Source organism: Strix uralensis, chromosome 1, assembly GCF_047716275.1.
Source record: "Strix uralensis isolate ZFMK-TIS-50842 chromosome 1, bStrUra1, whole genome shotgun sequence".
Lineage (NCBI taxonomy): Eukaryota > Metazoa > Chordata > Aves > Strigiformes > Strigidae > Strix > Strix uralensis.
Genome location: NC_133972.1, coordinates 126,729,479 through 126,973,271, shown reverse-complemented (window position 1 = coordinate 126,973,271; position 243,793 = coordinate 126,729,479). Strand labels below are relative to the sequence as shown.

Sequence of the window (243,793 nt, the reverse complement as noted above, 5' to 3'; positions counted from 1 at the left end):
TCTCATAGCCCATATTCCAAGCAGCCTCAAGTTTCCCTTAATACTCATGTTAATCATGTTTACCCCTCCCTATCAGATCAAAATTGTTGTTCACATTGACATTCTTGAAGGCTCTGCCTGAGTAGTTCCTTTAATGGACCATCAATCAGCAGCTAAAGCATTCTGGGTCCTCATTACTCTCTCTGTTGTGACTTCCTCATTAATGTTCGTGTGTCTGTTGTTAGTTTATCTTTCCTCATTACTTGTTATTTCTTTTATAGTGATCAGATCACAACCAAATAACTCAGTGAACCAGATGCTCCCACACTCCACATACACTCAGACTACTGAATGACAGCTGTTGCAGGACTCAGAACCACTGGGTACCCCATGATTACAAGGTCTGGCTCCTTTTTATTATAGACATCTGTATCATGATAAGGTAGCAAACCTAGACTTCATTGTGTTGACCGAAAGTCAGGATGCAGCTTTACATGTTTTCTTCATGTTCAGGTAGGCTTAAAGGACAGGGCAGGCATGTCACACAATGCGTTTCCATCTTTCTCCATTGCATGGTGATACAACACTGACAGACACTTTACTGACTTTAGCACAGTATTTTATCCAGAAGATTAATTATTTTCCAGACTTTACAAGACTTTATCATGATGGTTGAGATAAAAGTAATAGAAAGAAGGATGATGCAGTTGTGGTTTTCCAGTAATGTTCCTCTTACGTCTTTGATGCTTGTTTGCACTGTCTTCAGAAGGATGTTTTATTCTAAATGGGAAAAAAACCCAAACAAATACACATCTCAAAAGCACGTAGGGAAGGGAAATATGTGTACAGTGTAAGAGCACTACTTGCAAAGAAACCAAAATAATTTACTGGAAGGTCATAAAGTAACAGCATCAAGTATCTGGCATTGCACACAGGTACCGCACCTCAACAGGACATCGCATAAAGAATATTAGGACAAAATTCAACATGGAAGTCTGCTCTCTGCAAGGACATTCCCCTTTGGTTTGCCTACAAAATTTCTCCTCTGTTTCGTGAGTCCCTCTAAGCTATGTCATTCTTGCTATTTCCAAGTCTAAGTCTCTGTTTAAACTAAGAGTCCGGATGCCTGGGACTTTTGAAACTTCCTATCAAAACCTGCCCAAATGACTCTGCTATTGTCTACATGGCCTTTCTGATCCAGTCGTTCAGATAGTTTTAACCTGCTGTCTTCTTTTAATTCTCTTTAAGTCATGATTTCCATGGCTACTTTGTTCCTTGCATAAAAAATGGCCATTGAATAGGGAATCTGATTTTTGGATTTGCTTTTTGTTTTGACATTTTGGGTTGGGTTTTTTAGCACCATATCCAGGTGTTTTAAGGGGAGACCTTTAGTAGAAAATGCAGTAATAGATGAAATACAAGTCCACTAAGCAGAAAACATGGTTTAGTTACAAATTGAAAATAAGCCCCTTTGTTCACACTCTCCCACTCAATGTAGGCTGCCATTGGGGCAGAAAGAGTGGTGGGGGAGGAGGAGGAGAACAGGCTTTGAGTGAAGTGGCTTTTTGGTGTTTGATAAATTAGTAGCACTTAATAGAGCTCTTTAATTCCTAAGCTGGAGTCTTCAGACTTCAAAAATGTGACATCTTCCAATTTAGTAAATATATATATATGTATGTGTATATATACATATTTGTTGAAAGAGCAAAATACTTACTTCTTCTAGAGTCAGGGTCTCCCTATTTTCCTTTCCACGGCTGTATTTCTTTTTAAGGCACACTGCGGTTGTGATAGTGACAATAAGCATAACAACAAATACAGCTATGGTTGAAGAAACAGCTATTATAGTATTTTCTTCAGTTGAACCTTTCCTTTCACACTTTTCTCCCATGTACCACCAGTTGTCACCTGCTGGACATCTAGAGAGTAAAAGAAGAAACATATGCTATACCTAAAGATTAAAGTCATGAACAGGGCTACTTAAGAAAAATGGCATCTCTGATGCACTATTTCTGTATCCCAAAGCATAATGAAGTGATCTTAAAATGGACTTCTATTTTAAAGTTGTCTTGAGTGGCCCACTGTCCTTACACATCTGGATGTGCTTCTTTCAGTTTCCCACTGTTTTACAGGTCACTTCTTCAGAGAGAGCCTTTGCCAGAAAACTCAAGCTCCATCCTGATTCTTTTGACTGCTTAATGCTTGGCCACATCTGATCGATAGAGCTGCTCCTTCAGAATGGCTGTCTTTTGCTATCAATAGAGATGCCCTCTGGATCACTCAGTTCACTTATCTGCTTCCTTTTTCTTGAAGTTTATAGCACTTCTGTTGATAGAAAGCTCACTTTCTGCTCCATGAAGCTGCTATCTGTCACTAGGACCAACACCTTGTAATAATTTTTTCTGCTATTACTAATTAGCCTCATGTCCTGATGCCTTTTGTCATGCTCAGCTTTTACACAAAGCCCTTCTATCTTCTTCACTCAGTCAATTTAAAAAAGCCTTTATAAGGAAGGAGTTGAATAAGCTCTTAGGGCAACTGGTCCAGAAGTTTTACACTGCTATTTTTATCCAAGCAAGCCACATTTACCAGCCTCCAGAAAACTTCATCCTCCTGTTTCCTCATGTGTTCTTTGGGTTTATTTCTCAGCTCACTTTCAAACCCACGAGATAAATGGAGTGGAGACCACAGGCTGGACTCTCAAGGCATCTCTGACCAGATAGCAGCTGAACCCAAACTTAGGTGTAGAATTCCTAGTTCAAGGACTGAGCTAGCTGAAGGCATTTCCACCACATTCTCCTTTCCCTGCTCAGTGCTTCTCCAGTAGGAGATGTGGTGCATTCTGATCAGACCTTCTCACTGCTAGGAGGGGCTTATTTTCAAATTTAAAGAACTTGTACGAGCTGCCTCTGCCCTCCTCCAAGAAGAAGGTAAGAAAAGATATTAATATCCTAGCAGTCGTCTGGTTTTAGGACTGAAAGCAACCTTCAGGCCTTGATTCCTTCACCTTATCCAGCATCACAGTCAGCTCTGAAACATTTTATAGGGAGCATATGAGAGTCCTAATGATCTCCCTGAAAAAACATATATGTGCCATACTGCTGAGTGCACACCTGCCCCTATCTTTCTAACCCTGATGTTCCTTATGTATTGTTTTTTCAGTTCCTGCCTAAGCCATTTATTCAGAACTCCCTTCAACCCTGAAAACGAGTCCATTTGCAGTGTGCTGCAAAGATACTGACTATTGGGGGACTTCATGTGATCCAGCTTAAACAGAGTTCTGTATCACATTCCCCCTTGTTTCCCAATAGAAAATCGAAGCAGAAACTGACTGCCGGTCACACACTTGTCTAGAATGGAAAGTAGGTCACATAGGCACTAGAGCTTCAAATAGTCAAGAGATGTCAGAAAATAAATGTTCTCTTTCCATAATTTTGAAATCAGGCATAACATTCAGCATAACTTTTTTTTTGTCTTCTTGGAACAGCTTCTTGACATTTACTCATATTTGTGACCTGCTTCCGATGGGTTGCACAAGAATTGGTTTTTAAAAGGTTTCTAAATGGGGAGATATAACACTTAATGAGTCATCCTGACTCTTGTTGATTTCGGTCTTTAGACATTTGCCTCACATCACTCCCCAAGTCTACCTGCCTTGGCACAGCATCACATAAGTTTACTATCTTCAGCCTTGGAGCTTGTTTGAGAGCTGGAACAATGCTAATCAGCCAGGTGGGTTACATATATGTATCCACAGAGAATTAAATAAAAGTTGATATTAATTTTCTTGCAGAGCAAACAAACAATCTTTTTAGTCCTCAGCCTTCATCGCTGGTTGCAAAGGCAAGCAACTACATTTTGGTAATTCATGGTCATAATTTGCACTACATGATATTTCTGAATAAAATTCTAAAATAATGTCTATGCTGCTTCCTGCCTGGGAAGTATTAAACATCTTTTCTACTAATATAAATGCTCTTTTGTTTCAACTGCATTTAAATTTAACTCTTCTAAATTTTGCTATAGGGGCGTCTAAGGAGATGCACAGTCCAACTTATAACATTGGATTAATACATTACCAAAAAAAATAAACATGTTTAAAATATAATTTACAGGGAAGTCAAGCAGAGTACTTCAGAATGGTCAAATGCTGAGGTTAGGAGCTTTGTTGCCCAAACTGGTCATAAGTTTAGTCTCGCAGTAGCAGTTGGAAATATTTGTTTTAATCAGCTATGGTCTGTCTTTCCTTTCATTAGGAACAAAGACTTATTCTGCTAGAAATTTTCATTACTGATCCTAAAATTGCATTTGAGAATGAATAAAGGCAGTTACCTGCACACCGGTGCTCTATCTACAATAACGCAGATACCATCATTTTCACAAGGGTTGTCTGGACAGAAATCTGGAACCTCTATCTCTGGCTTTTCAGTCTGGGTGACTGAGGCTGTTGTGATGGGTGTGGTGGTGGTAGAACTAGTGGTAGGCTTGGTGGCAGTGGCGGGCTTGGTGGTGGTACTTGGCTGAGTTGATAGTAGATGTGATATATCTGCACGATAAAAACACAAGAGAAAAAGTCTTTACTTTATGTTATTTTTTCCTCTTATTCTAAGGATAAGTTCTAATAGTAAAGAGCAAAGAGCCTGTCCACAGGTATAATGGATAAATAGTCTTTTTTACCTTTCAGGACCATGATGTATTTTGGAAACGTCCTCTAAATTTTTTCAGAAACAGACAATTTTATTCAAAGTACTCTATTCAAAATAATTTGCACAGGATTAACATCATTTTATATACCTTCACATGAGATAGAGGAATTATACAGTGCATGTACCTATCCACAAATTTATTCAAATATGTGATTTGACTTTAGATACACACATAATTCCAAAACTGCTCATGCGCAAAGTATATCATGTGCATTTATATCTACAGCATTAATGACTTAGTAAGTATGCGACACTCTATGTTTACTGTATTGTAAGGAATATGTTTACATACCTTCCATTGTTAAAAGAATATAAACACTGTCTTCTTTAATAAAGTTGCGGCTTCTAAGTCTCTGATGAGTTAGAAATGCACTCGTTCCACTTCCTGGACCTCTCATGAATGTAGTTCCATTGGAAAAAGATGCTATGGATCCCACTTTATCTGGCCTATCCCATAAATAAGATGATGAGGAATCTGGAAAAAAAATTAACTGAATATGAGTGTGGGACCACTCTGGATTTCTTTCTCAGTAGGGTCCCTTCTTTCTCAGGTAATCTCTGCTGAAAAGTAGTACTGAGGCCTCTCTCAACAACCAAGACAGACCGCGTCCTACTTTGCCTGCTTCTGCTTAGCTGCTCATGGATATCATGAATATGGAGGAGACAATATATTACCTGAAACTCAAAGAGTAGCAGCAATGCTGAACCTGCCTACAGTATTTGCAGATTTTTTGCCTGAGATTCCACACAGATGAGATGCACGAGACAATGGAGATCTTCAACGGCTTGGTTTAGCTTGAGGTATTGAGAAAAGAACCTGCTGGAGATGAGGTCATTGGAGAGCTAGTTGAAAACCTGTTGCATTTTCTTTTTATTTCTTTTAAAGTGTAGTGGTCAAGAAGATGAGTAGCACATGAATCGTCTGTAAAATGAATTAATTCAGGGCTTCTCAAAAAAGAACATCTCTTGATGTGGGTATAGGGCAAAGGGTACTTGAACCACCGGAATGGTCACAGGCCACAGATGTCCCCTCCATCAAACCCTACTCTAAATCTCAAAGCTGAGCCTGATTGTCTATGAAAGTATCTGACAGAGGGAGAAGAAATTGCCTGCTTCAACACCTCTACTGATTAGAGAAAGGGTAGGAATTACAAGGCTTCTCTTGGGAATCTGGGGCTATTAGCAATATATCAATAAACAAGGGAGAAGGAGAAGAGTGCAAACAGACTGCATGTCCACAGGGGCAGGGAAGGAAAAGGGCTAAGCACTGTGGCCATAACAGCAGAGAGCACTGGTGTGGTGCATCTTTCATTTACGGGGAGGACATTTACTTTTTCTATATTACCTCCTTTGTTTTCACATAGAGACAGTATCATAGAAATATTAATGAAAATCATGACATTTTAAAAATAATACTGTGAATTAGACATTTTTGTGCCTTCCTTCCTTCACTAGTGTTACAGGTCTGAAAGCCCAGGAAACTAATTCAGTGATGGAGGTGGTTTCTTTCAGCAAAACCCTTATATCAATGCAGAAAGTAATTTTGGCTTAAATCCAATCTTTATCCAATGATGAATATGGCAGTTTTCTTTAATATCTCTCTTTATAGAGACTCCTACTATTTCTCGGAGTTACATCTTTACCTCATCTGCCTCCTTTCTGAGTTATTGTGGACAATTGCTCTTTATCTTCTCACACCTTGAAGGAGTACAGTTTACATAATATGAATCAGTACTTTGTCCATCTGGAGGTTTGCCCTGGATACCACCGTACCTTTTACAAGGAGGGTGGGGATTTGTTTAATAGTTGTACTTTTATCTGGTGTGAACTGTGTGTATTGTTAACTCAGTATTTTTCTTTTCAAGCCTTTTGGAAAACTTCCATTTTCATTAAAACAGATATAAATGCATCTTCACAGAGCATATGAAAGAAATTTTAGGAGTCGATCATCCACCTGTTTCTTATGCAAATCAACTTTGAAATCCAGGGTCCCAGCTTAACTTACTTGTATGTTCATTTTTTTATTGTCTGCGGATCAATTATATTGTTGCTGAGAGCAAATGAAACATTCCAGAAGCTGGAAAAACTGCATTAATTTACACAAAGAGAAAACTTCACTCCTTATCCTTTGGCTGTGCTGTGTTTTAAACATACTGGATGGCATGTCTGATTTTAACTAACCTGATAATTGCAAAGGGTCGGTTGTTATACTTCTTTGGTTTGACATCCGTTGACGAATATCAGGATGCTGGTCAAGCAGAATCATGGTACCTTGTTGCCATGCACAGGGCCATTGCAAATGATCATCATTTGCTCCAGAAATCAAATACAAGTACATTCCTAAATTAAATGGGTTATCGGTGGTACCATTTACTTGCAAGCTGACCTGAAATGCATATCCTTTACTAGAGTAAAAAGGTGGACTGTATATTGTTCCTGCTGTCCCTGCTGGACTTGTATTGAGGAGATGTGTGAAATTTCTGATATGCCAGACGTGGTGGGGACACTGAGTTTCTGACAAGTTGATGTCATCAATAGAGAGGCCACCGTTTGATAAGCCCCTTCCTCTCATTCCTTGAAACACAACCCGGAATTTACTTGTGACATTCAAAGAAACATGATGGAGCTGCCAGTAAGTCACAGGTGAACCTGAAAAACAAGGGTAGGGATTTCTGAGTAAGCAGTACAGTCAGGCACTGCACAGGTCTACAGACCCTATACCAACGCTATGTAAGAATTTCTCAGTTCCGCTGGCACTGACGTGATGGACTATTTCTCCTGTAGATGTTACATTTTCAGTGCAAGACCATATTTTCTGAATTCAGTTTTTCAACAGATTTAATATATATAGCAGCTCTCTAATTCAAGTGAAAACAGCATTAATGGTTTTTAAGACTCTTTTCCTTTTATATTTTTAAAGAACATTGCATTAAATTAGTATAAATGTTGTGATAATTAAATGCACAAAGATGGCTGTCACCTGTATTATTAAAAAGAAAAAAATTCAGAGCAAAGTATATTTAAATAGCTGAATAACAGCATGTCTCAACATAAAATGCTACAGAGGATTCTGAAAGCCTAAAACTATGAGATTTGTTCATGCAATTGGTTTTGCATATTTAATTGGCTTGGCAGAAGTTTGCCTATGAAGAAGTTCTGTTCACCCATCAAATGATTAATGGTACTAAGTTCAAATTAAAGCCAGTCATTTGCAAAACTTATTTCATGTGATAAAACCTCACTGTTTTATGTTGCATCCAAAAGTTCATGCACTAGCAAATTCCACCTGACTCCAAGAGCAGTGTACGCAAAAGCAAGGACCTCTGCACAGGGGCCTTGTAAGGCAGGTGAAAGTAGGACACCCTTTGTTGATAGCATGTGCAGCAAAACAGTTTCTTTTGCTGTCTGTTCAGCAGGGTGGAAGACTTTCAGATGCATTTATGGAATAAGCAGTGCCAATCCCAGGTACAGAACTCACACTTTCCTTTCCTAACAATTCTAAACACAACACAATAGATCTCAGATATGAATCTTAATTTCTTGCCATTTTTCATTACCGTTATAATTAGGAGGAAAAAAAAAATAAACCCAGAAACAAAACCAAAAGCAACCCACTGTTTTCCATTAAATTTCCTTCTGCATAAACTAAAGCTTTTTTGAACTGCATAGATTATATGCAAGACCAGGGTTTCTGTTTAATGAGCAGATCAGCTACTGTGCTGTGAAACGTCCCAACCCCAGCGCCTCCCCTGCTCCCAGCTGAAGGCAGCCACAGGTGCCACAGACCAGCAGAGAGGGTTCTGGGCTTGTCCCTCAGCCTCTTTAAGTGTCGTAATTCAGCACAAACCTATGAGCAGCTCAGCCAGGATCATGGCTGGAAAGGGCTGTAGTGTCACTGTTTCTTCCAGTTTGTTGACTGCATTGGTGAGGGTAACTTCTCACATGAGAGAAGTGAAACAGCTTGGGGGAAAAAATTCTTTAACCATTCCTGAAAGTTTTACCAGAGATTGTCAAGTAGGGTGCCCATTTAGACACACATATGAGAGCAGAGACTTAAAAGGAAGTTATGGACTTGAGAAAGCAGGAATGGGAAATGGGACCTAACATGCATGCAGGAGTATTTGTGAAGAAGGCTGTAGTGTGGAGAAATGAACCTTGGCTTCAAAGCAGGGTTCGAAAGAGTTTGGAGGGCTTGGACTGATCTGAAATCTACATCTGCCTCAGCAGGCCTGACATGTATTAAGGATTCCTGATGGCACACAGGGATGATGAAAGCATCAGGCTGAAGAAAAGAGTGGAAAAAATAGAAGAAAAACAGGCATGAGCACTAGCTGAGCCCAAAGGGACAAAAAGAGGCAGAAGAGTGGACTTGATACCGATTTAGTAAAACAACTTACTCAGACCCTTATGTAACCAGAAGACTGAGGTAACTGTAGCTGTAATGAAGACTAAGTAACAGTTAATATTTGAGAAAGTAATTTAATCATAAGGTGACTGGCAATTCTAGCTTAAAGAGCTCTTGTCCATTAACTGACCTCAGTTGCTTATTCTGTAGGCCATAGACTCCTAAAACCACAAGAACTTAATTTTCTTCAAACTACAACTCAAATCATGATCTGCTGCCCATACAATTCAGTTATTTCAAACCTTGTTTAAAAAGTAAGTTAAATTTTATTTATCTTTTCTAAACTGGTATGTTAGGTATTCCAGGGCACTTATATTTTCCATTTCTTTATTATTACTTTCTTATTCATTGTAATTTACTCTAATGACCCACTTCATCTGTTGCTATTGATACCAGCAATTCTAGAACAGTTAAAATAACTGCTCATGGAATTTCAGCTATTTTGGTGAGAGAACTATCTTGATAATGCAAGAGTTTGTAATTTGTGGTAATTGATTATATTATAGGAAAACGGCTGACTGAGGATCCATCAAGTATAATTTCACCAGCAGAGAATCAATTACATAGTTAGAGAAGAAGTCAATGACTAACACTAGGGGATGAGTCACCTTGCTACAATATTTTCCCCCAGTACTTTGGAAAGGATATTGAGTATAGATTAAAACAAAATTCAATTTTATTCCATACCTTTTATCTCTTCAATGAGTCTTAAAGTACCGTTCGGATGGGCTGAAGTATACTCCCTGACCCAGACATACAGCCGGTCACTTTCGTGACCGCTGTTATAGAAATAAAACTGTAAGCACTGAAAGCCCCTTTTGGGATACAGAATTCGGCTCTCCAGGATAGCTGTGCTTCCCTCTACTCCAACGCTGGTGTTGAAATGCATGAAGAAGCCAGAATCTGTCAAAAGTCAATGAGAAAGAAACAGTAGAGGAGAGAGAAAACAAAAATCTTTCTGGCATACCGGTATTCTTAACACTGTATGGTAATAACGCTAGAAGACATGGTCAAGTCAGGGTAAGGTACATCCTGTACAGATCCTCAGACTGAGGACTGTTACCTGTTTACACTCTTCAGAGGCAGAACTGTTCTTCTGGCAACTTTTTTCCTCATTTGGCTGTCTCTAGCAATTTGAACTCGAAAGCATGGGCTTTTAGTCTTTACCAAGTGCCAGCAACTCACAGTTGACTCTGGAGGACTGGTTTAAGCTCCTGAACACATGAAGTCTTCTCTGACAGGTTCGGTAACAACTGACTATATTCTCAGTTAAGTGTTCACCTGAGCCCTGATAATATACATAATTTCTAAATCCCAATCCTTTCCAAAGACTTACTGAGCGATTATTCAGAAAAGCAGCAGTCCTTCTGGTGTGCCTGTACCATAGGTTAGAACATTTTACATAGTTCTCTTGTCAGGGTGTGACACTAAGACTAGAAAACAGATCAAAACTGATGAGGATATTCCATCTTCTCAAATAAGCAGAAAATCAAACGTATCATATGATATCCCTAAGTATGTAGGTTTATGTTGCTTAGTTAAAAAATAAACTGTAATTTGCCAACAAATAAACAGAGAACAAGGCAAAGATCAAAGTCAACTCGCATGCCTCTGCAGAAAATACTTCCCAAAGAGATAAGAACAGTTTTTTCTCATACCTTCGCATTCTCCCATATTAGTATGATCAGTATTTGGCCCAGCAGGAACCTGAGACAAACGCTGCCAATCACTGTTATCATCTGAACTTTGAATCATGCCACATATATTTTCAAGTTCAAAACTACATGTGTCCATGAAACTTAGGGAGGAGGCTATAACATTTAAAAAAAAAAAAAAAGTTGTAAATCTCTATTACACGACATACATTTTAATTCTTAATGACCAAAGCCAAGAGCAGAGAAAGACTAAATGCAAACACCAAATAATCAGCAGTTTCAAATACCATCAACATTCATATGTATAATGTTCAGGAGCTCAAAGAATTTGGTGATTAACACTGACATTAACAAGATGTTTTCAGGACCGCTCTGGGCACTTAGCAAACACAGGAGGATGCCAGCTAATTATCATATCACATCTTTTATTTATAAAAGGAACACTAATACCAGCCCCAATCCACCAACCTTCACCCAGTCAAAAGGTCCTGAGACTTCCCATTTGTTCGTCTGTTTTCTTTTGGCCAGTCCACACATGGCCACAGATTTTGATAAAAGTTCACTAATGTATCTGCTGGAGTGCTTATTTTGAAATACAGTAGAGCAGAAGTTATTTCACTGCAATAAGCAAACCTTGATTTTCAAAACACTGAATTAAAAAAAAAAACATTTGGCACAGGTACATTTGGGACCGGTGGATATCTCATCTCATAAAATTTTTAAGATGTCTTGCATATAGCAAGTGAAAAATTAAGTGAAGGAAGACAGTTCAGTTGAATAGGAAAGGGAAAACACTGTATGAAACATTTTCTCTGTTTAAAGCAAACCCTGGATGGGTGAGGGATGACCACAGTCCAGGTTTATCCCTGTTCTTAGTTTTGTTTCCCATTGTACCACGTCTGAGCTCTGTGTAACACCAGCCATGATTTGAAAACCAAGTTAATAAAATGCTTTTCAAACTATGTATAAAATATTGTGGCAGGTTTAAAGGTTTCACTGCACCACGAAAAGGACCTTGTGTATCACAAAAAGCAACCTCAGTGGCATGCCAAACGCTTCACTTAGGCTGTAGCTCAGGGAAGCACTTAAGTATGAACTGCTGCCAAATCAGTTGTGCTCTGAGATACTGTCCTCATAGAAAGCTAACAATCCTCTGGAGGTTGCAAGGCTATCAGAAGTGTTGTATGACTGATACCTGTGACAGTATTGGTATGATGTTGTAAAAACTAAGAAAATATTTTCACACTAAATGTTATATCGACTGCTGAAAAAAGAAAAAAACAAACACCAAACAGATAGGGTGTCAGGAAGAAGGTAAACAAAAACGGAGAATTATTAGATGAAAGAACTCTTTGAAATCAATATACAAAACAAGTTATGAAATTGATTTGCCCAAACAGGAAAGTAGCCTATCTACCTTACTTAGGAAGTGCTGGGTGGCATGGAGTAGTGACCTAAACAACAGAAAGAGAGAAAAGCAAGACCCAATAGTTTACGATGTATTTCTTAGATTAATTCCTGAAACAGGGGAATGGGGCACTGCTTGAGGCAGGTTTTGAACTCCATCTGCACCAAAAGCCAAGTACTTTCTTGGTATGTAGTGAAAGGTTGGACTCAGAAGAAAATACATGGGGGACGAGTGCTGAGTCTTAACTTCCAGTGGCTGAGGGAAACCTCATGGTCAGTTCTGTTAAGTAATATGCTAAAAGGGGAAAGCATACTAAAATCTACTGTTATCATATGGTGTGTAAGACAGTCCTGAAGAACAGATCAGAACAGCATGAAAGTATCAGTCAGGATTTCTTATGCTGTGGGCTGGGATTTTTTTTAATTTAAGAACCAAATTTCTCATTTTAATGCAATTTCCTAATCTTTAGCAGAAATTCAGAAATTTAGAAGGCCTTTAGCATTCAACTTAAACTTTTCCTTAAATCATGTTCATTAACAGAAGTAATCTTTTGATTCCTCTGGGAGGCTATCTGCCAGACCATGTTTGGCATTCTCAGTCTTCCCTCTAACCTGAAAGGATCAGTCTAGCAGCTGGGTGGGCGAGGGCTGGGACCTATGAAGCACCCCTCCTCCCTGGCACAGGGGCCACTCAGGCAAATGGTGGGTGAGCTGAAGACCACTTAGGGCTCTGCGAATATCATGTACACTATATGAAGCCAAGGGACAGACTGGGGAGCAGGGCAGATCCTCATCGCACTGAAGGTGGTGGCAGTTTTGTTACTAATTTCAATGTGACTGGGACTTATTTCACTTGGGGAATGTGCCTATCAGTTAAGAATAAAGTTAAAATGTCGTGAAGTATTTATGTAATGCATGAGAATGATGGAAAGTATGTTAGATTAATGGAGAGGAAGAAGGACCACATCTACTGTTAAAGACATCCTTAGCTGTAAGCACCTTCTGTAACACCTGAGCTGTGTGCCAAGTGCTAGTAGCTAAGGCTGCATGTAAGTGTGTTCAGTTTAGACCTACATGAACAGAAATATTTTCATCAGAATTGTATACTTAAAAAAATGTACTGTCTTAATAAAACAGTTTGATAATTATTTATGGTATCTGTAAAATGAGGCTTAAAAAATAATTGTAGACCAGTACTCACTACTTGGGATACTGAGGCAGTGGAGTAAAAGTTTTCACCTGAGTGCCAGGGCACATTTGATGAAGTCACAATTACAGAATTATATTCCAGTTTGGTAATAGAATTATCTATATTTCTCTGTCTCTTACTTTCACTCAACTTTCTAAAATAAATCCCACATGTGCAAAATAACTCTTTTGACCACTTTTGTAAGAGACGGGGTTTGAAACTAAAAATAAAAATTTTAAAAGCCTTCATTTTCTTCATAACAGCATCTGTACCCTATTTGCATGAACACACACACTGTCTCACAGATTGCATGAGAGCGGGGTAGGTATGATAGCCACAGCAAAGACACTAATTTCTGTACAGTGTCTGAGTAACAGCTGTGGAATAATGGGGGGGGGGGACGGGGGACCAAAAAGCTTTGTGCAGAAGCACACGTTTAAACAGCCACCCAAGGGATGAACAAAAATCAGCTGCTGAGTGAAGCTGGTTTTTAAATAAAGGTCAGATAAAATTGCACAGAAAACTCTGCTACTCAGCAGTGTTTCTGCAGGAGGGCTATGCTATTTCTAGCTGTACTATTATTTCTGGTGGTTTTAACACAATTCACTTCTCCAAATACGTTAGCATCTCTTTCCCTTGTGCCTGGATGAGTCTAGCATGTATGTATTACCCTCATCTATTTCAAATGCCAGAAGCAAAAGATTTAAAAGAAATGGAGAAACTTACAGCAATTGTACAGCCGGTTCAGTTTCTGGAGATCACAATCACTGAAATCCATTCGCTGTCCTATCACATCCATGAAGTCTGGTATGTTGGTGACGATGGTGGGTTCAGTTCCGTTCCTGAATGCATTTTGGCTATAGTGCATCACAGAAGTATAGTCATAGGGAACATTCAGGGAGTCTGATGTTGTATCATTATATTTCAGGAAATTATGATCTTTACCTTATCAGGAAAAATAAAAGAAAAGATTGTTTGTTGCCCAAGAGGATCAAGTTTTGAGGTACAGGCTTAAAGTGACAAAGAATCCATCAGATACCAAAGTATTTTTTTTGTAGTCTTTTACTTGTACTTACTCTATAAAACTATTTTTTTCTAGTGTAGAGTTATTTACCTTCCTCTTTCAGCCACTGGAACATAACATGATGACTTCTGCTGGATGAAGCAAAGCTTTTTGCTACCAGAAATCTTTTCCCCGTGAAACTACCCGTAAACTTTGATGGGCTTGTGATACCCAAAAGTGGAGATACTGCTTCAGTACTCGAGTTAATGCAATTTGCAATTGCAATGCCTCCCTGTTTCTAATGTCTATTCTCTGATGTTTAACTGCTGGTCATTTTAGCTCGCAATAAACAAGTTACAGTTGTCGTCAGATAAGCTTCCAGAATTTAACTTTACAGATATTTTCTGGAGTATGAGCAAAAAACCATTCCTAACTACAAAATGGAAGGTAAAGTTTTAAATGTTTTAAATTAGTCAAAATACAGTAACTATTTTCTCGTCAGTGTAAAAAAGCTGCAGCAGTTTCAAATGGCTGACAATAGTGCAACTTGTCATTAAAGAGTCAGCAAAATATAATGGAAATCAAATAACAGAGTCTAAGTAATTTTCTGTAATATATACTTGCATATGCATCTGACTTTTGATCATGATTAAATAAGAATGCATTAGATTTAATCATTATCTATTTTTTCAGTCTCCTGTGTGTACCTGTGTTATGAAAGCATCAAGTCTGTGTGTATAACTGTTTTTGAGCTACCTGAAAGTCACAGAGGACGACGATAAGCTGAAGATGCAGAGACCGAGCAGAGTCCCAAGGAACCCTGTGCAAGCTCTCAGGCTTGTGCCAAATACGCCAACATTTGCATTCACAAGCTGCATCACTAAAGTAACCGCCTGTGTGATGCAGACCCTGGAAAGGGGTCTCTCCTGCCTGCACACCCCCTCTGCACACTCTGCTGCCCGCACCAGGTGTAGCGGCCAGGGAGAAAGAGGACAACCGGTGTTTTCACTGGAGATTTTCTACTGGCTTTCATCGCACTGGGTTTTCCAGAGTGGGATCTTTTTCCAATTACTTTTGTTTTGTTAACAGCTCCCAGAGTAACAGTGATTTTAGAGTATTCATAAACTAAATTAGTCTCTTCTGTTGCTCTTCTGTACAACATGTAGCATACCAGGACTCAGATCTCTAGTTAGGGCATTGGGAACTGCCGTGGCACAAGGAATAACCACAGCAACAACAAACGAGGCTTTTTGACCCAAACAGATGTCGCTTGATATTTAATTCATTGATATGCTGGCTTTGAAAAATAAGTCCAGATAAGAGAACAGTGTGACCACCAAAGGATGGCTGGGCGGGCTATTCCACAGCTAAAAGAAAAGCAGGGAAGTGACTGACCAGGCTGAATATTGTCCCAGACAATGGACACGTAGTCGTCCCGGTCAGACCGTGACTGCTCATGCCAGAATCCCAGGGCGTGCAGGAACTCATGCTGGATCGTCCCGATCCTGTCACAATTGGCTCCAATGGAGAGCTGCTGCAATCCCTCTTGCTGATTTCCCACTGAGGACCAGCAGCTAGCATTGAAATAAAATGAGAGAGGGCTGTGTGAGAAACATACCATCCCCATGCCACGCAAAGTCCAGAATCAGTCTGTTCAACAGGTATGTTTTTAATTTGAGCATTGAAGTTACATTTTACTATAGAGAGCACTTTTTCATTGATCTGTTCCTTACTGGATCATATCCTCTCACGTTTAAGTGTTTCGATGAAAAAGCAGTTCCCCTGTTCTGACTCTACTGCTTTTAATGGGTTTTCCTTAGCAGAAAAAAAGTTGAGCTGTGTGTGACAGAAGAAAACTGAGAGGATGTTGTTGGTACTCTGGTAAACATTTGAAGACTATGGACACATGATTTAGAAGTTTTTAGCTGGACCACAGCATGTGACTGTGAGCGTACTTTGAGCCTGTCCCTATCAGAAGAGGATCCAGGTTCATGCACGTTCTCACCTCTGCCATTACAGCTGCTTCTCTCTTCATTGTTTTGCCTTGTGAGGGGCTGTGTCTGCCAGACAAGGTACGCTTCTGCGTGGCTGCGTTTACCTTCTGAAAAGTTGGTGGATTTGACAGTGCTTTTCATAAGCTCTTTTCTTTCTATCTATTTGTGAGCTGCTGTGCTAGAGCACTTGCTGCTGACACACACTCACGAGGAAGAGCAAAACTGCAGCTGCACTGGAAATTTTCATTAAAGGATAAAAAAATTCAGTGAGCTATCTGCCTAAGCCAATAAAATGGCACCCCATGTCCACAAACTAGCAAGCACAGAGAGCTACATTTAAATTGATATTTTATTCAGCAAATAAATCAACACTTACCCAATGAAGTCCATAAAATTAATCGGGCACAAAATATGCCATAGGATTTGCAGTCCTATCACCCCAGAAATTTAAAAACACAAGCACACCATGCACTTTCAAACCCTGTAACTTATTAGTGCAAGATATTCCCCAGTATTTCTCTTTCCACAAAGTAGCACAGGCCTTGGCTATTGATTACTCATTAAAATCACAGCATGAGACCTGAGAAGGAGGCACATGTGGCATCCATAATTTCATGAGTTCCCCTTGAACAAGGCCTCATATTGATTATGCAGCTTCTTGTGTTGTGCAGAAGTCTAAGAAGTCCATCACAGTTCTGAGTCCAACTCATACCAAAGCAGCTGCCTCTGGCTTCACAGCTGCTCCATAGTGCACAGCAGGTTACAGGGACATCCAGGACACTTGGCAAAATTAGCATCCAAACACTGGGGGATGCAGCTTCCCCTTGTCTTCAGAATGCTAAATGCCTACAACACCATCTTTCTGCAGCCACAGAAGGAGTAAATATATGTTCTGTGTCACCCAGCATTGAGAATAAAACTTGGTGAGTGGGACAGGGCACTCCAGAGCAATGGGCACCCAGAATCCGATGTTAGCAGTGTCTTCAGGAGGGGAGAAAATGGGGGGAAAGTCCCAGCTTCCCCAAGTGTGCGAGAGCTGTATCTCCTCTGATTCAATGCTTTCTGCATTGCTAGTTGCTCTATCAGAGGCTAGAGGAACAGGGAAGTGCTTTCTCTGAATAATCCCACTGGCATTCTTTTTGGAAGGTGGGCTGTAAGTAGATAAATGCTATCAGTAGCGATGCTACTTATTTCAGGCATACTTTTATACTAATATCCTGCTAGTAACTAACTACCCATAGTATCACAGATCACCAGTATCAGCATACAGACACTGACTTACCAGCACTAAGTTGGTTAGCCAGGGATCTGTATCAGTCCACTTCTGCATAGGTTCCCCTTGTTGTGTGCCACAGCTGTAAAGAGTTGAAGTGACCTCCCAGGGGAGCTCCACGAAAACCTGATTTTCCATGTGGAAATACTATAGATGGCATTGATGCTCCCTAGTCTGCTAACCATTTGATTCTACCACACCATGCCAGTTTTCCTGCTGAAGGAATCCTGCTCTTCATGAGAAGAGTAGGAAGAAATGCAGGTTCTCAGACTGTTCTGTGAGCTTTGCAGGCACTTGCCACATCTGATGCTCCTGCATTTCTGTAATTCACAAGCATCCCTCGTGTATTTTGCTCAGCACACAGGATGGAGTCAAGCAAAGGTCTTTAAACAGATCCACAGTCTAACCTCTGCTGCAGATGCACAGAGTTGAATAGAAGGTGAGGTGAAAGGCTGTGTGCTAGAAAACCTTACATGTACATTTACTCACTTAGCATTATAAATAAATACCTGTTAACATAATACAGGCAGTAGCCAAGGCTTGGCAAATGGTAGATGAAGAATGTGGATGGAGAGAGGCTCTCTGCACAGGGGCTGATGACACTGTGTATGTACATCAGAGACTACAAATGTATTTTTACAAAGGGCAGTCAACACAACAAAATGGCAGCTGGTTTCTTCAGTGGCTGACTTCATTTGAACTCAAAAGGATAATCCAGATGAGGACTTTACAGCCTACTACAAATTCTTTTGACACAAAGTTCCCCCACCCTCCTCTGTCTGTTTTACAGACGCAAGCCAAGATTGGAAAGGCAAGATGCTTTATCAACTTTTTCATGGTGAGACAAAGCTTTATGAATCCAGCTGGTGCTGCCAGGAACTTTGTGCTCCTGTCTGCACTGTACCCTCTGGACTGAGGTCTTTAGTCTGCAGTTAGAAGAGTGCTAGCTGATTAAAAAAAATAATTATGGATGGCAGAGGGGAAATGGGTTCATTTACCCACCTTTCACCTTGTCCCATTATATCAGAAGAGAGGAATGGAGTGACATGAAAGGCAGTTAATGCAGGGTCAGTCCTGACATAATTTCTTTATACAGCCTGAAGCTAGCTCACTGCAACTGGACCGTTGTTTTCAGGAGACTGCAGTTTAGCTCCAATCTTTTAAAAAGTGCTGTTGAGCATTAATTGTTTTACGGATGTGTCAGCTGAGATGATAGAAATATTTCAGGGCAAGCAACACACCAGACAGTGAGGGCAAGATATGTTATCCAACTAGAGTGACTTGTCTTCATCATCATGACTCACCTATTTTTAATAGACATATAAATGAAACATTGTGCAAAGGCCTCTTAGTTGCCATAGGCTAAATATAGTGGTTCTTTTTCAGGTACAATTATTAGCAAATTCAATGCATACTTTGTGTGATGAAGGACTAAAAAATTTAGCTACATGAGTTTCCCATTTGGCTCAAAAAGCAAAGAGTGATTAGCACAGGAAAATGCATTACTCCTTAAGTCTCCACTTATACATCTTTTAGGGTTGAGCTTCAATGTCATGTGTACAGCATGAAGAGCAGCAAATATAAAGAGCTGAAGAAATTGTTTTAAGAAATCTTGAAACAATAATCTGCTACAAATATCTCAGAACAAGCCAAAGGAAAAGCAAATCATTATCAGAAAATCTTTTCCCATTTATGAATGCATTCTCATATCAGGAAATGATTTTCTGAAAGTAAATTTCCTCACCAGGTTATCAAGCTTTTCCTGATCTCCTTTTCTAAAAGAGAAATGGCTCAGCATAGACTGGAGAATATATTTGTTCTTGTTGCACTATTTTGACAGAGACTGTCTTAGAAAAGGAAGCAGTTGGGGCAATTTTGACTTCTTTACTGAAGTCTTATTTTAAGGTGAAATAGCATAACTCTTCATCAAAAGAGGTAAATAAAGTGAAACCTCTGTAAAATATCTCAGTGCTATGCAGCATTTAAAAATATCACTGTTATATCTGAATGCTGGTGTCACATTGTTCAAATGCAATTCCATTTGTTATAGTCAAACAAATTAATTGGCTCACAGTTAGAACAACCATATTTCTGCTGGGATTTTTTTTTTCCTAAAAACTAAGGTATACTAAGAATGACCATTTGAAAGTGATGCTCCATATATCCAAAGATCAGTCAAGAAAATAATTGGCTTGGTTCTGATATCTTTTACCATGCCCAGAAAACTACCTCTTAAAGGACTTGATTTCCTCTTATATTTAAAAATAAATATCAGCAAGAAGTTGTTCATTACTACCAAAGTAATACCTGTTTTGGAAACTACTACATTTTCCAAATTAAAAAAGGCTGGAAAAATGGAAACAACAAAAATACAAAATATAAGTTTTAGAGTGAATACTGGCCATGAAAATAGCCTGAAGCCAAACAGGATGAAAGGTATTTTATATTACTCCTCTTACCCACTTCCTTTGAACACAGATATGTAATTCTCCTCCCCTTCCCAAGGTTTGAAGTCAATACAGGTTTTCAGTCGATATTGTTCAAATGCCTTGAGGATGAGTCCCTTAGCATTCATTTCTGCAAAGCAAACAGTGTTCTTGTCAATACAGAGCCAAGAGGTTTGTACTACTATCTATATGAGCAAGTCCTAAGGGTGGGTCTTGCTCCAGCAATCTTTGATCAAAATAAGCAGGCCTTCTGCTGGATTAAGACCTGACTAGGGACCTAAAAACCATAAACTATGCTGTTGTGACATTATATCTTCTTCTTGTTTTGTTTCCAGATAATTTTTCTTTGGTACTTATGTATAAAATATGACATGATGAGTACATAAAATATGATACTGCATGGTTCTTAATTTTGTAAATTCTTTCATTTACTTTGCTGAGATTTATGTGAACAAGTATTAAATAAATAGGGAACAAAGACATTGGATTTTTTAGTGCAGACTGCAGGCTACAGATCTCTCACAGAATCTCTCCAGGAGTTGAGCTGCTAACATATCTGGGGTATCTACTCTAAGTAACTTGCATGATTTCAACTCAGTTTAGATCTGAATCTAAAGCGGGGGTGGGTGATTATTTTTTTCCTGTCATGTACCAGAAAGATGATCCAATGTTGTGCAGCGAGGGCACAATCTCCCCACGTGGCATACAGTAAGAACTCAAGGTCCCTGTCTCAGCACTCACCTCTGCCATGCAGAGCCACAGCCAGGTGGATTCAAAGGGGTGGAGACAAACTATGGTGTGTCCCTGGCCCACATTAGGGGACTCATCAATGTGCCATTGCAAACTGCGTTGGCTGCCAGAAGGCCAATTTGCCAGCAGTGCTGTAGATGATGTAAATGGCCAGGTAAGCTTCCTGGCTTGAAAAAGATCTTCAGTGCCCTGTTTTTTCTTCTGCTTAGTAGAGTCTCATGTCTCAGATATCTGCTTTTAAAACCAAATCAATCTGCTGGGCCATAGCAATGGCATGATAAGAACCATCCAAGAAAAGAGGTGAGACCCAGCACCAACACCAAGATGATATACCCTGCTTGTGCATACCCAGGCCCAGTCCTAGACCCTGCTGTGCTCTAGACTTACAAGAGGAAAGGATGCCACAGTATCTTTATCAACCTGTACTAACATTTCAATCAACACGGCATACAGACATTGACAAGGGCAAATACTGTACCCAGGCTATCATCAAGGACGTAGGGGATAACATGGGGCCACCGATAGTTGTCACCAATGATGGAGCTTCGTTTCTGCATCAGAGAAAGAAAATAAGTACGCAGTCCTCAGTAAAAGTGATTTAGTATCAGGAACTACAATAATGTTAAAACAAACCATGTCTCCTACAAGTCCATGTAAGATATAAGAAATCAAAGAGCTCAAAAACTTTGGAAGATTATCCAGAGGTCTAAGGCTTGGGTTGGAAATCCCTTCGCTCCCTTCTACTGGTGTCTCCAATTTCTGCAGCATTTTCTCCTTAGAAATTACCTGAGATTTTGATGCATGTGTGCAGAGAGCCTCAGCTCCTGTGGGAAGCATTAAGAGCTACAGTCCTGAAAACTGTACAGAGATTAAATATTTTAGAATTTTTCATAATTTAAGGGTTTGTTTCTGTGCCCTTAGCAAGTGCTGTCCTTGCTTCCACTGATATGCTCAGGCCAAAGCAGTTCACCAAAAGGGAGAGTAAAACACTATTGACTTTCAGGGGTACAAGACAGTTTGGGGGTTTCTACGAGGTATTCTGAGATGCAACTTGTTATGTAATTAATTTCTTTTTTAATTGATCAGATGGGGACATTGGACAGATGCTTTAAAATGTGGTATTACAGATCTGATTTTTCTATTGGTTTTAGTGAATCTACTTGCATGATGAAGGTTTTGCAGCACTGGTCTGTAAATTTAATTGGCTCATAATAAATATACAGATAAATGAAGAATCTTTTATATAAACCTGTCCAGATGATGATCAGTGCTGCTGAATCTCTTAAAAGTTCAAATAGAAAAAAACACAGTAAAGGAAATGAGAAGCTAATAATATTGATCTAATGGCTAAACCGACCTTATTCTGGATAATGTTTCTGCAAATGCACCCAACTCCCTGTCTATGACATTTTGTAGAAATCCATCCCCAAACATTTTCAGTTTACTGTTACATAAACAGCATTTATTGTTAGTAGGAGCAGGATGCATCAATCATTTCCATGCCAGCGATACTTTACATTGCATAAGTCAATGACACATTTCTGGTTTTATATTTTATATTTGAACTCACCCTGTCAAGTTTGATGTCTCCCTCAAAAAGGTCTAGTCCTAAAGCTAAAGGGAAGATGAGATTAACATTCAGTTATTGTATTGATCTGTGGCTACCATAATGAAAAACACACAAAAAAAAAAAAATAAGAGAAACTGAATTTTAAAAAACCTTCATTGATGTCAAAGATGTCTTGATCAATTCCTCCATCTACATCTATTTCTGAAAAATAAAAAGACAAGTGAGGTAGGACATTAGCCCTTGCTGTTATCTTTATGAAGTGTGAAAATTAATGCAATAACAGTAATTATAAATCTGTGTCTGTCCTAGCGATGTTTATGAGCAGCTGGTTTTGTTGACTGCCTCCCATGCATACAAATAGATCTCAAATAGAACTCACCAGTTGTCTCTGGAGAAGGCTGGGGAGGAGGAAGAAAAAAAGATATTATTAGAAAGGCATATAATGAAATGCAGCTCGCGTTACTCTCTCAACAGTATTAGAGATGCGATTTAAACTCAACTGACAGCACTTAGCGCATGGCTTTGTATTGGATTGACTGGACCCACTGCCTCCTCATTTGACTGGAAATGTTTATTTGTATACATGTCAGCTTTGTGTCCTCCCCACTTCAGGCTGCCCAACAAGTCAGTCACCCAGTACTGCTTCTGTGAAGTTTTCACAACCATTTTTCTCTCAACTCAGGCAGTGCTGAATGGCCCTTCATGAATGGGAAAAAAGAATCCATTATTTCTATGACATCAAGTACTGCTACTAATCAGGAGCTGTACAGAACCTACAGAAGTTATGTTTAACTTTCCATCGTAAAGCTGAATATGGGGGAATAGAATGAGTAGTCTGGTGTCATGCAGCAAGTCTCTGAAGGACAAGGTAAGGAGTCCAGGTCACTTCAGCCCCAGTTCAGTGTCTTAGCTGGACCCTTGTTTACCTAAGCAATACCAACTCAAAGACTCTGAAATGTGTAAAATCCACAGACCATAATGAGATATAATGAAATATACATAGCACACTTTTTCTTGCCATAACATGCCTGTAGAATATAATCTATACTCTTTTATTGGAGTAGACACTTCATTTTGGACTGACTTGGACATACTTGATGTAACACTATGCAACTATTTCTCATGCAGTGAGTAAAATCATGAACAGCCTTCCTAAGCAATTGTTGCTGGGTGGGTCTGTTTCTCACCAGAAGTCTTGTATTCATATGTTTGAAAAGAAGTTCACAAACTGAAGGTAAAAAACCCTTAAATTCTAAGCTCTGATGATATAGGTTACAAATATAGCACATGGTAATATGTAACAGCAATTTTGCAAAGCACGGTGGGATTTTTACTTTTATTTTTACTATAGTTCTCTCCCCTCCACCCCGACTGTTTTTCTTTCTCCATATAAATAATTTGTTATCTTTCATACATTCAGTTTTGCAAGTAGGACCTATTTTTCTAGTGTGATAAGTATCTGCAATCTCCATTAGAAGCAATGAACAGTACAAGATCAGAATGTTGAAAACCAGCAAAAATCAAGTCCATGCAGTCCACAAGAATATTAATTTTGGTAATTTCTACCATCTGTATGAAGGGTAAGAAAATAGTATGGCTGGAATATTCAAGAGAGATTCAAACGCACATGTTCTTCTAGACCTGACTTTTGGCACATAATGATGGGAACAATTCTGAGGGCAAATATAACCGGGGGCCCTAAAACTGATGTCATTCATGTAAAAACTTTAACCAAATGCAGAAAAAAAATCCCAAAACTTCAATGAAATTTCTTCATTTGGAAAAGGTTTAGAAAGAAAGCTTTGAAATTGTCAGAATGTCCTATTTTAGCTTTTTAATGGAAGATTCATTTTCAACCCGAAATGACTGTCTTGTGAAAACTTCAGCAAATGGCAGAAAAAATATTAGAAATACAAAAGCCTGAAATCTAATTTTATCATTTTGATTCACTTGAACTAAAACTAATTCAAACTCTTGCTTCACAGTTTTTGTCAGATTTTGATAATTTGTTTTGATTGCCCAAGAGGGGAAAATCATTTTTCACGTAACCAAGTAGAAGCTATAATTTATAGGTTTAAGAGAGATAATGTCTAATTGGTATGAGCTGGCATAATCAAATGTTTAATATCTAAATGTTATATAAACAGGCAAAGTTTTTAACCAAGTTCTTCCACTTCTTAATTTTCTTAATGAAAACTGCCACCCACATACGTCCTTGCCCAGCCTAAAGGCAGGATTTTGACCTTGAAGTGTTGGTTACAAAAATCATTGAGTAGAATCTGTTTCCTGACCCGATTTCTCCTGAAACAGCACTGTTTCAGTACTTCACAGTTTTAGGTTGTTTCAAAATTTAGTAGATTTTAAGATACACGATTCTTAAAAACCCAGTGTCATTGTGGAAAAGCGACCAAGTCCATTGAAAAACTGTTTCCAGACTTGGACAGATTCAAATGCTGAAGGACTGATTTTGATCTCACATTTCACTGAGTTAACTGGTATTATTCAGCTTTACACTGATACATAAGAAATAAAGATGGGGACTTCAGAAAAAAAGAATAAGGATATAACTGTATAAAGATACAGTTTAATAAATCAAAATATCTTTACCACACAAATCATCCATAAATTTGTAATGTCAACAGACTCCTCTTACATTCTGACGTTTTATTGCACATATATGCTCTCATTACATGTCGTTATCACTGGATATGCATAAGACAGTATCCAGTTCACGAGTCCATGTATTCAAGTTTTGAAATGAAAGTGCAGCTTGTAAAACAAGCTGAAAGTACATGGGCAAAGTGTGTAACACACATTTTAAAGATTTCATTTGCTTTTAAACTCCCACTCTCACACAGATTTCTAGCTAACGTGGAAGGAAAAAATGACAAGGAAAGCTTGCAATATTCAAAAATTAAAATCACATTGTCATCCTTTCCATTAAAGATTGTTGATGGAGGAGAAGCAGCATACCTATATATGTTGAATCCTCTTATGACTGTTAATGGAGAGTAAAATGTTTCTACAGTTTCAATAATTATAAACTACAATATACCCATATCAATTAATCAGAACGCATAACTGTACTAAAGGTAAAAACTGGCTAGCTAATAGTAAAGCTCCTCTATCAGCAGCAAAAGTTCACAAATTGAAAACAATGTAACTAAGTCCAGCAGCACTTTTGGTGCACAAACCAAAACGTGAGTCCATGACTGAAGAATACCACATTCAGCAATTGACTCAAATCCAGGCTGGTCCTCAGTGTCTGAAAACTGTTGCTGAATGTTTTACACTGGAGGGATCCCTTCCATCACTCCTTTCCACTTCCTTCTCAACAAAACTACGTCTTTAGTCCTGTGAATCTCAACAGCAAACTACTTAGTTTTAAAAGGAGTATCTTTGTGTACAAGTATTACTCATCCGAGTAGCAATGGCTTCTGTTTCAATACCAGCCTGACAACTGAGACCTACATGATGCATTTCTAGTCTCTGAAAGTTTGTAAATAAACAACAAATTCACAGTTCACAATCACCTACAGAGGAAAATTATATTACCTGCAGTGTACCAAAGAGGAACCTAATTTAGTCTAATCAATGCTATTTTTAAATCTCCACACACAAAAAATTCTGAACATTTATAATATTAGTCCTTATCTTTGGCAGACATAGTTTATGTAAATTAAGTTACATTAAAGGTTGGTCAAACCACGGCTTGTGAGCACATTTAACTGGCAAAAAATTCAAGTGCATCTTGAACAGGTGGGAAACATCTCACCTATTTTAGTCACATAAAAACTAGGTAAGTAGACTCACTCAGTAATCAGTGGAAAAACAAATGAGTAATTGCATACATAATTAATCTGTCCCTAAAATAGCTATGGTACCATCATGACGCCCTGGCATCTCCAGATGATCCACCTCACCCAGCTTGGACAGCTATTCAAGGATGTGATAAATCACCTGATGAAAATTTCCCTGCCTCACCATGGACTTCAGATGTTGTACAGCCAACCAGTTTAGATGAGACACCTTAACTTACCAGTGTTTTCTCAGACTATATAACTTTTAGTACCGGCATGCAGAAATACAGAAGAAAGTCTTCCTGGCCATAAGGCACATGGAAATGAAATAATTAGGCCCGGTGATCAGAAGGCCCTCTCTCACACAGGAGCTAGTTATTACAAGTCAGTTCATGTGTGATAGCTTGCAGATGTTAGTAGCAGTTTGCATCACCTACTACATGCTTTACCAAAGTCTGTAGAGGAATCTAAACAAGGCTGAGACTTGAGTTTCCAAAAGGTTGGAAATAGAGGAACAGGTAGTCATGATAGGCAGTGGAAATACAAGGGAAGTGTGGGGTTGGGGTAACGGAGTACACAGGAGGACTGTGGGAAAGCTGGGGACAAGAAATTGAGCTCTTGACTTAAAGAGATATGTGAGTGTGAGTTAGTGGAGAGGAAGAGGATACAGCTACCACAGTGAGATACTGGAGATGGATTCATAGAATCAGACAGTTATGTTGCATAACGTAAAATAGATAATGTTATTCCACTTAAGTAATATCACAGTAACTAATACCTTACTCTATAGATTACCCTGAAGCTATGGACTTCTATTAGCTATAAAATGAACTTTCAACAGTGGCTTTTGTTCTCCAAACCGATTACATTGTGTATCACCAAAATTCCTGGCCTCTACAATAAATTATCACAAGGTGAGCAAAATGCTGCATTTCTCTACAAAAGACAGGAAATACAAAATCTCAGCTGTTACTTTTTTGGCATTAAATAGTTCAGCTGAATTGGAGGAACAGAGAACAGTCATTTATAATTATATCCAGTGGCTGAAAAGGCATTAATTTCAATATCAAATATATTGTTACAGGAAAAAAAAAATCATATTTCCATTCAAATATGGAGTAGCAAAATAAATTTTAATACTTATCTTGGTTCTAACCCCAGATTTACTATTCTGGTAACATTACTTTGAATACTAGTGGAATTTTGCTTAGATGGGGAATGCAAGATAAGCTTTTCCCATGTATAACCAGGCCTATTAAAAATAGCAGCACTAAGACTCCGAGGAAACAGAAATCTTTCTCTCTTCCATGCAAATGACAACAGAATTCTTATTTTGCAAAAGCAACATACTTAAGTCTTTTCCTCTAAAACTCATCTTAAGCTGCATTGCTTACTCAATCATATAAAGAACACACATTCTTTGTTTTCTTACCCGACTCCAGACCACCTGAAGAAGAAACCAAGTTAGGAGCACAGACACAGAAAACCAGCCCATGTTGTTATCCACTCAGCAATTTCATGGACAGAATTTCAGACCAACTTGGTATTTAAGACAGTAAATGTCATAAATCAAAACCTTTGTCCTTTCATCAACGATTAACTTACCTACCTTTTTCTTGTCCAATAAGCCAAGTCCATCATAACTATATTACTACATTACTATATACGCTGTTTTTAAGCACTGCTGTGAGAAAAAGTATTTGACATACAGGATGAAATAGACATGAGAAAATGGAAATACAGAGGAAACAGACACATTGAGATACAGGAAATTCCATTTAAAAATAAAAGAACTTTTATTCTAAGGGTCTTTAAGTGCTGGAACAATTTGCCCAGAGAAGTGGAGGAGTCTCCATCCTTGAAGGCAGTCAAAACCCAACCAGCCACAGCCCTGAGCAACTTGTTGCAGGTGACCCTGCTACAAGCAGGGTGGTTGGACTAGGTGGTCTCCAGAGCTACCTTTCCACCTCAACCATTCTGTGACTCAGTGAGTAAAGCTGGCACAAAAACCTTTTCAACAACTGAAAGCTGACAAGAGTCTTGGCAGGTAAGACATTAATAAATATGAGTTTTTTTGACAAAAAGTGAAAACGGGAAATGTGTGCACCTAAAAAAAAAAATCTCTCAGCAACATAATTTCAGTATCTTGCTTTTAGAAAAGGCAATGTCATTTCTACTGTTGATGACCGTGAAACACTGTATTTGTCAGTAAATCATATCATGGTATTCTTCTGGACCATTTGAAAATTTCATACAAGATATTTTTTTAAGTGTCCGTACCATTGTACTATCACCACTGTCTGTGACTCTTTGGAGTTTTAGTTTCTTCAAACTTCAGTCATCTCTTCTACTTATGAGCTGCTGGAGAGTGCTGAAATTGTCACAGTTTCTTCTTACACTTAAACTGCAGGTACTCACAGACCAACTACTTGGTTAGAATGTCCTAAAAACGGCATTTAGATTTTGTATTGCAAATACAGACTGCAAATTATTATATCAAAATTAGTAACATTTCTCCTACTATTTCAAGTATCAAAGCTGATAAGAAAGAATGGGTAATGAGGACACCTGTGCAATTTCTAGCCACTCAGATCTATGCTTATTTCATTGAGAAGCAGCACTTGTGGATATTGTTGTTCTTATGTTAGTTTTTTCAACAAAACCATAAGTATTGTAATCCTCAACCTACCAATAATGATGGCATCAATTGTTCTCAAATCAGTAATGTTTGGAAGGTTGAAAAGCTCTTTTGTCAAAATTTCTTCTGCAGGTTCAGCAGTCATTGAATCCTGCATGCTGTCATCTTCAGCTGCTGGGAGGTGATGGTAGTTCTCCTTTTGGAGGCTCTCTAGGTTAGACTGGCTACGTTCACAGTAACAAGTACTTCAAACCAACTGGAATGGACCTGTACATTGAAACATGGTGCCAAGGACCTGGCATCTATGCTGTACATGTCTCTCTCAAAGGGTTTTACTTCAGCCTGGCTCCAATTTGATCCCAAGGACTGGACATCAGTGGTGGCAATTGGACTGCATTAGGCAGGGATCTGAAGAACATATTCTGGTTTAGTTTCAAACCAAAGGAATTCAATTTGAACACTCCAAAACTGCTCTGTGATGTGAACTAAAGCATGGTAAGTGGAAATGATGATGAAGATACTTGCTTAAAAAAAATACACCCCTGATCAAAACTAAAAGACTAGTGTAGCTGCACCCATTATTCCTTGATTACATTATCTTACAGGTGTTTTCTTGAGATGGTGGAATATGACGACTTCAAAGGAAACAGCACATTTTTTAGTCTTACTACTTGGTATTGGAAGAAAGCCTAAAAGCCTGTTTTTCTACTTCTTTGGTCCCTTTTACATGCAAATAACCAAGACAAGCTGCTTTCTGTTCCCACATCCCTATTTCTAAGATGCATCAACCAGCTCTGAGACCTCACACCAACCTCTTCACAACAGGAGATAAGAAGATGATTCTCCTGTCACAAAGAAGGGCTGTATGAACCTCTGTCATAACCATCGCTGCTCTCAGGACTGGCTAAAAAGTGAGTTACCCAAAGAAAACACTAGAAGGTGTGACATCCTACAGAGAAGGCATCAAAGTTATATGCTAACCCTGCACTGTAAAAATACAGTCTCTATACATGCTTTTTCTCCAATTTTTAATTTTTAATTAAACTCAGAGCTTTGACACCTTAACCAGTCATCTAGTATAATAAAACAAGATGCAATACAAAATTAGACAATATATGAACAGAATGTCGGGACTTTTAAGCCAGTTCTTAGCATGAATTTCAGTGTCACCCATGAAGTAGCTAAATGGTTTCTTAATACATCTTGAGGAGAAAGTAATAAATAAATAGATGGCAGCTTAAGGAAGGTTTTTTTCCTATGTAATCATGGCAGATCTTTTCTACAGAGTTTATCTCCGTTTGTGACCACATTCTCTAGTGACAAACATCTTGCTTTACCATTGACTTACTATCTACGTTCAGGTAATATACCTAGCCTTATTTCCCCTAAGGGTTTTGCTACATGACTCCTTGCATTTTTCTTTGAAGATGAAAAGCACTATAGCTGTATCATACTTCTAAGACCAAGGCCCACAGCAAGAAATAACTGAGTATTACTGGAGATGAATTAATAAAGGATAGTGCAACTTATTTGAATAGATAGTGTGCACTTTTGGATGTACAAACAGAACAGTAGTTTTAGATCTTATCTTTATTCAACAGTTACTTGGCATATAACAGCCAGAAGTAATGCACATCCTTTCTTGATACAGTCAGGGACCTGTGGAATTTGAGGATGTTTTTTCCATTACCATTTTGATCTGCAGATAGAGACCAGTGTCCTGACTACAAGCTCTGTATTTGATGAAAAGTAAAAACATTAAACACGAAGCAGAAGGAACAGGTCTTTAGCTGGTTGATTGACTTTTCCTTTCTTGCAATTCTTTGCTGTGAACATGTTTCACAACTTTTATGAGTGCTAAGCTATCTAATGAGCCCTGAGTAACTATAAGAGACACCTGCAAAATCTGAGCTTTTGCCAGTCAATTACATTTCTCTCCCTATAGACCCACATGCTCCCATGCTGCTAGTAGAAGCAACGAAAAGAGGTCAGAACTTGATGTGGAGCTTGCTGCAGACCTATTGCAGTGACTGCTTAGATCTCCTGCTGAGTTTGCTTCGCTAGCACTAGACAGTTGGGGAGCACCATGGAGCAGACTGTGTGTTCCCTTGGACAGGCACCATCTCTTTATGGCTGCCTGGTAGCACTGTTGCCAGTGGGCACTACCGCAGCACAGGTAATACTGCAGTGTTTATCCCCGCCTTGCTGCAGAAGAAGGAACATTCATCAGGCATTATCCAATGCAGATAGGAAATACCACCTTAGTCTTCTTCATAAAGCTATATCTGCAGATTATCTGGGAAGAGACAGTAATGGGGGCAGAGAGATTAGAAAAAAATGAGTGAAGTACAGGAGCAAGAATGCTCTTTTAAAAAGCCAAAGAAAATTAATTTCAAAATGCAATGTCAGCTAACTACAGAGAACTGTAAAAACAATCAAAAATAGCTCTGTATGGACAGTGATTTTCTAGCATTTTTGATAGGTCGTTTCATATTTGAATAGTTCGGTTCATCTTCTGTATTTCAACACAGACGCTGCTTTGGTAACTTTGCTATCAGTATACTGCTCAGCAAACAATGGTGATTCATGGTTGCTTGTTAACATTTGGGTGGAACCTGACTAATCATAAGTTTCAGTGCCAACTTCAAGTGATATGAAATCATTAAGTAATCTTGAAAAGTGCTGGCTTGTAGAGAATTATGTACCCCACTTAGCAATGCTCATAGACCAAATGTTAAGGAGTAGGATGTTCAAATGATCTATTATTCTTCGATAGTGGACTGCTCCTTGCCCTGTCTCAAGCTTCCTGCATTATCTTGCACAAATTAGTTTCACTTTTTCAGTTAATCTTCCAAACAGGGATAACACTGCATCTCCTTGGCTGATGAGGCAAAAGCACCAATGAAGATAACAGTTGTCAGATAAGCCTGCAAGATAAGAGACCCTCAATTGACTCCAAAATGTTTCAAGTTGAACACCTAAGTATTTCAAGCTAGGAAACTTCAATGTTTACAAACCCAGCAGGTGTCATATGGAATATAATGTAAGAAAGTGAAAATTACAACAGATATGAAATACAAGCGTTCCATCGTCTTGCAGAGGAGCAGACAAGACACATTTGCTTTAAGAGTTATCAAGAAAATGAAGCAGACCTTCAGTTTCCTGACACTGCTTAGCTACAGGTAAGTTAAAAAGCAAGGTTAAAAAGCAAACAGCAGAAGCTTGGGTGTGTAACATTGCATCCCGTCCTGCCCACTGCCACTTCAGGCACGTACTTTTAACCATTACCTGTTCTTTTGTGTGAGAAAACAATCTTTCACAAATTAAATAATTACTCATACAGGATTACACCTCTCCCCCTTTCATGGGAATCTGAATCATGTCTGACATGTTTTTACACAAACAGATTTTATGGTAACTATGAATCAGATTTCAGTGTGAAACTGTGACTGATACATGGCTACTAAAGTGGCTGTAGCTGGCCACTAAGTCTCATGCCAGTACAGAAGCACACTCCAGGGATACCTCTCTCTCAGGTAATGAAGCATGAGCCTTAGCTGGGAGAATTTCTCTCTTCGTTCCAGAGGCCTGTAGCAACCCCAAACTATTGTGTGTCCAGCCAGAGAACAACTTGAAAGACCTAAGTAATACGAAGGGACATTGAAGCATACCTGTCCTTGGCACTAGGCAGGCCTCCTCACCGCAGCAGCTGGGAAATGTAACTAGCAAGGTCGTTGACACGAGTGCAGTTTCATAAAGCAAGAAGTCAAAACTCAGCAATAGCCCTGTGGCTCGTTATCACGGAATGCAACAGTCCTCAGATGCCCCCGTGTGACTCCTGGGTGCACTACAACGCTTTGGCTGTGGAGACGACCTCTAAGGAACGCCTTCGGGGAAGGAAAGGTCTTGCAAGCAAATGGAGTTTGCATTAACCTGTTATAGCTCTGGTTCACTTGTGAATTGGGAAGCCAGTTCTTCCCAGAGTGGAGGCCTGAGAGAACACAGCTTGCTTGCCCCAGATAAAGCACACAAGTGAATCTGGAAGTTTGAGGTTTTAAGGTAAGGTAGAAATACTCTTTCTGTAGATTGGAATGACACCAGTCAGTCTCTTAACCCCTAAAACATATAAAAGATTTGTTACATTTTATGAAACATCTGGATAGAAATCCCATCTCTAAGTGTCTCGGAGTACAACTACGTAGTGAATTAACATCCTTAAACACTATACTTATTTAGAGACAACCCAAAAATATTCAGTGCCCTCTTGTGGTTTGAATTATGAAAGAAAAAAAATTTGTAAGAGAAACTACTGAAGTTTGAACAGTCTGAGATGACACTTAAAGCACACTTTCTGTGACACTAATGCCACAGCAGTTACCCTGGAGAAAAAAGCCACCATCTTCCTATTGTCTTCTGTCCATACCTGCAAAAACAGAACCTAATGCAAGGTTTTCTGAAAAACAAGTACCTATTACCATTAAAGAACCAGTCTGCATGAATGTTTTTGACTTTAAACATCATCCTAATCTCTTTAATCCAAAACTAACCCTCCCCCCTAGAGAAAACTACAAGGTAAATGCTTTAAAAAAGCATTTAAAAGCAGTAAAATCTGACTGGTACTACTTTCAGGTTCTTTCAAACTGCAAACACATTCTGAAATGTATCAACTCCTCCAGCCATAAACATGGCAGGTGAGCTCTGGAAATTATTTATGCTAAGTTTCCTGGTTACTGTATTTACCTGAGGCTCACATCAGCCCCAAGATATTGAGAACACAGCCAGAGGAGTTTATAAAACAGGATATGAAACAATAATTAGTAGTTAAGTAATATAATCTTAGCTATTTAATTGCTGATTACTTTAAAAGACAGAAAGGGGAGTGGGAGGGAAACAGACAGTGTAAAATTATGAGAAGTGCTGTAGGGAAATAAATACAGAGGAAAACTGTATTGGGTGCAAGACACTGGAACAGGCTGCCCAGAGAAGCTGTAGCTGCCCCGTCCCTGGAAGTGTTCAAGGCCAGGTTGGACGGGGCTTTGAGCAACCTGGTCTAGTGGAAGGTGTCTCTGCCCGTGGCAGTGGGGTTGGGACTAGATGATCTTTATGGTCCCTTCCAATCCAAATCACTCCATGATTCTATGATAAAAGAGAGATAGAAACACAAGAGTAGAGAAAGAACATAAAGTAATGGTGAGGAGCACTTTTCTCAGTGACTAAGTATCTTCATAAGCTTAAGCAAGTTCATAAAAACAGTATCTGTCACTATGCCCTGGGAAATGACCTGCAGCTTCATGGAGCTGAGGAATGCCTCCTAAATGTACACAGAGGATTTAAGGCAAAGATGTAAAATGGAATAAGATGCTTTCCACAGAACACATTCAGCAGTGATGACTTCCGCTTCCCCCCCGGCTCCAATTTCCTAACAGCTTGGGGAGGGGTATAGGAATAAACATAAAATTTACTTTCATAGCTCTCTCCTGATCATGTCCACGGAGATATATGACTGTAGGTAGAAAAGAAAAAAAAAAAGGTTATAGGTAGAAGGCTAGGTTAAGGCTGGAAAATGAAGAGGTGAAAACTGGTCCTTCCCAAAGCAGACCTACAGTTTGAGGAGAGTAAGAAACAGTACAGACCTACTTTACTCATGAAGGATAAAAAAAGTCCACGCTTTCACTCTAGTAAGAATCTGGTAATTCACTGTGAAGTGGCAATTTTAATATTATTGAAAAGCCTTCTCATAGTAAAGGCCCTGAATTTTGTCTCCTACGTGTTTTCAAACGTACCTACAACAGGACACAAAAGAAACCTGGTATCTGAGCAAGTTCAAATGTACACTGTATGAAGAACAGACTATGTAATGTTTGTACCTTCATTGCTAGTTTCTCCAATTCTAAAAGAAACCTGAAGATGCTTATCAGATATTCTTGTACCTCTGCTTGCCTGCAATAAAACAACCTTGGCTGCCAGGTTCTGCAGTCATTTCACAAACAGCACAGTGTTTACAAGACATAGTAAAGTGTACATCTCTTAAAAACATCTATGAATTAGCATAAAACAAGATATAAAAAATACACTAGCTGTATACTTTTATACTGTACTCTTTTATAGCAGAGTCCTCACAGACACTCACGTGTTCAAATCTCACCAGACTCAAAAGCCACATCTAAAAAGAGGGACCTAGGAACCCTTCCCAAATCCAGAAAATCTTCTAGCCCTGACTACCTGTCAGAAGATGACCTGGATGCACAAAAGTCCCCCTTGTTCCCTGGGAATAAAGCCCTGCTTAGGACTGAAGCAAGCAAAGGGGAGTTTTACAGAGCTCATGTATCCTATAACCAACACACTGCCAATGCGAATTAAACACACTGAGTGTATTCTCTTTAAATAATGAAATATGCATTGCTGTAGTAAAAGAAAAATCAAATGAAACCTCTAACAAAGAGCTTATAACCAGATCTAGGAGATACAGTGACTTATTTAGAGCTCAGAAAACTAGATTCTAAGGGGAAAGAACAACAATCTAATAAAAAGTAAAATCTAAAAAAATTTGCTATATTTCCATCATTCAAAATAAGACATTAAGTCCATTTCATAACCATATTACCTATGTCCTTAGAATGTAAAAGCACAAGAAATAACCAAGGGGCTTTTCAGCTCAAAAATACAGGGCACAAGTATATGCCACCTTGCTGGTCCAATAATGCAACCAGCTCAAACTTACTAGACAATTCTTTCCTCAGAAAACCATTAACTCTTCTCAGTAAATTTACCTTTAGACAACGAAGTTTTCTATTGGCCCCAAGTGTTACATACCTCTTTCTCTCTCCTTTTAGGATGTTATTTCTCTATTAACATTACATGGGACAGCAACATACGAACATGGAAGGAAGAAAAGAAGCACAAAGTAAGTTTGGGCCAACCTATTATCTTTCTCACTTCATGGAAAGATCTTCAAGATGTGATATAAGGTAACTTGTCAGCTCATGAATGGACCATGAGCCACAACTCATCAGTTCCAGCAGCATACACGCCAATCTAATCATTCAAAGCGTGAACACATACAACTGACCGTGTATTTAAGCCTAGAAACCATCTGAAAAGGAAGAAGTAGCACCAAGGGAACTGATCACCTTTATTATGCCACAAAAAGACAAACAGAAAATAAAATACTTTAATAGGAGAAAAAATAGAAGGTACAATTCAAACATAATATACCATATTGAAACCATACACAATGCAATGTGAACATGAAAACATTGTTAAACAGCAATCTTCAAGTAAAGATTGCATGTTTTGAGTACAAGCATCACCCATCACAAATATACAGCTTTTTGTGCATGTCTGAGTTTCAGTGAGAAAGATCATGGCCAGCAGCAGCATATTTAAATAGATTATTTAATTTTTATTAAACGCTTACCTAGTGAATGTATTGGATGCAATCTCTTCATATTAAAAGTATAAAATCTTAAGCAAGGCAGCACCTGCCAATACAGATTTTAACATATGCAAATAAAGAGGATAAACATTTTCCAAGGTTTTTTTTATATTGCATTTATACACATTTGTTGCTTTAAAACGTGTATTCAAGTCACTCAACATTTAAACATGACTAAAATGCTCAGCAACTATGCATCATGTGACAACTAATTATTGCTATAGAAAAATTTGTTCCCCAGAGTTTTAAAAGAGATGTAATTTCATTTGCAATTCTCAAGATATGTTCAAGTAATAGAAATAACTAGTTCCAGTGTCCATGAGGCATTCTGAATCTGTATTGGCTGCAGGCATTTATTGCCAGATCATATAAATATTTTATTGAATCTAAAAAGTTAACTAAACTTACATGTAACTATTAAATTCCTTAGGAAATGTATGCAGTAATAAAATCACCATGGTATGCGTTTTTATTTTAAAAAGCTAAAACTTTAGCATCAGGCTACTTTGAAATTCCTTTCTGTCTAAGGGTACTATTTCATAGTTGGCTTTATAGGGCAAAAGGGAGAGTAAAAACCCAAACAACCTTTTCAGTTGGATCAGAGAACCACTTCAAATCAGTATACGGTCACACAAGCACTTGAGCTGACAGGTGAGTGAGAATATGCAGGCAAGAGTATGGGGGGGCAAACAGGAAAGTTGGAGGACAAGATCAAAGCATGGCCTGCTGTCAAAATACTGTATTAAGCCAGTAACAAAATGCCAGACATGTTAAGTTGTTATAAAACGGATATAACCTTTAGATGTTTCTGAAATAGCCAACTTTCTCTGTATTTTAGCCAACTATGCCTTCAGTAATGTTTTACACTTGAAAAACGGAAGATAGAAATGTCAAGTTACAGTGTATAGTGTTTTAGTTCCAACACTCAACATATTAGAACTACGATTCAGAACTGACTCCCATTACATTGCAGAATGAGGCACTTCAACCTTACCAGTTTTGGAACATGAAATACCCAGTATTTAAAGAAATAATTAAAACCTCTATTTGGAGAGCAAATGGGAGTCAGGGCACAAGAAGCAGATTGTACTTTGGCTGCACAACTGATATTATTACACATAAATCACCAACTACACTAGGAAAATTATTGGGGATGTTTTCACATACACAATACCCATTGAAAGCAATAGTTTGACAATGGGCAATGGTGACACAGGATGAAGAGTCAGTCATAAAAGGTATATATTCAGAACAGTCTCTGTTTAAACCTCCAAAACATAAGCTGTGCAGCTTTCTTTCCCCTTCTCCCCATTAGCATTAAACAAAAGACCTTGAAGTTCCTTTACAAATGGATTTTCCATTTAAATTTAAAATTACATTATCGCTCTGTTTTCTCCAATTTTACGAGGGTCTTGCTGGGAATGTGGAAATCTAGAATAGAAACTCTTAAAATATGTTGGCAACTATTTTAGAGCAAGTTTTTCTTCTCAGCTGTTTTCTCAAGTCTTTGGATGCAGGAGATGTCCAAGTTTTAAGCAGTCTTACCAAAATAAACAAGTTCATTTCTGAGTATTAGTAGGTCTGAAGCCAGTTAGTTCTCTAGTTACAGAGCCTTCTATGAACAACAGGACAGACCAAAACTTGAAGTCCAAATGCAACAACAGATGTTCTTAAAAAGCTCCAACAAAATGAAAAGCTAGCTGGTCACAGTCATATACCAAAAAAGTGTACCTTTTGCATGTCATCTTGGATTGGTCAGAAAGTATGTCATCTTCCTTAGTAGTTGGGAGTACAGGGAAAGTAAGCAAACATCCTATTTCAGTTATGCTCCAAAAGGGGAAAAAATAGATTTAATTATTCCTAGGCAATGGCATCATTCTTTCTCAATGAAAGGTGAAAAATACCTGCTCTGCATTGTTGATCTATAGAAAACAAGTATTTTTATTTCTTAAGTTGTTATTTTCATTCACATAGTAATGGTAAAAAACAAGTTACAACATCAAATAAAACTTTGTCCTTGGGCAGGAGAAAAAAAAAATCATCATCTCAGATATCTTAGCAAATGACAACTGGACTTAAAAGAAACTCAACAGTGCAACAGAGCACTTTCTGAAGATACTTTCAAAGTTGGTTTTGGTGAATTAAAATAGCTGACATTAATAAAATAATCCCTGTAATTAACAGAGTAGTAAAAGTTATAAAAGTTAGAGAAAATCAAGACAACAGTGAGAGGTTCCAAAAAGGTCCTTAATTCCACAAGGACAGATCTCAGTACAGATGTCAAGTTTTAGTTTCAGCAATATCATTTATGAAATGCCCTTATGAGCATGGAAAAAAAGTTACACCTGAAAAGTGGTTACTGAATACCATTTTTATTAATATACACTTCAGATCACCAACAGAAGGTAATTTTCCTCTCAGATAATCAGTAAGATGAAGGGAGGCTATACTTTAAAAGTTCACATGACAGGATTCTTGAACGGCATTTTGGTATTGAGCTTCTTCATCAAGCTGAAGATTCTAAACAAAATGAAAACATCATCAAAATGGACAAATACTCAAGATGTACCATAGTCCTTAGTTTAATCATTTATTTCCCACATAGGAATCAGCACCTAGATGAAGACTCTCCATCTTTACGTGTACTAGATTATTGTTTATGTTGCACAGTATCTTCTATTTAACCAAGTACCAAGAGATACATGAGACAGTAGAAGAATCAGATGAGTGGGACAAGGCTCATGAAGCAGAAGGGTCCATCTTATCTCCCCGGCTCAATTACATTAGATACAGAATAGCCAGCTCAGGAAAGCTGACTGTGTCACACAATTCTTGTAAGAGGGCTTCCAACCAGTCATAACATCCTCCATTAATAAAACCAAAATGTGATCCCCAGACAACAGTAATCATAGATTGTTGAGAATGTATTGCTCAAAATGAGAAAAGCAAACATGTATCACAGAAGATGGGTGGTTAACCCTGCTATTTTTGAAGAGCTATCTTCCAAGTTGTTAATATGCCAGAGTAATACACCTTTTTAGTGCAATTCTGGCAGCTTCCCCAAATCAGAATTCCAATCATCAGTTTTACATCCTCAAACATGCAAGACGCACTCATGTTGAGGAGCCCAATCCCCTGTATCAATCTCCTAGCTCTTCATGGCTTTGTCACAGATCACTGAACACAAAGAACAAAATGCATCATCTTTGCCATCTTTAACCAGTGAGACTGCCTATGCTGCAAGTACTATGCTCGTCCCACACGAAGCTCAAGCAGTGTACCCCAAAGCCCGTCAAACTCTGTAGAAACTACGACACAAACTCTCCAGCTCTCTGATCCCACAGGCAGAACTCAACTAGTTGGCCTGACCTACGATCCACCCACTGACTACATCTGTGCATGTAGTTCTGCATCTACGCCAAGGTCACTTACTCAAAGGGAGCCTGAAAGAAGGCAATCAGAACAACGATTTAGTAACACTTCTCTTTTATATATTGCAGCCTCTCTCACAACATATTGGAAGAGAGGCTGTAGCAGCAATACCAGCTAGACAAGCTGCACTGTGATTCCTGAGACTTATGATTTAGTCATTTCTGTCATAAAAGGTCAAAAATGTCAATAAAACAGAGTAACATCTCTTATTTCCCCCAGAAGCAGCAGTAATAAACTAAGCTAAAGACTCAGGTCATCAGTTTGGAGCAGAGTTTAACTGTTGACAACACCTATTCCCGGTACTACTTCATGTTGATAACGTAAAGTTTAAGAACAGACCGGCCTGAGCTCTGTACAGAGCAGGAACATAGCATGTCCAGCGCAAAAACCAGATTGGTACAAATTTTTATTTGGCATTTTTATTTATAGAAAAACGTTACCATTTATTCCCCTACACATCAAAGAAGAAAAAGCTTACCACAAATTCTCCGTAGTCAAACCGGTGTCTTAGGTTTAGATGGCTAACAAGATTTCTAGTAACCGGGTTAGTATCTGCCCAAGGAAGAGATACACAAATAGGACAGATCTGAATTTGGGGGGGAAGGGGAAAGAGAGAGAATTAAAAAAAAAGTTATTGGTAATACAGAATGCATTAAAGACACGTTACAGGAATAACTAGTCTATTACTCATCCACTACCAAAACAGAGTAGAGATGTTCACATAAAATCATAGTTCTAAATGTTCTTTTCCTCACTTGTGTAACATTCAAAAATTACATTGCAACTTGCCAAATTTCTTAAGTGTTTCTCTTAGGAGTGGAGGATTATCATGTCTGTCTGGCACTCCTTTTGTCAATTTCTGTTGCTCAAAATTTGTAAAAGAAAGTGATTACTAAATCCTAGTTATTGTTTGGGAGAATTTTCATACACCTGAGATGATCAAGTGAGCCAGAATAAAAAAATAACACACTCTATACAGATGAAAAGAATAGAAAACCAGACAGATTCTTCCCCTTCAGCCCCTTTGGTTACCTTACATTACTTTTCAAGTAACTGTAGGTTTCACATTAAACAGTAGTTACAAGTGGGATTCTATAGAAACATCTGAATTACTAAATGAAGAAGAGTGTCAGGCTCAAAAAATGAGTTTGTTTCACATCAAGATAAATGAGACAGCTAAATCAGAAATGCCTTAGAACTGACAAGAAGCTGGACAAGAAACATTCTCACATGGAAGTCACTCCAAGTTAAATGCACTGCATTAAGTATATTGCCTTTCTCAGACCACAGTGATCTTTACAGATATAGCTACTGCACATGTAAAATTGCTCACATAATTATAATGAAAGTAGCTTAAGAAGCATACATAAGCAACTCTACTTACTACAGGAACTATCTGATAAAGATGTCTATTATTACAGTGATCCAGCAAGCGTTGTCTGGTAAAATTGGCTTCCTGACACAGGGGGCATTTGAAGGTTGGATGTCCACTGTAAACAGAAATACAGAGTATTAAACAGAAGAGAGAGTTGCAAAAATAGTATTAAAGAAAAGCTTAATTCATCTGTTACCTTGTCATTATTTTCCCTTATTTTAGTAACAACAAAAAAAAACCCACCCTCACTGATACAGTGCTGGGTCTAATGGAGTTCCAGTGCTACTTCCAAATTGCAATTTTAAAGCACATTTATTATTTGTATGCCTAAATGCATTCCTCTGAGACTTGGACTTTGGAAAATTCTTTTGTTCCAAATGTAGCTGCACCCTGTTCTTTCTTACTGGTAACATCTTTTAGCACAAATCCTTCAGGAAAGTACTGAAAAAAGCAAATTCTAATGTATAGATGCAAATGTAGAAGAAACTATTTTTTTTTTTTAATACAACTTGTTGGTGTTTGTGGGGTTTTTTTTTAAGTTAGTAGAAGCTTGCACTGTGGCTGTCTGGATCTATTTTAATAACAACTATAGAAAAATAAACAGCCTACCTTGTTTCTCCTTGAAGTATTTGATTATTAGCCATCTCGCCATTATCAGATATTGCATCACTCCTGCTACTTTAGATGACGTCAAGAAAAAAAAAGAAACAATGAAAACTGAGATTATTTTACTCCGCTATCAATATTTTTTAAAAGTTTAACAGTAACAGTGGGGGAAATCCATTAAATCCCACGAACTAAGGCCCATAAAGGCAAAAGACACAATGGCACGGATTTTAACTCTCACAACTTTTCCTGAGGTGTCTCAGTATTTAGTTACCATGGTAACCCTTGGTGGACTAATACACAACTTTATAGGAAAGTGGTATATAATACAACAAACAGCCAGCAAGAATGGTAATGCAGATTACAGCGAAGTAGAAGGCATGATGAACTATGTGAATGTAAGATGGGTAGCACTTTCTAAGTTTTTGTGATTTAGGACTATGTAAATAGGTATTTAACTGTCATGTGTTTACAGATAATTTACAACTTTCACCTACAGCAAGATAAATTTTCTGGGCACAAAATAAACTATTTCCTAAAGTAAGAGTGACAGACAGGAACATTTTAGAAAATAGATTTGACCATATATGCACCTCTAGCTAATGCAGAGGAAACTGCTCAGACATGCTGATCATGCCAAGAACATGAATATTTACAGTCACAAATCCAGTCATGATACTTTTGTTTTTTAATACTTCTGTATTATTATAAGCACAGGTATTCCACTGTGGCATAGTCAATAAATAGTGTCTGGATATTGTTATATCACTTCGGTGAAACATTGTTGCAGCTAGCTCTGGTAACAGCTTAAATTCGGCTTTCAATATACTGATGGGTTGAAAACCAAACTCAGAGGAGTTCAGACTGCTAAGAACAGAAAATAGATGTCAAAAGAAAGTAAATAAAGGACAGGCTATATATAATAAAGCCCTATGAAACTAATATGTAAAAAAAGGTCTTCAAAAATAAGCAAAAATCCCCAACCAAACCAAATACATCAGTGAGAAGGTATGAAAAAGAAAGTTCTTTAGCTTTACTGCCTGAAAACAAACGGTAAGTGTCATTTGTATTTTATGGTGTGTAACATATTGGAGTTCCTTGTAGGTTTCATAAGCGATCAGTTCAAACCAAATTCAATCAGAAAGCAAAAGCTTGCACAGTAATGTTTTGAAACAGGATAACCGCTAAAACAGACCTAGGAAAGGGGAGGGGAAATAAAAAGGGAACTTCCCTGGGGCTAAATGTTATGAAATATGTTACAAAGTAAGCTGCTCAAATGCTGTCAAGGCAAGGAAAGCAAGCTACAAATACTGTGCACTTGTTAGGAGAGTCCCTAGAAGACATTCCAAACCATCATGCAGGAAGGTTTTCTCCTGTATGCTAAGGGTAAAGAAGACCTGGAAAATCTTTCATTTTTTGAAGTACAAAAATACGGACAATAATTATTGCAAAAAGAAGGCATGCCCTGGAAAAAAAAATACTTTCCTGGGGTTGGAGCAGGGGAAAAAGAAGATGCATTGTTATATATAAAACACCCTGATTACCTGTTCCCTGTTGAATCTTGGGAAATCTGTAAGTTTGGAATAATAGAAGAAACACCATATTCATCCTGATACTTCTTACACGTTTTATAATGCTGTCTCATCCACGAAAATCTAACCTGTAAATGAAATGCCAAATTATTGAAATGATACTAAACAATCCAGGGATAGAAGGAAGAGATAATTCTGCCAACAGAAAGCCATGCATGCAGGAATTATATAGACATCATATGCAGCAGAAAACAGAACTTGTGTCTCCCTTCTCAGCATGAACACTTTTTTTCCCCAACAGAAGAGCTTCGACTGCTTTTTCCATAGAGCCTCTGTCACTCTGTGAGACTGGAGAACATTCCCACTCCCCAAACTCCCAACAGCCAGGCATCTGAGAGCTCTTTCAGGGGTGAAAGATGCAAGTAAACTCCATTTTACTGAAACAAAGTCACGGGAACTACGCCTCCCACATCCAGGATCAGTAACTGATGAGCTACAACAGAGAGGGGCCATGAGGATGGAATAAGCACCACTGCTCCTTCAGTCTTCTCTGGCCTGCTGTTGCCTTGTGCAGAGCAAAATATTTTTGCATTAGGTGTGTTCTGAGAAGATGTAACTTTTCTCTTTGAAAGGGAAGGAAAAAAATAAAAAGGGTGAATGAACACCAACTTAAGGCTGTCTATCCACCTTAAATGCAAGGTAAGAAAATAAATTGCTTGGATTTCTCAGAAGACAGCTGTGCTGGACATACCCTAAATCAGAATTTCAGGTCCAACAGCACTGTCAGAAAGTGCTCACAGGTCTAGAGGCTGAACAAGATCATCTCCCACATGCCTGTGCCTGAATTCCATTAAAGTTCTTCTGGGGATCCATTTGGTTCTTCCTTCCAGTTTACCAACTTGCTACCATTTCTTTCTCCCAGCTTTTCATCCTAATGAATCATGTGGAACAAAGCAAGCAGCTCAGCTTTCCACTAGTGCTAATCTTCACACTAGCAGAACTAAGTCCTAGGTGAAATGAAACAACCATGAAGAGTACCTGGATTCGATGCAATTTGATGTAAACAAAATGTGTGGCTGAAATCCTGCATTCATTTATACCAGGAGAGATTACTGTTGATTTCAGTGGGTGTCAAGATTTCTCCCAATGTTCTGAAAATAATGACCCCTTTACAAAGGGAATGTAAACAGACTGATGGGGCAGAGGGAAGTTAGCTATGATTACTCTCAGTGTACACACAACGACCCTTTTTTTTTGTTTTGTTTTAAATTAAATTTTACAGTATCTCTAAGCACTTTTGTTTCCACAGTGAAAGTTTCTGAGGTTTTTCCATATATCTGCAACTTTCATTTTCAGTTGTCTAACTTTTGCCAGTTTTATAACTATATTCAGTTTTCGCATTGTTTTGGAGAAAAACTGGCACTCCACTTAAAAAGTCTTTACAGATAATACAAGATCCTCCTTCAGTTTACAGCTATTAGGCATACCCAGCAGGCACTGCATGCCCAGTATATGCATAAGTGATACAAAGTTAAGTTCAGACTGATATAGGTTTTTTAGCTCCAAGACAAGAACAACACACAGTAAAAGTGTGTCTGGTCAACAATAAGAAAAATGTATCCAACTTTTTGTAAAGTTTTACTCTACCTGCTTCTCACAGCATCTACAGCCCCCAGAAGCTTTCTTCATACTGTTTTCAACATCTAGAGCCCTTTTGGGATATGTTCTTTCTTTTTTAGTCACGCTCCCCCGGCAGAGAGGACAATGTGTTCCACTTTCTCTGATAGCTGTCAAGAAGCATTTCCTGCAAAACCTAAATTAAAAAGTTACCACAAACACTGGTTAGCAAAGTGATGAGAGTTAGATACTTCATCCTTGAAGAGAGCTGGGTGATTGTTAGGGGAAAAAAAAGATATATATCAGAGTAATAGTCTACTGAATACAAATCTTTACAAATATAAGCAAAATAATGGTGCTTACAAAGTTGCATACAGAAATTAGGGGAACTTGGCAATGTACTTTAGGTAAAGATCTTACTAATTACCAACTAGTATTCCTGAGCTGTACACTGGATTGATCATTAATGAGCTACTAAATGGTGCAGCAGGCACGTGATATTGGAAAATCTTATCAGAGTAATTCCTGTTTATTGTCCTTAAGCGGAGCCAAAAATACCACAAAGCTCCATTTAGCACGCGTTTCCAAAGATCATCAAAGTTCATCAGCTTTTGTCGTTGTCCTCGCGTACCAACTGCCAAAGCTACTTTGCTTTTCTAGAAAGTAGTACTTTGTAATTACATGTTCCTCTGAAAAATGCAGAATAGATGAACTGAAATGAGAGAGCAACTAAGCTATGCTCCTTGCCTGAAAACGACCAGGAAACTACGAAGTTAAAAACGCGAGCGAGGTAGGTTAGAGGTGCAAGATGTTTTCACCGGCTGCGAAACTCGGCCACCACCGACCAGACGACCAGGGGCTCGCTGCAGGAGGTGGCTTTTCCTAACTGACCAGTCCTCAGCCGCTACGAAAGAAAGAGGCGAGGGGAGGCCGGGGCAGCCCTCGCCACGCAAACCTTCCAGCCAGCTCCCGGCGGCGGGTGGCAACCAGCTCCACGGGTCCGGCCGGCCTCCCGCCTCCCGGCCGGGGCTCCGTGCGCTGGGGGGGGCAGAGAACCGCAGGAGGCGAGGTAAAGGCTTATGAAGGGGGCTGGGGTGGGGAGGGGGGCGGCAGGGAGGAATACCCACACGTGCTGGCAGTTCGCAGTCCTCACGGGCGTTTTGAACACTTCCTGGCAGACGGGGCAGTAAAAATCCTCCTCGCTGAAGCACGCCGGCGCCGCCGCGGCTCCCTCGGCCATGGCAACACGTCAGGGCCTCTCCGTGAGGATCGGGGACGAGGAACAAGCCCCGCCCTGGAGAGCTGAGCTGAGCCCCACTCCCCGGGGGCACCGCGGGGCACGGCGCGGGGGGCGCCAGGGGAGAGCGAGGGAGAAAATGGCGGGTGGGCACCTGGCACCAGGTGGGAGGCCGGGCTGCGGCGGAGGCGGTGGGGGAGCGGGCCCGGCCTGCGCGCCGCACGGCCCGCCCCTCGCTCCCTCCCTCCCTGGCCCAGGAAGCGTCCCCTCCCCGCGCCTCTACCTGGCGGTGCCCGGGGTGGGAACCGGGGCCCCCTCCCAGCCGCAGCTCCGGCCGGGCTCCCGGCGGCACCCCCGCCCCGCCACCAACGCTCTCCCGGGGGTGGGGGGGAAGCAGGGGCGGGACCAGGACCTGGGTTTCCATGGCGATCGACTCCCGCCCCGGCGGGGCTGCTATGACATGGTGGGGCGGCCTCCGCTCCGCCCTGCCCTGCCCCGCCCCGGAGGCTTCCCCGCTCCGCCCGCCGCCCTGCGTCGGCCCCACCGCCCGCCGTGGCGGCAGACGGTCCCACCCCTCAGCCAGGCCCTGGGTCCCCGGCGCCGGCCCCCGGCCCAGGCCCGGCGTCGGAAGAAAGCGTTTACGACCACTTTCTCCACAAATAAAGCAATAGTGGAACTGCTTCTGCTCTGGTTTTCGTTTATTTATAGGTCGACTGATACTAGCGGTAATTTTATGCAGTGGTTTTAGTGGTATTAGTAGTATTTGGGCCAGGATTTCTGCCTTCTGAGCAATACTGACAAAATCTTAATTCAGCATTATGACTGTGCGCTTTTCTTCCAGAATAAGGAATTATTAAGAATATAGCAAAGCAGTAATTCACTATATTCAACATATTTCTCCAGGCAGAGAACGACTTTGGACCTATCTAGCCCTGACCTCCTTTGAACATAACTCGGCAGGTAAGCAACAAACAAAATGTTGGCAATACTTCAAAACCGAAGGGATTTGTAGTGATGATACTTTTCCAGAATATATTAATCTGTGAAGATTATATTAGTTCATAATGAAACTAAAATTCAGGCTAGGCCTGGTCTTTCACCCTGCATCAAAGATGTGGGAGAAGGGCTCGGGAGAAATGGGTCCTTCACCGTCATTTTCCCTGTCTCCTTGGGACTGCAGCTGGCTATACCATAGATGTTCAGAGGAGATCACTAGGTGGGGAGATCTCTGAAACCTGTGGTTCACCTGTACCTTCAGCCTCTGGCATTTCAAAACTATTTGGGCTTCAGAGGTCCATCAGAGCTGCTTCTTATATCTGCCAGTGATTATCAGCAAGAGGCAATGCCCATGCCACCACCTGGGCTTGTGATTTGGAGGGGAGAGAGGGAACTTCAGGAAACAAAGATGAAGCTCAGGTCTCTCTTCAGGTGAGGATGAGGGGCAAACCATCCTGTGATTCTGTGAAAGATGCTGGCTCTGTTTTCTTATTCAGGATCTATTGCAATTACTACTATTAGCTAAAAATGCTAGTATCTTCCCAAGTAAAAGCAGAGGCAGCAGAGCAAAAGCCAATGACTGCCCTAAACACCTTATTTTTAGACCACTTGGAGGCAAAATTTGAATGCCTCTAAGTACTGGGAGGTCTGAAACACTGAAGGGAAGCACATCCAAAGCGGTGGGCCCAATGTAAGAGTTAAGTCACCTGGGCTGGGATATTTACTGCCCATGCTTCAGATTGGGAGAAAATCCAGTGGAAAAGGTAGAACTCCCTGAGCAGGGATCTCCCAGGAGAGGACAGGCCTGGGATTTGAGGTTTGCAGTAAGGTGTCCTCTTGTAACTGCAGCTGTGCTAGCTCAGGAGGTTACTGCTACCCTGTGCTCATCACTGCTCTGTTAGAAGCTGCTAAGGATTAGCTGAGCTGTTCATAGGCAAAAAAGCCTACTATTAAAAGTGATTAACTGATTATCTTCTTCCCTGAAATGAAGTAGGAAGCCAGGCCAGTAGATCTGAGTAGGCATGACAGGTAACGAGTGGCAGTTGGTGGCAGTAACCTCTTCAACAGTACAAGTACAGCCAGAAGATGACACAGAACTACACCTTAAGTGGCAAATAGCCTGCAGAATGCTTCTTGGATGTTTTTGTGTTAGTTAGGACTATACCACAACTGTATCGCCAGCTTCAGGCATGCCCTATCCATGCTGTGACAGTACATTAAAAGGAAAAATTACAGAAGCCTCAGTTCAGGTGCTACATGACCACCTTGTGTTACTCATTGGGAGAGAGGCAGCATGGCCTCCAGCCTCAGCACATCAGAGGCTGGCAGAGATGGGCTTCCAAGTCTTTTCAGCCTTCCTGTATGACTTAAGCAAAGCATGTCCTTGTGCCTCAATTTCTCAATCTGTAAAAGGGGAGCAGTTTTTAATCACCAAATAAGGCTGCTGTGAAGTTAAATTAATTACTGTGGGTAAAGAAGGTTACGTCCTTTGAAGGCAGGTGTTAAACAAAAGCAAAGATTTATTACTAAAGGAACATGATAGGTCCATTTGAACTTTGTTTGGGAGACTGCAGTATTTATCGATTAGTAGCTTTTGGCAGGGGGAGAAATTGCGCAGATGACCTCAGGGAAGTAAACTACAGGAAGGTGTGTGTGAAGGCATTCATGCTCTTGCTAACATTATTGTAAATCTTGATCCTTTAATAAAGCTGTGACCTTGGAGTTGACAACTAGTATGCCACGGAGCAATATATAGCATGGCAGCAGCCTTGTAAATCTTACGTAGTTTTTGCCATTGACATCAACAACATGTAAAGAGAAATCAGGCAGCTGAAGTTTATGAAACAGATTTAAGGAAAGCATTTTAAATCAGACTTTTTAGATTAAATGAAACCAATGGCCCTGCCAACTTTTTATTCCTCATGATAAAAAGTGTTTGTGAAATGAAATCTCAACAGTGAAAAGTTGTAGAACTGCTCATGAAATTTTGCTGTTTGCAGGGGGCAACTGCCACTGAAGGGGTACATTTTAGATCACTTCTGTACAGCTATTGTACAACTTTTGACAACTACTTTTTGTACAACTATTATTTTGGTTGCTTTCTTGACAATGCTGCTGCAAGAACAGCACATCTCCTTGCCAATATGAAAAGGGCAGCAGTCAAAGATGGATGTGAGCAGAAGGAGAAAGGGAGAAGGCTGTGTAACTGCAGGGGGATCAGAAGGTGCCACGTGCAAGGGGAAGGACAGCTTTTGCTCTTTCCAGGTGTATCTGTATCGCTACCGACAAAGAACACTTGCAGTCACAGACAAAACTAAGGACAACACTCCTATTGTTGTAGCTTATTTCATACATAGAAAAAGTTCTGTATACATTTTTTAGATATGCAGGTAGCCATAAATCCAGAAACTTTTTCCCAATATTTTTGGCTACTTTGCTCTGGCAGAACAGATTTTTTTTTTTTTTTTTTTTTTTTTGGTTACTCAAATGTTACCACAAATTCTACCCTTTGGAGCAGCACTGTCCATCTTTCTGACTGAGGAGTTTTCATTCCCAAGGACAGTGCTCAAAGAGAAAGGAAAGCAACTTTCCCAGGCACATGAAACACTGAATATTTCTCTTCCCCAAAAGCCACTTTCTGATTCCAAGAAAAACCAGTAAAGACCTAAAGTCTATTGGGAACTTCCTTGTTAACATGTTAAAGCTACTTTAATCACTGTACATGTTTCTATGCGTGATCATTAATTTCAATTTCTTAACAGATTGACTGCATCTTTGAAAGATACTATCTTATATGGTACACATAAAAAACTACATTTTTTTTTAAGTTACATAAGTAAGAATACAGGTTAGTTAAAAGATGCTGTCAATCTCTTGAACAGATTTCTATTTTTTTATTATAAACATAATATTCACTACTTGCTATCCTTTCAGGATGGCTTTCACTTACCCACATTGCTAATTCTAAGCCATATCTTGCACTATAAATAGAAACATGTGCAGTCTTAAGGGGTCAGTAATACTGTCTTTGATAGTGGGTAGTATGCTGGATACTGTTGGGGGGGGGGGGGGGGGGGCGTGTCTTCCAGTTTGGTCCTTAGCAGCTGAAAAGCTGTTGTTTGTCATTGAGTTCAGGACCATTGTATATTAGGTAGAGAAACTGACAATATTTTCTTCTATTCTTACAAAAGAAAAACAACATTTTTTTTTAAATTAAACTGAAATTTATTTAAAAAAAGAAGAATTTAAAACAAAAACAATGCTTAAGAAATAAAACCACACCATTTTAACACTCCGTTAATTGCAAAAGGCTTAATTTTAATGACTGTGTTTATCTACAGAACATGTTCTTCCACTCTTTTGCAGTAGTCCTTACATGCTGTTTGGATGACTCACATGCACATAGTCTAAGAACAACCCATCCAGAACTCTTTGAACAAGAACTTTTCCAACAGTGTTTATGTCCTGAAAGAAAAAAAGATATTTTATTGACTTTCAAGATAGTAATTAATGTGTTAATAGATTTAATTTTGACTGCTTGGGTTACTAGTTAACAAAATACTGGTTTCAGTGTGTTTACTGTAAAGTTTAGTGCCTAACTTTCTACTCTTTAGTGATAAACACTGCTACATAAAGCAAGAGAAATCATTATGAAACTTGAAATAAATGAGAATGTCAAATGCAGAAACAAATTCAGTGATTATGCAAAACCCAACAATGCTAATGCTATTTATTAGAGTCCAATTTGGTGATGTATGTGGTACTACTGTGTATAGAAATAAAGAGTCAAGTCTTAGCTATACTTTATGAAGCTATATATGTGTGAGCTATCATTAAAATGCTATCATATATAGGTCTGTTTCCGCCATGTGCATGCATTATAGGTTCAGATTATTAAGATGGTTCGTCACCCCTGCCCTCCATTTGGATGTCATTTTCTTTAGTGCTTTTGCCCCATTAAAAAAAAGTTTTATATCTTTCTTTTGGATTTTGTCTGGATGAGTATTAAACATAAATATAGGAAAGCATTAACTGATATTCTTGAGAAATTCAAACAGCATGTGTTGTGCTGCATTTTATATTTCACAGCCCACTCAGACAGCAAACAGCTGCAGCACCTTTCAGAAGTACGACCATGTCATCTTAGGTTCTTATAGAATAAAAATGGGTTGTGGAAACAAATTTCATTTAAAGTACATAGGTTTTCATTTGAGGATCTCCAAGTCATTTATAAACATGAGTCAGATGCCTAATACCTGTTAAGAAATGAGGTAACAGAGTGCCTTTCCCTTGTCCCACCATAAGACAGCAACAGAACTGAGGACAGAATCCATAAGTTGGCACCTCTGAGTACCAGACTATGTGCTTCTGTACACATCTGCCACACTTCCTGACTTACTTTGTGGTGCAGTTATCTGCTCAGTTCTTCTCATGAATTCTTGATTGTGAAAGTGTAGAAGACGACACACATAAAGAAATCAAGTCCAGTAGTTCACAAATACCATTACTCATTATGTAGTCTTCATAATGGAGTGTATGTCTGAGTTGAAGATGGCTTATAAAATTTCTGCTGAAATAGCTTGGATCTCTCCCAGGTGTTAATCAACAAATTGGACAACACTGTAAATAAATGGAAGGAAATATTCATTTTTCATCTTGGAGGTCTTATAGAAGAAATATTATCAGTGTTTAAAAAAACCAGAAATGTGAAAGAAGTGGATCTGTAATGGTCAAATGGCATCTTGGAGCAAGACAAATACTGCTAGGTACAGTGCACTTTCAGATCAACTGTCAATTATGCTATTCTCTACTGCATAATTCGTGTCCGCAGACATCCCAAGGACTGTCAACCTGTATAGATCTGATGGTTAATATATTCCCTTCTTCTAGCTACAAGAGAACGGTCATGCAAAAGCATTTGTTTCATCCAATATAGAATTTGTTTACCATCCAAACAATTTGTGTATCCATTTATTTAACATTCAAACAAATTAATAACAAATAATCCATTTGTTTACCATCCAAGCCACTGTTTGGATGATAAAGTGCTACAAGAAACATACAGGCTTTCTCTGGTCATCAATAACAAATTAATTCATCTGTGTGCTTACAACAGAAGTGCTTAAAACACTTCATCAAAAGAAAAACTGAATTACTTGCTGTGTTGCAGTTGCTGCAACATTTATTTCTTCAAGCAGTATCATGTGAATACTGTGCGTATGCTAAAAAGATGATTATCATGGAATATACCATGTGTGAATATACTATGTGTAGACTAAAACCAGCTTTATGACATGTTATGGTAATAAGCATTATGATACAACACACAAAAAAATCCTATGCCTTTCTTAGAACTAAAAGTCCGATGTGGTTTATCCTAAGTTTGAAATAAAAAGGTTGAAACAGCTGTGCTGAATCACTTTTTCAGGTACTCCTGAAATAGTTACTCCAAAGGGATTTCAGAATTAAAGCGAAGGGTCAGTGTGTCAGTAGCAAACAACGAAGTGCACCGCTCAGCCTGTTCCCTCTCTGCTTTGTATTAATGATGTGGTGTCTACAGTTTATAAACCAACTAAAGCAGTTATGAAACTAGTATGACTTAAAAGATCACACTTTCATTTCCCTGCTTATAATTTTTACATTATTTGTAGGCAAACACAGTTCTGAGTATTGTTTTTTACATTAGGTTTCAAAGAAATGTGCAACAGAGGCTGTATAATGCGTATTACTCGAGAGTCCCTCAGGATCAGCTTGCATATGCAAATTGAACAAATGATTTAATAATTTTCTAAGTTTTAAGGCTTAATTCTGCCCTACAGCTATACAATTGCTATATATGAATTTGCCCTGAGTGAAAAAAATAAGAGCTTATAGAGTGATAGGTGTGACAAAAATTATTGACAATTATTTCAGTTGACCAAAGTAAATACAGAGCATAATCTGAAAAATACAAAATTTGGCAAAATGTTATACATTAAAGCATTAATTCAGATAAAGGTGAACACAGTGTACACTCTCGAATGAATGCTTCCTTTAATTTACTCGGAGCTCTGGCTCCACGATAACTTACTAATATGACCATTGTTAAAGTGGTGAAAACTAACCTGCACTGTAAAAGGGAATGGAGTGGGTTTCCTCCATCCCACCCGCTGTGGGAAACGTGAGTGTTAGTCCATTTGTCTATAAGTCCTTCAGTCTGTAACCTCTCTAAAACACTTTTTCCGTGAGATGCGAGAATTCAGAGTCTAAAGTGCCTCAGCAAATCACAATCAGGGAAGTAAATTACGCTTGTTAAGATCTGAGTCTACACCCTATGGACCTCAGTCCTACAAACAGGGTCACAGTAAGACCTCACAGCCTCCGTGGACCTTCTGAATGAAGCCATTCATGTGAAGTTATCTTAACTTTAAAAAAAAATTAACCCCCCCCCCTACTATGACAGACTCCTATATAAGGCCACATAAGCAGTTCTCTAATTATAACCTCAACACCAGATGAGAATACAAAGCAAATGCTGCACATAAGTCTGAGTTAGGGCTGTAGAAATAGCACATGCAGGATTTAAAAGCAGGCAAGACACTGAACCTAATGATTGTTGTCTTGGCTGTAACTGTTTGTTGTATCCATCTTAAGACTTCCTACACCATTTTCTGTGGTCCTACCAGCACTCACAATGATGGGAGTGCTAATATTTTAAATACTATGTGCATACACACTTGTCTGTGAGAGATGGGGATAGGGAATGAATATAGGTATGTTTTTCCTTCACTGTCAAAACCGTTGTCTATTATCTCCATCAGTAATGCTTGCTAGAATTAATCAGTCTAACATGTGAATTCAGTAAAATATATACTTATGTATATTATCACTGCTCTCCTTTCCAATCTGTGGCAAGTGAGAGCGCAGTCCATTTCTCATCCTCATCTACTTCACACTGGCAATAAGGACAGGAGTATCTGGGCTTATGAGGTAGTATATTGGTAGTGGATGCAGATATAAGTAATACATTTTTAGTTCTACAAGCAATAAAAGAAGTATTTAGATTTATTTGGCCAGGTATCATTAGGAGCCTCTTCTGCCATAGCTAAAATGCAGCATGGGTGTATGACATGTACCTGGGTGTGATGTATGCTACGCTGGCAAAAGGTCAGCCTTGCTAATGGATGCTGCGAGCACTGCACAGAACTGTGCCAGCATGTCAGGATATTGATCCAGAAAAGCACTCGTTAACATAACCATGACCTTAGAGAAGAACAGATGAAAATATTGAACACTACATCTATAGACATTTGATAAAAGCACCATTTAATTGCTGTGATACACTTAGAGCCTGCGTGACCAAACTACCAATCCTCAGGAGTCCTCATTGAGTATCGATACTTTCTCGCAGAGGACTCCTACTTAGTTTTTAGTACAGAGTATGGTCTTGTTCCATGGTAGAGACACTGCTTTCAGGTTAGTGCAGTTTTCAAATGTGTGTGGATAAATGTTCAAGTTTTTCTGAGCATCGGAAGAACAATGACTGATAAGGAGATAGGTCTTCTGAGCAAGCAACCTGAATAATGTGTCATTTAGGAATATCAAATAACAAAGAGTATAGGGACTTTAAATTAAATAAATAAAAAGGCATTTTAATAATGATATCAAAATTGCTCCTAATCATTAATCGACAAAACTAAAGGCCATTGAACTTCAATAGTCATTCTAGAATTGCTACACACCTAATCAATTGCTCTAACAGGTCTTACCCTGAAAGAGAATGAAAGGGACAAAGACTTCGAACTTTTGACATACAACACACATATATTATGTAAATATATATTATATATATATATACTGTAAGTATATAAATAAGAAAAGCTGTCAGTCTTGATTCAAAACTATTTCTGAACAACAAATTAATTGAAGAGAGCCAATTACATTTAGACTATTATTAGTCTTACTCATTCTGGAAATAACCAACATTTTCAAGGAGTTTTATTTAAATGTAAACATAATTCTCCCCCAAGAAAAATAGCAAAAACTGCTGACTTCTCAAAATACAGTTGTTTCTACAAAACAGGTCACATGGAGCTAATTCTATCAAAATCATACTAACTGCAAGTAAAATGTATTATTTTGTAGTCATACACAAAAAAATAATTACCATCCATTTTAAGTACTATTTGAGTATTATGATTTTAAAATCTTACTAAAGGGTTCATGTTGAATTCTATGAAACAGAAACAAGTTCCAATTAAAAAAAAATCAGAGAATTCTTCTACCAGTTTGACTTCATTATGTTGGGATAACAAACTCAAAAGTACTTTTACAGTGTCATCAACACTGAAGTCTACCTTGTTTACAGCATCCCCAAGCTCCTGAACGGGTCCATATTTTTCTATATATTTTTCACAAGTTCTTAAATGACCTCTCATTTCACTCAGACATACCTTAAGCAATGAGAAGCAGCAGCCTGTTATGTTTTATACCATGACACATTCACACAAATACATCATTCTGAATATTTTCTAGTTCAAAGCCTTATTACAACATTGTGTCTATACCTAGGGAAGAATATGGATCTTCTCCTACTACTGGTTCAGTTCCTCAAGCATTTTGTTACTGGTTCAGTATTGCTCTAATAAATTTTATAATAATAATATTCAGCTTATGATAGTAGTCAATTGAGTGAAATAATTATTGGTTTGTGATGATTTTATTTGTCCCTTATGTTGGTCCTTAATATTTTGGAATGAAATTTGGGATGCAGAAGGGAAACATTTCTAGTTTGGGGAGGTGGACCTTCCCAGTACACATCTTGCTCTGTTTTTAATAGTGACAATCTAGGCCAACTTGGTTAAAAACAAAAATATTCCAACATAAGGGTCCGATTCTGACCTCAGTGAAGTCATCAGCAAAACTTTTTTATAGATTCATGAGGGATAAGATCTGGGGTTTATATTGCTGCTGCTACTAGCTGTCCTATTTCTTTTAGTTCAGAACTTCTAAATAACAAACCTGGTGAAACACAATTGTGAGATATTTTCTATGACGAGAAAGAATATGAAATTATAGTAAGTTGCCATGTTGAGATATTAAAACAGTATTTGCATAGAAACAGTACAGAGATATTAATATTACTTATAGGTTATTCAATATTCTTAACCTTTAAACACCGATGACCAGTTCTGGGGAATCTTGGTGAAGAAATTTAATATAAGCCTGTCCCAGATATCTGTGCCATGGCTCCACTACAAATGATCATCCTGACTGCAAACGTGGCAGAATGAAAACGCACCGGCCACAGTCACTTAATTGCAATTTCCACTCCCTGACTGGAAACTGCAAATGAAATTACGTTTATACTAACACAGTAATCCAAGCGTTGGTGTGACTGAGACACTGCAGGAACATTTGCCAAGGGTAGCCTGCCAAACACCAGAAACAGCATACAAAGGTGTTGTGACACTGTAATACATTAAATGCACTTTTCAACATACCTTAGTGGTCTCACTGATGGCTTTACATAAGAAACAGAGCCAACACTTTCTGCAGCTGTAAGAAAAGACTATAATATCCATATGCAGATATCCATAATCAGGTGTGGTGGTGCAACTCCCTCCCGACCTCTTGAGCCACTTGGTACTTAGTGCAATTCTCCCCCAAGACGAATAGGGAAAGGTAGTGAACCAGAGTGTTCAGGCACTTCTTTAACGCACTTGATTCCTATGTCCCCTACCACTTGGAAACAGACTGCATATCAACTCAAAATGGATTGGGAAAGGTAACAGACCAGAGCATTAAGGCATCCCCTTAGCCCACTTGGTTTCTGCCCCCCACACCCCTTTATCGCTTAAGAACAACAGGAACAATCAATGCCTCCTGACAGCATAGTACATCCGTACTTGAGTTGTGATCCAAAGGGGGTGATATCAGAACTCCAAGATTTAGCAAGTTCTGGGCTTGCACAATGGACAGAAAATATCAGAGTATTTCGAGTTGGACTGAAATGGAAAATTAGCTGACAAAAGTCAATGATCACAGATCCTATAAATAGCAATTCTAAGAAAGACCCTTTGAACTTTTCTGGATTGCAGCAGGCTGTTATCAGCATCTCCCCCGAGTTGGGACACCTCTCAGGCTCAGACTTCTCAAAGTTCAAAGATCATCCACCCACAAAGTCAATGGAAGGCCAGGGTGAAGTCAGACTTCTTGCATCTCAATTACTGCCTGTTGAGAAATACTGATCCATTGTATTTGCTCCAAACTTGAGTAGAGAGAAATTTCAACTATAAACTAATCTCTTTCACAGAATCAGAATCACAGAATCATTCAGGTTGGAAAAGACCCTTGGGATCATCGAGTCCAACCATCATCCCTACTCTAAAAGTTCTCCCCTACACCATATCCCCCAACATCACATCCAAATGACCCTTAAACACATCCAGGGATGGTGACTCCACCACTTCCCTGGGCAGCCTATTCCACTGTCTGACCACTCTTTCTGTGAAAAATGTTTTCCTAATGTCCAGTCTGAACCTCCCCTGTTGCAGTTTAAAGCCATTCCCTCTTGTTCTATCGCTAATTACCTGTGAGAAGAGACCAGCACCAACCTCTCTACAATGTCCTTTCAGGTAGCTGTAGAGAGTGATGAGGTCTCCCCTCAGCCTTCTCCTCCTCAAACTAAACAGTCCCAGCTCCTTCAATCGCTCCTCATAGGATTTATTCTCCAGGCCCTTCACCAGCTTCACTGCCCTCCTCTGCACTCGCTCCAGCACCTCAATATCCCTCTCGTACTGAGGTGCCCAAAACTGGACACAATACTCCAGGTGTGGCCTCACCGCTGCAGAGTACAGGGGGACTATCACCTCCCTACTTCTGCTGGTTACACTATTTCTAATACAAGCCAGGATGCCATTGGCTTTCTTGGCCACCCAGGCACACTGCTGGCTCATGTTCAGCTGCTTGTCAATTAGAACCCCCAGATCCTTTTCTTCCAGACAGCTCTCCAGCCACACTTCCCCACTTTCATCCACCTCTTTACCTATCTACGCACTTAAATACATACATTCACCTTCATGAGTGTGGATGTTTATATATTTTACTGTATATATGTATATATCCTTTGATTTAGAATACCTTGTAGTAAGTTAGTGTGAATCTTGTGATTCTTGAATCTGTAATTAGGTTGCTGTTTTAATCATAACATATCTTACCAAATCACTTTGTTAATCTTTGAATCAATCAATCATTAAATGCTGCTAAAATTCAACTTTGATCTACTGCACACCATTAATAAATTTTAAATTGCTATTAAATCATAACCATGTAAAATACTTTCATCCATGACATCAGGTCACTACTTGTGCTCTGCCACTGAACAACAAAAAGCAGTACTTAAGCTCTACTGAGTATTGAGAGGCCTAGTAAACCACACGTAGTTTAGCATTTAACATACCTGTTACAATTGGGTTCCTCTGCAAGACCCGATTTAAAAAAAATATTTAAATTAAATTCAATATTTAGCTACTGTTAATATCGAGGTGTTGCAGTTCATGCATTTCATCATCAGTTTTAAGCAGATCTTTCCCAAATAGAAAATCCATAACAAAAAGGTAAAGAACCAATAGTTTTATCAACAAATAAACTTTTTTGCTGCTTTTCTTATGTTCTCTGTAATTCCCCACAACCCTGCAAATAGCAGTCTTTTTGAAGTTCACACATTTACTTGCTGGTTTACATTTTACGGTATTTTCACACTGCTGCTGCTAGACAAGAAAGATTTAGGGACCCTGTTTGCAGTTAGCAAGACAGAAGAAACTATAAAAGCCAGATGTGAATCCGTTTAGAGAAAAAATAAGAAAGAGTCAGATCTAAGCTGTAAAATCTCCTCTCACAAAACACCACGGGTATAAAAATATGAGGAGAGAGCAGGGCTGAAGAGTCTTCATTACACATAAAGAGGCACAGAGTAAATATTCACAAACATGGGAGGTAATACTTGGCAATTTTCAAGTAAATGCATATTAATTCAATCTTGGTTAACTGTTTTTCCTATTGATATAGGCTGTGTCCTCCACCACAAAGTCCTGTTAACCTTTTGCTCTGCACCTTGTTTTGATGAAACATGATTAACCGGTTCCAGTTCAAACAGTAGCATTTAAAACTTCGTTTGCATGTGAATAAGTGATGTTTCAAAGGGTTTATTTAGATTTAAGGAAAAAGGCTCTTTAGGTAGCTTTACCAAAGAGGGGGCAGGGTGTTTTAAAAAAAAAAAAAAAATCGCACAATTTTATATCTTTGTTTTGTATTTTAACAGATGCAATTGTGGCCGAGATTTTTATAATTAGGCAATTGTAGGACACAAAAAGAAGTGATCTGTCCTTTCTCCAGTCAAAGCCAACATAGGGAGTTAAGAAGTTTCAGCTCCCATAGGTTTATGCTTGAGCTTAATATTTGTTTTAGAGCTCTTCTAGATAGGAACTTGATAAATCACAAGAATTTATTCTTTCATCATCATGCTGGTGGAGTTTCTCTGTTTAGACATGCCCTTAAAAAGGGATCTTAATAGTGTTAGTTCTCATGCATGGATACATCTCTGGAATTATGTAGTAGTCAAGTGCTCAAGTGTTCAAAGTAGTCAAGGCTGCAAACCTGTGTTTTACATTCTGTGCAATTTCAGTATGTGCTCTCCATCTTCTTGGCAACATCAGTGGCTGGAATTTCTTCAGAAAGAAGGTAAGCATGGCAGTAAGGGCACATCCACGCATTATTCTTTAAACCTGTGGGGAAACCTTATAGCGGCCTTCCAGTACTTATAGGTGACCTACAAGAAAGCTGGGGAGACTTTCTCAGGGAGTGTAGCGAAAGGATGAGGGGTAAGAGTTTTAAACTGAAAGAGGGAAGATTTAAGTTAGATATAAGATAGAAATTCTTCACTGTGAGGGTGGTGAGACACTGGAACAGGTTGCCCAGAGAGGCTGTGGCTGCCCCCTCCCTGGAAGTGTTCAAGGCCAGGTTGGACGGGACTTTGAGCAACCTGGTCTAGTGGAAGGTGTCCCTGCCCATGGCAGGGGGGTTGGAACTAGATGATCTTTAAGATGACTTCCAACCCAAAACATTCTATGAGTCTATGAAATACAGGAATGACAGAATCTATACATAAAAAGAAACAAAACTAAATGTGATAATCTCCCCCAAACATGCTTCAAATAAGGCAGGGTATATAAAAAAAGAATCAAAATTTTGCACCACATGACATCCCCAGTGTAACATTGCAGGATACTTGTTCTTCTTAGGATATATTGTTAAGAAGATTGTGGGTATTGTTCCTTCAGCCCTACTTGTGTTAAGCAGACCACTGAGAACAGACAAGCTGAGCTTCCTGGTAGCACTGAAAAGCCTGTGACTGTGAGGACTCATTCCAGAGCAGACGAGAGGAACCCATCCCCTGTGGGCCAGGCAAAGTCTGCAGGCTGTGATTTCAAAACCTGCCACCACAGCAAAGATTATTTCAATTTTGTAGTGATGCTGCTGGACAATGTCACAAATATGCATACTGACAGCTTACTGGAAGTCTTCCTGAGCCCATAAACAGAATACTCCATGTTGCTCCTATGAGGGACAACCATCTGGGTTGTCTAGATGAGGGAATTTCCCCAATATGTGATGAAGTCAGGAGCTGGGGAGGCTTTAGGCAGCAGTCGCAGGGGAAGTGTCAGGCTGTTCTGAGATAAGATAAGTGGTTCTGACCTAGACATCTCAGGGTTTGGATTGGGTAAAGGCCAATGGGAGTGTTTTAGCCACTTCACTTCTCTGATTTTAGTAATAAAAGCAGATTGGATTAGCGGTGACTGCAGCTGCTTTTGAAAGCTTTTTTCAGTTAGTAACATGACAGATAAGCTTTAATGAATCTTCCTGTAGAGATGTAAAACATTACTGATCTCCTCTATCTGAGCACCATTTTAAAGGCCCAGTGCTAACACGGCAGGAGATGGCCTTTCTTTGCATTAGATTATGGCTCCCAAGCACGTAGAGATAGGGATCTGAAGGGCAGAGTGACAGCCTGGGGCTGCAAGGAAGGACAAAAGGAAGGATGCACACTGACTGCCTGGCTGCCCCTCTGGCTTTGGAGGGGTAGGAGAAGCTGTTGCGCCAGACTGCAACCCACAGTGAGCTCACTGCTCAGCCTGGGGGTGTGTGCAGACAGCAGACATGTGAGGGCAAGGACATGGCAAAAATCCTTGCACCTCTATGATAAATTTACACCCATGCCCCTCCGCTAAGTCTCACATCCCTGCAGCAGAAGCATCAGGAGCAAAGTTGTGTCTGCAACCCCAGCTGTGTGAATGCAAAATTTCACAGAAATAAACTGCTGACTTTGCACTGAAACAGGTAAGGAGCAGGAACATCTTCTGTTTTGCCAGGTCTGCATGGAGATTTAAATGCAGTAGCTTCCAGAAGACAGGCACCTGAAACCATAAATCACTGTCATCAAACCAGCTAGTACCGGTGGTCTTGCTGTGCCAATTTAGGATGTGCTGCCCCTCTGTGAAGGTTACCTTTCCTTCTGTCTCCTCTCCCAACACTCCAGCCCAGCAGAAGGTACCATGTGTTTATCTCTCAGATACTTCTACTCAGTTTGGCATTTCGATGCCAATCCACCTGCTTTCCCAGTTGCTAAAATGCTAACCTTTGCACCAGAGCTGCTAAGTCACAAGTCCACATTGCCCCCACCAGCTCTGCTATGTAGACAGCAACTCCAGCAAAGGAGAGGAGTTGGGAGCTGAGGCAAAATCTTCTTAAGCCACTGTAAAACAACTTGCCAAGCTTGCCAGTGCACTCTGCAACAGCATTTCTAACATACTTAATAGCCAGATCGATCTACAGGACTGTAGATCCTGATGGATCTACAGGAGGATTTCAGATGTTATCTCTTCTTTGGAAGCCTTCTTCATATAGGGCTCCACAGAGCCATGTAAAACACAATCAAAGCCTAAATCAGACAGATGGTGGTATTTTGCAGTTACTTCACAGAAGTATAAATGATTACACAAAGTGCAAAGACAGTACAGGCAAGACCCAACAGCTCCCTGTCCAAGGATAAACTGAATTGTTACACGGGGTTTGCCCTTGGGCAGGTTTTAACTTAGATTATTCCTGTACTTTAGACAGGGTTGAAAAGGTTTCTTTGTTTCCCTGAAGAACAGATGAATCTTCTATAAATAACCCTGCACAAGGTTCACACATGCTGTTTGAGAGCTTTCCCCTTTTAATGTCACAAAATATAAAATCAGATTAAGATTACCCTTTGCCAGTTCGTTCATCCTCTCCCTAAAACTGTCAGTAGCAGGAAAAAAAGGTAAATATAAAGGATACAAAGACTGGTAAAGAACAATTACACTCATGCATTATATTACAAATAGTCTTTTGCTATTAGTCAGTGATTTGTTCAGTTGACTATAAAAACAATTTGCAAGAATTTCAAGTCCAACAACAAAAACTCCTCTACCTCTAACCCAATTTATCACTCTATTTGCTCATTCTGTACCTAAACAGGTAAAACAAATAAACAAAACTTAAAACAGTGCAGGTAGATGAAATAAAACCTAAGCATCTCAGGAAATTGACCCTGAACATTGCTAAAGCCCTACCTTTTTTCCCTTCCATTTAGCCTCCAAACAACTGCCTCAAATCTCTAGTTAGACTGCATAACACTTCTCACATTCAACAAAAGCTAATACATTAGTTCTTGAGGGTGCTCTAAACAGCTGCATTTTTAGACATACATGTGTATGTCTCAGCTAAGGAGCATATCATTTTCCATGATCTGTGACCTGGAATAAATAATAAATAATAAAAAAAAGCCTCACCAGGTAAATAGCAGAAAAGGTGCAGCTGCTTAGCTGGATCTCTGTAGGGAAGGAACTCTGCAAAGTTGCCTACAGCTTCTACAGCTAACAAGTGTTCCTGCAAAGAAAGGACGGACTCAGAAACATGCTAGGAAGCCTTTTATCCTTCCTTTTTTTTTTTTTTTTTTCCCTCCAAAACTATTCCTAAACACTGGCTTAAGCCACACTTCTGACTGCCGTTATCACTAGAAGGATGCCTGTGCCAGGTGCCACATTTGTCAAGGGAGTCACTAGCAGGTGGTTCATGTTTGTTCTTGCATTTTACAGCCATACACATTGCTCTGTGCTGATTCTAGACAGGATCTTTACGCTGTGCTTGCATCTGGACAAGATTCTGATTAGGGGCAATACTTCAGTTACAGCTTGCATTAAATTTGTGATGAAGACAACTATTAGAAATACTCACTTGGAACTTGAACCTGGAGCGCACACACACACTCTAGAACAGCTGGTTTTACGCACTGATTTTTTAGGTGGTCCAGAATAACTGGCCTTATCCTAAAGCAGCTATCCCAAAACTGGTTTTCTGGCATATCCTACCCTTAAGCAGATTTAGCTGGGATGAATCTAGATGTATTTCTAGGTATTTAACAACAACAACAACAAAAATTAGCACAGTTTTTACAACCTCTTTCTGCAGTCTACAGAGAAACAAACAAGTAACACAGTGTTAAACAGGCTGACTCCAGATTACTGTGTTCAGTTTTGGGCCCCTCACTACAAAAAGGACATTGAATTACTCGAGCGTGTCCAGAGAAGGGCAACGAAGCTGGTGAAGGATCTGGAGCACATGTCGTATGATGAGCGGCTGAGGGAACTGGGGTTGTTTAGTCTGGAGACGAGGAGGCTGAGGGGAGACCTCATCGCCCTCTACAACTACCTGAAAGGAGGTTGCAGAGAACTGGGGATGAGTCTCTTTAACCAAGTAACAAGCGATAGGACAAGAGGTAATGGCCTCAAGTTGCGCCAGGGAAGGTTTAGACTGGATATTAGGAAGCATTTATTTACAGAACGGGTTGTTAGGCGTTGGAATGGGCTGCCCAGGGAGGTGGTGGAGTCCCCATCCCTGGAGGTGTTTAAGAGTCGGGTTGACATGGTGCTGAGGGATATGGTGTAGTTGGGAACTGTTAATGTTGGGTTGACGGTTGGACTGGATGATCTTCAAGGTCTTTTCCAACCTAGACGATTCTGTGATTCTGTGCTTCACCTGTGCCCACCGCCTACAGAGGTAACTTATGTAAATCACTGACGAAACACGGTTACTCTACTTTCAGTCAGTTCAAAGCAGACTTTCCCCCTTTCCTTCGTTTTTTTTACCCGCCCGCACGAGCCCCGGGTGTCCGCGCCCTAAACCTCTCCCACTACCAGACCTCCCACCCCGACCTCCCGGCCTGCCTCCGCGGGCGGGAGACATCCCGGGCCGGGCAGCGGAAAGCCCCGGGCTGGGGGAGGCCGCGCCGGCGGCGGGGCTCCGGCCGTTCCCCCCGCGGGGCTCCGGCCGCTGGCCCCGGCACTTACACCGGTCCGTAGCGCCTCCGGGCACACGGCGCACTCCAGGGAGGGGGCGGCGGCTGCCCCGGGGCCGAGGCCGGCCACCCCCGCCGCCGCCGAGCCCTTGGTACCGCCCCCGGCCTGCCGGAAGGCCTCGCCGGGCGCCGACCGACGCCGCCCCGGCTCGGCCCGGCTCAGCGCCGGGGCTGCGGTGTCGCGGGTGGTGGTGGTCACTCTCCCCTGTGCTGGGACAGCGGCGGAGGGTACCCCCTTTTTTCAACAGAATTGTGCTTCCCCTGAGTGCGGGGGTGCTGTGGGAGGGGAGGGCGTGGAGGTCTTGAAGTATCCGGGAGGTAGGCGCGACCTTGAATTTTTTAAAGCCTAAAAAGCGACAAAATAAAGAATAACTGTATTTGTTGTGACTCCCTCTAATGCACACTTACAAAATACTAATATTATTAAGAGAAATTGCAAAGCTGGCGGTGACGCTGTTTTAACTACCAAGGCGTGTAATTGTTGAGCAGAGATGTAACTGACAAGGCACTTAAAATAGTGGTAGGCAGGGGTAGGTTATCTTGAAACAGATAATTCAGTCAATGGGTACTTTTTAAAAATAAATATTAACACTGGAGATGGCATTTTCTCAGATGTGGACAGCAGTGGCCCACATTCATTGTGCCAGCATGATGGACCATCAACTACCACTGTCAAAGAAATTATAAAATTATATTAAAAAATTATAAAAAAAAAAATAAACAATGACAATAGATATTTGGGAGAAATTTCTTTTGCTCTACTTGTAAATTTAGGTTACAAAGGACCTTGATTCTCTATTTTACCTGTTTTCAGCCTCTTCTTCACCCAGTACTCACGATAGCTGTGATGGGGATGTCTGGCAAATATCAACACTGGGCAGTACAAGACACGAGGCATATCCTTGTTTTGGCAATGGACACCGATGTAGGTTAATTTTAGTGGCCGTTAAGATGCCCAAGGACTGCTGAGCTGTGGAAACAAAGCTGTGATTTTTCTCGGTGTGTTTTCTCACATCATGCATCCCTGTGCATGGAGTTTTTCTGCCCGCAGTGGAAATGGCTGATGAAGTCAAAGGAGAATCCTGGAAGGAGCTCAACATGTACAAACATCACACGGTGGCCTTAATGCAGCTGTCAAAGCAACCTACCAAAGCAACTGTTGAGTTATTTTTGCCTGTGATGAATAAAGATAAAAGCAGATTCCTTCTAGGTGTCCCCAAGTACGTGAACACCAGAAGAACAAAGGTAGTATTCCCGCTTATATCTACATGTGCTGGAAACTTCATGATACATTTAGTAATGCTCATAAGTGAATTGGGATCTGTCTAGGTTTTTCTCATTTGGCTAAAAGTTGTATCTGCTGTTAGGTTGGAATTGGTTTTGGGCAGTGTATTTTTTATTATGACAGATTATTTTTTCTTTAATATTGAGGAAATTTGAATATAGAATCATAAAAGCTAATATCTGGGCATGTCTCAATATATGTATATATTTTCCAGTATCCAACATATTTTCTGTAACTTAATATTTTTACAGAAGCAAAGTCAAGAATTACCCACTTTTGAGTAAGAAATAAAAAGGGAAATGCAGTAGATTTGGCAACTCCAAGATGAAAGCATCAGCAAGTTTTGTATCTTTCAGTTTGCATCTGGACTGCAGTAAAACTAGTAATCTCCTGTCAAAGTAATTTTCTTGGAAACTTCCATCACAGATTTGGTTTTGGAGAAAGATACCACCATTTTCTGGGCCCAAACTGTGCAATGATGATTATCTCATATAAACAGCTTTTACAGTCACATTATTAACTTGCCAAATCAAATATGTAATGACAACAGAAGGACAGAAGTATTTCCTGTGCTTACTGTTTACTCATATGCTACTCCACTGATAAATAATAAAGGCAGATCTGAGAAGAACTATCTCTCATCTTAGGTAAAAACCACAAAAATCAGGACAGCAGTATGCATTGTTATAGAAACGGCAACAAAGTATGTTCCAGCATATGTGAAATCTTGTCAGTCAGAATCAACTCAATGAATTTCCTCTGTCAGTTACTGGTTTTCTTTAGTATCAGATAAATCATGAGGAAAATAATACCATGCCACTGGCTGAACTCTAATTTTGTCTATTGCTGCGTTACATTTGGTGTCACTTGGTTAAGATTTAGATCTCAGTTATACTGAAATGTAATTTCTTTGCATGTCATCGCATTAATAATATAATGTGATAAAATGTCATTAGCCACTCTAAGATAATTAAGTGCAAAGGTTATAAAAGAAAATCAATCAGGGACTAAAACTGTGGGGTTTTCTGGTAAATCACACACTCATTTAAAATCTGACTTAATGTAAGTATGAATAATGTATGGAAAACATTAAATCATGAAGGATAAAAGTAAAATGCATTTGAAAAAAGCACCAAATCCCCAAAATAAGCCCCTAAGTGCCTGGCAATAATATGTGAAATGGGCATTGTCATCATTGACATATGGAGAATGGAAGTCTCATGAAGACAGTGGTAAAACTACATTAGAGATTTTAGGAGTTACCAATGATAATTTTCCAGTACCAAGTAGGTGGTGTACACACAGACCTGACTGTGATGGGAAGGGCTGGAATGATCTTAAGGCTGCAAGCTTGCGGGGGCGTGAAGATCAGTGCTCACTACCAATTAGATCAAATAAGGGCAGACACAGTACAGGCTCAGCCAAGATCTGTTACATGTGCATGTGTTTATGGCTGAGTAGGCATTTACAGATGTGTATGTATTTACTTAGATACACACATACAGATAAATTGTCTACATCTGCCTGATTAGTCTCCTAGGAAAAAAAAATAGTTAAGAAATAACAAAATCTGAGAATGCATTAGAGGAGAAACTTAACAATATGAATGAAAATCAGGGTGTGTATCAGAAAGCTTCACTACATAGTAAGTGTTCCACAATATTTTAAATATTAAAATGAGGAATTTTATTAAAACCCCTTTCTGGAAAAGGGAGGAAGGACAATAATTAGAAGTAGATAGCAATCACATATATGTCAATAAAAATTGCCAAATTAAGCCAAAGAAAATTCAAGCCTAGTAAAACTAGAGACAATAGAAGGAAATCTAAAGTACAAGCAAAAGAAAGTAAAACAGCATCTAAGACTTTGTACTAGATTGATAGGAGAGTGCTAATGGTGCGAAGAAGGGTTCAACAGTTAGCTACAGAATTTGGTAAGCAGCAAAAGGATATATTTATATCTGATCAGGCTATTGGATATTTTGCCAGCCCATAATGACAATGTAAGTATTAAACCACATTAATGAGGAATAAATATTCTAAAAGGAAGGCAGAGAGAACTTTCAGCCAATAATCCTAGAATAGTTGGCTGAGGAGTTTTCTGTGTTGCTGTTAATTATTGTTAATAATTCTGAGCATACAATGGAAGTCCTCCAATGCTGGATTCAAACGTCATGGTTGACCTCATCAGTTATAAAATGTAAAAGATGAAGTTCAGTCAATAAAAGTATATTGATGCTCGCTAACATGGTTTTAGAAACAGGACTTGGCAAGCTGAACTCAGGTTGTACTCTGATGAACTTACAAATATAATTGGGTTTTGTAACTGCGCTGATGTAATACACTTCTGTAGGGTATTTAACTTTGTCTTTCATGGCCTTCAGACTAAAATAAATTAACATTGTATAATATGAATAAGATACACAGGAAATAAGAAATGTGTGTGACAGATCTTCCAAAGTAACATCAAAAACATACATACCTGACCTTAGGTAATATTTTTATGAATAATCTGGAAACAAATATAAAACCACCAAGTGACTGTATTTGCAGGTGCCAAAAGCACAGATGAAGTCATAAATCATAATGGCAATGGACATCGCACAGGGTGATCTGGCTTCCAGGATAAATTGGACCCATTCAAAGAAAGTGAATCCTAAAAAATTGAGTGCCATCTCATGTATCTAGGGGAAAAAAAATGTGTACTGTACTTCTGGAAGAGTAACTAGTGGCTGAACACAACCTAGCAGCAGGGTGGAGAAGCAGCATGTGCTTTCCCAGTGGCACTGCTATCAGTGAAGGCAGATGACTTCTGATAGGCATAATGACAATGAAAGTTTCAAATGAGGATATTTATTGAATTAGATTTACTGCTCTAAGTGCAGAACAAGTGAAGGAACTCCTGCCTAGTGCAATTCACCTAAAAAAGTTTTTTCTTAATCAAGAGATAGAATTAAACACTTCAGCATTGTTTATCTGAGTGCTGTGCACTTTTTACTCATTTTGAAAGAAATAGCTGCTGTACACCACTGTTCAAGTAGGGCAAAGCTGGGCATTTATTGATTCATATCAGGCAGCTTTTGGTACTCAGACATAAAAAAATGTCAGTATTTTTCAGTTCTTTATTTTCTATTTTTGAGGGCTTTGAGTATCATTAAACTAAGTATTCTGGAGAGTAACAAAACTTTAAGGAGCTTGTTAACCCTGGAGTGACAGTGATGCTCATTCATGAGTTTTTAGACAGATTTCCCAAAGAGGTTAAAAAATATGATAATCTTCTCTGTGTTATATAAATCTGTCTGGCAGCGCCTGCCCTTGCTAGAGCCTCCACCCTACGGCAGAGCTGCTCTGTCAAGACTTGAGCCTTCTCCCATTCCTCACCCAGAAACGGTCCCAGCCCCATCTGTGAGCACTGAGCTGCTGTAGCTGCTCCAAACATCAGTGCAGAGCCTCCCCAGCACCCATCACTGAGGCATCCCTGGGGCTTGGGGACCAGGCATCCTCCCCCAGTACTCTCCACAGGGAGGGTGTCTTTAGGCTGGTTGTTGGGGCAGGCTCAAGTAAAGAGAGAGAAATATCTTATGAGAAGGCTCTAGCAGGTGGTATCTTGAAAAGGCTGAGCTCGGCCTGCTAGCTGGTTTTATTAGCTCTGCTGACATCAGGAAGGGCTACCAAAGCCATGATATTTGCAGAACACAGTCTCCATTGAAGGGATAGAAGCATAACTTCGAGAGAGAAGAGCTGGGAACATCATAACATGATAAAACACAAACCAGTTTTCCTTCTTGGGCCCTTAATATGGCTTCACCGTCCCTTCAATCAAGACATAGCATACTTCAGATAACCCATGCCCACAGATAATCTGCACAAAATTGCATTAAGGAGATGAGGATAATCTAAGGGGATGAGACAGTGCGACAGTTTCCGAGCAGAGGCTCTGGGATACATTTCCCCTGGTGTAACCTGAGCGTGCATATAATGAACGCTGCTGCTGAACCACAGAGCATTTTCCCACCCACGCATAAGCCATGGTTTTACAATTGAAAATACATGCTGAAGCACAACAACGGATGTTTGTTGACTGTCCTAAAAAGAGCACACTGAGCTGCCTTTCCTCCTTGTTCTAATTAAAAGTGCTAAGATTGTAGAGGATTTCCTCATATGAGTTTCCTGTCATTTATGCAAGTCAAAAAGAGGCAAGTATTTCCCACTCCTCAAAGGGAGACACTAGAGCATGCACATATGTCAGGCAGCAGTGCTGTTGCCTTGAAATGTGAATTTCATTTTCAGTGAGCTTCCTTACATTATGACCCTTCATCTATTTACCTGATTTTAATGAAACTGTTATATGAGAAAGTAATCTCTGACAATGGTATTAGTCGTTACAGCTTTCTAAAACCATAATGTCCTAACCTTTGTTAGAGTGAGTCACAAAATTAAGTAATTGGTTAAGATCAATTGAACACATTGGTGCCTGGTGACAGCATGTGTTGCCATGAAGCTGGTTTTATTTTCATTGTGTATTCTCTAACTTCTGCTTGTACTTTTAGGAACTATAGTTCTCCCAGGGAAAACCCTTGTGAATTCAGCTAAAAAGATAAGCTATATAAGCACAGATATCTGTGATGGTTGGCATTTTAAGAGAACGTTTAAAATCTTTTTGTTAATTTATGAAATTATTTGGCTTCCATGGAAAAGCAGCAATGAGAAAAACCAGTGCCTAAAATTTATTTTTTGTTATCAACATATAGGAAAATAATCTATTTAAAGGCAACTAACTTAAAAAACTTCCTTTGGTATTTTGATTTCCCTGTTCCTCATATGTGCCTCCAGCTCCGACCCTATCTGTAGCTGTGGCTTCCACACAGATTCACCAACAATCCCACCGCAGCCCCAGGAGCCTTCCCTTCTGCCTGTCCTTCACTTACCCTCAGACTATTGCTCTGTCTTCTTCATCTAACTGAGATTTGGGTGCAATGCTTTTTCCTTGAAGTGTTGCCCTTCCAGGTCCAGCTTGGTACATCAGTGTGGTTTTTTTTTTTCCCAGTGTTCATTGCAAGCTAGTAAGCCATGTCAGCTGGCTTAGCTTCCTAGATTTTTCTATTGCTTTTTCATGGAGTATTGCCTGACCAGTAGCACTCACTGCTTTCCTGATCAATTTGAAGTAGAAATTATTTGTAATGAGTAAATCGGTTTTCTTTTTTCCTGTGCGACAATGCACACTTGTGTGAATGTTCAATTTTCTGTGTACCTACACTGTGTTTTCCCCTGAGGAAATTTCTCCTGGAAAGGGACCAGCAGGCCTGAGTCTGTGGCAAGCTGAGGGATCTAGACAGCTCGTTCCACCAGGCTGGGCTTTTGGAAAGTGAACCAGAGTGAAAAGAGGCCCCAGGAGTAGCATGAGCAGGAGGGAAAGGGGAAATGAGCTAACACAAAGTCTTTAAATTATTTAAAAAGGGTATAGCCACACAGACCCCACTCAGATTAGAGGCACTACACCTCTTTGCCAGTATCAGCTGAGTATATGATGACTTTGATGAAGTATAGTAGTTGTAGATCTAACAGGTAATTTCTGGTCCTCGAGAAATGACCTAATTAATCTTTTTCTGGAACAAAAGTTGAAATTTTGAAATCTCCCACCAACTGGCAATTTGAGGGGAGAAAAAAACTTTGAAGTCAGCCAGAATGTTTAATTTTAAAAAAGCTTCTGTTTTGACTTGGTAACGTCATGCTTTTGGTGTGTCATTTATGCTGTAATATGAAATACCTTTCTGAATTAAATGAATTACTAAATGTAAAAATTTAAGCAGGCTGTTTGGAAGTGGCTGGAGAGTTTGGACTTTATTTTGCCATGGCTGGTACAGGACACAAAATGTGGAAAAAAAAGAGATTATATCCTGTGGTCATGGCTTTCCAGTTTGGGAGCCAGCACTGTCAGATTCAAAGCTAACATACTCCTTTTCCTTCCTCCATTTCCCTTCTTTCCCAAACAGCAAAAATATAATTATCCATTCGATTCTAGTTCCTAGCAGGGAGGATGATTCTCTCTCATGTTGTCATTGTGCTGTCTGGAAGCTGCTGGAGTGGAGTGCTCTGACTCCACCTCCCCTTTGCCCCCCATCTCTTCCCAAACTGAGGACTACATCCCTACAAATACTAGAGGAACAATCAGGTCTTGTGCACTGAATTCAGTGGCTCCTGGTATAATTCAGATCAGAATTAATTCCCTTAGGCTTCAAATGATTACACAGCAATTCAGAAGTTGAATAATATTGCAGAATAAGCATAGTATTGCTCACGTACAGCAGGAAGACTTAAAGCAGAATAATAAATCTCAAGAAACAAAAATACATGTTCTTTGTTTCCCTGTTGTCCGCCCTTTGCCTCACCATTACTGAGGAAGCAGCTCTAGTGCTTTCAGTGCAGACAGTAACAGATGATTGAAGTTACCCCCAGAATGGAGCTGAGAGAAGGTAATATGTGGCTATGTCTACATTAGCAAGTAGTGTATCCTAGGAGGACTGAATTTTGTAGACTGGAACAACTGACACTTTTGAGCTTGTGGACTGGACTCCCATTAGCAGTTTGAGTGCAGTAGCTGTCCATGGCAAGCGTTTTCTAGTTCAATTACATCTAAAACCACTGCTTCATACAAACCCAAGGTGCAGTGAGCAAAGCATGCTTCTCATCCAAAACAAAATAGTGCCAAGTTATATCCTGCATTTTGCCTCTGCAGGTCTAGTTCACACCGTCTGAGGGACATTTCATCACCTCCTGGGTAGTTTTGCAGATGGCTGAGGTCACTCACAGCCCAGTGTTCCTTTAAAAGGGCTGGTCCCATCTCCTGCCTGGAGCCATGGCCGCTTTCTTCTGTTTGTGCAGCTTTGGCCAAGTGGTAAGCTGGACAACTTCTTAAAAATAAAGTTGATTTCCCAATGTGTTAGTTCATTGTTCCAGCTGATTATGCTTCTACTTGAGATAGACCTATGGAGGTAAAAAGTGGTAGCATGAAGTGAAGAGAAATTGGGGGTGGGGTGGGGGGTGGAACTGCTTTTTTTTTGTCTGTAGTTGAGGCTTAAGTTGGCTTCAATTACTTGCGCAGCTGTTCCGTAAGTAGATATCCACATGATGGCTCCTAAGATAAATAGAAATGCTCAGTAGTTGTTCTTACAGCTGATTTTATTCAGCAAGCACCATGGTTAAAAGATTATTAAACCAAGTAAAACTCATAGATTTACATGCTATTTGTACTGTTTCATCTTTTCCTAATCTCTTCAGACACAGAGAATGAAGGAATATGTAATTTGAAGAAACCTTTTCCAAGAGAATTTTTGATGGTGCCATTAGTAAAAAAATATCTTGAGTAGTATTTCTCTTTTGCTTTTCTCCTGCTCTTCAATTTTTTTGCCAGTCATGATAGTTTACAGTCACGGAGAGTCTAAACATGGCACTTCCTAGGAATACTGCAAATTCTGTTCATTAGAACTCAAATAACAAAGTGTTGGTTTGGAAATATTAATCCTCACACCTTTTTACATAGAATAAAGTTTTTAAAATTTCTTTTTATTCAGTCAGCCTGTGGTGTGATAGATGAATTGCATCTTCTTGACTATTGCGACTATTAAATTATAGCAAGCTTCAGACAGCCTTTCTGTGGCTACTTAGTTGTTTCTAATGCATTGAAATACCTTTTACAGTGAAAATCTGCACTGTTGATTCAAAGACGAATTTCTTTAAATGATGAGGAAAAGTTTATTTAGTCTTTTTGCTTTGTTTGGTTTCTTAAATGTGGTAAAAGAAATCTGTTTGTGGAAAGACGGAGAGAAGATTCTAATCATATGAAAGACAGGAAATCTTGAATTGATTTTATCCCCTGGAGTAATATCTGGTGAACAATGGAAAACTGTGATATTATCATCCCAAGGCATTTTATTATTATTGTTTGACTTTGCACTACGTAGCACTTTATTTATGTAACTAAAAACCTGGGAAAAATACTCCTTGTGAGCCAGGAAAATATTGGTTGCTAAGTGAGAATCTACTGTTTGTCTCATTTTCATCTTCTTCTTCTGTCTCCAAGAGTAATTACTTAAATACTTAAAGCAGAAGAGAAGATCCAATTGAATACAACAATAATGTGCCATGATTCCCTTTTAAGAAAAAAGATGAGACAAAATTAGTATTAAGATGTCTTTGCAAGTTCCTCTGCATTAAGCACATTGCCATTTGACTCAAAATATTAAAATGTAACTGAATAGCAAGAATTTGTAAATTCAGTATCTCAACACGGCTTGCACAGGTAACATGAAAATTTGTAGCTTCTCTGTGGACACGAGTAACAGAAACTCGTATGCTAGGAATATTGCATCTGGTCTTAAACCACATCAAACCTGACTACATAGAAAGTAATGCGAGGATGATAGCTTCTCAGTCCCACCCTGCTGCTGTCCATGCTAGCAGGCAGCAGCACTGCTGGCACTGGCTGCGGTGGCCTGGGGTGGCCGGGGGCACCAGTCCGGCTGGCAGTAGTGGCTTTCATGGGCAACAGGCCCGCCTTGGCGTGAGCCCCAGCTCCTGTACCAGCATCATGCTGCTGACAGAGTGTGCTCTCAAATTGCTTTGCAGTGACTTACAGGAAGGTTGGTTTTTATACATGGTGTGGTACGGCTAATTTACTGTAATTTTTTTTCAAACTAAACTAAAAAGGTATCTTTGGGTCAGGATTTATTTATTGTTTTGCTATATAGCATGCTATAAAAAAAGAGAGCTTTATGTTAGACAGAAAATGCTGTTTCTTTTCATGGTATACCAAGGAAAAGCTTTTTTTTTTTCTTTAATTTAGAGGCTTTTCATGTGAATTCACCTCAGGTGAACAGATATAGTATGTTCATGATTACATCATGAGAAGTTCTGAAATCACATATCCACTTGACAATGCATTTTCACATCCCCAGCTGTCTCCACATTTAAGTACTCTAATTATTGCCCCAGTGATTTTTTTTTTCTTTTTCTTTAGATTGCTTAAATTTAACATCACTCTGACAGCAAAGCTCAGTGAAATCAGAGTGGAAACTAAAGAACTGGCTTTAATTAACTGGTTTTAATTCATACTTTAAGTTATTCGTCCTTAATTCTGTGTATGTGTATTCTAAGAGCTTGCCTTGCAGTCATGTGACATGTACCTACTTGCTTTTGACCGCCTACAAGTTGAAGCTGCGTACTACCCATATACTAAGCCACATACTCTAGTATACATGTTGATATAGGGCGATGTTACGTGTAGGGCTTTTGCATGTGACTAAGACTGCAAAAATGAAACTGGTTTGGGGAAATTAGTTCAAATAGTGCCTACACATTAAGAATCAGTTCTTTAGTCAGTCCTTTGTTAATTTAATGACTCAGTCTCATCAAGTGGGGGCAATATCCCCAGGAATTCCTCTGACAAAGGGCCCCCCAGAATCTGGAAGATTATCCAACTACAGTTTAAAGAAACATACAACAAGGTAGAAGTCTCTGAGATCATTAGGAAGAGAGAAGTATGAGAGGTAGTGTGTGAGAGTGAGCGAGCGAGCTTCACTTTTTCTTACAAGGAAATTGAGAATTGAAGAGAGATTTCAGGGCCTTGGGGAAACTGATCAAGGGGTCGGGGGCACAGGTTGTGTTCTCCTCCATCCCTCCAGTTGGGGGGATGGATGAGGATGAACACCGAAGAACACAGCAGATGAATTCGTGGCTTCAAGACTGGTGTCACCGTCAGGGCTTTGGTTTTTTTGATCATGGGTTGGTATACAGGGCACCAGACCTCTGGGCATTAGATGGGATGCACTTGTCCCAGAAGGGGAAGAGGATCTTGGGGCAGGAGTTAGCTGGGCTCATTGACAGAGCTTTAAACTAAATTTGAAGGGGGAAGGGGGCAAAACACCAGCCCATCTGAAGTGCATGTATACCAATGCACACAGCGTGGGTAACAAACAGGAGGAGCTTGAAGCCATGATGAAACAGGAAAATTATGATGTTGTGGCTATCACAGAAACATGGTGGGATGTCTCCCATAACTGGAGCACACCAGTTGATGGCTACAAGCTCTTTAGAAGGGATAGACAAGGTAGGAGAGGCGGTGGGGTAGCACTGTATGTTAGGGAATGTTATGATTGCCTTGAGTACAAGTGCAGTGAAGACAGGGTGGAGTGTCTTTGTGTTAGAATCAGGGGGAAGGCCAACAGGGCAGATGTTGTAGTAGGAGTCTACTATAGGCGACCCACTCAGGATAGAGAGGTGGATGAAATATTCTATAGGCACTTGGGTGAAATATCACGATTGCTTGCCCTTGTTCTTGTGGGGGACTTCAACTTCCCAGACATCTGCTGGAAATACAACACAGCATAGCGTGACCAGTCCCGAAGATTCCTGGAATGTGTGGGGGACAACTTCCTAACACAGCTGGTGAGAGAACCAACCAGAGAAGGTGCCCTGCTAGATCTCCTCCTTGTGAACAGAGAAGGACTGGTGGATGATGTGGTGGTTGGAGGACGACTAGGGCACAGTGATCATGAAATAATAGAGTTCTCTATTCTTAGAGAGGCCAGGAAAGGGCTAAGCAGAACTGACATCCTGGACTTCCAAAGGGCTGACTTTGTCTTGTTTAGGCACCAGCTTGACAGGATCCCTTGGGAGATGGTCCTGAAGGGTATAGGGGTCCAGGAAGGCTGGGCGCTCTTTAAGAAGGAAGTGTTTATGGCTCAGGAGCAGGCAGTCCCCAGGTGCTCTAAGAGGAGCAGGCGGCAGAGAAGACCACCCTGGCTGAACAGGGAGCTTTGGCTGCAACTCAAGGAGAAAAGGAGAGTTTACAGCCTTTGGAGGAAGGGGCTAGCCACTCACAGTGATTACAAAGAGGCTGTGAGGCTATGCAGGGCAGAAATCAGGAGGTCTAAAGCCCAGCTGGAAATTAATCTGGCTTCAGCAATCAAAGATAACAAGAAATGTTTCTATAAGTATGTCAATAGCAAAAGAAAGACCAGGGAGAGTCTCCATCCCCTGCTAGATGCTGAAGGAAACTTGGTAGCAAGTGATGAGCTGAAGGCTGAGGTCCTTAAGGCCTTCTTTGCCTCAGTCTTTAATAACAAGACTAGTTGTATTGAGGGAATCCAGCCCCCTCAGCCAGATGATAGAGACTGGGAGAACAACCCCCCCGCAATCCAGGAGAGAGTCAGTGACCTGCTACATCACATAGACACACACAAGTCTATGGGACCGGATGGGATACACCCGAGGGTGCTGAAGGAGCTGGCTGGGGTGCTCGCCAAGCCACTTTCCATCATTTACCAGCAGTCCTGGCTGACCGGGGAGGTCCCGACAGATTGGAAATTGGCCAATGTGATGCCCATCTATAAGAAGGGTCGGAAGGATGATCCAGGAAATTACAGGCCTGTCAGCTTGACTTCGGTGCCCGGGAAGCTGATGGAGCAGCTCATCCTGAGTACCATCTTACAACACATGCAGGACAACCAGGGGATCAGGCCCAGTCAGCATGGGTTTATGAAAGGCAGGTCCTGCTTGACAAATCTGATCTCCTTCTATGACAGAGTGACCTGCTTATTGGATGAGGGAAAGGCTGTGGATGTTGTTTACCTTGACTTTAGCAAGGCCTTTGACACCATTTCCCACAGTATTCTCCTGGCAAAACTGGCTGCTCAAGGCTTAGATGATCGCACGCTTTGCTGGGTAAAAAACTGGCTGGATGGCCGGGCCCAAAGAGTTGTGGTGAATGGAGTTAAATCCAGTTGGAGGCCGGTCACGAGTGGTGTCCCCCAGGGCTCGGTTTTGGGGCCACTCTTGTTTAACATCTTTATTGATGATCTAGACGAGGGGATCGAGTGCACCCTCAGTAAGTTTGCAGACGACACCAGGTTGGGTGGGAGTGTTGATCTGCTCGAGGGTAGGGAGGCTCTGCAGAGAGATCTGGACAGGCTGGAGCGATGGGCTAAGGCCAACTGTATGAGTTTCAATAAGGCCAAATGCCGGGTGCTGCACTTGGGTCACAACAACCCCCAGCAGCGCTACAGGCTTGGGGAGCAGTGACTGGAGAGCTGCCAGTCAGAGAGGGACCTGGGGGTGTTGATTGACAGCTGGCTGAACATGAGCCAGCAGTGTGCCCAGGTGGCCAAGAAGGCCAATGGCATCCTGGCTTGTATCAGAAATAGTGTGGCCAGCAGGGACAGGGAAGTGATCTTACCCCTGTACTTGGCCCTGGTGAGGCCGCACCTCAATTAGTGTGTTCAGTTTTGGGCCCCTCACTACAAAAAGGACATTGAATTACTCGAGCGTGTCCAAAGAAGGGCAACGAAGCTGGTGAAGGGTCTGGAGCACATGTCGTACGAGGAGCGGCTGAGGGAACTGGGGTTGTTTAGTCTGGAGAAGAGGAGGCTGAGGGGAGACCTCATCACCCTCTACAACTACCTGAAAGGAGGTTGCAGAGAGATGGGGATGAGTCTCTTTAACCGAGTAACAAGTGATAGGACAAGAGGTAATGGCCTCAAGTTGCACCAGGAAAAGTTTAGACTGGATATTAGGAAGTATTTCTTTCCAGAATGGGTTGTTAGGCGTTGGAATGGGCTGCCCAGGGAGGTGGTGGAGTCCCCATCCCTGGAGGTGTTTAAGAGTCGGGTTGACATAGTGCTGAGAGATATGGTGTAGTTGGGAACTGTCAGTGTTAGGTTAATGGTTGGACTAGATGATCTTCAAGGCCTTTTCCAACCTAGTTAATTCTGTGATTCTGTGATTCTTTATGATCCACCCTGAGGCATGGCTGGGCAAACCCTACCGTTTAACCCTTGCAGCTTCAGATCTGACCTTCTGCTTCAGCCAGCATGTCTGTGAGTCCAAGGGTCACCTGGGCCACATTCCAGCCATCATGGCCTTTGGTACATACGGGCTTGGTACCTACTTGAGGCCCCTGCCACAGTTCTTACTGCCTTGCTGTGTAAAATCTTCCTTCAGAATTGTTTTTTACCTTGTCTTTTGGGAGAAAGTGTGTTGATTCAGCACAGGATGAGTTGTTCTTTCTTCTGTCCATGTGTGCTGTTGTTTGCTCATCTTGCAAGCTGCAGAAGGGCATTTCAAGAACTATTCCTGATCTCTGGAAGGCAGTGAAACTCAGAGGGCTACCTGTGCATGGCAGATTGTAGGGACCACCGCCTTGGACACCTCAGCCTCATTCTGTCAGCAATTCGTCTTCCATACCAGCGATGCTGGTGCAGAACAGCCAACGCAGAGGATCACATCGTCCAGGAGGCTTGTGAAGACCAGAAGCAAATCCAATAGTTGAGAAATCAGGGTCCCAGATTAGCTTTGAGGAGTTACAGAATCACAGAATTGTCTAGGTTGGAAAAGATGTGCCTTCTGCTTTGTAAATAAAGGTAATATTATTTGAATCCTCTTTGATGACACCATTTTTAGCAACATATCTGGGATACAACACCCTGTGTTTATTGAAGACGGGGTTGTTTATCCCTCCTTAGTAGGGCAGGCAAGTCAGAGGCTGCACCAAAGGTTCTCAGTCATGGGAAAGCACTACCTTGTCTCAGGACAGCACAGCCCACGAGACCGCAGAGCTACAGGAAACCAGTGGGATAGAACCGGTCTTTTGGACAGGGTCATACTGGGAGAGAACATCACAAGAGGGAGAAGTTCTAAGGACCAATTCCTGGCTAAAAAGAAAATGGGTACAACATGTTTTCATACACAGAGAATAAATTTTGAGAACACAAATGTAGGTTTAGAATGCAGAGCTGCTCCATTAAAAACCCAATGCATTTACAATAAAAATGAACAATTTCTTGCTCTGTAATGACTACCGAAGATCACTAATAGCCACACGAAATTTGAATCTCTGCCAGAAATTTGAACAGAAAATTGAATCTCTGCCAGAAAGACATAATGATAGTCAGAATTTTAGAATAATTTTCAGTGTCAAGTCATGTGTGACCAGGATTGGGACTTCTTCTGATCCACTTCAATCTACCAAACGTAATTCGTGTACTGTTTTGAAGTCATGGATTAAGAGGAGTGGGGGAGAAGCACTGTTCTTTCAAAGCGCCCCTGTGGAGGTCATACTTTAAAGTATCTGGAAAAACATTGTTTTGGAATAGCTTTGGGGAATTTCCAAATGTGGCTAAGCCATAAATATTTGCAGAATGTTGGCCTTCACCTTGTTCTAAAAATATATCAGTCAAAATATTTTTTTTCTGCAATATTTAGTGGCTTTTGGATAACATTCCCAAGACTCAATCCTGAAAAACAGCAAGTTGTATGGCCTGTTTTTTTTTTTTTACTGACTACATTGAATTTTTTCCTCCACAGAGGAAGCTGCTGACCCAATTGATGTAGATGAATGAGTTAACACTAGTTTCCAAATTACTGAATTTGTCAGGGAAGACAATGAGATATATTTTTCTGAGTTTTATTTGGTTTTCAATTAGGATGTATTAACTGTGTAATATCAACTTTACAAATAACATCATTTTCCTTTTGCTTTTTCTTTTCAGGTTCTTATACATGAAGATTTACCATGGAGATCAGTTGCACAGTAAAAGTACTTCTGGCAGTGGGAGAAATAATGAAGCTTGGCTTCTTACACCCGTGTAAATCATGCATCTGAAAAATAATGTGTGATCTCCCATTGAATCTAAGCGACAATAACATCTCTGCCTCTGACATTTGCATTTAGGAAGGCGTGATCTCATGTTTCAAGTGTTCCATCAGAATAAGCTCTCTCTTCAGTACTTACCTGGCTCATTTGTAAAAACTTCCCTCTTCTGACAGGCCATTCAAATACTCAGGAATTGGCTAATGATTTCCAAACCTTACTGTTGAAATCATGCTCTATTATAGTCTTGTTAAGCCTTGATTTCCAAAGACATAAGGGCTTTGTTGTGATGTTTACAAGCCTTCTCCTAAGGGCTGTCCCTGACAGCATGTTAAAACCCAACCCTACTATAGTACTCCACATTTGTGAAGAACATATTCAAAATTACTCATTCTTAATCGTCACTGATCATTGCTGTTGTCTTCCATGTCACTTCCTTACTCAGGCTACAAATGTAACAGCAGGACTTCATATAATATCATGCTTTAATAGGCAAATCTCGAAAATGTTATTCTGCATAATTTTCATTTCATGCATACAATTGAGCAGTGACAGGTCCGCCAGAGCAACCCCAAACAACTCTACTTTTTAACCATTCTGGCTTTTTTTTTTTCTAAATAAAATCTCCAGAACTGGTTTTCTCGGAGCGTTAATAGTTCTGCATTAAACCCCTCACCGCCTAGCAAAGCTCTGCAAAATCCAACTTCCCCCTCCCCCCGCAGCCCGTTCGATAAGCAGTGTCTCCGCCGGACGAGGAGCCGCGGCGGCGGTGTGGCTGTGGGGGGGGTGAGGCGAGCGGCCTGCCCGGCAGGGCGGCTGGCACCCCGGGCGCTGAGCGCCGAGCCACGGGGAGGGCGAGGGGGCGCAGCGGCCGGTCCCGGGGGCCAAACGCCAACCCTCGGCCCCGCCATAAACCAACCTCCCGGCAGCCCCCGAGACCGCCCGCCCGCCCGCTGTCTCAGCGAGGCGGAGGCCGTTGACGGCGGCCCCCCGCGCCCACCCCCCCTCGGAACGCACCAACGGCCCCCGGTGGGGGGGAGCACACAAACCACCCCCCTCCGGCCACCGTCGCCTCCCCCTTCTCGGCCACTTCCGCCCGTGCGCGCCCCGCCCCGGCCACGCCCCGTTCGGCCAATCACATGAGCGAGCGCGGGGGCCGCCGGGAGCGGGCGCTACCCGAGGGGCTCGGCCGGGGCGCAACATGGCGGCGCTGGCCGGCTGCTGAGCGGTCGGTGGCTGCGGCGTCGGGGCTAGGCGGCCGGAGCGGGAGCCGCGGGGAGGCAGCGGCGGGCAGGCGGGGCGGGGGAAGCCGGCGGGGCCGGGCGGAGAACAGCGGAGGAAGGTGGCGGGGCCGGGTCGGCCCCCCGGGCGGCGGCGATGGCCCAGTGCGTGCAGTCGGTGCAGGAGTTCATCCAGGACTCGTTCGTGCCCTTGGTGGCCGCGCTGTGCAGCGAGGAGGCGGAGAGGCTCACCCGCAAGAACAGCTTGAGCTTCGCCGAGCTGGTGAAGCCCTTCTGCCGCCTCACCTCGGAAGGTCGGTGCTGGGAGCGGAGTGGGGAGCGCGGCTTGTTTACGCGGGGCGGGGAAGGCGGCGCCGCTCCCTCCGCCCGGAGGCTGAGGGCTCCCGCCCGGCCCGCCGGAGCGGTCCTCGCCGCGTCTCCTTCGCCCTGCTGCCCGGCGAGGATGAGCCGAGCGGAGACGGGAGGCGAGATCTCTTTCCCAGGGCCGTGGCGGCGGCCACTCGGTCGGGTGTTACCTGGAGCGGTGACAGGCTTTGCGGCGTTTGCCGGGGCTGCCCCGGGTGGCTGCTAAGTCTGTTTAATTTTCTTCGATCTCTTTTACTCTGTGGAATCTTGGAAGTTGGGCTTTGCCTGGAGACATCACAGAGCACACGGCTGAAGAGAAAGGCGTCTGTAAATCTAGCTCTTCCAAAGGGATCTTTTTCTTTCTTTAAAACGACTTTACTGTTATCTGGCTAATACTTGTACTTGACTCTTGCTGTAGATCTTGGATTTCACACTTGTGGTAAGGCTGTTAGTAAAGTACTCAGTCGTTGAAAGTATAGTCGGCATTTCAGAAACATTAATTGTCATTTCAGTTATAAGTCTTTATTTTCTCTTATATGTAGTTTTATTTTATATACCTTTTTGTTGATGTTTCTGTAAGACCTGTGCAAAGAGAAGGTGGGAATTGAGCTGGTTATGTGGCATAGGTGAAATGACCGTGTAAAGTAGCAGCAAAACTGGAAATCGACCACTTAAGAGGAACAATAGGATTCTTTTACTGTAATGTTTTAACTTGCTATCTGGATTTTTTTTTTTTAAATTTAACTAAACTGCTTTTTAAGCCACTGCTCATCAGAATAGTATGCTGGACAGCAACTGAAATAGAACTGCTCGTCAGAATAGCAATGCCGTGACTGACATTTGTCAGATTTGTTTTCTGACAGACACTTAGCCAGACTTCAGTCTTTTTGTGTCATGTGTTGAGGAAACAGTGCAAGAAAGGAAGCTTAGATTAGGAGTTAGATTTTTTTGCATTGCTGTTTAAAAAATGACACCCACTTAAAAGCTAGTATGTGTTAAAAAATTTGCCTTAATTCTGTGTCAAGTCTTAATAACTTAATAACTATAACTTGTTTATGAATGTTTTTCCCTTTGTTTAGCAACAGTCATGAGCTATGTGAGAATTGTGTAGAAATAAAAATAATAAATGCAGAAGCTTGCATCCTTGGCTTTAAGTTACTTAAATATCTCCTTTAGGACCTTTGGTGAAAGGCTTTCAAAATGCATCTAGCAAACAAAACCAGGCAAGCTATTCAAAATGAAGCATTCACTCTGAAGAATACTTAATTCTGTTGTTGCTAAGTTGTAACTATTTTTGTTTCAGCTATTGTAGCAGGGAACTTGCAAACCTGAATCATCCTCAGTAAATGTCTGTAAATGAAGATCTCAGTAGTATGTTGATGCATATAACCAAACTAGTCTTCACTCTCTTTTAATAAAGGAGTTAGTTATGCTAAAGGTTAGACTCCCTCCCTTGATATAACGTAAGACTTTGAGCTTATTACTTGAGAGACTGATACTGACTTGATTTTTCTGCCACCTTCGAAAAACTTGTGAAGGAAAGCTCCTCTGCTTGATTTTCAGGATTTCATAGTAATTTTTAATGTTTCTGTAATTGGTCTTTTGCAAGCTCTGTCATGTAATAGTATAAATGAACAACACCTTCATGAACTGCATCTAAATCCCCATCATATAGTTTTCATTACTAATTTTGCAAAGGTTACTGTTGTGATGAATCTTTGAGAATGGGCATCCTTGCTGTTCTATGTAGGCTGCCTAACTTTGACAGTCTGAACCATCCCCTTCAGAACCTGACCCGAGGGTCAGAGAACTAAGAAGCTGAAGGTTGGTACGGTGGGTTTTGTTGCTGCACTGCTCTCCGTATATTCTGATTCAACAGGCCGCAAGCCTGGCTTCAGTTCTTCACTCCAAGTGTGACTTCCTCTTCTAGCTTCATGGAAAAAACATTACTGCATGCTATATGTAACTTCTTGTGGTGTAGTTCAGTGCAATAGAATTTCTTGAAGTTTGTATAATGGTAAGGAATTTCTCTAGCTCCAGAATTTGTGGAGCTCTGTGATAGGGAATCATGCTTGTTGGAGTCTGCACAAACTTTGTTGCATAGTGACACTGTTAACTGTATCCTGTGAACAAAACCTGGAAACATAGGATGAGTTCTTAAATTGCTCTACCTTAATAGTTTGACCGGACTTAGCAGTAAAATTTTTCCATGGTGCTTTTCATGTCTAATTAAGAGGAAGAGAAGTATGATTAGTGATCTGATCATGGTACAGCAGAATGTGTGTACATTCACATGCTTCCACAACTGTGTTTCACTTCTTATGATTGCTTATGAAGCAATGTCTTCACTTTTAAGCACAGTTTTTCTTAAGGGAACATGAAATGCTGTCCTTTTTTTATTAACACTCCTGTACTTAGTGGCTGTTTTAATTTGTAATGTGAAATTGGGTAGGTTAGTATTTAATCTCTTTAGAAATAAGCTGTCCCTTGTACGTCTGCAAAATTTTAAAGTACATGCATTACTTCCTGGGCGTTCTCATAATTTGAAGACCTTAGTCACTGGTTTGCTACTGCATTTTTAGAGTCCTGTTACAATACAGATTTTTCTCTGAGGTTTAGGATTTACATAGTTCATGAGCCTGCTGAAGGCTGCATGTTCATTAGTGTTCTCACTTAGAAAAGCAGTGCAGTTATGAAATTAATCTCCTGATTTATGTGCAAAGCAGTTTTGATACACAGAAACTAAGCTGAGCTTTTTAGTGTGTATGTATCATCCTTCACACCTTAACAGAGATGTGAAGGCCCAGACTACTGCTTGATTCCTCAGCTAGTCCTAAACCACATGCTTCCTGTGGTTGCTCAGTCTAAGGAGACAAATTATATCTAATTTCAAGTAGAACCCCAGAAACATACATGATGTAGTGGGGGGGTGGTGTTTCTGTGCTAATGAGTATTAATGTACTCATCAACTTCTGCCTTAAGTATGTGCTGGAAGTAAGGAGGTGTAATGGGAACACTGCATTTGATAAGCTTAGTTTATTGTTAGGAATTCCTTTTTCATAAGTATTTTAGTCAACATCTGAATATTTTTGACTTCTGATGAAAGATCTTCTTCTAATATGTGTTCCTAGTTCCACTTTTGACAAAATACTTTCCAAAATGATCTTATGAACACATGAAGGAAATGTGTAACACTAGAAATTTTGAATTGGATATTGAGGCAAGAGCGTTGTGGGGTTCCAAGTATGTCCTTTATGTCAGTCCTTAGCATTGCCCATATACCAGAAATGTCATCTACGTCCTGTATGGAAATGTGCTTGCTCTTCATTATTATGGCTGTTACATTTTAGGAGAGACAGCAAGGATGAGTTTTAGTGTTATAGCTGCACTGGTAAAGACAACTAGTCGTTTGTCCCTCCCAATTTACATTTGATCTTTTCAGTAATCATGCGGCAGTAGGGTTGATAGTTTACCTATGTGATAAGATGAAAAAAAACACCTCTCCTCCTTCAGTTTTCTGATAGAAATGCTGAACCAGATGAATTAAGCTTAGCCAGCACAGTTGCTCTCCTCTGTGTTGATACAGCCTTATGATGAACCTGTTCAATCTGAAATTATGGAAGAGGTGTGGGGTGCTGTCCAGGAGGGGACTAAAGACTTAAGTTTCAGACCGTCACGGTGCGAATTTTGTGGTTAGTTGCAAGACAAAGGGCACAACAAGAATTGTCCTTTGTGCTGCCTTTCGTAATACAGTGATTTATGAAAATGAAATGCAAGGGAGCAGAGGGCTGTACTGTGAAGCACGTGGTAGCATTGGGTGTCTTAGGTAGCCATACTCAATGCATCCTGCCTGCACTTGCAGTCTGGCTTGCTTGGTTGTGCTTGTGGTTTGAAATAGGGAAAATAAAATGAAAAATCAGAGCAGACCCAGAATTGTAATGTCTGTTAAAAATGTCATTAATACTTTTCAAAAAAAAAAAAGATGCCTTGAGGGAACAATTTTCACAAAGATACTACAAATGGATCTCTGCATTTACGAGTCATGTGAAAGTCAAATTATTGCTTATGGTAAAATGTAACTTTGTCTGTAAGATACAAAAGAGATTGCAGTCCATTCAGACTTTAGTGAGGAGATCACAAAAGTAGACCTTAAGTAGAAAGATGGGCCAGTACACATAAGTGTAAAAAAAACTTCAGTTTTCTTCTGATTAATCATTTTTTTGCTTTTCAGGAGACTGACACTTTTTTGAAAAACAACAAAACAACCAAAGCAAATCAAAAGTAGGGACTTGTGGAATAAAAGCAATCACATATCGTGAAAGAAAAAAGTGAAACTTGACTGTGATGATATTTCTTAAAGCATATAGAAAATAAAGGCACCCTACATATAGCTGCCAGTTATATGGAATTTCAACTTTAACTTTCAGTTAAATACTACTGTTCATTAATCATCTTGCTGGACTGTTCCGCTGCTTTGTCGTTTAGGCTTGCTATTGACCCCTTTGCATGGGCTTGGGACTCTTTCTTTGGTGGTGTTTTCTGTCTGATGACTTTGTTGGAGGAGTTGGATTTAATAGGAGGAAAATATTATTTGGATGAGTAACACAAAGCCAAATCAGCATAAGTTACTGTGTGTTAATAACATAAGGCTGGTATTGCCCTTCTAAAGGCTTGTTTTAATAATGAATCTATTTCTTTCTTGGAATATTATTTTCACTGGTAAGTCTACTTTTTCTAGATAAGCAACCTCTCCACACCAACAACTTACATGCTTGCCAGCTGATTGTAGTTCTGTCATAAACGCTAGGTCCGTGGACACTTTCACTGCTTTGTTGGCATTTTTTTTGAGGCTGCATGCAATAATCCACTATTTGTCAGGAAAAACTCTCATGCATAATTCTGAAATCAATATTACTCATAAGACTTTCTGGTTTTTAAACAAGCATTTAAAAGAGAATCAGGAATGCTGGTATTACTAGCATTGACTTTATTTGTAATGGATTAATTTTTCACCAAAGGTTTGTCACTCAAGAAATTAACTTCCTTTTTTTTAAAGATAAATCAGTCGTGTGATGCTGTTTGGAGAACAGGGGAGTTCTAAAATAGTTTATTTTTTTAAAAAACAAAAGCAACCAAACCCCCAAACTTAAGCTAATCATACCATAGTATTAAAAATGTAGGGATATGTTCGTTTTGGATGACCTAATACTATGATATTCCTGTCAAATTTCTTGAATGCTATTATTGTGTACTGGGGTTTTCTTGGAAACTGGTGACTCCTTGGAATGTTAGATGCTATGTGAAATCCATGCATGGTTACTATAGGCTTTCTGTGCAAGTTGAGTACGTTCCACAAGGGAGGGGGTGCAGCAGTGTAGGGATTTTGAGTATTTGTGGATTTTGAGTACTTTGTTACTCTGAGTAACAAAGCTTATAAGCTTATAAGCTAAGATCCTATGCTACTTTTTCATCAGTCTGCCTAGATGAGCCTAATGTTGAACATAAAGTAATTTTTTGTTCTTGCCTTCCCTCCACTCTGCTTTTAATACTCAGGTATTATGGACTGTGATCTAAAATTGATGACGGAGAGGTTTAGTGAAGAAAGTGATCTTTAAAGAAGAAGAATCTGTTGGAGAAATAGTAACTTATGGTAGCTATTTTAACTGTTACACGCCTCAACAAAGCTTTTTTTTTCTTTTTTAGTTCACATGAGAGATCCTAATAATCAGCTTCACATAATTAAAAATTTGAAGATTGCTGTCAACAACATTATTACTCACCCACCTCAGCCCGGTGCCATTCGAAAACTTTTGAATGATGTTGTGTCTGTCAGTCAGCCTGCTGAAGGACTAGTAGCTAATGTGATCACAGCTGGAGATTATGATCTCAACATTAGTGGTATGTAGCGATATTGTATTTTTCGTAACTTAAACTGGAATTTACTGTAAGGTTTCTAAGCTTGATTTCAACTTTATGGCATGTATTAAAATTGCTCTGAGTTGATCAGTTTTGAGTAATTGTTTTTACTGAAACTTCAAATTTATCAAATAGTTCTGGTTTTATATAATGCTAAAAGAGTGGTTGAACTTTATTAATAATTCTTAATGTTTCCTAATGTTGTAATTCTTCTGACCTAGTGTTAATCATCATATTTTAATGTAGAAAATACTCATTCTTTGGTTGTGTTAATAGCTCATCAGATGGGAGCGGTTTTCTTGTAACAAAACTTATGTACTGCCTTGTTACACTTGGTTGAATAAATATTCAGAACTTATTTATAATGTTGGTACTAACGTACAGCTTTATGTTGAAGTTAGTCCTCTGGGCTTCTCTTGGATTTCTTTTTAGTTATCGCTTAATGCATAGAGTTGTAATAAAAAGTTTGAGCAAAAACGGTTTTGAGGAAAGATGTGATTCCTTGTATTGTTTTTTTGCCATGAAACTCAGTGATTCATATTTCACTGTCAAAATGGCTAGAATATTGTAAAAATGCTTTTTCAGATGTCCAAGGAATAAGGCATTGTGAATAATACTAAATGAGACCTGATCTTGAGAGCTGAGATTAGACTCCTTCCAATTAAGACCCTAATCCATTAAAGCCTTTGATACGTACTTAATTCAAAGCATGTATGCATTGCCCTATTTAAACACGAGTTTTTTTATTGTAAAGTTCAGCATGCAGTGAGGTATTTGGCTCTGCTATAGCAAAAGACTGGCGAAACTTCATGAGGATTAGTGACTGATGTTGTAGTATGTTGATTTTTTTTTTATGTCAATGATGAAAAATTGCATAATTGTATGTCTTTGATACCTAATTTACAAGCCACATCCTCAACTTGATGTGAAATACTGATAGCAAAGGAAAAGACGAGCCTGGAAATTGTAATTTTTGAGAGCTATTGGAAACGGCACCCTTTTTCAGTTTTCATGCCCTCATTTATCTGTGAAGTTGGTGAATTGCCATGTTTTTGTGAATTTTTCTTGAGGGGAAAATCCGCTTCAATTCTTGTGATTGGAAGGCCCTGAGAAAGCAGAATGGTTTCAGTGAAGAGACTTTTCAATAACATGTCTAATGATCTCAGTTCAGAAGCAAGGCACTAGGAGAAAGGAAGAAAAATAGTGGCTATATCAAGTCATGCTTTGTAGTTGTAGAAGCAAATAACTCTCCTTTTGTTTTCCTTATTTGCTGCTGGAGCCTCAGATGTATAAATTATCACACTTTACAATCTTCTGTCTCTCAGTGATTAGGTTTGTTTCCATTCAGACTGGCTATATGCTTATTTGACAGAAGAAGAGATGTATAAGCTGTTTAAAATCATACAGAAGGACAAATGTAACAACGTTGTAGTTTAGTGGTACCCTATTTTAGGGCTGTAACACAAAACACTAGCAGTGTTCTTGATGAAACTTCGATCCTGTTACATTGTAGGAAGACATGAGGAACTCCCTAGCTTTTCTGGTTGAGTTCCTTTTCTACTCAGAAAAGTATGGGTATTTACCAAGAAACTTTTTTTTTCTCAACTTTGTTAGAGCGTTTTATTGAAAACCAATGGAAGCATTCATTTCTGGCAACAAAACATGATCTTTTTGGCATGGAAATGTAAAATACTCTAATGTGTGTTTTAATTTGCTTTTTTTCTTTTTGTGAATTAGTTTTGTAGGATAATGTTATTAAAACATACTTCCTTAATCTTTAATGATGATCAAGTGCAGTCTATTTTGGAAGAAGACACAAACATTGTTTAAGAAACTTACGTATGAGCGTTTCCAGCACTGGGGTCATGATCCTGTGCTCTTTTTTAGAAAAGTTTTGTAACTGCCATGGTGAATTGATTTACTTGTTTGCAATCCTTCTTTTTTACACTTGTTGTTTAATAGTCTCATAGTTCCATCATCTTGTATTGAGACCTGGTTGATTGCTGGAAGGGTGCTTATGTTCACTCATGCCTGCTTCTCCCATGTACTGGTGCATGTGGAGAGTGAGGAAAAGTGATTCCACCAAAGACTTAAATTTATTTGTCTCTTTCAAATAAGTTTTCATCTGGATCGCTTCCCTGGCTGTGTTTGTTCAGGGCTTTATGGTGCTAATGTTGGCATGCAGCAACACAGGAATATGATGGAGATAAGGGAGAATGTTGGGGCAACCACTTTCAGCAGATAACATCTTCAGTTACTTTAACTATAGTACCACAGGCTAAGAAATCTCAGAAATTAGTGTCTTACATTTATAGTATCATCCAACTAGAAAAAATAAAAATATCTACATATAATTTAATTCTTTACTCCGTTATAGATTTCCATTTCTATTCAAGCCCAGAATTTAGGCTGAAACAGAAAGGAATATTGAATTCTATTAAAGTACACTGTCAAATGTTGAGGAGCCTGAAATGTTCATGATTATGGTTAGCTGGAATCAAATGTCTTCAGTCCCTGATGGGCCTGCATGATATAGATTTTATGCTTCATGCTACCAGAGCGTAAAAGCCAATAGTGTGTTTGCACCTGACCCTTTTTAGTATAATAATATCATGTTTTTTCTATCAGATCGCTCAGTTAAAGCTAGTGTTCCTTGGTACAGTAATTGGAAAGAGACACTGATGGAACTGAACACATCCACGTTTTATTCAGGTATTTTTTTGTGGTTGGTGCCAATTTGCCAAATTGCCCTTTATTCCTTTCCATGTGCCCCATCCACCTTTCCTTACCATCTGCTACAACTGTTTAGCACTTTTCTTGGCGTAGATGTGTGTTCCTTCATTTTTTTCCCCCCAAATGAAAAATTGTTGGTGGTGGTTGTTTAATTTTTCTTTTAGTCACATTTCTACTCCTGTTAATCTAAATCATTTGGTCTTTCCATACACTCAGTAAGTGCAGAGTGGTGGCGGGAAATAACCTGATGCTGTAAAAGCACTGTCTTGTTTGATCCTATGGAACTGTATATTGTCACTGTTCTGTATTTCAAATGTAAATACTTTCTGCTTCTCTAGAGAACTTCCTTCTCAGGGGATACTAGCACTTTTCAAATTGGAACTGAAGTGCTGACTGTACTTAGAGCACATATGCCTGTGCTATATTGACATGCTTTCTGGAGTATAATTCTCTTAAAAAAAAAAAAAAAGCTTTCTAATGTATTTTAACCTAGTTTATAAGACTTAATGCTACCAAAACACATTGGTTACTGACCTCTCAACTTACAGTAAAGCTCTGTGTTGTGGTCTATAAGAGCCAGATTTTGATGTTTTTCAGTTCAAGATATTAACAAAGTTTATGCCTTTGGTTAGTAATAGCTATCCTTTCAATAGTGTCTGTTGAGATGCTGCTAAATGCCTTTATTTCTGATTTTGCTAGAGCACCGGTATCTGTGAAATTCATGTTGGTCAGTCAGGTAGCTAAACAGTAAAAAACTTAATGAAGTACACTTCTCATTCCTAAGCTGTTATGTACAAATATTGCTTACCAGCTTTTTTTCTTAATGATTTCTGAGCACGTTAACAAGTTTTCCTAAACTTCAGTTCTACTCATTCAGTATAATGGAAAGATATTACTGGAAAAATGCAAAACACAGGTCTGTGTACTTAAATGACAGTGTTGCTATGCACTGCTGTAGTGTGTTATGAAATGTTACATCTGTGAAAATACTTAAAAATACTGGTTTTGTTTTGAATATGGTGCATGTTTATTATTTTAAGTATCTATGATAAATTATCACAGCTCTATAAATGCTCTTGAATGGATACTGTTAATGCATGTTGTGGTTGTGTAGAGGGAATCCAGTTGCCTTTGTAGCCACTTCCAAGGTTCTTAATAGCCTGAATGAGAAGTGGGAGGGGATGGAGCCCCCCCCCCGCATGGTAGTACTTCCCTATTTGTAGTTGTATCAGATTTTAAAAGCTTTTTTTTTTGCCATGGTTCAGCTGTAAAACAGAAATGGAAAACTGAAACCAGCTTGAAACTAAAATGTGGTTGAAATTTCTGCCTTAAGTAGTTCAGCATTGTTTGGTTTGAACCGGAGTTACTATAAGGCTTTTTTATACTTGTGAAAAATATTCATGAGAGTCACTTTCTCATGGTTTGTTTTTAATAACAAGCTATGTTTTCCTTAATAGTTGGCATATTTAGGTGTAGGAGATAGTAAAGCCAAGAGCTTTTTATACTCTAGATGAGTGCTCAGAGAGCAGTTGCTGGAAAGGCTATAATCAAAAGCTAGATGTTTGTCTCCTGTTGATCTTTTGTGAGATGTGTAGACTGAGTTCAGTTATGAAGTGTGACTGTATCTGACTTCTGTGTGGATGAAGCCGGTGTAAGATGGCCTGACAATGCAGGATTAAACAAAATGCATTAACAATGCATTAGAAGATAATTCTGACATAAAAATGAAACTCAATTTCCTAAAGTCAGTTAAGAAATTGAGGTGGTGGGTTTGGGGGCAGGAGGGAGGTTTACAAAGCATAAGAAATTATTACGAGTTAAAGAATGTGTTTTCTTGGGGCCATATAAAGCAAAAGAAATCCTGAAGGTATTTATATTAATGCATTTTTTCTGTACTAGTTATTTGCTAGTTTGCAGATGAGTTTACACTGGATTCCAGCTAACTTCAGTGTGAAATCAGGCTATTGGAAGTGGACTGATTTTGCTCTGGGGTCTGTTTTCCACTCAAGGGAAGGAGTTGCAGAATTGAGATGGCATAAAACAGGCTTGAAAGAAGAAGTAATACTTTACTGCTTGACTGATAGTTGGAGCGGAAAGAAACAGACAAGATTTTTAAGTTCGTGTGTTCTTTAGATGACCCAGACTTACTTGGTTTCCCTTGATTTGTTGCTCTTAGAAAAATGAAATCCCTGTTGTGAAAGGGCATTTGAACGTGGCATGTTAACATTATAAGGCACATTAATGAGTGAACAACTCAGATCTGTGCTTTTAGCTTCCTGGATCTTTGCTTTGCCAGCTGACAGCTGAACTGTTTATTTTAGCAGTGCAGAGGAAGGGGACTACTGTCAAGCCGAGTCACAACACTTGCAGGAAGCTTTAGACAGACTGGCAGGATAGGGTTTTGGTAATCCTTGGTTCCTCTACATACTCAAAAATTAATTTTGCTTCTCAGGCAATTCTTACACCCATAGCTGAGGCAAATTCAGTGACTGGTAGAAGAATTGTAATTTGTTTTTTCTTTTCCAAGCATGTGTGGTTTTTTTAAAGGGGAGTGGTAAGGAGTAGTTACCAAGGACTGCATACATGTGAGCCTACAATATTGAGCAAGTTGGTGCTTGAGATACTATTCGGTCTCACGGGATTTGATTCAAAGTGTTACTGTTTCTCCCACTTGTGTGTATTTTAGATGCTTTCTCCTTAGACTGTTCCCCTTTTTCCCTGCTGTGCAAACCTTGTCAGAGTTTGCAAGTTTCACTTTTAGGTGTAGTCTTTCACATTTCCTTTTCGTAAATGAGTAAACAGAAGTTTTGCTGAATATTCTAATTCATCCTATCTTATTGTATATTCCAGCTACTACTCCTTGGTTTGAGTCTTACAGAGAGTGCTTTCTTCAGTCCATGCCTGCATCAGATCATGAATTCTTAAACCACTATGTTGCATGTATCCTTTGAGTGTTACAGACCTCTCCAGTGAAGGCTGTTACAGCTAGCTGCAGAAATGTAACTCAGACTTTGAAATTTTGCAACAACTTTTTGCCATTATGATTTGAAATACATATTTTTTCAATATGTCTAACTCTACAGACTTAATTTCATAAGGGGGTCGGGGTTTACTTTGTGGCTAGTGTTTTTTATGTTTTTAAATTACACTTTGCTTATGTGTCAAACTGAACTATGAGCTAATACCTGTACACTAAACTTCCTCATCCTAAAACACTGTCTGCTGTAGCTCTTTAGGTATCTGTTGACTGTCATTTATGAACAACAGAGGCTTGTGTGTTTGGGATGCACCTGCTGCTTTTTATAGCTTTTTCTAGCAGATGGAAGGGGGAGGTTGGGGAGGGTGTTCTGGAAAACTGGTGAACTTTGAGCTATTTTGGACAGAAAGAAGTCTGGAAAGATGCCTAAATTGCTTTCACTTTTTTTTTTAACCAAAACTTAGCCTGGATTTGCTTGTCTACAGGGAAAATAAAAATATGCACTGTTTCATGATGTAGCTGTTATTTAGATTTACGATAATTATACTGTTGCAGGTTTCATAACACCTACTCTGTTTCTAACTCTTTGCTGTACTTTATCATTTCAGTATGGTGGAGCAAGTATGTTAGTAGCTATTAGAGAACCATTTGTACAGAATTAACTTTGCAAAATATTGATTCTGACCTTTGACTTCTGAATTTTAGTAACATTTAAAGTACAACTTGCTTTCTGGCTTCTCTGAATTAATGTGTTTGATTTGGTGTATAGAAGTACCAGAGCAGGATGTTCCTTATTAATGATTGTGTAGTTGCATTGAGGTAAAAACTCTTCTGCTTTTTGCTCAGATGTTGCTATGTTTATGAACACTGTCTGTTATTGTTGCTCAGGTGATACCTTAAAGTCCCAACTCTCCTTGGAAGTTGAAAGCTAAAGTACATTGGGGTTGAGTTTGTTATATGTTTCATATGTGAACAGTTGGTCTGTATCTAAAACTGTAAATGAACTATTAGCAATTATGTATTGGCTTAAACTTGGATTCAGTGTCAGAATTGGAGCAAACTCCTGTTCCATCTCATGTTACAGATGTTAGTTAAATGACTGTTTAAATAGTGGTTATTTTATTGAGACTAAGGCCAGATTCTAATTGCACATACTTGTGTGGTAGTGTGTTTTACAGGCTTAAACATTTTACTTACCTACTTTATTTTATATACTTCTTATTTCATTATATGATCAGATCTGGGGTTCTTTTGGTAAATGTCCTTAACATGAATTTAGGTATGCTTGTAGTTTCTTCTAGTGAACCAGAGCCTGTGGAACAATTTCTGAAGCTGTCTCAAGAGCAACATCGAATTCAACATAGTAGTGAATACTTATATCCCAAGTGGTTTATACCAAACACGCTCAAATACTATGTGTTACTGCATGATGTAAGCACAGGAGAAGAACAAAGGTGGGTCTTCTGCCTTCAGTGAACTTACATGATGAACTCTTTGACTGAAACGTTTGCTTTTATAAATTCTGTTGAGATCAAATATACAACAGGATCCATTAACTAGTATGCTGACTATTACCAAGGCAGATTTCCTTAAGTATTATTTTTAGATCTACTTCTTGTTCATATAAAATGAAAAGAATCAGTCCTAGTTTCTGGAGATAGATGCTTTCTTTGCTAGCTTGCTGAAATAATTCTCAAAGATTCTCAGTTCCAGTCTTGTGTAAAGGACTGCTTCAAAAATAGGAGAATTTTTGACGTCAAGACAGGGTAAATGTTTTATTTTTTCAGAGCTGACTCCATTTACGAAGAAATGAAACAGAGGTATGGAACTCAGGGTTGCTATTTGCTGAAGATAAATTCTCGTGTGTCTAATAGAGGAACAGATGAACAGATACCAGATCCTTGGAGTCAGTACCTTCAGAAAAACACTATCCAGAACCAGGTATTGTACTAGTCTAAAAGCAATTTATAAGGTGCATATGAAAGCCCAGTTTAGCTGTGTTAAATTTTGCCTGAGTATTATTTATGTGTTTCTACAGAATAGGCTAACAGGCAGTCTTCTAACATAGCTATGACTTTTTGTGAGGGCATAAGATGAGTCCTCTCTCAAAGACCTGCCCTCTGTGCTACTGAATTAGACAATAAGGAGCACTGAAATACTAGACTGTGTGAAATAAACTCACGGGAGCACTGAAATAATAGACTTGTGGTTTATGCACTGACAAGAGCAAGTCACCTCAGAAATGTCCTATTCATAGTAACTTCCTACCTTCATTTTGATTAAATTTCTTCACTCCTAAAATTTGGGGTTTTTTTGCCAGGTCTTCTGTACTTCACTAGACAGTGTGGGTGTGTTTTATGGGGGAATGTGTGTTTTTTCTGGTAACATCTTGCAGTCCAGTCTGGTCTGTCATCTGCTAAGATGGCAAATGATAGTGTATGTTAGCTCGGACCTTTGAGTTCAGTTTGCCATAAATGTCTGTATTTTTGACTTCAGGGTGAAAAATATTCTTTCTTGAGTTTGCTTTTGACTGGCCTGCAGTTTTAATTGCATCTGAATAAAAGGTTTGTTTGTGGAATCATAGTTATTTACCAAATCTAGCTGACACTGGGAAGTCAAAACATCTCATTCTGTTAACTAAGAGGACCAGTAAATAGTGTTCCACCATAAACTAATTAGATGTCTTTTTTTCTGTCCCATGTCAACTGTCCAACATAAATGATTTTTTTGTATGAGCTTGTTTAGGAATTGCTTTAGGGAGCGTATTTTCACTGCTGCAGGCATTGCTGAGTAAAAGTTGGAGTTGCTTGCTTTAGTTGACAGTGAAGCTACTTGAGCAAGCCAGAAGATACTTCCTTCATTTGGTGAATATAAGTTTCATCTTTGCAATAGGACAGGTTCTTAAAGCCTCACAAACTACCTAAGAAATGAATATATACAAACAAACATACTTTCTTAATTCAGTTAACTGTTACTGAAGTTAACAACTACTGTTGACTGATTTTTGTGTGTACTGTAGTATTCTTAAAATTCTTACTACTTTTTCTTTTTTTTTTCTGGCAGGATTGCTATGAAGATTGTCCTTATACTGTCATTTCAAGCAAGAATACTGATCACTTGATATCAGATGGCTTAGACAGTGAAATTAAAGGTATTTTTATAACTTCTATCAAAACATTGATGTGGTAGCATTTATACAGCTGTCTCATGTCTTGGACATTAATCACTTGAGTGATTTGTTAGGGAATTCAAAGTAATAATTTTCTAAATGCTCAAAGGTAATGTTATCTGGTGTCCACAAAGAAAAACACTGTGGTGCTGATCTATTGAATTGGTGGTAATTGGTAGATGGCTATTGATGTATTGGGCTCATCTTCTGGAAGATTAAGCATATTGTCTGCAAACTCTGACAGTAGAAAATAACGTAGCATTAAATGGTTAGTTTTCATCATAATAGAAGTTCTGGTTAGTGTGCTCTGTAGCTTGGAGGCTGAGGTGGGTTTTTGCCCTTGTTTTTGGTTTTAAATCTGAAAATGACAGAGTAGTGACTTAATTTGTAAGTTGGCTGGAAGAACTTGCCTTGTAATTGAGCTTGTGGATGGCAGAGGACAGTAAATGAAATTGAGTGCAAATTAATGCATGATCTTTTAAAAACTTTTAAGGCAGCTATGTAGGATTCAGATGAGAAGCATCATCAAATAGGGAAGAAGTGGAGGTACTCCACACTGTCTGGCCTGACTCAGCTCAGACCCTTCATACCTGACTTGAAAGGCATGAGGAGACCTAGTGCACGTAGGAGAGCCTGCAGTTGCCTAACAAAGCATGTTTCTAGGGCTGATGTAGTCTGCAAGCTGGTGTTTGAACTTTACACACGGAGCTTTACACTTCCTGAGTAAAATCCATCAAGGATTTACTTTCACAGCTCAGCTTTGCTCAGTGGTAGGTAGGGCCAGATAAAGCAAACCAATTCTCTTATTTATTATTTCCTTTCTATGTAAGAGAAGTAAGTCTTAGAGGAAAATGGTTTCTCGGTCTAGTTTGGATAGCTAGGTGCCATAGTGGTCAGCAGCCCTTCTCACTGAACTAAGAGGACTTCAGAGTAGGTTGTTTTATGTCATGATTGCTTGCAAGGGCATGGAAAATGAGCTTGGTTTTTTTTTAGCCTGAAAACATAAACAGTAAAGAGTGAATGGATCCAATGGAGCCATTGTAGAAATTGCTGCATTTCCAACTTTTCATGAATATTTGATGTTAATGTTTTAAGCTTTCCTTTGCTGTTGTTGATACTAGTCAGCATACTTGGGGATTCTTTGCACTGTAGTTGAGAACCAAAAATATACGTACTTAGCCATGTTGTAGCTCCTGAGATTCCCTGAGCCTTCTGAAGAATGTCAGGAGGGATGTCAGGTAGTGCTTTGCTGCTGTCTGCTCAGCATTGATCTGTAGTGCAAAATAATTGGTGAATAGCTTTGTTTAATAGAGTTCTGAGTAAGGAGAACTTTAGGTTAATAAAAATGACATTTAAAACCAAAAATGTTTAATTAACTTTATACTTACTGGGGTTTTTGTTTCAATCTTTCAATAGATGGCCTGTCAAATAACTTTAAGACTCACCCCCTTCAACTGGATCATCCCAGCGGCAGTTTGGATAGCACTGATTACATGAAGGCTACTGCATCATTGCAAGATTCAAAGAAATCAAGTTCTGGAACACCTCATGGTGCTTGTTTAACACTCACAGATCACGATCGAATTAGACAGTTCATACAGGAATTCACATTTAGGGGACTTTTGCCACATATAGAGAAGACAATTCGGCAACTTAATGATCAGGTCAGTTTACTCTTAAATCTGCTGTAATAAGAAAGAATAGTTGGGGTATAAATCCAGTTATCCAAAAATATATTTTGAAATTATTACTACTTTCTGCATCTAATGATTCAATGATCCTATTGAAAACTAAAGTAAATTTAAGAGAAATAGCTGAAGTTACCATTTTTGCTCAATTTATCTTTTAAAAGAAAACAAAAACCAGTTTGTATCAACAGAGCCTCAGTGCAAGGTGGCTTCATGGTGAAAGCCTGTCTGAACTGTTATCAGGGATATCTGTCCTTGCTCCTAAAATCTTAATATTTTATGCTTTTGAACAATTCTGGCATGGGAAGCAAAATGTACTTTTTGTGTTTCAACATTAGAATGCACAACTAAAGTTAAGAAATGTGTTTTCATCAATCATTGTCTGCAAAAAAGCTGAATACTTAAATTGCTACTTCTTGACGGGGGGAGAAATGCATGGACACACTAAATCATGCAATTCTGGTTTGATCTCAGCAGTTTTTGCAACTGAATAGCCTTCTCTCAAGCTAGGATTTTTTTGGAAGTGTGATAGTTAATATCAAGTCCATGTTTAGTCCAGGACATGAATTAAAGTAATTTCCATCACAGTAAGATCCTTTCTTTTATAGGTGCTTCACTTTTATATGGTCTTAAACAGCTGGAGAGATTGTACTAATGTTAGTCAATCCATCAAATTACTGTATTTAGCATTAAACTTGGACCCATGTATCAGTGATCTGAACTCTTATTTTGACTGAACTGTCCATTCAGCTTATAGTTTTAAGTATGAGGGGTTTTGATACTCAGTATCATACGCTGTAAGGAACAGTCTCTCCCTAATTGACTTCTGTGAGTTTGTATGTGCTGATCATGTCTAGGCTTGGAAAATTTTATGAAGAAACATGAAAAAAGTGCATACATGAAGTGTAGCAAACAGCCTTACCATTAGGAATGTAGTAATACATTCCTGGTTGTGGTAAGAAAAGCATGATCTTACAATTGCAAAATTATCTTTAAAAAGAGATGTAGTTTGCCTTAGATCTTAGGAATCGTAATTCCCTGTGGAAGTTTCCTCATTAGTGGAAATTATCTAAAAGAATAAAGTTGTGTAACCTTGCTTGCAGGTATGACTAGTACCCTTGACACTTGAAATCAGTGTTCACAATGTGGTAATGTTTTATGTGGGTAGTGACAGGGAGAATGTTCTCTCTTGAAGTATGTACTTAGTCTAGATTTTAGAGATTAGATATTCTGTTAGATTTCAAACATATATCAAATGTTTCAGTTCTTAAGATTGAGATGTCTGCAGTTTACAGCAACAATAGTGAACCTCAGCTGTCTGAAGTAGAATAAATATATGAATTGCAGCTTCTATCTCAGCATCAGTGATTCATTCTCAAGGAATGTGCTCTTTGTTATTTTATTGTTTATTTCTGTTTTATGGAAAAAAACAGCATTTAAGAAGCCTTAATGAAGCTTGTGTTTTTATATTAGTTTAACTCATGTTAGCACATCTCTTGCAATGTAGTGCTCTAATTCAGTGTCTTTTTACAGTTAATATCCAGGAAGGGCTTGAGTCGATCACTGTTTTCTGCTACTAAAAAATGGTTTAGTGGCAGCAAGGTTCCAGAGAAAAGTATAAATGAACTGAAGAATACTTCTGGTTTGCTGTAAGTAATTTCAGCCCTTACCTTTAGATCTAAACTGAAAATGTACACTTTTTTTTTGGGGGGGGGAAGCCTGTGTTTATTTGGTGTTCTGCGAAGTGAACTAAATCAGCAATATTGTAAAAGACTTTAATTGGAGAAATCATGAAAAGTACTATACCTAAATGTGTACAATAAAGGAGTAGCAGAACTTAAAGAAAAAGGGGATAAAATAAACTGTTTACAGAGCCATCTTCCTGCTATATTTATAGTGAAGCTTTCTAAGTTACAAAGAATGTACATTTTTAAGAGTAATACTAAGAAAAAGAAGCTATAGTCTGCTGCAAGGGATTTTTTTTAAATTAGTACAAGCTTTTTCTTATTTAAGCTAAACACCATGCACAGGTGTTTTAGTTTGTGTAACTATGTAATTTACTACAGTTAAGTATATTGCTTTTGCAAGTATGAGAGCTAAATTAAGGGGAATTTCATACTTTTTGCACCTGTTTTTACACTAAAACTGATCTTTAAATTTTACCAGAATATTAATTCTGTATGCTTTGTAATTTCTCTATGAATGAGGATGTATAATAATGAAAAGCATTCTCTTCAACTGCCTTAACTGTAGAAGTCTAAACAGTTCTTGGACATTACCTAGCCAGAGTTAATGTCCCTGACACTTACATACAGTTCTAAATTTGTATGTTGTGTGTCTTTGGATTCATAATCAAAATGTGATTAACTTCAGCTTTCTGTATTGAACTTCTAAGCATGGCTGGCTTCCTACGAAGTTTGACTGACAAGTGTTTATGAAAATGTATTTCATCTTCACTGAACTGATTCATGTATATTTGACTAACCAAAAGTTAGACTGGTGCTTGCAGAGGACAGGGACTTGCCCAATGTTTTGGTATAAGGCATAGTTTTTCAGTGGCTTTTCCTTCAAGAGAAATGGGGAGAAATAACTACAACTAGGTGAAGTCAAAAGTCTTATTTTTCTTTCTTTTCATATAACTCTGTGTAGCTCTAACAGTTAATCTTATTGAGCAGTTTCAGTGATAGCCACATATTTTTTTTCAGTATTTCTTGGCTAAGAGGAATGCTTGCTTTGAATGTTAGTAGAACAGTGTATCTTGTTAATGGGAAAGTAGGGTGTGAAACCAAGTTACACATGCAGAAAGGAAGCAGCTTCACTTTTCTTAGCTTTTTTTTTTGGGTAAGGATGAGGCAGTGCGGTTTTTATTCATACTTTGTGAATAGAAATTTAAGATGACAGGGGATGACTTAAATAGAGCAAGACATGCTCTATAATTAAAATTATGACTTTGAATTTAAATATTTGTATTTATAGGTATCCACCAGAAGCACCAGAACTTCAAATCCGGAAAATGGCAGACTTGTGCTTTTTGGTGCAACACTATGAACTTGCGTATAGCTGTTACCATACAGCAAAGAAAGACTTCTTAAATGATCAGGCAATGCTTTATGCAGCTGGAGCACTGGTTGGTACTTCACATAACATAAACGTTCTGTGAACTTTTCCTAATAATCTCTAATATTTGTATAAGGTAACAAAATGCAGTCTCTTCCCTCCACCTCCAAATTTATAAGGGTCTTGTCAAATTTAGTGCATATATTTAGCAAATTCAAAAGTGTTCAGAGATCTGCTTTATGAAAGGAATAAAGGTGTGAAAAAAAATTGAAGAGTTAATTCTTAAAATGTGACATATGGAAAGAGAAAATACCTAGAATGCAACCTCCAGCAAAATGGATCTTTAAACTTGTAGTCTGATAACTCAAACAAGTCTGAAATAATTTTATAGTATCTCTTAAACTTTGGCAAGATACTTGCCAGGAAGTCAAGACTGTGTCACTATAAATATGGTATTGTACCATTTTAAGACCCTTGAGGGATATAGTTTGAGTATGTCGCTGCTAAACTTCACTGTAAACACATAATCATTCATTAATTTCTTTTGAGATTGAAGGTATACGTGGCTAAAATAATTTTCAACAAGGTAAATGGGAACACTGGGGAAAAAAGCTTGTTTTAACAATTTTTAGAAGCTATGTTTTGTAGACTTCAGTCTGGTTAACTTGATAATATTTGAAACTTTACTTTGTAGAGCTATGGAAGCATTCTTGTACACTGTCCCATCTTGATGTAAAACCTTTACATTTTCTGCATATTTTTGCAGTATAGACAGTTGCTCTGCATTTGGATAATCTGAAAAGTTATCTTAATTTCTGGATGAGTGGTTTGTAGAGGTCTTAATTATGAATTTTTGCAACCTACAAGTATTGGAAAATTTTTCTGAAGTAAAGACTATCTTACCTTCACCCCGTAAGGGAAGAAGTAAAATTTCAGAGTGCATGTTTACTAGAGTCTCCTTGGAAGCTGAGAATTTAACTTCATTTAATCAAAATGGAAAAAGGTCCATATCTTAAAATAGATGGTAGTGCTACTTTATCAGAAAGATTGTTCCTGCAGTAGGAAATTATCTCTTGGATTTGTAAAGCAGTACTGAATCAGTGCTTCTGCATAGTGTTGAGGGTACCATCAACTGAAAACACTTCTGTGAGTGTGTATATTTCTCTTGCTACTGTCTGGTTAATTACAAGCAGAGACATAAATAGGCTATTGCATTAAACCTTTTATCGGTGTCTTGGGTACACTTTCATGTGCTAGCAACTGATTAGATGAAGATCTTGAACTAGTAGCTGTTGAAACATGTTCCTCAGCATGTTGAGGTTTACAATTTGTTGAAAAAACTACAGTGACAGTATTGAATGTGTCTTGTAGGAAATGGCAGCAGTATCAGCTTTCCTTCAGCCTGGAGCTCCTAGGCCATACCCTGCTCATTATATGGAAACAGCAATTCAGACCTATCGAGATATCTGCAAGTACGTTGTTTACTTTCATACTGATCCAATGAAAGTTGAAAGACTTGGTGGTTTAACTTTCTTCCCCTGCACAGTGATAGTGCCAGATGAAAAAAATCATCATCATTCTGTGATCTTTTAGTCAAGAGTAAGATATGTTAGTTTATCTAGGATAACATGGAAGAGAATCTGTGCTGTTCTTAAGAGTGTTTATTAAACTTGTATATTGGATTTAACTGGTAAGATTTTGGTATTGGGGTGGCTGCGGGGATGGCTTCTGTGAGAAGACAGCAGGAGCTGCCCCCATGTTGGACAGAGCCACTTTTCACCCAGCTCCAAAATGGACCTGCTGCTGGCCAAGGCTGAGCTTGTCAGTAATGCTGGTGGTGCCTCTGTGATAACATACTTAAAGGGTAAAAATTTCTGCACAGCAGCTGTGAGAGAGAGGTGAGAAAATGAGAGAAACAGCCCTGCAGACACCAAGGTCAATGAGTAAGGAGGGGGAGGAGGTGCTTCCCTGCAGCCTGGGGAGAGAAGACTCTGGTGAAGCAGGTTGTCCCTCTGCAGCCCATGGAGAACCAGAGTGGAGCACGGATGCACACTGCAGCCTGTGGTGGACCCAAGGCCAGAGCAGGTGGATGTGTCCTGAAGGAAGCTGCGGCCTGTGGAGAGCCTACACCAGTGTGGGTTCCTGGCAGAATCCACACTGCAGCAGTCTGTTCCTGAAGGGCTGTACCCCATGGAGAGGACCTATGCTAGAGCAATTACTGAAGAACTGTTATCTGTGGGAGGGACCCCATGTCGGAGCAGGGGAAGAGAGTGAGGAGGAAGGAGCAGCAGAGATGAAATCTTATGAACTGACCATAACTCCTTTTAGCAGTCCCCCGGTGGGGGGTGGGTAGTAGGTAGAAGAGTTGGGAGTGAAGTTGAGCCTTGGAAGAAGGAGTCAGAGGAACGTGTTTTAGCGTTTTTATTTATCACTATCCTATTCTGTTATTAATCGGCAATAAACTAAATCTTCCCCAGCCTGTGACTGTAACTGGGGAGTGATCTCCCTGTCCTTATCTCAGCACATGAGCTTTTTAATCTGATTTTCTCCCCCTGTCTTGCTGAAGAGAGGGGATGTGATAGAGCAGCTTGGTGGGCACCTGCTACCCACCAAGGTCAACCCAGCACAACTTGTTTCTGACTGTTGGACTTCTTGCTTATCAGATCATTTAGTTGGATCATTTTAGTTGATATTTTTATAAATACAGTACTGCCCTCAAAAATGCTCTCTAGCTTTGACTTTTGACAAGCTGCTGTTATAGTAGGATAGGACACTTAATGTGTCAATCTATATGTGGTTGTTTTGCAGGGGATGAACTTCCATATATTTTACTTTAAGAAGGATAAACAGCATCAGTTTGTGATATGGAGAAAATTTGTCAGATTTGAGGTGAAAAGTTTTCCATGGTTTATTTTGATAAATATTTATTAATACACTTGTTTTTGCTTTAGGAACATGGTTCTGGCTGAACGTTGTGTGCTGCTTAGTGCTGAAATCTTAAAAAGTCAAAGCAAATATTCAGAGGCAGCTGCTCTTCTGATTCGTTTAACCAGTGAGGTAAAACACTTAGTAGCTCTTTCTACTCTTACCCTCCCCCTGTTTGTTTACTTAACCAAGCATTTCTAGGTTAGATTCTAATTCTTGTCGTATAATATTTTCTAGCCAAAGGTAGCAAATGAGCTGGTATAAAGCATGAAGAAAACTCTGTTTACACTGCAAGTGAAGAAACTAGTACTGTTGTTTTCCTTTCTAGTCAAGTGACTTGCACATTTAGCATGTTTAAAAAAGCATTTGTTATCTTTGGCTTTATAACTAACTTTCTTTGACATCTGCTTAGCTCTTGTATGGCATACTTTCAGTTTAAGAATTTATGGGTTAAAAGTATTAGCATGGCTTGCCAGAGCCACAATGGATACTATGCCACATATAATCAGAAGTTCTCTATAGTTTAAGTAACTCAAGGTACTGTAGTTCAGCTGTTATGAATCATTAGAATCTTACTGTGTAAGTGAAAGCTAGTCTGAACACTTCTTAATTTCCACCAATTAATATTACAGCATGGAATTAGCCTCTAACAGCTCAGAAAGTGTCTTGCTTGAAAAGGAGTGAAACAAATGTAATACCAGTAATAGTATAGCATCTTCTGTGTAGCTTGGAAGAAAGTCTAACAGTTAGTTCTGGCTTTGTGGCCAGCTGTGCCAAATGTAATGCTTTTGAGACTTTTTCCTGGGACAGATTAAGCACTGAATAAATTTGTGTAGTTCTGTAAGTTTTCCCTCAAGTGTCTTTGGAGCTTCATTCTTGCCCTTTCAACTTAAGCTTGCTGCCAGAATTTGTGTGAGCAGCATAAGTTATTTAAGCAGGGAATTGAAATACTATTGGCTATGCACAATCATTTTACAACTTAAAATTATATGTAGTATGCTTGTGGTGCCTTCTGGCAATTGCAAGGAAAATCTTCACTACTATGTAGGTGTCTCAGATTATATTTGCAGTTCAGACACATAACTGGACATGACTGATAGCATGGAGTTGAATTGTGGTAAAATCAAGTCGATTGTGTTCTTATTGCTTAAAGTAGTATAGCTGTGTCTTGGCATGAGAAGAGAAGGGGTTAATAATAAGACATTGTACATTATTAAGAAATAATCCTGGTTCTTGTGATAAAAATGTACGAAGTTCCATTGCTCCATTTTTCCTTCATCCTATTAAAGGTCTTATTTTTTTTTTTATTTCTAGCCTTAAAATCTGCAGGGGGAGGGGGGAAAAAGTAGCAGAGTGCTTCACAGGTAATAGTAAGTGCTAGAAACCATAGCCTGAGTAACTGAAAAAGCAGAAAATACTACTTTTGTCACTCATACTGAAACAGGTTGATAGATAAATCTCTCTCTCCACCGGAAAAAAAATACTGGCATGTTTGGTATTGAATACCATACATATTACTTCTCTTTTATATGCACCACATATAATGTTTATATATAAAAGAATCTTCAACTTCACAGCACTGTTAGAGCTGACTGTCCTTGTTTAGCATTAAAACAAGGCCACTGTTATCTTTATGTTTGTATTCAACTTTGAGGCTAATTCTCCTTTTTACTTTTAAATAGGATTCAGATCTTCGCAGTGCACTTCTGTTGGAGCAGGCAGCCCATTGCTTTATAAACATGAAAAGTCCCATGGTTAGGAAGTTTGCATTTCATATGATATTGGCTGGCCATAGGTTTAGTAAAGCAGGTCAGGTAAGTATTATCTTTCTGCATGGAAAATATGCCAGGTATTTGATGCTTTGAAAAACATGTTAAATGTGTCGTTTAGGTCTGGAAAAAGATGCTTAGCTTTTGACACTTGTGTTAGTCAGAAATACTCAGTTCTGTGATGTTCTGAAAATGACTTCTGCATTGGTCAGTTTAGTCTTCTACTTTTTGTATTTGAGATAATGCCCAAGATCACTGACTTGTTTTCATTTCTGGGTCTCAAGTTTATACACACTGAAATAGAAGGCTTTTTATTTGGGTAAGGGAGTATTTTTTTACTCTTGAGATAAGAGTGAGTTGCAGGAGTTAGGGATTTGTTAAACTCTTCATTTATTAGAATAATAGCAAAATTTAGATACCTGTTTTTCCTGGTGCCTTAACCACATGCTTTTTAGTGGAGGTGCAGGTGTGTGGACAGTTACTACAAGACAAACTAAAGTGTTTCTTTATGGCTGCTTAGACTTAAGTAGTAATTAAGCCAACACAAATCAGATTGGTTTTACTACCATTCACATTCCTGTGCAGGCAGCTCTAAGTGTGGTAAATAAACTCAGAAGTTTGTTGGACATAACTTGTCTGCTTTATTACTGCCTCATCTGTAGGATGGACTCTCTAAAGATAGCTTGTGCTTGATTCCTGCTGAAGTTAGCCACCAGAGTTCAGTTATGGGGTTGTCCTTGAATACAGTCAATTTCAGTTTATTGATAAGTTACAAACCTGTGATAGAAATAAATTTGTACTGCAAATCAATAATATAGGAGAACCCAGGCATCAGAATTGTTTGAAACAGAGCCCTGTGGTCTTGGGGGGTATTTCTTCCACCCCACCCAATCTTACTTTTAGAATCCTGGTAAGGACCAAATAAAGTATTGTTGTATTTTTGGCTTCTGTATTTAAAACCACAGATGTGAAGAATAGTAGGAGTATTTCCTACCTCCTCCTTTGTTTTCTTCATGCAGTAGTTTCCCTGTCTATTGTTATGACAATACAGTACTGACAGAGAGATATTGATTGAAGTTTTTTTATTTATTATATCTCACTCCTTTGCCTGGAAGAGAGCATGCATTTTGTAACGCTTTGACTTTGTCTTTATGTAACAGCTCGCTCTCTTGTTGTTTGTGTCTAATTCTTGTAGGGATTCTGGTTTCTGCTTTTTTAGTATTACAGTAAATGTAGGTTATTTTTTTTTCCATATCCTTAGAGGCACAAAAGTGTTAAATGCTATCGAAGAGAAGTCAGCCAGGCTGCTCAGCTGCATACTGTAATACTGTATTTTAAAGTGTCAGTAATATCTGCTGTTGTTAAAGATTTGCTGCTTGTAATCTGCTGTCGTCACCACACCAATTTGAACATATCTTAGATTTTTCCCATTACTGCTGTAAATAAGGGAATGCTGTTCCCTTTTTTTAGAAGCTGAGACTTGCCTGTACAGTGAATACCTATGCAGATGTTCAATACCTAGACTTGGGACTGAATGCCCAGGTCCTGATGTATGTACAGGAAAGGAACTGGAGCTGATTGGGAGCAGAGCATCTATCTCCCAATGGCTGATGCGATTGGTAATTTTGTCTTGTATGTACTGTAGGGCTGTGTTCTGTTGGCTTGCTTGGCAAGGATTTTGTCCCAAGTGTGTCCACTGAAGAACAATTGACTGGGGGTGTCACACTGAAAGTTCAGCTACAGAGCTGAAATAAAATGTGTTAAATCTGGTTTATGTCCTGAGACTTGGCAGTACTAGCTAGACTTTAGCAGTCAGTCCTAAAGCAACACAGAACACCATTTTAGAAGTAGTCTTCTGGTGTTATCTGCTTTTTTAACTTACTACTGTTACACTGGTCTTTGAAAACATGAACTTAATCTGCAGGCTAGGCTCTGTACTGTAGGAACCAACACTTCTGTGCCTAGTTTAATGTTGACCAGATGCTATGAGGTGTAGTTCTGCAAACGTTACACTTAGCATAGTGGGGGGTGATGGTAAAAACATCAGTAACTTTTGTGACTTCCTGTTCAATCTTCCTTATATTACAATTACAATGAGTGGTTAATGGGATTATTTGAGAAATGAACTTTTTTTTCCTTTCAGAAAAAACATGCCTTACGTTGCTACTGTCAAGCCATGCAGGTTTACAAAGGGAAAGGCTGGTCTCTTGCAGAAGACCATATTAACTTCACTATTGGTCGTCAGTCCTTTACACTTCGTCAGCTTGACAATGCTGTGTCTGCCTTCAGGCATATTTTGATCAATGATAGTAAACAACCTCCAGCTCAGCAAGGAGCTTTTTTAAGAGAGTATCTTTATGTTTATAAGGTAAATGATTTTTCATTGTCTTCATTCCTTGAGTAATTGGTAATTTTCTATTAAGTCATTAAATGATTCTGTCATACCTGCTTTGTTCCAGGGTTGTTTTTTTATTTAGTTGATGGGTTAATTTTTTTATTTAAACTTCAGTAAACCAAATATACTGCATCTTGTGTGTGTATTAAGTGTACTCCCACTGATGGGTGTTAGTGTGACTTCATGTTTTTATTACAGTTAAATGAGCTCTTCCTTTTGAGGGTCATGGCTGAATTGCAGCTAGTGATCAGTTTCTTTTAGAGGAAGTGGATCTTTTTTGGTTTGATGAAATTATAAAGATTTTTTTTTAAGGCTTTCGATAATAAATGTTTAATAAAGACTAGGTAGCTCTGTCACCTTTTCTTGGTACTATAAAATACTTTCCATTCATGTTGTAGTGAAACTTACTGTTTAATATGGGTTTTTATAGTTCAAGTGACTCATTGAGTTGGCTGTAAGTTCGTGAGTGATTCTGGATTGTAGTAAACCATGTACATTGTGGGGTGTTTAGTGCTGATACCACCACACAACTTGCAGATGTGTAGTTAGTTACTGTGTTTTAAAGCTTGTAAACAGAATTTCTGTGGTGTTTGCGAAGTTATGGTAAACTGGTGTTTGAGTCCACAGCTCAGCTGTGGTGAGGGTCTTGTGTAATGGTGGTGATGTAGTAAACATAGTTTATCACCTTGTGAGTTCGAGTCAAGCTTTGCATCAAATAAAGCTTGTAACAGCCATGCAGTTGTAATAGCAATTAGAGTGCTGGATTAAAATCATTATTCTCCTTTTTCCATAATGCTTTCATGAACTTTAAACTCTTACTGAAGAAAAAATACTACTTCAGACTGTGAAAGCAGAAGAAACTTATCAAAACAGTTAATTGAGATGATTCATTCTGCCTTAAAAATACTACCTGTTCAGACATTGAGTGCTTATAACTTGGCTTCCTTACCATTCAATCATTGGTAATGTACAGCATGGATATCATGTATTTGCATAATGGTATGACACTGTTTTCCTCCTTTGCTCCAGAATGTAACCCAGCTATCACCTGATGGTCCCTTACCACAGCTTCCTTTACCATATATTAACAGCTCAGCAACCCGTGTTTTCTTTGGGCATGATCGAAGACCAGCAGAAGGTTAGAAAACTTTATGTAAAAAGATTGAAGTTCCTTATTTATGGAACCAAAATATATGCAAGAGTTGGTGTAATTTTAAAAAATTTATCATTATGTAAAACTAATGTAACATGGTCACTTGTTAAGATTTCAAAAGAAAAGCTTAAGCTTAGTATTTACTCACTAGATGTTTTCAAACTTCCTGTGTAAATATGAAGTCTGCAGATGCAGATGTTCTGACTTCCACTATTTTTCATAGCTGGAAAGCTTCAGTGTAAGTCTGTAATGAGCTTCATGAAAGGGATTATTAATGCTTTAGCAAATGGTAGACGCTAGTGCCAATACTCGAAATTAGCTTTACAGTTAACTTCCTCTTGGATGAAATGTTTAAAACACTGATTCCTGATTGTAGAGTAAGCTAGGTGGAAATTCATGTGTGAACCAGGGCTGTACTGTGGGACTGTAGTCTGTCATTAAAGTAAAAATAATTTGTAAGCCGAGTATATCATGTAGCATGCTAAAATCTTGGAATTCCACAATTGGCAAATAGAAGTATACTTATCCTCAATGTTGTCTTCCATGTGTGTATTTGAAAATGTCTTGCAATTCACTGCCTTAAATCAATTGTAACATAAAAATGACAGTGACTGAGAACTTAAATTTTTTAACAATACTTACCAAATTGCTGGTGCAGCCCTCTGTTGCAACTGTTGTGTGCCACTTCTCATCTTCTAAGATTGCTTTACTCATACTAGGTGAAAAGCAGGCAGCTACGCATGTAAGTCTGGATCAGGAGTATGACTCGGAATCATCACAACAGTGGAAGGAACTTGAGGAACAGGTTGTTTCTGTGATAAATAAAGGAATAATCCCTTCAAACTTTCAACCAACACAGTTCTGTTTAAATCGCTACTCGGATAACTCCAGATTTCCACTTGCTGTAATAGAAGGTAAAATTAAGATTTATACATTTCAGAAATAAAGTGAGTTAGAGAAATATGTCCAATATTTCCTGTGTTGTTGTAGATTTAAACCAACATTTTTGTGCTTTGAGTTAGGTGAAACTTCAGATTGTGGTGGGGATAGCCTGTTGTCATTGTTTTCTTGAACTTTTTTTAATAGAACCAATAACTGTAGAAGTGTCCTTCCGAAATCCTCTGAAAGTTCCACTTCTTTTGACTGACCTTTCATTGCTGTGGAAGTTTCAACCTAAAGACTTCAATGCAAAGCATGATGGAGAAACAAAAGAGCTGGTAAGGAAAGCTTGATCCTTTTTCAACCCAAACCAAATAGCTACAGTTACAGAGTATATATAAAGTCTTCAAAATTTTGTAGTGTGAAAACAGTTGGTTTAAGTGTAAATTGAAAAAAAGAAAAATAGTAGCTACTGAATTTCCTTATGCATTGTTTAGATTTTCCAGATCCATAGGGCACACGGCCAAGTTAACAAACATTACTGTAATGAGTATTGTAAAGCTTAATGCAAAGCAAAATACCTCCAACATTTCATTGTATGTGAAGTACATCTGTTTTGAGTCTCACTGGCCTTGACCAGCAGAAATGACTTGCAGTGTCAATAGGTATATTGTCAAATACCTTTTTCTCACTGGAGCTATTGTATATAGTGAAATGTGTGTTCTGAAAAGCTGTGCTGGTATGATATAGGAACATCTTCATATCTCAATTAGAAGAAAAATGAAAATTTATTGAAAATTAATGATTTGAATACTTCTGTTTAATTAAACACTTCAACTAGTAATGTCAAAACTTTCCTCTGAAGGACTGTTCTTGTGTTCATGTTTTTAAATTTTTAATATGTTCTAATACTGAATATTATAGTAAATTCCTTAATAATCTGGTTTCCTGGCCAAGAGCATTTGGAACTTAGTGATTTCTAAAGGTGCTGTAGGTGTTTGCCAGAGTTATAAACATGGCTTCATATAACTAAGTCTTAAGGATTACCATACACTTTTCCTTCTGGTCTGAACTGCTACTTTAATGATATGATAAATGCTTCTGTGAGTATCAGTGAAATTGATTGGGAATAGTTCCACTTTACAGTGATAAATCTTAAATTTCTCTCTTACGTAAATGTTTGCTGAGCACTCTAGCTGCTTCTTTAATTCAGAATGCCTGAGAAACTGGGCATACAGTACCTGCTGGTCCTAACTGTCTGCAGTTTAAAATTTGTATGCTTTTTCCTTTACGCTTCAGGAAAGGTGTGGGAAGTAATATTTATGGCACTTTTCTTTCCAAGAGGTAATAGTATCTGAAAAGCTGTTTCTTCTTTTCAGGGAACATGTGATAATGATATGATAGGAACTGAAGCAATAGCGGAATTTCTCATTAATAGTGAGGAGACAAAAGTGGTAAGTACTATACTTTGTTTTAAAAATAGTCTTTTCAGTGTTGAACTTAAGGGTGGAGTTCAGACTTGTTATGATCTGACCTTAACGCTAAACTTGCAGAAGACATTACTGATATATGAAGTACTGGAACTTCTGGATCTCATGAGTGTGTATAAATATATGAAGGGAGACTGTGATAGGACAAGAGGCAGTGGGCACAAACTGAAACATAGGCTCCATCTGAACATCAGGAAATGCTTTTTGGTTTGTTTTTTTACTGGGATGGTTACAGAGCGCTTGAGCACAGGCTGTCCAGAGAGATTGTGGAGTCTCCATCCTTGGAGATACTAAAAGCCATTTGGACATGGTCCTGTACGGCTGGCTCTATGTGGCCCTGCTTGAGCAGGCAAGTTGGACAAGACAACTTTCAGAGGTCTTTTCCAAATTCAACTGTTCTGTGATTCTTCATCTGGTAAAGTCAGTTTTTGTTACAATTGAGGATTATTTCCTAATGTAATGAGCATCTGTCAGCTGTGGACTGATTTTGTAAATTCTGTGTATATGACATTTTGAATCCAGTAAATGACCTGTAGTTATTGTATGCAGTTACATCTGACATGACTATAAAGTAAATGTAGCTGTGAGTGTCTTTAGCAATTTGACATTTAAATGTAATAATACTTCTTTCTAGTAGCAACAACAACAAAAATTTAACATATCTCCACAGGCAAGACTAAAGCTCTTTCCCCATCAAACAGGGGAGCTACATATTCTGGGAGTCGTTTATAATCTTGGCACTGTTCAGGGTGCTGTGACATTAGATGGGATAGATCCTTCTATTGGATTACAGACAGGTAAGTGTAATATTATCTTGTGTGTCTTGGGAAGGGGGAGCCGTGGCTTCGCTGGGTAGAACTAAATTCTAGTGTTTAACGTTTGACTATCATGGTGGAAACCCTTCCTCCAGGTAAGGATGTAGAAACAAGGGAAACAACTGGAACAGGAGAAAAATGAATAGGCTCTTGTAGGAATCCCATGAGAAAGGAAGTAACCTCTGCCAAACCCATGCTTACTCATCTTTTTAAATTAGTGGAAATTCTGAAACCATTAAAAAACCCCAGACTTTAAATATTCCATCTATGCCATGTTGAATCTGTAACAACTTTCACTGACTCTTTTGCTATTCACTTTTCTGGGTTTTTTTGCTTTGTTAGCTTGCAACTTTTGTCTAAATGTTGCACTGTAGTTCTTTGCATAGATTCCCAAATTTAAATTTGTCTGATAAAGTCAAGATGCTAAAAAAATTTTATTTTGGTTCTCTTTCCTTTATGTCAACATATAAATAGCTTATTAATTGCATGTTACTTGATCTGGTTTGAGTCATTCATCTGAAACTGTCACTCACAGGGAAAACTTAGTTGTTGGAGGAAGTGGGGATTAAAGCACATGTTTGAAAGTGTCTATAAGAAATAAGCGTGCTTAGCTATCTATGAACTAGAAACCTTTGGAATAAAAAACATTTGGAGGGTGGTGACTTGTCTTTGAAGAAAATAAAAATCTTTTGGGTGACTTTTCCAGCTTGGCAGAAATTGAGAAAGAAAATAAATGCATCACCTTCATGCTCTATGTGCGCACCTCGCCCCCCACCCCTGCCGTTTGTCAAACTATTAAGGGTCAGAGTAAGTCCACAACATGGATAACTGGCTCTCTGAACTCATGATAGCGATGTGTTGTGTGACAGTAAGCTTTGAGTAGTTCTTTGTCGGTGATGCTGCTTAATTGGTGAACACTGGATGTGCCCAATGATTTTTGAGATTGGGTAGGGAGCTTTGGATCACTTCTCAGAAAAAAGTTAGGAATTACTTTTTAAAAAAAAAAAATCAAACTTCTAAAAAATTGTTTCAGGAAAGTTTGTCTCCAATGGATTATCTGTAAGAGGACGACAAGATTTAGAAATCCAAGGGCCTCGACTTAATAACACAAAAGAGGAAAAAACATCTATTAAATATGGACCTGATCGACGTTTAGATCCCATTATTACAGACGAAATGCCTTTGTTGGAGGTATGTAGCTACTTTCTATTGGCAGTTTTGAGCAAATAGCCGAATCCAGAGCTTGTAAATGTAATTCTAAAAAAAAAGTCTTTAGACTGTGTTAATGCCTGAATCTTTCCAGTTAATTTCTGATCTGTCAATTGCAAACTTGTGTGGCTTTTTTTCAAGTGAAACTTGAAGGTTCAAATTAATATCATTCTGAAATTGTTATATTCCCTTTAGAATTTCAGTTGTCAGCAGCTTTTGCAGCCAGATTTTAAGGTGAGGGGGAACAGGCAAAGAAGCTTTTTTCTGTTTGCTTGCCATTCATCTAGAATAGTTCCAAGTTGGCTAATTAAAACACAGTGGTTTTCCTTACTAGGGCTATTAAAATGGTATGACTACCTGGTTAATGACAACACTCTATTGAATAGACTATTTCAATTGGAAGGGACCAACAGTGATCACTGGTCCAACTGCTTGAACAATTCACGGCTGACCAAAAGTTAAAACATGTTAAGGGCATTGTCCAAATGCCTCTTAAACACTGACAGGCTTGGGGCAATGACCATCTCTCTAGGAAGCCTGTTCCAGTGTTTGACCACCCTGTCTGTAAAGAAATGTTTCCTAGTGTCCAGTCTGAACTTTCCCTGACACAGCTTTGAACCATTCCCACAGTCCTATCACTCCCACTATCTCTACCAGGGAGAAGAGATCAGCACCTCCCTTTCCACTTCCCCTCTTCAGGAAACTGTAAAGAGCAATACAGTTTAAATAAGCTGTTGGTGGTTTTCATGCGCGTTTGTAACTTGGCTCAATGTTCAGGTTTTTCTTTTCTCCTGTTCTCTCCCATACAGGTGTTCTTTATAAATTTTCCTACAGGGCTTCTCTGTGGAGAAATCCGGAAAGCATATGTAGAATTTGTGAACGTAAGCAAGTGTCCTCTTACTGCACTGAAGGTTGTGTCCAAGCATCCAGAATTTTTTACTTTTGGTGGAAATACTTCTGTTCTAACGCCACTAAGTCCTTCAGCTTCTGAAAACTGTAGTGCTTACAAGACTGTTGTGACAGATCCTACCTCTGTGCGTACAGCACTGCTATCTTCAGCTTCGTCTGTAGACTTTGGGGTTGGCACAGGAGGTCAGCCTGAAGTAATCCATGTCCCACTTCCTGATGCTGTTCTTCTTCCTGGGGCTTCAGTACAGCTGCCAATGTGGTTACGGGGACCAGATGAAGAAGGTGTTCATGAAATTAACTTTCTGTTTTACTATGAAAGTATTAAAAGACACTCAAAAATGTGGTAAGTTTTTAGGTACTTTCTTCTGTCATTAGACACATTATAAGCATTGTAAGCATAAGTGTAAGTCTTACTGAGTTTCTCTTGATTGCTGTGATGATATAAGTGGCCTGTTATTTGCTGTTCTAAGTGATAATTTTTCTACTGTGATCTAATTTTCATATGAAATTGTATAGCATACACTGCTTCTATCAAAGGGGCAATTAAAATCACTTAATAGAAGGAGGGTTAATGGAATGTTGTTAATACAAACTCTGTATTTAGTTTCTCTGGAAGCACATCTGAAGCATAGGGGGGAAAAAATCGTGACTTAATTTGTTTCTGCTTGTCATAAACCAAAATCTTGTCTACTTGAACAAAAGATTGTGTTCTTAGTTAAAATGTGGTTAGTAATTTTATTATGATGAAAGTTGTTCTCTTTGGAGGGGTTAAATACCAAGTTTGACTTGCATGCTATGGTATAGTTCCTTTTTGGACCATTTTGGTCCATCTTGGACCCTTTTGGTCCACTTGATGGACCAAACCATCAAGTTTGACACCACAGGCTAACAAATAGTGCGTTCTTTGAACTTTACTTGGAAGGTAGCAAGTTGACTTGTATGATACTTATTCCCAAGTCCCACCTGTGTCCAAGGCTAAGAAGGCTCAGGAGGTGACTTTTTTTGAGAAACTTGCTCTTCAAAGATTCTGGGGTAAATAGGCCTTTGTTCAGAAAGTGAAGAGGTCAGCCTTCAGGAAGCCTTAGTGTATCAATCTAGCAAACAGCCAAACTCAGAAAATAAGACTGTCTCTTTTTACCCCTCGTTTGCTTCTGCAAATACTGTTCTTATATTGCTACCTTATAGCTATTAGAGCTCATAACTAGAGCTGAGGGAGTCTGGATTTGTGTCTCTGCCCACCTTAAGAATCAGCACAGACTAGGAGTGGATCTGCAATCAGGGCTGGGGACCTGCTGGACGAGCCAGCAACTAAGCACCTCACAGCTGTCCCTTCACTCCCCCACAGTGTGGTGGGGGAGAGAATTGGAAGAGTAAAATTGAGAAAACTAGTGGGTTGGGATTAAGACAGTTTAATAGGTAAAGCAAAAGCCGCCTGTACAAGCAAAGCAAACAAGGAATTTCACTTCGCGTTGGCAGGCATGTCCAGGAAAGCAGGGCTCGCTCCATCATGTATAATGGTTACTTGGGAAGACAAGTGCCATCACTCCGAATGTCCCCACTTCATTGTTCTTCCCCCTAGTTTTATTGCTGATCATGACATCATATGGTTTGGAATATCCCTTTGGTCAGTTGGGTTCAGCTGTCCCGGCTGTATCTCCTCCCAACTCCTTCTGCACCCCCAGCCTCCTTGCTGTGGGGTGGTGTGAGAAGCAGAAAAGCACTTGACACTGTGTAAGCACTGCTCAGCAGTAACTAAAACATCTCTGTGTTTCCAGCACAAATACAAAACATAGCCCCTCACCAGCTACTGCGAAGAAAATTAACTCTATTGCAGTCAAAACCAGCACACCTGGTCTCTGTAGTATACATGTTCAGGATGATGGTGGGGAGCAAAACTACTTCAGATGAGCTCTAGTCACAAGGACTGAAAGTCTGCTTGGGGCTGGAGCTTGTTTTCCAGGTTAGTTCTGAGAAAGAAACAAAGTTCATGTGCTGTGAGACTGATCTATAATGTAAACCAAAGCAGAGTAAGAGTAAGTTGAAGATGATCAAGAGTGGATCAGCAGCATATTCTTGAAATCAAACTAAAAGTTGTGTAAATGCACCCTTTGTTTAGATTTTTTGTAGCTTCTGAAATGCCAAAATTAACTTTTCATGTGGCTTTAAGCTAGTCTGAAGGAATAGGAAACTTGTCCCCCTACAATGTAGTTATTTTTTCTTCCTTTTTTTTTAAGAATAGAACTTCTGTCTCCTCTGAGTTCATAGTATTTAGAAATTGAGGTGTTTTAGGGATGGAAGATTGTTGTTTGGGGAATATATTTGCTCCCTACTGTATTGAAGTTGTCAGGGGAACTTCAGTGATGTGATCTTGTTTAACAGTACTCTTGGTAGATTGAGCATGGCTTTTAAAGTTAAAAAAAACAATATTTGTGCCACTTGAAAGCTATACAACCATCTATATATCTGTGTGAAGATAAACTGCAAAACTATTAAGCTTATTTTGTAGATTGTAACATTATGTGAAGTAGAGTTTAGGAAACCCCTGATTTCCCCTCCTAAAAGAAGTATTACATGATGTTTCAACATGTTGGTAACATGTATCAAATTTTCACATGCCTCTAATGTTTCCAAGTGGAAGTTATGGTAACACAAAGCTTCTACAGGAGAAGAGCTCATGTGTTTTGATGGTGTCCAAGAAGGGAAGCTTACTCATCCTTAGAAAAACAGGAAAATAACTTTCATACAGGACTTGCTGGCCTGAAGGTTGAGAGTGTCTGGAAAAAGGCAGAGAAGTGATGGTTCTGAAAGTAAACTTCTAAGATTCCAGTTCAGGGGAATCTGAATGCAGTGGTCTTCTGTCTAAATGCTGTTTAGTAAATGTTTATGCAGATGTGACTAATTAGTGGGCCTTTTATGGTTTATTTACTCACTCAAAAATCCTCTTTTCCAAAGCATGTGGTGACATTAATAGCTTAATGATATCCCTATGCTAATTACATGCCTGTTTGCTTTACTGTGCCAGTTGTCCGACATCTGAAATATTCCTGATGTCTTGTTTGAATTGGTAACATGTGAACCTTTTTCTCCAGTATTTCAAACTGGCTAGGAGATGGCATGTTTGAACAGCACCTACCTGTGCAGCATGATTGTTAAAAATAGCACAGTTTTGATAGGAAGCTAAAAAGAAAAGTCTCTTTGGTGGTTGAAAGGAATAAATTGACTAATGGCCTTAATATCGGTGACAAACATAAAAGCTAAACTTCTTGATGAAGGTTCTGGACAGCAGTCCTGGTTGTTCAGATTGTCTTTTTTTCTTTCCCCCCTCCCCTTCCTTCTTAGTCACAGAGTATTAAGGCACACTGCAGTTATTTGTACTAGCCGGTCTTTGCATATTCGAGCTACTGTCTGCAGAAGTAATGCACTTGAAGATGAAGAAGGCAGAGGGGACAATATGTTGGTGTTTGTGGATGTAGAAAATATCAATACTGTAAGTTCTTATTTTTAATAATAATACTGTTCTAAAGCTCAGCAGATGTGTCACCAGTAGAACCAAGACTTAAGTAAAAGATTTTTTTTTTACAACTACATTGCAAATACTAAGTCTTGTGTATTTAATAATTCGTTACTGTTGGAAAGAGTACTAACGGGAAGTTACATCTTAACTCTCTAAGAAGTCTGCTATAACTTTCTCTATCCTAAGCAAATTCCAGTACTGTAGTTTAGAGTCTTTTTTCCTTTTAGGAAGATTTATTCCAGACTCATGAATGTTTTTGATGATCACAACTTTCAAGACAGTTCTGAATGAGATAACCTGTGAATGAGATGACCTCTTTCAGTGAAAACACTGGTAGAATTAGTGGTAATGTGAAGTCAAAATTTAAGCTCCAACTTGAAGGAAGCTTCTCTGTTTACATTTATTACCAAACTCTAAGGTTTGTTGTGATCTGTTGACTTAGCAAAGCAGATGAAAATATTTCAGTTTTCCATACCATGCTAATTTAAACTTACTCATTTTTTTGGTAAAGCTGCTCCCATTTTTTCAACCACAAAGCAAGGTAATTGAACCCTCTGTTTATAGAATTCCTAGACACTTAGCTGGTAGTGGAATCACTGAGCTGATTTGTCATTTTGTTTTAAAGGTGTGTACGCTGTTTTTCATTCAGCTACTAAAGTGAATATTGTCCACTCCTCCTTTGAGAAGGAAGAATGCTTTACTAAGTACTTACCAAGTTAACAGATAACATTGTGTGAGACTTAATTTTCCACTACCATCTCACTTTTTCCAAGAAAGGAAACCAACCTCACAAGCTACTTCTTATTGTGTACATATGTAAAACAAATTCTTGAATTTGTGGGATTTATGACCTAGCAATATTCCTAAAGTAACCTTAGAAACTTGAGTGGTCTCGCGGACTGTGTTCTGCATTGGAGTTGAAAGCCTAGGTTTTATTATAGTTGTCTTAATCTAAAATACTAGCTTGTGGATATTTTTCTAGCAGATCTTTGTTTCCTCTTCGTGTGGCTTTGATTACTGGAGTTGGGAATTGCTGTGAGCTGGGACTGGTCTGTGTTGCAGTGGATCTTAAATCTCTTCTTGTCTCTTAGTACTGTATTATGGATGGTGTGAATAACGAGTTAAACTAAGATTCTAACAGTGCCACCTTACAATGAACACTTGCTAAGCGATATAGAACATCAGAATTGTGATTGGTCTTATTTGACCTAGTTTTTGTTTCTTCCTTAGAGTGAGACTGGTGTTAAAGAATTTCATATAGTGCAAGTTTCAAGTAATAGCAAACACTGGAAGCTTCAAAAATCAGTTAACATCTCTGAAGACAAAGGTGTGTATCTGTCACCAAAAGGATCACAAGTCTTGCTTCTGCCTGACAAGAACAGTTAAAAGAATCTTGCAAGGAGTTGGCTTTCAGAATACTGAATTTCTAAAAACTTTGTCCCTTTCAAACATACTGCAGCACTTTTGTTAGTGTTTCAAGAAAAGTATAGTGAGAGATAACTTTCAGACCCCATTAATTTTAAAAATGGGCTTAACTTACAGGTAAATTATTTCTGTGATGTAAAGAAATCCATGTCTGGCTTGGCTGATAACTTGCCTCAGAAGAAGTATGTTTCAGTGTTCCTTTATTTTTAGCTATTTATGTCAGTGCTAAATTTAACTGATCAGCAGAATGCTTGATAAGTGCTCTATTCAGTTACTAGAAATATACCAGAATTGCTAGTGCTGTATCCTGCCTTAGCTAGTACAAGCTGATAATTTTTGAAAAGGCCAACTATCCCAGGCAAAAAAAAAAAGTTGCTGTTATTGTATTTCACAGATGTTATCTTTACTTGTATGCTGACATTTTATGTACTTAAAAATTAGTCTAGACATGTGTTCTTCTTGTATTAATATTGAGGGTGAGCCAGTCAGATAAACTTAATCTTTTGTCTTCTGTTCCTTTCTTCTTTCTCTGCATCTCCTTTACATACTATGGCTTAACTTCCTGCTCTAGAAGTAGATGGAAGGGGCCAGCAGAAGGTGCATCATCTTTACTTTCATGCAGTTGCTCTGCTTGATTAGCTGTGCTTCTTGAGTATCATCAGTGTGTTTCTTTGTGAAGTTTAAAGGCTGACTTTTGTCTAATGAGAAGTGACTCTTGATTATGTCGAGGGGGAAAAAATCTTGCAACCTTTTTCTTTCAGATACTAAACTTGCTAGCAGAGAGCGAGCGAAGTTATGCTTTAAAGCAGTAAGGTGCAAAAACTCAGAAGGTAGGTTTTCTCCTGGATGTGGTAACTTTTTGAAGAAAATATTATTTGGATGCTGTGTGCAGGAGGTTGTGACTTCTCAGAATACTGAAACAATGCCTTCTCTTTTTATCCCTTAGAAAATTACACATTTGCAGACATTGTCTTTGGAAATGAACAGGTAGGTGAACTGGTACAGCTGCATATTTTGTCTTGTGCAAGGCATCCCTGTGATGTGCAAGTATCTCAGTGAAAGCCTTTTTTAAAATTTAAGAAGGGAACAGTGTTTTCACTGTTGTGAATTGACTTTTGCATGTCAAAAACTATTGGTCTTCTGGGTCAGTTCTCTTTTTTATGAAGAGAAGGTAAGGTGGCATAGGGTAGTGAGTAGTCAGGAATTTTAAGTTCCCAGCCCCACAACTGAACTACTTGGGAGCGCGTTGCAATGCTAACTTTTTTATAATGTTTTTTGTTCCTTTTGAACTCTTCAGAGCAGTTCTTTTGAATATTTCCCGGCCCTCTTGTTTTTTAGTAGAGATCTGTGGATGTCAGATTCTTGTTCTATTGTTTTTTCTTAACTGTATTTTTACTAAGATAAGTTAAAAATTCGAATTACAGCTTATTCTAAAGATAATCTGGAAAACTAGTGGATGTAGGTATCAGAATTTCAAAACTACTAATGTAGGTTGCAATCAGTTCAAGGAGTCTGTTTCTTTGATCTTAAAGTTAAGATTGTAGACTACCATGTTCTTTGATCTTTTCAAGCATACAGGTATTGTCTGAAGAAGAATCCTTTTAGCAGATGATCTTGGAACAGTGAATGCTTTTTCAAAAGCTGAGGAAAGTTAGCCACTGGCATCAGATCAGAAATCTACATTACCATAGTGGATGGCCTTAGTTGAATGTCAGATTGTCTATTTTATGCTGAATGCACATTTATCATAACAGCCAAAGAAAACTTACTCCCATTTCATTTTGTAGGCTTATAAATTAAAGTTAGGACTAAAAATCTGAGGTAGATGATCCCTCTTTGCATTTTTAAAGTTGGATGATCTTCATGAACTTCAGCTTTCTTGTAACAAAATGTTCTCTAATGGGGGATGGGGAGGGGCCACTTCCTTTTAGACAGTTGCTCCAGAAGCAGATTGTCTCCCTGGGTATGAGTATTCTGCTAATGCTACAGTTAGCAGCTCTGCAACAGCATATTCTGGAAAGGCTAGCATTTTTGAAAGGGAGGTGTTAGGAAGCTAAACTTTCTTACTTATCCTGCTGTCTCCAAGTATCACTGCTATAGGTCTTAAAACCATTGCTTCCTTATCAAGCTTTTGGTGTTGGAAAAGCTCAGCACAAATGATGACAGACTTGACAAACAGCACATAGTACTTACGGCTTAAGTGCCACTTATGCATGGGGAATATGCTGTGCATATTGCTAGCAAAATGTATGTTGCTAACTTTGGTAAATAATTCTAGTTAACCTGACTTGCACATGAGTTAGTGGGACACTTCAGCTCTCTCCACTACACTTAATATATCACAGTAGGCTGTCTGGTGGTAATAATCAAAGCCCTTTTTTCCAAGTTAAGTATTTGTGGTTTTAGGCCAATAATCTATAGCTCTGTTCCCTATGTTACCTTAAACAACTCACTAGGTAGGACTGATCTCTAACAGGGCAAGCATGGAAACCAAGATGTGTGGCATTCTGTAGCTTTGCAAAGGGAAGCAAAGCAAGAAAATGGAGCTGAAATTCCACAATGACAAGCTCTAACAATGACAAGACTCTAACAGTAACTTGTGTCAGCTTGCATCCTGTTCTGAGAGTACTTTCTTGCCTTTTTTTCTTGCAGATAATAAGTTCAGCCAGTCCTTGTGCAGACTTTTTTTTCCAAAGCTTATCCTCTGAATTTAAAAGAATGCATGTGCAATCTCATACTCATGCACCTCAAAGGGCTGCAAAACAATCATTTGATGAGACGGTCAGATTGATACAAAGATGCAGTGAAGTTGATTTGAACATTGTTGTACTGTGGAAGGTATGTATGGTTGTGGCCTTTGTGGTAATTTGTCCATGAAATATGACTGCTAGAAAACAATTAATATGGCCTCCTGAACTTTCAAGTGTACTCATACAAAATTTATGGATGACATTTTTTTCTAAAAACAGGCAAAGGAACTAAAATGGTGTCAAGAAGCAAAGAGTCTTAATAGCTGTTACTGTAATAAATATGCTTAAGTGGTTTTATGTTACTCTGGATGCACCCAGTTCTTACAAGTTCTCTTCTTAAAAGAGAAAATTCTACAGTCTTAAACCAGGAGATTTGTTAATGCTTGTTTTTTTCATAGAACTGTAAGAGTGACCCAGTCTGCTTTGAAGAGGAGGATCTCATTTACCAGAATGCAAATATTAAGGAGTGGAAATTGGCAATCTAAACTTCAGCAGTTGTATATGTTTGCAAAATTTAAAGCATACACATAAATAATTACATTTTGCTAGTCTTTAGGTTTTGAATAGTACAACATCTTCCACTTAAGTTGGAGGAAGTCAGTAATTCTGTATTACGAAGCTTATGATAGTTTCTGGTCTGCTAATGTCTTTGTATTATATTCTGTAGGCATATGTTGTGGAAGACAACAAGCAGCTTATTTTGGAGGGCCAGCATCATGTTGCCCTTAATACAGTTGGGAAGGAGGCTTTTTCATTTCCTCAGAAGCAGGTAACCTACTGTGAAGTTTTCTTTTACAATTGCTTCTTTCCCAAAATAAACTTGATTGTGATTTTCTTGTAAATAAGTGGAATCATTTTGGGTGCTTTTGTAGAATCAGATAGGTGTTATTAATAAATAATTCAGATTGACTGACTTCAGCTTTGATTAGTCGTCTACATCGAAGTAGCTAGGCTCAGTTTAAAGATGAGAAAGCAATGTACAACTAAGTATACTGCTATGCAGTTGGAGTAAACTGCTCTGTGATATTTCGGGGTAGAACTAGGAGCTTATTAAGTCAAAGCGATTATTTCATAACAATAGCAAAATGGTGGAGTTATTTTTGAGTGTTACAAAATCAATTTTGTAAATTCTACTGTGCATAACTTAAGTGAAGAACTTCAGTGTAAAATGTTAGAACAGCAGAACTGGAGCAGTTAAAAAGACATAGAAAGCTCCATTGGAATTATCAATTAATAGCAGATTATTTCACTTTGAAGTTTTATAGCTTGTTTGATTGTTCAAAGAAAATATCATCTATAAGAAACTGGTTGATGTCTTATAGACTTCATAGTAACTATGGAAGCTATAGATATGTTTCTGTAAAAACATTTATGCTAGCTGCAGTTTAAATGTGTGAAGACTAATGTGTAAAATAAAAAAGAAACAACAAGTTTTGTACTTGTTTAGTCTTCTGCTGAGCAGTACATTGCTGTTCCTTCTTGCTTTGGTGCCATTTTCCTTATGTTTTTTTCCAATGTTCCAAACATCATACATAGCTTTTAGTAAGCTCTTACTCAAAGTTGCAGCAAATAGTACTATGCATTAATTTTGTTAAGAAAACAGTATAGGACAAATGTGTCTTCTATAAATATCATGCTATAACATAAATAGTGAACTATTCTGAAGCTGTGCACTTGGCTTTGGTTCATAAGCCTCTAAGTACTTTCACATCATTAAAGTGATTTTTCCATTTAGTTCTTTGCACTATGAAATACATGGGAATAGGTCGAAAGGGGTATTTAGTTTGAGCTATACTGGCTGATGTTCATCAGCAGTGAAAAATAGGAAAATTTAACTTCTAATGTCTGAAGATGATTTTTTCACTTAACACTCCTCACCCCCAAAAAAGTCTTTGCACTTGTGGGCTCAAGCTATGCTGAGCAATACTAGGCTGTATTAGTCTGACAGCTGCTCACTCTGGTATTATCTTTCCTGTCTTAAGGTGTTTGTAGAACTGTAGATCACACTGTCGGCATCTGAAGTTAGGAGAGAAGGCACTGTAGACTTCTATTTCTAATCTCATTGAGGTCTGGTTTGAGCAAATGCAGTGGAAGAGAAGTAGGAATGAATCGCATCAGCATCATAAAACAAATGACTGAACGTGCTAGGAGTAGAAGTTGGCATTTCTTGTTGACTGCACTGGAACTCTAGTTAATCTGCATCAAATTCAGTTTCAGACTAGAAGAAATGAATAGTGCCACCAGCAACAAGGGGGATCCACATGTACCCTCAGTTTGATTTGAGGAATACATGCTACTGTATTAGCATTCTGTCTGTTACATTTTTCATCAATTATTATTACAACTACATTCATATAGATGCTACACTGATTATTGTATTCACTTTCTTCAGCATGAGGAACGTACTTCCATTGAAGCATTCCGTACCTTCATTGGAAGCAAAAATGCATCTGCCTTGTGGTATGGTTGAAATCTCGTATAAGAGTAATGGTGATGGTTTTTAATAAATGTGTAAATTCTACATCCTCAGGGTAACCAAAGACCAGATTTAACTTGAACTTTAAGAGCCTGTAATCTCAGGACTGCTAAGGAATGAGAAATTTCATATGCTCATGTACTACTTTTTTTTTTTTGAGCTGGCTATATTGAGTAGAGTAAACCCCTCTGACATGGGAGGCGAGGGATAACAAGTGATTTGAGACCTTGCAGCACTTTACTTTGTTCATTCCACATTTAAGAATTAAAAGAATCCCCAAAATAGGATTAAATGAGGCTTGGTAGAGAAAATAATATACTTAATCTATTAAGGATTGCATATTGTGTTTGAATTACCTTGCTCTTGCAGTGAAAAACTGGGGGGGAGAAAACCCGAAACCCAGGCATTACTTCTAACAACATTTTCAGTGTATATAGTTTTGAGACTTAATTCAAGTAGTTTGTCTTGTAAATCTGTGTTTATTCTCGAAGTCATAAACAGGGTTAGAAACTCTAGACTGTTCCTGAATGTCTTGAACTGACAGTACAGAAGCTGTTTTCTGTGGTCTAGACAGCAGAGGGAGATGGAGATGCATGCTTTTTACCAAAGCATGTTGGCTACCAGTTTTTAAATGATAAAGGGCTGCTCAGATCTGAAAAAACAAATTTATTTGCAGATTCTGAACAGTGTGTCACCTAGGATGCAAGAGTCCTCTCCCTGCATTTCTTGCTGTGCTCTGTTTGTTGGTCTTCAGTGACTTTTTTCTTGACTTGAACTGATGTTGCTTCATGCTGTGGCAGCCAGCAAAAGTAATTTTTGTGTCTGGCAATACAGCTGTCCCCAATCAAAAACAATCTCACAATAGACATGGAGAAAACATGAACAAGACTTCTTTCTGCACACCCATTATTTTTTGGTTTTAAGCCCTCTGAGAAATGACTCAAATCTTAGCTGAATTCATAAAATAACTACATTGAACAAATCAAGATAGCTTGCTTTATATTTCAGTTAAATTCTATGTACTGGTTGGCTTCTGCTGCTTTGTCAGTTGTGGTATATTTCAGACTAATTCTTTGCCAGCTTTTAAGGATTTAGTTTGGGTTTATAGAAGCTTCTAGAACTGTTCAGGAAAAACAATGCTGCAGTAGAGCACTGTAGTAGAAGAGCAGTAGATCTGTATTCATTGGCATTGTTATGGTTCTCAAATTCTTCCAGCAGTTGGTGGTAGGTTGGTAGTTGGGTGCAGTGGTATAAAGTCATCTTATCATATGTCTCAGATGTTAGACTGCTGACTGAGGTGCAAGGACACGTGGTTACTTCTGCTTGATTCATTGCAGAACGTGTAGTGCATACAACAGGGATGTGGAACAGGCAGCAGGATGCGATTATTCCTGTATCACGGTAGTAAAACTTGACATAGCATTTGATAAATCAAGATAAAACCTCTGGTTTCCATAAAACACAAGATAGTGGGCTTGGGGAGGCTTAAAATCTTTTTCTGGGTAAAATTTCTGTATGTACCCACATAAAAAGAAAGTAAGTAACAGTAAAATTCTATACAAATTTTACTTGGATGCTCAAATGCATGTGCTTCCTTTTCTTCACATGTCTGTTCAAAATGGAATTATGAATTCTGAACTTTTTGCATTCTAACCAAGACAGTAACAACTATGACTTCGAAGCTTACTGGTTTTCTGTCACTGAATACAGACTTTGTTGTTGCTTACACTACAGGGTTTTTTATTTAACTAAATAGCACTGCTTTTGATCATAGTTTACTGGACACAGTAGACTTACCAGGTGATATGATGAACTACTTATATCTTTATGTTCTAGAAGTTTGGAATCATAACACATAGAATGCTGAAGGAACACTTAAAGAATATCAACTCTGTTAAAACATGTCTGTCTTTCATAAAGAAAGCTCTATGAATAATATGGAGAATACTTATCTTCCTATCTTTTCTCTCACTTGTATTTTTGAAAAAATGGCCTTTTATTAAAAGTATGGAAAAAATGCTAAATATAGTTCATTTCCTTGAATCAGAAACACAAATGGTGCCACAAAGTGACAGGTTATAGGCACTAACAACAATATGTGAAGAATAAATCACAGGGTATTAAAGTGAACAGATGTGTCAGCAATAGCTGTTTGAGTCCAAGTAGTAAAAATCTAACTAATAAAAAATAGCTGGGTATTTGTAACTAGTGGCTGTTCTTTTTTTGACAATGATCCTGCTATGGGTTCTGTTTCTCTTCTTAAACTTGCTTTCAGGAACCAGGTTTTAACTGAAGGTCAACTTATAATTGCACTGGAAATGCAGCTATCTGTCTCTTGTTCTTGACCTCTGTACCTTAACTTAGTAAAAGGACAAAAACTTCAAATACTTTAAACATCCATTCACAGTCAGGGCTGTTGATCAATATTATTTCTAACTGCTGCTTCCATATTTTTCTAATCTGGTGAATTCAATCCAAAAGATTCCAAAGGAAAAGCACAGTTCAGCATGGTAGGGTGGAAGTAGTAGTGTGGGGCTGGGGCATTTGCCACACTTCTGATTGGCAAAGACTTCACACTGATGTGAGCAGCAGTCTAGTAGAGGCTTGTCACTTGGGCATGCTGGCATGTTGGGAATAGTGCATCCATACTTCCGAAACACATTAGCATGGGAGTGTAAACTTAGTTTTGACTGAAGTCTAGATGAGATAAAGTGTCTATGAGCGTGTTTTAGATCAGGCATACTCTTTTTAAGATACTATCCCCATGTACAGCCCTCTGTTTTCATTGTGAAGTGGTCTTGTAACACACAAAGTGCATGCTTTCCAGGCAGAATTACTTCGTATGTGCTCCAGGACTGCACATGTTGTGCTTCTGTGCTTCTCGTTCAGTCCTGTGGATTAGACCAATGCTAGCCCAAAGTAAAATCCATAAAACGCATATAGCATGGATGCAGGCTTTTTGGCAGTGTTGTACTTCAGAGTTGATAATTTTTGGCAATGCTGCTTAATGTAGATGCAACTGAGTGAGACAGCAATAGTTTGGTTGGAAGTAGGAATTTTTGAAGGTAGGAGAGGATAGGGTTTAAATAACTTTATTCTACTTGACAGTGATTTATTGAAATCTGTCAGTGAATTACTGTCATCTTGTTCAGAGGTCTTTTTTACAGAATGTGGGGAGGGATACTTGAATCAAACACAGATTGTTGGAATGGATTTAAGACTTTCTTTAAACCAGTTTGGTGGGGAGAAAGCAAAATTTTTAGGGTAAACATCAAGAGCTGAAGTGTACTTTTTTTTTTTACTCTGTTGTATGAATTAGTGTACCAGTTACTGTACCAGTCTGGGAGAACTGGCTTATACTGTTGTCATGAATGAAATACTCCAAATAGCTGGAAAACTATATCTGCTGCCTTACCCGTTGATGGTCTGCAGAGCTGATGATATTATTTGTGCTTTCAAATGTGTTATTACTGGAGTATTAGTAAAATAATGTTCCTGGAGTCATTGTTTCTATAGTTAGGAGCTAGAATGAATATGGATGAGTTGCACGGTGAAGGAAACCAACTTAAAACGGAGGTTTTAAAATGGGAGTTCTCTGATCTAAAATGGGAAAGGGAGAAAGACGTCACTTAGGATCTCTCTTTGTCTTACTCTGTTGCTTTCATATATTCTGCTTTTAGTTATACGTGGTGGTGTTCAAGAGTTTCCTGTTTAGGTTTTCTATGCTGTGCATATTGGTCCTTCATCCTTGACTGAGCATGTTAATGATCTTTTTGGCTATGCGTAACTTGTGATTTATGGGGCAAATGTGCTGAATTTCCATACAGCTTGGAAATCATCTTGTAGCGTTTAACTTTTTTCTGATATGTTTAAGAGCACATTGTCCCAGTTATCAAAAAGATTGTTTTTGAAATTAAAAACTTTAAAGTTGTGTGATACTACATAGAAAAAGTTTTCAAAATGACTGCATGTGAAGATACCATCAGTTCCACCTGTCTGATGGAAAGGAAGTTCTTAATTTGAAAGTGCATTCAGAGAGATTAAAGACTATATTATGGGCAGACCTGTCTATGACATCTGTAAGATAATTCAGAAGATGCTTTGAATGATGTAAATTTTGACTTTTCCAACTTCTGGCTTGGTACAGTTGCAGGAGATATCTGAGAGCAGTGTGAATGATGTGCAATTTCAGAAGTGTAAGTAGGGATAATATACAACTTTGTTTCAAAGTAGCAAAACATCAGACTCTAAAGGTCCAGGCTTTTTTGTGATTACTGAATAAGTGAAGATGTGGAGATAATTGTTTGGAACAATAAGCTTGTGTCTAGTTTAAAATATATTGGTTTGAAGCTGGCCTTTGTAGATGGCTCCAGCCAGCAAAAAGCTTTCTAAAAATAGAAGCAACTTTTCTAGCATCAATTGCATGGTTTGTAGCTCTTGGAAAGTAAGTGTGAGAGCAGCGTGGTTCTGGTGCTACTGCCTGTTAAGTGTTTCTAGTCAAAAACCAAAAAAGCTTAAGAATGCCGCTATAAAATTTAAAGCAATAACAAAAAAAACTACTCCCTCCCTCTACAGTTCTTCCAAACTGTTCTTATGATGAAGCCTCTTTCAGTCAAGCTTACCTGTACCTCTACCAGTATGTATAGATGAGACCTTCAAATACTCCCTTAAAAAAATGGTTAAGGTGTATCTTAACTGTTGTTGTGGCCTTCTTGTATGTAATATTTGGTGCTTGCTCTCTGCTGGAGCCTGTGGTGCTTCTGGAGGCTCTGCAAGGAACCATAATGGGTCAACAAGCAGACTTTAGTTGTCAGAACTTTTCTTTTTGCCTTCAAAAAGGCCATACTCCATTTGGACTGATATTCTAGTTCAGCAACAAAATATCACCTGTTTAATTCTTGGTTTTGTTTTACTTTGCTTCTGAGTGAAATAGCCAAAAGTCTTGAGGCTGTTACCTGCTTGGTGCATATTCTTGAAGGGGAGGGTACAGGTGCCCGAGTAGGTATGGGCATCTTTTTGTAGCCTTGATCCAATTTCCCAAGCTCCAGAGTAGGGCAGGAGTTTAGTGCATCCTTAAACTTATTATTTCTTATTAGCTGTCCCTAGCTCCCTGATCTGTATGCACATCTTCTTGGTTACCATTCTGAAGTTCTTAATTCTCTCCTGAAGCATTAGGTAAGAGAATCATGTACTAAATGTCATGTCTTAGCCTTTGTTCTAGGTACACAATTACAAAAAAACCTAGACTTTGAGCAGCTGAACTTGGAGACACAGACATCTTCTCTGCATCTGACAGTAAGAGGCTGGCTGGAATTAAGGTCTAGCTCTGTGATGGTAAATGGTTAATCTTACTGCTTTCCAGTCCTTCAATAGAGGTGTAATAGAACTAAAGGTTTGAAATATTAATGGCACTCGGCACTTTCACCAGTAAATGTTCCTGCTACATTTCATGATGTTCTTGTCTGTTTGTAGAGATAAACCTTCGTATTTGTCTTTTTGTAGGGTTTTAAAAAAATACTCGGGAATTCTGATTGGGAGGACTTGGAACAGGTAATTGACTCCAGGGCAAACTACAGTGTGTAGGATATTGATATGTGGTTGAAGAGGGCACTGAATATTTGGTTGGACTGTAATTTGAGGGGAAAGATCAATTTAAAGGAAAACCTATACTCTCATCTCTGGAGGCCAGTGTGTTTCATGCTGTCAATTTTCATCAAGTTAGATATTCATAGGGTAGGGTGGAAATACCAAATTAATTCATCGCTTAAACTATATTTCATTGTTACTGTGAAAGAACTTTTTTCTTCTTTTAAAAAAACCCCCACCCTACTCTTCCTTTCAAGAGGAAAGAATTGCAAGCTTGGTAAAACATTTGATGTCTTCCTGGTATTACCAGCAAACCAGGCAAACAGTGACTGAGATGTTTATGCATATTGCAAAGTGCCCAGTGTTTCTGTTATTTTGAGTCAGGTTTTGTTGCCTGTAGTATTTCTTTTCAATTTAGAAGGTACAATCCATCACCCTTAAACAAGAAGTATTTCTTTGTTACACTGTACTGACTTACTGGTGGCTTTTAAAAATCTTTCACTTGCTTTTAGTAGTTAGTCACACTTACTGCTGCAAATTGTTTTTTTCTTATAAAGGTGGACTTTTTGCAGAATAGATTTATAAAGGAATAATGAAAGGCAGTCCCTTCCCAAATAAATCCTGTTTGCAAAACAGATTAGGTGATGTTATGCAGAATTACAGTGGCACTGTAATGCTGGACCAAATGCAGCCTGATTGCCTCATTTGGTGTTGCATCTTTCTGTATCATCTGATTTATTCTGCTTCAGAGATTAATTCTGCCCACACGGTTAGAGTGAGTCCCAAGTAGTGTGTCAGTGCTTGACTTGGGCTTTCAGCTGGGGGCAAAGGTAACTTTCATATCTGCAAGATCTTGCTATACAGTTTTTAAGATACTCTGCATTATTAAATCCTTCTGTCATTGTTAGCATGTTCCTATAAACATGTGTTTGCTTTACTTTGCATCTGTTTTGGGAAACTTGGCTATTGGCTTTCCTGTTGTGAACCTCCCAGGGCAGGTGATGGAAATTTTTTTTTTTAGGTACAGCTGCTGAGTAGGGAACTGTAAATGCTGTCCCTTTTTCTTAAAAACAAACCAAAAAGAAACACTAACAAACCACTGCAACAACAGCATGCTTTTGTGAAATATGCACAGATTGTGTTTTCACAAGCAGCTGTAAAATCTCTGTCTCAAAAGAAGAATCATATCAGTTCATCCTCTAGCACACTTAAGTACAAAACACATTGGAAAAAAGTGTAAGCTTTGTGATGCTGTAGACTTTACTTCCCTGGAGTTATAGTTCATAATGGAAAATTGTAGAGTCTGTGACTGGATTTCTTTGTGTTGCACAGTACCTTATGTCAGTATTTTAAATGTCATTCTGAATTTGTGTTTCAGGAATTACCAGAAATGGTTCTCTTAAAGTTTTTTCGACCAGAAAACACACCAGTACCTGCAAGACCAACACCAGAGCAGCTTTCTAATCTTATCAAGACAAGCCTTCATTATCCAGAGTCTTTCAATCATTCTTTTCATCAAAAAAGGTTTGTGCAACATTTTCTTTAGAAACTTTTGAAATATTGTTAATTTGACATAAGTCCTGCTGAAAGGTGCTATGTGGGTTATGATACAAAAGGTGGTATGCAAGGGTGAAATCTTGCTCAATCCTTAAACTCACTGCTTCAGAATTGTATAGATAAAATGAAAGTTTCATGTGGAGAAACAGGCTGTTCTACCACAGTTTTAATGTTAACTAGTAATGTTATCAAACTTACTGGAAGAAAAATACTCTGCTGCCTTTTTGCTTCTCTTTGGTGTCAGAGTAAACAGTGCGACTACTTTGAGGAGCTAGACAGAAAGTAAGTGGTAGTTTTTAAGTCAAAAGAACTGCTATGTCTACAGCATCTGACTTGTCTAGATTAGCTGCACGTGGTTCTGGTTTATGTCAGAAGGAAAGGTGGTAACAGTTCAGATTGCTGAGGTTTGTCTCCTGGAAGAATATCAGAATTAACCTGTCAGAAAGCAGACTGCTAGAGTGAATTAGTTGGAGCCTGTAAAATCCATAAGTCTGTTCAGATCACTTTAATTTTGAAAAAACTCTCTGGATTCATTTCCAGGTATAAAATGAATTGTACTTGAAACATAAAGATACCTATTTAGGTCTGAGTTGTTTTATCTGAAAACTCTATGGTATTATACTTTTTTCTAAAATTTCTAAAATAAAAGTAAGTTGCTGAAAGGGATTTCTTTCTTTATAAAAGTCTAAGGTTTAAACATTTTCTAAGGTGGCATATTTTAATGACAGTTACAAAGCATGCATTATTCCAGTAACAACTTCATATCTTATTTGTTACAGTTGCTAATTGTTCTTGTTAGTCAAGTTCAGGATATTTAAACTGTTACACAATGTCAAGGAATTCCAGTGACACAAATTACTTGTTGAATACATAGAGCTGTTTCAGCTGCAGCAATTTGTGTATCTGCCTGTGAATATCTTGGGGTCTGTCTTGCTGTAGGTTATTTATAAAAACAGTCATACTAATTATGAACAAGCAGAATATCAACTAACTGTATTAGTTTTATTTGGAGTAAAGGCTTAAATTAACACCAAATGTGTGTATGCTGTCTGTTCCGTTTGGGCACTGTTCTGGTTAACCTTCAGGCCAGATGCCAGCAATTCCTCTACAGGAGACAGGGCAGAAGAAAAGTATCCAGACAAAACGTGCTAAACAGCAGTTCAGAGAGTAGCATAGTGGACCTTGTTATCCCATTCTGATATGTCTCTTGTCATAACAGTAGATTTCCCGTAAACTAAGGTATTTGTGCTTTTACTAGTCTTCCTCAGCTGGATGAAGGAGGGTGGTAACTTCATCTGGCTCAGTTGAGCCAATGCAGTTTGCCTCAATAGCTTTTATTATAGGAAACTCTCGTCAATGTAAGTGATTATATTGCTATGTACACTGACTGTTTTATAATAAACAACTACATGTTAATTTTATATTATTTGAAATTCATTTTAACTATTAAAGAGTACAAGAGTAAGATTTTTTCCTTTACTATGGAACTATTTCTCTTTGCAGCCTCTGTCTGGTACCTGTCACTCTGCTACTTTCCAATTGTTCCCAGGCTGTTGTAGATGTAATGATTGATTTGCGGCATAAAACAACAAGGTAATGTGTGAATGTTAATAAAACAATTTCTGAGAATGCTTCCTGGTTTTGGGGAGTCTTGCAATGTTTTAACTGTATTGAATATCTAGAATAAGATTTTTTTTCAACAGTGGCTTCTTTGAAAGAATGAAAGGTGATAAAGGCTTCGTACAGTCAAATGGAGTCTTCAGTCAGTGCTCAATTTTACTTTGCTTCTTACTGTTGCTAAGACAGGACCTTCAATTGTGACTTTCAAATAGCTAAACTGTGCAGATCTTTTCTAGGAAAGTGGAAATGCTTTTGAACTAGCAGAATATGAGCTTCAGCAACCTTACTTTGTTAAACATGTTGGATTTTCATTTTAAGAATATCGAGTAATATGTAGAAAACAACTTTTGAAGTTTAAACAAGTACTTCCTTCTGCAATTTGGCTTAGTATAAAATGTCATAGGACTATAAGTATTTCTAAGACTTCCCCTGGGTTTATCAGCTGATTCTTATGACTGGCTTTTTGCTTAGAACTGCATGTACAAAAATATTAGCACTGAGGAAACATTTTGTGAATTGTTTCTAAAAGCTTTGCTAAGGATTCTGTGGCAGAGAGAATTTGGTACCATGATATACAATAACAATATTGTTATTTCTTCCAATTCTGTTTAAAACAAGGCAATTTAACTCATTTATAATTCAGGTCACATCACCTCTTCCCTGCCCCCCACGGTAGACTTAATGCTACTTGGTCTGCTTACCACAAAATGGACTTTGTGGGATCCCTGACTGAATATTCTTGGTAGTAGGTAGGGCAGATTGTGAAGACGTTGAGGTAGGCTTAGTTATAGGGAACCTTTGCTTCTTGCCAACAGTCTGTGTAGGCAAGTAAGAAATTAAAAGCCCAGGGCCTAATATGCAGGTTCAGAAATAGAGGACAGAAGACTTAAGTCGGTTTGGTTTATCAGTTAAGATTAGGAAGCTATTCACTGATCTGGTGCTTTTTTACAAGAAGGCCGTGTTTTGTAACAGTAAGACATGTCTTTGAGAGGACAGTGTAGTCATGTGCCTTGAAACTTCCTAAAACCAAACAAAAACCCAACACATCTCCCACCCCCAAACCAAGATGTTAATGCAACGTCTCTAAAGCAGTGTATATCCCCGTTGACTATTTCACTGACATGCACTCTGATGTAACTCTAGTTCATGGGGCAGGCCCAAGAATACCTTATGTAGGGATTCCAAAAACTGACAGTTCAGATCTTGTTGCTATGTCTATTGTTAGTGTTATGTGTCGGTTATATAAAAAGCTGGGAATACACTGGAATTCATCATTATACATGTATAATTAATGTTCTGTATATAGAGTACAGTATATTGGGAACCAAAGAAATGTTTTAAAGTTTAGTACTGATTCCATCTGAGCCAAGGGGGAGAGCCACTGTAAAGGAGTGTGTTAACGAGTCAACACTAAAAAGTGTTTGCCAAGAAGTGAGGACCTGGAGTTAAATTGAGCTGATGAGTGGGTGTCGTGACCCATAAAGATACCCAATAATACCTTAGGTATTATTAATAATAAAACCCTTTATCTTTGGTCTCAGGGTATGTGTGTGTGTTTGTGGGGATGGGAGGGGGTGTGTGGATATAGATGTTGTAGGGAGGACATACAGACGTGACCTTTTTTTTTTGAAGCTGCATTTAGCATCTTGATAAAAATGTAAGCACAGTTCTGTCTAAAGCTATGAGTGCAACTGCTATCCTTTCAAAGTCTACCTTTGACTTGCTAGAAAAACCTTAATCTCTTAAAGGGGGGAGTGGTGGTGTGGGAAACAAAGCAAGCATGATGCATTTGGAGAAGGCAGTGACTGAAAGGAAATTAACACAGGCAGGCAGTAGAAAAGACTCAGCAACTTCCAAGTCACCAGAGACAACTTATGGTGGGCACTATTGCATCCAAAGACTACCAGAATAGTAACTTAAGTGTCCAATTCCTGGAATTTGAAAATAAGTGTTTGGAAAGTATAAAGCAGCATCTCTTTGTAAGGAGCCAGTGATGGACACACAGTGCATTCTGAAATCTTGGGAGAACTTGAGGTTGAGGAAATTGTGTAAACTGGTATGTATGCTTCAAATACAAAGAAATAACTTTGTGACCTTCTCTTTCAGCCCAGAAGCACTAGAAATCCATGGATCTTTTACGTGGCTTGGGCAAACACAGTACAAGCTTCAACTTAAAAGCCAGGAGGTCTATAGCTTGCAGCTGAAAGCTTGCTTTGTTCATACAGGTGTCTATAATCTTGGAACCCCCAGAGTATTTGCCAAGCTAGTGGACCAAGTTACTTTGTTTGAAACAAGTCAGCAGAACTCCATGCCTGCACTGATTATTATCAATAATATCTGACCACTTCCTGAAAAAAATCACACTAAAAGACAAAATACATGGGATTCTTTTCTTATATTGCTGGTTGACATTTTGCTGCAGTTTTTGGAAATAGCACCTCAAACATCTAACTTGTTACTAAGGATTGTGTAGGAAAGAAAATAGCAAAATATTCAGACTACTTGTCAATTTGTTTCTCAATGCAACGCACGTTGGACTGAAAATATGTTTATCCTTTTATAATGTATTTCTTCTCTGGTAATTAAGATATTCATAACACAGAATACTCTTTAACTCCAAATCTGAACATATTTGTATGTCCTATGCCCTGTCAAAAATGCAGCTTGACTGCTGTTACAACTTCCAGCATGGTGTGTTAATATTTGTGGCTGTATTAGGATATGGTTCAGGAAGAAACTCTCACTGGCTTTTTCCTGTTTGAAGCCATTAGACATGATAAATCCCAACCTTACTGTGAAGTTCAATAAGGTGTCTCAAATCCATTTCTGTTTCTCAGTTCTTTAGTTTAAAATTTTGTTTTGAGTTTTCATGTTTATGGAAACTGGTGACCTTTCAAGGTTTACATACAAGTCCCACCTAAGGTGTTTCAGAAATAATTTCTTCAACCAGTTTGAGTATTTTCTCATCTCAACACAGAATGCACTATTTCACAACCATGAGATTGTCATTTAAATTGTCACTTCCTTTATTATGTAACTATAAAAATTGATCTGTTTTAAAAAAAATCTACTCAAGATTTTCAAGAAATGTATTATATTTATAACAAATGTACTGTAAATAGAATAAAACATACACCATATTCACTGTATGGACTTTTGTGGCCTTTTTTCTTCTCTTTATACAGCTGTAGCAATTTGCAGGTGCTGATACTGTATGTATATTCCGTACTGTCTTCGTTCCGGCCCTCTTTGCTCAGGTGAAGTTCCTGTTGCCACTTGTAGTGTTGGTGTATATTGAAACTTGTAGTGGCCGCTGTGTTTGCATTTTGAGTTCTTATCCAGTGTTCCCAGGTACAACCCCCAGAATTCAGCTGTCTGGGAAATCTCAATTACTTGCTATCGGGATTTTTGAGTAATAACTGCTGAACGTAGGGAAGGCTGTGGGAAGCAATCAAGTGCAGCAAAACCAGTTAAGACTTAGGAGTTATGGTTTATGATAGGTTAGCTGAGTACAAGGGAAATGGAGCATGTAAAGAAACTGAAGGCTTCTGATGGTCTTCTGTATCTTGTGGATGAAAGTAATTCCTTCATAGGAAAACACTGACATACGAAACAGTACATCTCCTTCCAGATGCATATTTTTCTCTTTTAGACAAGGTTTCCAGTTCTACTTGTATGTAGTACAACCGTATGACTGTCCCCAGGACTTAAAACTTTCTGAAAACTTCCTTTTGTAGTCACTATGACTGTGGATCGTGTTGATTTATCAACAGAATACGTATTATCTAACAATAAATACATTGCTTCTGGGGGTGAGGGTTTTTTCTGCTGTTGGGCAGATTGGAAGACTAATCTTTCTCGATGATACTTGGCATTGTAGCCTTATGCTATGTCATCAGTCCTCTTCCCATCTTGGCACTGTTAGGGACAGAGAAGTCATTATTGATGCCATTCAGCTATCCAGCTGTAGACCACAATGTTCTAAGTCACAGTTGGTATAATTTTTAAGCCTACTTCAAGGACTCAAGTGACAGAAGTTACATTATTCTGATAGAGGATGCTTCCACAAGAGTTTTGTGAGATATGGGAGAGAAGTTTTAACTGTTTTTTCAGCCTGTCAGAAGAAACTGGTAAGAAATGGGATCCCCCTGTGATGTGGAAGCTGCGCTTTTGTAAAGTGCAGGCTTGACTGACAGTACAAAACTACTAGGCTGTGCTATCCTGGTGACTGCTGTTTTACTTTTCACTGATCCTAACTTTCAGATTAAGTAAACCAACACTTGCCACTTCCGTTAATGCTAATCTGGGTAAAAAAAAATGATAAGACACAGTGTGTAGCTTGCCTTGAAGGAAATACTGTGGTGAGACTAACTCTTCCTCATGTTTCTGGGAATTTTTATAGGGTTATGGTGAGTTAATGATGTGGAAAGAAGCTAAAAGAGCTGGAGTACTGTTTTATTCAGCATGGGTAATATTAGCAGCCTCTATAGTACAAGGTTTTGAGATGCATTTCTATGTGTATCTAGACGTGATTTTTTTGTGTATAAACTTAAGTGTGTGTATATATACAAAAGTATATATGTATACTTAATTCTTTTATACTTAGTTCTTGACAATGCAAAGCTCAGCTGGGTAGGCTGTCAATCCTGTAAATAAGCCAGATCTTGATTTTGCTGTAGGCACAATATCCACATAGCTAAAAAAATCCATCCCAAACAAACCAAACTTCTGCTTTTTTTCACACTTAAATGACATCTCCCCTTTATTCCTGTTCCTTATGTGGTGATTACAAAAATACTGAAGTTTTTAACTTGTCATATTCTAAGACAATTTGCTGAAAACTGGTATCTGTGATTCTAATGTCTAAAACTTGGCATACTGTTAAAAGACTGCTGTCATGCTGTGTCCAAGGAATGGCTATTTTGTAACCATTAAAATGTTTTATTTCCTAATTGGCACTGGTTCTTTCCATGGTATGTTGCTGATGATGCATATTGTGATGTGTAAAAAGCATGGAGTTATTAATGTAGTCATTGGCATGTCAGAACAGAAGTTTGTTATGTGATTGCTGAGGTGAGGAGCTAGCCTGGTGATAAAGCTAAACTGGCTCCTTAATGAATTATCACATAGAAAAGGATGTATGCCCATGTGTTGGACCCACAGACATGAAAAACAGTTGTATTGAAAAGAAAATTATCTGGTCTTTCTATTGGGCAAGTAAGTCTCTTTGCAAAGGCTGGAACTGCTCTTTCAGAAGAATCCCCTGAAATGGCTATAAGGCACAAGAGCATCCGAATGCATCTGTCACAACAATGTTACAGCTCAGAGTAGATCAAAATATTGCATCTTACTTTGAGAGAGAGTGCTAGAAAAAGCCCTCAAATTACTAGATCCAGGGGATCTTTGTTGTTTTTAGCTATCTGATGAATTTTCATTTTCTACTACTTCTGTAACAGAACCATGAAACTTGCCAAGCTGGGTTTTTTGGCAAAAAGCAAAATGCCCAGTTTCATTCTGGGCATGGTGGGGAACTTGGGAATAATGTAGTCTTGTATTACATAAACCACAGAAATAATTCCATACATTACTAAAAAAAAAAAAAGCTTTTTATTTGAGCTGTCACCAGCAAACTTGCTCCTGAAATGAGATGAATTCTGCCATCAATTTCATACTTAAGGGCATACACTACTCCATCCTGTGCTATGGGTATTCAGGTGATCCTAGGCTGCTTTACCAAAAATTGGTAAAATGCTACACTGGCAGATTACTGTTTTGTGCAATGTGAATCTGGAGTAATAAGGTTTTATAGTGCCTTCAGCAGGCTGTGAATGTGATGTAGAAAGCATGCAACACTTATGAAGGCATAGTTTGTGAATGGAGAGAGTATCAATCCATACAGCTGATGACTTCCATCACTTCCTTAAGCTTGAGATGGATATTTGGATCCATTGTGTATACGAATAAATGACATTCATAGTATGGCAGCTAAATTGTTTATTTACATGCTATTCTTGCACTTTCTTTAGTAATCCATCCAGCCTGTTCCCTCTCCTATAAAAGAGCGAAAATAATCTTCCTTGTTTAGTTTTCATGTGCACATTGAAGCAGGATGACTAATACACCATGTATTTGTAGTTTGCTTACAGAACTTGTATGCATTCATTAGCATGTGTGACTTGGGGCGGTATCTAGTGGTGTTCTTATATGAACTGTCACATCTCCGAAGTACTTACAATTAAAGCAGTTTAAGAATATTAGGGAAGAATGCCACCTGGAGGTAACAGAAGTGAATAGGTGCCCGAGTGGTACAAAAATTCAGCTTAAGTTGCTTTCAGAGTTGTGTATTGACACTATCTGACAAGGGTGCTGAGAAAGCTGCCTGTCGTGAGGAGACTGAGGGAGTGTAGAAAGTGCTCAGAGGGAACAAGCTGAGTATGTCTCATGAAAGAGCAATAGTAAAATAGAGGAAGGAGAAAGAGAGGAAGAGTTGGACAGAGCTTTCCAAGTGAAAGCTGAGGCCCTTCACTGTAATGAAAAATAAGGATGATGTCCAGATGGTGCCTGTAGGCAGAGTGATTACCAAGGCAATGAACTCAACTGCTGCTCTTGTGAACCAAGAGGACTAAAATTTGGCTTTTAAAAAGACGATTGCTGTCATTCAGGCAAACCTAGTGAAAGCACCAATGAAAAGGAAGGGACAGATAGAGAAACTGTGGGAAGGAGAGGAATGGGATCTCAGTCTGAGACCAGGCAAGAAGGAAGGAACTGAGCAGAGCAGCAGAAGGGAAAGCCCCAGGAGACAACAGTCAATACCCATTCGCAAAAAGTGTTTAGAAGTCTGCGTGTATCTTGAAGGTGCATCTGATTTGTTGTTCAGGCTCTCAATCACTAATTCTGGAGTAATTATATTTGGTGGTTACTAAAAAAGATGAAACCTTTAATTATTTTGTGGGCAAACAAAGACTGTTTTTAATGACTCATATACAGTTAGACTGGTCACTAGTCTAGCAGAAAGAATGCCAAGAATCTCCTATGTAAGCTTCACAAAGAGGCTTCATTGTGTGCTTCAGTTATTTTACCTCGAGGGATATTTCTTTAACTTCTCTTACTGTTCTAGGAGGTGACTATGATGTTATAGCAGGATCTTGTGCCTTTTCTGGTCTCAGTCATCAATCCCCATCTAACTTCCCCAAAATAGTAGAAATCATAATAAATGCAGTATTCCTCTTGAATTGTGTGCTTTATTTTATAATATTTTTAGAAGGACTGGTTATGCTGATATAGCTGTGGAGTTTTCAGAACTTGTTGCCTCATCTAAATTTGTAAACTCTTCTATATGTCAAAACTGGAAAAATAGTCTTAGCTTTAAATTAAAGTTTAAATTATTTAGGATAAAAACTCATCTTTAATGTTTTTATCTTAAACTATCTTATTTAAATCCTGTTTAAACATTCTGTGTAATGGAATAAGGCCTTAACTAGCAATAAATATGTCATATATATTGCAAATTCACAGGACTCTAAAATAGTTGTCTGAAATAGTTTATAGCAAAAGCAGTCTAACTTCCAGACAAATTAGTCTAACAACTAATTGTTGTCTAACTTCCAGACAAAATAGCCATTTCCTTCCTATTGTGGTTGGTTTAATTTTGATTGACTGCTACTGTCTTATTAGGAAAATGTCTACGAAATTACTTGAAATACATAAAAAGTCCATCCATACAATGGATTTAGAATTCTGCAGAATGCTGGGCTTTCACAGTACAGTTAAGACAGGTATATTCTCCTGATACTGAGCATTCAAGTTTGGAAGTTTGGAGATAATTGGTCTTTGTCACACAGCCTGGATTGATACTAATTAGTAAGAAATCCCCTGAAGTCCACTTAATTTAAAAGCTGTTCCTAAAATTAAATTTAAAAACTGCCATGTTTCTGAAATCATGCACTTGTACTGGAAAGACTTTTAAACTATCTCTACAGTAAAACAAGTAGAACTAGCCACATAGGGTCAGTGAAAAATCTAGAATGAAAGATGAGAAAAAAACCCATAAAACTATATTTTTCAATATAAAATAATAAAACTTGCTTTCTAATTAGAAAAAGGACATTAAGCCAGTTTTCTAGTTTCTCCATCACATTTTCATAAAAAGAAAAGAATTTTCATAAATAAAAGGGAACTTCTATAGTTAGGTTTCCCAGAGACTTCCAAAAATTCCACTCAAAATACTTTAACTTCTGTATCTCACTTTTTAGAGTGATAAATGAGATGGGGAGTATCTTGTAAAAATCAAAAGTAAAATCAGAAAGACTGTCAGTGATGCCCAAAAATGTAGGTAGTTTCAGGGAGAAGTACCATAGACGTACTGAGAAGGTTATGGATAAATTACAGTAACCGTAAAATGTATCCACTACCATGGCTTTAAAGATATCTAGACCATTACAGGGAGGAAAAATGATCTTATTTTTATCTCCATCAAGAACCTGATACTTGACTGAGGGCCATTTTCATTCAGGTCCATTTCTATCCCTACAGTTTATGTAGTTTCTTCTGGTCCATGCAGTATGTGGATCTGGAGACTCCTGTTCCTCTAGCAAAGAAGTTCAATTTTGATGTTCAGAGATGCAGTTGGCATGATGCACAGTCAAAAGATAAGCATAGCTATGTATTTCATTTATCTCAAACAGAACAAATTCAGCAGGGAGATGCTCCTGAAATCTGTTGATTTCCTATAACTCAAAAACTGGCACCCAAGGATTTTTATAATGTAACAGAACAGGACAGCTCAGATTTGTAAAGCTATATTTGACCTGTAGAGCATCCTGCTTGTATATCTTGTAAGAAAGTGCAAGTCGTGTATGCTATGGCTGATTGTATAACTGAAATTATTTCTCAGTGCTGGTTCCTGAATGAGGCCTTTGTTACAGGCTGTCACCTTTTTTTACAATCCTGATGTGCTTTGTAGGTGGGCAGGACACTGCAACAAGTGCAGTCAGGGGAGCCACATCAGTACAGCTGACTGGGTTGTCAGGGATATCCATAGTGACAGTAGACATCTCTCCATCACGTACACCATCACAGAAGTCACTGTCTGCAAATCCAGAGAAATACTGCTGCTTCAGAACTATATACAAGAGGTGTTTGGTGTTTCCATCGTATGTAAATCTCACTTCTATTACATATGCACTGAAAGCCAGCACATAGGGGTTGCTCACTGTCACCAAGGGAGTGGACCTTTTGCTGGCTTGGGCACAAATACGGCCTTCAAAGTGACATTCATGCATGTCAATGTAATAGATCTTGTTCTGGAAGTCTCCCGTGAGCATCTCCACAGTGCAGGACTGCTGAGATCTCCAGACTGCTAACTGCAAGTTGAGCTTGCATTTATTGAAGTCAGTCATATGGCTGAGTGAAATTGTTAATCACAGGGCTGAGTAAGGTCAGCCACCCTCTTTCTTCAAACAACAACCCTCTGCTTTTCAAATCTATGCTCTCGTCCTTGGCAATGTGCACCATGCTAGTGACCCAGCCAATGCTTCCATAAAAGAGGTGTCTGTCCTGGGTTAAGGCTGCAATCTGGGAGCTGCTAGCAGTTACAAGTAAGAAACAGCTGTCAGGTGTTTTGAAAGTGCTTTGAAAGCTCTCTGAGGGTGTAACTGTCACTTCTTCTGTGATCAAGCCATTGTTGGCAGATATAAGCAAAGTATCTATTGTCCAAAGGATGATGAGACCCCTCAAGGCAAGATTCTAGATACTCCAAAGCTTAGCTGGGCCTTTGGGAAGGTGGTAGAGCTATGGTTGGACATAGGGCTGGTTTTGGTACCATTGCATCTAAAATAGGTCCCTGCTGCATTCCCTGCCTCATCTTCTTCACTTCTGTTGCTCAACAGGCCTGTCATGGCAACAGAAATGAAACTGTAGACACCAAAGCAGCACTCTCTGCTCTCTTGTACTGGTCTCAACATGTGTAAACATATAATCCCTGCCCTGCAAAAGGAAGAAGCGGCTGTCAGAGACTGAGCACCTGGTGTTGTAAGCAAAAGGTGTCCAGCTGAGCTCCTTGCACTGAGCATCTGCTCCTGCGTAGCAGCAATAGGTGTTTGAGAGTTCAGACCTGGGGGACATGACTCCCACTGATGGAACCCACCTGTCAAGGCTCTTGAAATACATGTAGACCCAGCTGTTGACCACCATCAAGACCCCATCCTTGTACACAAAAGTGATGGTGCTGACAATAGCTTCCTTGGCCTCAAGCTCTTTTGGGCATCCCAGCTGATGAAAATGATCTTCCCCAGGTACACAGCTGCCTTTGGCTTGCCCTGGCCATGCCTCTCACATGAGTGCTACAGGACCATGGGGCTGGCACCACAGTAGCTCACGTGGGTTCCTCTTGCCGGCTTCATGTTGTGGTCAAAATATATCAAGTATGCCAGCCACACGCGGCTGCAACCGGAGCCACCCCTGCAGCCCCACGAGCAGAATCACAGACACAGCTCGGCCACCAGGACCTGCCAGGACTAAAGCACCATGTCTTATAGCTGAGTGCCAGGGGTGGCAGCTGGCGTGGGGCTGGGGCTGCCCCAGGTGAGGCTGCATGGTGGTTAGCCCACTCCCCCCCCTGTCTGAGAGGCTTTTCTGCTAACACTTGTAGAGGGCAAAGATGGAAGAAGTGATGGCAATTACCCTGAGTGCTGCAGAAGCACTGGCTGCAGCAGCTGACTGGCGTGGGATGGGGGCCTGCTGAGGGGAGGAATTTTAAAATGAAGAGGAGCTGCCTTCAAGGGGGTTGTCTTCAATAGGTGGATTTCTTCACAGCCCTTCTCTGCCATTGCCTGAGCCCAGGGAAGTTATTTTCATTTAGCAGCTGCACTGTATGGCTTCATTTCTGGGTGGTGGTCAGCGGGTTTTTTTAACGTGAAATTAAATCTGCGTAAATATGTGATCCAAGCTTAGGTTTGGGTGCAGCCTTCTATGTCCCCTTGCAGGACAGCTGCTAACCATGGGTGCTGGGGGTTTGCATTCTGTCTCTCACGAGGTGACCTGAGGTGCGTCCCTCATTCGCTGATGCCCAAAGGGCACCAGCACTGTCCATCACCATGCCGTGCCTTTTGATCACATCTAGTGTTCAGATAGCAAAAAGGAACAGATACAGGTTAGAGACCTGCATGTCTAGATAGTGATTTTATCTGAATTATTGAGGGAGGAGGGGTACAGCCCACAACCACCCTTTTTGACTGGATCTTATGATGTTACCAGCTCTCCTTCAATCATCTGAAGCTTAAGCCTTGTCTAAAATAACCACTAGCTTGCACAGAAGATATTGGCGGTCCTTGGCAGTGTGGGGTGTTTCCCCCTCCCTCTCTCCAGCAGCAGCAGGGCAATGGTGCAGCAGGGCAAAGGTACAGCAGGCAGAGGGGAAAGAAGTGGCATTGCCCAACCTCATGGAACTGGGAGGTGGGACATGAGACAGGAGCGTTGTATACCTCTCCAGTTATGCAATAGTTTTCTCTCTGATACTGAGAAAGATAGTGGTTCTGTTACATCACTACTCTCATGTTTTCTTAAGGCAGTGGGAAGTTGGAAGATTGCTTGACTCTGCTATTGCCTACTGTGTTCACTGATCATTTTATCGACAGCTTTGTGAGATTTATCTACGTTGTCTTTAGTATTGAACTCCTGTCTCTGGTGCCATGGGAAACACATAGAAATTGCGTTGTTGAATATAGGTGATTGCTAAATTAAGAGTTGAGCACTGCTGCCATCTAGTGCTTTCTGCTGTTAAACGTCTGTTCTGTCTCATCAGTAAGTGGAGATACTTTTTTTCCTTCTCAGAGCCGGAGGTCAAAGCCAGCTACAGCCGAGACTGTGGGATCTAGGAGCCTCTTGGAGAGAGACGACTGGAGGAGCTGGCTATAGGAAAGAGCAGGAGGTCCTACTACTGGGGAGAATGTGGGATCTGGAGGTTGACCAAGCGACCCATCCATGTATGTTTGTATGCAAAGCAACTGGAGATGAGAAGATCTAAGGGTCAGCTGCTGCGTAGACTGAGCGTCTAAGTCCAGTTGCTGGAGGGATCCACAGAGTGTGTGTGTCTGTCTATATGTGTGTTGGGGTGAGCAAGAGAGCTCCTGTGTACCTGCAACTGGAGTAGGACTGCGAGCAGTGGGTGCTCACCTGTTTAGACACCTGCAGCTTGGGAGGAGACCAAAGATCCAGGGCAGCTACTGGGTAAACCAAGTCTCTAAAGGCACTTGCTGCGGTATCCATAGTGTCCTTCTGAGGGCGCGTGTGTAACTGGGAGCGAGGTGTCTGCATCAGCAAGTGGAATGGGGCTGCGGTCCTTGGGGCTTGGAATTGTTCACGTGTCAGCAACAGGGGAGTCCTGGGATCCAGGGGCCAACTACTGGGCAGCCTAAAGTGTGCGAGGCCAGCTGCTGGAGGGATCCACACTGTATGTATTTTCCACTAGCAGACCTTCATCCTGCTCAGTTATTTGTTTGTGTGACTGCTGTATTTTCTTTCTGTATTGATCAGTGGGGCTGGCCATGTGTCATATATATCATATGCATGTGTCCGTGTGTGTGCCTACTGGAAAAACGTGCTCAACCTCACTACTGTCCAAAGCCAGCAACATGGAGCTGCAGCAGCATGGCTTCTACCAGGACAGATTCAGCAACTCCTAACATCATTTCAGTATTATTCAGAACTTCAGGTAAAAGAAGCAGGGGGGGAAATAATGTAGGGAGAGATCAGTTCTATAATTAGAAACTTAGCAATAGAAGTGTTGGAGATCTATTTCTCTCCCACTGAGTCCTTACACAGAAAGCCAAACAATATTATTTATTATTCTTCGTGTCACAGGTCATAGATAAATATTACTGACTCTAAGGTTTCAAGACTTGAAGCTAACAAAGGAAATGAGCACCAATTCACTTTCAGTTTTGCCCATGACTGCTTTTCACTCAGATGCAAATTCTCTAGTGGCCTGTGCCTTGAAACATCATCTTTTCCGTAATGATGAGGATTATGTGTTTCTTGATTAATATGCTTTTAAAAACTTTAGTACTAGCTTTGTTTACTAAACAGTCTGGGACTCCTCCTGGAATTACATATCTTCCCTCAGGATAGGGAAGGTCCTTAAACTATGTCTATGGGTGTAATTTCTTGATGTTTTGGAAAAGTTCATAGTATTAGGAAGTGATACTATTTCTTGAAACAAACTCAATGACACTTTGATTTCACTTTTGAGATAGGATTTTGCTAAGTTCAGCAGTGGAATACAGAGGTTCAAGTTAACTGCTCTTTGGCAGTTGCTTACATTATGTGTTGCTCCATAAGGAGCACAGAAGGTGTCAATACAAAAATAGAAGAATTTTCATTTTCAATGTTTGGATTTGTTGACAGAGTTCCTGTTCAGTAGAAATAATACTCAATACCCACGGCCTGTGTGAGTCCCACTGCATTGGTTGCATTTTGAGCTGTTATCAAACAGATACTCTTTCCATGTGTGACACAGAACCATTTATGTATAGCATATTTGTTAAGATAAAAGATAAATACATTATTTTAGGTTGTGAGAAACATTCTTTCAGAGTGTTAGAGTGTAAAATACCTATGCCTTGAGGAGAAGGATAGTGTATAAATAGTATGATAAAAATGAAAAATAATTTTTTTTCCTTATTTAAACCTGAGGTCATAATAGCTACATAGTGCGAGGAAGCTCAGTAACATACCAAAGCTTTCTTACTGATCTAAAGCAAGTTTTCCTTCCACTGACTAAACCACAAAACCAACATTTCTATTATTCTTCAGTTGTAAAATGCAAGTACGGCTGCCTTACTGAAAGGAGTCACCCTGTCAGTGAGACTGCTTGGAGGAGAATGGAATCATATGTGGTATAATCACAGCTGTGCTCAGATTAATGGGGGCAGAATTCCTCATCAACTTTGTTCCCAAAGATAATCACAAAATATACAGCCAGGCTTCCAACTTTACTCAAAAGATTTAATTTTAAAGCTCATGTTCTAATTCATTATCTAGTGTGATATAGAGCTCTCTATACTAAAGTGTTATCTAGCCCAGGTATCAAAAGTCAGGTCTCTGAACTGCAGTGTAGAGATTCATGGATCTTTTTCACTTATTCTACTCTTACTCCAGTGAGATAAGGGATTATTTCTGAGTATATTAAAATATAAAGATGTTTGCAGTAATGGAAATCCACCGAGGGAACTTCAGCCTTTCTTCATATGCACATTGCCATTATTTCAGTCACTTGAAATCTTAATGTTTGCTGTCTTTTCAAAATTACCCTTGAATAATTTCATGGACAAAATTACTTCTATAGAGTAAAAACTAGACTGAAATGGAAGATAATAATTTTCTCAACACTTCTGTTTTTAAAACCATGAATGCTGATTAAATGTATTCCAGGACTGAGTGATTTCCTGATACCCTTTAAATCAAGATTTATTTACTATGCATTTCTATCGGTTTACAGGAGTAAATCATTAATTTGTAAAATGTCACTTGGCTAATGACTTCTGCTAATTGCTTTAGTGGTAGCTGAAAAAGTAAAAAATTAACATGGTTTAAAAAATGTTGCTTATGGACTATAGCAGTGTATAAATCAATTCCGCTGATGCTTGCAAATGTTATTCCTTTGGGTCTTCCTCTTTTTAAGTTAGAACAGATGTGGTGTTCTCCTCCTGATAGTTGTGGTGTAGTTCCTCACTCTGTTTCCTCCAGGATGATGAAAATTCTGGTCAAAAGAAAAAAAAAAAAAAGAAACTGTAACTGTAGATTTTTACTTACTGAAGGAAATAACTTAGTGATAGTCTTTAAACAAGTGCCCATGATCCCTAGGTATTTTGAAGCCCTAGGATGAAGGAGGTGTTTCTGTATGTTGAGGAGGTTGCAGAGGAAGTAACAGCCACTTCTGACCAAGAAAACAAATACTTTTTGAAATTCATAGGCAAAATATTTCTTTCTTCCTATCCTTGTGAAGAAACCATTAGGTGAAATGCCCAGCTTTTCCCCCTCTCCCTGCAGATGATACTGTCAGGGGCAGGCCAGAGGGAGAGACAAGAATGTGCTTGGGACATGGGCTCCACTTTTTGTAGCTGCTGACACCCAGGGTGATATTAGTGACGTTTGCTGTTGCAGCTAAAGCCTGAGCTCTTGGACCCAGATGATACTTTGAGACTCTCAGCTTTTTGTAATATGCACTGCTAGCTCTCATGATGTCAGGGCAACACTTGAAAATGTACCTGAAGAGTACCCAAAAGCTCTGCAGCCATAAGAAAAGTTTAAAATAATAATAAAAAAAAAAAAATTAAAAATCCCTCCCTATTGCAATGCCATGGGCAACTGAAGGGAGCTGCTGGAGAAAGGAAAGGGCAGTGGCAGCTCAGAGCACTTCTGGCTCTGCTTGGGAGGAACAGCAGGAGGCCTATGAGGGAAGACTACCCCAGAAAGTTTTCCTGCTGTGACAGAAGCAATTGAATGCATCAGTCAAGTTAAGGCGACAAGGCTCAGGAATCACAGCTAATACCGTTTTTCATTTTAACATCTGTCCTTAAAGAATCACAGTTTTTATTCTCCAGACCACAGAGGGGAGATGTCACTGCCTTGGAGGTTCATATTCTGTTTCTGGCTGCTTTTCAAATTCACTCTCTTCACCTGTAGGTCAAATGAGCCTTAAGCATTCTGGATGAATTGTATCCTCAGCTACACTAAAAACACTATTACGTTTAATTATTCTTTTATAGATACAAATTAGAGTAGAATGTTTCTTTAACTTATTGAAATGCCATTTAGAAGTATATGTATTTTTAGAGTAACATGTAGAACTTTTTCAATAACAGAACTGTAAAAGATTACAAGGAGATAGGGAATATTTTATTTTCCCTTGTCACCATATTTTGTCCTACCAGGTAAGAATTTTTTTTTCTGAAGCCGGAGTTCAGAAAACATGAGTGGGTGCTGAACATACTCCTCAGAAAAGGTTTCTTCTGTCCAAGACAATACTATAGTTTTGTTCGGTATGTTATGAAACTGGGTACTGGCTAGAATTTTTCTGAAGATGTGGTAGGTATTTTTAGCATTTTACAATATCCTTTCTGAGGGTGTGGAACTTGACATTGATGAAGATTGCCATAAAAATATGTTTATTTTCTTAGCATTGATAAATTCCCATTAAAAATGGGTAGTTTAAACCCCTTTCAGTGAAGGGCTTTGCATAGTGATATGCTTCTGTTACACAAGACAAATGAGAATGTGTGCATTAGAATGACAGTGGACATTTTTTATCATCTTGAACAGAATCTTTACAATGAAAACTCATAAATTCAAGTGTATAGGTTTGAAATGAACTGCCTTTATGTGAGTTGATGCTCTGCCTGAGCTGTCAGTGCTCTGTATCTCAGTGAGGACAGGGAAGTGCCAGCTTTGCAAAAGCCCTGCAGTGCCAAGCAGCTCTGGGAGAAGAGTATGGGAACAAGGACTCAGGCACCTGCTCTTTCACAGACCAACACACCTGCTTCAGCATCTTCAGGAGCAGATGGGACAGCAGTCCAGAAACCCCTGCTTGCTCAAAGAGCTATGTGCCTATGCTGTCTGGTGATAAATGAAGAGGGGACTGTGCTCTCTGTATTCTTAATTAGAGCAGTTTACCAAATAGAATTGTCTCCTGCAAGTATATTCGGTGCTGCTCATTATGAATGCCTTGCATCAACTATCTTAGTAAAAATCCTATATGCTGCTGTAGACTGTTAAGTTTGTTAAACAGGTAATTATTCTCATCAGGGGTGTTTAGTCAGATATAGCTACTTAAGGATGATAATACAATTTCAACATCGTGTTACTTATACAGTAGCTGTATGATGGCTGCATTGACCAATGTAGCATTTCCAAAGACACTGAAATGAGAAATAAATCCAACATTGACAGCAGTGCAGTGGGCACTGGCTCCTGGCTGAGGAGAAAAAAAGTCAATATCTTCATTTCAACCTGCTGCTTTTATGCATGAAGAGTACAAAACCAACTGTTTGACACACTACTCTGGTTTGACACTTGATACCACTGATTAATAGAATCTCTGTGTCTCTGAAATGAATCAAAATTTGCCATATTTCTTTAAGCAGCAAGGACAAAAATCCCCAAGCCCTTTTCGGTTCATGTTTTGTCAAAGTCAAGGGGAGATTTTTCTGAATAAAAATGAAATAAAATCTTTAGTTTTGGGCTACAAAGCAGACATGATCAAAACAAACCTAAAAATTACTGAAGGAGAAGTATTTTTACTGTGGCCCAGGCAGAAATCTGAGGCAGGCAGGTTTTGGGCAGAACTCCAAAAGGTGAAGGGGTAGACTGAGAACTGGGGGAGAAAGTGACTTTCTGGGTTCCTGGTATTCTCTGTTTACTACATGCAGAATGGAAAGAAAGGTGTCCCTGATTTTTCTTTCTTCTGTTTGTTTTTTTGTTTGTTCTTCTGGTAAACCACTAGCATTCCATCAAAGTATTACTTCATTTTAATCATCAGTGCAAATCAATCCAAATTCCCTGAATACTAATTGTTTAGGTCAAAAGTGACAACAAGGTTATATAGTTTCCTAGGAAACTCTTTGAAGGTGCTATTTTTGTGAGGGAAGAGGATGTTTCAGGTACATATTGTTATTTTGCCAGGAAGTGAATTTTGTTGAATCCTTCTGTGGAGATTTCAGCCAATTGCCAAGGTCCTGGAAGGACATAAAAGGAGAAGGCTCTATATGCTAATCTGTATGTTTTAATAATAAGATGACATTGTTTTGTAGTATCCTTTCACTTAGGACCCAGAATATGCAGTAGATGAAACACAGTGCAGCACTTGTGCTGAGGGGATTCCTACCTAGCAGGAAGAGTGTGGTAATAGGCAAAGGTGTACATAGGGGTACATTAGGAAGTATTTCTTTACAGAACAGGTTGTTAGGCGTTGGAATGGGCTGCCCAGGGAGGTGGTGGAGTCCCCATCCCTGGAGGTGTTTAAGAGTCGGGTCGACATAGCGCTGAGGGATATGGTGTAGTTGGGAACTGTCAGTGTTAGGTCAATGGTTGGACTAGATGGTCTTCAAGGTATTTTCCAACCTAGATGATTGTGTGATTCTGTGATACGAAGAACAGGCATATATGAAGAATGCAGCCTGAATCTCTAGGAAATTGCACAAGGATGCAAGCAAAAACTAAATTTGTGTGAACAGAGTTGTCCATGGCAGATAAAGGTAAGAAAAGGAAAGTCAAGGTTTATTAGAAGAGAGAGAAATTATTTGAGAAATGAAATATTATTGCCAGAATTAATATCCTAAATGCTGATGTAAAGGCCGAATGCTGGGCTTTATTTTGTACTATGGCTGCAGAATGAGACTCAAATGACAAAAAAACCTCCAAAACACAAAAGAAATGTATGATTAAACTGAGATCTGATACCCACGTGCAAATATGGGTATGACATTCCTCAGTATGACATTCCTCAGACAATATTGCTTGTGGGACTTAGGATCCTAGATAACATGCCATTGACAGCAACAGGTTTGACATTGGAGAAGTACTTCCAAGTGAAGGGCTGCTGATGTTCAGATACTGGCTCAAATACTGGCTCAAAGTAATAGCATGCACTAATACAGGACAGATGTGGATTCAGGCTGAAGAAACCCAAAAAGTCAGAGCACAGCCAGCATGACTGTCATTATGGAGCAGCATGTATGTATGTACACACACACAGTTGGAAGCAATATGAAAGCTAGAAGCAAGAATGTCCAGTCTACAAGGAACAATACAAAGGACATGTGAAGCAACCAATTTGTGTTTCAGCACTACAGCTACCCCAAGAAGAAAAAAAGCTACCCTGTATTGAGTAGGGATATTAGAAGCTACAATTAGGATGAATGATGTAATTAGCCTAGCCAAAAAGACACGTGCTGCAGGTGGCAGCTGTCAGCCATTCAACCGGTATTTTTTCAGTTAATGTTTTTAGAAGACTGACCAATTAATTTTCACCTGGATTGTTGAGCCATTTGCAGGGCAATCCCCACAGTCATGATAAACAGCAATATTTGACTGGAAATGCCAGATACATACGCTGAGAAATTTCTGAGATGAGGAGCAAACCTGAGCTATTGACTATATGTATTTAAAGAAACAGAACTGTTGTTAGGAGCAGAAAAGGGATATCACCTGCTTGTTGGGGAGTAAGGCTGGGCACAAATAATCACAGAATAACAGAAATTTTTTTTGAAGGAAGAAAGTCATGAGATGTATATAGTAAACTTAGACGTCTTACTGAGAAAAGTGGTCAGGAATGGAAAATGGAAAAGAAGTGGTAGCTCCAATTCAAACAACAGTAGCGAACAGTATTGCACTGCATCATACAGTTCAGCACTTAAGAGGAATCTGTGCAACGGTATTTCCTCCTGGGATCCAGAAAGGAGTGGGAAGAGAGTCAGCAATAAAGGCAGCCAGAATACTGATGTCAAAGGCAGACAGGCTCAGTTTGCCTTAGCAGTGTTTTAAAGCCATTCAAGGACATGCATGGTTTAGAAGGCCAAAACCGCCCAGCTGTGTCTAAAGCTCTGCTTTCTATTAGGTAGCATCCCCACGCAGCCTAAGGGAGGGATAGAGCAAGACCTGTTGGAGGAGCACCCCTTTAAAATGACAGTTGTGTTGCAAGAAAAGAACCTTGGATCAGAGGCTAACAGCCCTGTGTGAGCAGATCAAAGTCCCACTCCTACTAGCTCACCAAAACATCTCAAATTTGACGGCACAAGCAGCAATGGAGCCAAAATCCCCTGATGAAGGATTGTGATGTTAAACTTGGCTTCAGTGAGCAACTTTAATTTTGTTTTGGATTCAAGCTTCTTTATAGTTTTTTACAGGGATGTTTATTTGTGGTAGCTGGTAATTATTAAATCAGTCTGATTAGGATAGTATTTACACTAAAGCTGATGGATCTTTTGCTTTCCAGGAAGACAAGCTCTATTTAGTCGTGCCGCCCACAGCTCAATTCAATGGGAATGGTAGGCCTAGATTCATAGATGCATTTAGGCCCATAATATTAATTTATTTATTCATTGATACTTAGGTTATCTGGATTTTTAAAATTCCATTTTAATGATCAAAAATGGTGCACGATGAATCTTTTTTCTTAAATCGTTGCTATTTTATCTGTGTGAAGTTCTGTTTAGATTAAGATCCAATTTCAAATAAGAACGCACATGATTGTTAAACAAATTGTTTTAACAAATTGTTAAAAGATCTTGGAGTCTTCATGAAAACTGAATGAATAGGTTTCACTTTTCTGTGTATGTGACTGCAGGTTAGCCTTTGTTGCAGCTTTAGTCTACTTCATGGTAAATAATTTTCCTAATAAAGAATAAGTTAAGATTTATGAACATGGAGCCCTTTCATCTTCTTACCTAACAACTTTTGCATGAAAAAAATCATTATTTGTCTGTCTTATTTCTTATATTTTCTTTAACTATATTATAACAAAACTGATGTCTTTTATGATACTAGTGTTGCTTTGCACAAATATCATGGTTCTTATTGGCAGATTTGTTAAAGGTGTCTGCAGCAACAAAACAGGGCAACTTTCGATGAAGTGCCAAATGAAATTTTATTGCAATATTTTATGTCAGCAAAGTGTTTAACTTTATGAAGCACTGCAGAAAATGCTTCTGAGGTCATAACACATTTTCTCACTAATACCCTTCTAGATTATGCTATTTAAAAGTTTCTGCTGAATGTGGTCATATTCCCAAACTATATTGGTACATACTGATAGAGAAGAACAACTTTTAAAAATATGTTTTGTAGGCACACTTATTCCATTTCTTCCAATGCATATCTGGTGCTTTATCTTTTCAGGTGGGGCTTGGTTCTTTGTTTGTTTGTTTTTTATCTATCAAGCCCCTCTCTTCATCTTAGGATGCCTAAATGGTGCTTTGAAAATCTAGCTTTCTAAATTTTTTCATAGTACCTCAAAATCTTCAGTTTCTAAACTGCATGTTTCAGCAACTTTTCACATTATTCCAATCAAGAAAAAAAATTATGAGCACTGTTGAAAGATCCACACCAAATGATTCACTGAAGAATTTGTGGTAACACACAACCCTCTTCTGTGATAAGAAGGGCATTTTGCTCCACAATATTTATCACTCAGAGTGGATGCCTATGTATCTATAGGTCCTTTCATTCCACTTTGAACAATGTTGCATTGCAGTCTTTAAACAATAACATCTCTATATACCATAAAATATTGAGCTTAGAATTAACACATTTTGAATGAATGCCTGTGATGATGATATCAACCTTCTTTCTGGGTTTTTGTGGAGAATGTGTATATGCATATGGAGCTATGTAACCCCTGATGTCCAGGGAACCAGCAGGTCTCATTTCACATTGTGTTCATATGTGTAAGTAAGTCCAATAAAATCTTTAGCTGAAGACATTAAGAGCCTGATAAATAAAGAGCACTGAATATTTAAATACTCAGTATGTGCTGTTGCTATTACCACCATAAAACTGTATTTACTTCTGTAACCCCAGAAGCATCTCCTGGAATGGACTATTGCTGTGCAGGTATTTCCATCTGGTCCTCCTTCATTTCCTGAAGGGATGAGGAACAGTTATTCAAATACAACGTAAGCAGCCAAATTTCACCTTCTGCCTGCTGAAGTTTAATATGGAGAGGCAAGTAGTGACTGCTGAAGCTGCGGAGGCTGAGGAGGAAGCTACATGGCCCTCTGTGGCAGGAACAAGTACGAAAGGTTACTAAGGTAAGGAGAAGTAGTCTTGCAGATCAAGGAATCTGGGAAACCAGTGTGGAGGTACAGAAATGAACTGTTTAGCCTGTTTGTATTCTATGAACAGTGGCTAAAGAGTGCTTGCATATCTGCAAGGTGAAGGTCAGAAAGTGGTGATATTTTGGAGGCCAGTTAGATAGAGTTGGTCAAGGCAGAACAGTTTTCAGGTGTGTATTAGCTTTGAAAAAAAAGATTTAAGTTTTCTAGATGTGCTTGTACTTGGGAATGATATACTTTCCATAATTATGCTTGTAACAACAACCGTCTACGTGACTTCTTGCTTTGTAGGAACCAGAATAAGTTAATATAAATGCATATCTCAATGGAGGGAAAATAGAGAATGGAGAGAAGGCTTTGATTTGCATCCTCCGCTGTTTCACTATTATATTTTGATGGGAAAAAATCTGAACTCTAAAGAAAATATTTTCATTTTCTGGGTACAAAAATCTGCATAAGAATGGGTTTAGGTAGAGGGGTTTTTTTTAATTGGATTTTTTTTTTTTAAATTTCTTGGAAGTATATGGATAATTAGGAGCAGGAGTTTCAGCTCAGTCCTTGTGAATTGTGGCTTAGAAGACAGTCGGAAATGATGCCGTGTGGTTGGTGGTGTTGCTGACATGCCACCCTCCACCTCCCTCTGCTTCAGCGCCATGCATTGCTGTTTTGGGGCCAGTTTCTATTTGCAGAGACATTTTGGGTTCGGCTTGCGCTGAAGGTGTGACGGATCCAGCTGTGCTTGGTGCCAGATGTGGGTGTGGATGTGTGTGTGCTACTTCTATAGCTTTGTTGTGTTTGACCTGGTGGCCTCCCGTGGAGCCTGGGGAGGCTGGAAGAGGCTCCAGCAGACCCAGGGTATTTCTGCTCAGGTGCTTGTGGAGCCCTGGGTCCCTGCGGAGGCCCCTGGTTCCACCGCAATGGGCTTGAGGTGTGGGGAGCCCCAGAGCCCTTGGTGGCAACAGGGAGGGCCAAAGTCTGAATCAAGTGTGCTCTTTGGTTGGTATAATCAGAAAGGCTGATTCTTCACCTCTCTGTGCGCAGAAGATTTTGAAGGATGGGCTTTTAAGAAGTACTAAGAACACACCAGTTTTTATGCTGAAGAAAAAGGGGTTTGTATTGTTTTGGTCTGTGTTTTTTTTACCCCAGTGCTGTGGTGCCCAGGGTCGAGATTTCCCCTCAGCGAGACAGAACAGCTACAGCTCTAGGCGGCGTGTGTCACACCCTGCGGGTGTCACACCCGGCCCCCAGGGGGCAACTCCCCCCCCCCCGGCGGCTGGGGGTAAGCGGCGCCTCGACCGGCTGCGATCGGGCGGCTCTTGCCGGGGCCGCCGCCGCTGGGCGCTGCTCCCCCCGCAGCGGCCCGAGGACCCGCCGTGCCGCCTCGCTTGGCCGGAGCGCTGCAGCCGGGCTCTGCCTTGCTGAGGTCAGAGGGGGCAAGGGGGGGCCCGGGGGGCGGCGGGGCGCGGGGTCCCGGGACAGCGGGGGGCAGGGGCGGAGCGGGGTGCCGGTCGTGGAGACGGGGGGGAGGTGCCCGGCTCCCCAGTCCGCAGGGAAACCGGCGTGGGGCGCCGGCGCTGTCGGGGTTCAGGTGCTTGCAGGGGGCTCTAGGGCTCTCCGGGGGCACCTCCCGCCTTTCCTGCCCACGAATATGCCGGTGGCTCGCCCCCAGCAGCGCATCCCCTAACTGGCTTTTTGCAGGGATGGGACATTCAAACGCGGAATGCTTCAGGCCGGGGCTGTCGGAGCACTTACCCCGTGTCCGGACGTAGAGGGACCCGCGGGGGAGCGGAGCCCCGAGTGGGGCTGGGGTGTCCCTGGCCCGGCGTGCTGGAACTGCCCCCGCCGCCTCTGCGACCACCCTCACCCGCCCGGTGGCAGCTCCGCGGTGCTGCCGAGGTGTCAGGGGACCTCCACCGCTCCCTCGCCAGATGCGTTATGTTGGTGGGGTCGGTATGGACGCTATGGAGCTTTTGAACAGAGATGTTCCTCTTACGTATCTTCTCCGTTCGTGAACTGTTTGTTCCGTGTTGCCGTGATCGGAACGACAGTTCCGGGATTCAGGGAATTACAGGAAAACTGGAGATTGAATTCAAGTAGGCAACTATTCATTGACCAGACGCCAAAAGCTTGAACACATTATTTCTTAGGCTCTCAAGACATTAGGCAAAGAACAAAACCCTGGAATTTACTGTCTTGAAATCCCATGATCTAGAACAAGTTAAAAGACTCTTGGGGGCTGAACTGCATGAGTTTAGTGCTCCTGAGGTTGGTAGAAGGGCTGATTTAATTTATTCTTTTTGCAGTGGCTTTGAATATATATGTATTTTTAATGTATCGCTGCTTGTGACAGCTTAGAAAACTGGTTTTTTGAGTCTTTGAATATTTGTTAGCAAAGTTGAGATTTGATTAGCGAAGGTACAGGAGATGGATTTGTTCCTCATTTCTTCACCACCTCATAAACCGGTCACACTTTGACCTGAAACAGAAAATGTTTCTTAGCTATTAAACACATCTCAGCTGTGAGTTTCCAACTTGCTTTTTGTGAACGGCAAATCTAAATTCAGTTCAGATGAGTTCTGATGAAAAGAAAGTTAAACACCAGGAAGTGTGGGTTTATTCTCATAAAGTAATAGATAACTGCTTTTGATGTTTGTCTGCAGTCCAGCTTCAGTTTTTCACTGGTAGTCAGGAAATACATAATTTTTTGAATATGGACACTGCATAACACTGTGAGATGTGGCCTTTGTAGGTATTAGTGGCTTGTGGAGGTACCTCTGTTATCTTTGCTTTGGAACAAGTGGTTGCTGCCCTGTAAACAACCAGAAGGATTTGGAAATGCACTGTATGCCAAGACCGTTTAACAGTGATATTGCTAAGTGATTCTGAGCTGATTTGATTCCCGTATTTTCGAGAAGTTACAAGATGCTGGGGGAATATGGCAAATCCAACCATTTTTAGTTGACTAAGGTTGGTATCATCACAGCATTTGCATCCTTGGAAAAAGGCAAGATCTGTAGAGGCCAGTAATGCATATATTTTTAAACTATCTGGTAAAGACAAAGACCAGCAAAGTGTGAGTGCTGGCAATTGTGTCTACCTTGGCTTTTACTTCAACCTGTCGTATGGTAAAGGAATAATGTAACTTTTCTGAGCAGTATGTACTAACCTTTTTCTACACAGAAGCAAGATCTGTTGGGTGACAGTGAAAAATGTGGCAGCTGTGCACAACTACTCACACATTTGGGCAGACTTCCTCAGAACTCCAAAAAGGTTTATAGGCAGGGAGTCAGTTCAAAGTGTGTAACTACCAGGTGGTGGGATGCAAAGCCTTTGTCTGCCACATGTAGGGTGTGCATGGCCTCAGCCAGGTTCAGGATGCAACCAGGATGTTTTGTGAGCAGTTTTTTCGTTGAGGTTGGGGAACTGCAAATGATTCACCCTGGCAGAGAAACCAGCTTGTAAACCAGAGTATGGAATGAAACCACTATGTAAAGGAGAATTAGCTGAGGTGGCTAAAGACATTTGTTGAGGAGACAAAACCCAACGTTAAGCTATTCTCTCCTTTGCCTCACCATCCTTCTCCCCAAACTGAGCAAGCAATTCTTCAAGAATAGATAAGAAAATACCTGGCAGAAGATATAATCCTGATGGGATTGTTTTTGCTGATTATGTATTACATGGTTTAATGTAGGTCTGTGGCAGGTTGCCTTTAGTGCCCTGTAGTGTTTCCCTGTGGTATTGTGCCTGGAATCACTGAAGTCTCAAGAACCTCTTAGAGCTCTAGAAACTGCCACTTGTGAGAAAAACCTTGAAGCAGCTTTCCAAGCATCCTGCAGGACCTCAGGGCTAACAAAAATATCACTTGAGACTTAAGAAATGCTCACTCCATATAGGAAGGAGCCTTCAGACAGCAAATGCCTCTAAGCCTGATGCCATGAAGAAGATCTGGGAGCTCTGTCAGAGTTGCCCTGCAGGAAGGTCATGGAGGGAGAGTTCTTTATAGTTTTCTCCTGTGCCTTGATGCAAGTCCTATAATGTCAAGATACTACAGCCAATAAAAAGTTTTAACAAGGGAATCTGAGGGAGAAGCCTGAAGAGATGTGTAATCTTCATACCTGGCTTTAAAGTACAAAAAGGTGCTAACTGGAATAAAAAATGCAAAATATGTCAGGTGGGCAAGAAGGTAGAGTAAGAAACAGCTACGAGAAACAGTTGAGGATAATGACAGACAGAAATAGTGCAGTTAGATGAAGGGATTGTACCTGGCCTTTTAAGAAGCTGGACAAGGTAAATGAGACAACAGAAATCCTTGATTATTTAAGTAAAGAGCTTGAGGGAGAAAACTGAATGTCTTAAGTCTTGGTGTAAAGCAAAGTCTTTTGAAGGGCTGATGGACTTGGCATGAGAGCAGTTGTGATTCAGCTACAGATGGGGAAGGATATTTCCTGGTCAGCAAAGATAGATGTGAAAGCATGCCTGAAGAACACCTAAGAAAACAGCTATAAGCTCCAAAGAAATGAGGAAAAATCACAAGGATAAAACATATGTCATCTGCTGAAAAATTACTCAGCAGGACAGGAAAGGATGGTTTTAAGAGACACTTTGCTGGGGTTGAACTAACGAGCGTTTGTTGTAAGTTTTCAGGTTTGATTTAGAGAGACATGACACGGACAGTAACCTTAGTAAATTTTGACTATCTAAAACCAGCCTGCAGTTTAATGTAGAGAAAGAGAAAAAGCTATGTATGTCAGGTATTGCTACCAGCCTGGTGATGGCAGTGCATGGGTGGCAGTTGGGACCTCACTTCTTGGGAATAAATCCACATCTTTCCCTCTGTGGAAGAGGATGCATAATGGGTTTCTGGTGGTTGTATGAAGGAGGTAGATGTGGCCCTAGACTGTGACAGACATTTCTGGTAAAATACTGGTACTGAGCTAACGGTGAAGTACAGTATGGTTTCATGGGAGTGGAAGATTGGTAGGCGCGGAGGACAGGCTAGTTCCACACCCTTCATAAATAGGTTAATCCTGGGACAGAAGAGACAGACAAAATGAACCTTTTGTCATTTTATTTGGAAATGGTAAATGGTGAGAATAACTGGCTCTGAAGAGGTGTGGATGGGTATCGTGGTCCTAAGAGACTTGTTAAACTAGAAGACAACTTTACCTTTGAGTGTTGCATAAGGAGTAAGAAATTTTACAAGCACATTGAGGACTGCCTAGCTAGCTATCACAGCTCAAGAAAGAAGTTTGGTAGTCCTAATGGTCATTTTTCTTTAACATCTGTTCAGTGTTTAGCAGCAATCAAAAAGAAAAAATGAAACAGAGAATTGATTATTTCACTATGCAGTTCCACAGTGTATTGGTACTGCTTGTGGTTCAGGTCTCTGCATCTGCAGAACTACGTAGCAGAACTAGAAAAGTAAAGATCAAAGTTATAGAAAAAAAATCCCTACAAGAAGGAACTTGCTTGTAACTCCCAGCCTCTGCCCTGTTTCTCAGTACTTTGTCTACCATTACTTTCTGTGGGCAAAATGCCAGAACAATGAAGCTTCTAGAGAGAACCGTCATTTATGAACTGATTTGCTGGTTTGAGGCTGTGGACCACTGAGCTGGGCCTGCTTCATATTTAATTTGTGCTTTCTGCAAGCGTCTTCAAATAATGCCTTCTGCGATTGTACAGACCGTACCAGATCCCTGTTGAGAACGGTCAGGTTTTCTTGTGGTGCTTCCCATCTCCTACACTTCAGGAACTTCTCCAGCCATGGCGGAACAGCAGTATGCAAAGGCAGCTTGGCTGTAGTGTGTGCCTAGTTAGTAAATGGGGTGATTTGGATGTTGGCATGCCCTTTATATTCATTTGGGTAAAGAACAGAAGACACTGCCGACTGCAGAGTTGAGTTTTGTCTCACTGGTAGTATTGGCACAGAGTAACTCTTGAGACATGATTGATATAGAAGGAAAAAAACAGCCCAGCAGGGCCTGTGAGTTAACTGCTCGTTTAGACAGGGATTTTTAAAAAAAGGTTTTAAAATGCCTTGCTGTTGAGAGAAAATGGGCTTGTTTGATGGGGCTGTGGGCACCTGTTTCTGCCTGTTCTCCAAGTGCTGCACAGTGTTTATCTGTCAGCAGTGTAACTGCTGGAAGGGATGGCAATTTGAGCAGTGCATGAGGTACTAATATTTATAACCCACTGTGTCTTTTAATGATCTCTGTTAAACATGGGGGAAAAAACTTTTGATGAAAGAGTGGAAAATCTATAAAACAACCCATTTCCAAAGCCACCAGTGACTGCAGAGAGATTCCAGTTTTTATAAACAGAACAAAAAAGCAAGCAGAACTTTTTTTGAGTTTGTGCCTGGTTAAGGAGCAGTGCCAGCGTAACAAGGATGTTATAGTGCATAACGAGACTGAATGGATGTAGTGAGAAAAATGTAAAGAGCAATTGACTGAAGGTGACTAACTCCAAAACTAAAATTTTGCATCTGTAGAGATGGCAGGTCCTGTTCCCTGGCATCTTCAAAAGCTTTCTGTATTCCTGGTTATTTTTTAAATGGACAACAAGAAGAAAGTGCAGCATGTCCTGCATTTCAACTTTGCTTTTGTTACTGGTTCAGATCAGGAAGAATATGAGTACATGCTTCAGAAACCTACCCAGTGTTTGTGAAGTAATTGGTAAGAACACATTGTTTTCCCCACGTGCAGTGACGTTCTTCAAAAATGTCCTGAGAGAGTTTCCATTATGGATTGAAATTCTTTCTTCTAGCTGTGTGATTCTGCATGGCCGGCTGGTGTGAGATCTATGAAAATTCATTTTGTTCCCCATGATACCTTTTTGTAATTTTTTTTTCCTAGGAAGAAATCTGTGGATAATGACTAACTCTTGGTTTTTAAGGAAGTCCTCAAAAATCGAGACATCGAAGTGAGAAAGCTCACAGCTATGTCAAGCATATTTGAGAGCAAACTGTTAAATACAATGTGAAATTTCTCTTGAAAATCTCTCTGGGAGAGTGGTTCAGAAAGAGTGACCTGAAGTCTAGCACATCACTTCTCCATGCAATGTCATGATGGCAGATTATATCCTATTACTTGCAGAGCAATTTGTGTACACCTCTTGAAAGCTCAAATCATGCTGGTGGGTGATAGAGGTGCAGCAAATTTGGCAATAAATGGGAGTCTTCAAGCTGCCACACTGAAATTATATGTGGGTTAGAGAAATATTAAAGATTGATAGAAACTACATTCTGTATCCTGTGGTGAGACCATAGCTCACTGATATCATAGGTTTGTGTGTTTGTGCCCCAGAAGGCTCCTTGTTGAATGCTGCCCTGGCCACTTGAGGGGTCCAGCTGGATGAGCAGAGGGGGAGAAGCCACAGATCTGTGTCTGTGGACTGCAGAGGTCATGGCCACAACTTTGAGAAGACTGACTGAAGGACAAAGTCCAGGATGCAGAAAAATGAAGCGTTGAGGGCCTAGAGAATATACCACCTAAAAGGAAGGAATGAAAAATATTGGAAAATGAGTTGTTTAGCTCAGAGGGAGAAGTAAGAGGGGGATATAACAGCATTTTATCTATTATTGCAAGGCTGTTGCAAAGAGGAAAGGGATAATACATTTTGGGGAGCCATCTTGGACAGGTCAGGAAGACATTAGGAAAAACTTTCTACCGGTAACATATTTATGAGCCTGGCAGAACACCAACACTGCCATGGGAGACTGTGGAGTGTCCCTTATCAGACACTTTAAAAAATGGGCCACAAAAGCATCTAGCAGGAAGGGCAAAACTAGAGCCCATCATGCTTTGTCATCCCGTGGATGAGATCCACACTGAACAAACAGAAGTTACGACCATTTCGGCAAAACCAGACAAACCCAAACCATAAGGCTTTTTGTGTGGAATGGGATGAGTGGTGATCTTCCAACTAGAATAAGTGATCATGGCATCGTACACAGGTTTTAGCTGAGTATGTGGGAAAGAATTTAGCCGGCCGAGCAAATGTTGGTCTCGTATCATACTTTTCTATTTCTCTGTTTTCTGTAATGTGAAAGCTTCTTATCTTTGTTTCTGATCAGTCATATGGGATGTTTATACGTGTGTGTATATATATAAAAATGCTTGATAAATCTGTATTCTCACTTGTGAAATAATAGATTTATTTTACACTTATTTTAGAACACTTTAAAAATAAATGAAGAAAAGTAGTGGAAAAGCAGTTTAAGTTTCCTGGTTCTGTGCTGGGAATATTAACTCTGAGAATGGAGCTGGACTCAATGCAAGAACCTCACATGAAGTCATACTTTGTGCTAGGGATACCTTTTGTGGTTAGTTTTATCACCATCTTTCCTAATAATACGTAAGAAGTCGGATAAGCCCAAATGCATAGGGGAGACCCCAGTCTTTGCTTTAAGGACATGGAGAAGTACAGTTCCAGAAACTCAAATGAATGATACAGATTGAATCAATTACACTGTTCCATCATCCCTTCCTATTATGTTTTTTGCTTTACAAATGATCTGATGAAGCTGCTCATGCTGCATGAAGCATCATGATTTTAGCTGTGAAAACTGAATTTGCTTTAAAATAAGTAAGCAACACTTCTACTTGTGTATGTTAGTTTTAACTAACATTCAGCTGGTAGTAAATGTAACAAAGGTTTATTTCCAGTCTGCCTGTTTTTTACTGGAATGCAGTGCAGTCTCCCCCTGTTCTGTTTGGAAGTATCAGACAACAGATACCAGGGCTTGTGGAGAATACACCTGAGGAAGTAAAGATAATGAACATCAACATTAAAATGGCTTACAGTGTTTGCAGTCAGTGCTCAGAAACATTAAATGAGAAGAAAAGACTGAAGTCAAAAGAAGCACTCTGGAAGGGATCATAACAGTCTTAAAAGGTTTTAAAACACTTCAAAAATCCTTTATGAGAGGCCCTTGGCATTGGCAAAATGGCACTGTGGTCTGCTGCTTGATTTGGATGTGGCAGGGTGAGTTCAGATGTGCTAACCACCAGTTTGTTTGTTCTTCTGGAACCAACAAGTTCTTCCTTTACTCTGACCAAAAATTGCTGTCTGAAGCAGAGCTAGTTTTCCCACTGAAGTTTTTGCCACCTTCCAGAGTCTCAGTCAAGCTGGCACTTTCTGATGGGAAGGAAAAATAAAAAAGACTGTTTCCTCTGAAACCAATGCTTTCCCAGACAGCCTTGCTGATAGACACTTGGAGTGTGCAAATCTCTGTTCACTCCATTTGGCCACTGCAGTGGATAGGGATAGTTCAGTTTCTTTTAACAGGGGATGAAGCTTATGTGGTAGCAGGTCTCCTGAATCCCTTTTTATAGTGGCAGTATGTCACAGCAGAAAATGCTGTGAAGCAGCAGCAGTTTTTCTAGAGTATATGTGCTGCAACCTACCTTTCCCTGTGCTCCAAATGAAAGAAGAACTAAACAAGCCCCTTCTATTCCTCTGTTGTTTTGTTTTGTTTTGGTTTTTTTAAGTTTCAAATTATTTATTTTTTGCAAAGACATTTTTGGTGTAAAATAAATTACTTTCTCATACCCATGCTAAATATGACCCAGTTAACAATAGGATTTTTTTCCACAAAAAGTCTTTCAAGTATGTCATTTTAATCCTTTTGGAAAGGTCAGTTAAAGAAAAAGAATTAACTGAAAACAAATCCGGTCGTTGGAGGTTTTTTTTTGCAGATCCTAATTTTTGTCTAATGATCATTCTTCTTATATAAAAAATTTCAAACTCTATCTAACCCTTTCTGAGTTTGTTAGTCAAGTCTAGCCAGAGCTGCTACATAGTTGAGACTTTCTTAATTTGTGCAGATATGTTTAGAAACAGTTTTGGAAGACATTTTTGTCTGTTCTTATTCCTGATGACTCTATAAGATTTGGCTAGGTAGTGGTCTTAGGTTGTTGCAGTTACAAGGGAACATACTTACTGAAAGACAATGCTACCAAACTTAGTGCACGCACTCTCATAGATAGGAGTGCAGTGTGTTTTAAGGTACAACCATAAGATCTCATGAAAGCAGAAACTCTCTTTGCTGCCTAAGATTTGCATGAAGTATTTTCATAAGACTATATAAATACTGAGAGCAAAATTTTGGGAACTTGATACGTTAGCTGTGATGATACTGGAAAGCAATTTTTTACCATCCAGTTTCAGTGGGACTTTTTTCCAAGTATAGGCATTCTGATTCTTGTTCCCACAAGCGAGTGACTAATGCTTATCTGCAACTAATGAGCTAGAATAATTTTTATGGGCCTAATTTTGTAAGTTGTAGATATCCCCAAACAAAATCTGAGCTAAACATTCCACTTAGTGAGCTAAATGTACCAAAAAAATAAAGGAAAAACACAGGGACTGATTCAACAGTGGTTTTCCCCACTTAGCAGCTAGAGTACTTAGTTCAGAAGAAGAAATTATAAACAAAAATTTTTTCCTGGAAAATCTCAAACCCAGATTTTTTGGTGGAACTGTACTATTTTTATTTAACTAGAGAATTTCTTCAGGCCTGGGATTTCATAATGATGGAGGAAAATAGAGAAAACACTCATTTCTCCTCCTCCTTCCCAGCACAGTCTTTGGCTTCTTGCTTGAGGCACTTTCTCGAATGAGGACCTTTACCTAATTTGTAAGAAGAACTTGCTTAGGCTGCTGTGGAAGATTTCTTATCATGGAGCAAAAGAAAACTTATGTTCTGTTAACAGCTTGCCATAATTCACTTACTAAGTTAGTAGCACCCAGTTCATCTGAAGTTTGGAGCTAAAATCAGGATCCAAATGTCTTTTTTGGCCGGTGAAGATAGTATGCTTTATGTCCCTCTTGTCAGGTAATTGTACTTGGAGAGCACATTAAGTCTGTTTGCAGCTTTTTCACATGTCTGATCTTTCTCCAGGTACTGGACTCTTTATGCATTTGTATACAGAAGATGAGCAAGGAAAGGGATTTTACTACTCTTTTTGGGAAAAGGTTTGCTGTGAGTTGCCTGCCACTGCCAAACAGTTCACTGAATCACAGCATGGTTGAGGTGGAAAGGGACTTCTGGGGATCATCTGGTTCAAACCCCCTGCACAAAGTAGGATCACATAGAGCAGATTGCCCAGGGCTGTGTCTAGTCAGGTTTTGAATATCTCCAAGGATGGAGACTCCATAAGCTCTGTGATCAACCTGCTCCAGTGTTTGATCACCCTTATCATAAAAAGATCTTTTCCTCTGTTTAAACAAGATTTCCTGCATTTCAGTTAGTGGGCTTTGCCTCTCTTCCTATCACTGGGCACCACTGAGAAAAGCCTGTCTCCCTCCCCTTTTCTACCCACCCTAATGTGTTTATACACTTTGATAAAATGCCCCTGAGCCTTCTCTTCTCCAGGCCAAGCAGTGCCAAGTTGCTCAGCCTCTCCCCATATGCCAGATGTTCCGATACTTTAATCACCTTCTTGGTCTTTCATTGGCCTTATTCCAGTATGCCTATGTCTCTTGCATACTGGGAACTCCAGCTGTGGCCTCACCAGTGCTGAGTAGAGGGGAAGGATCACCTCCTTCAGCCTGTTGATGACACTCTGCAAAACACAGCTCACGAGATGGTTGGCCTTCCTTGCAACAAGGGCACATTGCTGACTCATATTCAGCCTAGTGCTCTATCCCAGGGGCAGGACTTGGCATTTCTCTTTGATGAACTTCATAAGGTTCCTATCAGACCATTTCTCCAGCCTGCTGAGGTCCCGCTAAATGGCAGCATGACCCTGTGATGTATCAAGTACTCCTCTCAGTTTTGCAAACTCTGCACACTTATGGAGGGTCCACTCTTTCCCAGTGCCCCAGTATGACCCATGGGTACTCCACTAGTGACTGGTCTCCAGCTGGACTTACTGCTGTTGATCACAACCCTTTCAGTCCATTAGTTCAGCCAGTGTTCAATCTACCTTACAGTCCACTTTTCCAGCCTGTACTCCTCAGTTTGTCCATGAGGTTGTTATGGCAGAGTGCTGAAAGCCTTGCTTAAGTCAAAGTAAACAGTATCCACTGCCTTCCCCTTGTTCATCAAGCTTGTAATTTCACTGTAGAAGACTATCAGGTTGGTCAGACATTATTTCCTCTTTGTAAATCCATGTTGAACTGCTGCCAATTTTCTTCTTATAATTACTATGTTTGGAAACAGTTTCCAAAATCGTTTGCTCCCTAACCTTCCTAGGGATCAAGGTGTGGTTCCCCAAGATCCTCCTTCTTGCCCTTCCTGAGTGACATTTGCTTTCTTCCAGTCCTCAGGAAACTTCCCTGATCACCATGACCTTTTAAAGATAGTCACCTCTCATTAACATCTGCCAGTACCCTCAGCACTCACGGTTGTGTCTGATCAGGACCTATAGGCTTGTGTATGTCCAGTTTGTGTAAGTGTTCCTTAACCTGATCCTCCTCCATGGAGAGCAAGTTTTCCTGGCTCTGGACTCTTCCTCTGGTCTCCCAAGGACCTGGGATTGCTGAAGGCAGGTCTTACCAGTAAAGATTGAGGTAAAGAAGGTGTTAAGTATCTTGGTCTTTTCCATGTCCTTTGTCACCAAAGCCCTGCTCTGTTCAGCAGTAGGCCCACAGTTTCCCTCACCTTCCTTTTGCTGCTGATGTACTTGCAGAAGCCTTTCTTGTTGCCCTTCATATCCCATGTCAGATTGAACTCCAGATGGGTCTTGGCTTTCCTGACACCATTCCTGGATGCTCAGACAGTGTCTCTATATTTTTTCTGGGTCACCAGTCCCTGCTTCTACCTAAGCCTGTCATTTTAGTTTAGTCAGGAGCTATTTGTTCATTCACACTTCATTTCCTGCTACTCAGGAAATTAATTTGGAGGAGCTGATCCTTGAAAATCCACTGGCTCTTCTGGACTCCTCTCCAGGTCTGTATACCATTGAAGTTCAAGGTTGTGATCTTGCTATTTGCCTTGCTGCTTGCCTTGTTCCCTTCTCTCAGAAACCTGAACTCCACCATCTTATAGTCACTGAAGCCAAAGTTGTACAGACCCTCACATCCCTGGTCAGTTCCTCCTTGTTTGTAAGTGTGAGGTCTAACAGACAATCTCTTCTTGTTGGTTCCTTAATCCCCTTTGTCAGGAGGTTACCATCAATTCATGTCAGAAACTTCCTGGTTTGCACGTACCCTGCTGTATTTGCCCTCCAGCAGACACTGGGATGGTTAAAGTCCTCCATGAGGACCAGGTCCTGCAAATGTGAGTCTTCTTACAGTTATCTGAAGAAGGCTTCATCTACTTCTTTCTAATCAGGAGATCTGTAGCAGACACCACAACAGACCACATCTGTCTACCCTCTGACCCTAATTCTGTGACTCACTTCACAATTGTGTCTTCCTGAGTCCCTTTCAGGCACGCACAGGAGTAGGTGGGAATGGCCCAGAAGAGTTGGCCTGGCAAAGGAAGCATGCTTTTGGCTGCCGCCTTTCCCTTTTCTCTTCACCCACCTCCTTCTGCCCCTTATTGCAGGTATGAATGTGTTTAGAATTGCCCCTTATTGCAGGTATGAATTGTGCTAGAACAAGCACGGCAGAGGCTTTGAGAAGTGGGTTTGCAGACTGATGACTTGCTGCATGCAAGCTGAAAGCTAGTTTGGGCTTACCATCTTAGGCTCTTTATGTTAGCTCTTTGAAAGAAATGTCTGATGTGTTGGATCACCTCTCCTCTGGGACACTGGTAAAATAGAGACAGCCTAGCGGCCCTGGCAACAGGGCTATAGGGCTGCAGGGCAGAGGACATGCCTCTAATCAGAAACAGAGACCTGAGAAACTGCAACATTCAACCTTTTTGAAAGGACTGAACTGTGGAAAGCAAACTTCATTTTTTTCCACTCTTTGCTGTCTCAACTATCAAGACATTGATCTGGGGATATGTTCAGAGACACATGGTCTCAGCTGCAGCACAGCACTGGAGCACATCTTCCCCTCCAGAGAAGCCTAGATGCTGTGAATGTGTGAGACCCTAAGAAAGGATGTAAGAGACTGGAGGGAGGGGAGGGGGGGTGGGGGAATGAGTGAATTTCATGCTAAGAGCTATTGTCTCTTTGCTTGAGATGCTTCTCTAGTTAAGAGGTGTTTCTGGCTTGCATAAGAAGGATTGCTGTCAGAGCTGACCAGAGATAGGTTCCTTTTCAGTTAAACAAGAAATACTTTTCAAAAAGGAAAAATACATTTTTCAGTAAAAGTTAATGTTCTGGCCGCTGTTATGTAAACAGTCATACTGAATATGATGTGGACAAGGGTTTCTGTGTTAGAATGTAATGAAGGTTACAAGAAGGTATTATGTGACTGAACTTGTATCTTTTCTGGATTACACGAAAGGCAACTCTCACGTTAGGAACTGTTTGGCCAGCCTTTAATACATACCTTCCCAAACTGAAAGGTTCTGCTGTTTACAGAAGAATGTTGGAATGAAGGGGGGGATCATCAATACATGTTGTGCTCTGGTGATACTGTATGTGTGGCATCTCTTGGCACTGGATAACAAGTCTGGGAGTATTTCTGTTTCCTGGGATTACTCATAGCTAAATGATGCTGTCATTTTCTATGCTATCTGAAGCAGAAGAGTCAGACTTTGCCTTTTGCATATCAGATTTGAATATATGAATTCAGTAAATAAGTATCAGGGCTGTCAGGAACAGTTCTTTTCAGTAGTGATCAGGATTCACAAATGGCATATATGCTGTTTGGCATCCTCCAAACCCCACTAACAAATTCTTGCTAATAAGCAAGACATTTCATGTCTAAAATATGCTATTTTCCCTCAAAAACCAGTCCTCTGTCAGACATAGAACCTTTAGAGAATTGCTTGAGATTTGCCGAGCAACTTCATGTTGTGATCTTGACTGTCATGGGAAGAAAAATCACTTTGTGCTGTTTTCCATCAGCTAAATGGGAAGTGGAGGTTCTGGACTTGCCAATGTCAGTGTAATTCTGCAGTGGGACCAAGATTTTTCCCAACATCTCTGGCCTGGAAAAGTTTCTTCTAAGCAAGGGAATTCTCTGGTAAAACAGAGGCAGTGCAGATGTTATTGTATTTATCCTAACATTATCTGCTTTAGCTTTGAATCTAAACCTAATCAAAGTAGCCAGAAGATCACAGAAAATTTAGTGAGCTTTGTCCAGTGCTGCATGCAGTATTCAGCTGTAGCAGAGACTGTTTCCAAAACGTAATAGATATGTAACTTGCCTAAAATTGATACTGCTTATTTGCACATCCTTATTGTAACAGGAATTCATAAGCAGTCATTTTACAGGTGTGACAGTGTAAGCCACCTTTCATTGTGTTTATGCAGAAGAGTCACAGAAGCTATGTGTCTGGTGTGATTCTGAGTCTGACAGCCCTCTTGCTATCAGTTTAAACTGTGACTATGCTTTTAGCTCCAGCTAATGAGATCCCAGAGTATTTCAATTTTGCAATAGTATTTTGCTAATAATAATTTTAAAGATTAATAGTGTAGAAAAGCTAAGAGAGCTCTTAATTCTTCCAAATGTCTTGTAAAGAATTACTCTAAGTTCTCTTTAACAAGAATGATTAGGGAGTATCGAGATACAGTACCAATTCCTTCAGGAACGAGGAATCCATTTCATTCAAAGGACCCCCCTCTACACATTACTGAGTGTTTCTTTGGTTAATGGTTGTTTCCTCCTTTTCTGTTTCATTTCTTTTCTCCAAGGAGTCATTCCAGACACTAGCAAGAATCTGGAGCCTAAAAATTCCTGGAAAATATTTTAGGTTTTGTCCTCTGATGTTTGGGAGAAACTGGCAACTTTGTAAACTTTTGGAACAGAACTGTGGTATTAAAACAATTTTAGAATCCCTTTGGCATGAGTCACAAAATCATGTCTAGTCCCAGCATGTAACTTCACAAGTCTTGATTTCTATCCACTTTCTCTTTGTGCATTGAAGTAGTAACTCCAGAAGTATTTTTGCTGATTCATATTCCCAGGAAATTTTCCCCCTTTCCTTCATACTTGATCAGTAACTTAGTTGGGAACAATAATATTTCTTGAAGGCTATACATAAACAATGACTTTGAATACTTCTTTTGACCCAGACTCAGGGTCCTAATCTGAGAAACACGCAGCTTTTCCTAGCTGCTGGAAAAATTGTCATAATTTCTAATGTGAAATGCTTCCAAAATTACAGTGTTTGTAGGTACATAAACCTTACCCCTGCCAAGTTAGAAAAACAGCAGCTACAAGATTGCCCCAGTCCACTTTCATTTCTCAGGGAAGAGATCAAAATGATAGCAAGGAGATATTTCCCATTCATTCTCTCTTGTCTGTTTATCGCTGGCAACTGGGATCATTAGGGAGATAAACAGCACTTTTGAAGAAATACTTTGGATCCATTCTCAGCTAATTCTAATTTTAAAGGACTAAAATCCTTCCATAAGTCTGTGGAAAGTTCATCTGTCTAAAGGCTGGACTGTGTAAAAGAGAATATCTTGAAGCCCTTTCAGGGCATGTGGATGTGTTTGAATAGGTCCTGTTTCCACTTCGAAGTTCTTAGTTTCTATAGAAATTTGGCTTGTCTGGGATTTAGGAGATCTGAGATGGATCAAAGAAGATTACCTGAATCAGTCCTTCCTTCTGTCCCTGGAAGCCTGACAGTGCCTTGGCTGTGGTTTAATTCAAAATACTTATTCTCTACAGGCAGTTTTACAGCTATCCATCACTGGAGAACACTGCCCATGAAAGCTGTGTGGCTTAGCACATTTTGCTCTGGGTTGCGGTCTGTAGCTTGAATTGCTACGGTGCTTACTCCAGATATCAGTCAAGCTTTGGAGCAGGACCAGAAACTTTACCAGCAGTTTCTTGTAGCGGAGCTAGTATTGCATCACATTGGTGAGGAAGGCTTGTTCAGTAATGGAGAACTTGCCCACTGGCCCTTTTTCACAAGATCAGGGTTTGCAAGGAGACATGCACCTGTCTGACACAAGCCCTTTTTGTTTTCCTCCTCTGCGGCATCTCAGGACCCTGTACAACTTTCTCTCAGTAAGTGGAGCAGAGGTGGATTTTTAAAAGCAAAGACACCTCTTTCTGTTATCATTGCTGGCAATAATAATACTGAGTTTATAGTGATACCCTTCTGTAGATGGGAGCCATGCCATGCTTGCTGTATCCATTCTGCTCATCATGTTTATTTAGATTGTTCTTAGGGTCATGGCCATCTGATGCAATATCTCTCAGCCATACAGACCCTGGAGTGGTGTTTGATTTAGTTAGAAAGATAAAAACTAAATAGAAAGAAAAATTAATGAAGATAGCATGGATATCATGGTAGGGGAAGAAGAATTAGGTGGGAAAAGGGCTGAATTTCCATCCTCAACTTTTTGAAGCAAATATCTCAACCACTGAGTTACAGAGTGAAGCTCCTTGCAACTCCATGCATCACAGCTTCTCCTTTCCTGCTTGTGGATCAGCTTCAGCAGAGTAACTCTTCTTCTACCTTGCTGTAATCTGGTGGTTTTAGTGCTCCCCTCAGAAATGGGAGATGTTGACCTGAGTCCTGTTAAGACAAGAAGTCCCCAGGTTCTGACCTTGCCTGTAGCCATGTGGTAGGGGTGCAGAAGGCAGGCTTGTTCAGTACCCTCACCCTTTTCCTGTGGAGTCCTTTCAGCTGTAGCGCCTACCCAGGAGAGACAAAATGTGGGCAAAACACAGCCTTGAGACAGGCAAATTCACAGCCAGGCCTATGCTCTCTGGCCTGTCAGCCTGCTCAGTCTCCTGGTGCTTGTGGATCACTCTCTAGCACTTCATATCCTAGTTTTGGCTCTTTAAATCACTGTTTTGAAAGGGCCAATAGCAGCAACTGCAGGGATTATGTTAGAAACTCTTAAATAGCCTCTTCGGATTTCCTGCTATGCTTGCATAGTGCTTTTCTTTTTGCGATTTTGTTGTTGCTGTTGTTGTTGCATTAAAGAACAAGCTGATGAGGAAGGGCTCTTGTGACATTAAAAAATTTAGGCATTCTGGTACCAGAGTAGAGTCTCTCTATGAATGACTACTGATACAAGTAATCAATGTGTGTTCTCTGGGAATAATTCCCAGACTTCTCCTCCATTGCTCCACTTTTAGAGGATCCTCCTCTTTTAAGTCAGTGGCACCTCATGCAACTACTTTCTCTCTTAATGTTTATAGAAAAAGATACTTGCATAAACTTCTGAGTTTGACTCTTACTATAAAAATGTTTTAGCAGCTCTTATGCATAGTGAATTATCTTCTCTTGACCTTGAGTAGAAATATTGCTGAGTAATATGCACAGTCTTCATGGTGTAGTAATTTGGTTGATTGCTTTCATCACTCTTTTTTTACAAGTTAATTTTCCATGGCAGGTTTTCAGTCTGAGAAAGAGCATGTCATAACTGGACAAACTGGTAGAGCATCTACATATCCTGCAGCAGAATATTGTAGAAGAACTGCTAAGGAACTGTAGTTTATAAACATGGCACAGCTGGTAAACTCATAGACCACAGAAATCATGGGGACAGGTTCAGATGATACCAACTGTCTTAGCAGTAGACTGTGTGGTTAGGAGTGAATTCACATACTTTGGTTTAGCTAACTAACACTTCAGCATCTAGTCTGAAGTAGTTACCTAGATACCCTCAGTATCGGGGTGGGGGGATTACCTTAATCAGGATAATCAATACCTGAATCAGGTTTATCACCACTGCCTTGGATAAATGTAACAGTCTGTAGCATCAGTCTTCAAAGAGATGGCTAACACCTGAGGTGGTGGTCTTTGTGGTGGCAGTATCAGAGCAGACGCTGACACTGCAGTATCACAGATAGGGGCTTTTCAGCTGAACGCTGGCAACTGTGGCCCATTCTGGAGCCCACAGTTCCACTATCACCTTTGCTGTTTGGCAGTGTGTTTTTTCCCTTTGGCCATCAGCCCCTCTCCTTGCTAGTTAGCTACTTGATCTGGTAGATTCGATCACTGACTTCCTGTGGCAGCCTAGGATGTAGGCTTGAAGTGGTGCAACTTTCTTCTCTTGAGAGAGGGACTGGCAGTATGAAGTCAGAGAAGAGATTTCCTCATCTGTTTAAGCTCTTAATTTCTAAGAAATGGCTTGCCACATTCTGTGAGGATGTATGTAGTCATGTGCATATCAGAGTGAGATGTGACCTGGTATTGTAAGCTATGAAGTACAAGAGATGTAACATTTTCATGAAGAAAACAGCACTTGTGTAATTAACTGGTTGCTTGTAGGACATTTTCAGGCTAGGTATCTTTTTCTTCATTTGGCAATTAACATCTAGCAGCAGCTGTATTTCTAGAGAAATCTTAGTTGACAATGTTCCATTAGTAATACATTGTTAGGTCTCTTAAAGTGCCATTCAGGTTTCTTAAAGGATGCTGTGATGGTACCAGAATAACTTCAGAAGAACCTGCAGCACAGGGGGAGAATGAGAAATTTCTGGTGTATTTATCCTACCTACAACAAGAAAGAAAATCAAAGCAGTAAGCTCCCACGAGGTAACAAAGCTCCTTATTTCCACCTATTTCTTACTGTCACCTCTGGCATTTAGTCCTTTTTTCAGAACTAAGTTCCTCTCACCAAACTTCATGGCTTCAAGGAAGTTCCTACCGCAGCACCTGAGCCTGAAACCAGACTCTATTACTAAATTCTTGCTGAAGGGGAAAACTGCCTTCTCTCAGCTTCTCCTACAGGCCACAAAACCTATCCTTACTTTGATGTATTCCATTGAATTTACATTGTGGAAGTAAGTTGTACTTCAAGTCAGTAATTACTGGGTTTTGTTTTGGCAAGGATTCTCAAAACCCAATAAGTGCTCTTAAATAGGGCTCTTATTTAAACCAAAATGAGGAAAATAGCTACTTCCCAAAGGCATTGTAGCAAATAACTAAATGGAAAATAGAAAATCCAATTGTCCTTTTCTGCCTTACAAATGAGATGGGAAATAGAGTACTTGAGAACATTTGAAGATCTGTATAAAATAAGGAGTCTTGTTTCAGTTATAGAAAGAAGTAGAACAAAAGTACAAATGCTGTAGCAATTACACTAGATAAATTGGAAGCCATGGCAAGAATACACAGTTAACTAATAAAACCAGAACTGTGTGATGAAGATGCTCTCTCATTTCCTGGAGGCCTCCTTTCCCCTCTTCTCTTCAGCAAAACTGCAGTATGAGGCCAATGAATAAGATCAGCAGTTATAACCAGCCAAAACAGGGGAACTTCAGCTGTTCTGACAGCTATCTATCATGTTGACCTGCCATGCTCTGCTCTGTACTGTTGGGCCCACACTGGTCTCTGTTCTTGCATTTTGCTTTTGTTTTTAGAGCTGAGAGTATTGCCATTGAAAACAAAGGTAATAGGATGTATCATGTAGGAATAGTTCAGGAACCATATCTTCTGGTTTTAATGAGTGCCCTAATCTTGGTTTTCAGAAGTGATGCCCCTCCTCATTTAATTTAGTTAAACATTTGATTTAGTTTTTATTATTTAATGTGTTTGAAGATACACTTTCTACTCTGGTATTGGAGTTTTTGATGGGCAGTGAGACAGTATGGATTTGATTCTTTACAAGTGTAAAGGTCAGCAGAGGATCCCCTGAAAATGTTTTCCTCATTAACCTCTTAATAGATTCTGTGACATTACGTTCTAGTGATATTTCTGCTGTCTCTGCAGCAGGCATCTTTGTCAGCCGCCTTCTTCAGTGCCTTGATCATCTCAGCTCTAAACATGTAACTACTGTCTTTCCCCTTACTGCATTTTGGTTTGAGCTCTCCTGGAGGAATAGTGCTTGCTGAATAAAATTTCTGCAGCAGTAGACAATATTTTGTGCTGTGATGTTATCCTGAGTTTTTGCACATTCAGTTTACTTTGCTGGTGGCTTGCAAATGATAAAGTTACAATCACAGCTGGTTGTTTGCTTCATATATTCAACAATATAGTAATACGCTTCTCTATAGTGTACCTAGATTATCTGAATCCATAAGTCAAGTTTTTATTTGGTTATTTTGGCAGGGAAAAAATAACACTAAATCATGTGATCACTTTATAACATCTTCCTTGTTCCAAGGGCACCTATTATTGGCAAGTAATACAGCTCCAGTAGCTATGCCTTTGGCCTGTAGTATGTTTTAATATGTCTGAAACGAACCATGCATTGTCTGTGCTCAGCACAAGGCTGAGTTTATTCTTGCTGGGGCTTTTCAAGATCAGCAATGGATTTGTTTCTCAAGCATAAATACTTTGGTCTTGTTCTAGCTCTGCAAAATAATTATAGGACTTCCTAATAAACACATTTACTTTCTGTATCATTTAGTCACATGTTAAATGCTTTTCCAAGTATTCTGAAGTCTTATTTTAGTGACTGCAATAAACTTGCCATAATGTTTTTTCTCATAATCTGTAAATGCTTTAAGTGATGTCACTGTTCCGCTGTACAACCTACTGTAAATTCTTTGGAGTTGGAGCCATTTTTATTATGTTTTGTGTGTCATACTGCAATGTTATATAATGTTAATAGGCCAAACAAAGTAGAGCAGGGGAGATAAAGTTGAAGAATGCCTTTTTGAGGAGATATTAGAAATTATGGACAGAGCTGTGATGAGGTGTTCTCAGGGTATCTGAGTCTCTTTCCAACTGTCTTTTGCATCTTACATGCTGCCAGCACTGCTGTCAGAGTGAGCATGGTACCCTCCTTGTAATGTCTGAAAGTATCAGTTTGAAATTTGATTCTGTACATTTTGTAGAGCCTTTCAACCTTTAAAACCTTTTTAAAAGCAGATATAGAATTCTAGTATGATGAGTTATATACATTCATTTTTCTTTGATTTTATAGAGATATAAATAGCATTCCAGAGTGTCACTCATCTCTTGATCTCTAAGTGTGGGCCCACAAACCACCATTTTTAGAGTCTTTTTCAGACAGGAGCAATGATTTAGATTTGACAGACCTAATTCAGTTACTGTCTACAAATTGAGGGAGGCAATATTTTCTCCTCTAAAACCTGGCCTAATATTATTTAGTTTATGCCCGTGTTTTTCCTGGCAGCAAATTCATGCAAAGCATTCCCTTGCCAGCCCTCTACATCTCTTTAGGGTCCAAGTTTCATGTTTCATGAAGAGGATCAGCATATTCAGTAGCAGCTAACAGTGTCTTGTGGATGATGAAATTCCTGACTTCCTTGCTAAGAGACAGGCTTTCAATCCAGAGAGTCTTTAACAGGCAGAAAAAAGAATATCTGAATTTAATTCAAGGAATACATGAAATAAACATTTTTTTGCAGTTCACTTGAAACAACGGTGGTTGTGCACATTATCTTTTATGTGGTACTATTCTCTTGCTCAAGGCATCTTTGTTTCTCTTTTTTCTTCATTTTGGAAGTTGATACCAACCTCTAAATCAATTGAATTTCCTTTTTAATCTTTTAATAAAGTATCCTAATGGGCTCACAGCTTTGGTCTGCTGGCTGACCCCTGGAGCCTTCCATCTTTTTAGGTCTTTTACCTCTTTCTTTGATGCAAAATGTCTGCCATTTGGTGGTTTAGGATTGAATGATACTCTTGTTGCCTGAGTGTTCTTTGGAAAGGTCTATATCTTAACAACTTTGGAAATGAAAATCTTAATCTTTGCTTGTATTTTCAAATATTGTGCATATTATGCGGACTTACTCCTTAAATGCACAGTGAGCTTAAATGCACAAATAAACTATAAATGGTTCCCTCTTAATTTCATAATGTCTGTGTGTGTCTGTGAATACATGTGATGCATGGCCAACTCTCTTTATGCTGACAAAAACTGGAAAATCTGTTTCTAGCATAAATCAATAAATTGTAGAAACTCTAGAGCACAACTTGTTTGAGACAGAATTTCAGTTTCTCTGTTTTGAAGCATATAGACTTTTTGCAGGTTTCTCACAGTGCTGGATGCAACAGACCCATGTGCTTCGTCACAGAAAATGCAGTCAGCTCACAGAAGGAGTCTTGAACCTCAGCAGAGCTGACCAAGGTCTCCTAACCAGGATTTTCGCTCATGTCAGACATTCACAAGGCAGGACTGTGTTCCCTTTCCTTCCAGACTTGTTGAAACCTTGTGCCTAGTTTTATTCTTTAGCAGAGATTCTTAATCATTTCCATTCTACAGCTACTAGTAGAGGAACCTCTGTTCATTGAGCAGTCTACTTTTAAGACCTAAGTTACTTCATTTTTAAAAATTCATAAGCAAACTGAAAAATCGAGAGCTAAGTGCAAGGATCCCATTAGGCTAAAGATTATTATTTGGCAATAATTTTCTTCATGGCAGGTTTAAATACTGTATTTTGAACTGTGCTTGTTGTTAAGAGGGTTTACTTAGTCTAATGACTGCTGGATAATTACATCAGTATTCATTAGTTCTGGAATAAACATATATGTATCAAGGGCTTGTACTGTAAACCTTATCTTGTAGGTTTTATTCTCCTGGCTCATACCTTGTAGAGCAGAGGAGCAGGTTGTTATTTGTTCCAGTTCTTTTCTTTGCTGCAACATAAACTAGGATTCTCATTACAAACTGAAACATAAGAACAGTTTTAAGAGCATGTCCTCTGTGCAAATTGAAGGCATGGGTAGATGGTTACAGAAAAACATTCTGGTTTAGAAAGAAGCAAGCATCCTGCAGTATAATCAGAGCTGGACACCTTTCTGATAGGTATGCAGACCCCTACTGTGAGGAAAAAAGGTTATCCTTCAGAGAAGCAGAAGGGGATTGTGTTTTGTTCCTCATAAACTCTCTGTCTACCTGCCTACCATAGGAGAAAAGGTAAGGGTAGGATTCAATGTTTTTCCTAATAATTAATTCAGTATTAATGAGTAGGTGGAGTTGGTGGGTCAGTATGAGTGGTGAAATTGGTGCTCAGAGCATTAGAGATTAGTAAGGTATGTAATTTAGTAAGGTATGTTTGTGTGTTTTTACCTTTGAATATAGGTATATCTGCATATAGATATGTTTGCATTCTTTGTAACGGATTTGAGATATTTCTGTATGTTCAGATCCCTGTGTTTGTAACCTTGTGTTTTAGACTCTTCAGTCTGCTTATTTCATCTGACAATAAGTAAAGCTGTTAAAATCAGAGCTGACTGGAATTTTTCTACAGAACAGGAAAATATATTTTTGCAGGAAAACTTTAATTTTAATGACAATAAAGTTTGTATATTTTGAAACTTTAAATAAAGTTTCAAAGCCTGTCTAGGATTGGGTCAACTCAAATGGAAACCTGATTTGAAATCTGTTCATGTTTCATCATGAAATGAAGCTCCTTGTTTGAGCACATGGTGATACCCAGGTGCTTCATTCTCCCCTACCAGTTGATACTTGGTCACCAGATGACTGTCCTGGTGAGTTATAGGAACCATGTGATTGAACTCTGACATGTCCTGATCATTAAAGTCAGCTGCCAGAGGAGAAGTGGGACAGGAAGCACCTGAATGAGAACTCATGTAAGGCTTTCTGAAAACTCAGTGCTAGCACAAATTAGATTCAGTATATCACAAATGAAACATTTTCATGTGTTAAAACACAAACTTCTGATGCTTTCAGACACATCTTTCCTGAACTACGCATCCATCAAGTTGTTTCTACTGAGGTAACTGGTATTTGAAAGTTTTCATTTTTAATTTGGGTTTCAAACTTTTCATTTTTAATTTGGAGTGAAAGCAGTTTGCAAGCTTTGAATTAGGATCCTAAGAGGAGAGACTGATTATTCAGCCATTTTCTCCACCCTGTCTTTGCTACTGTAAAGAGCAGCAATTTCAGGAAGATGGGACTCTGGCTTAACAATGAACAAAGATGAAAAATTTGTTCTTTTAATCATCTTTTTCTGATGTTTTCTGAAACATTGTTCTGATTTTCTGAAACTTTCTGAATAAAAAACTGCTCTCACAATGTAGGTAACAGGAAGTGCAGGACTTCAAAATTTAGAAAGTGTCAAAAGGAGAACAAGAAAGTGCTTGGTACTTAGTCGCTGTTACATGGAGCCTTTCTTGTATTTTCAGAGTCTCCCTCAACCAGCTGAAATGAGGGCCAGTGTCAGCTCTCCCAGTCCCTGTTTGTAGGGGGAGATCTCCTGGAAGTCTATCAGCAACCAAATTCCATGTTAAATATGAGTGTAAACACAATTTACCAAAGTGCCAGCATTTTCACTAAGTCTGTCCTAGAGTAGGGATTCTCAGTCCATTCCTTCTCAGCACCTTTTTTGTATTATACCACTGGAGTGCCAGGGAATTGGAAACCAAAGATAGACCTCTTGTGCTCCCCCCACCTCCAGCCCTTTCCTCATGAATTTTAGTGAAATTCACTGCTGTGTGCATTCACATTCCCAGTCATACACACACAAAGCCACCTGGAAGGCAGTTACTGCTAAACAGGTTGGTCTGTTTTTTGACAGGAGCAACCTACGTAGAAGGGCAGACAAATCTGTGTCAATCCTTGCTAACCCAGGCAGATGCCAGGCAGGGAAGGGGTGACAACATGTTTAGTACACCCTAACCTAAAAAGTCTTTGAGGTCAAATCACTTTAATAAACCCACCGATTTCTGTGTGATGAAAGTTGGAACTTAGATTTGGTTTTAATTATCATTAGTTTGCCTTTAGGAATCCACAGAGGTCAACACAACACAGTGACAAATTGCAGAAGAGAATTTGAGTCAAGTTTCAGGGCTGCATCTGTGTCGTGCCTATGAGTTTTGGTGGATGGGGCCCGAGCCACGGCAGCCACGGCAGAGCACTGGGGAGCTGCCTTGTATTCCCTCACTGTTTTTTCCTGTGATGTTTAACTCTTGTGTCCCAACTCCCAACCTTTTCCTGCCTTGGGGCTGCATGGTTGGCTGGATTTGGACATCTGGCCAGATTGTTTCCACTGTGATTAAGGAAGGGGAGAATAGGGTTGGGGGTATGTTGCGTGTAGGACCTTGTTTATTTGCGAAGTGTGTGTGAAGAGCACTGTGTGCAGCAGGAGGATAGACCTCCACTTTACAAAGTCTGAGCCCGCCTTTTCAACAGGTACTCAACACCATGAGGCAACTTCTAGCTGCTTTCCAGCTGTCTTCAGCTATAGCTTTCCATTCCTTTCATTTATACATAGACTGTCAGACTGACATTCTTGTATGTGTACTCAGTCGCTAGGGAGGCATTTCTGGCTGGTTGTATAATAGTGATTTCTTTTATTTCTGCACATCACTTTACAAAGAGACACTTAAGTATTCCTCTGTATTAACAGTAAAAAGGCTGAGTGTGTCTACTAACTTTTACTAGACCTGGAGTCATAGCTGCATTTAGCATTTTCCAGAATATTACAGATGAACAGAAATTCCAGAATAATACTGATGATTTGAAAAACTAATTATAAAAGTCTACTTTTTTTTGGATGTTTTACATTCTGTTAATATTGTAATTACATTTTCTTTCCTTTATCTGCTGAATAAATTTAGTGTCAGTGAGCAGATGTCTCTGCCATAACAATGAACCACCTCCTAGACTTGAGCTTTTATATGATTTCATATTGTTTCATTTCACTTCCAGAAATGACAGATGATTTGATCAGCTTCAGTTTTACCTTTCATATATACTGGTCTTCTAGTTAAAATATGTCCTTTCTTCTTCCAGCTCCATTAGACCTCTGAGGGAATGCTTTTGTTAAAGGGCCTGTTGCTCTGTTGTTCTTGTAGATTCATACATCCTCACACCTTGTTATCATACATCTCTTTTATGATGTAAAGTGCTGTGTGTGTAAAATAGGCAAATAGTCTTCCTCAGGCAGAGTTTCCTCAGTGACCATGTCTATATATCTTTCTAATAGCTGATGATCTCCTGTAAATGTTACTAAATATTCAACCATTAATAGACCACCGCTTGATTAGAACAGAAAGTGATTTTAAGAATTCATGTTCTCAGTAAGATTTAGCATTATTTGACAATTTAACTGTTATTCCTCTTTTCCCTGTAGACCAACAGAAGAATTTAATTCCCTCAAGAGAAATAAATTGTTTTAGGCCTCAGTACCAAATAAATAGTTTCTGTCATTAATTACAATGCTCAGATAAACAACTAAAATCTAAATTTAGTGCCATCCCAACGAAGTAACAGTGGAATAAGTGGTATATTTTTTACCTTAATTTTTAGCATTTTGTGATACAGCAAAGTATAAATAATTAGAAAAGAAAACTTGACAATTTTTTCTTCTGCTTGCTAGGAGACTGTAAGGTAGTAAAACAAAATGCCCATTTGAAATTAGTTTGGAGAATTCTTCAGTTAATACTTCTTGGTGAATGTACAGTGGAAGTACAGTCCATACTGTGCTGGTTAAATATATAATCCATGCATCATTGTTCCTATTCTTAATGTGGCACAGCTATTTTATGACATAAAATGGAAATTTAGTAATTAAACTGGCAATTCAAAATTATTTTTGCGTAACTCATTTATTGGCCAGGTCTGCCACTGATCTACTGCAAGCAGGTAAATGAATATATTGAAGTAATCTACTGTAGTTATAGAAATAATTATTTGAGGAAGCAGCTCATATGCTTCTTCTGCTAAGAATATGTTTCAGACATTGTAGTGCTTTAATGCTTGTGGGAAACAAAAGAAAACACTCCAAGAGAAACACATGTTGAAGTTGGTCAGAATTTTGCAAGAGTTAATTTAGTTCTTGCTCAGTGCACTGCTTCATTAATAACAGTAGGTACTAAGGGCTTGGTTCTTTAGTAGTATAATCTGACATATATGTAGTGACTTTGCTAGGAAGAACACTAGCTTGATTAAAAAAAAAAATCAAGGTAGACTGCATTAGGTTTCCAAAATGGTTATCTCGAAGTACCTGAAAAGTAATAGAGGGTAAAAGAAAAAAAACATCATAAGGAAAAAAGCATCATAAACAGAATCTATCCATAGGTGTCCTTCTGGCTAAGCATATTTCAATTTTTATCAGCAGTGATTTAGAAGATATCTTAATTTTGTTATAAAGAAAAAGCTGGGTCAGTGAATATAAAGGCATACACGTATCATAAACCAGCCCAGGATATTAGAAAAAAAAAGAAAAGAGTTTAGCAGCAGCAGTAACTATGCTTGACCACTGAATTCCCATTGCGATACTGTGACAGAGAGAAATACTAGCTATGCATATCTAAATTGGAGACTATTAAGTGGGAGAAGTTAAATACTTGAAGATATTTTGGGGTTAGAAGCCTTCTTCCCCAGCAGGAGAAATGCAGGCTGAACAACTGGGAAGGAGCCAGGGAAAGCAAGCGTGATTAAAAAAAAAGTTCCATCATAAGATAATTAAGAAACTCAATTTATTTTACTCAAGTGATGAGTATGACATGTTTTGCAACTATGTATTTGGGGAGTAGATTCCTGATACGAAAGAGTTTTTCAGTGGAAAATGGTAAAATAAGTGTTAGTGGTTGGTAGTTGATACAATAGTAGTTGACAAATTCAGGTTAAAAATGAGAAAAAAAGATGTAAAAAATTCTCTACTGAGAATAATTAACCTTTAGAAAATATTGACTGGGGATATTAATCTCTAAATTTCTGCAAACAGCAATTATAATATGCTTATGCTTTGTAATTCAGGACGTTAGCCTGGAGGCTGGTGGTCCCTTCACTGCTTGCAGTACTTGAGCTACACAAATTTAAATCAGATGAGGAATTAACTCCTACATATAAATTGATAGTAAAAGGCATTCTTATGCTGAGCATGGAACATTCCTGCCACATGTTAATAGTTTTTTTTCTCCCATAATGTTGCCCCAAGACTTTTTTGTCTGAGAGTGCTTCATCTTCTGATAAATAAAGGAACAATACACAAACCAAGTGTTTGTTTCTCAACCCCTCCCATTCTGCAAGGTTTATAAAGCAATTTTGAAACTGATAACTACCAGAACAGGAATATGCAATTTCCCCAGTAAACTTTACATTATAAATTGATTGCAAGAAGAAAAATGGAATGAGGAGAAGAAACAATGAGGCGAGGGAGAAATAAACATACTTTAGTGGGATGTCTTACCTGAAGAAGAGAAAATGGAAAGAAATGGGGCCCTTCTAGACCAGACCTTCTTCTTTGTCCAGTCCTTTGAGTTGATGACTTTTAGCATAATACAATATAGAGAGCATATGATTCTTAAGCCATAGCTTCTGTACAAAGCCTACTTTTTATCTCAGATGTAGATGATGCAAACTTCTGCCTTGAAATAAAAAATTATTTGTATAAATGCAGACCAATTCATTAGCTGAATTATCATAACAAGCATTAATAGCTTTACTGAATGGGAAAATGAACGTTTATTTTGTATTTTATATTTAAAGTGCCTAGCAATAATTCTGGGTATTTTTACTATCTTTATGACTATGCAATATTATGGAAATGTTTGTAATTTACTTTAGTTTTTCATAGTACTATACGTAATTGATCACATTAGCTATTTTGACGGAATGAGCAGCAGCTCATCTTGTTTAACCTGTCTAGTCTATAAATGTCTGGAGAAAAAGGAGAGCAATCAAAATGCATCTCTAAGTCTCCCAAACTTGCTAAGAGGCTAATCAGTTGGGATGCTGGCCCACTGATAGGGAAGTGAATTCGAGAGTCACGGACCACTCGCACATTGGCAATGGTTCCATCCGCACTAGAGCAATGACAGTAATGAACAGCAGTCCACTGCTACTGCAAGCCCTGCCTTGCAGGGAGGGAAGAGACTTCAAGTAATCAAATTGCAAATATCTAGTCATTCACAGAGTGTAAAACCATATGGAATATAATGGGTAGCCTGCGTGAATCACAGGCACTGAGGTAAGAACTTTGTTAATATGTGGGTTTTCAGTTAATTTTGCAGTGATGAAAAAAGCGAGGTGAAAAATTTTGAGTTGTTCAATAATTTCAATAAAACAAAGCATACAGCTTTCAAATCTTTGAAAAAAATTGAAATAAATCTTGAAGGAATATGTCAAGTGCTATTAAATTCAACATATTTCATTAAAGTATTATCCTGGGCATTTTTTGGTTTATTAACCAGGACAGTAGGAAAACCATGTGTATTTTACAAAAAAACCCCAGCATGTTGAGGTCAACTAGAGCATTTAATAAAATTTTATCAAAAACATTTCATACAGCTCTAGTTAATGGGTTTGAGGATAGGATTTTGTGCCCATTGTAATGAGGTCACATTTCTCATCAGCTTCTGCTTCTTGTTTCTCTTCCAATATATCCTGGTTTGCTAGGTCAAAACAAATGAAAACAGTAGCTGTGTATATTTGTGTGAATTTCACTAGCTGGAGATGAAATAAATTCTGTTGGACCCAGTTCCCTGGATACCTGTGACCTAAGGAGGATTAATGAGACTTTTTGTCCTGTGGACCTGAATCAATACTGTTTCACTCCTTCAATTCTTCGTTGTTAGTCAGTTCTCTTTCCAGCAAGCAGTAACATTCCTGCTGTATACACTGATCATTCATTTTTAAAACTTTGGGAGGGTGGTGGTTTAGCTCAGAAGACAGTACAGCAAATAATCTTCTTCCTGACCTCTTGAGAGACAAAATTAGCAAGTTACTGCTGGAGCTTCTCACTGAATCGTTGTTGTTTTGTTCTGTATCTGCACCATTGTAGCCTGTGATCTGATCAGCTTTCACATGCTTATCCCTGGTCACTAGTGCAGGGTATATTATAAAGTTTGGTGGAGTGTTATGAATTTCTAATTTTTTTTATTGGTTAGTTAAATAAATCCTCTGTTCATTGATAGAAACAAAATTACAAGAATACTGGAATTAAACCACGCAAATTTTTTTCAACTAGGTGTAAAGTTCAAATTATGTTATTTGTAAATATTCTGCACTTAATAATTTTCCTGATGTTCAGGAATGTTCTCAGGTACTCAGTGGAACTGGGTTGATTGCTGTCAAAGTTGAAAACAAGTTCTGAGTATAAACAGCAGTTGTATGATTTTTTTCCCCTTTTTTTGCTTTGCTTTTCTACTTATTCATCTCATCCCCCACATTAAATTTTGATTCCATTTTACTAACCTTGTCCTACAATTGTACACTGAGTGCCGTTTATGCTTTGCTTGGAACAACTGCAGCCTTCTAACTAGAAGGTGACTGAATTGTAGTAGCTGAATCTCAGAGCTTTTTGTATATGCAATAGATTTATAGCCTGAATAATGATGTGCTACAAAAAATTATTTTCATTGCTGAGAGTTACCTCATCTTCTAGAAGGGGCTACATCTAGGAAGTGAGAAGTGCACACTGCACATCCCATACGCATAAGACCTGAGTTTCTGGAAAGTGGGGGAATATATTATGTATATCCACTTAAATTTGACCCGTCGCGGGGCATCAGATCTAATATGAATTCAGTAATATCATGGCAGGCAGCTCATCTTGACAATAGAAATTGTGTCCTGCTCAGGCAGAAACGTTGGTCATCACTCCCCTCAGACATCAGGGTTTCAGTCTGAATGCATATAAGTGAGGTAGAAATGAGTGACTAGGCTGTGCAGGCTGAACAGTGCTAAGGGAGGGCATGAGGAGTGCTACCTGAGTGAGTCCAGCTATTCTGATGCCCCAGTGTTGGGCAGGAGTAACTGTTGGTGAACTTCATGTTTCTAATGACCTGATGAGATTTTGACCTAATCATGCTGTGAGACCTGCTATCTTCTCCCTTGGGGAACCTTTTTCTCAGACTGAATAAAGAGCCCAAGTCATTCACTACACAGTGGTGCTTCAGCCACAGGTGTTGGTGGAAGGAAGCCTTTGTCCATCACTGCAGTGGCGAAAGCTTTTGAGCTTGTTATCTCCAAAGAACTAAATTTGGAGTGGACTTTACTGTTTGGTGGTCACATTACACTCAGTTCAGAAAAGACAATTCAATATGGTGCCACTGAATGGGTGACATTTTAGGACTGGATGAGAGAAGTGCATTGCTAAGAATAATCTTTTTTATAGAAGATGGGATATGAGCATGGAAGGTTATGATATTCTGAAACTTCCAATTATTTCAGAGATTGGTCAGTGAGACAATAGATTTTGAGGTTCTTGGCACTATCTCTGTGTAACTCAGTGGAGTGCATGATGCATATTTTGTATCTTGCTTTACTTCTGAATATTCATTTTCATAAGGGAGTTATCATGTTCATATTTAAGCTTAGCTGTTCCCTTCTGTTGCTGTGTGGTGTGTTGCCCCTGGCTGGACACCAGGTACCCACCAAAGCTGCTATTAACTCCCCCTACTAAGCTGGACATTGGAGAGAAAATATAGCAAAAAGCTTGTGGGTTGAGATAAGGACAGGAGATCATTCAGCAATTACTGTCACAGGGAAAAGTAGATTTGACTTGGGGAAAAATTAATTTATTATCAATCAAATCAGAGTAGGATAATGAGAAATAAAACCAAATCTTAAAAACACCTTCCCCCCATCCCTTTCTTCTTCCAGAGCACAACTTCACTTCTTATTTCTCTATCTCCTCCCCCCAAGTGGCCCAGGGGGATGGGGAATGGGGTTTGCGGTCAGTTCATCACACTTTGTCTCTGCTGCCGCTCCTTCTTCTTCAGGGGGAGGACTCCTCACACTCTTCCCCTGCTCCAGTGTGGGGTTCCTACCACAGGAGACAGTTCTCTGTGAACTTCTCCAATGTGAGTCATTCCCAGTTCTTCACAAACTGCTCCAGCGTGGGTCCCTCCCACAGGGTACTGCCCTTCAGGAACCAGACTGTTCCAGCGTGGGTCCCCACGGGGTCACAAGTCCTGCCAGCAAACCTGCTCCAGTGTGGGCTCCTCTCTCCATGGGTCCACAGGTCCTGCCAGGAGCCTGCTCCAGCACGGGCTTCCCACAGGGTCACAACCTCCTTCGGGCACATCCACCTGCTCCAGTGTGGGGTCCTCCATGGGCTGCAGGTGGATTCTGCTCCACCATTAACCTCCATGGGTGCAGGGGCACAGCCTGTCCCACCATGGTCTGCACCAGGGGCTGCAGGGGAATCTCTGCTCCGGTGCCTGGAGCACCTGCTCCCCCTCCTTCTTCACTGACCTTGGTGTCTGCAGAGTTGTTCCTCTCACATATTCTCACTCCTCTCTCCAGCTGCAGTTCTGCAGTTTTCTTTTTCTCCTTCTTAAATATATTATCACAGAGGCACTAGCACTGTTGCTGATGGGCTCAGCCTTGTCCAGTGGTGGGTCCATCTTGGAGCCATCTGGCATTGGCTGTATTAGACATGGGAGAAGCTTCTAGCGGCTTCTCACAGAAGCCACCCCTGTAGCACCCCCCCACTTCCAACACCTTGCCATGCAAACCCATGCTGTCATGTGAAAAGCAGTAAAGTCATTATGAGGCAGAAATGATGAGGCCAAAGAGGAATTACACCAAGAAGCTATGTGTCCTTTGGGCATGCCATTGTCCGTTTCATGGCTGGGGGAGAGTGTGACCTGAAGCCTTGGCACCCATGTCCCCCATGTTAAAAGAGTTTAGGTAGCAGCCTGTCAGTATGGTGATGCCCCTTCCTCTCACTGCTCTGATCAGCTGTAAATGCTTCCATGGTCTTTAGTAGCTGCTGAAATATTATGAAGATCAGAGATGTGAAGCATCTCCGATGTGATGTGAATGCCCAAGAATTTTTGCAATTTGGGCTGCTGTTTGTACATGAAGAAAATTAAGGGCAGAAAGCATTTTGAGTTTTGAAGACGATGTCAGAATGCTCCAACATGATAGGATCAATTCCTAAATGGTCTGCAGATAGTTCTGCATTTCCAGAAGTCTGCTTTTTGAGATGTGCTTCACATCCATCAATAACCCTGGCAGAGGTAAGGGATCAAAGATTCTGTGGTTCTCTGAATTTGCAAGATTTTGAGCAAATTTCTGCTCTTGAAGAAAGTCTAAAGTGTAAAGTTAATACTAAGACAGCATTATGGATATTGAAAACAAAGGCTGGTAGCCACAAAACTCCTCAGATATGGTGCTAATCTCAAGAAGTTTTAGATATTGTATTCGTCTGTTGTAGAAGGTGAAAGGCAAAGTCCTGGAGTGCCAGATCTTTTACTGAGGTCAGTGAAGTCAGTTTGCTGGAGCAGAAACAGCCTCTATCCTAAACCTCTGGAGTCCATTCCATTTAAATTCTGAAGGAAAGGTTAAGGGTGACTTATTTTTGGTCTTTTTGTGCTGATGTGGGATTTGGTGTGATTGCAAATTGGGACTAGACAAATAGCAAAACTAAAGCATCATCTTCTCCTTCCCCAACTAACCCTCTGAGTGACTTCCTAAAGATTGTGCTGGACTTTGTGTTTTAGGTCAATCCTGGATGATTGCTTTTATTTTGTAAAGTCCAATAGCTTGTAGCAGATGATGATCATGTGGTGTGACCTTGTGATATCTTATGAGAGGTCTGTCATATCTCTGAATCTGGGATAACTTCTTAGTATAGAGAAGTTTGTAGGAAGACTTTCATCTTGATTTTGGGGGTGGAAATATCGAAATAATTACTCTGGTCATAGTGATACACACAATAGCGTTATATTTTATTTTATTTTATTTTATTTTATTTTATTTTTATTTTATTTTATTTCATTTTATTTTATTTTATTCTTATTTACTAAATTTAAATATCTACTTAAAAATTATCCCCTTTTGCATGCTCTTCTCCCTTTCTGTGGTGTGGTGTAAAAGTATCAGTACAGCTACACTGGGGCTTAGAGATTTCTCTTGTCACACTTCATTCAGAAGCACGTAAGTTGTCATTCTCTTTGTACAACTTTTCTCATCTTTATGTATTTGATTCATGGGGCTGCTTTTAATGTGGTTGGCAGGACAAATAGAAGCATATTATCTGGCATTCAACATTTTAAGAAAAAAAGAGTAATTCACGGTAATTTATTGATTTGTAATATCAGAACTTTTGAAATGTATCCTTGTTTTTTCTTGCAGAACTAGCCCTTGTATATGCACCGATAAGCTACTCCACACAAGACACAATGCTCTTTGACTTCTAATTAGTCTTTCCAGCAATTGTTATTTCTAGAAGGTAGAGTAACATGATGTTAGATGTGAGCATGATTTCGGTCCTGTGCTCCAAAAATATGGCTTCCTATAAGCAGAGTGAAAAACAAATCAATTTCTAAGAGAATTCTCCATAAGGTTGAACAATGATAGGGCCTCAGTGTATCCATGCATGCATGCAGAGCCTTTATGATTGCATGCTGAAATGGCAATGGGAGTGAACAAAATTAAAGTGTAGAAATCTGTAAACAGAAATGTTTATTCTTACACATGAATGAGTGATTGTGGTCTAATACATTTTTACAGTAGTTAGTATTATGACTTCCAAAGTCTTCACAAGCATGGTGATGGCAAAAAGTTCCCATGTTTATTGGTAAAGGTTTCTATGTGTTCCTTATTTCAGGAATCTTTCATGCACTATGAAATCATCAGAGTTGCTGTATCTTCTTTTTTTTTTTTTTTGGTCAGAGTTACTGAGCAGTAAACCTGTTTTAAAAAAGGGAAGTTTTCTGAAATATTTTTTAAACTGAGGCATAGCAGTTTGTTTTATTATTACATTTAATTGATACAGGTGATTAAAAGAGTGTAGAACCAATTTCAAAAAAGCTTCGTATAGGACTAAATATGATGCTTCTTTAGTATAGTTATTACTGAAAGTGAATTTGGATATTTTTCTACTTCTAGTTCCTTCTTAGTCATATGCTGATGTCACTAACCTGATTTGAAATGAAATAGTATCTACCAGTTATCACAAATACTGGTATCACAAATTTAATGTTGAATTATTAGACTGTATTAATTTACTGGTTTTATCTCCTCCTACCCTGCTGCTCCATCTGCTTCATACTTTACTACTAGGCAATTTTCTACCTACCTTTTTAGGCTAATATGTAGAGTGTAGGGAAATAGCAAAGCATTGAATACATAGGGAAAAGGTTACTTTGGGAAGATGGAAGAACTGAAGTCAATAAAAGACTATCTGAAGCGAGAAAATGAGAGATTTATGACATATATTCACAATGACAATAGTTTAACTGAGTGTAACTTTTAAACTAATTTATTGAAACTGATACCTTGAATGTAGATGTCCAGACCTTAGTTGTTACCTGATTTACAGTAATTAACATACTATCAAAAGTTAACATTTTTAAAAATAAATTTTGTAGATTTTTAAAATTTCAATTTAAATGCATTTCTTGTGTGTTGGCAAGTTGTTCTAGCTGTTGAGGGGAGGAGTGAGAAAAATGCAGGCAAAGTAATTTTCAGATAAAATATTTTACAGGTAAACACAGGTAAAGGATTTTTCAAAAATATCACTATGTAGATCATCAGCCCAGACAAAAAAAAAAGCCAGTGAAACTTGTAGCTATTTGCCAACACAGCATGTTAGAGTGTTGAGTGGTTTTTGGAACATCAATATGTAGTTCTTTTCTATTCCAGTTCCTCTTTGAAGATGGCTTTATCCATCTTTTCTAAAAGTGATGCTTTTGCTTTTAAATTATAAATTGATTAAATACTGTTTGTTTTTAAAGTCCTTCTTTATGTAACTCACTTGGAGCTGTTGACTACTGATGTGCAAAATTAATCACCGTGTTTAACTCTAAAATTACTACAAATATCTGCAAAAAGGTAGATGCTTGAGAACTGCTTAAGTGGCAGGTTTCTGGAGACTTAGCAGCTTGGGAATTCATGATTAAAATGGCTTCACTGGTCCTGAAAAGGCACAATTTTAGTTAAGAATTACTGTAAAAGAATAGGAAAAATTATTTACAGTGCTCAGAAAAATGTAGATTTCCAAACAGTCCAAGTAAGAACTATTGGAACTGACTGTTCAGGTGATTATAAAAATGTTGTTTAATGGAGGCATTTTTTTTATTATTATTAACAAGAATGGAGTTATTTTTACTTGATCATCACTTCCCTTACCTGTTTTTATCTTCTTATTTTGGTAACACACAGAAGGCTGAAATACTTAATCTTACAATTCTTGTTAGAGCACAGAGCTGGTATTTACACAAGCTCTGGTGCTAGAGAGATATCAGAGAACTGGAGTGGCGTGGGCTCTAGGGACTTTAGTTTCTGTAACAGAAAGAGTGAAATAGGCTGAGACAAGCTTGAAGTGATTTTCATTTACAGTGGCAGATGAAAACTGTGGTATTACTGGACCAGGGGTAAATGAAATGAGACAAGCAAGAGCCATGTTGTCAGTGGCACAAAACCCTGTCTTCTTGACATTTCTGATTGAGAGCTTTTTTATCTACTCAGAAGAGTGAAGGCCACTCTTACCAAAGCCAAATTAGGAGTAGGGTTGCATGCTTTCTGGATGAGGGACACTGTATATGCTGGTAGTATCAACTTGGTTTTGTCATGTCTGAACGACTCTTTTGAAGTATGGAAGTTGTGGCTTAAATGCTCCTCTGCCTGAGTCCAGCCAGCGCTGGGCACTTGGAATAAAACTCCCCTTTACTCAGCATGGGATTTAATTCTCAAAAATTCATTCCAAAGACAACATGGATAAAATCCAAGAAAGTCTGACTGTGACAAGTGAGCAGACTGCTGTGGAAAACCAGGAGCTCAAGTAGCTTTCTAGAACTCATGACCAGTTGAAGAACTGCAGTTTCTAGGATAGAATGTTTTTCCTTTTAGCAAATATGAAATTTGTTTTTGATAGGAGAGAGCATTGAAAATGGAACACTAATATCTGAAACGAGCGCAGCCTTTCCTTGTGAATAGATTGCCTCAGGGAAAAAGCAGATGAATGTCCTGTCACTATTTTTGTTGCGGTCTCTTGAGGGCAGTCTGCAGCAAGCACTGGCCACCAGGAAAATGCTAGAGCTGAGGCTTCTGATGTGAAATCTTGATATTACTGCAGTTCTGATAGAACAAATATTGGTAAACGTTTAAAATATAAATATTATTAGTGTTATGCATGAAGCTTGAAATTCCTCCTGAGTGAACACCTGGTGAACAAACATGTAGCCCCTTTGGTTTCAGTGGAAGTGTCCTGAATTATAGCAACAGAGAAAAGAGGGGTTTATGTAGAAACAACTGATGGACCACGGGGAGAATAAGCAGCTTATAGGAATCTGTAGGGAAGATGGACAATCTGAATTTAGATACTCTGCCTTATTACACTGAAAGAAAAAATGCAGCTACAAGATCATTATTTGATGTGGATACACGCCAGTTAACTAAAAGACACTGGGTTTAAGTGCTATGTGAGCTGGGAGTTTTAGCTGTTTGCTAAGGTGACTTCATTTCTCCAGGTGCTTTTTCTTTGATGTTTCCCATGTTGCCCCAAGCCAAACGTGTAAGGATGTGCTGCTGCTTCACTGTGAACTGCCCTTATGCTGGAGATGAGGTGAGATCCTGTTGCTGTCCACAGTGATCAAGCAGGAGACAGCAGATTTCCCTGCTGGACTCCGTGGAAACAAAGAGAAAGCCAGAAATGACCAGCAGTGGAAATATGTTTACCATTATTTGAGGTAAAGGCCTGTGAATGTATCTGGAGGATTTTGCTGAGCTTTTGTCATCATGTTTTTGTGGTAACTTCAATTTACCAAGAACAGCTCCAAATAATCTCTTTAATACTGGTTAAGACAATACAGCAACAGCATCTGTGAGAGGAGGAAAAACAAACAAGCAGAAAGATTAGCCTTTGCTAGACTTCTTTCTGACTGTGGTAGAAGACAGCTTCACCTGTGGTGTTTGCCCTGAAGTTGTATAATGTGTTAAACCTTATGTCAGAGCATCAACATATCTGTGTATGTCTCTAGCAGGTGTATTGCAATTTTATCACGTTACTGTCCTCACTTTGATCCTGCACTCATCTGCGTGGGCAGTAAGGTCTGGACTGCCTCACAGGGCTGGCCCCATAGCGACTCCTTGAAAACAGGAATGGCAGAGGACAGAAAGTGGTAACTGGCATTTTTCTGAGTTATGCCAGTATGTATCTCAGACCTACAGGAAGACAGATGACAAGCTCTTTTTCATTAGTGTAACTCTCCTCACAAAGTATTTTTCTAGGAAAAGCTGAGCAATATCCCATTGACTTGACTTGTCACAGCAAGTGTGTCTCCTTGCTGAAGACTTTATACTAACAATTGCAGTTATGTTCAGAGTTGACACATAGGATACCTGAAATACAGACTCTCTTAAATTTAGTAACCCACTTCCTGAAATTCAAGAGAGTTCAATCTGTTGTAGTTTAAGGGAATTTAGCCCTTTACTCTCTTGTATACATTGCTAATTTCTCAGCTGGAGGAGCACAAATTTCTATAAAATTTACAAATACACTCAGTGAGACAGATTGAGAAAGGTGGAGGACAGGAATGGAAAATAAAAGTAGAATGCTTGTGGAAGGCAGAAAGAAAGAGATAATTTATTTGGGTCACCACTTCATAAAGTTATGATTTAAGTGGTATAAATAAGTTTTAGAATTAAGTGCATACATATATATCTCATACATTCTTGTCTCTACTTATTAGTTACTCTGATGCTCTTCACACATTTCTCTCTCTTTTTTTTTTTTTTTTTTTGTTAGGTTTATATTTACAGTTCTGTACCCCTTGTTGTTAAGATTTCCTACTTTGGTTCCTCTGTTGCAAAGTGGTGATGAGTAATATTCTGGAACAAACCTTATTGAGCCAAGTCAAGTTTCCAAAATTTAGTGCACCCTTGCTCACCAATTACATTTGCAATGTTGTGACATTCTCATATTTGGATGAGTCCCTCAGTAGAAATTGGTTTCTAGTTCTGTGCTGTTCTAGGCTGTGATTTCATCTGTAAATTGCACAGAATCACAGAATGGTGACATTGTAAGGAACCTCTGGAGGTCTTCTGGTCAAATCCCCTTCCACAGCAGGGCCACCTAGAGACAGTTGCCGAGGACTGTGCTGAGATGTTTTTTTAATATCTCTAGGGATGGAGACTCCAGAATTCCCTGGGCAACCTGTGCCAGTGCTCAGTCACCCTCACAGTGAAAAAGTGTCCTGTTGTTCAGAGGAAGCCTCCTGTATTTCAGTTTGTGCCCATTGCCTCTTACCCTGCCACTGAGCACCACTAAAAAGAGCCTGGCTCCATCTTCTTTGCACCATCCATTCAGATAAATTAATTGTTAATTCAGAAAATAAAATAAAATTCTCCCTGTCCTTCCCCAACAAAACATCTTACAACCTTGCAAAGAATTCACAGGTGCCTGCTTGGATACTGAATTTCTAATACCGTGTCCTCTTTTGTTTTTCAGATGGGCCCATCTTTTGGTAACTCAACATTCCAGTCCAAAATAACAGAATCAGCTGATATTGTTGTTGGAATATGTTATATGGTATTTGGTAAGTGTGATTTCATGGTATAGAGCTTTGGCCGTATTTGATGTGATAGGGAGACTTGAGTGTAAAAGTAAAGTTTGTTTCTGACACAGATGAACTTCTCTGTATTCATAAAAAGGGGAAAAAAAGCATAGAGTAAAATCATCAAAAGGTTTTTCACCTGTGATTATGTTAGGTACAAAAACTTTATTCAGTACTAAGAATATAAAGCTGGCCAGGAACACTGGTTTTTGAGGCCCTGGCAGTTCTTGGCCTCTGTATGATCATTGCTGAGTCTAAACAAGAGAGCGTCTCTTCCACACATCATTGCAAACAATAGAACAAGATATCTTGACTCCTGCCTGAAGTAGAATACCAAAAGCCATAATTATGTCTGGGAAGGTTCTGGAAAGATCAGTTTTATGGTCAACGTCCTGTCCCTGCCTTAGAAAGTGAGATTTCTGGGGAGGGGTTTATGCTGTTGGAGCGAAGGCAAATTTATCCTCCATAGTCCTGGTCTGACTGAGGAGAAAAATCCAGATCCAGTCCTAAAGGTACTGGCCAGTGTAACCATGAGCCAGAGGCCAGGAAAGGCAACCCAGACATCTGGGAGAGCAATGGCCACCCTCACTAAGTGCAGTCAGTAGACATGGAAGATGTCTGGTGCTTCAGAAGATGGTGAAAAACAAAAAATGTAGTGGCCAAATGACTGTCCTAACATAAATTTTCCTTCCCTAAGGAAACTAATACTAGCCCTGAAGTATGGGATTAATGCAAAGTAAATATAGCACCAACAAAGAGTAAACCCGAGAGTTTAGTCCTGTCAATGAACATTTGCATCTAATGGCTTCAAAGATTAACATGTGTTTCAACATGTTTTCTCAACATTTTGACTGGAAAATTTAAATGAATGTAAGACCTATTTATATTAGAGTGTAGCCGTATATGGATAGCTGAGTCTGAGAAGACTTATAGCCTGGCTGGACAATGCATATCAATTTAGAGACGCATCCTTACAGTATTTCTACTCCTGAATTTGCAAAGCTGGTTCAGCTAACGATAGGGTAATTTCTTATCAGAAACCTCATGCTGTTTTTTCTACTGCCAGATGGACTGAAATTTTCTTGTGTAACTTTATTTCTGGTTTTGCTGTTTTCTATGTGTTATCAACAACAAATAAGATGCAGACCTCTTTACTGACAACACTGGTGATAAATAGTGAAAATCTCATTTCTGTCCCATGTTCTCCTCTCCCATCTTTGTTCAGCTAGTCACACAATATAGTGTTGCCTCACAACTTTCTTTTTAACTTTCTCTTTCTGGATCCTGTGATAATCAACCACGCTCAGATCATCGAGTCTTTTTTCAGGATGTATCCCCAGTATCTACTATGGTAGTTGTACATATTAGTCAGTTGCTAATATGAAGAGGAATGGGAAACATGGAGAAGAGGTTTTCAGTAGGTGGTATTTTGTAAGAGTTGCACAAAATATTTGAAAGAAAAATTATATGCTTAAAAAGAAAAAAAATTGTTTTAGATAAAACCTCTTCCCATCTCTTCCTCCAGGAATTTCACAATGGAAACATATGTGAACAGGGATGGCTTTGACCATAAATTCAACCAGATCCCAAAGTGGCTATGATGTCAGCTGGTGCATACTAAAAACTGTATATGGACTTGAGCTGGTAATTCAGACAAGACAGACACCAAGGGAAATAAAAGCAAAAAATAAATTTGTGGTTTTGCTAAGGAAAAGTATGATTGATTGACTCTTCTGTATTAAAGCCACTGAAGATACTTAAGTATAACGTATCTCTGATGTGGCTACAATTTTTATGTTCTGGTTAAAATTAATCTTTCTAGGAACAGTGAGAGAGCATGTCCTGATAGTTTGATGATCTGTGCTCCTTGACCTCAGCCAACCTGATTCTGCTTAGGTAATGTTCCTTTTAGAGATACCAAGTGATAATCAGATTGAAATGTAATTGAAACATTGAAAAATATTAAAATGTGGAAAGAAAATGGGAATAATAATAAAAAAGATTGCCTTTTACTGTGTTTTTGTTGTTATTTTTTTGAAGTCTTGGAAGAAAAATGTTTGAAGAAAAATGTTTGGAACAATGTTTGGAATTGAATTTAAGGAGAATATTCTTTCTCTCTCCAGAAGATTTTAAATTACAAATATCTTAAATGGGTTTAAGGAGATCAGTGATGGAAAGGAATTTAGTATCAGTGTCTAACATTACTTGCTAATCTGCTGTTTCCTTGTGAGAAAATACCATAATCTGTAGAATACTTGGGAAAATTATGGCTTTTTTTTTTCTTGTGAGAATATAATTAAATGAGGGATATTCTCTTATGGGTATAATCCAAAGCCAATGTTGGTTTGCAGTCTCTATGCAACTTGTTAACCTCAATTTCTAGGTCAATATTTACCTATATTCTATAGATAAAGTGTTGCTTTTTCCAAAGGTGTGCAGGAACAAACAGTGAGGTCCACAAAAGCACTTGGTCTCTTTTTAACAGCTTGATTTCACATGGTGTTAATTAATGGACTCTTCCATTCATCAGGCATTCTTGTTTCCATGGTCCTCGGAAGCTTTTATGTTTGAAAGTGTTGCTCTTGTGTGTCTGTAAAAGGCAGCCTAAAATTCTGGTTTTTGGCCCTTGTCTGACCTTCTAAACTGGTGGTCACCTAACTCTTATCTAACTTTCTGTATCAAAGATAGATTTTGATGCTGTTTAAAGGTAGAGAGCAAATTGCTTCTTTTCTAGACTACTTGCAGCCTTCTTAAGTTTCTTGTCAGGTCTCATGGTAAAACCAGCATTCCCAGAGAAAATAGCTTTATCTACACACAGTAGAGACATTACTTAACTACGTTTTTCTCTTTCATGCATAATTCAGCATGCTTGCTATATTGTCTATTATTACTAGGAACTATAACAGGCACCTCTGAGAAAATGCCTCAAAGAGAAAACAAGAAGGGTTAGTGAATGGAGAACTCTAGACCTGAAACTGGGAAAATGTGTGTGGTGCCAGATGGATATTGCCTCTGAGTTAATTAATGCCAGCTTCCTACAGGGAAAATGTTTTTTGGCAGGTCAGTTAATTTAATGGATAAAATTATTCATTAGATCTTTGTAGGTAATTTAATGAACAAAACAGGAAGAAACAAGGAAAAATGATAAAAAAAATTCAAAAAACAATTGAAATATAAAGAAGAGAAAACAAATATAAAAAAGAGACAAGTTTATCTGATAAATGCTAGTTATGATGACAGCACATTATTCTTGTGCAGGGAAAAAAAAAAAGGATGGCTGAAAGTAACTTTTTCTTCATATTGTGTTTCTCTGCAGGAATATGCTCCTTGTGTGGGAACAGTATTCTCCTATATGTCTCCTATAAGAAAAAGAATTTGTTGAAACCAGCAGAATACTTCATTATTAACCTTGCCATCAGTGACCTTGGTATGACTCTGACATTGTACCCTCTAGCTGTAACCTCCAGCCTTTCACACAGGTTTGTTCACTATGCACGTGGTATTTAACATCCTCCGCAGGCTCTGGAGGGCTGTGTCAGTCATGAAGACTGAATTACTCTGCCACTTTGCTTGTCATAAAAGTGGAAATTAGTTAGAGTGATTGAGAGAAGAATGCTTTGTAACAGCAGGCTTATGGAGTGCTGATGTTTGTTTTGCTGATCGGGGATATCAATTAAACTCAGACACCAGAGTGAAAAGAGCAGGCGTATTTTACTAGAAATAACAAAATAATATAACAGAATAATACAGAAAACATACAGTAAGAAAAGACAGAATAGTGCACTTAAACAAATAGGAAAATATAAGGTAATGCATCAAATCATTACTACCTGAGAGAGAGAATAGTGATTAAGAAAGATACATCACCACTTGCATACGTTACCATCATCCAGATCCGCAGTCGCTGGGGAGCCCCGGTTACAGTGAGGATTTGGAGAGCCTGTCCCGGCAAGTGGGAAGTCCTACGTGGTGCGTCCACCCATAGGTGAGGCATCCAAAGTCGCTGTGAGGGGGTCCAGCCTTATATGCTAAAAATCAGCAAGCCAGAATAGCTGGCACCTTTGTTTTAAGCGGAAATATCTGGTTTAAATTTCACATTGGGTTCCCCCCAGAGCCTGGCCAGGGCTCAAGGAAGAAACTAAGAGAATTTCTCTGCTTATCTGATCGGATTTATGCGCAAGGTCTCACATCAGGCCTCGAGGACAGGCACCTGCCTCCGTGACTCTGTTACCCTATTCATATACAAAGGAAGGGAAAGATACATTCATCATAGCTACATCCTCCATGCATATTTCATTAGGGATTACATACTGAGTTAACAGTTTCGGTTCAGGGCCTGTTGCTCAGGCTTCAACACTTCCACCTTTTACATCAGACTAGGTGGTTTGTTATAACTTAGTATAATACCTGTTAGCACAATGGTTATCAGTTATAAAATATACAGGATTCATCTATAGGTCAACTCTGGCTTGGGCCTATTGTCCAAGCCTTAGCACCTCAATGTTAATTAGTGTTTGTGTCTACTGGAGGTTACTATCTTTTTGATTTCTGCAGAGTTGAGAAGATTTTTGTTCCAAACATCCACTTCCTACTGTGTTTATCCTTTGTGGGTAGTATTATTCAAGTGATGGTGAAATGCTTCAGTTTTTTGTCAGTTGGACAGTGAAAACTGGTACCACAAAAAGAAAACCTTGAATTTACTTATGATCTCCAAAAGTAGTGCTAGTGATGATGCATAGAAATGTGGTGTTCTGGATTAATTTTTAGGCCAACACTCGGAATGTAGAGCTTCTTCCTTCCTTCCCCACTTCTCTCCTCTTTATCCACATGAATTCAACCTCATATCATTGTGCAAGATCTATTTTTTGTGATCTTCTTTTAAAGTTTGGGAGGTTTAGGAGGCTCATTACCAGACCTCAGATAGTATTTGTGCAACCCAGGCAGTATGAAAGTGTTCGAGAGAAGGGAACTAGATAGAAAAGCTGCAGGCTTTGGGATAGGATGGTATTTATAATATTATGGACTATCCCAGTTATTGCAGTGTCCCACAACTGTACAGATGTGAGTATACAGTGCTGATCTGGCTTCCCGGAACACTTTACTGAGAAACCTAGGAATGCATGTTTAATAATGCATTTAAGTAGAATTTATTTAACAAAAGAGATGGGAGCACCTCACCCAACATAATCACTGGGTAATTTTTTCTTTTCAGTTAACCAAAATTAAAAAAATGTTTTTGGTTTGATGTGATAAAATCTCACTCTGTCCTTCTCCCATGTAATTTTCTCTCATTTTGGCATCAAAATAAAAAATAAGAGAAAAAAATCCAGTAATTTTTCAGTTTTTACCACATTACTTTCTGTGTTAAAATATTGCTAAATATATTGACTTATGGAGATGATGTCTTCAAAATCTAGAGTGGGGCTTCTGATAACTGCTACTGCAAATACTGCCAGTGTCTGAATAGAAAGGGAGGATGTATAGAGAGTCAGATCAAATTTTTGTTCTTCCGGAGAACCTTCACAAGAGAATGTGTTGATTTTGGTGAAAACTAGTTTCAAAAATATACATAAAGATAGCAGAAATAATAATAAGCTGTGTTATTTTATGACCTAGGCCTACTCGTGACAAGCATTACAATTTTTCTTTTCAGAATGATAATCATTATGTTATACTGCTTTTTTTTTTTTTTTATAAAAATAAAAAAATTTAAATGTGAATTATAAAAATTAAGCAGGACATGATTACTTTACTAGCTGTAAGTTTTTGCAGTGAGAATATCTTTTGTAGTAGGTCATTGACCAACAAATAATTTAACCATGCAGTTTTATTGAATTTTTAAGGCTACAACTGTTAATATATTTCTACCATTTACTATTGCATTTAAGAAAGAAGGATAGCATCTAAGAATTAACTTCCTTGCTTATTTGCCAGGTGGCTTTATGGTAAACAGATTTGCTTGTTCTATGCATTTTGTGGAGTGCTGTTTGGGATCTGCAGTCTTTCAACACTGACATTACTGAGCACTGTGTGCTGCCTCAAAATTTGTTTTCCAGTTTATGGTAAGCTAATGTTTCTGTCTTAAATTACTCAATTTTTCATGTGAACACAGACCACCATTTCTGGCTTGCATATCCTAGAGAGTATTTTTATAGAAGAGATCTTTTACATCCAGGCAGACAATTCTTATTTCTGTGATCACTGATAACTAACTATAGGGCTAGATATATGCAATTGATTACTCTTAAGCTCTTTTAAATCAGGGTGATAATTTGGAAACATGGAATAAGAGTTCCAATCTGAAAGCAAGGCTGGCCTGAATAAACTAATTTTTTCAGAGTTTATTGCTACATCTTGATACAGATTTATTCATAAAGATTTATGTTGTACTAAGTATCCTACATGTATCAGAGAATTCAGCTACCTAATTTCTTTGCAAATTGTTGCGAACCATGCCCTGTTCTTATAAACCTTCAATATGCTATAATATTTTGAACAACTATTAAAGTTATCCTTCTTATTTACCCTGCTCAGGTGCCTGCATATGGGAAACTCCATGCAGACATGGCAACCATGCTGATCTTCACTGATTGTTCTGTGTCTTCCAGGAAACAGGTTCAGGAGAGAACATGGACAAATCTTGATAGCCTGTGCTTGGATTTACGCAGCAGTTTTTGCCTCTTGTCCCCTAGCTCACTGGGGAGAATACGGAGTGGAGCCCTATGGCACAGCCTGCTGCATTGACTGGCGTTCCACCAACATAAATGCTGTGGCCATGTCTTACACTGTAGTCCTCTTTGTTTTCTGTTTTATTCTCCCTTGTGGAGTAATTGTCACTTCTTACTCTCTTATTCTGGTAACTGTGAAAGAATCCAGGAAAGCAGTGGAACAGCATGTCTCCGGCCCTACCAGGACGAGCAACCCGCAAACCATTACTGTCAAGGTATTGAAAGTTAGCCTTTGGCAGGCTGTTTTTGGCATAGCTGGGAAGCACCATGTAAGGACCACGAAAGTTCCTGAGAATGGAATAAAGATGGAAAAGAAAATTGGTCACTGCATTTTTATCTCAGACAACACTATTGTCTTGTGTTGATTTGTTCCATGGCAATGAATTGCTAAACATACAAGTAGTAGCCATGTTGTTTCTGGAGGGTGATAATTGAGCTAACAGAGCTTCGTTACTTGGGAAAATTAAGATTTCAGACTTTTGATCAAAGGAAAGGTTAAAAATTGGAGCACTAAGTTAAAGTGAGTTTGGGTCTCATGCTCAGGAACTATTGCATATGAAAGCCAGTCTGATTTTGAGTTAGTGACTTCTGTTTGCTCAGCTACAGACATCTGAGGAGATCCACGTTTAAGCTTTATATCATTAAAGATTTTAAATAGTAACGTAGAGATCAAATTATCTTGTGTATAACTGAACAAAGGACAAAAGTCACAGAAAAGTGTATCTCTAAATACTTTTTGAACCTCTGAAGGTTTGCGTTTCACTAGGTTATACAGTAAAATTAAATCGGTGGTTGCAGGAGTTGTGGAAGTTGTTTCTTGTTGCCAAACTGTCCCTTTCCAGGAGAAGATCAGCATCTTTTTTTTTTTTTTTCAATATACTAAAAATAAGAGGAACTTTGCAGCTGACATTAGGTGTGCTTTACTCTTAGATAATGTATCTCTTGAAAGACATGAGTGTTACCTCTTGACTCTTAATTATCTCCAGCAGAAAATCTTTGTCTTTGCTTGATTTCAGTGAATCCTTCTCTCACTTCTCTAGTTATTGTTTAGCATGTCCTTCAAAGTATCTTCCTCACTACCCTTCAACTTTCTGCTTGGAGTCATCTTTGGTCCTTATCTTCTCTTTCTGTTCAAGAATACGGATGCTTTCATTTCCAAATACAGTTGGATATCTGAAAGATCTGCCTCTGTATAGATGACCTTCTTTCTCTTTTCATACTAACAAACTTGGTCTCTTTCTGACATCTCTTCAGACTACCAAGTGCAGTGTAGCTGCAGTAGGCATCTTAATCTGTCTCATTACTCCCTCTGAGTATCTTGGTTTTGACCGCCATGGGAAACGCCATCCTTCTGTCTACCATAGGGTCTTGTAAACTAAATATTTTCCTCAATCCAAGCAGTTTAAGAACTAAACGAGTTATGTCCACATCTTACCTACTCCTTCTTTGTAGTAACTCAGATGGAACATATCCCAACTAAAGCTCTTAAGTATATTCCTGCCCCATTCTGGCTATTCAGTAGACATTAATTTTCTTAAGTCTTTCATCTGACTACAAAATATTATCCTTTAATTCTTTAATTAACTTTTAAGACTCTTCATAGCTTGTCCTAATTGACCTCTATACTCCCATTCAGTGAGACCAAGATGCTGGTTACACTGTATGCTCACAACACTCAGAAATGTACATGCATGTTCAGTCCTACTTGTCATTCTTATGAGTTCCTTATAATAAACACTGACAAAATGAAAACAACATCTCCTTGAAAACTTCCTTTGTGGTGTTAACACAAAAAGTCATGCTGGTATATCATGGAGGTTGATACTGGTTGGGCTGCTGGAGCACTATCAGAACTACTTATCATGTACTGACAAGTATTTCTTGGTTTTATTCCCTGATTTTTTCCCCTCAAAATTACTCTCATCTTCACTGTTAGATTGTAAACTCTTTGAGTTACTCTGAGACTGCTTATCTGCAGAGAATCTCACCCTGGAATAATAATAATACGAACAACAATTACTTATACATGATAATCTCTTGGAGACATCTGCTAATAGGATGGTTTAAGTCAAACTCGTAAAGGCAGAGAGAAGAGACGCTTTTGGGGTTTTCTTTTTTAAGAAACTGCTAAAACAATTCACCCAAAACATGTCAATTTTGTGGTACTCTTGGAATAATTATTTGTTGAACTGTAGTTCTTCCTGCTGGATTTGAGCCACAATACAGACTACCTTGTAGCGCCTGTCAATTTAGAGACAATTTATAGCCCATTCTTCCTCCAGCCTGTTCCATCTTTCCTCTGACATCAGGTTACTGTAACTTAGGAGTCCTGGTCAGGTTTGACCTGTGCCTCCACAGTCTGATCCAGCTTCAGCTGAAGTGCTTGGACATTGCTTCAGTCTTGAAAAGCAAAATCCAGAAAATGACTTGGACGCTTAAAATGGGACTTAGACACTTAAGAGTCTAGCTAAGCCCAGAAACTGAATTATGGAAGCTCTTGCTTGGCCACTGCCTATGCCTCAAGGCTCCAGGAAAGTGCCACAGGTTCCTCTGTAAGCATAAATGTTTCCCAGGTTCCTGCAGTTTGCTTTAATCTGTACTGCCTGCACACTAAGTGGCTATCTCTTTCTAAACCATGTTAACTAACCAGGCCATTAAGTTCAATTTAGGCCCACTTTAGTTTAGTTGTTTATTAGTAATTGAATATTTTTATTAGAAAAAGAACAATAAAATACAGATAACATTCACTATCACTAATGTACTTCCCATGTTAAAAGATCTGTCTGTAGTGTTTTTTTCTGTGATATTTTAGAATGACAGTAGCAAGACTGTTAGAAAATGTAATGGGAGCTGGATAGTGCTATTAGTGCTTTTGTGCTTGTGAATTTGCAAGGTTGGCTAACTACTGATACTGCTTTTATTATTGTATAGTGCCATAAAAATCAATTATAATGCATACAGAGGACACTATTGTTCTCATGTGATCTCTTCACAGACGCATGGGTTTGCCAGCTTCTGGAGAACACATGCTCTGAGCATGTAGATAAGATAGATAAATATTGTAAACACAAGTAGAGATGTAGAAAATTGCCTCTTCTCCAGGAGTTCCTTGGGATTAAGCCATTTCAGAAACACATCGTAGTTCCCCCTAGATGTTACAGGAGAAAAACCACCATGTGTGGTGTCTCATGAGACTTCATGTCTCATCAAATACTTTTCCAAATACTATCTCTGAATGCTCTGCATTACATTCAGTTTAAATAACAAGGGGTAAACCTTTGGCCTGGGAGATTGTGTTCAATTTTTGTTCTGATTCAAACTTCGTGTATGACCTCGGACAAATCTGCTGGTACTTAACTTGTATTTCTTTGTGACTGTAATTTGTGGTACCTCTGAATTAGCTGATTTAAAACACTGATATATCTTTTGGCTGAATAGGAGAAGGTTGAATAATCCACATCTCTCTCCTAAAATTTTTTATTGAAGAAACTGAGTGTCTAACTTTGTTCTTATTATGGAATGCAATGATTTGCAGAGAAACAACACAAATCTACACATCATGGAGGTTAATTGGTCTTAAATTGGGTTTCTATGATGCATGGAGATAGTGCTTTGGTTTTTTTAATCCTCATTAAATTATTTTTTTGTTAAATCAATAGAAATTTTACCACCAACATTACTGGAGGATGTCGCACTGCTCTGAAACTGGAAGTATTATATATCCACTGGTATAAGCAATCTTGAAAGCTGTGGCTAATTACAGGTGGGAAGATCTATGAACATAATAGGAAATATTATTGAAATCAAATTGGATAAAGGTTACTCTTCAAAGAAGACTTATAGTTTAGAATACAAGATGCTAAATCTGTATAATTCATTGTAATGGGTAAATCTACTCCTGAAGTAAAAGAAGAATTACAGCTGTTCAATGCTTTTCTTGATTTTGTCCACCTTAAACAGATGCTTTAGTTACATTAGTGCATTACTTACACTATTAAGTGTATAATATTTATTGATTTGAGGTGGAGACAATCGGCTTTGGGCAAGGATGGGAGAATCTGGTTAACTGATAAAGAACATGTTGAATGTGTCTTACTGTCAGGCTTGTTATGGCAGGAAACAGACATTTCATTTGGGGAGAATGTGAAATTGAGATTCTGTTATTTTAATATAGATGATCACATTTATGGTTGACTTCTGTGCAGCATAAACATTGATAGTAGCGAAGAGTGAAAGAAGAAGTGCTTTTAGATTCCTATGTAAGAATGGCTCAGAAAAACCCTTCCATAATGCTTTAGACCTTTCAGTAAAGTTGTCTTCATTTTTGTGTGGTCTCATTTGACTAGTTCATTACTCCCTAGGCTTTCCAAATGTGCAGGTCCTATGAAATCATGTATACTTTTTGTAAGCTGTGTGCTAATTGTAAGACTCACCTTAAAATATATAGGCAGCTACCAAAAAAATTGGGGCAGTAGCAATTAGCATTAAAAATGGTTTTTGCCGTATTTTAGCAAGACAGTTGAAGAAGTATTACCTTATCTTGCACAACTCAACACCATTAAGCTGAGCAGATACAGTGACATGCTGTCTCTAAGTATGTACAAAAGAATAAGTGAACAAAATAATGCCAGAGTGCTTAAAAAAATGCTGCCAGAGGTCTGTTCCAAGGTCTTGAGAGCAGAGTAATCACTGGAAAGACGCCCATTGATTTGTTTTAGATCAGACACCGGTGTGAATCAGGTGGGTTTTTTTCTGAACCACAGTACTGTAACAGTAGTTTATTGTTTTTACTTTTTTTTACTCTTTTGTATTTTGTTGAATGAAGGGAGGAGAAAAATTCATTACATGAATTTTCGAAGCTTAGCCTGTGAGTTTCTAATTTCTTTTACTTCTTCCTCTGTTTTAGCAATGCATTGGCTCACAGGCTTATTATTTTGCAGAAAAACAAAGTAGAGGTTGTAATAGTTCCTTGAGGCATAAAAAAAATCAGTGGAATTAATTTGCTGCTTATAAGCATGCATTTGCACTAAGTCTCACAGATTTTGAAAAGAGTTGCATTTACCCTGTCAGAAACAATTTGTAGGAAAAACTTTCTATTCTCAGCAGAATAGCTTCACCCATAGCAATTCCTTTAAAAGTGAAAGGAAAGAAGAAAATATAATTTTATTGACTTTGTCGTAGCCTTATCTAATTACCTCTGAGAGCTCATTTCTCCTTCTTTGCAGCTTCTGGAAACTGAGAATCCTTTAAAGCTCTGCTGCAATACGCATGTTGCATAAATAAATTAAGAAAAAATAAGCACTTGCTGCAAATCTTCTTTTCTGTTTTGCAGACAAGAATGAATTTGGCTGCCAAAGTAAGCAAATCGGAGACAAATGATGGGCCATGTATGATTCACAGGAAGGACAGCATGTAGTTCTCAATTTAAATGACAATCTTGGGAAGGCTTGATTCTTCTAATTCATTAATGCTCCAGACTTCTTATTCAAAAGCTTTTTGCAATATATTTCTTAAAAAGCAGAAAATTTACTTCTAACTTTCTCTTTTCAACTCTTTATTATTACAGTGAAGTATCCTTTATTAATAATTTTCTACCAGGAACTTCCATATGCTGGCAATTCTCTGTTGTACAAAGAAATACTTGAAGTCAAGACATGTAAGATGCTGAATACATTGAAACTCTGCTTCCCTGCCTATTCCTACCATTGGTCTCAGGCGTGTTGGACGGACTGGCCCTGACAGCATGCAGGTTTACCTCATCTGTGCCTACAGGCTGCAATTGTTCTGCTCTTTGTAAAAGATCTTGAGATGCACAGGGTTCTGTAAGTCCATGGCCTAACTCAAAAGTATCTGTCCTGAACTTAACCAGAAACTCTTCTTTTCCATGCCTTGATATTCTTGATAATCCTGATAATCCTGAGCAATAAAGCTGTAGTCTTCATACAGGTTTATAATGATCAGTTGAAAGTGAGTATTTTTTAGTCAGCTTATTATTTAGACAGAAGAATTTGCTATATCTTCTCTGCTGCAGTGAACGTGTTGATGTAGCGAACATTAATCTGAGTCCCAAGGGAGTTCATTATAGGGAGGGTAAAGTGTAGTGAAAAAATACTACACAACTCTCATAATATATTCTCAAATTCTGTTCATATTTCTGGACAATATTCTTCTGTAGATTAAATTTTTAAACATAGAGGTTGGCTGTTACATTGAAGCTACTGCATTATATTAGGAGACTTAAACAGGAGTTCTTCAGGCTGGTCGAAAATCTGCAGCTTGTACTGATTTAGTGGAATTTGTGGATAATTGACACACTGTCAGCTGTCAAATCTGAAATTGTAGGCAGGTGCTAAAATAGTGACGTATGTGCTGAGTTGTAGATGGTCAGGACTGAATGATCTAAATAATCTACATGGTCTCCATTAAAACTTGCTGAAATTACACGACAGATATATAAATAATTCAGTATTTATATATTTTATAATTAAAAAGCAAGCCCACTATGTACTATTATCTAAACATGGCATCTATGTGAAGCTTACAGTTTTAGCTCCATGCTGGGCTATGACAAGGTAAGAAAATTATCAGCAATGGCTCCTAATATCTTAACATTCATAATTTTTTACCTATGTTGAAATTTTCACTTGTTATTTGAAATACTGGCTGATGTAAACCAGTCTTGATTCCTTAGGGCAGCCTAGTATCACAGGTGTAAGGTACATATCTGTTTCCTTGAATTTTAGAGTATATGAAATGTATTTTGTTGTGGAAATAGATGTTACTAGAATGCAAAGGAGCTGGTACTGTTAGATGCTGTAGGAGTGCAGACCCAGAAAACTGAGAACCCAAATGGCTTCCTATCAAATTAGGAAGCAAAAGGCAGCAGATAAAAGCAGACGAATCTGAGGAGTTGTAGCAGGAAATTGTGGTAATTTCTATTGTCAAAGAAAAGAAGGCCAAGGATCACAAGCACTGATTGCCCTGTTGCTTAGCTGTTAGCATGCTCCCTCGTGTGGTTTTTACCTGTGCCTGGGCATAGGCCAGGGGATAGCGCAAACCAAAAGGTGATATGGGCAAGACCGTGGCACATTTCCCTTGTACCAGTTCCCTCTTGTACAGTTTGCTAGTATTATCCCAGCAGCATCTGCGCTGTAACATGATCCTAACACCCCTTCCTAGGGCATGCAACAAATACTCTCCTTCATGCAATAAAAACACTTGGAACTGAAAAAAAAAGTACACTGAACCCCCAATAATTATGTCTTAAGCCCACCAAGACACCACAAGAGAATGCTGGTGAGACAAAAGGCCCAACACTATGCAGTGTGGAGGTGACTAGTCTGTGCTAGATTCAGAACAGTGGTCCCTGAGCTTATTTTATTTAGCAGTTTAGCCAATGAGACTATAAAACCCAGTCTTTGTGTCCAGGATACATGTACTGGTACTGTGTGTTAGTTGTGAGATGGAGCCCCTTTTTAACGTGTCTGGAATGGTGGGGAGAGGTTCTGGAGGTTAAGTTTTCTTTGCACACTGCGTCTAGCTGAGTAGCACTATGCAGGAGAAAGCTTTATGTCTGAGTAGTTTAAGTAGGAAAATGAATGATATCACTTTAGTTTTTCCAGCAAGAGAACCGCCAGTGTCAGGCATCCTATTGGCCTGTTGCCACACGTACCGTGATAGTGCCCCATCCTGTCTCTTGCTCCTTTTGGTGCAGTCTCGTACTAAATGAATGACAATGAAAGATTAGATAGACTTTTCTCATGCTGATGCTTTTATATCATGCTTAACATGATCTTAGCATGGTCATTGTCAATCTTAATTCCTCTGCTCAGTGTCTGTGATGTCAAATCTGTTTGCCTTACTAAAGACATAAATTTGCTCAGTGAGACTTCTGGCTTCTGATTAAATCTGGAATAGTGGGCTACAGTTTGGGCTGAAATTATTATTTTGAAAACTTCTATGATTCACATTTCTAGATTTCATGTTGTGGTGTGTTGACTCTGGCTGGATGCCAGGTGCCCAGCAAGGCCTCTCTATCACTTCCCCTAATGAGCTGGCCAGGTGAGAGAAAATATAACAAAAGGCTTGTGGGTTGAGATAAGGACAGGGGGATCACTCACCAATTACCACCATGGGCAAAACAGACTCAACTTGGGGAAATTAGTTTATTTATTACCAATCAAATCAGGGTAGAATAACAAGAAAATAAAACCAAATCTTAAAAGCACCTTCCCCCCACACCTCACTTCTTTCCAGGCTCAGCTTTACTCCCAATTTTCTCTACCTTCTCCTGCCCCAGCAGTGCAGGGGGACGGGGAATGGGGGTTGTGGTCAGTTCATCACACTGTCTCTGCCACTCCTTCCTCCTCAGGGGGAGGACTCCTCACACTCTTCCCCTGCTCTAGCGTGGGGTCCCTCCCATGGGAGACAGTTCTCCACAAACTGCTCCAATATGAGTCCTTCCCACGGGCTGCAGCTCTTCTCAAACTGCTCCAGTGAGGGTCCCTTCCACGGGGTGCAGTCCTTCAGGAACAGACTGTTCCAGCGTGGGTCCCCCACGGGGTCACAAGTGCTGCCAGCAAACCTGCTCCAGCGTGGGCTCCTCTCTCCATGGGTCCACAGGTCCTGCCAGGAGCCTGCTCCAGCATGGGCTTCCCACAGGGTCACAGCCTCATTCAGGCACATCCACCTGCTCCAGTGTGGGGTCCTCCATGGGCTGCAGTGGATTCTGCTCCACCATTAACCTCCATGGGTGCAGGGGCACAGCCTGTCCCACCATGGTCTGCACCAGGGGCTGCAGGGGAATCTCTGCTCTGGCACCTGGAGCACCTCCCCCTCCTTCCTTGGTGTCTGCAGAGTTGTTCCTCTCACATATTCTCACTCCTCTCTCCAGCTACAGTTCTGCAGTTTTCTTTTTCTTTTTCTCCTTCTTTAATACATTCTCACAGAGGTACTAGCACCATTGCTGATGGGCTCAGCCTTGTCCAGTGGTGGGTCCATCTTGGAGCCATCTGGCATTGGCTGTATTAGACATGGGAGAAGCTTCTAGCGGCTTCTCACAGAAGCCACCCCTGTAGCACCCTGCTACCAAAACCTTGCCATGCAAACCCAATACACGTTATCTAATGCAAGCAGTCTAGCCTGCCAAGATAATTCTTCAGGATACAAAAATGCGTGAGGCTCAGGGTGACACTCACTGATGACACTTTTGCAGTAAGCATGCTTTGCATCTGTTTATACTGGCCAGGACAAACTGGACCTCACCTGTGAAAAGGATGAGCATCGATGATTCAGGCTTGCAGCACTGAGGACCAGATGCTTACATGTTAATTCACTTTTAGAAAGTGCTGTTGAGGCATATGATATGTTTAGGTTTTTTGATCATGGTTGACCAATTCCTACTAGGAATACCTACAAGGTTTTTAAAATCCTTTCAGCCAAAATGAGTTGCTAGAAACCTGCCTGGAACATAACTTTGAAATAATGCTTCACAGAAGTGATTAAATATATAGACAGACTTTTTGTAATGCATGTGTTTTCATTCTTCATGTACTTTCTCTTAATTATAATGAGTAATGCTTTACGATATGGGTATTTTAATCCAAACTACCTTGGTGACTGTGATAAGGAAAGATGAGAGCAAAAAATGAGGCGAATGGCTGGTGCACTGTGTGTACAGTAGAATTGCAAATCTGGAAATCTTTTCTAGATGTTGGTAGTTTTCCATAGGCCAGAGACTTTGTTATTTGGAAGCAGATTGGAAGTGACAAATACTTTCCCTGATGGGGTGTGGAAAAACATGGGTAGTTTCAGAATTTGATTTTTTGAATGTATCAAGAACGGTTGGTGTGTTGTGTTTCTAGTTCTAATTTTTATAATCTTGATGGACAGATTGAGAAATCTGGACTGGACATGCAAAAATACACATTCCATTGTGAGCATGATTAGAGATGCATGACAAAAAGGCATTTTGTTGTTTTTCTAAACAAGTTTAGATATTCTAGAGGTTTTTTTATGTACAATTACAGGATATGTATGCATAATTTTGGTGTGCATGTTCTCAAATACATATATGCTTTTGCATGTGGAAATGAGTAATTTTCTGTTGAAAACATGGGACAAAATAGCTCCACAAGTTAAACATCTGGAAGTCAGGCAGCAAGAATTCAAATAAGATATTTCTGTTGTAATAATTTTTTGAATAAAACCCATAGTGATCAAGTGGTTTATGTTTTTCAATTAGTTTTCAAAATACATGATTTTATAAAATCTGTTTTTCACTTACTTTAAGCCAGTATCTTTTCCAAGCATTGTGCATTCTTACTAAAGAAACTTACAGTAATCCTAAGAGGGAAGCTATGAAAGGTCTGTACGTGTGCATAGTTTCCACTTATTTCGTGGGAGCAAGTAACACGACTTTGCTTCTGGTAGGCTGACAGCAAGGTACTGATGCCTCTCTGTGCCTGGGTAACTAGGTGAGTGTCATTGCATCAGGGATATTCTCACCAGTGGTTTGGTCCTGTAAAGCATCATTTACTTAAAAGTATCAACAAGCTGAATTCACCCTGTCTTATTCAGTACGGACTCCAATAAACATCTAGTTTGAAATAGTTGAATTAGATTCTTAGCTTGTGCCAACAGCCAGGGCTTGTTCCAGTCTCCGTGAGTGAACTGACATACACCAGCTGTGCTGTGTATCCTGTGATGATATTTTTCTTACATCCCTGTATGAGGGACAGAACTGTAGGGATTCTTCTGGCCAGTGAGATTTTTGAGTGGAGATCCCTTATTCTGAACAACCATTTCAGGGGTAAAATGAACTCATCACTGGAAATAACTTACCTGAGGCAGAAGTAAAGGTTTTTTCCTGACATATTCACAGAATTCTAGTTGGTTATTGAGGCCTGAATTACAGAACTGATGTAGCTTTGTTTCTGTCCTACCATGTACATTTTTAGGTGACCTTTGGCCACTGTATTATGCACTGAATTAAGACAGTTTTTAGAAGTCATTGGCAAAGTTAAGTATGAACCAGTAGGAAAAAAGCAATGCTCACTCACAAGTACTCCATCCCTTACAGTGAAAGAGCTCATGGAAAAGATTATTTTGCTTTAAAAATCTTTCTGAGATTATCTTTGACCAGTTTATATGCAGGTAATTGAAATCCCTCTTCATGGCTGTCTCGTTATGCTTTGTTGCCTCCCTAGTTTCTCTGGAACAGTGTACCTTCAATAATCTATTTCTGATCATTTTAGGAAAACTGACCGCTGCACATATAGTATTTCAGAGGTAGCTAAGATATGGTTATACAAATACACCACGTCTCCAAGAATGTGTACTAAAGGACACGTCTTTGAAGGTGTAGCCTGCCTCTACAATGTTTCCCCATTTGTTGTCCTTATACAATTCTGCTGTTGTTCTTGTTTGCCGACAAAAACACAAAACTGTCCTTTGCTTTGGCCCTTGGTGAATTTCTTGTGAATGGTCACAAAGTTTCCCTGTATCTGCCTCATTGAAATTCTCCTCTTTTGTTGTGCTTATGAAAATCTTGATGTTCTTTGCCATCCCATGCTGGCATCACTGGTCAGCCCACTCCTCACACATGTCTTCTTGGAACCATGTTGGTCATTTTGTTGGTCTTGACGAGATGGAGATAATTCATCAAACACCTGGCTTGAAACTTCTTACCATGGGCAGAAAGTGTTAAGTGTTGTCCAAACTCTGTTGTGCTAAAATTCAGACTTCTCAATATGTGCCATGACAATATAAATAATAATAACAAAGTCTCTTTCTACATGCATGTATTTAGATGTACAGTTGATATGCTCAGATATCTCAAAAGGGTTTCCTTTTGCTTAATTGTGCTCCACTAAAAGTTAGTTGTCTTAAGTACAGCCTCAAAATTGTTAGTGACAAAGACCTGAGAGCAATCCATCACATCTATTTTAGACATAGATCTTTGAGTGATATCAATTGCTTTCAGAAGATATGCCTCTTTTTCCTTTGATGTTATAAAAACCATAGACTGACTTAGATTCAGAATGTAAATTTTTGGATAGCTCAAGTTATGCAAGATTAACCCCATCCTTGCTGTAGAAACTGTATTGATGCAGTTTGGGAAGTTGGCTGAGAGGTCCTTTAAAATGTGTGGCAAATTTTTTTTCACAGGAACAATGTAAAGCGTATCACAATCCCAAAGATTAATTGATACCATAAATAAGCCATCTGGGAAACGCACCAATCGATTCTAATGTCCATTTCTTCTTAATGTGATTCTAAAGAGCCAAGGCATATTACTTGCCACAGAAACTGCTTTTAGTTTAAGTCTTGAATGCAGGCCATGGACAGTTGAGGATTACAAAACCATGCATATGGCTCCAGCACATCCATAGATAGAGCCAGACCTTCAGCTGATGTAAAGAAGTAGAATGCTGTGGAAGAAAAGAGAAAAATTAAGTTCACCCCATCTTGTGGATTTGCCTCTTCATCATTTCTTAACTAGTCTCATTCTGCCAAAATACCTTGTTTCTCAATTCTGTCAAATGACTTTAACTTTGGACTTCATGTGAGCTCTAACAGTTAGAGCTCTAAATGGTTATCAGCCATAAATGGTAAATTTCTCCAGTGCCACTATTATTATAGTGGATGGCTTTCTAGAGACAGATGCTAATTCATAAACAGATTTTAGCCTAATAGAAAAAACAGTTAAATGCCATAGACATTCCTCATAAAACTCATAGTATATATTTCTTGGCAATCACCATTCGTTTCTTCTTGTAAAATAAAATTTGTGAGACTACTAAATTTAGGGAGAAAATAATGGCATTTGGAGGAGCCCTCTATGCCTTAAAAGAATCTAATACATGTTTCTCTAGTGTTTGTGCTCAGGGCCTCTTTCATTCTCACTCTGAATACAACAATGTCATCTCTCTTAATAAAAAAACCCATGATTTTTGCAACCTCGGATCTATAGCCAGAGCCTCGCTGAGAAAAGTGGTGGATTTGCAGTTAACTGAGCTAGTTAGCAGCTCTGTACTCCCACTTGCAGAGGGCAGCTCAGGCAGGTGGCACAATTAGTGGCTGAAAACAAAAGTACTTTCCTTATGTATTTTCTTATGTCCCTTGGATCCAATGCTACTGTAAATTGAATGGATTCTCCACTGTCTTCCTTACTTGAAAATACATACCTTTTGGCAAGAATGGACTTGCAAAACTTCTTCAAGAGCATGAATATTCTTGTTTCTATCTATAAAATATATGTGCACTTGTTATAAGCAGTGCTTAGAATGATGCCCAGCAGGTTAGTCTTCCTATGTATGCTGATGCTTACAGTTTACTTTAGATTTCTCAAGATTTATGTTTATTGCAGGTCCGATATTTATTCTTGCATTTTACATATCTCTGTGATAATTTATACTAAGAACCTGTTGTGGGTTTTTTTCGTTTTGTTTTTGGTTTTGTTTTTTAAAGTCTTATCAAAGCTTTCTTCATAGAGTTTATTCAACATTGTTTATTCAAACAATTGTTCAGTAGGACTTAACTTACATTCATTAGTTTGATTCACCTTCAGGTTTAATCTGTTTTTCTGCTGTCAGGTGCCTGTGTGTGGCTCCAGTTGAGCACCAGCAGTAAAATTATGGAAGACACTCTGTAGCCAGAAAAACCAGTATTACTCATGAATTAGACAGTAGATAGGAATGGCTTTGCAATCCAGACAAATGTTTCCCCAGAATGGTATCTTTTCTTTTAGGTTGGATTCCTTTTTGGTCTAAAAAGAGTTTTCATTGCACTTCAGTGAAGAGGAGGAGAAATGTAGGAGCTGATACATTTTAACTTTGAAAGTTTCAGGTAGAAGTAAGTTTCAGACAGAAGAGAGTTGATAGAAAAATATGCATTTGGATAGCAGTTGAGGTATGATGGAAGGCTTGGGGAGACTTTTAACAAGGGGGTTCAATCAGGTGGTATTTTTATGCATATACTATTTTGGTGGCTACTTTTCTCATGCATGCAATTTTTTAACTCACTGTTTTCTCTTTTTCTCTGCAAGCTGAGTGTTGCTGTGTGCATTGGATTTTTTGCTGCCTGGAGCCCTTATGCCATCATTGCCATGTGGGCAGCTTTTGGATCAATAGATAAGATTCCTCCATTAGCCTTTGCTGTGCCAGCTGTCTTTGCAAAGTCCTCCACACTCTACAATCCAGTTATCTATCTCCTCCTGAAGCCCAATTTCCGAAACACCATTGCCAAAGATTTCACAGTGCTTCAACAGCTATGCATCAGGAGTTGTTTTTGTGTCAAGGCACCGCAGGACTACAGATCAACTTTGAACACCAGCCTGAGAACAAATAAGGGCAAAAATGAACCCAGCTGTAATTCTCTGCCAATTGTGGAAGAATGTTCTTATTTCCCCTATGAAAAGTGCAGTGATACTTTTGAATGCTTTCAAGGGTATCCAAAATGCTGCCAGGTGAGGCTAAGTGCTATGGAATGCCCTCCTCAAGAAACTGTGCCCTTGGAGAGCAACCTCCAAGCAAAAGTGAGACAGGCCAGTAAGAAGTCAGTAAAGGTGGTTGTGCAGGGAGAAAAAAGCACTGAAATCGATACCTTGGAAATCACCTTGGAAGCAGTACCTGTGCATTGTACATTTACAGACCTCTAGAGCTGCTTGCATGAAGCTTTCTGACAGTACTGTTGTTATACTGGTTTTATGAATGTAACTTTTTCTAAAGAGTCCTTCTACTACCCCATTTGCTAGATTATTTTCCTGTTTTTTTCTCATACTCTTTGAATGAACATGTGCTACAGCATGGACATGCTATAAATGCTGTATGACTCTTGCCATGCCAATTTAAGCATGTTGTGCTGTGTTCACATCATGAACTATGTCAGGCAAATCCTCTCTGCACTTCGTAACATCCTTTTACTCCATTTTTGAGAGAATACACTAACCATTTAGAGGTTTTCTGTAAAGTGTTATTCCACTTTCTAAACTATGTACATTTTATATTCTGTCCATTCAAAAGAAATAACTCAATGTAGAGTTTTAAAAGGACAAGCTCATGCTCGTTTAATTGTTACAGCCACTGAAAAGGTAAATGCTGACTGAAATGCCTGTTTTCCAAGAAGCGATGCTGAATGACTGCATATGTTGCATTTGCTGGAAGGTATAGGTGATTTTTTCCCTTGCTTTGAGATGAACAGGCAGGTTCTGACCTCGTTCCACATGAATGAAATCAAAATATTTCTGGTAATTCAAGACAGTATGTAACTTTTGTTTACTGTTTGGTGTAATTTTAGAACTTGCCCAAGGACATTGTTCGTTATTCCCAGTTTCCTGAATAGGACTTCAGAATTAGGACAGTGAAGACCTGGCCCAGAAATACCATAAGGGGCAAGAATCTGCTGGTGCAAACCCCTGAAACCTGTGAAAACTATCCACGTGAAGATCCCAATCTGCCAGGGATTCTTGAATTTGGCTTACAAGGACAATGCTGCAGAGTGAGAACAGGCACAGCTCTGCTTTCCCTTGTTCTTGTGCTCCTTTTTTCTCTCTTGGAAGAGGAAGGAAAAGAAAATGAAGGGGTGTTGGAGAAAGGGCTTTTGAAATGGTTGCTTCTATTGGTTAGGGACGATTTGGTTGAACTACTGCTCTGTTTCACAACTTGCCAGCAAGAAGTACCATATCCTCTGCTGTTGCCGTGAGAGCAACGACATGCTGGGACTGCCAGGCTCTCATTTTGGCCAGGCTACAGCTGAAATTACTATAGCTTTGTTATTAAAAGTAACTATAACATTGTTTTCCAGCTGAGGTTACATTGGACAATAAAGCAGTCCTCCTCCCAAGGACTTTGCCGTCTGCAGGGCCGGTTCATCCTACGCTCCCCAGGAGATGCTACCAAAGCCTCAGGGGAATGCCTGTATCTTTATAATGATAATGATTCATCAGCAACACATTTTGCTGCTGTTTCTGTAGTGATTTGAAGAAAATGTACCTGACTGTAAAAGGGACAGCCATGTTAAACTCTGTGAAAGTCTCCAATTGACCACTTTAAGAGATTTTCAGATGCTCTAGATTGCATTTGGCATATTTACTTGGGACATAGAGTTTTCTGTCCTGTTTCTAAACTGCCCTCACCCCCCACTCCCAGCCTCCTTTTATCCTCAATGTTTTTGTATATGAACAATCATTAAGATACTTTTAGTTGAATTTCCATGATGCATATATGTTTAAAATACATGACCTAATGAAGAATACAAAACATTTACAGGACATTATAGAAAATAAACCCTCCCCAAGGTAAAAAATACCATGTCTCTTCAGGAACTCCATAAAAGCAATCAGAAAAGGCAGCTGGACTTTGAATGCTCAAAGTCCTTTCGGTGTATGTTTTCTCCAAGACTTTCCAAGACACATGGGTCAGCAGCACAGCACAAACAGGAACCTAGTTCTGCAGGGCTGCAGTTACTGTGACTGCTGTCTCTGACTTCAGATGAGGTGGGATCAGGCTTTGAGGACCCTTAGGCAATGCTGACCTTTTCAGATGGTGAATCAATGAAAAATAGGAGTGGAAGCTAAGATCAGAGGTCATCTGGTTCTTCCCGCTCAAAGTCCCATTGACGTCAATACACGAAGCTGAGGACGTGAATAAATCTCTGGAGGACTCACTGACAAAGGCGTATGTTTGCGGGTTTTAACTGGCATATCATTGCAAAGCCTAAAAAGGTCATGCTATCCAAAGACAAAAAATTATAATCTGCATTGTGTAGAGAGGCTGTATGCCCAGCTTCCATACAGAGGTTTGAAATCCCAGCTGTAACATGCAGCTCTTTAAAATGATTATAAAAATGTTGGGTGTTTTTGTGCTGTGACTGCTCTTTGAGCTGTCATGTTTGTTAGCTACATGGTGAAATGATATTATGAACTATTAGTCTAAACCACAAATACCATTTTTCTGAGTTCTACATAGGGCTCTTAGGAAAGTAAGAAAGTTTGGAGTCTCCATGCCTGCATTTATAGTCACTTTTAATTTAGCATTCCCTATAGTGGAAGCCAAGGCTGGCTTGCACTAGATGCCACTTTTTTCTTAGTGGAAAATATGTGAACATATATTTACATAATGTCCTTTTGTTAATGTGAAGAAGAAACCCACTGTATCTTTTTAGGTTCCTTCAAATTGGCATTGGACTTTCTGAACCTGGCTGTCAGCTCTGAGTATAGAGTAAAACATTTATGTAGAAGGTCACATTCAACTTTGAGTAGAAAATGTAATGTTTTAGAAATGACTGTAGAATCCGTGCCAACTCCTTTTATAAGTTAGAGAGGAACACTGTGCCTTTGCAGAGAATTCCCCATATATTAGACATTAAGAATGACAGTTCACTCAGACTATGTTCCCACTATGTGGGGGAGAAAGTTTTCCCTCTTGTGCTTTTTCTGTAGTAACCACAATCTCCAAAAAACTTGTCAAACCTGCCAGTTTTTCAATTTTCCCATCTGTTGTTCATCAGGGTTAGTCATAAGTTACTGATAGTAAATGTATGAATAAATCAAATGCCATTGATTGCAGGGGCTCTTTATTATTATGCATTAAGGTCTGATGAAAGAGTCAAAGGATTATTGGCATAAAAAAACCCATTTAAACAAAATATTTGTTTTTAAAGATAAAACAATAAAAAGTATTCTCACTGGAGAAATGAAGTTACCGGTTTTGTTGCTAACAATGTAGTTAAGTACACTGAATACAATGTTTATGGTGTCAGTGGCAGAAATGGTAAGGCAAACCAGCGAGGTTGCTAGTGTAGCATAGCATGTGAGATGTAGCAGACCCTGCCTGCCTGCTGTGCTTTTTTGAAGGGGAAACGGTGTTTTTCTAAAGCTCCGTTGCTCAGAAGCATCACTGATCTAAGCTTGCTCCTGTCCAGAGGGGACCAAAAGTCATTCCCACCTGGTGGAAGGGTTGGTGATGCAGATGGTCACAGCTCACATGCTAACAGATGACTTCATTGCACACACACGGCTTAGCAAAGACCTAGTACTGAAAGTGTGCAAAAAAATCCCTCTTTGCTTGGACTGAAGGGATGAAGAGGCTCATTTGGCTGAGCTGAGGAGAGCAGGGCAGAGCTGGTGGCTCTGGGGTGGGGATAGTTAATCCTTGGGCCAGAACAGCAGGAACTGGAAGTGTGCATACCTGCACTCCATGATCACAGCACCCTCGGTCCCCAACTGTATTTGCCTCTTGCATTCATTTATGCATTTGTCTTACAGAGGATGGTGAGTTTTGGGTTGGGAAATGCTTTCTCCTGGGTATGTGAAGGATTTCAAACCAGGTGGGAGACACCAAGTCTTTTCTCACTGCCACAGGAGGGCTGAGAAACTTGCCTGGAGGCAGTGTGGAGAGGCTTGTGCTGCTCTTGGCTTTGCTCTGTATCCACTGTGGACAGGCAATTGTGTGCTGCAGGTAGTTGATACAACATATTTTGGGAGCATTATGTTTGCTGTTTAAGCCATTTCATGTGCTGGGCAGTGATCTCCTTGCAGTGGAAGGAGAGTCTGTCAGAGGCTGTAGAAAGCAAGTGACTGAAAGAAAGCTGTCTGCACTGCATCTCAGCCAGAAGAGCTGGAAATAGCTCTTCGTAAGTTTTCTGTTACCTTCTTGCTCCTCCTGTGGCAGTTTTCCTCCCTTACTCTGTGTCCTTTCCTGCCATGCTCTTTCATTCCTCTCTTCTGTGCTCTCTGCCTTCCCTCAGCTTTCTATTTCTTTTCCTGACCTTTCTTCCTCTCTTTTCCATTCCCCAGCACTCAGAGAACCCCTGAGAAGCTCTGCAGTAGGCACATGGCACTCTTATTACACCCAACAGAGCAGAAAAAAGGCTATGAATTGTCCAGACTCTGTGTGCAATGTCAAACCTTTGTGATTGATAGCTTTTGCTTTTCCAATCACTATCAAAATGGAGCTGGTCTGTGGAGGCCAGAAGCACATGCTACATGTTTCATTTTTTTTCTTGTTTACTCTCTGGTTTTATTTTGGCAAGGTACCAGGAAAGCTTTTCTCTAGCACATCTGCCAAGAATGACATGTTCTTACAATGGGGTTGGAAGGGAGACTAGGATATCCCCATCATTTTTATCCCTGTAGACAAAATTACTATCTGTAGAGAGAAGCAGCAAAGGCATTACTGTACTACATGCTTCTCATGCTGTGGTCCCTCTGTAAGAGAAATATGCCTTTTCCTAGATATGGGATTTTAACAAAGAGCTCAGTGATGTTCCTTCTGTCCCATCATGGGTGAAGGACATCTGGAAAGAAAAGCCAAGAAGAGAGGTTCTTTGGCTACAAGTTTAGGGCCCCCAGGAAGGCTAGAATTAGACTCTTTGGATACAATCAGCTGCATAAGCAAGCAGGATCTGTATTTTGGAGCAGTTCTGCGTGCTCAGGCAGGGCACCAATGAGACAAAAAATCAGAGCATTACATCCCTGAAGGGAACTGCAGAAGGGCATTTCACCCATCAAAGAAAAGACCATAAGATGTGGGTTATGTTTTTTGGGGGGGAAAAACACTGCTGAAAATATCAAAACTGTTCAGTACAACCAGTTTTGAAGTGCAAAGCTTCGATTTCTTGGTCTGGAATGATAAGGGTGTTTTGGTACCCTTCAGAAGGTGTCAAACCAGATGAACCTTTTGTCCTTGGGTGATGCCTGACTTCCGAGGGCACCGGGTAGGGTAGCGGGAGCAGCCATATGGCAGCCCTGCCATCCAGGGGCTTACAGCCTGCACTGCACCTAGGGTGGGGGGGCTGGCAGGGGAAGAGTTAAAGCTGCACTATCTGCTGCACACCGCCTCCTCTGCAGGAGACCTCACAGGCCTTGAGACCAGAGCTAGACCTAGCCCTCCACAGTCAGCTGAAGGATGCCCGGGTGCAGCCCTTCTGTAAGACCTATGGAGACCATTGGACTCCTGGAGATTTAGAGGTGATGCTCCTCTGCTGGCGCACCGGCCTTGGGGAGAAGCGGGCAGCTGCCCAGGCCAGCAGAGCTGAAGAGCCAGCTGGTGCTCTGGGCTTCTCGCTCCTCCATGGTTCTCTGTGCAATCAATATATTTTGTTCCGGATGTAAAATATCTGGGACCAATCCTGTCCTTGCACTGTGGTGATTGCACCGTTATTACCAATTACACTTTACAGTTACTCATGGATTTTAATCTTATTGTTTTATGAACTGCAACTAATTAATCCTCTCATTCCTCTCAGCTCAACAGACGCTATTGAGAATCGTCTGCATTTTTGTTTCAGATGAAGAACCACAGCAGAGATTTCAGGAGACTTGTCAGTGTAATTAGAGGAGTCAAGGTGCTGGAAATTGGTCTCCCATCACTTGGAATCCAGGCACAGCTCTGGCTATGCATCTGTTATTTGGAGGAGTCATACCGTAAAATTAATAGCTGTGAGCTGAAATGAGGATGAGTCTTGTTGTCTTTTGTTTGATGTGTCTCACTTTCTGAAGAGGGTCAGGGCCAACCTATTCCATTGACAGAGAGACACTGGCAGACACTGTCTGCCAGCCAGTTGTTGAGATTTAGTTCAGAGAGACTGGCAGAAGTCATCCCGAGTGCTGAAACATTTTCCTTTTCAATTATCTTATTTCTCTGCTATGACACTCTGCTTCCTATCGGGCTTCATGCCAAGACAAGGCTCTTGCTGAATGCCGATTACCTGCTGTTCAGGAAAAATGACGTTTTTTCTATAGGCAATTTTTGCAGTTCTACTTTGTGAACTCAGAAAGATTCTCTGTGGACTGTGGTCACAGTCAGTGTACTCTCTGATGTACAGAAGTGTATGACAGAAATGGCCATGCTGTTTTAAAATACTAGCTAAGTCTACAGCTTCAAAACATTTTGCTTTTCATTCACTGTCCAATCCATGGTTCCCCCACTGAAACTCACCACAGTTGGGTTTTAAATGTTTTTCTACATCAGGCTAACACCAAACAGCCTAATTACCTGGGGAGGGAGTTCCTTCAATATGCCCTGGCTGCACCACCAGTAGAGAGGCAGAGCCAGAAAGCTGGAAGACAAAACCAAAACATTTAAAAACTTTTGCAGGGAAAGTCTGGTCCAGGCCCAAGGTATCAGGAAGCATTCTGCACAGTTTGATGTAGGTGATTTCTCCTCCCAAAATACTTTATTCTTTTCAGTTCTTACCTGTGTTGGATTAAGTTCCACTCCTGATTGCAAGTGGATTTTTTCCCTTCATTTTTTCCCACAAAATCCACAGTCTTAACTCAGGATATCTGTGGTAGCAAAACTGCATGACAGTTTTGTCATGCAGCTTTTTTTTCAGTTTTCTTCAAGCAGTGACATTGCAACATCTGCTCTGAATGTGGATTTTCCAGGTGAATTTCACTCGCCTTTCCAGCTGGCTGCTTTGCGAGGCAGCAAGAAACCTACAGCAGCTTTATGCTCCCACAGTGCCCGCACCAGAGTGCTGCCTGCTCAGCAGATCAAAATAAACAGCATTCCTAGCTAAACCCAGTTTGACCAGGCCGATGAAACCAAGGTGTTAACCAAACCATAAGGAAGAGTGATTTCCCAGAAGTTACACTACTAGATCCTATTTTCTTTTTAGTCCAGTCCCAGCCCAGCTCAGCTGAACGGGAGCTGATTTTGTTCTGCTTCTTTCTATTATCAGCTTCCTACCAACATCTGTGGTCTTGCTCTTGCAACTCACTCTGCACTGGCAGATTGCTGTGTTTGCCCAAAGGCATTAATTGGTGCCAGCTTTCTGGTATCAGTATTCAGTGAATTTAGCTAAAAAAAGAAAACCAGAACTGAAATAGGAAAGATGTTCTCACTGTACAGACTCCACTGTCTGACATCGGACAGACTCATTATGACTTATGTTACAAAACTGTTATTTTCCTTTGTTGTAACACTGTGCATCTTCTGAATGTTTCCAGTGAATGTTTCCACAGTGAACATAATTATCACCTAATGTTAAAAAGCTGTATAGGCTATGATATACAAGGGTGGTAACAGCTGGTTACAAAGGTGAGCTGCTGAGTGGTTATGTAATACACTAAAAAATGCAACAAGACTGAAAAAAGGAAAACTATTTTAGTTATGTATTCACTATTTATAGTCTTAAAAACAAAAGGTAGAAGAATGTTTTTTTCCCTGGGGAATTTCTTTGGCAGTATGACTCACTATTCAGTGTTAGAGACAAAGTCTTTTCTTTTGGCATGGATGGAGGATTTAAAACCTCCACCCTGTTAGGTGGGCTGTCATGTATAAAGAAAGAATAGGTGAGATCTGCAAGGAGATCAACAGGACTTTTGTCTTGGCAAGGACTGCAGACTCTGCTTAAGCTGAGGACAAAACCCCTCTGCCTCTATGGTCTGCCACAAAAGCTTGATTCAACTCTTGTCTCTGTTATATCTTTAACAATGTGTTTCTGATTTGAAAGCCTGAGTGTTTTATGTGCCTAGAAAATCAAAATACTTGCATACTGGGAAGACTAGAAGACTTGGCTAGTTCATTTCAGTGGTAAAGAAGAGGAAAGTCTTATGGAGTGCAAATAAGGGCTGTAGTGTTATCTGCATCTTGATGCCTGTACATTTACCCTGCCTCAGAATCACAGAATCATCGAGGTTGGAAAAGACCTTGAAGATCATCTAGTCCAACCATTAACCTAGCACTGACAGTTCCCAACTACACCATATCCCTCAGCGCTATGTCAACCCGACTCTTAAACACCTCCAGGGATGGGGACTCCACCACTGACCTGGGCAGCCCATTCCAATGCCTAACAACCCGTTCTGTAAAGAAATGCTTCCTAATATCCAGTCTAAACCTTCCCTGGTGCAACTTGAGGCCATTACCTCTTGTCCTATCACTTGTTACTTGGTTAAAGAGACTCATCCCCATCTCTCAGACATGTTCCTGAATTGATTACCTCTGTGTGGAGTGACTACTTCAGGCTGCTACATTAAATAAGTGTGGATTTGGTGTACAGTTCTCAGGTATGTGAATAGATGTTATGTATGGGGTGACTTAATTTACTCTGGAGATTTCAAAGGTTGTCATAGGCCCATTGGAGATTAAATCACCCATGTAGTTCAGACCTCTGCAGAACCATATTTTCCACATCATTCTGCCTATCACAAATTTTAATTGAGGGTTATACTGCAGGGAATCCAATGAGGCTGAATTGTAAGTCATTAGCAGTCTTAATTATTTTTGTTTCCACTAGACTGCAAAGGATATGTTGATGTTTTAGAAACAAAGAAAGAGAAGGGACCTTTTCCTCTATTATGCTGTACTGGCTTTAGGCCATCATAATTCCCCTGACAGTAAAGTATGGTGGAAGAGAGGGGTCAGAGATGTACATTTTCACCAATCCATCACAATCCTTTAGTCTGGCATCAGGATCTGCTTAGTGCAGGAAGAGAGGGCTGCCTTTTTGGCCCCCTGACTGTGCTGACCCTCCTTAGTTTGGAGAGAGCCTGGAGCATCTTGGCAGCTTGTCTGAATTATGTTGGCTGGCTCTGCCCCTTACAGGACTCCTGGCCACTTGAATCAGAATCATTGGATTGGAAGGGACCTTAAAGATCACCTAGTTCCAAACCCCCTGCTATGGACAGGGACACCTTCCACTAGATCAGGTTGTTCAAAGCCCTGTCCGACCTGGCCTTGGACACTTCCAGGGAGGGGAAGATAGGCTTGAGTTGACCAATGTTTAAAGCAATCAAATTAGTCTGAAAATATATGACACATCTTCAAGAATTAATATCTTCAGTCATGTTTTTTATTGAAATATGGAAGTTCAAAATTTGGAAGTTTTCAGTTTCCCTTTGCCTGTCCTCCTAAAGGAGGAGAGAAGAAAGACAAAAAGTGTAGAGAGGGAGAAGGAAATCAGTAATCAAAACCTTAAGTATTTTCTAACACAGACATTTTAATAAAAAACTTTGTACATATAGTTGCCAACAGAAGAAAACACAGTTTTCAAGATTTTATAATATCTTAGAAGTTAGAAAATTTTCCCTTTGACATTTTATGCACCTTTACAAAGGACATTGCATAAAAGAACTCTGGAGACTTTTTCTTCTGTGACTACAAGTTCTAGCAAGCACATCCCATGAGCCTGATGCCAGAGAGGAACAATGGTAATTCCATACACAGTATGGCTTGCATGGTACAGGACTAAACATTTTCCAGTAATTTCTGCAGCATGGAAGTGTATTTACACCAGGTGGGCTATTACTCTAGGAGGGACAGCTGAAGCCCAGCTGCTCTGTAAAGCCATGTTTGCATAAATCTCTCCTTGGGAAGGCTGGTGGTCTCCCTCTGCCACTGTGGTGTGCCCTGAGTATGAGTTTTTAATTTTCCTTTCATCAAATAAAACCGACAATTATCTACAACAAATATCATTCTCAAAAATCTGTGTAGTCATGCTGAATTCTACTAGCAGGTATTAGTATAATAAAAATACAGTTTAAAGTTCTTATTGAAGAATTCATTATCTGTGCTCAATTGTTCACAGAACATGCAGATATTCACATCTTCTGGAGAAACTTAACAGGGTGAGGTGGAATAAAAATGTACACAACCTGAGGTGATGTGGTAGGATGCTGCATGCACTGGAAAAGGTAAAGTACCTAATTCTGCTGAAACTGCAGCTGTTGAATCTCTTCTGTGTCATGGACAATGTGTAACTCCCCTCTCTTATTTCTTTGTAATCTTAATTTGGAAACCACTTGTGCTAGGTAACTTTGATACCTCTTAAACCTTGTACTGAAAATTATCTCTTGAAAATTATGGAATGGTTTTACTAGTGTAAAATTCAGCTTTGCTGGTATAACAATGTCTGCCCCAGCACCCCTTTGTGCACTATTGTAGAAGGAAATTGCCCTTAGCACAGATACAGCCGCTGGTTTGAGTCCTACTGAGTACCTCTCTGCTACTCTTCAGTGGCAGCCTTGGGAATGCAAAGATCACAACATTCTCTCAGATCCATCTATCATCTGCCCATACTTCTTTGATGGTTACTCACAGAAATGCCTGTGCAGAGCTTGCAGGTGACCTGGCTGAGTGGTCCTGGGAGCATCCAGACCATCTAGTACCCCACTACTGGTACATCTTAATGCAAGAGCAAATGCTCCAACATGCAGCATATTGCATGCTGTGTGAGACACCATGCATCCAGGTTTCCCTTTTGCCTTGATCAAAAAGCAATATAGGCATTCCCAGAATACTAAGCTCTTTGCAAAGCAGACTTTTCTTAATACACTGTTAAATGTGGAAGTTAGAAGCTAATGGATGTCGAGACTACTTTGTATATTTAACAGATTGAACACTGGATGTCCTCATATAGTGAAAAAGAACCTCAGACACTGTTTTTTTCACTGTTGGCTAAATATATATCTAGGCTAAAACACTGGGCGAAGGTTAGAGAGGGGAATTTCAGGCAGCTCCCCTGGTTCCCTCATGGGATAAATCCCTCATTCCTGTAAGGGTGTGAGGAGGAAAATAACAAGGTAGTGCACTGGCCTTCTGAGACACCTCTACACACACTGGGAAATGAGAATAAATTAGAATGAGAAGTATGACATAACTGGGTCACAGAGAGGTGGCACAATCAATCTGCAGTACTAGATTATCAGCATAAAAACGTGATGCTCTTTGGGGAAGGAATGCTGGAAAAACAAGAGACATTTGTGCTCTATGTCAAGATTGAAAATACCTGCTTTGTATCTCAGAGAGAAAATGCTTCTTGAAAGGCAGTGAATGAAGGTAAATGGAAAATTAACATGTATGAGGCTGTGGTAAGAAACTGGCTACACATCACCTATTTTGGAAGAAGTGGAAGGTTTGATTTAGTTTGAACCCACAAACACAGCATTAAGTAAATTAAAGGGCTTGAACTAGTTGAATAAGTACTGGGAGATAAAAAGAGACTTATAAGGCAAGCATATTAAAAATTGTAAAAGAACACAGTTTTCAAAACATGCTGGACATAAAGTCTTGTTCAAACTATGGAGGATATTGTATGAGATTCAGGCATTTTCTGTGTGGTCTCAAGTAATAAGCAGGAATTGATTAAAGTATTGCAGTGGAAAGAAGTGTAGGTTAAAGATAATGAATTTTTTTAAAAAATTGCTTTGCTTTTTTACAAAATTTTACAGAGGACTAACAATAGAATAAGGAGAATGGATTTCAAAAAAACAACATATCCATGAGGCTAGAAGGGAGGGAATTTTTGGGACATATCTGAACTTGGCAGACCTAGAATAAAAATCATATTAGAAGTGAAAAGCTGTGTTTATGAAGGAATAATTCAAAAATTTAAGGAAAGAAGAGGTGAATAGTAGACTTCAGATAGTAAGAGATGAACAAATAGAAAAGATTCTGTTAGAAGTGAAAGAGAAGCAAAGGAAGTACTGGTACTTAGCAAAAAAAAAAAAAAAAAGAACAGATAAGAGAGGAAGCAAAGAATGTTGACGAGTTCAATTATTTCTTCGCTTCAGTCTTTGCAAAAATTTAACGCAATGAGATACTTTTAAGTAAGTGATTGTAGAAGGGAAATAAGTTCAGAATAGGCTGAAGAGCAGAATCAAGTACATTTAGCTAATGGAGATGTGTTACAGTTTATTGGCAAAGCAATATTAAAAAGCATCTTATAAGGGAACTAAAAGAAGCAGCCAGTATAGTTTGTGAACCACTAGCACTTATCTGGAGAATTAATACAGGACAGAGAAGGTCTTGGAAGACTGGAAAAGGATCAACATTATGCATTTTTAAAAGGCAGAAGGTCTATAGCTTTCTGGTTTTTTAGTCAGCTGAACTTTGATCACTGAAAAGATTCTGCTCAAGTTACCAAGCTTGATTTGCAAGATAATAAAATGGGTTTATTGAGAACAGAGCATAATAAAACAGTCTAATTTCCTGACAAGGTGTCTGGCCTGGTGAATTAGAAAAATGTGACTAATGGACTCTGACTTGACTTAGTAGAATTTTTGGCAGTGTCTTCCATGACATTCTTAAAAGGAGGCATTCTTAAAAGTAGACAATATATATAAACAAGGGAGTCAGGAAAACTTATGATCACTGTACGGAAGAATATAGTTCTCAAAAAGAAATAGTGAATTTATGTCAAACTGGGAAGGTATTTCAAATATGGAAAAACTTGTCAAAATATTTTGACATTTTGAGTATTTTCATACTGAGGTTGTACACCAGTTACGGGTGACATGGTGTTGGGAAAGCTATCAGCCCTGGGGAGATGTTAACTGAGTTTGTGACTCCTGTGAAGTCTGAAAAAAGAATAAATTGGTATTGTATAGGAGATGTTCTTCCCCAGTTAAATTGTCTCATTATCTTTATAAAATATGTGCATTACAGTTCTAAAACATCACAGTTAAGTCTAGAGGCTACTGATTAATTTCTGTAGTCAAGCTTGTACTTTCTTTTTCCCCAGAGAATGAAACACACATTCTTTGATATCCACTAAAACTTAGTTTATCCAAAAGGTCAGTGGCCAGAATAAAGTTTCCAGTCCAGGATGATTGCAAATCAATTTATCTGGACTGAGTTTTGTCCTAATTGCTTTTGGCTAATTGTCCTACTTTTTCCTTATGGTCAGTGTTCTCTTATAGCATGATTTTAATGGACTGTTCTTTGAACGAAGAGTTATTTCCTGTGGGATTTCTGACTTTTTTTTATCCAACCACTTTACACTTAAATATATTATTGAGACCATAAAAAAAGCCTATCTACCTCTTTAGCATTCTGCTAGGTAGTTTGAAACAGGTCATAGCTTGATACTTAACATTAATACGTAAGATGCTGTGGTGGGTTGACCCTGGCTGGATGCCAGGTGCCCACCAACACCACTCTATCACTTCCCCTACTGAGCTGAACAGGGGAGAGAAAATATAACAAAAGGCTCATGGGTCGAGATAAGGACAAGAAGAGATTATTCACCAATCACCATCATGGGTAAAACAAGACTTGATTTGGGGAAAATTCATTTAATTGATTACCAATCAAATCGAAGTAAGATAATGAGAAATAAAAACTAAATCTTAAAACACCTTCTCCTCCACACCTCCCTTCTTCCTGGGCTCAACTTTACTTCCAATCTCGCTACCTCCTCTCCCCAGGTGGCACAGGGGATGGAGGATGGGGGTTGTGGTCCGTTCATCACACTTTGTCTCCACCGCTGCTCCTTCCTCCTCAGGGGGAGGACTCCTCACACTCTTCCCCTGCTCCAGCATGGGGTTCCTCCCATGGGAGACAGCTCTCCACAAACTGCTCCAATGTGAGTCCTTCCCACGGGCAGCAGTTCTTCACAAACTGCTCCAGCGTGGGTCCCCCACGGGGTCACAAGTCCTGCCAGCAAACCTGCTCCGGCGTGGGCTCCTCTCTTCATGGGTCCACAGGTCCTGCCAGGAGCCTGCTCCAGCACAGGCTTCCCACAGGGTCACAGCCTCCTTTGGGCACATCCACCTGCTCCAGTGTGGGGTCCTCCATGGGCTGCAGGTGGATTCTGCTCCACCGTTAACCTCCATGGGTGCAGGGGCACAGCCTGTCCCACCATGGTCTGCACCAGGGGCTGCAGGGGAATCTCTGCTCTGGCACCTGGAGCACCTGCTCCCCCTCCTTCTTCACTGACCTTGGTGTCTGCAGAGTTTTTTCTCTCACATGTTCTCACTCCTCTCTTTGGGCACAGTTGCACAGGGCTTTTTTCCCTTTCTTAAATATGTTCTCACAGAGGCACTACCACTGCCATTGATGGGCTCAGCCTTGTCCAGCGGTGAGTCTGTTTTGGAGCTGGCTGGCATTGGCTCTGTTGGACATAGGGGAAGCTTCTAGCGGCTTCTCACAGAAGCCACCCCTGTAACGCCCCACTACCAACACCTTGCCATGCAAACCCAATACAAAGGCCTACAGATGGCTTATTCAAGAACAGATATATCAGAGATGAAAGTGAAAGATGGAGCAAGTAGGATGTTAATTTCCCTTCATGGTGGTTTTCCAGAACACATTCCCAAAACTGTGTAATTCTCAATGAAATAAAATTGCTCATTTTTTATGGAGTTGGGAACTAGAAAATTGTGAGGGCTTCAGGTCCAAGACAGTTCAAATGCTTGGTTTACCTGGAAATAAAAAGTCAGAAAGCTTCCAGTCTCTCAGCAATTCATTACCCTGCCAAGTACATTGGCAGAAAGGAAGTGGAGTACAAAAGATGTCTGGAAACCACTTTGTGACTCGTAACCTGCCTGACTTTTAACCTCGAAGTTAATTGAAGTTGACAGTCCTCCATAAGGTACTTTGATTTAAAAAATATACAGCTGTAGAATATCTAATTGAAAATTTTCAGAAGAGTGGTAGCTGGCAAAGAACATGGGAAGTCTTCTTATTTTCATTGGGTTCGTTGCACTATGTCTTTGTTTGAGACTTCTGATGTATAAGCTGAAGTGAACAGAGAATCAGTTCATCTTAAAGTCCTATTGCCTTTTTCCAGGGGTGAGAAGATCTAGGACTCAGACTCTACTAGAAGCATAATAAGCAGATACAGTACACAGATACAAGTTCTAAAAATCAGATGTAAAAGTGAGCCTTTCACAGGCAAGGGAATTATCAAACTAAACATAGATGTATTTTTTGCTTTCCCATGTCCCATATGAATTTTAGAGAATTTCTTAAAAATGGGTGGTTGGGTACTGCCTAGCTCTTCTTCTATACCAGAACTGTTAATGTGAGAAGAATAGCATAATCTACCATAGTACTGTCGTGGCTGGTGTAAGGAAATAGGAGTGAGTAAATTCTCTGGGGCAAGGCAGACTTTATTTTATATGTACTGCCCATGGATTAACAAAGTCAAAACACCTGAGTGCTGAAGAGGAAATGAATTGTTCAGGTTGATTCAAGGCAGTGCATTTTATGAGAAAATAGATTTTACTAAGCCACACTGAAACACTCCTACCAGTGAGCTTGAGTGGTTTAGCAGAAACGCATTTGAGGGAAAAGGCAGTTCTTTGCATGCATGTTTTCTAACTATCAGAATACTTGCAAGTGAGCTGGAAGATTACACATGGAAGGCTTGGCTATGCAGGATTTTATTCAACTATAGCAAGCTAAAAAAGACAAGAAAAGTGTAACCAACTCTCCCCTCCCTGTCACCTCAGATTTTTTATGAGACTGAGGGGTCAGTGCAAGGCCCATTTGGCACACTAAATCTTCCCAGACTCCAATTTCTCTGATCTAACTGATTGAAAAGGGAGGTGGTGTTTTGTGTGAAAGCTTATTTTCCTCCTGTCTTTTCCTTCTCTTTTTCCATCAGATCCCTTAAGAGACTAAAAAACCACAAAACTACCCCTCAAGATCTATTCTGCATAACAGATTTTGTATGTTAGCTCCGGTATAAAAGAAAACCTCTAGCATACTTGCAAAAGGGTTTCTCAAGCTTGCACAAACTCACCTTTGCTTTAATGTATAACATTTTCCAATTTTAAAATGTGACCATTCCATTATATGACTAAACTGGACATGACAAGGGACACCCAACAATCTCACAGATTTTACCATTTCCTCACAAACTCTGCTCTTCACTTTTCTTATTAGATGTAAGGTAGCAACTTCCAAGGCTTCCATCATTCTTTGATGACTGGGCTGCTAGTTTTTGCCCCAGGATAAACATATTCCTGTCTTGAAATAACAGACCTATTTCTTTAATGACAATAAGTGACAGCTGTATTTGTAAATCAGGGCAAATGACTTCTGTAAGGACCCAAACACAGCTGTATTTGCTTGGCTCTGTCACTTCTCAGGATTTTGCCATACATACTGTCTACAAAAATTGCCTCTGTTTAAGCATTCCTTAGTGGATACTGGTAGTGTAATATTTGGAAAACAGTTTCAAGTTTGAGAAGTTATCAAAAGCTAATCTTTTAATGAATAACCTTAAAATCTACCTAGTCACAGGAGCAAACTTACAGGAAATTATACATTCACAGGCAAGTGTTTTGATGGAGTATACACACCTGGGAGCAAGGGACATACTCTTTGTTTTTTCTGCCATAGCATTTATCATGCAATGCATCATATTGAGTGGCACTGAGTTCTCAGACTTAGGAGCAAAACACTACCATCCATCCCTCACTTGTCAGTGTTGTCTGTCATTCACACTGAAGACAAACAAGGTATTTTTGTCTCTTTAAAACTTGAAATAATTCAAAAATGTTTAAAAGAATTTGTAGGGCAGAGCCCGCTGAGGAATCACTTGGGAGGCATCAGCCTCTAATCAAGTACGAGGCTTCACAGAGCCTCTGGTATATGACTTAATAGTAATATAAAAAAACATGTTTGTATTTGCAAAATGGAGTAATTAGGACTGATTTCCCCTGTGCCCTGTAGCCTATAAACACAGTAACACATTTTGAACTGTCAAATTCATAAAGATTCAAGTCTGAGAATTGCTTCTGGAGGCAGGGACATCGACTATCATAACAACCACCCCCTGAGGGTCTTGGAGCCTTCTCTAGGCTGAGGGAAATGACCAGTGAGAGGAAGAACTGCTGGCACAGACGAGTGAGGTGTTGGTGTCGAGATAAGATGGGGGTGTCTTTTCACAAAACAGGAACCCAACATCTCAGTCAGTCTTTTGGAGGTTTAATGCATCACAAGAAGTGTGGCAATAAGGTATTTTCCTTACAGTAGTTGCAGCAGCTTAAGGACTCGTGTAATGAGGACTGTCAGGTTTCACTGTGCTGCTCTGAGATGTTATTCTCCCTACCTGGAGGGAACTTCTGGCAAAGGCATGGGGAAGGTGCACTGAAATCAGTTCCAGCAGGAAGTCTTGGACAAACCTACCGAAGTCAGTGATTATGGTTCACATTCTTTCAGAAGAAATACCTAAGGTCCTTCTGCCTTGAAAACCTGGCTGCATCTCTTAGTAATGACTAACAAGTGTAAGGTCTTGCACCTGGGGAAACATAATCCAGGAGTGCAGCACAGCCTGGGATCTACCTGGCTGGGGAGCAGCTCTGTGGAAAGGGACCTGGGGGTCCTGGTGCACAAGCTCAACATGAGTGAAGAGTGTGCTGCAGTGGCAAAGAAAGCCAACAGGATGCTGGGTTGCATCAACAAAGGCATCACCAGCAGAGATAAAGAAGATATCTCACTCTACTCACCACTTGTCAGGCCGCACCTGGAACACTGTGTTCACTTTTGGTCCCTGCTAGACAAAAAAGATATGGACAGGCTGGAAAGGGTCCAGAGAAGGGCCACAAAGACAATCAAAGGACTAGGAAGCCTGCCATATGAGGAAAGGCTGAGAGAATTGGGTTTGTTCAGCCTTGAGAAGAGAAAGCTTAGAGGAGACCATATCACAATGTTCCAGTATTTAAAGGGTGGCTACAAAGAAGGTAGAGACTCTGATTTTACAAGGAGTCACATGGAAAAGACGAGGGGTAATGTTACTCCTGGGGAGATTTTGATTGGACACAAGAAGAAAAATTTTCACAATGAGAACAATCATCCACTGGAATAATCTCCCCAATGAAGTGGTAGATTCCCCAACATTGGACACTTAAGATTCAGCTGGACAGGGTGCTGGGCCATCTTGTCCAAACTGTGCTTTTGTCAAGAAAGGTTGGACCAGATGATCCTTGAGATCATTTCCAACCTGGTATTCTATGATTCTATGAACTTGGCCCAATCAGGCTACTTAGCCTGGGGAATATTTAGGCAACTGTAGTTGTGTTAAATTCTCAATTGTTTCTTTCCTACTAATTTTACATTCAAATGCTGCTACTTTGGTAGATAACATTGACAAGGAACAAAGAACACCACTGAAGAACAGCACTTCTGATTGCTATTTTAGGACAGGAAACATGAGAAAATTGCATCCCTGCAGGGCTGGTTCATCTGTCTGAAACCTGAGTGGGGTCAGCAATGGACTCCATCTACCTAATGCACCCACTGGTCTCCTGAGGGTGGAAACCTACACGTCAGCTTTACAAAGGGATTTTTTTTTCCAAAGAAATCTGAACAGCGAAGCCCTGAGACCATCCCTTCTTTATAAGGATTTTAGTCATCTTAACAGAGAGGTACAATAATGTGGTAAAAATACAATAAATAGAAGAATAATGTAGGAACCCTGACTGGGACAGACATAAGCTTTTGTGTATGTGAGCAAATATATATTTCTGAGAATGAAGATGCGTATGGGTGTTCAGATATCTGAAAGTATGCTGGAAATGCTTTCCTGGCTCTTGGATTTGTATTCACTATTGGCTCTGGGCATTTACATCTGAAATATCAAGTCAGAACATTTTAATTCTGGTATTTTAAAAGTGAAATTAATTTATTGATTCAGAACAGCAGCGAGGAGAAGAAAGAAAGAATTGTGGAAGAGAAGATACACAGGAAAAATATGTTGTTTGGTCCACATCTTCATGTACTGATGTGAAGTACCTCTCTTCTATTGCAGAGTTTGATGCTCTGAAGCTGGAGTGGATGAGGTATTTGAGATCTGTCTGTATCTGCTATGTGTGGCATAGATGTTTCATGATTTTGTCACCATATCATACTAGTAAGCCAATTTTTATGATGTGTTGACAATAATCATGCCTGTCAGAACCAACATACTGTGACTAAGCCTCCAACCAAACTCTTAGAGCAAGCACCCATGCATGTAATGGCTTCCTACGACGTAAGTCATCCTGAAACAGAGTCTATCCATCAATCATTCAAGTGGAATCTGGCAGAGATGATAGGCTGAGATACCCTCTTCAAACTTGCAGAGACACAACTGCAGTCTTAGTTTCAGTTAGGGGTGACAGAATGATCCGTAAGGCTTTGCTGCTAACCAAAAGAGTTAGTCTGTCCAAAAGCACACTTCAAACAAGCCAAGTTAGTCCAGCCAGAATGTCTCAGTGTTGCTACTGTACAGTGTCCATAATTACACAGAACTCCTAGTGACCTATGCTTTATCCACAGAAAATCTTGGGAGACTTTTTTTCTGGGAAATACTATGCAGGCAGCAAAACTGCCTGTCACATTCATCAAATGCTATAGTGACTGATTCCGGAAGGGGCTAGGTGTAGAAATTACACTGCCTTATTTCATTTTACAACATGAAATTCAGGTCAGAAAAAGTAGGGGTTTTCTCCACACCAGTGCATGCTCATTTCCACAGCTTCATGGAAAATTGTAGCTACAAAAGCCAACAGTCTGGTACTTCTTCCTTCCTCCATTCCTCAGAGTTTGATTCCACCTTGAATACTGCAAAAGTTTTAGGAAACTAGCAAGTCTTGATATACAGAATCTTGGAGTGCCAGAAACTCTATCAAGAATGCCAGAGCACAGCAGGGAAGTATTTCCACTGAATTAAATTATTTGGAAATAAAATATATCATTAGAATCACACCTAACACCTTCTGATAGCCTCAAGAAAAGCCTACAGTGATATGATTAAAGATGTGATGGGAAAATCAAGTGACAAAATTTGTTTCTACTGAAGTCTTAAGATTAGATGGAATATAATTAGTCTTATATTGAATGAAAGGTGATGAATTACATATTCTGATTAATTGCTTGTGTTAGAAACAATTACAAGTCAGGAGGGATGTTATCTGCTTTGTCCTGCAGCAATTACAACCTTTTTCTTAAGCAACCAAAACCTGATTTGTCTCTTTGGCAATCAGTAACTTGTTTTGCAATGTTGTCAAGGTACTCGTGGCACATCAGTTTCAGTATTTTATGTGTTGACCTTTCTCTTCAAGGAAGATGAATTCCTATTTTTTTCTTCTCATTTATATCAACAGTTTTTAGAATATACAGTACTTGCAAGGTGTTTGATGGGGGACCAACTTTTTGTTCTGTGCTCGTTTGGTCTTTACCTAAAATGGAGGGGATCCAAGTGCTGCAAGAATACAGATCCATAATAATAAAGGATTCTTTATTATCTCCAGTGTTATGAAGATTCATGGCAGACCCTTTTAAACTGAAGCAGTGTTACTGGAGCTGAGTGTCTGGGCTCAGTTCCAGCAGTTTAGACTCTAACTCCCTGCTAATGCTGCTCAGCTGGTAAAACTAGTTATTACTGTGCTCTGTTCTAGTGAGTGCCACCAGATCAAATATTCGTTAGAAACTCAGTAGTATCCTTACAGCTTTTCCAACCTGAGAGATGGCAGGCTGGTATAAGCCTGGTCTGCCTGCAGATTGCACCACAAGGATGCAAGCCAGCTCTAATTTATAATCTATAATGCAAGCAGTATTGAGTATGAGCTGCTAACTCCATGCAAGGTTTATAATTTCAATCTGAGTGCTGTACTTTCACTATGGGTTTGTTCATCCTAGAGAAAAGAGACTAAGGAGGGGTGGGTTTAAGCACAGTCTTCAGTGACCTAAGGAGGGGTTATAGTGAAGACAGACTCTTCTTGGAAGTATACAATGAAAAGACAAGGGTCAACGAGCACACATTGCAGCAAGGAGCAAGGGAAATTCCAGTTGGATGTAATGAAAAAAAATTATTCACTGTGAAAGGGGTTCAGCACTGAAAGGAATTGAACAGAAGGTCCTTGGACTCTCCACTCTTAGAGACATTCAAAGTTAGACTGGATGATGTGTGAACAACCTGCTCTCACTTTAAAGTTGGTCCTGTTTTAAACAGGAGGTTGGACTACAGAACCTCAGAGGTCCCTTCCAATCTCAACAGCTCAGTGGGAAGGGGGCACATTCTACAGATCCTGATGTTATACACATTCTCTCTTCCTCTGACTCCCTCTGATGCACTGATTTCTATGTAAAAATACATTTTTCAGCATTGCAGGATTTAATTTAGAAATTGTTTTATAATGCTATCTTACTTCTTATGGGTTGTTACAGTATGAGTGCAAAATGCCACCCTAATCCACAAGAAAACAAATTTCGGAGGAAAAAATGTTCTTGACCCTCCTGTCATGCCACAGAATTTTGAGCTGGATGGCAAAATAATAAATAGGGTGCTCTGCTGCATATAGGGCATAGAGGCAGGAGTGCTGAAGCTGGTACAAGAATAATTCTCTCTCAGCTCAATCAAGGAGAGGGGCTGCTTCATAACCAATCTTTCTCTTCTCACAATGCTAATAGTTGTTCTGGCATTAGGCTCCCTATACAAAAATATAACTGTTTTTCCTGGCTACAGTCTAGATGAGGGTTTAGGTCCCGCAGCTGGGAGTTTTATTCTGTTTCCATGGTAAGACTTGATGTTTTGCTCCCCTTATTCTCTGTGGCAGATAACACCAGTTTGCAGAACATCCTATCTTGCTCTGGTATTTAATCTGCATTAAGATCACAAAAGCAGGAGGGAAGAGGCTGGTAATATGAAGTGGAAGACTGTCACTGTCTTTGTAGACCTGAAACCTGGAGGTGTTTAAGAGTAGGGTTGACATAGCACTTAGGGATATGGTGTAGTTGGGAACTGTCAGTGCTAGGTTAACGGTTGGACTAGATGATCTTCAAGGTCCTTTCCAACCTAGATGATTCTGTGATTCTGTGATTATGTAAAAAATGATAGTTATGAAAGGGTTAAGACCATCAGAGATGTTGCTTTGCTTTATCCAGAGTGTTCCAGAGAATGGTGCTTGTCTTAAAAGATGTATGAACCAGTCTTCACAGAGTATTCTTTTTTTAAACAAAAAGCATCCATAACTTAACTTTTAAAATAACTATGGATTGCATGCCATGTAACTCCAGAACTACTGACAAATCGGCTCATAAATGCAGAGCAAACAAGCTGCACAAAGGAGGCAAATAAAATAATGTTTTTGAGAAGTATGATATTAGCACTAATAGGAGTCCTAGGATTTTTTTTTTGTTCTTTATATTTTTGCTAGTTTTTTATTCTTCATGATGGCTTCAACATTGGAAATGGAAACATTATGGACTGTTTCTATTCTCCTGTAAGCCTTTATGTGCACTTTTTATACATACAACAGCAGTTGACTGCAATGAAGATAGAGTCCCATTCCCTATCCTGTGAAAGAGATGCAGAAACCTACTAATATATTGGTATGAAAACCTCTTCACCTTCTCCAACATAGGTCAGAAAATGAAGGACTTCAGGGGGGAAAAATGAGTCTGGTCTTTGTTTTTTAATTTTTTTCAAGATGGTCAAGGTGAGGGAGAGTTATGTGGTTAAAAAAATCTGACAGTCTGGGACTTTGTACTGAATCAACTGTCTGTAAGTAAAATAGGGACAATAATTTGCTGTAATTGTAATGTAGTTGTAATTTATATTGGATAATGCATGCTGATTTACATGGACTAAAGTAATGTGTGTGTAGGCATGCCCCCAAGGGAAGAGGTGTAAACAGGGACAGCCAAATATAATGGGAGCTGCTTGTCTACTTGCCAAATTGGTATTTAGCTGTTGTGAGAAGATATAGGTCTTATCTAGAGCCAGTGAAATCAATGACAAGACTTCAGTTGTCTTCAGATGGTTTTGGATGCAGACCCTGTGTTCTGTGGTTCATGTATCATATTCAAGAATTATGTTAGGTTTTGGTACTTTTACCTCCACACACTTAGGACATTAAAACTGTACTTTGATCTCCAGTCTCTTTTGATTTATACTAGTTACACATCTGTATCATATTAATAGGCTGAACTAACATAGCACTTGCATTTCTCAAAGCTTCTGCAACCCAAAAGTGGTGAAGAATATGCTTTTTCCCTGATGCTTGGCCCTAGAGAGTTTTCAGAATGACAGCAAAATTGCTGATAAATGCAATATTGATTTTGAAATCTTAAACACATTATGTTTGAACCATCTACCTTTTCATCTTTAGGAAGTCATGTCTATTTGTATTTCTGCAGTGTAACAGTACTTGGTTTTCAACTCTTTCACTAATGTCTTTGGGTACTGCTTCTAGCCTTAGAGCTCTGGTTGGCTATGAAGATAAATTTTGAAGGTAGGTGGTGTCCTTTTCAGTGCACAGATCCACGTTTTCCTGTAAACGTAGGTAGATTGCTTGGAGTTTTTTAAACTCACATTTAGGCTTGACTTTTCTTGCTCTGCTTTCATTATCTACTGTGAAAATATTTCCCTTCTTTCCCTTTTCATTAGATTTTTTTTTCCTATTTCATTAGATTTTTTTTTTTCATATTTCATTTCTCTCTCCCTTCAGTTGGTTAATTTACTACTATGACAGTGATTTCACTGCAATAGGACTCACATGGGCGTCATCCAACAACCTGGTTGATGATACCATAAAAAATATCTGTATTTGTCTCATAAGTACTGAAAAGTCACACCTGCCCCAGAGAATTTTGAAACTTGGATTAAACAGTAGGAGAAAAGGAGGACAAATTGGTTTTATATTAAGCCTGTATCTTTGGAAAGTTCTTATCCTATGCAGAGGCCACCATTCCTTAATGATTTTTGGCTGTAACAACCCCCTCTCACTACATGAGTGACTCCATTATCTGAGGGATGGATTTTGTATACATGTGTAGAAAATCATTATGGTTGAAAGCCCTTGCTAGGAAGTTTTGTTGTAGAGCCTGTGTACCTCCATGTGTGACTAGACTTGTACTTTCCCTGTAGCTGACCTGAATAGTCAAAACTTAAACCAAAATTACCTTTCTTTGGCAGGTTAATCTTGCCTGAAATTACCTGCAACACTTTCTTATCCTAGACTGATGTCAGTAAAGGTTTCAGATTATAATCCAGTGTTATATATTCTTCTTCTAAATATATCACTGTCTATGATTACATTTCAACCAGAAGAAAACATCTCACTCCTTAGCACTGTGCTTATTATTTACACACATGTTGACTCTTAATGAGATTTTGGGCAATTAATTAGCTAGCTGATTCAAGATGATTTGTTCATTTAAAGTTTTACATTTTTTCATATATTTAATAACCCATTTCTTTCAAGAAAAAGCACCAAAATTTGTTTCATTCTAAGCTATACAGACAGCTGATAACCAAAGACAAGTACTACTAACATGAGTGCCAAATTGCAACAAATTTTGTTTTGATTGCTACAACATAGATATTTACTGTCAATTTTTTCCTTTACATATAGTGATTTTTGTGATTGAAGTTACTGCATAAATAAATTTTGTCTGTTCAAGGATCAAAACATCGTTTCTTCACCTGATCAGATTTCTGAGAGCTCTGAGGTATTTCTGTGGATTTTCTCCAAACTTCCGCTGGTATTTTCTCCTCTCCCTTTGTGGCAGGACAGTCCCATATACTGACAGTGTAGGTCTTGCTCTGCATGTTTTAAATTTCATATGGCTGGATTAATACATACATATATGTGTGTGCGTGTTTGTGTGTATACATATATAAACAACTATATATATAAACACACACACACACACGTATTTGGATAGTGGCTATCCCAGCAGATCAAGTTTTCTTTCAGAAACATCCCCATTATGACCCTCTTGGTCTTCATCTTCTGAAAACTGCCATCAACAGAGTTTTTTGTTTGTATCTAGGATATTAATTCTTCTACCATATTGTGCCAGGCCAAAATGCCAACCTGGGGGCCCTTCTGCTTGCAGGTAGATTCTGTGATTGTTAACAAGGTCTGGATTCCTGGAAACCCCATTAACTAGCAGTCATGATATTTTTAGCCTTGAATTATTTTTGATAGAATCTTAAATCATTGTTATATTACCTGACCTAAGACCCAGAAAAACTCACAGGTTTGCATTTCCTGGCTTGTTTGTTTTTTTTTTTTTTCTTCATTTTAGGTTCTTTTTCTTTTCTTTCAGCTTCATTTAATAGATACCAGTATCTAATGTATAATGTTTATTTATTCCCTATCCTCCTTTCACCCATATTACTTTTTGAATGACTTGTTTCTGCTTCCGTGCCAAGATGGCTTCTTCTACATTGCAATTCCATTGTGGATTTTTTGGGTGTAATTGGTAGTGTCTCTTGAAACAAGTCTCAGTTTTCACTAACACTTCTTAGAATACATGTGTATTCCCAGTCACTTATGGCAAAAACAGGGTTTCAGAAAATGGTTCCTCTGAAGTCCCAAACATGTCTGTTACAATGGGGACATGTTTTAGAAATGTAATCATCACCAGGGGAGCCATACAATGGCTGATTTTAGGTGTAGTAATTAACACTCCTTTGCCAGTCAACATGGGATTCAATAAGCAGTTACTTCAAAGTGCATGACTTTCTATGTTTAAAAATCATCATCTACTACTTTTTGAAATTGTACAAAAGCCATGTGAAATTTCTATGAACGTCTCCAGGTTGAGATCATTTGTAAGTACACAACTATTTCTCTGTGCATTTTGATAGAGGAAAGTACATCTAGTGAATGTTTAGTAGCAGATCATCTTGTTAGCGAATGAGGTGAGGTGGATAGTGAAAGTGCTTTCTAGTTTCCCATGTAATTAATTTAGAAATTTTATCCATGGTCATTACAATTCCTGAGATCCTGCATTGTCACTGCCTCTGTAGTAGAAAATGGTATTTTCAGTTTTAAAACTTCTTTTTCTGCTCCATGTATACATACACACACTGAAATAGATGTAGGTACATAATGCTCCATCCTGCTCTTCTGTTCCAGTGGAACAACTTTTAATCACCATTTGCAATGAGCTTCAGGCAACTGCTTTTCTTTTCAGATGTTTCCACCATCTTACTTGTTTTCTCCAAACATTAATTACATAGACTAATAAATATTCTTTTTTCTCTGTGCCCTTTTGTACTTTCTATTATTTCACACAAATGTGTTGGTATTTTAGTGCAGAAACTGTGGCCTGCATCAACACACATATGGAAGAGAACTGGAGACCCTGGTGGAAGTTGTTTGGAAGGCAAAAAAAATTGAGTTGCAAAATTCTGCCCTTTATATTTAAT

At 39.4% G+C, this 243,793-nt stretch overlaps 7 protein-coding genes and 1 long non-coding RNA gene across 20 annotated transcripts; 3 read left to right on the top strand and 5 right to left on the bottom strand.

Annotated features, from left to right (window-relative positions):
• Positions 1-373: 373 nt before the first annotated feature.
• MEP1B (meprin A subunit beta) lies at positions 374-27,673 on the bottom strand. The gene is made up of 15 exons (XM_074893533.1): positions 27,611-27,673; positions 22,758-22,776; positions 22,529-22,579; positions 22,380-22,422; positions 21,287-21,366; positions 20,071-20,188; positions 15,740-15,918; positions 14,068-14,286; positions 10,749-10,901; positions 9,778-9,993; positions 6,867-7,334; positions 4,978-5,160; positions 4,312-4,525; positions 1,697-1,898; positions 374-759 (listed from the first exon to the last, which is right to left on the bottom strand). The coding sequence occupies exons 1-15, from the start codon at positions 27,671-27,673 to the stop codon at positions 742-744; spliced, it is 2,226 nt and encodes a 741-aa protein (XP_074749634.1). The 3' UTR covers positions 374-741.
• Positions 27,674-35,929: 8,256 nt separating this feature from the next.
• RNF138 (ring finger protein 138) lies at positions 35,930-46,256 on the bottom strand. Of its 3 annotated transcripts, none has more exons than XM_074880221.1 (7): positions 45,941-46,256; positions 44,844-45,009; positions 43,209-43,324; positions 41,668-41,736; positions 41,068-41,173; positions 40,162-40,235; positions 35,930-38,771 (listed from the first exon to the last, which is right to left on the bottom strand). In XM_074880221.1, the coding sequence occupies exons 1-6, from the start codon at positions 46,051-46,053 to the stop codon at positions 40,197-40,199; spliced, it is 609 nt and encodes a 202-aa protein (XP_074736322.1). In that variant the 5' UTR covers positions 46,054-46,256; the 3' UTR covers positions 35,930-38,771; positions 40,162-40,196. The 3 variants fall into 3 exon arrangements, with proteins under 3 accessions (XP_074736322.1, XP_074736301.1, XP_074736311.1); XM_074880200.1 differs by having other exon boundaries at positions 35,974-38,771; positions 40,162-40,269; positions 45,941-46,246; XM_074880210.1 differs by having other exon boundaries at positions 35,974-38,771; positions 40,162-40,269; positions 41,668-41,733; positions 45,941-46,246.
• On the top strand, positions 46,190-81,030 carry LOC141948144 (uncharacterized). 5 transcript variants are annotated; one of them, XR_012630377.1, is made up of 4 exons: positions 64,636-64,783; positions 65,280-65,710; positions 72,486-72,644; positions 80,293-81,030. XR_012630377.1 is itself a non-coding variant. In XM_074880232.1 (3 exons), the coding sequence occupies exons 1-3, from the start codon at positions 46,190-46,192 to the stop codon at positions 80,304-80,306; spliced, it is 657 nt and encodes a 218-aa protein (XP_074736333.1). In that variant the 3' UTR covers positions 80,307-81,030. The 5 variants fall into 5 exon arrangements, 1 of the variants encoding a protein (XP_074736333.1); XM_074880232.1 differs by lacking the exons at positions 64,636-64,783; positions 65,280-65,710; positions 72,486-72,644 and adding exons at positions 46,190-46,775; positions 46,954-47,010; XR_012630375.1 differs by lacking the exon at positions 72,486-72,644.
• On the bottom strand, positions 50,344-64,574 carry LOC141948155 (uncharacterized). Its single transcript, XR_012630379.1, has 4 exons — positions 64,458-64,574; positions 62,901-62,997; positions 51,446-51,666; positions 50,344-50,511 (listed from the first exon to the last, which is right to left on the bottom strand). It is a non-coding gene; the product is annotated as an uncharacterized LOC141948155 (long non-coding RNA).
• Positions 53,871-60,635, bottom strand: RNF125 (ring finger protein 125). Its single transcript, XM_074890758.1, is given in 5 exon segments — positions 53,871-53,959; positions 53,962-54,007; positions 55,392-55,478; positions 59,683-59,810; positions 60,599-60,635. Coding segments are annotated over 5 exon segments (387 nt in total).
• Positions 81,031-81,570: 540 nt separating the features above from the next.
• On the top strand, positions 81,571-137,140 carry TRAPPC8 (trafficking protein particle complex subunit 8). 7 transcript variants are annotated; one of them, XM_074880135.1, is made up of 32 exons: positions 81,571-81,927; positions 87,683-87,877; positions 90,524-90,607; positions 93,479-93,568; positions 94,885-95,059; positions 95,393-95,546; positions 96,669-96,756; positions 98,191-98,438; positions 99,996-100,111; positions 101,439-101,589; positions 102,891-102,991; positions 104,471-104,576; positions 106,127-106,258; positions 108,357-108,581; positions 109,638-109,746; positions 110,481-110,675; positions 110,848-110,978; positions 112,020-112,094; positions 112,801-112,927; positions 113,979-114,136; positions 114,964-115,406; positions 118,403-118,550; positions 119,089-119,118; positions 119,808-119,904; positions 120,764-120,832; positions 120,949-120,989; positions 122,655-122,840; positions 123,420-123,521; positions 130,731-130,778; positions 132,193-132,338; positions 133,875-133,964; positions 136,098-137,140. In XM_074880135.1, the coding sequence occupies exons 1-32, from the start codon at positions 81,771-81,773 to the stop codon at positions 136,330-136,332; spliced, it is 4,452 nt and encodes a 1,483-aa protein (XP_074736236.1). In that variant the 5' UTR covers positions 81,571-81,770; the 3' UTR covers positions 136,333-137,140. The 7 variants fall into 7 exon arrangements, with proteins under 7 accessions (XP_074736236.1, XP_074736264.1, XP_074736245.1 ...); XM_074880163.1 differs by lacking the exon at positions 90,524-90,607; XM_074880144.1 differs by lacking the exon at positions 119,089-119,118.
• A 4,858-nt stretch (positions 137,141-141,998) lies between these two features.
• Positions 141,999-143,389, bottom strand: LOC141939333 (cation channel sperm-associated auxiliary subunit delta-like). The gene is given in 4 exon segments (XM_074858917.1): positions 141,999-142,010; positions 142,355-142,810; positions 142,813-142,929; positions 142,931-143,389. Coding segments are annotated over 4 exon segments (1,044 nt in total).
• A 52,689-nt stretch (positions 143,390-196,078) lies between these two features.
• LOC141954213 (opsin-5-like) lies at positions 196,079-217,571 on the top strand. Its single transcript, XM_074893524.1, has 5 exons — positions 196,079-196,166; positions 199,501-199,663; positions 202,119-202,246; positions 202,793-203,127; positions 216,960-217,571. Exons 1-5 carry the CDS (start codon positions 196,079-196,081, stop codon positions 217,569-217,571), a joined length of 1,326 nt encoding a protein of 441 aa, XP_074749625.1.
• Positions 217,572-243,793: the final 26,222 nt, after the last annotated feature.

Excerpts from the sequence above, each read along its gene's own strand:
- MEP1B (XM_074893533.1), bottom strand. The coding sequence starts at position 27,673 with ATGGGCTGGTTTTCTGTGTCTGTGCTCCTAACTTGGTTTCTTCTTCAG. Across the intron at positions 22,423-22,528 it reads CATCTTTGACATCAATGAAG|CTTTAGGACTAGACCTTTTT; the intron begins GTTTTTTAAAAT and ends TCTTCCCTTTAG. Across the intron at positions 7,335-9,777 it reads ACTCATTGAAGAGATAAAAG|GTTCACCTGTGACTTACTGG; the intron begins GTATGGAATAAA and ends CTTGTTTTTCAG.
- RNF138 (XM_074880200.1), bottom strand. The coding sequence starts at position 46,053 with ATGGCCGAGGGAGCCGCGGCGGCGCCGGCGTGCTTCAGCGAGGAGGAT. Across the intron at positions 40,270-41,067 it reads TTTATCAGATAGTTCCTGTA|ATCTGTCCTATTTGTGTATC; the intron begins GTAAGTAGAGTT and ends CCCCAAATTCAG. Across the intron at positions 38,772-40,161 it reads TTGACTACGGAGAATTTGTG|AATCTTCAGCTTGATGAAGA; the intron begins GTAAGCTTTTTC and ends CATTTTGTTTAG.
- LOC141948144 (XM_074880232.1), top strand. The coding sequence starts at position 46,190 with ATGGCGGGTGGGCACCTGGCACCAGGTGGGAGGCCGGGCTGCGGCGGA. Across the intron at positions 46,776-46,953 it reads TAGGTCGACTGATACTAGCG|GCAGAGAACGACTTTGGACC; the intron begins GTAATTTTATGC and ends ATATTTCTCCAG.
- TRAPPC8 (XM_074880135.1), top strand. The coding sequence starts at position 81,771 with ATGGCCCAGTGCGTGCAGTCGGTGCAGGAGTTCATCCAGGACTCGTTC. Across the intron at positions 100,112-101,438 it reads AAGAATACTTCTGGTTTGCT|GTATCCACCAGAAGCACCAG; the intron begins GTAAGTAATTTC and ends TTGTATTTATAG. Across the intron at positions 109,747-110,480 it reads TGATCGAAGACCAGCAGAAG|GTGAAAAGCAGGCAGCTACG; the intron begins GTTAGAAAACTT and ends TACTCATACTAG.
- LOC141954213 (XM_074893524.1), top strand. The coding sequence starts at position 196,079 with ATGGGCCCATCTTTTGGTAACTCAACATTCCAGTCCAAAATAACAGAA. Across the intron at positions 199,664-202,118 it reads ACCTCCAGCCTTTCACACAG|GTGGCTTTATGGTAAACAGA; the intron begins GTTTGTTCACTA and ends CTTATTTGCCAG. Across the intron at positions 202,247-202,792 it reads AATTTGTTTTCCAGTTTATG|GAAACAGGTTCAGGAGAGAA; the intron begins GTAAGCTAATGT and ends TGTGTCTTCCAG.